General features: G+C 47.1%; 1 protein-coding gene, 1 long non-coding RNA gene and 1 pseudogene across 11 annotated transcripts; 1 reads left to right on the top strand and 2 right to left on the bottom strand.

Annotated features, from left to right (window-relative positions):
- Window positions 1-9,047: 9,047 nt before the first annotated feature.
- Window positions 9,048-9,578, bottom strand: LOC110553243 (ubiquitin-ribosomal protein eS31 fusion protein-like; annotated as a pseudogene).
- Window positions 9,579-18,096: 8,518 nt separating this feature from the next.
- Window positions 18,097-145,353, bottom strand: Ppp2r5c (protein phosphatase 2 regulatory subunit B'gamma). 9 transcript variants are annotated; one of them, XM_021645041.2, is made up of 17 exons: window positions 145,113-145,352; window positions 144,461-144,526; window positions 126,637-126,808; window positions 70,830-71,029; window positions 54,816-54,926; window positions 53,376-53,468; window positions 53,167-53,297; window positions 48,003-48,062; window positions 46,026-46,134; window positions 43,921-43,974; window positions 38,543-38,713; window positions 33,604-33,731; window positions 32,370-32,471; window positions 30,525-30,597; window positions 26,382-26,498; window positions 23,008-23,076; window positions 20,631-20,754 (listed from the first exon to the last, which is right to left on the bottom strand). In XM_021645041.2, the coding sequence occupies exons 1-16, from the start codon at window positions 145,137-145,139 to the stop codon at window positions 23,029-23,031; spliced, it is 1,662 nt and encodes a 553-aa protein (XP_021500716.1). In that variant the 5' UTR covers window positions 145,140-145,352; the 3' UTR covers window positions 20,631-20,754; window positions 23,008-23,028. The 9 variants fall into 9 exon arrangements, with proteins under 9 accessions (XP_021500715.1, XP_021500717.1, XP_021500719.1 ...); XM_021645040.2 differs by lacking the exon at window positions 23,008-23,076 and having other exon boundaries at window positions 18,097-20,754; window positions 145,113-145,353; XM_021645042.2 differs by lacking the exons at window positions 23,008-23,076; window positions 26,382-26,498 and having other exon boundaries at window positions 18,097-20,754; window positions 145,113-145,350.
- LOC132655303 (uncharacterized) lies at window positions 108,487-113,975 on the top strand. Of its 2 annotated transcripts, XR_009593142.1 has the most exons (3): window positions 108,487-108,593; window positions 109,163-109,254; window positions 111,822-113,975. It is a non-coding gene; the product is annotated as an uncharacterized LOC132655303 (long non-coding RNA). The 2 variants fall into 2 exon arrangements; XR_009593141.1 differs by lacking the exon at window positions 111,822-113,975 and having other exon boundaries at window positions 109,163-110,307.
- Window positions 145,354-260,195: the final 114,842 nt, after the last annotated feature.

Genomic DNA, 260,195 nt, shown 5'->3' with positions numbered 1-260,195 from the left:
GATTTGCCGAAGAGTATCGGCCTGGGCAGACAGTTCACCCAAGCCCTCGACGCGCCTGATAGTACCTCTCCTCTCCCCTCTGGTAGAACCATCTACATCTCTTCCCAGAACCGGTGTCCCCAGCTGAGATCACTGCTCCTGGGTGCCATCCCCATATCGCCGCACGCCTTCCTGATTGCACCTCCTTCACCCAGCCTACCTCTTTAAAAGGGTCAGGGACGGGCATCGATGTAATCGCAGCACCAGAGAGGCACAGACAGGAACATTGCAAATCCCCGGACAGGCTGGGCTACATAGTAAGACCCTGTCTCAACCAGGTCAAAGCAAAGCAAGGCAGGCAAGAGGAAGAAGCTCAGTCACACCTCTGCAAGCGCCATATCTCTGCTGCTCTTTCCAGCAAATACCTTGGAAACAAATGCAATGAGCTCAGCCCTGAACACTTCCAGCTCTCCTACCCAGTCCTTATGTTCCCAGCAAGTGTTGGGGTCCATGTCGCCGACTCTACACACCTGGACAAAGCCAGTCTCTGGGTCTCGGTCTCCTTCTTGCTCGACATCTTGGAGCCTCGGCACAGCAGTCCTTACCGCCAGGCTCTCCGGATTCTTTTCCTCCGTCTCTTTCCGAGGGTATGGCCCAAGGCTTCGTGTTCACCTCTTTTTGGTCTTGAACTAGCATCTCCTCAGCCTGACTTGCAATATAGATGTACCTTCTGGCCCTCAACATTTGAGGGGTATTAGGATGTGTCACAGCTGTTGAGTAAGTAGAAAATTCCAAGTTGGTTGGGAGTGTTTTTCTGTATCTATTTCTTCTTTTCTTCTTCCTCCTCCTCCTCTGCTTCTTTGTGCTTTGACCTGATCTCAGGTTCTTCTGCACTCTTAGCAAGTGCTCTAGCCAGAGCTGCATTGCTAATTGCAAGTACACTTGCTCTGTTAATTATTTTGAGAAGGGTGTTGAAATCTCTAATGGTAATCCTGGCTTTGTCTCTGCTTGCAGAGATCTGTTTGCTGTGATCTCTGGATTGATTTTCCTATCTGTGGTCACCAGCCAGGTCTCCTGGTTTTTAGAAGCCCCTTCATCAGTTGCTCATTCTCTTTCTCCTGGCTTACCCGAGCACAGCTCTGAGAGCACCTGGAGTGGAAACCTTCTGGGGGTAACGGCAGAGGCTGAGGGTCTGCGTCTTCTCAGACTAGACCTGGGCTGTTTGTGGGAGCCTGCCAGTGCGCCACTGCCACAGTCCTGCCCCTGAAAGATTTGGTTTGTTTTTAATTTCTTTCCCCCCTGAGGTAAGCAGTCTCCCTTCTCAATATATGAGAGCTTTGAGTCTGTTGATGAGGGGCTGTTCTGCCTGTTGTAGGCTCTGGCACCCATCAGCAAAAGGTTCCATACCTGATTTGGGGAGTGGATCATTTTTTAAGTCTGACTATGAGGAGAAAATCTATTTTATATTAAAAATTCTTCACAATAATGGAGGGACTTTTTGGGGGGTATGTGGCTGGATGACATAGTTGCCATCCTTTTTTTATTTTTCAAAGATGTATTTATTCATTATTTATACAGTATTCTGCCTGAATGTGTGCCTGCATGCCAGAAGAGGGCACCAGGTCTCACTACAGATGGTTGTGAGCCACCATGTGGTTACTGGGAATTGAACTCAGGACTATCTGGATGAGCAGCCAGCGCTCTTAACCACTAAGCCATCTCTCCAGCTACCAGTTGCCATTTTCCTGGATGACGGAATGGCCTGCCATTTCCCTCAGTGGTGGGGTAGATGTCTTTGGATGGTCAGGATCAGGTGGTCTTGTGACTGCCTTGGCACCACAGGGTACTGACAATTAGAGCTTCCTGTGGGGCAGCTGATGGGGGTGTTCCCTTGGTGTCTTTACCGAGCAGGCCCCCCATCAGGGCTGTGCAAACCCCATACCCAGACTTCCCTAAACAGAAATTTCTCTGTGCCTGACCCATGTGGTGAGTAGGGTGGCAAAGATCACCTTCCCCCTCAAGCAGGTGCCTGTCTTACCACCCACCTCAGCCCCCACCTTGCAGTGATTTAAGAGGCCTTACCTTAAGGCCACACAGATAAGCCCACGCTTGGTCCCTCCTACGATGAGACCCGAGTGCTCCTTCAGATGAAAGGACCTCAGTGGAAGCAGGGGGTTGAAGCCCAGTCAGATGCCACAGTAACAGGGCCGTGGGGTTGTTACAAGCACCCACACACTCCTTCACCACCAGAAGTTACACATTCCAACTTTAAATTGCTGGGGTAGAGGTGGTGGGAGCACTGGAGAGAGAAGGCTGCTCTTCCAGAGGACCCAGGTTCAGCTCCCAGCACCCACACGGCAGTTCACTGCTGTCTGTGGCTCCAGTTCCAGGGGGCCTGACACCTCCACACAGACATACATGTAGGCAAAATACCGATGCGCATAAAATAAAATAATTGAGTCATTTAAAAAATTCCTAGTCTGTCTACTTCTCTGGAGACCAACACAAGTGCCTCAGCATCCCTTTGAGGCGTTTGTCTGGAGACCAGTGACACCTCAGTATCCCATAGAGGCTCTGTGTGCATCTCCTGGAGGGTGGTCACGCCCACACCAGCACTTCCTGCCTAGCCCCAGGCTGCTTACCTGGTCTGGACATCCTACCTAGTCTCATCCTCCTGCAGTTGTAGACTCTGGTCCTGGGCTTCACAGTCCCCTTGGCCACCTGGAGGGGTCCCTGCGAGGAGACCCCGCTGGGGCCTCCAGAAAGGCTGCGGGCACTTTTCTGGAACAAGCATTGCAACACCAACAACGGCAGTGAAAGATGTCTTCGGTGACTGAAACCAGGGGAGCTTCTGACTCCGAAAGTCTTCATCCAGGGCCCAGCTTGTACTCTCAGTCTCTACTCAAGAACCACATGGTAGGGCAGGAAAGCAAGTGAAATGTTACAGAAGCTCACGTGTCCGTCAGCAGGTTACTTCGGGCAGGGACCCACTGTTCCAGCTGTTTCCCCACGCCTTTTCTGTACCAGGCAGCAAGTGAAGTCATTCTTGGCAGATAAGCAGTGCTTTAGGTAAATCATGAAATAAAACAATAAATCAACACCCAATAATTGGTCTTTTCTATCTTAGTTGACTTCAGTTAACTATGTAATTTAATTCCGTTTCCTGAAGGTCCATAAAAATAAATACGAAAGCGGTTGTTTCTATGAGAACTGAGCCGAGAACTCTGGTGTGCTGCAGCCGGTGGGGTACTCGCCCGGCGTGTGTGTGAAGCCCTCAGCTTCAGCCCCAGCTCCGCGGGTCGCTCTGTTTCTAACGCTAGCCCTGGGAAGGTGGGTACAGGAAAAGCAGCAGTTCTAGGTAATTCTTAGCTACGTTTGAGGCCAGCCTCGCCCGCATGAGATTACATCTGCCCTCCGCCAAAAAAGAACAACAAGAAAGACTTTAAAAACGAGAACAACCTGAACCTATTGCCGAACACGCCACATACTCCAGAAACAGGGCCCAAAGCCCTGAGCCGGAACTGACCTGAATGCCTCCTCTCAGAGGACTAGCGGTCATGGTACCAGAAGGCACCAGGCAAGCTTCCCACAGTCCTACTCAGCCATGATGCCTGTGAACCACAACAATGGACAGCGTGGCATGATACCCCTAAGGGCATAGCAGAGGCACGCAGAACCTCGGCAGCAACCAGCAGCTCCCTAACTGGGTTAAAGACCCACTCAACAAGATGGAAAACATGCCTGGGACTGGAAACTTGCCTAACTATCAGGCGCTATTGAACTCACAGGTCTTGGAGAACCTGCAACCAGCACTTCACCAAACCAACACCATCCATAACAACCTAAACATTTGTCTTTATACCCACACATAAATAGAGTCCTCAGCCCTGATCAAGGAAACTTCTTTTTGCAATAGATGGGGAACACTACCAAAAAAAAAAAAATCACATGACAGCCAGTCCAAAATCGGACCTGTGGAGCCCAGTTCCAGCAAATCCAGCTGCAAAACATCTGCACCGAAGGCCCAGGGAAGTGTGCAGGAGAAGGGGTAGAAAGACTCTAAGAGCCAGAGGAACAGGGAGTTTGCTGTGAGACCGTGTTCCTTAGGAATGTCAGAGGCTACACCCATAAAGTCTCACCAGCATCACTGCCTAAACATGAGCTGAACAAGGATGACATGCCAAAATGATGGCCTCAGCCCTGCACAAGGAACCACAGGCAACTAGGAACGGGAGGAACAGTCTTCCCTTGGCAAGAGAACACCTACCCTTTATCAAATACCAAACTGTTTACCTGAAGCCCTGAAAACACACACATGGCCAGCACACACACTGAGCAGGCTCTAGTCAGGAATGTCTATGTGTACACATACAGGCACATAATAACAGCTAATGAAATAAGAGTCAGTGAATTTGAAAGGTTGCAAAGAGGGGTCCTGGGAGGGCTTGGAGGGAGAAATGATACAATCTCATTATAATCTTAAAAAGAAAATAAAGTGAAGCCCAACAACGTGGGGTTGATCTCCAGGATCCGCATGCTGTCCTCCACACGCATGGTGTGCACACACTAACCGTGCACATGCATGTCACACACACAGATAAAAGAAAGTTAACAACCGGGCAGAGCCCTCACAGTGTGACTCCAAGTTACAAGCAGCAGTAACTCCATCTTGAGTGCAGCTGTGGAGGCAGGACGGCTGCGACCTTACCCGCCCCTAGATACCACTTCCTGTCCAGTGCCACATGTGAAGCACATGCCGATACTACCTTATTCCTAAAAGTAAAATGTCCGCACTCGCCAGGCTCATCAAAGCCGACCGAACAAACGAGCCTAACGGGCAGATTAAAACCAGCGGAAAAAGCAGGTTTCAAACTCACCAAACGCACCAGGCCGATGAAGGGCTCAGCACCCTAATACGGACCGTGTAACGGGGGTGCCTGATACCATGATGTCGACAGCAGGTCTAAGCTGACCGCTCGGTGAGGCAGAGACTGCCGCCGATCCACCCACACACTCAACCATCTAGCCCAGTGTACAGCTGAACACCTACACCCGAGGCCTGGGTCCCAGAGGTTCTGACTCCTCATCGCTAACAGCTCTCCAGCTGGATTCCTTAATCTCTAAAACTGCATTTGTGCCTCTAATCCTAGCACTGGGAGGCAGAGGCAGTCCTGTGTCTGTGAGTTCAAGGCCAGCCTGGTCTACAAAGTGAGTTCAGGACAGCCAAGGCTACACAGTGAAACCCTTTCTCAAAACAAACCAAAACAACAAACACTGCATTTGTAGCAGCTATCTGCCTCTTCCCCCGGAAGGCCTCTGTGAACTCAAGGAACTCTATTCCCGTGAAGCCATTGTGTAACACAGATTCATAGTGTGAGGTGTATGTGTGATTTGAGAGTTAAGAGGGTGAAATCAGGACCACTCAACAAATCAGTCAATAAAAGCAACGCAGACTGCCAGTTTATTATTCAAGAAACTCTACCAGCGGGCAGAGCACCGTGTCTAAGTTTCTTATAGCGCACTCCAGGTTACCAGTATCTTGGGCAGGAAGCAGTGGGCAAGAGGCATCCTTAGGGCTTTCCTAGCTGTGAGCCCGGAGGGCACCAGCACACATTTCCAGGTTCTTAGGCCCTAGAACAGTAAGACTCATGGATTAAAACACAGACAGGTGTAAGAAAGAAAGAACAGCTACACTGGGCGGGAGGGATCTGTGAGTTCAAGGTCTGCACAGTGGAAGGGAAACCTGTTAAAGTCCCCACCTGCTGCGGGGCGTGGCCGCCATCCCCAGGCCTCTAGGGGCGGGACTTCTCTCTCAGAAGCCCTTCTCTGTGCAATCCCGACCTCCTGGTTCCACTGCCCTTTTCCGCGCTTCCCTTCCCTCCCCAGCCAACAGCGGCCGCTCCCCTTCCCCTCCCTCGTTGCTCCCAATAAAACTGCACTTATATAATACACCTTCGCCTCGCTCTTAGCTCATTGCGTTTTACTTAACCAATCAAAATCCTGTCTTAAAAAACGGAGAAATAAGGTGCCCGGTGGGTGGGAGTGGAAAGACAGAGCTCAAAATCGCTGTTCTGTTCCTCCAGTTATTTACAGAGCAAGCGCCTCGGCCCATTGACGTTATCGTGTGTTTTACACGGGGCCCAGGTGGGGAGGGTCTCCCGTCGCCGCCCGTGTTCATCGGGATGCCTCCCGGATGCTTCAGGACGGCGGCGGGACGCTGGCAGGCTGTCCCACCACGCTGCGGCCACGCCCCGGGGCCCCTGGGCAATTCGGACCCGGGTCACCAACCCGCCGCAACCCGCACCCCGACGCCGACCGGTGCTGCCCAGAAGGCCCCTCCGCCGAGCGCCAGGCGGGTCATGTGTCGCCAAGGGCGCGGTCACGTGCGACCCCGCACTATCACGTGAGCCACCAAGCCAACCACCGCGGCCTGCAAGAAGGCGCGTTGTGATGGGCTCATTTGCCTCCCGGTGACCCTCGCGGGACCCAGAGTCAGGCGGTTCCCGATTGGTTGGCTTGCTGCTACGTCATTTCCGGCTCTAGTCCCTGGTAGCCTTTTGCGTCCTCCGTGTCCTGCGGGTTGCGGGTTGCGGGGCGCGTTTCTCCACCCTGGCCCGGGCTGCGCGCAGTCATCACGCTTCTGCCCGCTTAGGGTCGCGGCTCCCTGTGCCTGTTTCTTCCTGCGGCTTCGGGGCGCTGCGCCCCAAGAGTCAGGTGCGCCGTGGAGGCTGCACGGCCCCTCTGACTGCGGAGGTGGCCTGCTGTTCAGAGCGAATATCCCGCTTGCTTTTAATTCTCTCTGCTTTCTGCACACACTTCGCCTTACTCCTACAGGGGTACTTGCTGTTACCCGCTTGCTTTTTGGACGTGATACAGGGTATTACGTAGTCCTGCCGGGTCTCAGCTCTGCCTCTGCCTCCACCTTCCAAGTGCCGGAAGGCAGGCGTGTGTCAGCACGTCCGTCGTAAACACACACCCACTTTTTGATACTTCGCCTCCCCACTTGGATCTTGCTGTCTGACTCCACACTTATTTGGACATGCGTTCGCCAGAGACTGAGCCGGTGACGGCTAGGCTGCCCCACACAGTGCTGGAGGCTGAAGTTACAGCGATGAGCAGTAAATAGGAACATTGCTTGGACAGAGGTCATGGGCTAGCCCGGGGTGACTGGAGATAGGGAAACGGAGCACCTCAGGATCTTTCACAAAGATGGGTAAAGGTGGGCATGGTGGTCCAGGCAGAGGTAGGACGAATGAAAATTCAAAATTCTCTGCTACTTAAGTGAGACCCTCTCTCAAAAAAGAAAACTCTGGTTAGGTCAAGAAGCCAGCTAGTGTTAGAAGGCTAAGATTGCCGTTAGGAGGGTAAGATTCAGCCTGTCACGGGGTAAGTGTGCAAGCGTGTTACTCTTCGAGGGTTGCTCGGCACGACTGTGAACCGTTCAAATGGATAATTTTGGAAGGTCCCTCTTGGGGAGGTGGGAAGGGAAGACCTGCCCTGAGGATGAATCAGATCTCTGAATGTGTGCCAGAACTTTTCTGGTTTCAGTTTGCGTATCTTTAGTGAGGGGATTGGGCCAGAGACACTGGTCAGCAGTAAGGCGCATGTCGGCTCTTGCAGAAGACCTGAGTTTGGTTCCCAGCATCACGACAGGCTAGCCGTCTGTAACTCAAGCTCCAGGGGAATCCAGGATCCTCTTCTTGCCTGCTGTGGCACCTGCACCCATGTACAAACCCACACACAGAAACAAACACATTAAAAAAATAAAACAAGGGGCTGGAGATGGCTTAGCAGTTAAGAGTACCGGGTCCCGAGTTCAATTCCTAGCTCACAACCATCTATAATGTGATCTGATGCCCTCTTCTGCCATGCAGATGTACATACAGACAGAGCACTCATACGTAAAAACAAATCATAAAAAATAAAAATAAGAAGGGCTGGAGTGCTGGCTCAGAGGTTAAGAGCACTGACTGTTCTTCCAAAAGGTCCTGAGTTCAATTCCCAGCAACCACATGGTGGCTCACAACCATGTGAGACTGGATACCCTCTTCTGGCCTGTAGGTGTGCATGCAGGCAGAATACTGTATAAATAATAAAACAAATATTACTGGGAAATGTATTCTGGGATTTTCTCATCTCTTGATTCATATTTACCTGTTAGCAACACTTCAGGCAGGTGAGGATAATTCCTGGTTTCTTTGTCAATATGGAGACCAGTGCTGCAGTGAGTAGCTGGCCTTACAGTGTAGTCTATACATTTTCTTTCTTGTTTTTTTTTTTTTTTTTTTTTTTTTGAGACAGGGTTTCTCTGTAGACTTGGCTATCCTGGACTCTCATTGTAGTCTAGGCTGGCCTTGATCTCTGCCTCCTTGAGACCCACCTGCCTCTGCCTCCTGAGTGCTGGGATCAAGGGTGTGCTCCACCGGGTCTGCTGACACTCTTTTAAAACTCATTTAGTTGCATTTGCAAGGGCCCTCCAAATCTGCAAGCCACCAGCAATAACTGAAATGATCCACCCTTCCTCAGCCGCCGCTGGGATTTCCTTCTTGTCCTCCAGGACCGTTGTCTTCTGACCCTGAGCTGGGGATAGGGTGGTTACACCGAGACAGTGGGAACCCCTGCTCAGCTGCCTCTGCCGGCTTTGCACTGTCCTCTCTCGAATCTTCCCCCACACCTGCACGGCAGGCTGTGCCTCCTCCGGCATGTCCTCAGAGCTGGAATTAAGACTGTGGCAGTCTGCTTTCAAGCAGTTCCTTTCCCTTCAGCTACCTGTGGAGGAAAAGCTGGAAAGCAGTGGGGGTGCCATTGCCCAAGCCCTGGTACTTTCTGCAGCCTCAGTTCTGCAGAGCAGTGTGCTACTACTGGCCTACTTGATGCCTTTTCACAGCTGAGAGGCAGCCCACTCACAGGAACCGAGAGCAATGCCAGCTACCTCCCATGGATTCCGGGCCATCACCAGTGGCGTTCCATGGAAGACCAGGCAGAAAGAACAATGCAGTGCCCCAGGCTAACGCCTTTCATGGGCCACACACTCTGGCCCTATACCTGGCTGTGAAGGTTTGCCATCTTTATTTCCTTACCTTCTGCAGGTGTGTGGACAGGCTATCTTTTTTTTTTTTCAGTTCCTTCTTTTTATTGACTTGTACACAACTGCTATTTCCTGGTTTGTTGAAGCAGTAAGTCAGACGGCACTTGCCATGGTAATGTCTGTCAGAGTGGCTGGCCATGAAGACCCCAGCACCACACTCATCAGGACTCTCAACAAAGTTGACTGATGTTGGCATCTTCATCCACCTTATAGTACAGCCAACTCAGCCTTCTTCCACTTATGCTTATTCTTCTTGGGTGTGGGGTAAGACTTCTTCCTTAGGACCACCATGAAGTCTCAACACAAGATGAAGGGTGGACTCCCTTTGAATGTTGTAGTCAGACAAAGTACGACCATCTTCCAGCTGCTTACCAGGAAAGATCAGCCTCTGCTGATCAGGAGGAATTCCTTCCTTATCCTGAAGCCTGGACTTGACATTTTCTATAGTGTCCAACGGTTCAACCTCGGGCTCAATGGTCTTCCCCGTGAGGGTCTTCACAAAGATCTGCATCTTGGCAAAGGCTATACCACAGATGGCAGACCGGAAGGCCAGGTTCTTTTTTTTTTTATTTTTTATTTTTTTCCAATATAGTTTCACGCTTCCCACAAATCTGCTGATTCTACATCCTAATCCACATACCCCCTCCACCTGCACCTTTCAAGAACCTCCAATTAGGAACCAGCTGTGTTAACAGCAGTTGGGTCAGCTCCGCCTGCTGTACCAGTTTCCTTAGTGTTTGTGTCCAGTCTTCTGAGAACAGTGTTCATTCTTCATCTGGAACGGTTCCTCAACCCTCCCTTAGCCGGCCTGTCTCAGTCCACTTGCACTAACGTAATACCATGCACTGCGTGATTTGAACACCTTAATTCTGTGTGTACGGATGGCTTGCCCTCCTCCTGCCCCCATGCCCCTGTCTGTCTGTGTGCACCTGGTGCCTGTGGATATCAGAAGAGGGAGACACATCTGGAGTTACAGATGGCTGAGAGCCACCATGCTGGAGCTGGGAATCAAACCCAGGTCTCCTGGAAGGGCAGCCAATACTCTTACCCACTGAGCCACCACTCTAGCCCCAGAATGGATAATTTAAAATTCTTTAAAAATTTTTAATTAGTCTGTACTCGAGTGTGTGTGTATGTGTGTGTGTGTGTGTGTGTGTGTGCGGACCACGTTTGCACATGGGGGTCAGAGGGCAGTTTTAAGGAGCCCATTCTCTCCTGCCACATTGTGGGATATAGGGACTGAAGCTAGGTCACCAGGCCTGTGAACAGGCACCTCTCTACCCATCCAGCTGCCTTGATGGTGAAGGCTTAAAAAAAAAAAAAAAAAAAAAAAAGATTTCTTAAGCCCTAGACCAACATGCTGAGAGGTTTGTGGTCTGACTGGGGCACAGCTTATGCTTCTAAAAATGACCTCTGAATTCAGCATCTTTTCAAGGGGAGGAATTTCATGTCTTCATTTGGCAAGAGGAAGAAGGGAGGCAGAGGTGGAAAGCTCTCCCAATGGCAGCACACTGGGAATCCATTTCATGTTTGAGTGGGACACAACTGTCCCAGGCTTGGAGGACACATACTTTTCGTCTGTGTGTCTATTTTGTCATCTGGACCAGCCATGCCTTGGCTTGTTGGAGGCAGACATCAGAACAAAATGGGGGTTCCCTATTGGCACACCATTCTAGGAGGCTCATGGTGTCCTGTCCACTACTGGACATTGACCTTTAACCATCTGGTGAGGTGGTGTTTGCCAGGTGTCTGTGCTGTAAAGCCAGTTCTCCACTTTATGTCTGGCCAGCAGATTTAGACAGATACTCTTCTGTGGTGCTGATACTCCATTCTTTCAAAAACATTCACCTGCCAGTCTTAGCATCCATTTTTTTTTCCTTTGTCAGCCACCTCTAGTGGTTGTTATTCCGTGGTTACCTGTTTCCATCATTCTTCTGCAGGAAGATCTTTCCTTCCTGTATCAGCTAGTCATCAGCTAGTCATCTAAGGGAGGAAGGGCTTATTTTGGCTTACAGTTTGAGAGGACATGGCCATTGTGGCTGGGAGGGCATGGTGGCAGGCGCATGCGGTGGCCTCCAGTCAGGAAGTCTGCAGAGAGATGAATGCTGGTGCTCAGTTCATTTTCTCCTTTTGACTCAGCCAGGACCCCAGTCCATGTGCTGCCCACTTTATGGGGAGCCTTTCCAGCTCAAGCAGACCTTTCTGGAAACTCACAGACAGACTCAGAGGTGTTCCTAGTGTCTATGCCATCATGTTTCCTGTGTAGTTTTTTTTATTCATTTATTAATATTTTGTTAAGGAATTTCATTTTGGACAGTGGGTTGTAGTCTGATAGTCTTTTGTTATTATTATTATTATTATTATTGATGTCCAAATTATCATACATTTGAACAGTGAGAAGCTTTTCAAAATGTCTTTTTTTTTTTTTTTTTGAGACAGGGTGTATGTAGCTCTGGCTGTCCTGAAACTCAGCATGTAGACTAGGCTGGCCTCAAACTCACAGAGATCTGCCAGTCCCCCAGCACCCTGAGCTCTGGCATTAAAGATATGTGCTACCATGCCCAGTTCCTATGTCTTTTTAACAAGTTCCTATTACCCTCATTGATCACTTTTTCCTATTTTCTGTTACAAAAGAAAAAGATGTTCTGGATTCAACTATGGACTTGACCACTTCTCCAAGGAGCTATGTTCCTTTAAAGAAAGTACATATGCACTTCCAGAGGACAAGGACTTGTACTTAGCATGTGGTCACTGGGTATCACTGCTTCTAGGCCCACAGGCTCCATAATTATTTTGGTATATGGATCTGTATGTATGTATACATATCTACTGAATTCCTATGAAGCTACTTCATCAATCCAAGGGGGATCTTTCGAGTTTCCTGCTGCATTTGCAACATTCACCTTAAATAGTGAAAATCCATTTTCCATCTTCCTGGAGGTTTTTATTTGCTCAGTGAGCACATTAGTTAAGGCTTTTTAGAGAGACAGAACCAATAGGGTATATATGATTTGTTTGAGACAGGTCTTGCTTTGGAGGCCAGGCTGGCTTTGAGCTCACTATCTTCCTCCCTCAGAGTCTGATGCTGGGACTACAGGTGTGCACCAACATGCCCAGCCTATATATAATACTTAAGTAGAGACTTATTATGGGAACTAACTAGTGATCATGGAGGCTGGGACGCCTTATACAAGCTGGACAACTGGGAGAGCGTAAGGTGTAATTGTTGCCGACTACCAGATAGCGTAACTGTCAGCCAAAGGATGAGGACCTGAGAAACAGGGTCGGGGTATTGCTCTGACTTCTATGTGTGCATGCGTGCATGCGCACGCGTGCACACACGCACACACACACACACACGAATGAATGCTTCATTCATTCTTTCATTCATATTAAAAAAACAAAAAACAAACAAACAACCAGCAACTAACCAGCTATGCATAGCCTAAAGGGAATGCAAAGTAGTTGCCAACAAAAAGGATCCATCAACAGGAAACCTTGTTAGATTTTATCAGATAGGTACTATGAACTCATTTCCAGTGATCGCTAGTTATGACAATTTCCCTTTTCTGAGCTGTGTAGATACTTCTTTGAACCAGACGAGGCTCCTAGGAGCAAAGTGAATAGGCTCAGAAGCTCTGAAAAACCCCAGGACCCGCGAGGCCCCTCCCAGTCGCGTGAGCAGTGAACTGCCAGGGCAGAGGAGAGTCTTGGGTGCAGTGTTTACCGGGGGGCTTCAGCGACACTGCTCTCATGACTCCTCCTGCCACCCACGCCTCTGGCTCGCAGAGCCAGCCCTGGTGGAACCCTTTACGTTGGCAGTGCCCTTTCTGCAACAGTTTGCTCCTGGCTCCTCAGGAAAGGTCACACATGAGTGTATTTCATTTTCTGTAAAACAAGGGGTTCGTGTTAGGGTTAGATAATGGATCCACAGAGCACACAGTGATACTTATTCTCAAGTATAGAATTATAAGAGAAACATGGCTCATGCCTGTCACTCTTTGAAGGTAGAATTTAATGCCATGTGGAGGAAAAGCTCGTCAGAAATGGTAATTACTATATCAACAATCTGAAGGCGAGATGCCACTGTTCTTTTCTTCTTTTGATAATGAAGGATGGTACTCTCTTGTGCCCAGCACTGGCAAACTGGCAGTGGGGGCCTATATGTGGGCATTAGAGAGCTGACCATGGTCCCAGGTCAACTTAAAAAAATATTTTATTATGTATACAATATTCTATCTGCATGTACACCTGCACACCAGAAGAAGACACCAGATCCTTTTATAGATGGTTGTAAGCCACTGTGTGGGTGCTAGGAATTGAACTCAGGACCTCTGAAAGAACAGCCAGTGCTCTTAACCTCTGAGCCATCTCTCCAGCTCCATCCCAGCTCAACTTTAGGGGGAAATTTAGGATTTTTAGCTTAGCATGCTGTCACTGAAAATCACTGCTTCTAGACCCCCAGGCTCCAAAACTATTTCAGTGTCTGAATCTGTCATGCATGTATACATATCTCCTGAATTTGTACGGAAACTACCCAGTCAATCCAAGGGGGATCTTTATAATTTTTTGGATCTTTTCTGTACTTTACCATGTCCACAAAGTATGGGCCAAGAGCTTGGCAATTATGTCTTCCTGACACTGAGTGACACCCACTCATGGCTAGGTAATTGGGGCTCTATGGGTAATGTTTGCACCCCATGGCCCTTTTATTTTGAGCAACTTGCTATAAAACACAATCATGCTGTACTCTAGGCTGGAGGAAAAGGCCAGAGACACTGTCGTATTCCTAGCTCTTAGTTTGGGACAAAACCAGTAGGAATGGGTGAAGGAGTGGCATCAAAGATCTTCCTTGTCTGAGATTCTTACTCTCCAGACTTGGAGGGCATTTGGGAAGTCCAGCCTTCCTTCAGCCACACAGGAAGTTCAGTGTCAGCCTGGGATACGCAGGCTTTGCATAAAGCTTGATGTAGCTGTATTTTCTCTCTTAGCAGTTTAAAGGTACTGGATTGTTTCCTCTTGGGTTAGGGCAGCCCTGTGTCTGGCTGTGGCCTTCTCCTCTTCAGTGGGCTGTTTAGTCTCATGTGCAGAGGTGTCCACATTCTCAGATGGGCTGCAAAGCTGACCAGACTCTGGGCTGTGCGGTGAGAAGAGCAAGCCAGGGCAGTGTGCATGGACAAGGAGACCCTTACACTGCTCTACCCATCACCATCCTGGCCAAGTTCGCAAAGCTCCTTGCACTCCATTCTTCTTGTGAGGGGAGCTTCTGGGAGTGGGGTTAACTTTACCCCAAAGGGTACTGGCCTTTGTCTCCAGCTTTCAAAGGCAGCAGACTTGCCACGATTATTCTGCCTGATCAGAATGGCTTTCCATTCTCATGGGGACTGGGGCCATGTTGGCTATACCACACTGATAATATGGTTTTGGGGAGGAGACTTGGGATTTAGTGTCAACTCTATTCCTGGGGGGGGAGGGATACTAAGACCAGACTGTGTTAATCACATGACTAACTCTCAAGATACAGGTGAGCTGCCTCACATACTGCCAGGCAAAGCCAGTGCTTTGGCTGAAGGCCAAATGGGTGCAACTTGGCCACTAAGGGCCAATCCCATCTCCTGTCGATTGTTCTAAACTCCTCAGCCACTGTCCTAAACTCTAATGCAGAGCACATCCAATCGCTCATCTTGCTAAGACTTTCCAGGAATACCTTATGCCTGACAGCGCATGGGGATTCCAGACCCTGCAAAAGTCCTTTTAGGGAGACCCCCAAACCCTGGGTTGCAGATGAGGCTGCGGGTGAGCACAGGTTGCTGCAGCCAGCCAGTCTGCTCCTCTGGCAGTGGGGCCTTGCTGATGGGCCTACACGGTAGGCCTTTATCTATCTCCTCAAACCCACCATGAAAGAAGGAAACTTGCACTTTCCCAGCAAGTACAGTCACCAAGGAATCTCCTGAAACCTGGCGGCACTGCTAAAAGGCCTGCGCTCACTCAGCAGTAACACTCACTGTTGCCCGGTGTGGTGGTGTACACTCTTAATCCTGGCACTCGGGAGGCAGAAACGGGCAGCTCTCTGTGAGTCCGAGGCCAGCCGAGGGTACATAGCGAATCCCTGTCCCCACGCCCACACTTACAGTTCCCACTACCCCTTGCTGCAGCTCAGCCCCACTGGCCGCTTCGTGTGGCTCCAGAGTCAGGCCTGATTTTGAGCGCTGTGTGGTGTCAACATTTGGATTTTCAGGAGGCTTGGGTCTCAGTCTTATTTCTCACTTAGAAAATCGACCGCCTGCTCTCGCACTGGCCCTGTAGTCACCTTACAAGCTTTTAAATGTTCTTATTCCAACCACGCTGGGGACAGCTTTAATGGGAATCCAGTCGTCCTTGTTGGAGTGGACACTATGGTTAGGGTTAGGACTCCTGAAGGTTAAGGCGGAAGACAGAGGAAGGGAGCTCAACACTGGGCCCGCTGGCTTCAAGACGCCTCTGAAGTCGTCAGTAGTTTAAGGCAGACACCTCCCCACAGGATGCATTTTGAAGACAGAAATGAAGATGATTTAATAATGTTTAGGTTGGGAATGTGCCCACACAGCGTCTCTGACAATGGTTCTCAGCCTGTGGGGTGTGACCCCTTCGGGTATTAAATGACCCTCTCACAGGGGTTGTCTAAGACCATTGAAAAAACACAGATATTTACAATTCATAAGAGTAGCAAAATTAGTTATGAAACAGCAAAGAAAGTAATCTTATGGTTGGGGGGTCACCACAACACGAACTAAAGGGTCGCAACATTAGGAAGGTTGAGAACCACCAACATATGGGCATCTAGTCCCAATGGGTTATGCAAAGTCCAGGGCTCCCCAGCTCCCCTGGCCCTCCCCACCTGGCTCCTGGGGTTCCTTGTGCCCTTTCACACTGAAGGCTACCAGAAAACATCTGTCCCTGCCAGCTTTTATCACAGAAGCTGAGAAGATGGGTCCAGACTCTCTAGTCTGATAACTGGTTTGTTATATATAGAAGTTTTAGCTCTGCCCAGCTTGTATTTGGTGAGTTTCCCGCAAGCATAATGCACACTGATTTGGCCTTGAACTGGATATGACCAGGAAAACTTGGGGAGAGAAAGATATATTCTAAGTTTCTTTCATTTTGAGACAGAGTCTCACAGAGCCCAATCTTGCTGTGAACTTCTGACCCTCCCGGCTCAGCCTCCCAAGTGCTGGGATTCCAGATGTGGGCCACCATGCCTGACAAATTCTAGTTTTCAACCTACCACTGTTGAGAAGGTTCTTCAGAATTCATATGTTTTTTAAGACAGGGCATGATGAGCCAGGAGGCCAAGGCCGGAGGATCACTGCACGTTTGAAGCTATGTAGTGAGTTAGAGCAGCCTGAGCCACACATCGAGACTCTGCCTCAAAACACCAACCAACCAAAGAAACCCTAAAAACATAATACTTTTGTTTGTAAAAAGATATGAAGGAGATGGTGGGCCGAGTCAGGGAAGAATACCTAGTTTCCATTGGGGTGGGCCAACCTCTGCACTCAAACTGCAAACCCAAACTTAATAACACCCCCCCCAACCATGTAGAATAACATACCTTTAATTGTGAGTGGAATTTCTGATATTTGAAAGTTCCATGTTAGCATTAGTAACATAAAGTCAATGAGAACACAGGCTGATGTGCTGCCTTTTAAGGGCTGAGATTTGGTTTAGCATGTTTGAGACTTTGCTTAGGTTTACATAAAAACAGCATCCCCGAAGCACGTTGAGGCATAGACTGATGTCTGAGTTTCTTGGTTCTGAGGCACCTGCTGGATGGTCCATGCCCTCCTGTGCTCATGCCTCCCCCGCTCCTGGGACTTCCGTGAGTTCAGGGTCACCCTACTCTCTGTCCACATCAGTTCCCATTGTTTACCCAGGTGCTTCCACAGCTTATCAGCCCTGGGCGCCCTAAGGGACCTTCCTACCTGTAACGGGTCCCCGTGCGTGGCCTGCGCTGGCTCTGCTCAGTGCTGTGGCCCCTCTGCTGTGAATGGGAAGAGTGGCCAATGGTAGGAGAATCACGATTAGCCAAAGGATGGTGGCATCTACAAGGTCAATGCCTGGGCTTGAAGGTGGTGTTGAGAAGTACTCTTGGCCACCGCTGCTGACGTGGTGACAGCAGTTCTCAGGGAAGACCACGGAGCCCGTGGAAGCACTGCAGTGTCACCAGTGACTGGTGGCTGTCAATCACAGGGCGCCTCTGGCCGAGAATTCCTGTCATGTCCTTCTCCCGTTTCAAGAAGGGAGGGCGAGGGATCTCAGAGGGTCACCACCCAGTCCCAGGGAGCAGTAGTGCTACCCTGGACCCAATTCATGTCTTCTAACCAGTGAGCTGCTTCCGGGAGGGGTGCTTTCCTCAAATACCTGTGCCAGCAGGCCTCAGGCCCAAGCCCTCAGGCAGCTGCAAGGCCTCTACTGCTTAGCTCCTGCCAGAAGGTGGGGCCAGGGTCACGGACTCTGAGGATACCCTTTCTGCCAGAGTGAGAACTCTTCCAGCACATCTTCACAGCCATTATCAACAATGCCACTGAGGAGAGCAACGGGCCAGTGACAGTTAAACTCACCTTCGGCACCACTACCTACTCCATCCACTCAGTCGGGTATCCAGGGAGAACTCACTTCAGATTCTAAACACTGGGTTCTTATCCACACTGCCTCTTTAAAAGGCATGTCTGTGTGCCAAAAGCTGCTTTTGCCTTTTCTTCTCTTTTGAGACAGGGTCTCTCTCATGGCGATCTACCTGTTCTGCCTCCCGAGTTCTGAGATCAAGGGTGTGCACCAACATGCCCAGCCGGCACCTGCCTTTTCAATGTGGCTTCTAAGAGCCAAGATGAGGTGCTAATGGACAGCTGCACTCATTAGGGGGACACAGGACAGCTGCTTCCCACCTCCAGCCACTGTCCCTTGAGTGGTTGGTCTCTGACCTGACAGTTACAGTGTTTCAGAACCAGACTGCCCAACTCCATGGCTAAATTTAGTTTCATGATGAGCAATAAAATTCACATGTTCTTTATTTAGTCCATATAATACACCATTTTAAAGAAGTCTTTAAAATTAGATAAAAGAGCATATTAAATGGCAAGTGCATGAAGTCTTTCTTCATAAACAATGTCAAAACAAAAAAGTTTTGAATTACAAAATGTTAAAAAATATGTTGGTACTTAACATTTCACTAAAAGCATAAAGTTACAGATATTTTCTAAAGAAAAATAACTGCCACTTATCTATTTTTGCTGTTTCTATGAACTTTTTTTAAATTCTGTACATAGGACATTTTGTACAAAATACGAAGTCTACATTTTTATTACTTATTACCATAAAACAAAGATACAATGTATGTACAATGTTCAAAGGAAGCCATACAAAGCCACACTAGAAAGACACTTCAACTGTGACAGCTCTGGTGCACAGATACATTTTGGAAAGAGTGAAGGTGCCAGACTGGAGCCACAAGAAGAAAACCAGTCATTTTCTTTTCAGCATGGTACTTTTTAAACCAGTTTGGTACAGAATCAACGGCGTGTCTTAACAATATACGAGTCGAACAATTAGCACAGGGAACCCGAGCACTAACTGGGGAAACTTTAATAGGCCAAAATAGTTAAGTAATACTCTTGTCAAAAAAAAGTAGTTTCTCTCAAAACATTTTTTTTTTCCTTTTCCTTATTGGTAAATGTTTGTCTTCAATAAAGAGCAGAAATAAAACCTGGACCAGAAGATGTTCTGTCGTGCTGAGCTTCGCACAATCATCCGGACACTGATAGCTTGCTTTCCACGCAGGGCGAAGGAGTCTCACAGGACCTCTCACCACACACAGAGTGCCCCACAGCTGGGCTATCTGAGACTCTACCAGCTAAAGACGAGAGTTCAAACAATGGGGTATCAAAACACAGAGACGCTGCTTTATACAATAAAAGCACCCTTTTTCCCTCAAAAGGAGAAGGCATCTCAACTTTTTTTTTTTTTTTAATAGATTTCATAATGGTAAGTGGATAGATACTTGTCAAGTTTCTCAGGAAGTTTTTTCTCACCCAAGCGACCGACCTGTCCCTCAGCTGGGGCCACCTTTCTGTTTGGCTATGCTGGCTCTCCCTTTCCTCAGGTGTCTTTCTTCCCTGCTCTGTGGAGTGAGCATCAGCAGACACCTAAGGGGACCCAGAAGCAGGCTCTGAGGCCACATGAGAGCAATGTCTGATTTCACAACTTTTTCATGGATACACAAGACCACGATTAAAAAACAGATTTTAAAAGAAGCCACGTGTTACCATATCTTATGCATCAAGACATTTAACACTAAGTTATCTATGTGCTGGAGACAAGAGAAACTAGTCACTGTTCAGCACTGCGTACACATCTCAAGTAGCTTTCAAGCAGGATAAATAAGTCAAAGTACTGGCCACCCTGAGAGAAATAAAGAATAGACAAAGCACTAGTTTAAGATTTTTCTCTTGTGCTATTCCATCTAAAACAGAAGCTTAGTCCATGCAATAAGTCTGTGAAGCCTGTAGCAGCATGTGAAAACTGGCAGACATTGCACTTTTCCTTATGAGCTTCGTAATGTGTGCTTTTTCGACAGAAAGGCTCACTGAGGGCACCCCCACGGTGTGGCCTGCCGTACACCCACAGGCAGCTGCAGTCTGCAGTAGGCCAAGTGGCTTAATTTATTGTAGCTTTCTACAAGTGTGGAATTCTTAGATCCTATAATTTTATCAATTCAAGAGCCTTGTTGAAGGATAATGTGTAAATAGATGAAAAACTGATTCTGCAAATAAAAACATGAACACATAATTTCAACATTGCGATTCTGGTCAAGGTGGCCTGAGAAAGCACTTCCCAGAGCTTTCTCCTCTGAGCTTAGGTGAGACTCTGGCCTCTACAATGGGCTATGAAATATGGCTTTCGGTAGACACTGAGGGAGCAGGATATGGTGTGCGTGCCGTTAATCAAAGGAAAGAAACACCTTGGAAGGCCTCAGTGCTGAGGGCTGTTGGCCACTTTTCCAGGAGGCAGCTAGAATGTGAAAGCAAAGGATCATTTGTGAGATTTAACCAACAAACACAAGCTGCTGGCACAGCAGTCACGGAAGCAACACCACGGGCTGTAACGTCGTGAAGAGGAGGAGATACCTTTTAAAGTGTTCCTCTGATCTGAGAGCGCATCGGTGCCACCACGGAATACCTCTGTTAGAGGCCCAGGCTCCGCTGGGTGGAAAAGAAGATGACAACCAGGGTGCTTTCCTATAGCTCTGACTTTGGATCAGTCTTACTCGGGGCAATGCTGGGGTGGTGACAGCATGGTGAGGACACAGCACTGACCCCTGGCTTGGCCAGCAGGGCCAGAGAAGCCACCATTGTTTGAACTCCTAATCTCGGGCGGAGGCAGACTCGCGTTATTGCCTAGAGAACGGGCTGGAGGAAGTTTTGACTGTGAGTGTAACTGATTGGTATGGCACAAACATGTCTTTTCTACAGCATCCGGAAGAGAAGTGCCAGGCCCCGCTCAGCGCGCTGCTCCAGAGGCTAGCGCCCGTCCTGGGAGACCAGCCCACCGGCTCTGCAGTGAGCTTCCAAGGCTTTCTCGGTGTGGGGGTCCTGAGGCAGCTCGGACTTGCGGCGCACAAGGGGACGGTCCTTCTTCAGATCCTTCTGTGCCTGGAATCACAAATGCAACCCAGTTGGCTATGTGCTAGGCTAACTGAGGGGAGTTCACTTCTGAGTTAGCAGTCAGAGGAAAGTATGAGGCAAGCAAGATCGTGGACGTGCTACAGCCTCAGCTGGCTGCAGGAAAGGGCCCGTTTCTTACTCGTTCACCCCAGATATCTTACACACATGTAATGACTGTGGGCAGACTGGTGAGCAATGGTGGCTTTAGGATTCCACAATGTTAGTGTTTGCAGAATTCTCCAAATTTTAATGACTCCCCCAGGTATCCTCCTCTCACAAAACATCATCAATGTCACTTTATGACCGTGTCTGTTACATATTTCAGAAAGTAGACTTTTTTTTTTTTAAAAAGGGGAAAACAGAATGAATGAGAAATAAATTAGATTTAAAACAGTGAGAGCTAAAATGTCCACAAAAACTTCTAAAAAAATTTTTTTTTCAGGAAGAGGTGTAAGAGGTGTTAAATGGGTCATGTCATGTAGCTGAAAAACAAATTATACCCAGAAAAGCCATTTACATGGAAGTTTCTAATACTGAGTCTGAGAAATAAAAGTTCCTTTTCTTTTCCACTCTCTTTCTGAAGTTCAGGAACCCAACTTTAACAGTATTTAGATTGTTTGTGCACATATGTATGTATTTTGAGACAGGATCTCATTGCATAGCCCAGGTTTCCCTTAAATTTATTATCAAGTCCAGGCTGGCCTTGACCTCATGGGCAATCCTTCTGTCTTAGCCTCCCAAGTGCTCGAGTCATGAACGTGAGCCAGCACGCCTGGGGCTTTAACTAACCGTATCTGCAGAGAATGGGCCAGAAAGGATGCTCTGTGCTGAGCGTCCACCCGGCTTTAATGGAGGCCGCTGGGGTAGCACCAGTGCTCTGAAAGCCAACAAAACGCCAACTCAGCTGTCCAAAGGCAGGGTGCCCGTGAGGAGACTGCAGGCATCCAGCAGTACTCTTGGACCTGCGCTGCTTAACCCCAGCTGTTTTCCTTCCCACCCAGTGTCTCCAACCGAAAGAAAGTAAACCTCTGTGGTGCAATTTAGAAAAACCCCAACTGTTTAAAGCCAATTATGTGGCAACAGGAAGCGCATGCGTGAATGGCTGCTCCGTGTACAGAAGCCTGACTTCCACGGGATGATGAGACCCACTCTTATGCTCCGGTGGGAAGCCTGAGTGTCACAGTTTGGTGTTTCTTAGCAGGGCTGTCGGTGGAGGTACCTGCGAGAGCAGCAGCAGTGGGGCTCAGCATCTTCTGGCACTAGGACGGCTTCTAGCTGTCACCTGAACCGTGACAGTCAAGACGGCGAAGGAAAGCTTTATGATCTTCTGGCTTAGAAACCAGTGGGAGATGGCGAACCTCACCAGTCCCCAGGCAGGCTGTCACCAGTCCCCATGCTTGCAAGTGAGCATTTACCGATTCGAGAAGCCCAGGCTGATCAAATTCATGGTCCTCCTGCCTCAGCCTCCCAAGTGCTCAGATTTTGGGTGTGCACCACCACAGTAAGCACCGGAAGAGTGCTTTATTGTTAACCCACCAGAAACTCTGGAGGCAAGACTCTACCCCGAATTTTATGTCCACCTTGAGGCAAGCCGACATTTTAAAACACGTGAATTAGGTAATTCCCTGTGACATGGGTATGTTAACAGACTACAGCGAACCCTTGGAGCTGGGACCAGTGAGAGCGAACTGAAAAAACAGCTGGCTGGAGCTTCTGGCACACACGAGGGCCTCTCTGCTTAGCATTGCGAAGAGACGCATAAAGCAGAGAAGACTGACAGGCCACAAGACGAACAATGAGAGAAACCGGGGGCAGCAAAGAATGAGACATTGTGCAGATGGTGGTCTGGAGTAAGATGGGGGGGGGGGGGACGATGTGCAGGCAGCATGCAGGCAGGGTGGGTGGGTGAGGAAGCAGGGGAGTGTTGGTGTGAGACAGCTCCAGGTGAGACACAGGAGCCCGGGCACTGCGGCAGGTGCAAGCGGCCAGTGCTGGAGGGTATGTAGAGGACAGGGCTGGTACACAATGGCACATGCCTCCTTTACCTTGGAAAGGCATTGGGTTCAAACTTTAGAACTGAATATGGGCTGGAACTGATCAGTGTTCCCTTAGCTCTGTCTTGCCCATCACAAGCTGTGATTCACGGAAAGGGGAAAATACTTCATGTATGCCACGGTGACTCACACTTTCTTTGGCAGATACAAAGCCTTACGTATACTCTGTGCACTTTGCAAGGAGTACCTGCGCTGCCCACTTCCATCTTTACACCTTCCTGACTTGCGTGGTTGACATTGCTTTTCTCCCGACCAACTGTTAAAAACGAAAATTGTAAACATTTTAAGTGTCTCTGATATCAACGTTATTCAGATGAAAGTTATACTCTTTTTTTTGGGAGGGGGGAGAGTTCTGTATAGGTTACACATGTTCCACAAAAGAAATCCAAACAGTTCTAACAGGCAAAGCCTGTTCTCCACCCTCCACCAATCAAATGCTTTCTTAGTATTAGTCCCCTGTCCCCAGCCTTCAGCAGGATCATCTTATTTACCTCTCACCCTGACCTGACTCAATAGTCAAATCCACTTAAAGAAACATGGAATCTTTTTGGGAAAACAGTGAAAAAATAAAACTGAGGGCCATGGAAAAAGTTCACACCATCAAACCCCAGACCTTAGTTTTTAGCGATAGCTTTGTTTGGTTTCTGAGTCTTGCTATGTAGCTTGGGCTAGCTTTAAATGTGCACAAATCTACCTTGGCCTGTGGAGTACTGAGACCACAGGCTTGGGCCAACCACATCTGGTACTTGGTACATTCCTCTGCTATCATAACTGAGCATTTCAGGAGCCTTATTCTAAATGTCAAAGAGGAGTTTTTAATTTCAAATATTACCTATGTGAGACTCTACTCCGTGTACTGGCTCAGTTTAGCCCATAGACATCTTGATGTTGGCAGTATTGTCTCTAACTTGTGTAAGCTATTTTAGGTCCTCTGTGTTTCCACAGCAATTTATCTTATCTTTTTATTCTTTTTCAAAGACAGGCTCTTTGCTAAGTAGCTCAGCTGTTTCAAACTTGATATTTTCCTGCTCTGTCTGTATGCCATAGGAAATTCAGAATCGGCTGGTTTTTGAGCCTGGGCTGACTTCTGAACTTGCCAGATAGCCAGGGCTGACCTTGAACTTTTGGTTTTCCTGCTTCCACTTCCCAAGTGCTCAGATTGCAGGAGTGTGCCATCACGTAGGGTTCATGCTGGCTTGGGAATACACCCAGCCCTTCAAGCATACTAGGCAAGCACTCTATCAACGGAGCTATAAGCCAGGCTCATCACTTTCTCAGGGGGTGCGTGGGGGACTGCTGGGATCCTAACGGAGAAGTTACTTTGGGTGAACTGACTTCCCGTGCATGGCATCTTCTGCCTCAGGAGCATGAGCCACAGCACTTGCAAGGGAAGGTGGAGGACTGACTTTTGAGGATTGCCAATTACAGAAAATTCAACTAGCTGATGTAATCTCAAGAGTCACACAAAGAGAGAGCAAATGTGCCATGGAGCCTCTCAGGGCAACCATACCGTGACTGCTTAGAATCCCCAGCTGGTTTGACTAACAATGATGGGTAGAGGATGGACAGCAGCTAGGAGGCTCCGTGGCCCCCGTGCCCTACGATGTCAGAGCCCACTTTTCATGGCATTTTTGCTTAAGGTGTAAGGTGAACTGGTGTATGTTCTTGTTCCAACTGCTGAACGTGTAAAGAATAGGGAATAAGTTATAATGAATCATGACCAAAGCTGAAGGATGTGCTAAAGGAAAAATTCTTTTGAACTTTTAAACATTCAACATGCAGGAAATGGCTCACAAATCTTAAACTTCCTCTAAATTTTATATGGCCCAAGTGTATTAAAATTGAATAAAAGGTCACAAATTCTCAGGCGGGCTTCCCCATAGTCCAGGAAACTGGCTTTCTCAGATAAGCCACTCAGCTGGGCTACCACTGGCAAACTCAGGGCTGTACAATCAAAGTGGAAATAAAAAAGGTGACCTTACTTCCTTCCAGAGTCACAAAAAAAAAAAAAAAAAAAAAAAAAAAAAAAATCATGTAGGAAAACTGCCTACAGTTAGAACACAAAAAATACATGGGTTTTCTTTCTTTTCTATCCCTTCCTTTCTTCCTTTTTTTCTAGGAGGGTCTCATTATTTGGCCCAGACTGGCCTTGAACTCACAGTTCTCCTGCCTTGGCTTCTTGAGCTCTGGGATTACAGGCCTGAGTAACTATGCTCTGTTGAGTTCTTGATGAGATCTATTCTTTGCTAAGAATAACCCTTATGAGCAAAGTATGGAATTCAACAAATTCCCGACAGATAGTAGGTTGTCACTGAGTTTTTCCATCACATTTCTAGTATTTCCATATTTTGCTGAGTAGAAATAAGTATTCATTCATCCATTTAAACATAATTTAATTTAAATGAAGGGGCTAAGGATGAACACAGTGAGTTCAGGAGCTGGGCCCTCCTTGCTCAGCACTCTAACAGGGAGCCTGACTCCAAATCAGCCAGCCATGTTGCAATGGGGAGAAGAAACAGCCACACCCAGCTTTGCTTATATTATTTACACATAAGACACGGCCTCCCAGGGCACCGTTACTAGCAATCAGGAAGAGATGCTGCTGCATCCTCTCTCCATGCCATTCTTGGAGCATTTCTGTGTGTTATCCTGGGACCACAGCCCTGTTCAGAAGGCTCCATGCAGACGTGTGGCTGGGGCTGGAGCTGGCTTGGCTGGCTAGACTGCCTAATCTTGGTAATGCCACATCCTCGTTTTATCAGGTGAATCAAACAGATTAGAGGCTCCTGTCTAACTGAGCTGTCAGGGACATCATGAGCTGTAAGCAGTGATGAGGGGTTTCCCTTCCACACTCTAGAATTTGAGGGCCTAGGGATCCTGTCATTGGTCAAAGGGGGCTAAAGTTACAAGTCAGGGTGACCATTGCCTTTAGGTCCATTTAGGGTTTTGTTTGTGCATGCTGGGAACAGGGAGCATGCCAGAGGAAATGCAGGCTTTTAGGACCGACCCACAGAGGGGCTTGGTAGATCACCCTCTCTGAAACCTTTCTGTGTATGTTCTCAATTTGGCAGAAAGATGTTTCTGGCTCAGAACGGCTCTACAGCATTGCACAGAGAGCGCTGTTACTGGAAATGCTGCTGGCACAGCTCTGGCCTGCCACAGGGGCCCTGGGCCCTGAAGGAGGCCAAGCTCCCCACCTTGGTGTCCTGGGAGGTGAGAGGTGCGGCACCTGCTATGAAGAACTAAAGGGAAATGACTGTGGACCAGCAGTGAGAGGGCTGCAAAGGGGGAAGTGAATGGCAAGTTGCTATTGCAAAGCTTTGGTTTTGCTCAAGCGAACACAAAGCATACAGGAGTTGGGATTCTGTTGCTAAGATAAATACAGCAACAAACTGCAGGCAAATGCTTAATTGTTAAGAACGTTTCTAGCAATCTAATCAATCTATAGACATTTGCCTAACAAGTGGCTACATTTCACTTTATAGCATCAGCAGAATTTGGACGGACCCGTCAAGCACATCTGTAGTGGGCACAGCCCTGATGCGCTCAGTGCGCCTTTACCTGACGAGTCTCGTCGCTCACTGTCTTTTTCAGCATCTGCACATCTTCAAACTGAGGCCCATCTGTCTCCATTGCAACCGGAATGCTCATGACGCTGGCTTGACTATACACTGCATACTGCAATGCAAAGTACGGAGTCACTGTCTGTTAGGTGCTGGGTCTGCACTTAGGGCCCTCATCCTGCAGGGGGCCATTTGCCCACTGCCCTTCCCTGTGGCCCTCTTCCACAAGAAGCCTGCTTGCCCACAGAGGAAGCCTGTGGGCTGCTGCCTGGGAGGTGCTGGAAAGGGGCTCACCCTCCTGCAGTCTAGGCTATGGGAGTGACCCCTCTGCTGGCCCCAAGATCACTTTCATGTCTTCCTGAGTTTACCTCAAGCCAGTCAGTCTACAGCCCTTCTGTATCTCTGGAGCCAAAGCACTGAAGGGAGACTGTCCCCAGCAGACGCTGTCACTGCTCACCCTGCTCTCTGTACACAGCCTGTCAAGGTCCCCTTTCTTTCCCCCAGCTCTCTTTCCTTGCTTCTTCACATCCACCTTGGGCAGTTGGCCCCAATCCTCCCCTTCATTCCATGTCCCCAGTATTTTCTTAAGGTTTTAAAGCTTTCAATACATCTCTAAACTCTACTTGCCACCAAAGATAACATAGTTTGGACTATCGCTGGGATCCCTCTGACCTGGCCCTGTGGCCAGGCCTGCTCTGTCCTGGGGGCCTGTGCTCTCCGCTCCCTTCTGCTCCGGGGCATCAGGCAGCTGGAATAACAGGTGGCCCCCCACCTGCCTGTACCACTGACCCCAGGCTTTGTGAGCAGAGGGATGTAGCCACAGCCTGCTAGCTGCTGCCATGTGCTCTATGTGGTAAGGCCAGGGAGGGGCAGAGTCAGCGCATACTGCAGGTTGGAGGCCATGCTCCGTTCTTCCCTGGCAATATATGTGCTGCAGAGATTCCCCAAGCCTGAGCGGGGGAGGCTGGGCCTGTGTCCAGGCTTATGGCCAGCCACATTCCCGACCTCAGCCTCCACCCCTTCTGGCTAGCTCTGCTCAGCTCAGTCTGCTTCCTGTTCTTAGCTCTCTAACAGGCTGCCTCCTGGACATTAGCCATGTGTTCAATCTGCCCTCTAGGCTGTGTACCTGTAACCAGACCTGGCACTCGGTTTCTTCCTATGGTGGGCCCTCCTGCCCTTCGTGCTACACGCTCTGCGCAGTAGCCTCTTTTCCACACGTTCCTCTGAGAGTCAGTCCCCTATGGGCCTGGCCCTCCAAGCATACCACACTGCTGCTGACATCATACAAGAGCTTTCTAAACTGCAAGTCCACCTGGCCACTTTGCTCCTTACATATGTATGAAGGGATAAAGGCAGACGGCTTGTGCCCTCTCTCCAGTATTATCACAGCTCCCCCAGGGCCAGCCCTGAGTTTCTCTAGTATTTTCTGACTTGCCTGGGTCTTGGGCCCTTGCAGCAAATGATAGGCTGTGTCACAACTGTGAAGCCTGGGCTCCCCGCCCCAACACACAAATCCTCATCCCTTCCTAGGGCCATTTCTTTCTGAACCTCCATACAGACATGAGTTACACCTTCTCAAGTCTAGAGCAGTCCCCAGTTGTGTGCTCTGGCCTAGCTGCAGTGCCCCCCTTATGTACTCTGTGCTTCTAGATGGCAGTCTGCGTTTGGCTCTCATAGTTGTATCACTGGAAATTTCCAGTTTGCTTCAGGACACACAGCACCTTGTCCTTTAGACACTCAAAGTCAGGTGGGAGAACAGAGGAGGAATGGAGGCCTACTGTGAGACAGCACTGGGGACTGTTTAAAGCACATGCTTCCTCTTCTTCATACTCCAGGACAAACCCAATGTCTTCCACAGATGCTGTACAAGGACTGGAGAGGACCCCATGCCATTGGCCGTGCTGGCTCACAGAAGACCAAGCCCACTCCCACGTGGCACAGGCAGGCTTCCCACGAGGAGCACAGGCCTTCAAGAGGCTGCAGCTCACAGGGGGACAGAGTGCACAGGCCTTCACCCGAGGTGGAGGACGTGGGGCATCACCCCCTGCCACAGCCCAGCTGCAGCTGCACCTCACAGAATCACGTCTCCCTCACACAACACCCCACTGAGGGAGGGGCATGGGGGGTGGGCAGTAAGGTGCCCTAGAGTCGATTTGGTGGGATAGGAGAAACACATCCATGTTGGAAATGACCAGCAATTTAGAATGCCACACAAATCACGAGATTTGGCACGAGAACCTAGGGAAGTGGCCACAGCTGCCAGAACCTGTCTTCTACCAACTTCCTGATCCCTCCTTCAGCTGCCTGGCTGGGGCTCTTCACATTTCTGAGCAGACAAGACACTTGCTTGGACTGTAAAGCAGGGTGTGCTTTGAGAAGCTGTCTCCCCGGACACCAGTGAATAGTGAATTATGGGTAACCATCCTGTGGACAGTGAAGCTGCAGGTTCACTCTAAGGCTGACGTGATGTGGAAACTGCTTACAAACCCACACAAGCTGTAATGCCAAGCACTACATGGAAATTTAGGAAAGGCTTTTCTGTCAAGAGAACAAGTTCTACGGCATACTTCCAGCTCCGAGGTCTAACACATGAAGGATTTCCCACTTTAGAGGCATTGTGTCATGGGGCTGGGGCATGTGAACAAGATGATTCTTGATGACTGTCACAGATGGTTCCACACAGAGATGGGGGTGAGGACAGTGGGAAGAGAGGTCACCAAAGCTCCATGCTAAACACAGCACAGGTATGATATCACCATAGACAATTTAAAGAGAGATCAAAAGGAATAAACCAGGAACCTTTGCTGCAAGGCATCGGCAAACCCAGGCCATGAGTGTGGACACAACAGCCAGCTCTATCATTTGTGAGTACAAGTTTTGTGTAGTTTTTTCAACAGATTATTTCCATATTCTATGCAAAGCACATCTTCCAAGGTTCTCCACCCCTTAGATAAACAAAACAAAGCAAAAAAACAACCTTCCAAACAAGACCCCTAGTGCGGTGTCGGCAAAGCTGAAGCACCTAACCCGGCCCACATAGAGTGCTTCAGCCTCGCTTTCAACATGAGCCCTGGTACACATGCAGAGCTCTGTAATCACGCCACAGGCCTTAGAAGGCCTTCTCTAGAGCCTGCCGAGAGCTGCCAGGGAAATGTGGGCTACTTGTTTTAGGTGGAGCCTCAAACCTGCGACAGACCGTCATTAAGTCTCCTCTCATCAAAGGGATGCGGGTCAGAATGCTGTTTCATAGGAAAATACACACTGTTATCTTCATGTATCATTTTTATTAAATGACAAAGATTAAAAAACCCACATCCAACTCACATAATAATTTATACACACTTCTCACCAAAAAGAAATACACTGTTTAGTAAGACATTTTCTTCCCTGGAGAGCTGAGAGAAGCCTGAGAGATCTTAGTGTGGAAAAGGTCAGACATTTCATCAAGTGGCTGTTATAATCAGACGCACACAGAGCAAGGAGAAAAGAAACACCCCAATAACACTGATTGTTCAGACCAGCAGATGCAACACCCCAGTAACACTGATCATTCAGACCAGCAGACACGATACCAAAGGACCATGATTGCAAAGCTGTCCCAGGGTCATGCCAGCCTAAGAGCTAACACTGGATGCAGGCCGCTGAGTTGCCAGCAGCTCTGGCAGATAGGACCATCTGTGTCTCGCTTCGCCTTACGTGAGCACACTGCCATCAGCTAGGGTAGAGGAACGGTTAGTGTGAGCAGGGCAGAACTCAGTTAGTTTTTCAGCATACTTCATCTACTCCATACTTCATCTGTTTCATATATGAAAATAAAAAAGAAATATGGTTCAAGTGACAGCATCTATGACATTTGAGCAAGAAAGGACATTACAATCTTTGAGGTTATATCCTCGTTTTCTTTTTACCACATCATATCTTAATTTTAAAAAGAAAAAGTCAATTCTGTGGTAAAAATTATGTGTGGCAAATAAGTACTTATACAAGAGGAAGGTTACAAAGTTGGAAAGTGTTTTTATTGCAGACATTTGCACATACAGTGTTAGTGACGTTGGCCTCCCTTTCTGGGGCAAGCCAGAGCCTAGTCATCAAACATTCAAGCAATGCCTCAACACTCCCGTGTTACTCTCTTTTTCAGTACCTGGGGATTCGCTTTGGCTAGATTCTCTATTTTAACCCATGCTTCTTCTCGCTCTTTCATTTTTAGCTTCTCTCTGAAAAACAGTAAAACATCATTTGTGTTAGGACAGAATCACAGCCAGGCAAGTTAGGGGTAAAGCATGGAGACATGAGCAACACAGTCCTGGTTTCCAGGAACTTTCTGTCTTAGTCCACGTTGTGCAGTGTGGCTCTCAACAAGCGCAATGTGAAAAGAAACCTAAGAACCGGCCAAGAATTAGACTAAAGATTTAAAAAAAGTAAAATTTTAACACGACTTTAAAACATTACCCCTGCCCCTCCCAACCCCCCCCCCCACACTCCGGCACCTCCTGCAAGTAGGTCTACTGTTCTTAGCCTGGCTGACTGCTGGTTTTGAGACCCACTGGCAGGTGGGGCTGCAGAGGCCAGAGCCAGCACCCCAGGGATGACAATATTCCAAGGGAGACCATGGCTGCTTCTGATTCCATTATTATCAGCACTGAATTGGAGCCATTTCACCCCCTCCCCATCCTCAAAGCAAACCATTATAGGTAGCTTTTGGAACACCATGACTCTACAGGAGGGGAGGAGCACCACCGGAGAGGTAGATCCTTAGATACTTGTCACACTAACCTTTGTCCTGTGTTAAGGGCTGAGACCTGGTCTGGCACAGCTCTCTACGGCCCTGCTACCCTGTGCACCACTGACTATTTTACCCAGCGTGGTCTGCTTTACTCCACCTGCCCTATTTTGGCAAGGATTTTCATTACATTCACTTCTATATTGCCAGGAATCAAACAGAGCCTGACATGCAGCCAGAAGTTACCAAAACAAAGAAATGGCAGTTGGTTAAACAAACACTCTCTAGGTTGTCTACATTAGACACTTAAAAAAAAAATTTATTATGTATGCAATGTTCTACCTGCACTTGTGCCTACACTCCAGAAGAGGGCACCAGATCTCATTATAGATAGTTGTGGTTGCTGGGAATTGAACTCAGGACCTCTAGAAGAGCAGTGCTCTTCACCTCTGAGCCATCTCTCCAGCCCTACTTTAGCCACTTTTAAGTAGCAAGCAGAAAAAAAAAAAAAAAAAAAAAAAGAAAAAAGAAAAAAGAAAAAAAAATCTGCCAATGGTTCACAGTGGGTTAGCAATGATTTTTTTTTTCCCTTTTTCTTCAAAAAGACAAGGTTTCACTATATAGCCAAGACTGGCCTTGAACCTGAAATAATCCTCCTGCCTCAGCCTCTGGAGTTGGGGTTATGGACTTGTGTTGCTATGCCTGGTCTAAAAAATGATGTAAGTAACTAAATAAAATGCATTGTTATTATGCGGGTGTGTGTGGCTAATGCCAGGCCTGAGGGTGAAGGTGAGAAAACAACTCCGTGGAGTCTGCTCTTTCCTTCTGTTTTCACACAGGTTCTGAGCTCAGGCATCAGACTTGTGTAGCAAGTGCCTCTTCCCACCCAACTGTCTCGTCAGCCCTAGAGTGACTTCCTAACTAATCAATCCCAGGACTATGTGCCCAGCCTAGGGACAGAGCACCCCGATACCTAGGCAGTCTCTGGGAGACACAGCCTCTGAAATCCTCATGAGCATAGAAGCAGTGCTCTGAAAAAGCAAAGATAACTCAGCCAGTGAAGGGCGCCGGCTTTGGACACATGCTCTTTGGTGACAGGCCACCAACCTTTGCCTTGCTTCACCAGAGCAGAACAGGGTTTCTTTAAAATGAAACAGTGTTTCTTCATAATGAAGAAACACTTTGTACGATAAACAATGGTGGTGGAGCATTCAGGGATGTGGAGAATAAAAACCCACCCTGGAACCTGTGCGAGGTGCCACTTACTTCAGTTTCTCTGCTTTGAACTGCTGGGTACAGTCATCAAAGAGTTTTTGGTTCATCTCCATGAAGAGTTTCAGGGCATTGTATATCAAGCCATGTATAGTCCTGCAGAGTGAATGCCATAGTGAAAAATCAATGCTGGACCCTCGTCATCCTTCTCCGGCCTCCTGTCACAGCCCCTTCACTAACTCTCTGGGTCTCCCTTATATCTGATGTCCTACCCGAAACAAAAACTCGCTAGGTTCTAATACAAGCTGCTAGTTCTGACTCGGTCTGCTTTCTGAGACAGGGCTTGCAGGCACCTGCCAGGCAGGGGAAGTTCCTAGCTAACAGCAGCCAAAGACATTTGCCTGGAGACTGAACAGAAAATGCGGACTCCTGAAAAGAATCATGGGTAAATTATTAAGATGGCAGTAATAGAAAGACTGTACTTAGGATGCTTTGCAGAGGATAGGAAAGCTCTGGCATCCACATCTGGCTAAAGCCGAGTATTAAGCTCAGCATCCAGCACATCTGAGAGCCATGTGGAGTCCCATGCAAGGCATCAGAGAGCTTTCAATGGGTGAAATGAAGCGACAGGGAGGGACTGAACACTCCTCATTACTCAGGCCAGCTAAGTCGCTTGTTCTTCTCTCTCCCCTCTAGGCAGTGTCCACAGTGGGCTGGCCATGGAGTCTAACGGACAGGCTCCCCTGGTGTGCTGTGGGACTTGAAGGGCTACCTAAGGATTGGTGTGTCCACTGTGTTCCAGCAGGACTGAGTCCTTTGGACTTTGCAGTGCCCTTCAATCTCCTTTGGAGGCTCCAGGAGAGGCCTGGAAGGTGCTACTGCTGAAGCCAGCAGGAAGACGGGTACAGACAAATAGGCCTCTGTGCTGGCTTGGCAATGGGGGCAAGGAGACAATCCACACTGCTGCTGAACTTAAAAAGTCACAAATTGCTGGGTGGTGGTAGAGCACACCTTTAATCCCAGCACTCAGGAGGCAGAGGCAGGTGGATCTCTTGAGTTTGAGGCCAGCCTGGTCTACAGAATGAGTAAGTAGCAGGACAGCCAGGGCTACACAGAGAAACCCTGTCTCAAAAACAACAACAAAACCCCCAAACTAAACCAAAAGTCACAAAGAAACTGATGTTCATTTTAAAAGCTGATGGTAAGTTTAGGATTCAACTCTAACTGCAGTGACAACAGGCATGCCCTATTTCCAAGCGATAGGAAGCTGATAGCTGGCAGTTCCTACTTGTTCCAGTGGGTCTTTGAGTTGCGGTACAAGGATGGAAACATGATGGGCAGAATCTTTGCTGCGTTGTCACTGATTAAACTCATAATGTATTCATTGTTCCAGTAATACAGCGCCCGCTCTGCCACCTGAAAGACAGGGGTACAGAAATATCGGTGATCTGAACAACGCATCCAGGCAAACACTCTTCCTGTTACGCTTGTGAGTAAGTTACTGTGGATAAGACAATTACAGTGAAGAGGCAAGATAACTTATATGTGAAGAAGTCAACAGCGTCATTCACTTCTCCATTTACTCAATAAACAGTCATTATGAGACCCCAGGCTGGAAGCCAACACTAAGTCAAAGAAATATGTGTGCACACAGATGCATGATTCCACCGTGATGCATGTGTCTACACGTAGAGGATATAGGTTGGCACTGGGTGTCTTCCTAAATTACTCTCCATCTTAGTTTTTGAGACAGAGTCTCTCACTGAACTTGGAGCTCCCCAATTTATCCAGGCTGGCTGGCAGGGATCCTTCTGTCTCTAGCCCCAACCCCCAACCAGTGCCAGAATTGTAGGTGTGGCCAGGTGGTCCAAACTCAGGTCCGCAAGTTCGTGCAATGAACACATTGTTGATGAGCCTACCCTTAGCCACTCACTCCCACTCAGCCTGTATCAGCTAGGTTTGTAGTGTGTGCGCCACCGAGCACGGAAGCTGAAGCAAAGCTTACACTTGGCAGCAGAGTAGAAAATGGAGACAAACTACGCTGGCAGCAGGGTTGTGTCTGTAGGTGTAGAGGCTGTATCCCAGGCAGACCCTGGGTGAAGGATCCTGAGAACAAGGCCAGCAAGGGGGCAGCAAACCAGAGGGACAGGGATTTCGAAGGCTGCAGAGCCACATCTCGGGGCCTGTGAGCTGGCCCTTGCTTTGGGTGAACTGGGGAGCCATGGGAACCCCTCCGTACTGGTTTCAAGTTCCCAATACAGAAAGCTGAAGAGCTAGGCTAAGCATTCACACCCCCACATCTAGTGTGCAGTGTGCCTCAGCCCTGACTGCTGTCTTTCAGTTAATGGACACACACATGTACAATCTGAACGACCATCAGAGTTCACAAGTCACCAGGGAACATGGTCAGTCCTGTCCCAGGCGCACACTCCTCTATACACACAGCCAGAGTGCTGTGTCAGCCTCCAGAAGCTCAGAGCAAGGTGGGCCCATGGTTCTGCCACTAGAAGCCTTGAGTGGGTGAGGCAGGAGGCAGCTGGGGAGGGTTCTGGAGCCAGGATCAGTCCTTCAGAGAAAGTGGAGAGGCGAGCTTTGAAAATGGGTAAGAGAAGGGCATATACAAAAATATAGAACATGTGTTTTGCTTTTAAAAGCGGGGCTAGTGAGATGGCTTGCGGTAAAGGTACTTGTGACCAAGCCTAATGACCTTAGATTGATGGCTGGAATCCACATGGTAGAACACACACCCTGCAGTATGCACTTGTGTGGATCCGCACTCATAAAATAAATGTAAATCACTCAGTTTTAGGATGCCTCACTACTGCTTATGCCGAGTCTCTTGCCTGAGCCTTCTACCTGCTGGGAATAAAGGTGCGCAGCATCACGGATGACAGAATTCTTGTTTAGGAATTCAAGAACTTCTATGTTTTCGAAACTATGCAATTCAGGCCAACCTAGAATTTATTTATTTTTAAATTTTCTATACATCAGTGCTATGCCTTTATATTTGTCTAAATGAGGGTGTCAGATCCCCTGGAACTAAAGCTACAGACAGTTGTGAGCTACCATGTGGGTGCTTGGAACTGAACCCAGGTCCTCTGGAAGAGCAGCCAGTGCTCTTAACCACTGAGCCATCTCTCTAGCCCCTCAACCTAGAATTTACAATCTCACTTCAGCCCTTCAAGTGTGGGATTTACAGGGGTGTGGCATCATGCCTGGCCAATGTCTTACCTGTACTTTTTTTTTTTTAAACAAAATTACACTTATTATGTATTATACATACATGAATGTCTGTGAGGACAATATGGAGGAGCTGGTTCTTTCACTATGTGGGTCCTAGGGATCAAACTTACTGCTCACTGTCAGATTGGTGGCAAGCACCTCTACCTGCTGAGCCACTCTGCTGGCCTTGTATCTTAATTTATTGTGTGTGCACACGTGTGAGCATGAGCTATGACATGCATGGAGGTGAGAGGTCAACTCTGATTCTGTCTGCTCCTCCCACTCTCCTGTGGGTTCTGCATACTGAACTCAGGTCAGCAAGCTGGGCCATCTTGGTGTCCCAACAGTTTGTTTTGTTTTCTTACTCTTTTCTCTTTTGAGACAGGGTCTTACTATGTTGTCCTGGCTGGCTTGGAGCTTGTTATGTAGCTGAGGCTGGCCTTGAATATTTATCTGTCCATAAATAATTTGGATATATTTCAAGCCTCATTAGAAAACAGAACATAAGGTACTTGAAGGCTTAAGTTATAAATTTTGTTTTAGTTTTTAACACAAGTGTTTTTTTTTTTTTTTTTTTTATGTGTGTGTGTGTATGTGTATGTGTATGTGTGTTTCCTTGAGGAACAGTAGACAGATTGGCCTGGAACTTGTGATCCTCCTGCCTCAGTTCTGGGCTTAGCTACTGCTCTCAGTTGTTTTAAACAAGCTCTGGCAGTTCTGTTAAAGAAAGCTTTCAGTTTACTTCTCTCTGGCATGCTTCCAATACTGTCACTCCCCTGGCTTAGCGCCGGCCCATGCACTCAGTACTTGTGCATGATCTTCCCAGTTCGTCAGTCCTGCCAATGTGCTGCCAGGCACTGGCTCTGAGCAACGTGGCATAGCATTCCATTTCAGATGTGCTGGGCCCTTGATAAGGACATGTGGCTTCACTCTGTCCTATCTGCTCACAGCAACATACGTATCCATATATACTTTAGACTTTTTTTTTTTTAAACCATGTAAGTTTATTTAGTTTGTGTGTGCATGTGGCAGGGGTCGGGGCATGTGTACACAGTTTGTGTCTGTGTGAGCAGTTACTGTAGCCTGCCTAGCACCTTGCAGCACCATGGAAACTGACAATCAAAGAAGCTTCCAGTTCAGTACCAGCTTGGTTTCTCCAAGTCCTGTGACAAAGTGTTTGGCGTCTTCAGCAAAATGGTCTAAGTATAATGGCTATAGCCTGTATTGTTCTGGGGGGGTGGTGGTGGTCATAGATCCTTTTCTGTAACTCCTGCTGTAAAGAGACACCACGACACAGCAATTAATACAAGAAAGCACTAACTGGGGGGGCTCCCGGTTCCAGAAAGTTATCCATGAGTCCATGATCATTACGGCAGGGAGCATGGCAGCAGGCATGGTGTTGGGGCACTAGTTGAGAGCTTACATGCTGAGACAACCAGAAGGTGGAGAGGGAAGACTGGGCCTGGCATGGGCTCTGCAACCTTGAAGCCTACCTTCATGACACACCTCCTCAGACACAACCTTCTAAACCTTCTCAAAATAGTTCCACCCACTGGGGATCAAGCATCCAAACACAGGAACCACGAAAGCCATTCTCATTCAAACAACACAGGGGCCTCTGGGAGCCCTCCTCACTAATAACTTGAAGGGAGGTATCTCATGCTTGGGACTAGAGATTTTGTTTGACAGTCAATGGTTTCTGGGAGAAGTATTAAGTCCCTCTGGAGAAATGGGAAAGCCTGATCTAGAGGTTGCTTCTCAGCAGACTCAAACCTGGCCTTGTCCCCAGCAGAGCTGTCAGGAGTTTTGTCTCAGTCTTGCTGGCGCCAATGACTTCCTTCATTGGAAAGGCTCTTTGTGGAAGGGCCTCAATGTTGAGACAGAAGTCTTTCGGGACTCTTGGTCGCTTCCTGCAGCACTGGGTGCTCAGTTTCATGCTGGTTAAGTAGTCACAGCTTCCAGGGGCACCAGCTTCCTGGAGCCCAAGACTGCTTTTTTTTACATCTTTACCAAGCTTTTGACTGCACATCAGCTGGACACAGCAGAAGGTATCCCTGGAAGGGGAGCACAGCTAAAGCAGCTTGGAGAACTCCAGAGTAGAAAGTGAGTGAGACACTAGCCTCCCAGACGAGATGGTAGTAATAAGAAAAACCAGAAATACTATTTCTTTCTTTTTTTTTTTTTTTCTTTTTTTTTGTTTTTTGTTTTTCAAGACAGGGTTTCTCTATGTTGCCTTGGCTGTTTTGGACTCACTTTGTAGACCAGGCTGACCTCAAACTCACAGAGATCCGTGGAGTGCTAGGATTACAGGCATGCGCCACCACTCCGGGCTCTTTTCTTTTTTGAGATAGGGTTTCTCTGTGTAGCCCTGGCTGTCCTTGAACTCAGAGAGAAGTGTCTGCCTCTGCCTTCCGAGTGCTGGGATTAAAGGCGTGTGCCACCACTGCCTGGCAGAAATACTAAGCTGTAAGATTTGTAAAGAGGCATAAACATACATGTCGGAAAGGAAAGACTTTATTTAGGAAGAGACTTTCAAGGTTAAAGGTTTTTATTGTTGAGTTACCCACTGATGTGGATAAGTCAATTATGGTAAGTAGGGCCCTGTAAGCAGCACATCACTCCTGGATGCAGACTGTTACACAGACAGTGTTGTCAACTTGCCGAGAACCATGTTTTCAGTGATGAAAGCTAGGGGCAGGATATAAAACTACCCAGAACTACAATTATAATTTTTTTTTGGGTCCAAGGTGTCTTTATAGATCAGGCTGGTCTCAATTTGTAGCAATCCTCCTGCCTTAACTTCCTAAGAACTGGGATTACAGGAATGAGTCAACCTGCTTGGCTAAAATTTTAGCATCTAATTTTGAAGTACATGTTAAGTAAAAAAAAAAAAAAAAAAAAAAAAAAATTCACCCTTAGATCCCAGCAGGAGCAGCGCGCAAGCAGCTTCACCCCGAGAATGTCATTTTGACGGAGCACCTGACCCGTCACCCAAATCCGCATACCTGGAAGTGAGGGCTGGAAACACATTTGGCTAACTGTCGAAAAAGAGGCTCCATGATCTTCACAAATTCTGATGGTTCAATTACATCTAAAATTTCTTCTAATTCATTTAAGAACATTACTTCTTTTGGACTGTGAGTCTTTGGCCAGTATTTGAGAAGTGCCATGACCACCTACAAAACAGCAACAGCAGAGAGTGATGCCCTCAGGAGATGCCAACACACTTTACAACAGCTGCTCAACCTTGAGCCCTTGGGCTTGAGAATCAGGTACCCTGCATGTCAGATATTCACGCTCTGATTTACAGCAGTAGCAGAATTACAATTATGACGTAGTAACAGCATAATTCTGTGGCGGGGTCACTACAACATGAGGAACTGCGTTAAAGGGTCACGGCCTTAGGAAGGTTGAGGACCACTGTCTTAGAGGAAGACGCCTGTGCTGCCATTAGACTTCCCTACTGCAGGGTGACACGGGAGACGATGCTGAGAATGAGCACTGCCATGCCTTTTCTCTCACTGACAGTCTAGTTTTACATATGTAAAGTGATCCATCCCCTCAGAAGACTGCTGGAGACCATGCAGACTGTGTTCTAGTGTGGAAGTTCTGATACTATTAGCAACATTCCTGTTACACACGATCCACTTCTCAAGTTAACTGACTACTGTGTACACACACACACACACACACACACACACACACACACACACACAGCATTTCCAACTTTGTTAAACTGTCACAAGGGTGTTGTCCGTGAAGTAAATGTGAGCTCATACCCACTAGAGGTGATGGAGCTGAGCTGGGTTCATAATGCTCTGTGTGGTTACCCAGAGCTTGAGAATGAGTGCTGGAAGAGCTGCTCAGGTAGAAGTACATGGCAGCCACGACCTTGACTGGGAGCCATGCTACTTGGCCTGAGGCTCAGGGAGTCACATTATGAGACCACAGTACTTTCCTAGTCTGTGGCTACTGAATGCTACTATCTTTGCCTAAGTCAGACTGCATGAGTGCATACTGGGCAGCTTAAAAAAAATGCTCCTTCTATACTTTTAAATGTCTTACTAAACTATACCAGCAGAAAATGCTGGACTCGATTCTACAAAGACTAACTTTAGCTTTAGAGTTTAGCTATCAAGTTTTAAAAAGCAAAATGAGCAGCAGCAGGGAGGTCTGCAGAAGGGCACGTGTGCACACAATTCTGCACACACACCTGCACAGACACCTGCATATACATCTGAACAGGTACAGCTTGTCCCTTTGAAGCAGCTGTGAGGCCTTGTCTGCGAGGCAAGATAGAAAGATGAAAAATTAAAGAGACCTGGGAAAGGAAACCGTCATTTGGGGATCTAGTTTGAGTTTCCTGTTGACCGAGGACTTGAGAAACCTCAATACAATTTACAAAACTAAGGCTGTCTACAAAGAACACTCCTCCTTTGCCTACAGACTTCGACCATGGATGCTTACAACAGACTATGACTACTTGGAGTTGGGAGGTTGATGGCCTGGATTTGAAGGTGTCAGCGCTCCTCTTTAACTCCCCAGTCTAAACGATACACTTCATAAAATCTACCCTACGATTTCATTTGTAGAGGAAATTCTTCTTTATCACACTTATTATTTCCTGTGTTTGTGTGTGTGGCTGTTGGAAGATAGCCTATAGGGACTGGCTCTTTCTTTTCACCATGTGGGCCCCAGGAATTGAATCCATGTTATCAGTCTTAACATGGAAAACCTTTATCCGCTGGGCTACCCTGATGACCCACAGAAATTCTTTAAAACAAAGAAATAAGCAAACAGTTCATACTATTTAAACATGATAAATATATAATATACAAATTTAAATATATATGAATATTATGTATACATTTACTTAGTTTTTTTGAGACAGGGTTTCTCTGTGTAACTCTTGCTGTCTTGAAATTCACTACATAGACCAGGATGGCCTCAAAAATCAAGAGCGGTGCCTGCCTCTGTCTGTCTCTGAGTGCTGGGATTAAAACATGCACCACCACTGCTCAGCTAAAAATTTACCATCTTTAAGCCTTGTTATAAATTATATTCTTTGAAAAATGTAATTAGATGGACAGAATCATATATATATCTCCACTGTATAGACACGTAAGAGTAACTCTCCTGAAGTTGCTGAAGTTGGAACCCTTGCCTTGGTTGTTGTGTTTGTTAGGTTATTGCTGTGAAGAGGCACCATGACCATGGCGACTCCTATAAAGGAGAACATTTAATTGGGGTCAATTACAGATGTTTCGTCCATTATTGTCATGGTGGGGAGCATGGCAGCAGTGAAGGCAGATTATGGTGCTGGAGAGGAGCTTGGAGTTCTACAATTTAATCCACAGGCGGCAGCAGAACACTACCCCACCAGGCCTTGCTTGAGCATGAGACCTCCAAGCCACCTCCACAGTGAAACACCTCCTCCAACAAGCCCACACTTCCTAAGAGTGCCACTCTCCATGGACCGAGCATTCAAACACATGAGTCTATAGGGGCCATTGAAGCCACCACAGTTGTGTACTGCCTTTTTATTAGGCCTGCGCCCCTGTCTCTCAATACCCACATTTAAATCTAAAGCACAAAGGACTGTTTAAACTTAAACTTACTGTCTTTGTATCACTCTGATTCAACCTGGAATGCTTTTTCACAGTGTTACTAAGCACCTGGTCTAACTGAACAGACCGTGCGTGCGTGCGTGCGTGCGTGCGTGCGTGCGTGTACACTCCTCAGGCTACAAATAGCAGTGCTGGGCTTTGTCTCCCTTTCTCCACCACCAATGACAGTCTTGACAATACCCAGAGCGAGCATCCTGGCTTCCATGTGAGGACCCACACTGCTGAGCAGTCCCTGGTATGCTGGCCCTCAGAGCACCCTGGTTTCTGTCACTCACTTGTCACTCCCAGCTCAGAAACGGCCTGCTTAGCAAGTCACTCTTTCCGTTATAACAAGGATAAAAAGACAAGGTGGCATATGAGAAATATTCACATACAATTATGCCGCTTTGATGTTTTGGGTACTTCAGAACATTTTTTTCCTACTACTTACCTATTGGAAAACTTCAAAATTCATTTCACAAGTTCTTCTAATTTTAGGATCTGATAAAAATCTGCAACTATCTTGTGGTGGGCATGCGCTTTAAGTCTTTGATTCTAGTCCTCAGGAGGGAAGCAGGCAGGCAGACCTCTGAGTTTGAGGCCTGTCTGGTCTACTACTGCGTTCTAGGCCAGCCATGGCTAGTAGGACTCTCACAAAGTCTTTAAAAGAACCTTTTTTCTTTCTTTCTTTCTTATTTTAGAGACAGGGTTTCTCTGTGTAGACCTGGCTGTCCTGAAACCCTCCTTGTAGACCAGGCTATCCTCAAATTTATAGAGATCTGCGTGCCTCTGCCTCTTGAGTGCTGGGATTAAAGATGTGTATTGCCACGCCTGGCATAAAAGAACATATTTCCAAAGTGCATTACATGCTTTTCCTCCTATTAGCTTGGCATTACCTACTAGGCAGTTCTTATTTACTTTGAGTCAGAACCCCTGCTGAAATGGGAGGAGTCACTGTGAGCCCACACTGTGACCTCCCAGCTGTCAGCGGGTTTCAAAGCCATGAAGGAGCTGCACAGCACCTCAATCTGGACTCATATGCTGGAAAAGTCATGATTTCTGAATCAGGTTCACAATGGCCTTTCCCCGGATCTCTGGAATGACTGTGAGCAGGTCACAGCTTTCTGGGCTGTGTGAGAGAGGGGCAGGCCTCTGCTTAAGGGCATACTGATGTTAGACAACAGCAGCTCTAGGCTCCAGGTTCATTGCTACTGCTTCCTCCCTGCATGGGGACAGAGGGAGCACATCAGTGGCCCCGCCCGAGTCCTGGGGAGCCTGCCTTGGTGTATCTAGGAGCAAAGTAGTGGCTGCCAAGACATGTGGGACAGTGCATTGGCTGAAGGAGACAGGCAGGTGAAAGCAGACACAGTTGTGTAAAATCTCCCATGAGCCTCTATTCCGGCAACAAAGTAAACAGCAAGTATATCTAATGTGTCCAGGACACTTAGGAGTACATGAAAAATATCAACTAAAGGGTCAGCAAATGCCCTTTATAGACTTCGGACTTTCAAGTGGAACATTGTGATAGGCAATTTCCACTGTCAGCTTGACTGGACTAAGAAACGCCTAAGGCATTAGTGAGACACACCCAAGGGTTCATCCTTTTGGGCTTTTCCAGAGAGGATAAACTGGAGGAAAGGCCTGCCCTGTGTTGGTGGCACCATCCAGGGGCTAAAGTCCTAGACAAAGTAATAATTGAGAAAGGAGGGGGCTGGAGAGATGGCTCAACGGTTAAGGGCACTGACTGCTCTTTCAGAGGACCCGGGTTCAAATTCCAGCAACCACATGGCAGCTCACAACTGTCTCTAACTCTAAAGATCTGACACTCTCACACAGACACACATGTAGGCAAAACACCAATGCACATAGAATAAAGGTAAATAAATTTAAAACAATAAAAATAAATCCTGAGAGAAAGGAGGAAGGCAGCTGGGTCCTGGCCTTTCCCTTTTCTGCTTCCAGATCTGTCTAGAAGAGGGTGTCTGATCCCCTGGAGCTGGAGTTCTAGGCAGTTGTGAGTGCAGGGGACCTCTGAAAGAGCAACAAGAGCTCTTAACGACTAAGCTGCCTCTCCAGGCCCACTTTCTTTTTTTCTGAAATTGAGTCTTGCTACAGGGCCCAGGTTCACCCCAAACTCTCGGTAATCTGTCTGCCTTAGCCTTCTTAACCACTGTGCCTGCTTGAACATAAATGGATGGACTGCATGGGCTATGAACTGTAGTTCAGGTTATCTTTAAAAAGTGAATTCAAATGCTCAGACACGGCTGGTGTCTGGCAGGACTAGTTTGCTGACCATGGCTACATTTACTGACTGATTTTTAGTGGAGGTCCCAGGAATTAATAAAGATAAAATACACCCCCAACCAAAAGACAATCGTCTGTTGCTGTTCAGCGATTGTAAACCAACGACACTAACCTAGAAAAAACTTCCAGAATAAAGGAAAACCTCTTGGTACAACAAGTGAGCTCTGCCCTTGCTGCAGCACCTGTGGCCAGGTCAGGACACGTGCTGTCAAACATGAGGGCTGAATGGGCCCAGGCTGGTGGCCACAGCTGTGAAGCGCTGCGCTCCAAGGACTGGCGAGCAGTTAGGAGACAAGGTCGAAAGCTTGTTACATAAAACCATCACTGTGGTGAAGACACTTGCAGCCAAAGTGCCACCCTTAAACCTCTAACCCAGGAGTGAGCTGACGTGAGCTGACCCTCCATCACCACCACCCATAAGGCAGCGTGGTAAACCGCATGGTGTAACAGTTGCTCAGGGAGAGACCACTTACTGGTTCAGTGAGGGTGCTGTCCTTCTCTAAAAACTGCACAACACAGTACGCCAGCTGAAAGGGAGGGAGAGAGAGCATCAGCATGTTACTTCACCATGGCAACGCCCTTCTAGACCAACCACCAAACACTATCCTGGGGAAACGGCCTCATGTGGAGATGCTGCTCCACATGCCACCTGTAACTGCGCTGAGGGACATTTCAGGGAAGCACCTTTAGAATAATGCCCAGTACATCATTCTCTTCCTATTAATTTGTGACATATTTCATAGCTACGCCCCATCCCAAGAACCACAAAAACAAGGAGACAACTTTCAGATGAACACCACCACCAAATAAACCAAGCGAGATAAAGGGTGTGTGTGTGTGTCATTTTAAAGATTAGAATGGAGAATATAGTAACTGAAAAAAATTTAATTCAGGATTCTACCAGAAATTTCTGAACTTTTTTATTTTTTTATTTTTTAAAAGACAGGGCTTCTCTCTTTATCTCTGGCTGTCCTGGACCTGCTTCGTTGACCAGGTTGGCCTCTGCCTCCCAAGTGCTGGGATTACAGGTGTGTGTCACTGCGCCTGGCCTGACCCATTCTTTCTTTCTTTGAGATAGTCTTTATTTTTAAGCCCAAAGTTGCTGCAAGCCTCCTGCCGCAGTCTCAGAGAGCTGAGACTCGGTGTCCACCATCTAATCTTTATTAACTACTTCTTTATTAATTGCTACTGTCCAAACAAATATGAAACAAGCCAACCTGACCAGCTACCAGGTGATACCAAACAAAAAATGAGCAAATTATTTCCCAGGAGGGCAGTGCCATTGAATCAATGAAGAATACACTTTTTGTAATATATCGCACGCCACCCACTTCCAAGGACCTCTGGAGAATGGAATCTTATTTACTTTTTATTTACTTTTAATTTTTAGGCAAGAGCTTGCTATATACAGCCCAGGCTAGCCTCAAACTCATGATTTTCCTGCCTCACCTTCCGAGTGCTATGATTATACTTGTGAGCTTTAAGCTTCGATAAGAATCTTTTGGTTCTCTTTTCTTGCAGCGTGGAGACGGAACCTAACACTCCACACATGACAGGCAAGCCCTCTCCTACTACATACAGTCCTTCCACGCAAACTTTTTGCGGGGGAGGGTGTGTGTGCATGTGTGTACTGGGGAGAGGCAACTACAGTTCTTAGAAGTGTTTTGTTATTTTGTTTCTGTGTGAGTTAAGTCTGTGCACCATGGGCATGCAGTATTTACAGCAGCCAGAAAAGGATCCACTGGAACAGGACTTTTAGACACTTGAGAGCCACTTGTGGGTGGGAAATGAACCTGGTCCTCTGGAAGCACAGCCAGTGCTCTTAAGTGCTGAGCCAAGCCTCCAGCCTCCTGTCCATGGGTTCTCGTGCATAATGGCACTCTATTCTGTGTCCAGCTCTGTGGCAGTCAAGAGTAAGGGATTACAGCTGCAACTGAGGTGGTCACCAGTTTGAGACTCAGCATAGCTCAAGTTCTGTCTATGGGAGAGCAGAACCGAGTTTCCAGCACAGCGACAGTGAGCCCTGCAGTCAGCCTCCACAAGTTGCTGCAGCATGCCACTGGCTGTGGCCATATGGTTCTGTCCCTCAGACACTGGATTTAGATTACACTCTAAGAAGCCTCCTTTCCAAGCTGGGCTCTCCTGAGATTCCAATGAATGTCTTTTTTGTATGCATAAATGTGTGTGGTAGTTGTGTACATGTGTTTGGTGTTTACCTCCATGCTTTCCACTGTGTATCACCAAGGCAACATTTCTCTGGCTGAACCAGGAGCTAGCTGCATTGGCTAGTCTAGCTAGCCAGCCTGCTCCTGAGATCCTGCCACTACCTTCTGAGGTGGGGAGCAGAGGCGGGCTGCCACTTCTATCTGCCATTTGCATGAGTTCTGAGGATTTTAACTCTGGTCTTCACACCTGATGGAAGTGTTTACACAACAGAGCTATCTCCTCTTCCAAGTTTCTTAAAAAGACTGTCTACCTGGACTCGGTTTTCGCTGCAGTACAGTGACATGGGAAAGGAGGCACTCCCACACATGACTGGTCACTGCAGAGGTGGGTGGCTGTGCTCAGCTGGCCTTACCTGGGGATGGTAGACACTCAGGGATTTCACTTTATGCAAGGGCAGCAACACCTTCAGCAGGAAAATCTTGTGCTCTTCCTTCAGTGGTAAGGCAAATCCATTTATTATACTGTGAAGGCAGAATTGAGTTTGACCATTTACACCTCCAGATTATAATCAGTTATCCTGCTTTTCTTTCAGCTTTTGTTTTAGCATGAAAAGCCAATGGGCAAAGTATTTACTTCAGAATAAAGGGGATATTGATAGGAACAACAACAAAAAGGTGTTCCAGGGACATAGTCTTTTTTTTTTTTTTTTCCTTTTTTGGGCCACAGGCCACAAGTCAGAGCACAGGGGGAAGCAGCTGGACCGCAGGAGCTCCAGATCCTTCCACCCAGCAACTTCCTTTAAGACACCTACATTCCTGGGGCTAATTCCAGTTGATTATCTTCGTGTGACCCCCACCACCCCATATGCAGACTGGGTGCTGTTTACTCTATAGGTGTATCAGGGAAGGACCGCCAAACTGAACATTAACTGGCTAACCTATGTGGTTTCATGAATGGGAATGTGAATGAATATTTTCCAAGCTGTGGAGCGTCAGAACAACGGGAACTTGCTCCTCTAGGAGTCATGCTCCTGCTGTACCCATCAAAGTGTATACACTTGCAGGGGGAATCCTGGGGATCTGTGCTGCAGGAAGGGTTAAAGACAGTGTGGCGAGATTTACACCTAGCACAGCGCAGAGCACAGCACCAGAAGGGAAAACGAGCTTTCCTCCCACTTCATAGAAGGAACTTGCCCAAGATCATGTGGCCGGGAAGGGACACTCTTAGCCGTGCTAAATTAAGCCGTGTTGTGAGGGAAAGACCAATCCTAGGTGCTGCACTTTTTCAAATCACATCTAAAGCAGCAACTTGTAAGGGACAGACCCACCAGACTACAGGTTCAGAGGCCAGAGGGAACCACCAGATTATGCACACAGACTGCACGTCTTCACTTCAGGAACACGCAGCTGCTAATGTACACTGATTCCCCTACAGGTGTTGGACAGAAGCACTGTCCAGGCTTAGCTCCAGGGAAATTTTTTGGAAAACAGTGGTCAGGGAATCTTAAATTATTTCTACAGGCTTTTTTGTTTGTTTGTTTGTTTTTAAATGATAGCAAGTAAAAACATTACTCAGTTTAAAATAACAAAAATTGAATTATACAATACAAAAGAAAAGTCAACAAACTGAAGCAATTTAAAATATTGGCATTTAGGCATGGAGAGATGGCTCAGTGTGGTTAAGAGTACTGGCTGTTCTTCCAGAGGACCAAGGTTCAATTCCTAGCACCTGCACGGTGGCTCACAACTATCTGTAACTCCAGTTTCATTGGATATGACACCTCTGGCCTCCATAGGTACCAGCCACAAACTTACCCATAATTAAAATTAAGAAACATAAAATCTTAGCATTTATTCCACAGCTCAAATATGTAATCTATTCTCGAATAAGCTTGTAATATCAACCTTCTTTTGTAATTACTCCCCCCCCCTTTGCTTTTTTTGTGACAGGGTTTCTCTGTGAAACAGCCCTGGCTGTCCTGGAACTCACTTTGTACATCAGCTCAGCCTCAAACTCACAGAGAGCCATCTGCCTCTGCCTCCTGAGTCTTGGAATTAAAGGTGTGCACTATCACCACCACCAGGACCTGTAATTACTTTTAGCACTACTTGAGGGGGAAAAAATTGAAGTTCCACAGTTTCCATAGTAATGGACTGAGGTGTGTAAGAAGGGCTCTGCCTATGGAGCCACACAATGGAAGCAAGTTGTTATCTGGTGCACTCTGATCTGCAAGTTCACCAACCTTCCTTCTCCTTACAAGAAACTATTTCCATTCTTTCAGGACCTGGCTTAAAATCGCTGTGCTTTGGGAGAGGTGAGAATCAATGAGCTAGATTATTCTGGTGTAAACTCCAGCTTTAGCCACTCACTGCTAGTTACAAGAACTTACCTTCCCAGTATCTCCAGTAATTCTGCTATGCCATTGTGATGCTCTGTCTCATAAATAAACCTGGAACATACAATGTGTCATCAGTGTCTGACCCTGCGCAAAAGCTTTAAAGACTACAGCATTAACAAGGAAACAAGGCTGTAGGAGGAGAGCTGGAGGAGTCTGCAGCACTGACACCTTCCAGGGACAGCTGCTCAGGTGTTTTCAGAGGCCACCAAGTCCTCAAAGCTCTGCGACTAGACACCTTGAGGGCAGATAGCCTGTGGACGGCTCAGACTCCCAATATTGTTTTCTGAGAAGTTTCAAGTAGCCAGAAAGCCAACACCTACGTTTCAAGCAGCAGCTTCAGCAAAACCAGTCTGCACTGTTGCCTTGTCATGTTTGTGTCTACCCAGCCTTCTATCCTAGCCACCCGCTAAGCCACCTTGTTTCTTGGCAGCGTTTCAACATAAGGTGATGTCTTACTCAAGTTTTAGAGCCTCCAAGAGCAAGCACACTCCTCACCATGGCTAGAACACCATGTTGCAGGTTCCTATGAACAGAGCCTGCTTCTTCAACAGCAGCTTCCCGCGTGCAGTCTCTGCCTGTTACGCCCTACACAGGCGTCTAGAGCTCCAGAAGCGAGCACCCCGCTCTCTTTGTCAGCTTGTCTCCCTCCAGACAGGGACAAGGACTTCCTGTGAATATGTTCCTGGTGCTAAGACCAAGCCTGGCATCTGCGTGCTGCTTAAACACGTCTGGTGAATCAACTGGAGACAAGAATAGGGAACAGGAGAATGTCCACCCCAGAGAAGGCCCATGCAAACCCAGCTGCTTGGCTGTTGGTGGGCTACAGCAGCGGGGCAGGAGGGCGAGGCCCTGGCTGTCAGAGAGCACCTTCCCTAGAAGATGCTTACTGAACTTCTGGCTCAAATGCCAATGTCCTGAGTCAAACCGGCTAGTGACCTTAAGATGCAGAAGAGGGACGTATCCAGACATGAAGGAGCCTGAAGAACAGGTGGAGGCATCTCCATATTCTCAGATGGCCAGGCCTCCCTGATGGCTCCTACTTGTACTAAGCCCTAAGGAGGTCTCTGACAGACTCATCAAGTTGGGGCAGCAGAGGGGGAAGAACAGTCTGTAAATCCAGGTGAGACAGCGTGGAGAGCCAGAGAGCATGTGGGCAGGCTCCCAAGCCATGGTAGCCAGACACAGAAACAGGCAGATGTATTTGTCATATGAAAGCATGGCTGTGAGGGGATTGCCAGAGAAATGGCTGTGGTTATCAGAATGTGTGTCCCACCTACTTCCTGCTGACCTCTTCCTACCCCACCCTAAAGCTGGCACGTCAGTCTGCACGTGGCAGTGTAGGAAGTGGTTTACTGTGTAAAGCTCAACCTGACAATCTCCTCTTCTTCACATATCTTAGCTCAAGCATTTTAAGGATGCTATAGCTCTGTGGCTGGTGCAGCACCCTTGTACACAGCACTCTCACAGGGGACCCCAGGCCTTCTCAACCTTCCTGGTATTGTAGGAGTATGGTAGTCATTGTAAGCCATGTGGCTTTCCACATTAATACATTAGTACATTTTATGAGCACTTCTTACTTCTAAGCACTTTCAACTGACCAGGTAAGAAAGAAAAAAGGGGACTAGCTCTGCCTCCCCAGGAGACACAGTCTGAGAAGCCAAGGAGACCATTCTGAGCAAGCTCCTCACTCTTCGGCGAAGGCCAGACACTGATCTGAATCTGGGCTGGAACTGCTGCTCAGAGCAGTCCTGATGACGTGGCCTGCACTTGAGCAAAGAGGTGATGCACTTCCTTCCCCGAGGAGCTGAGCTGCCCTGTGGCTCGCCTTGACAATAAGTGGCGAGAGTGGAAGTAAGTGGCACTAATTTTGGGCTAATCCCCAAGGAGACCGGCAGCTTCTCCTGATTCCCTCCTGGAGTCAGTTAGTGCTCACAGAAGAGGCAACTCATGCCTATGACTCTGGGAAGGCGGAAGCAGGAGAATTAGTGTCAGTTCAAGGTTAGTTCAGGCTACAAACAAACAAGAAAACAAAACAAAACCAACAAACCAAACCACAAGGCCTCAAGCATGAGCAGAGAGGCCGCATGGACGGAGATGTACAGCAGGGAGAGGCTACCCAGGATACTTCTGCCCTAGACTACAGCAGTTCTGCTGAGCCTAGGTCAAGGTCAGAGCTGAGAGGAGTAACAGGTGCTGATTTAAGCCACAGCACTGGGTGGGGCAGGAAGAGAAGGCCTGACTGCTCTCTGGCCTGGCTACCCTCCAGTTCACCACTTGCCAAAGCCAGCGCTAGAGTCACTGTTTGCTCACACCAAGAAACTGACTCAGTGAGAAGTTACAAGCTGAAATCTTAGTTCAGTAAGTCGAACCAAGTTGTTCAGAAGTACATTTTCTTATAAGCTACAGGTGCAGGTTGAGAACCTGCTATGCAGAATGCTCTGGACCAGCAGTTTACAATGTCAGAGATCATTCAGATCACATCTGCATATGCATGAGATATCTCTTGGGATATGACCCAAGCTGAAACAAAAAATTCAATTATTCTATTCAATTACTCTTTACACAGAGCTGAAAGGTACTGCTATACATCCACACCCCCCCCCCAACAGGGTTTCTCTGTGTAGCCTTAGCTGTCTTGGAACTCACTCTACAGAGCAGGCTGCCCTTGAACTCAGAGACTTGCCTGGCTCTGCCTCCCAAGTACTGGGATTAAAGGTATGCGCCTCCACCACCAAGCTACTATGCAATATTTTAATTTGACTAAAAAAATTTTTGTAAAAAAAAAAAAATGGAGACAGGTTCTCTTTATACTGTCTAAGCTGGTATGTAACCACTAGGCTCAAATGATCCTTCTGCTGTAACCTCCTGAGTAGCTGGGGACTGCAGGCATGAGTCCCTGGCTATTCCTGCATTTTAACTACGACCTGTCACACAAGTCAAGTGTGCAATTTTCCACTGTGGTGTCATGTTAATGCTTTACGCATTGAGATGTTTGAGCATGGACCTCCGGGTTGGGGACAGTGAACACACAGCACTGCATTTCCATGATCTGGGAAGGCCGCTTGCTCAGGAGCTTTCTGACCCGCCACATGAAATGATGACGGCAAAAAGATCCTGGCCCATCAGGAATTCTAAGCTATGTTTGCTTTTGAGTGTCTCCATCAAGATAATTATAGAAAAGATGACCTAAGGGAGGAAACACAAAAATACCACACTGCAGCACTTGCCCTTTAGTGCGACCAGAACTGAATCACGGGTGCGTGTCCTGAACAAGCAGCTGAGCGCCTCTGAGGTCAAGGTGAGCTCTGAGGTAGGTAGGAGGCACTTCCACAGTGCAGGTGTGTACGGGACGTGTAAGGTGAGCTCTGAGGTAGGAGGCACTTCCACAGCGCAGGTGTGTACGGGACGTGTAAGGTGAGCTCTGAGGTAGAAGGCACTTCCACAGCGCAGGTGTGTACGGGACATGTGGCTCTACTGTCTGCGCAAGAGCACTAGTCCCGAGGAAATAAAATCTACAGGCAAAGCCTGGGGTTAAGCTGGACCCATTCCGTGCAGAGAATGACATCAGCTGAGTGGTGATCTCGTGAGGAAGCACAGCACCAAGAAATGAGAATCAGGAGCTGACTATGCAGGTGCTGACATCATTCTCTATGGTCAGGGCTGGCTTCCATTACAGAAACAGTACGTACTACAGGGAACCTGGAAAGTGCTCAAAGCCCCATGACCAAGGGCCCAACATCACAACATGACATCAGGCAAAGGATACACCAGGCCTAGAAAGGCCAGGGGGCCTCTTGGGCTGCTCAGTCTCACTGTCTCAGCTCCCCTTTCTTGGCCATTTTCAGTCACTGTGGGGAAGCAAGGATCAGGCAGGCCAGTGTGCTGCCATGAATGGCTGAATACTCAGGTCCCATCCCCACAGCTAGACTGGGTGAAACTTAATTTATTTGATATTTGATGGATATCACATTTCCATCACTACTAAGATTTGTTACTTTTAGATTCCTCTGCAATCAGATGTCTGAAAGCAGAAAGCCAACCCAAGAGGCCAACAATTATAGAATAGTCTGCTTACTTTCCAGGTATTAGTAAGAAAGAGCTACACAACCAGTGAGTTATAGGCTAGCCAGGGCCACATAGTGAGACCATCCCGTAAAAGAGCTACAGCATTCCACCAGCACCCACTCTGTATCACTGTGGGTTGCACACAAAGCCGGTGCTACCAAGGTTGCCCTCAGGGAGCAGGAGCCACATCAGCTCATGTGGAATTCTTGGGGTAGGAGGTTTGAGGGCTCAAGGCAAGGCCAGGCAGCAGGACAGCCTGGGATGACACACGGCTGCACGGCCTGGAAGTGGGCAGAACCTGGAAGAACAGATGCAGCCTGGGAAAGCTGCATGTGTTAGCCAGACAGTGGCAGTGGCATGAACCATGTGAATGCACCCCTTGCTTGCTTGGACCTCTATGTAGGTGAAGCTGGCCTGAGCTGTGGCAAATCTTTCTGCCTTGGCCTCCCAAGCCCTGGGATCATAGGCATGTGTCTACGTGCTCACCTGCGACATTAGATCTCAAGTGTCATGAGGCTTGGTCAGAGAGGAGACAGGGTGGGGTGTGGAAGAGGGAAAGGAGGTGAGACATCAGGAGTCACAGCCATCAATGTACTTGGAGGCTTCTGATGTGTACTTTCTGAGCTGGGGGCTGATGGGACAGATCGTGGTCACTTTCTGGTCCTGAAGGCCCAGGAAAGCTGTTCTGCTCTGCCTGCTGCCAGGCTCTCTCTGTGCTTGGCTGGCCCTCACGCTGCTCATCTAACTCACAGATCTTCCCACGCAAAGGCTGATCACTTCCTGCCCTTCTCTTCCTTCCTGTCATTCCTGAGACCAACCAGGAATAATAAGGTAGCAGGCCAGTGAATGAGGCAGCATCAACTCATCCACAATTAGAACAACTGGACAATTCTATAGGAACCCAAGCAAGGGTAGAGTATGTGGTGAGCCATTGGTGAGGGAAGCAAGAGTGGACCGAAAGGAAGGGAGCAAGGAGGCACACTGGCACAGTGTGATGATGTGGTCGGGTCACTAGCATGCTGCTCAGTTTCCTGCCCCTATCCTTGATGTGACAGCATTGAGGGTGGGTGGCAACCATGCGGGGACTTACCTATAAAATATATTATTTATTTGTTTCCTGATGTAAGCGCGCAGGCCTAAGAACTTCCCATAGATTCTGTGAAGGGTAGTTTTGAGAAAATCTCTCTCCCGAGGATCCTCGCTGTCAAAGAGCTCTAGAAGCTGTGAGAGAAAAACAGCACTCAGTGCAGTGGCCATTCTGTACTGAGCCTGCTGAGGAACCCCTTGCTGGAAACTTACCTGTAATACAAACTTCTGATCAATATATTTCTTTGCTATATTGGGCTGGAAATCAGGAGACTCTAAAAATCTTAGGAAAAATTCATAAACAAGCTAGGAGGGAAAAAAACAATGAGTCAAATTACATGGTACTTCACTAGGTGGATTAAGAACACCTCTGATTATTTGCTTGAAAACACTAGACTTAAAACAAAAACCACACATGCATTCAAAATTAATGCTGAACTCTGCGGTTTAGCATAATTATAGCTGCAGGTGGAATTCTTTTATTTAGCGAAAACCACAGACTATTTTGTAAATGGCACATAGTGCTTTCCATGGTGCTTGCTGCTACACCTGGGACCGTGACCAGGCTTGGGAGTTGAGTCTGCAGTTTGTCACCTGTATGTATCATAGGATTGCCCGGAAGAGGGACACAAAAACACAGACACTGAACTGCAACCACTGAGGTTTCCTTTGTAAGTGAACGTAGCATAGTTGGTTGGACAGCAAGGATGGTCTGTTGTGAGCTATGTGGAAGCCAGATGCTGTGATTGTGGAACATTTGGTTCCTTCCCAGATTTCTCACTTCTTTTGTTCTCTTCCTCACCAAGGACATATGTAAATGTTCTTTTGCTTGTGCTGGCCTCATGACCAGTGGACTGCGAATCTTGCAGATATGTTGGGGAAAGTCGTCTGTTAGAGAGGAGCCTGGTATATACAGGGGCATAGGTTTCAAACCCAGGCTCTGAAAATGGGACCAGCCTAAACCTGTATTAGCTCTAAACCTGTATTGGCTAGTTTTGTGTGAACTTGGCACAAGTTGCAGTCATCGATTGGGCTGTAGGCAAGCCTGTAGGGCGTTTTCTTATGTTATTGATGTGGAAGAGCCACTGTGGGTGGTGCCATCCCTGGGCTTGTAGTCCTGGGTTCCATAAGGAAGCAGGCTGAACAAGCCATGGGGAGCAAGCCAGTAAGCAGTAGCCCTCCAAGGCTTCTGCATTAGCTCCTGCCTCCAGGTTCCTGCCCTGCACCTTCCTTTGATAATGAATAGTGATGTGGAAACAAAAGCCAGATATACCCTTTCCTCCCCAACTTGCTTTGGCCATGGTGTCTCATCATAGCAATAGAAATCTGAACTAGGCCAAAATCTGAAGTCAATGTGATCAGTAAAGTGGGCATCATCATAGAGGACACACAGGTAAGTCTACATCTCTGCAGCTTGTGTAACGGGTCCATAAAATCACTCACTCACTCACTCACTCACTCACTCACTCACTCACTCACTCAACTCACTCACTCTTCTCCCTCTTGTCCTTTCATACCCCCTCTCTGTTCTGCTAAAACATTTTCAGACCAGAGCTTCCTTTAGATGAGAAGTCCACTGGTGCACAGCTAGAAGCTCGGCCACCACACACATAGCACACACCATCCTATCTGAGTTGGTGCCAGGTCCAGTACCTGCAGATGAGGCCAGGCTGCTTCTAACGTTGGTTCATCTTCTTCTGGATCGAATTCTGCTCCCGTAGGATTGGAGGAGGGTGGCAAGGTTCGAAACATGTTAACTGCAAACTAAAACCCACATATTCCATGGTCACAACCAGGACACTTCAAATATTACCAAGAACAAAGAAACACTAAATAATCCTAGTGATAGATGCTTCCCATCCTAAGATGTCCTCTTTCTTAAGATTTAAAAGCAGTGTGGGTCTCCAAAAGAAACAGGGTCAAACCTCTATCTTGAAATAGGCTTTGCGGGCAGTGGGCCACCAAGCTGATTGCTGTGGTCACTCTGACTCTCAGCTGTTAAATGAACAAAGGCAGCTGATCCTAGTAGATCCTAAGAGGTTGGCATTGACTTGTGAGACTGTTCAATCCAGTGAGTGGGGGGAGAAAAAGCTAGGAAAAGACAAGATGACAAAGGCCACAAAAAAGACTAAAGAAGCGAGAACAATGAGAGAACAGCAAAGGCTGCTGCCCAGGACCACAGAACACAGGCAGAGAGCAACTCCTCTGGCAGCTGGAGATCACTTGGGAGACTGCTTGCTAGCACAGGGAAGAGTTGACAGCAGAGTCTGGCTGAGCAGTGCCCAAGGGCTGGCTGAGCAGAGCCCTTACTCTATCTAAACCTGCACAGAACACTTTGATTGGCCAGTGACGGAAACAGCAAAGTCTAGTTTCTCTAAGTCATTAACTTACTTTTTTTTTGTGTATGTTTACAATTTTTGTGTGTAAGTTTAAATATGACCTATTATCTTATGACCACTATAATCCCACCAAATGCCAATTACAGCCCTGACAAAAAGTTCTTGTCCTACACTGTCAAATGCAAACGCCGAAATATCTGGCATAAACGCAAATGCCACCTCCAGGACATCCTCCTGGGAGTCTGGCGAGCCTGGCAGCTGAGAGACCTGCCCAGCAGGCAGACAGGTACTTCATAATTCCCTGTTTCCCCTTCTTCCTAAGGGTTTATTTTCATCTTCTGTGTCTGAATATCTCACCTGCATGTCTGACATGATACTGCGTGTGTGCGTGCCTGGGCTTGTGGAAGCCAGCAGAGAGTGCTGGATGCCCTGGAACGGAAGTTACAGATGGTTGCAAGCCACTGTGCGGGTGCTGAGAACCGAAGCCATGTCCTCTGCAAGAACAGCCAGTGCTTCAAACAGCTGAGCCCTCTCAAGCCCTCCTTGTTTTGTTTGAGATAGGCTCTCACTATATATTCTAGGCTGGACTGGAACTAAAAATGTAGCCCAGGTTAGCCTCAAGCTTGAAATCCTCCTTCCTGGCCTTCTGAGAGTCAGAAATATGTCATCACCAGCAACTATTTCTTCTTTTTTTACTGTCAGTAATACCTACTTTGTAACCTGGCATTTCTTATGATGTCACCAGCAATAAAAAGTTGGAGCGGCTGTGTAGTTTCTATGAAGAAAGACATGAAGGTACAGAAGACAGTAGAGGAATGCAGAAAAGAAAAAAAAAAGGCTGGAAATTCAGAAACAATGTAAAACCTGAGAGGAAGAGAAGTCCAGCTGCTAAGCCTCAGTAGTGCCCACAGAGCGCTAAGTGTCAGCTTCTGCCTTCTGGGGATTGGAGCCCTTTGTGATGCAAAAAACGTGCACCAGGTCCCCTGAGGCCTCCCAAACAAGGGAGGACAAGCAATGGAGACAAGCCGGTGTGTACAGGATGTTTCTTGGTAGACGGGGGATCAGGACCAGGAGGGCTTCCTGAGGTAACAAACTGTGAAGCTCAAGGATGAGACAAAGAAATAGGATGAGCCTAGCCACAGACAGCCTGGTTGGGCCATGAGGTCCTCTCAGAGCCTGCCCAACGGTGGCAGAACTGATTCTGTCACCATCAGCCAAGTCCCTGGGCTTCCTGTACCTTCCCAGGCTGTGAATGTACTGGGAGAAGGAAGTTAGAAAGAATCGAGTCTTGTCTGGAATGATTGTCCCCCTTCTCAGATGGAGAAGAGCTAAAGGGCCTTAAAAATAATAGGAGACTAGCTCTGCTCTCTGGTGGGTACAAGCTGCAGGCTCAGATAGGAGTCATCTCAGGAGCAGAGGAGGGCATCTGGATACCCAGGAGGGTCAGCATACGCAGAGGCTGGGGATCCAGGGGAAGATCTTTGTGATGCTGAAAGCTGCCCACAGGCATGGATATGCCACATAGGAAGGACTACCACACTGCTGGCACCTACAGGCAGTGATGGAGCAAAAAAGCAAGTGGTCCCCTGCTTAGAGACAGTGAGAGGGGCCCCATGTTAAGTCCTTCACAGGTGATGCCTCAGGAGGAGATACAGATAAAACTCAGAACACAGCTTCAAGCAAGTTCAGTTTCAAAGATGACACGGGTTATGTAACCCACTCCAGAAGTACTTAGGAGCAGAACTGTGGTGTCATGGACCCTGGAGAAAGGCAACGGCTGAGGAGGAAGATGGCAGCAGCGTCATCGGACATTGTTACCCAAGGAGTTCTCATGTAAGAAAACATGACATTTGAGCTCCCAGCCACTTTCTTTCTGCACCAAGATACACTGACAGTGCTCCTTCCCAGAAAAGTTCAGCGAAACTCTAAGGCTTAGTGGGGGAAAGTGACAGAGCTAAACACACAATGTGACACTCCAAATTATACTTGGGCTTCTAATCTGGTAGCATTTTTAATAGAAGACAATTTGTGGAAGGACACAGGTTGGGAAAAGTGATGGTGCTGATGTCACTTCCATGCTACTGGGACCTGTGGTGTTGGGAGTGATGGAACCAAGGCATTAGCAACATCGTCTATGACAGGGATGGAGGGCTGGAAGCCTGAGGCACTCTGTAGGGTGTGCCAGCTTGGCCATGATCTTGTAAATGAAATGCATACATTCAGAGGACATACGGAGATACAGATATATAACAGGACCAGGTCACATATGGGAGAGTAGCACAGCCCTGTCAACAGCACCTTTCTGTGACCTCTTCTTATTTAGAGTCCTGACAGTAAAAGGTATTCTGCCTGGGGCTCAATGTGCCATCTTTAAAAAGGGCAAACTTCTTCTTCACACCAGGCTGCTCTTCTTCACACAATGTCTGCAGAAGCATTCTGTCTGTTGTCACTGTTCAGCATGTTCTAAATAGATGTTAAGAGCAGGCTTGCAAGTGTGCATGTGTGTATGTGATCTGCAAAGCCCCACCTGTGCCCTGATGGGGACCAACAATATCAGAAAGCACCGGCACTCCCATTCTTACCAAGTCAGCCCTGCAGACTTTTCTCAAATTGTCTTCTTCTCCGATTTAAAGATGAGACAAACCGGCCCGAGAAACCATGTTAAAAGAAGACTCTTCTAGTTCAGCAGCCAGTGTCAGTTCAATTTCTGACACATATTTTATCTTATATGTCAGTGCAGGTCCCCATTCTATGATCCGACTTCATCATTCTGACTCTACATCTAACTTCTCGGTGTAGCCTTTCTGTACCTACAATAGCCATTACCAATGGGTAGCTGTGATGTGAAGGACAGTTCCAAACAGAACAATGATTCTCATTCCAGAGACGCTTCTGGTAAGACAGTTTTCATTTCTCAGCCCTGGCTTCTGTTTTTAATCACTGAGAGCTCCTGTTCCCCTCACTCCCATTCCCTCAGTCTTAGTGAACATGGTTTCTGTTGGGAGTCTGTAGACTGCAATGGAATATCAGACTTCAAGAGACACATTTCTGAGAAGTTTGTTAAGCTGTCTTTAGTTTGTATGTGACATACCTGTAAAACACAGACCCAGACTGATCAACACAGCTGGGCCGTAAGACACAAAAGCCAAAAAAAAAAACCAAAAAAAACCTGACACCTGAGAGTTACAGATCTGGCTCGACTGTGTTCAGAGAAAGCACAGAAACTCATAGAAGGCTCTACCCATACCTGTGGCGTGGTGGGACCTTCCTCACCTGAGGCAGTCATTTCCTACAGGAAATTTACAAACTGAATTTATAATCTTTGTTGCGTGACATCAGGTGTCCTTCTCTATTACCTGTGGCTCACCGCCATAGGTACCCTGGCTGGTCAGTGAACTCCAAGGATCTGCTGACCTCCCAGTACAGGAATCACGAATGTGTGCTGCTGTGTTGGGCTTTTTCATGGATTTGGAGGATCAGAACTTGGGTCCTCATAATTGCATGGCAGGCATTTTACCTACTGAGCTATTTCCCCAGTCCTGAACGCAACCTTAAACATGATGAAACAAATCTTTGATAAACCTGGTGAACTTGGCTGGCTCTGCAGTAGGCCTCATAAACTTGCACAGAGCAGGTCCTCTGGAAAGCACACACCAGTTCCTTACTAAGTGCAATAATTACCCCAAACTGCCAAAGACAGGGCACCATTAGCTCTCAGCTAACCATCCCTGTGCCCCTCACCTAAGCTCCTGCAGGGTGCTCTCTCTGGACTGCACATCTCAAATGCACCCGTATAGGGTGGGATGTGTGTGTGTGTGTGTGTGTGTGTGTGTGTGCGCCAGGTTCATGTCATTCATTCCCTTACCCCGGACTCCTACAACATTCACTCAGTAATGGTCCAGGGGAGCAAGGCAGACCCTTGTTTTCCATGATTTAACCTTCTGCACAACTGGAACCACTTTCAAACAGTGTAACTTCCCTCCAAATAGGTGCATATACATGGTATTTAAAACTCACACTTAAAAATCTTACATTTGTTGTAATAAATAAATAAAAATTTAAAAATCTTACATTTGAATGCTTTTCATTTTTACAATTTATTCAAATATGGTTGAATGTCTCTCATGCTTGCTACCAGAGCTGTGTGTGTATATTATATACAATATACATACATATATATATGAGCTATGAGCTATTCTGGGGTTAGGATACAGTTTTAAGCACAAAATTCATATGTTTAATATATACCTTAAACACATAATCTAGAGGCAAGTTAAAACAATTTCCCCATTTTAGGGGCCTAGGTCAAGCGTAAAAGTTTCCATTGTGGTATTATGTTGATGTATAGTTTTCAGCTAATGAATGTTTATTCTGCATGTGCTATTTTTTAAAAATAAAATTTATTTTTATTTTATGTACATGAAAGTGCCTGGATGTGTATACTGCACAACAGTGTGCCCTGTGCCAGAAGAGAGCACTGGTTCTCGCAGATTTGCAGTTACAGATAGTTGTGAGAATCCTGGTGTTGGGAACTGAACCTGGGTCCTCTGGAAGAGCAGCAAGGGCTCTTAACCATCACTTCAGACACCCAACTTGCATGTTCTAAAGTAACGGTTGAAAATATCAGGGAAATAAACATTTACAATCTTTATAGGGTATTAAATAAAGGAAATATAGTTACAATTCTTCTAATAATTCTTCTAACAATCCTGAGTATTTTATGGTGATTGCACGACTCCGTGTGCAACACTATCTTGCTTCTGATAGTGATACAACAGGCCACTCATTTTAGAGTATGAGTTTAACACTTTTTAGGTCAAGAGTAAAAAAATTCAGACATGACAACTATTAATTCTTAAGGCAGTACAACTGGTATGTATTTAAGAACAACAGTAGGAAGGCAGTGGCTGGGGCTCAGCCAGCAGAGTGCTTGCTTGGCATGCATGAAGGCATGGGCTCCGTCCCCAACACATCACAGAACAGAGTACGTGCTTGTAGTCCTAGCACGTGGAAGGTGGCGACAGGAGTGTCATGAATTCAGGGCCATTCTTGGCTAAGTCACCAACCTGAGCTACAAAAGACTCTGTTTCAAACAAAACAAATCAAAAAACCAAACCAGACCAAAACAACTACTTCTGAACATTCAGTGGCTTGGGAGAGGACTTCCCTTTCATGCACAGACCCTGGATTAACTCCCAGTACCACAAGAAAGGAAAGCAGAACAACGGTGGATCAAGAAAAGTACCTTATTTACCATGGGCCAACAGAGAGTTTTAGGTAGATTCTGCATGTTGTGTTCGCAATGTTTTGTTTTGTTTTCTGAGATGGGGCTTCTCTGTGCAGCCCTGGCTGTCCTGGACTCGCTTTGTAGACCAGGCTGGCTCTGCCCCTAGACGCTTGGATTAAAGGTGTGCCCTACCATGCCCTGCTTTCCCAAATGTTCTACGCTGACAAAATTTCAACATGAAAGGCTGAAAGTATGGTCTAGTGAGTAAAGGTTACTCCTAGATTCTACTCTCACCATCCTAACACATTTGTTTTGTCTAGCAGATTGATGGGGTAAAATGTGAGGGGGTTTAGGAGGCTTCAGAATATCCCATCAGTACACTCCACCTCCCACATAATGTAAGAAAGCTCAGAGCTACGGCACCTCCACTCCCCAGTCATTGCCATGCCCCATATACCAACTGATGCACAAAGGCACAGAACCATCACTTCTGCGGCTACCTTTACTCCTACATCCCAGTGCTTACTGCTGGGTCAGTTGGGGACAAGTGTCAGAGGAATGGGGTTTATTCTAGCAAGTAAAAACATATGAAATGACATTCTTCTGATCCTAGGAGCCCCTGTAATTGCTATCAGCTTTCTGGCAGGCTGAAGAGCCTGGAGAAAGTGCCCAACAGTAAGGGCAGTGTGAACTTGCAAGGCAGGGTCAGCCCCACAGAGGAGGGAGCTGCACAAAGTTCTGCAACTGGAAAAGGTCCTGTCATCGATTAGCACGGTATCACACAGCTCTCTGACGGGAGAAAACTATCAAGAGGCTGTGAAAACACGCAAGAGGATTAGGAAGGACCCAGTAGAGTTGGCCCTTTACCTGTGGGTCCCATGTCCCTGAGGGTTCAGTCAACCAAGGCTCAAAATGCTCCGTCTCTGTTGAACATGTGAAGCCATGATCTTCTGAACAATACAGTGCAACAACTCATTACACAGCATCTGCACTGCATTAGGTGTAAGCATCTGGAGATGACTAAAAAGCAGGAGGTAAATGAAAAGGATAGGAGGACATGGTTATGTGATATGAGGCCCGCATATAAAGGTCTTGAGCAACCCCAGATGTGTGAATCTCCTTGGATATTGAGCGGTGACTACACTAGGGGAGCCTGGAGAGAGTGGCTGCATTCATTATGCAGACGAGGAAATGTCCCAACCCATGGAGGCTTGGATCCAGTGTGAGAAGGGCCTTGTCTTGGCAGTGGAAAGTTGTTGGCCCTGGGCAAGTATGGCTCAGGTCCTGCCTAATACACCTTAAAAACAAAAACCAAAAGGATCAAACTATTTCCATATTTATTAATTGCATCTTTTGAGTGTGCCTCAAAAACACTTAAAGGAAAAACCTACACAGGACTCAGCAGGACAAAGTCTGCAGTTTTCCACACACAGATAAAGATGACCAGACAGGCAGAAACGCAGAGGAATGTACCATTCTTCTGAACTGACCCGACTGATGTGGGTCTCAGCAGACAACGGTGTTGAGGCTGTAGTGAGTGCAAAAAGTGAGGAATAGACACAGAAGCTAAATCCAGGTACCAGAGATGACAGCCACAGTGGCGAGATGAGAACTACAGGGTGGAACATGCAACACCAAGGGAGAGAGTGGGAGCCTGAAGACAGAAAGAGGAGAAACAGGTAGGAAACCCAGGGACAGCAGAAAGCAAAGAAGCAGTACCAGTAAGTACAGCTCTGAGAAGCCTAACGTGACAGTGAGATCTAATACATGGCAGTGTCAAAGAACACAGTGGAGTCCAGAAACAGACTCACTAACAGAGTCAACTGATGTACAACAACAGTAACAAAGCTGTTCCATGGAGACCGGCAGCTTCTTCAATGACAGAACAGCTCAACATCCACATGCTAAAAGAGCCTACAGACAAACAGAACCCCAGACCTAAATGCAGACTATAAACCTGAAACAAACACAGGAGGAAGACCTTTCTGAGTTCTTCAGACATGGCCTCACAGTATTAGCAATTAGAGAATGAGTCAGAACTGACTTCATCTAAATGAAGAACAGAATTCTTGGGTGTTAACACATGCTGGCCTCGGAACCTATTGCAATGTGCACCAATGTGTCCAAAGTCCATGTATAAACACAGCAGCTTACGGCCAATGCTGAAAGCAACCCAGCATCGTCTCCTGGAAAAGGGGTAAGCAGCTAGGTACTTGTATGGTAAAAAGCATAGCAAGCATTTATAGGGAACTACTGACTTGCTCAACAAGATGAATATCAAACACTTGCTTAGCAACAGAAACCAGATCCCATCGGTCACATCAGGGCAAACCCACTGCTCAGACATCCTGGCAGAGACCATGGCACAGGTATATAGAAAGATTAGTGGCTGTCAGATAGAGAAGGAGCTGGGTCAGAAGCTCCTTCAATTCCTGGCTCACCCCCACTCCTCACCCTGGTCCTTTTACTCTCTCCATTGCACTCCAAGAGCAACCTAGCAGTTGCGATGGCTTGATACTTGCTACGTTGACCAGCCAGCCCTAGCCTTGCCGCCGCCTTCCTGCTTGTGCCTCCCACGTACTGGGATTGCAGGGGTGAGCCACCATGCCCAGCTTTTACCTAACAACAGGAGAGCTAGCTCTCTGAGACGTAACGAACAAACAATTCACGATGCACACTTGACTCATTGGACACATTCCTCACAGCATACCTGTGAAGCCATGTATGACTAGATAAACTCACTCAGCACCCCCAAAGGGTTCTCAACAGTCTTCTCAAAGAACCAACCAAAACAAAACAAAACAAAACAAAAAAACCCAAACCGGGGGGCTGGAGAGATGGCTCAACGGTTAGGAGGACTGGCGGCTCTTCCAGAGGTCCTGAGTTCAATGCCCAGCACCCACATGGTGGCTCACAACCATCTATCATGTGATCTGCTGCCCTCTTCTGATGTGAAGGCACACGTGCAGGCCGAACACTTTATACATAATAAATAAATAAACAAATAAATGCATGTTTAAAAAAAAAAAAAAAACCCAAACCAAAATGAATCAGCTGGCTGGAAAGGGACATAGGTAGAGTAGGGAGAAGGGGAAAGTGAAGAAAAAGTTTTTTTTTTTAAATTTGTTTCATCTGTTACAAAAATAAACATGTATTTCTTTTACTATTTAAAACCATCAAATAAGGAAAAATTTCAAAATTGTAAGAGCAGATCTCAAAAAATAAAATAAAATAAAACAAAACAAAAGTTTCAAAGTGAACTTGTCACTCTCCTTTAAGCCACATTATTATGAAGCTGGTAAGACAAAAGCAATGAAGTACAAAGGGGCCACGCGACGTAACCCGTCCTGGGAGCAGGTGTCGGCGGCTGGCGGTGTGGAGACTTCAGAGACGAGCTCTCCTTCCTAATTTTACGCGCTTTTCTTTCCTGCTGCAAACTGCCATCACCCTCACAAGTACCCCTTTTCACACTGGAGCAACAGTGCAAAGCAGAGGTGGGTGTCCGCCGTCAACCATCACGTGGCACAGGAGATGACCGTCCTGGGGTGTGGGTGTGAAAACCTCGCAGGCCTGTTCCAGCATATCCTGAGAAAAGCCTGTAAGCTAATGTGTAATCGGGTATGCATCAGTGACTAAATTAATGGGGCAAGCTCTAAAATAATGGGGTGAACTGGAAGCCTGGAACTCGTCCTGGAAGCCAACACGAGTCCTACGTGGGCAGTGCTAGCATCACATCACACAGGTCCTTCATCTTAAGTGTTTTTTTTGTTTTTTTTTTGGTGGAGTTTTAAAGACAATAAATGTGGTACATAGTCATTGCTAAAATGATTTTAAAATCATCAAAACATACAGCAAAAAGGCATTTCCAAGGGCTCAGTACAGTTGGGACTGTACTCCTCTAGATTTATTTCATAACCACCTTAAATAAGTAAGCAATAACTCAGCCTCTGTTGCAGGAGTGACACTTCTGTGTATTTCGTGACTCACTTTCTATTTGCTCTTTTGATTTCATCCTTATCAATTTATTTTTATGTCACAGACATAAAATGACACCTCACACCATGTGCTTTTAATATCCTAGCCAGTGCTTAACCTAATCTAACTAACTGTCCATGAAATAGTTTTGCAGTTTAATGTCCTAAAAACAAGCAGGCAATAAAAAGTTGGGTGTGCATATATTATGGGATGCTTCCCTGGCATGAATAAGGCTTTAGGTCCAACCTCTAGTACTGCAAAAACAAAATACTCACACTAAACCAAACCCCTAAAGCCACAGAAATTACCTAATTTCAAGGTATCAAGGTCTGCAAATGAAAATTAAAAACAAGGGGCTGGAGAGTTGGTTCAGTGGTTAAGAACACTTATCATTCTTAGCAAGGACCCAGGTTTGATTCCCAGCACCCACATGGAGGCTTACCACTTCCTCAGGCACCAGGCATGGATGTGCTGCATGGATATATGTGTGGGCAAAGCACTCATGAGAAGAAATGAAATCTACAAAGACTTTCTTAAAAAGTAGAAAACAGAAACAAAATCTAGACTGCCCGACCGAGAAGGGAAGATGCATTTCAGGGCCACCTGGTAGATGTGCTTTCTGCAGAGCCCTGGAGGGATGTTACTTTCTGGCCTTCTCCTTAGGTCACTGAGCAGAGATGACAACTTCTTTCTAACACTTCCTGTGTCATCATGTAAGGCAAAAGACTGTGAGTGCCTCTTGTATATGGAAGCCAGGGGCCAACCCTGGTTGTCGTTCCTCTGAGGCTCCATGCTTTTGTCGTTTAAAGACAGAATCTGTCACTGGCCTGCTACTCACTACTGAGGAGTCCAGGCCTGCTGGCCACCAAGCTCTGAGGAGTCCTTGTCTTTGTCTCCCCAGCACAGGCACTGCAAGTGTGTTCTACCATGTTCAGCTTTTTAAAAAAATTATTTTATTTTATTAACATGGATTGTGGGAACTGAACTCAGGTCCTGCTTGCTAAGCAAGCACTTTACTGAGTCATCACCCCACACTGTGATAGCTTTTTTCTCTGCACTAATTTTCACTTAAGAGAACTGAGCTACTGGCCTCAAGTGACACAACTAGGAGGAGGAACACAGGAGAGACAAGAGTGTTCTGTCCTCATGTCTCTACAGCGCACTCTTCCCCAACACGGTCAGCGTACCTGCTCCTCGGGCAGGCAGGAGACACGTGGACCTCAGGCCTGGTGTCCTAGGGCTACTCTTTCCCTGGAGACTGCAAAAGCCACTACCACATAAGGACGTCTAAGAGAATACATAAAGCTGCACACTGAGCATGGGACACGGGCAGAGATGAAGTTGTCCCCGTGGTCCGTGGACCAAGTCTGAGTACACACAGCAGTGAGCTGGGTATCTGCACCTACAACTGAGTTGCCCTCCTACTTGAAGTCAGAATCCTGGGCAGTAGCCCCTCCCCCTACCACATCTGTCCATGCCCTACCACCACCCACACCTGCCCATTTCTCTTGGCCATCCCAGCCAAGTAGTTTACTCCACTGCTTCTCTGAAATGCCTCAGCGCCTGTCTGTCAGTCAGCCTGTCCCATAGCACCTCCATGTCAAAGCCCTTCCTACATGTTCTCTGCAGGCAGCCAGAGGGAAGAGGCAGGGAGCAAACCCAGGCACTGCTCTACTGTTGAGGTTCATGAGGATTCCAGGGGCCGGACTCTAGCGGCACTCAGCCCCAGCCTCTTTTGGTGCCTCAGGCCTTTGGAACTTTGTTCCTGCCAGGCACCACCCTGCTCCACACTCTGACTCTGTGTGGATCAGCTCCTCCTCCTGACATGACAGCTCAGGTTCCCAGGGCAGCCCTCAGTTCTGATCTGTGACTATTGCTGTCTGGTCTTGTCTGACAGCACGCCTGGGCAGGCTCTGTGAGGGCTGGGACCACACTGCCACTTTCAGTGGAAGCACCCCAAGGCAACAGGGTCATCTTGAAAATACTGATTTGCTGAGTTATACTGATCCTGATTGGCTTACCTCACACCCATACTACCAAGCCCAAATCCACTGAAGCTCACATGCTGACAATAAGTATCATCAGTTATTTCCTGGAAGTATAGTCTCATTTTCCTTTTTTTAAGAAAAATGCCTGTTAAATACAGAAGTCTAAATCATAGGTTTTTAACAGCAATTGTTCAGGTAGAAACAGTTTCCATGCAAAAGTGGCAAATTCTGTACCACTCCACTGCACATTTCTGAAGGCATTGGCTCAAGGCCCCTGTATACCGTGCAAACAACAGAGCCATCTTCCATAGCTCATCACACCATAGTAAAAGGCCACTGACGGAATGGCATGAATAGTCCACTATTTTAGCCACACCTACTTACTGTGGGTGTGTGGATGTGAACTCAGCAGTCAGTTTAGGGCCGCCGGCTGGCTTCTCGTTGTCAGATATTGTACCCACTACTGCCTTTGCCTCATCAGCACAATGCCAACATAGTAGCAGAGTAAAAGTCTTGGGTGTTGCTATGGAAATATGTGACTTTACAGATTTTCTGAAAGGTCTTGGGAACCAGAAACCTGGGATGAGCTGGACGAAGATTGGAAGCTTCGGAAATCGTATGTACAAACTGGGTCATGAATCCAGTCTTTTTCGGATTTTGAAAGGCTCCAGCTCTAGAAGGTACCTCCTTAAATAGCCCCCACAAGCAGTCTCCCCTTCACTACTTTTGAGCATCAGAAACACACTGCAACTTAGTTTGCCACCTGCATTTTCGCCATTAGAAAATGTCCATGCCTGAAATGAACAGATTAACTAGACAATTTACTTGGAAGTGCGTATGGCTGGGTATGTCTACAGTGAGCACGCAATGGCGCTTCGCAATGCAAGCCTGAGAACCGGAAGGCCAAGTGTGCTCTCTGCATCCTGCTGCTCGGCACATTCCCGGATGGAAATATAAAGTTCCTTAGTCTGGAAAGGGAAAGGGTCACACTAGCTGGTCTGTAGGGCTCTGCTTTGTAGTGGGCTAACACCTTAGTATATGAAAATACACAGCGCACACGAAAAGACGTCAGACAGAATGCCAGTCGGAACCACAGTGAGTTGCCAGGCACCACTCACGAGGGCACTGGAACCAAACAAACAAGTAGGCTCTGGAGGTGTGAAGAGATGCCCACACAAGACTAGAGACAGGAGTGTGAGCTAGTGCGGCCATTCTGAAAACAGTCTGGCAGTTTTTCACACTATGCAGCACACAGAACACTCCACTGCTAGGTACACAGCCAAGAGGGACAGTTTGCACCGGTGCTGCTTCAGGGAGGCTTTATGTGTAAAGGCCCAAGTCTAAGTTGGCATGATGGTGCCCGCGGGCGGATGGATCTCTGTGAGTTCCAGGCCAGCCAGGTCTACATAGAGGTCCAGGTCAGCCAGGGCTATCTAGTGAGACTGTCTCAAAACCACACCAAAACAAAGAGAAGAGCAGAAATAACCCTCATGCCCACCAGCTTATGAATGAGTGGACAGATGGCTCTTCAGGGACTCAGGTTTGATTCTCGGCACCCACATGGCCGCTAACAACAGTCTGTCATTCTAGTCCCAGAAAATGTGACATCCTCTTCTAGCCTTTGAGGAACATGGCACACTGACATACGTGCAGTCAAAACAAAACACCCACACACATGGAATAAAAATAAAATTCAGGAATCTCAAGAAAGTCTACCTATATAATGGGTTATTATGATAAAATTGTTCAAAAACTGAGAAATGAAATACAAGCATAGGCTATGATATGGGACTCTCTGGAAATGCTTGTCATGAAAGACATGTTGTATGAGACCATTTCATGAAATGTCCTGGACAGTCAATCTACAGACACAGAAAGCAGGTCAAAGGTTGCTCAGGGCAAGCAGTGCTGAGGGAGCAAGACAGGATTTCCTTTGGGGAGAAATGTTGTACCATTAGAAATGATGAGTGTATATACTCTATGTCAAAAACACAAATTCCTTAGGCAGGGGTGAACTGCAAGATAAAGAACATCTTAACAGCCATTAAGAAGGCACACAGCACGCTAGTCAGAGAAGCAATGTTTGTACAGCTACACTGCTGTGGATTCTTCAAAGTTAGTGGAAATTAATGTCTCTAAAAACAACAGGAACAAAACTACATATACTCCAAACAGAAGAAACAGCAGCAGGTTCCTGTCAAGTATGGAAGAAGTGCTGTGTAAGTGGCCACCAGCCGAGGCTGACGGCTGCAGAGCTTCTCGTTAGAATGGACCCAAAGCAGGACTCACAGGGATGGAGGCCTTCGCAGGTTGCCTAAATTCCACATATTCTTTTTGTGTCTCAGGATCACACACCATAGCCACAGCCCAGCCCAGCCTTTCTTCACTGTACTTTTCTTCACTGCTGTCTCTTAGTTTGGGTTTGAAATGTTCCCCTGGGGCATGTGTTTGAACACCTGTTTCCCAGCATGTGGCACTGTTTTGGGAAGGTGGAACCTCTGAAGTGGGAGGTGTGGCTGGTAAAAACGGGTCACTGGAAGTGGGGTTTTGAGGGGCACAGGCTGGCTAGAGTTCTCTTGGCTTCCTGATTCATAAAGATGAGCACAAGTCACATTATAGACAGAACTGCCAACCGCCATGACCTTCCCCACTCTCAGGGAGTTTGTCACAGTAATGAGAAAGTAACTAATATACTGTTAGTGCATGCAGACACAGCAACAAGCAAGACAAGATCCCAGTCTCTCCCTGCTCCTGGTCTGCTCACAAAGCACCAGACAGACAGAAGATTGGGGAAGCCACAAAGACAGACAGATGGAAAGACACACATACAGGCACACACACACACACACACACACACACACACACACACACACACACACACACACAGATATCTGACAGTCTGAGTTGTTCATGACTCTCTTCTCTCTGGATCTTTTCATCCACATGGGAAAGGAGCTGAAATCGCATCAGCCCTGTTGCTTTTCTCCAGTACTGCCATTGTCTAAAACACTGCAGTATTGGCTGGCTTATTCCACCCTGTCTCCCACATGGCACAGAAGCGCCAGGAGGGCAGAAATGTGCTCTTTCTCCCCCTAAGAGTGCCCGACCACAGTGGTGATTCCAGAAAGGCCTGTCAAAATCTCCTGGGAGCCACTTGCTCACCAAGAGGGGGCATGATGCTCAGGGGAGAAAACAGAGGACAGAAGCAGAGACTCTAGCTAAAGCACCTGTGCAACAGGAGTACGAGCCATGACTAACCCAAGAAGCAGTCTCCAGAGCAGCCCAAGCACTTGGGTGCTGCCCCCTGCACCAGTGAAGACAAGTGAAAAGCCGAGTCAAGCAGCTTAGCTCAAGGGTAGGCATTTTACCCAAACAAGGAAGATTCTTCCTTCTTGGTTAAAGAGTATAAATTAGGCAACACTGGCTGCTAAGACTGTTTAAAAACAGAAATATTCCATACTGTAACTGACTTAATTAACAAACTTAATAGGTACCAAGAAACAGATTTAATTTTAAAAGAAAGTTAAGTTCAATACAGTTATCTTAAATGAATGGAGAAAATGGATCTTAAATATCTGATTTAAGAACAAATTTAATAATCACAGAGGAAAATGAAGCTACACCCCTGATATGTGCCATCAGAAAAAGTTCTAAGAGGACTGACTACAAATGTAACATGAAGAATAAAACCACAAAAGCGGCTGTGAAGATACTCAATACTATTCCTTACAATTCCCGCCTTGAGGTCGACTTCCACAGTGTGAGAGAGTTGGAGTTAAGGGCAGAACAAGAGCTCTGACCCCTACCCTGGGCACACGCTTCCTGCTGAGTGCTGGGATCTCCCTGCACATGGATGGGCACGATATTTACTTCTAAACTACACGAGGGCACCAACACTCATGTTACATATGCTTAAGAAGTCAAGCCAAAGAACTCAGAGACAACATCACAGTAAACACAAACCAAGCTCTAACATTTTCAGGGTTAAATGAATGTGAATAGCTTCTCTCCCCATTAGGATCCATGACATTCATTCTTCCTGGGGCCTGTCCAAACCATGGGGGAAGAGGGAGGGAGGGAGGATTTTCCTTGGTGTGGCTAGGATGGGCCGCTCAGCTGAGTGTGCTGTGCCACTTACCATGTGGACGACCTCTGGGTAAATGGGCTCCGTGATCACGTTCCGGTTGTGCGTGATATACTCTACCATCTCACTTAATGCGGCTCGTTTTACTTCCTTCCACTTCAGGTCACTCAGTGGGTCAGAAACAAAGTCAAAGAGGACACAACATTGACGTAGCTTCTGGATAAAAAGCTTCTCTTGATCCGCAGGAGGAACATCTGAAAGGCAAGAGGGAGGGCTGTCAGTCACAAAGATGCTTAGCACACAGGGCCCAGCAGACACTGCTCAGCCTCTGAAGAGATGGGTGAGGGGAAGAGTGGCTAAATATTCCTTAAACAGTGAAGGGGTGTGTGTGGCCCACAGCTGGTCATTGCTGAGCTCACAGGCTGTCACAACCAACCCTGAAGGCACTCAATGGACAAATGCTTTCTGAGCAGCAACACTCACATTCCAGGCCCTCAGCTGAGAAGAAAATACAAAACAAAACACAACAAAAAACAAAATAAAAAGGTGAGAACAAGCAGCAGACAGAGGCAGGAGTGACCAGGTATGGGATGGGGTAGGGCTTCTGGCTCACCAACACACAGCAACTGCATCTGCCCAAAGGCCTGCAGTAAAGGTGGCCCCTTGGTGCCCCTCAAAGTCCCTTCCACTCCTCACTCTGGGTGACACACTCACAATGGCAGTAGTAACAGCCAGGCACTGCAATCGTAACTGGGACATCTTCAGTGAGCCCTTACTTAAAAGATACTGCCACCTTCCATTCCCTTTACAGTGAGACAGAGAAAATACAGAAGGAGGGTTGGAGGGTCACTGTCAGGCTGGCGAGAAATGAAGATAAACTGGATTCAAACACAGTTCCACACGACAGTCCAGGATTCTGAGAAGTTCAGAAAAATGTATCCACCAGTGTGAGGCTGATGGTTTCTCTGGGTGAAGAAGTGACCAGTGGTGCTGATGATGAGGGGATTCGTGCACACACATGGAGCAAGTCAAAGGCTGGCACCATATTGTAGAGCATTTGTGTGCCTCAACCAGTCAGTATTTCCCTAGTGATTAGCAAATGGAACTATGATACTACTCAAGAGCCAAACTATCACTTCAAGTGTTCAGGAGACCATTGGATTGTTATAGAATAAAATGTGCCTGCAGCTCATCTGTTTCAGTCACATGCAGATTAACCCCTCAACGAACCACTGACTATGTTCTGGCAAGATGTCCACAATTCTCTGCAAGGGTCTCTCTCAAGACCATACCTTCCTATATCCAATTGAAGAATCACACGGCCACAGGCTGGTATAGAACAGATGCATAGGGGAGAAACCAGTCACCCACCAGTAAACCAGACATTACAGGGAGTCCCAAGATAGAAAACCAGGCCATTCTTCTCTCTCAAGTTTTGTTTTGGAGACTATATCAATTTTCATAAAACTGTTAACTTGTCTCAATATATACACATATATAATAGATTTATTACTATTTTTAAAAGACAAGTTCTTGGAATATAGCTACGGTTAGCTTAGAACTTGATGGAGGCTCAGGCTAGCCTCAAAATTGCAGTGACCCTTCTGCCTCTTTCTCAGGTGTAAGGCACACAGGTATGAGTCTATAATTCATTACATCTTTAAATGACTTATAAAAACATGAAATGTTTTTCTTTTTGAGTCTCCCCCTCTGGTTTAATTTCAAATGTGGCCATAATGGTAGATGAACTTGCATAACTCCCTTTGGTGAGCGTGAGGCATCCTGAACCTTTCTGTACCAGCCTCCCCAGCAAACCTTTCCACACAGTGCTCTCCCTCGGCTCGAGCCCTTCTTGACGGTCCTCATGTACCACCTCTACTATCAGCTCCTGATCAGGTACTCTACAAGGCCCTTCCTTCCATCTAGCCATCCGTCCTTCCTTCCTTTCTTCCGTCTGTATGTAACTAGGCAGCTGTTTTGCTTAGGATTGCTCACTTCCTGCGTGGATGCCATGTGAGGGCAGGTGCCTTCTGACTGTGACTTCTATTTATCTGAATCTTTAATGGCTAAAACATCAGCGAGAACAGGCACACAGGCACTGCTACATGAATTCCATAACCCATTTCAAACCACACAGAGATAAAAAGCCCTGAAGCAGGGTAAGGAGGCTGGAATGTACACCTGATAAATGACACCTGAGAGAACATGAGAGCCACATCATGTCATCACAATATTAAAGCCTGCTGGCCATCTGAACACCCAATGCTTTTCATGGAAAGGGTTGGTTTTCTTACTAGCCTTTGACCCTCATCAATTCTACACCTTTGTTCACATTTCAATTTGCCAGAATGCTTTAAATAAACACCTAGTTGTCACAGCTTGTCTATGTAGATTTTGTGGTCCGTTCATCTCAGCATTACAAAGAACTAAAAAGCCCACAGGTTAAGCTGGACAATGGTGATGCTCGCCTTTAAACCCAGCACTCGCAGAGGCAGAGGCAGAGGCAGGTGGATCTGAGTTCTAGGTTAGTGTGGTCTACATAATGAGTTCTGTGCAGAGAGGGCTACACAATGAGGTATGTCTTAAAATATTAATTAATTAATTAATTAAAATAAGAGCTGGAGAGCTGCACAGTGGTGGTGCACACCTGAAATCCCAGCACTCGGGAGGCAGAGGCAGGCGGATCTCTGAGAGTTTGAGGCCAGCCTGGTCTACAGAGTGAGTCCAGAACAGCTAGGGCTACACTGAGAAACCCTGTCTCAAAAAAAACCCAAACCAAACCAAAACAAAAATAAGTAAGTAAATAAATAAAATAAGGGTTGGATGTTTGGCTCAGTGGTTAAGAGCATTTGCTGCTCTTGAATAAGACCAACATTTGATTCCCAGCACACAACACATGGCAGCTTGGAATCATCTGTGTCCAGTTCTGGAGGACCCAAAGCCCTCCTCTGGACTTTAGAAGACATAAGGCATGAATGTGCTGCAAAATACATATATGCAGGCAAACACTCATACACATAAAATAGTAAATAAATCTAAAAAACATTTTTTAATTAAAATACTTCAGTTGGCTATTATTTAAAAAGAACAACAGCAGTGAAAACAGGGCTACAAAGCTAAAATAACACACTTCCTGTCAAATATTTCCATGTTTTAAAAGTCCAGGTTAACTTAGTTCTTCCTGGTCACTTTTTTTTTTAATCCTCTTTTTCTGCTGTGCTGATAGGGTAACACAAGGGGGTAGAGATGGGGTAGAGGTGTTAGAGGATCATGCTTCACCCTGCATAGAGGAACGTTATCCTCACACGTGCACTAGTGCTCAGCCAGACTGGGAAGCACAGTGGGCACACACACGTGCAGCTTCGTATATAACCTCACGAAGGGGAGCAAGGAGAATGCCACAGGGAGACAGCCGTCATTCCAGGGATGGGGGCTGCGCACCAGCGGCTGCTCAAGATGCACTCTGGGGTTTAAGAAGCAAACAGAACGTCCTCTAGAAACTGAGATGCACTCATTGCAGTGCACAGACCAGGCCTGTGCTCCAGCTGTCTTGATGATTGGTCGTGGTGAGCTAGGGGCCTGGAGACCACTGCGGGCCAGTGTGTGCCTTAATTCACAACTCCAGGTACAGATTTTAACCCAACTCGGGAAATGTGTAATGGAACAGGCTCATTTGACTCACTATGCCAAGGGGCATTATGTGAACACTGACTTGAAAAAAAAAAAAAGCCAAGGGACGGACACACACACACACACACACACACACACACACACACACACACACGAGGACCTGCAGGCACACATACACACCATACATATACAACACACAAAGCAAACACCAACCCCAAGAGCCACTCCTTCCTCTACCTGCCATCAACACAGCTGGAGCACACACGTCCACCGAGTGCTGTGTGCTGGAATGAACACATCTCAGAAGACCGAGGCAGGAGGACGGCTTCACATTTAAGCCAGCAAGTTTTAGTGAAAAGGAATCTCTGGTCAGGTGTGATCTCACCATATAACGCTGGCTGTCCTGGGCTTGCTCTGCAGACCAGGCTGGCCTCGAACTCTGAGATCTGCTTGCCTCTGCCTCCCGAGTGCTGGGATTACAGGTGTGCCACCATGCCTGCTGCTCTGTAGGTTTTTTTTTAAAGATTTACTTATTTTTCTGTTGCATGTGTTTTCCTTGCATATTCATCATGTGTGTACAGTACCCCCAGAGGCCAGAAGGTGGCACAGGGTTCTCTGGAGTTGCAGACAGTTGGGGGTCACTGTGTGGGTAACTAGTTGAATCCGGGTCTTCTCCAAGAACAAGTAGTCTTAACAACTGAGCTGTCTCTCTATCCCTCTATTTTGTTCTTTTTTTTTTTAATATTTATTTTTTAATGTATATTAGAGTGCTCTGTTTTATGCACACCAGAAGAGAGAATCAGATCCCATTAGAGATGGTTGTGAGTCACCATGTGGTTGCTGGGAATTGAACTCAGGACCTGTGGAAGAGCAGCTGAACTGTGGGTGGCACTGCGGATAGAGGGCTGGACCCTGGATTCACAGCAGCACAGAGAACAGGCCGGCCCTTCCACTCTAGGTTGGCTAGGACCAAAGGTCCAGGAAAAACAGACAGACAGATAAGACAGGAAGAAGTTAAGTCACATTACACACAAAACTCAGGTAAACTGGAGTATCACTGACTTAGATTTAAAAGGCAAGAGCTAATGTCTTAAAAAAAATATGCTGGTTATTTTTTTGTCAACTTGACATAAACTTGGGTCATCTATGAGGGAACTTCAAGAGAGAAAAAATGCTTCCATTAGATTGGCCTGCAGGCAAGTCTGTGGGACCTTCTCTTGATTATGATTGATATGGGCAGGGCTCAGCCAACTGTGGGCAGTACCGATCCTGGGGCAGATAGTCCTGGGTTTTTGACCAAGCCATGGGGAGTAAGGCAGTAAGCAGCATTCCTCCGTGGTTTCAGCTTCAGCTCCTGCCCTGAATTCCCCTCACGATGGACTGTGCTGGGGACATGTAAACTAAATCGACCATTTCCTCCTCAATTTGGTAATGGCAATAGAAAGAAAACTAAGATACTACAGAAGAGTATCTTAGAAGGCTCTCTAGGCATACCCTTAATCCCAGCACTTGGCAAGCAGAGGCAGTGGATCTCTGGAAGTTCAAGGGCAGCCTGGTCTACATAGCAAGTTCCAGGTGAGCCAGGGCTATACAGTGAGGCTCTTGTCTCAAAATTATGCATAAATAAAACAGAAGGGAAAGAACTAGAGGACTTTAGACACAAAACCCAGAAATCTCCAAAACAAAACAAAACACCTCACCAAGAAAACTACAGTAACGCTAAAAACTGTCTTTACTATCACCAAGGAGCTGGGTCTGTGGTCACATGTTTGTAATCCCAGCACTGTGGAGCCTGAGACAGGAGAATCACAAATTCAAGGCCAGCTTGGTTTACACAGCAAGTCTGTGGGTCAGTGTAGGCAACTGTTTAAAAAACCAAAACAAACAAAAATACAACCAGACACTACCAGCTATTCAAGAGCTGGCACACACTCAGCAGTGGGGAGGAGCGAACAGCAAGCAGCAGTTCACGCCCAGCCCACTGCTCCGTGGGCTGAGCGCTGACTACTGCTCTGGCAGACACCTGTGCCCTAGCAGCTGGATACAAGCCTTGGGGCATCAGCATCTACGCACACAACGCACCCGAGAGAACGCCCAGCAGCGCTGCTCTAACAGTTCGTGTCCACCGCTGGGGGACGGAACAGGCACCCTGTGGCACCTGTACTATCATAGAACTATGGGAGTACATGAAACCAGCCAGACAGATGTGGATAAATCTTAACAAAACCCTGGCGTGAAAACAGAAACGAAAAGGAGTTATTTTCCTTTACTTGGCGCACCTGAATCTGTGAAGGACTTAGAAAGGCCTTTGAATGTCTGCCCAGGGTGGGTTTCTGTTTTATAACTACTTACTGTACTTTAGTGTAGCTGCTTCTTTATGTGAATTATATTTTAACATAAAGGTATATACATTAGGTATATATGTATTTGAAAAAAAAATTAAAAGTGCAGTAAGAACAAATAGTGGGGGCTGAAGAACTGGCTCAGTAACTAAGAGCATGTACTACTCTTGCAAAGGACTTGAGTTCGGTTTCCAGCACCCAAACCAGCTGCTCACAACTGTCTGTAACTTCAGCTCCGGAAAGCCAATGTCCTATTCTGGCCTCCATTGGCCTCTACATGGTTTCACAGGCTCATCTTTGTTTAAAAATTATACAATCAAGATGAAAACTTGAGCGACTTCTGATTTTTTTTCTCTATTTACATAATGATCTTGTCTCTCATTTTCTTATTTCTACTAAGGGTTGGGAATTAAGACACAAATGTACAAGATAAAAATTCTGATCTGGTCTTTTGAATCCAAGATGAAAGGAGAGAAACAACTCCTGAAGCAGCTCTCTGCCTTCCACACATGTATTGTGGCATGCCTGAAACCACATGTATACAGGTATAGATACAAACACTAAATAAGATGAAACATTTTAAATTTGTGATTTGGTCTGTTTACTGATCTAAGAAGCATGCTCATGAACCAACAGTGGTATGGGAAGCAGGCCCCGAGGCTCAGAACTGGTCCTGTGTTAAGGATGTCAGAACAACTCCAGGAGGAGGTAGGCCACCTCGGGGGTAAAGCACATGCCTAACATGTTGAGGATTGGGGTCCAGTCTCAGCACTGTAAGAAACGAGGACTAGTAAATCCAACACGTACATGCAGGCACTGTGCCAGCACTGATGCTAGATTACACCTCGCAATTTAAACCATATGGAGACCTGAGTGGCAGCATGGGTGAAGGTGATCCACTATGGATTGAGAGTGGTGTGACCCATTTGGCTCCAGGAGAAGGTAATCCATTACGAATGGAAGGTGGACGGTCATCTTTTATGGTCTGGATATGAAGTAGCTCTCCCCAAAACTCACAAGTTAGGAGTGTGGTCCTTCAGTTATTTTGGGACATTCTGGGAACTTTAGGGGGGTGGGAGCCAGCCAGAAGAAGCGTGCCTCTGGTCCTTGTGGCATTATCTTTCCCTGGCTCACTGCTGTACGCCTCCTTTCTGCTTCCTGTGTGCTGTAAGGCCACACAGAGCCTCCACACAGTCCCACCACCAGGATTGTCTTTCCAAATTCGTGGACAGCACTGAATCTGTACAAGTAAAGAAATACCCTCCTCCCAAGAGTACCGTCAGGTGTTTTGGCTTTGGTGAGAAGTAATTAAGACACGACCCACTCTGCTGTTCAGGAGAAGCAGGAGTCACAGCTAGGGAGGTGTCGTAACTGTGGGGTGCCTCAGCTACGCCAGTTAGAGAAGACTACCTAAGGTAACCAATGTTCCAAGTGCAGGACTTAAACCTAAGGGACAAACTGGTGAGTTCACTCGGAAAGCCAATGTTCTTCAGCAAGACACTGTCATGACTCAACATGACGCCTACTTCAGGGTCTGTTTCCTGTGTTACCCACACTGGTGGTGCTCAGTGGAATGTCTTCACAGAGCAGGGACTTTGCCTTGGCTACCACCTTATCGTTAGCATCTCCCCTGGTCTTGCACATATCTGCTGGAACAGATCAATCTGAGTGGAACACGCTAAGGCCACTCAACAGAGACACCATACTTTCATATGAATTCACAGCCACACTACATGCATTGGAGCAGAGCACAGTGCCCATGTGAGCCTTAAGAAGGGTGAGGGCCTCAGGGCACCACCTGTTCTCCACATGTGTACCCCTCCCCTGGGGTCACTGCAACCAGGGCTCTGTGCAGAAAGACCTCAGAGCTGTGGGAAGACAGACTTGAACCACAGAGGCTTTGCAAGCAGATGAGTGCTACTACTTGATCTCGGGACAAGCTCTCCTTGGAAGAGACACTGAGTTAGGAGTCAGAGCAGAGCAGGAAGACCTACTTTAGCAAAGAGAAGGCCAAGCCACAGCCTATGCCCCTGGCTTAGGCAGTCACCATGCCTTAGCTCTGCTCCTGGGTGCTGGCCTGGCAGGCTGTCATCTGGGTGACAGTGATCTCTTTTGCTAGTATTTTAGAGGTGCTAGGGATAGAACTAGAGGTCTCATGAATGCTAGGTGAGCACTCTACCCCAGCTATATGAACTTGAACTTCACCTTATGAAAGCATGATCCGATATCATAATTTATGTATAAGTGACATGACTAGTTAACCTCTGACATGACCTCTTAAAACAGGCACTGAGAAGCTATTTTTGCTAAAAAGCACTAACTCCTCACTTGGGCCCACACAAAAATCAAAGCCTGACATTTCTGCCTTCGTGTGGTGTCTGCCTGTCTCTCTCTCTCTGTCTCTCTCTTTTTTTTGTGGCTGAAGGCACAGATAAAAGTTATTGTCGTCAACCGTCTCTCTAGAGTGAGGTCTGGATTTCTGGAAGAATAAAACCTCAAATGGCAGGACTGCTACCCACCTCCATGATAGCTGAGGGCAAACCCACAAAGGAGAAGGTGCGTTGTGCTAGAGCAGAAGTGATCATCTTGCAGAAACCAGACTGATCCCTTCAGGTGACGACAGGGACCAGACTTCTCCAGACCCCCTTGAAGAACCTGAAACAGACCTCAGCTAGGACTGCTTGACTACACAGCCCTCTTACCACTTGCCCCAATTCTTCCTCAGTACCCCTAAAGACAGGCACGGGGTCACCGGATCCCTGTATTTGTTCCTCTTTCCAACATGGCCAACTGAATAAATCTCTCTCATCATTACTTCTGGTGGGACAGGTGCCAAGGGCATGCTTGCTGGGGCTCCCAGAACCCAGGCTTCTGCTTTACAAACACTGCTCACGACTTCAGCACTTACAGTACTCAAAACCATCAGACGAAGACGTGATATGTTCTAGCTTTGTTTCCCTTACCAAGATAAAATGGCATGATAAAAAGCAATTCAGAGGAAAAAGAGCTTATCTGGCTTACAATTCCAGGTTATAATCAGTGTGTGGAAGTCAGAGCAGTGAGCCCCATCCACGTCAAGAGCAGAGACAAAGAATGTGTGCATGCCTATTCCTTCTGCCCGTTGACACTTATACAGTCCAGATGCCCTGCATAAAGAATGGTGCTGCCCGCAGTGAGTGCCTCTTCCATCAATTAACACAGTAAACACGACACCCCAGCACCACAGACTCAGCACAGGCCAATCTGATTTAGGCAGTCCCTCACTGACGCTCACGGGTGATCCTGTCAAGCTGACAAAGGGAACCATCACAGCATTATTTCAGGTGGTGCTGGGAACAGACCCCAGGGCATCGCACCTGCCTGACTGCTGAGCTACACCCTCAGCCTCCAGGATCTAAGCCTGAATTCTCTCACACTGTTGTAAATGGGATGACTTCTCACGCTCACAATAAATTTTTCTTAATTTCAAAGCACATACCTCTGCTTTGCCCATTCTAAAGTGTGCTTCCCATGTTAACACTCCTAAAATCAAGCGGCATCTTTTTCTTTATCTGTAAGTAGTAGCTGGATTCTGCACCAGCCTAACAAAGTAGCTCGCTTCACTATACACTCCCCGTTGGTGTCTAAACGAGCACCTTTTACCTCACTTTCCCCTCAGTTTACATCTTACTTGACTCACATGAATTATTTCTGTAAGGACTGAGGTAACCGTGTAGTTCTAGGAAGAAGGCAGGAGCTGGAGGCTGCACTATCAATAGGGTGTGACCTGTCCTCCGAGGCTAGGGTTTGCTTGGTGGTATTCCAGGGGAAAGAACAGAGAGGCAGCAAGCAGCCTTTGCTCTTGGCTGGCACTATCCTTCCTCTGAGCTGTGGAGGTACAATTAGGACGAAGTGAGAGTGGGGCCTGCTTCACTGGTATGGGTTTGTAAACATTTGGTAGTGAAGACTGGGGCAGGTTTCCACACTGCCACTCTCGTCTCAAAAGCTCCACTATGCCACTCCTTCCAACTTTCAATCCTGCGGCTGCCATGTTGTACGCACTGCTTGCCCCTACCCTCCTTGCCATTGCTGGTCACTTGAGTTTGAGGCTGCCCATTCCTCCCACTCCCAAAGCCACTCCTGACTAAAGCCTCAGGATGCTCCCTGGGGTTTTAGTTTTCATTTGTAGATGAAAATGGGGCACACTCCTTCCTTATCCCTTGCCACTACTGGTTCTTCTGAAATTACAGTGCGATTTAATAAGGCAGCCATTTCACTTGAAGCCAAGTTCTAGTTCATTCATGCTCTTCCCTGCACAACAGGGAGGGGTGAGGAGGGTGGGGCAGGGTGGAGGAGGTCAGGTGGAGATAAGGTGCAAGTCAGGGGAGACTGGTCTCCTTGGAAATCGTAATTCAGCTAAGTGAATTTTCTACTAAAGACTTGAAGAACACAGAGGGGACAGGCTGATTTCTAGTCTATGACGTTCCTGTAAGCCCCAGCAGGCGGAAGCTCGAAACCTCCCATGGATGTGTACACACAGGGCAGGACCCCCACCTCCAGGTGCAGGTGACACACAGGAGGAACCCTGAGTCCAGAATGCTCACCAGTACGCAGGGGTAGAAGAGGGATTCAAGCAGCTAGTCCAAGGGAAGACTCGGCTTTTATTTTATTTTTTAAAATTTTTTATTACAATTTATTCACTTTTCATCCCAGCTGTAGCCCCCTCACTTATCGCCTCCTAATCCCTCCTTCTTCTCCTCCTATGCCCCTCCCCCAGTCCACTGAAAGGGGTGCTCCTCCTCCCCTTTCATCTGACCCTAGCCTATCAGGTTTCATCAGGACTGTCTGCATTGTCTTCCTCTGTGGCCCGGTAAGGCTGCTCCCAACTCAGGGGGAGGTAATCAAAGAGCCAGCCACTGAGTTCACGTCAGAGTAGTCAGAGACAGCCCCTGTTCCCCTTCATAGGAAACCCACTTGGACACTGAGCTGCCACAATGAGCTATCATGGGCTACGTCTGTGCTGGAGTTCTAGGTTATCTCCATGAATGGTCCTTGGTTGGAGAATCAGTCTCAGAAAGACACACATGGTATATACATGAGTATGTATGTATGTGTGTGTGTGTATATATATATATATATATATATATATATATGTTAGACATAAAATATAGGATAAACATACTAAAATAAAATCTGTATACCTAAAGAAACTAAGCAAGAAGGAGTACCCTGGGTAAGACGCTCAATCCACTCCGAAAGGCAAATGGGATAGATATCGAAAGAGGGTGAAAACAAGGAAGAAGACAGGAGCCTACCTACCGAGGGCCTCTGAAAGACTATACCCAGTAGGGTATTAAAGCAGATGCTAAGACTTATAGCCAAACTCTGGGTAGAGTGCAGGAAATTTTATGAAAGAAGGGGGAGACAGAAAGACTTGGGAGGGGACAGGAGCTCCACAAGGAGAGCAACAGAAGACTTGGTTCTTTAAACAGGAGGATATGAAGGCAGGGTAAACAAACTCTTGAGGTAAATGTATAAATCCAACAGATTGCTATCTGTTGATGCAGGCCATATTCCCTCCCTCAGAACCTAGTTCTAGAATGCCCATGGGGAACAGAGATGGACACTATAATTACTGCCAATTAGCAAATACTCATCGCCTGTGCTAGAGCCATGTCACTTCATCTTCCACTCATTAAATATTAAATAACACCGCCGCACCTGGTGGCCAAGCTCGGTAACAGGCAGCTCATCTATCTAGAACAAGGGCAGACAGCGACTACGACTGTCACAGAGGATTCCAGGACTTCCAACAGCCTGAACAGCATGGACTGTCAGAGGGTACTGGGAAAAGGGAAACAGGCAGTTCCGCTCAGTCTCTATTGTTTTCTGTTTCTTTTCTCAGCATCTCAAACAGACAGGCACTTCTTTTTGGACATAAACTCTGTTGCTAAGGATCCCAGGCTCTTTTCATACATGATGGCCACTGCAGGGCTGAGAACAGGATCACTGAAGGATATGGTCAAGAGGGCCCGTATGCTGGTACCTGTGGAGCCGCAGATTCCCAACTGGAATGCTAGTCTCAAAGGGACAGCCTGGGATAAAACACAAGCATCAGGAAATAAAAAAATGGTGTGGTGTGCTGTCACTTTAGAGGAGCTAGAGTGGACACAGAACAGCCACTAGGGTATATTCGGGATCTTCCTTGAGATACCTCTCTGAGCCCACAGCATGTCCACTGTTCTACCTTCTAAGATACAAGTGAAATCTTGCTATGGCTTCAACACTCCTCCAGGGGTTTCTGTGCCATAGCTCAATCTCCCCAGCAAGGTATGTAGACCTTAAACAGGGCCTCTGGGAGGTGACTAGAGTAGATAAGGTCATTAGGTGGGGCTCTTTTTCTTCATATCACCTCACGTGTCTTAATGTAAAAGAAACCTCACTGAGAATAATCAGATCAGTAATTAACCAATAGTTGGTTCCAGTGCTGAACTGCCTGTCCCATCAACTAACTCACTGCTGCTAAAATACTAGCTAGTGAAGACACACAGCTGCCTTTCCTATCTGGGCACACTTCCTCAGAGCCTGGGACAGGGTCAAGCAGTTGGTTGTGAGTAGGCTGTCTGAAAAGGAACAAAGACAAGATTGGCCATGCATGCTATACTCTGTTCCCACTGGCCTCTCTGTAGACACCTAGCTTTCAGCTCAACATCCACAGATAAAAGGCACTTGACAACTGTGTCGTGTAAACTAATGACACCAACATGTCCACTGTCAATGACCCATGACTTCTGTTCCTGCTAGTTGTGGCCCATCTCTGTTACAGCCTGGTTGCCATCTAATGGGCTTTGGGGAATGACTGGATCCTGGGGTTTTTTTTAGCTCATCAATGCACAATTCCCTTAATGGATTCACAGTATGATATTATTATTAGTGGAAAGTGGTGAAAAGGAAGAGGGCAGATGAGGCCTAGTTGGAAGAAGTGGATTTAGGGGTATGTCCCAGGATTCCACTCTCTGTGCCGGCCCCTTCCTTTATCCCTTTTCTTAGCTTCCTATCTGCCATGAGGTAAGTAGCCTCTGTCATATGCTCCCTGCAACATGATTTTCTATCTCACCATGGTCCTAGAATCAATATAGCCAAGGTCTATGAACTTACCATGGTCCTAGATTCAAAGAAGTCAAGGTCTGAAACCTCAAGAAATATGAACGCAAACAACAAATCCTCTCCTCCTACGCTGTGCCAAGTATTTGTCACAGCAATATGAAGTCGGACTAACACACTTTCACTAAGAGCTGACTGGGTCACAGGCACTCCTCTCTCACTAGGTGCTCTTGGACTACTGCTGGGCCAGGATGTCCAGTCTGGAGAGAGACGGAAAGGCATGAATCCTGAAGTATAAATGAAAAACCTTCACTCCTTTCTTTTCCTTCCTCCCTTCTCTTTTTTTTTTTTTTTTTTTTTTAATTTAAAGAGGATAACTTTATTAGAATTTAAGAAAAATACCAGGGCAGGAAAACTATAAATCATAGCAGTTTCCAGGAGAAGAATGGGAGAGAGGAAAACAGACATGCCATTTCAACTAAGCCAGCACGGAGCTGAGCCCCACAGTGGGGAGGGAGCCTTAGGGGAAAAGTAAGGAAGCCCAAAGCATTGACTCTGGCCAACATCTGAGAGAAGAGACAGAAAAGAATTAAGAAAAGGAAAGTAATAGCTACAACTTTCTGCCTCAAGACTCTGAAAGGCAGACCCTCATGGTGGTTTGCATGGAAGCTACTGCTGGAATCTATATTTCTTATGCCTGTTAGCTACTATGTCTAGCAAAGAACACATTTACAATTTTAACTAATTGCTTCAACACAATAAAACACCAAGGAAAAAAAGACCCTTTCCTTCAGCAGCTTTCCATCATTCCTGACCACTGGCTCCACAGGCTGAGGAATCCGGGTCATGGTAGATCCGCTTCTACTGCTGTCACATCATCCTGGGCCCTATAACTTTCCTGGTGGGTGAAACAGAAAGCCAGCACTTGCTACCCTTTGCCCAAGCTGAGTGCTTTTGGAGAGCCCTGCAATGCCAAGGCAATAGGACAATCAGTGGTAATGCCACTTCCGAGTGTCCCCTCCTATACTGCCAAGCAAGCCAGGGGGCGCTTCTGACAACAGTACCCTGGCTGTAGCCCAAACCTAGCCTAATGCTCACTCTGTTTTCTTCAGGAACCTCTGATGGCAGCTTACCAAGCCAAGAAAGTCAACCAACCAGCAGAAGTGGCTAACCTGGAGCCCCTCATCACCTGTGTCCTTTCCTTTGTGACTTGAGGGGAGGCAAGCGGGCACACAGGAACTCTGGCCTGATGTTAACTGCTCCCTGAATTACACAACTATAATACATTTGGTAAGACATATGTGCATGTATAAATATACATACTCCCAGGTTCAAGTACATATTTTAGGTTTTTTGAGACAGGGTCTGGCTATGTAGCCCAGGCTAGCTCTGAATTCACAACAATCCTGCCTTGGTCTCCAGAGTGCTGAGATTCAGGTTTCTTTTACCACCTTGCTACTTAGCAGGATAGTCAATGGGTTGACTAACAGACGTTTTTCCTTTTGGAAAAGTCTAGATTCATTATCTTTACTCTAGTCACTAGGTTATATGCTGAAAGGCGTTCACAACTCCCAACTTCCTCCCCCCCCCCCGCAGTGGTGGGGATGGAACCCAGGGCCTTGTGCATGGTAGGCAAGAGCTCCACTCCCAGCCCATAGCTGACCCCGTCTACACATCTGCACAAATGATGAGCCTGTTCCTGATCATGAACACACTCCTCATGCCTTCCACTTAATGTCTCTCTCTCTGTGCAGCTCGACAGCCCTAGAGTGGGGCTGCTTATCCAACCGTGGAGAGGAGAGAAGCCTGAGGGCTGTGGTTCCCTCAGTGTCTCTTAGAAAGGATGGAAAGCCTGCCAGGCAGAATGTGCTCTCCCCAGATACAGCCCCATGTGACACCAGCCTCCCGTGGCCCTGCCCCACGGCCCTTCTGCCCTTACAGGACCCAACAGCGGATGCTTCTTTCCCTCTAGTTTCCTGCTCTCTGTACATCTGAAACTGGGTGGCTTTACTGCAGAACACATACTTATTCCTTGTGGCTATCCATTCTCCTCTCGACTCTCTGTAACAGAAGATTTCTGTGCAGAAGCCTCCAGCTCTGTGAGCAGAATCCTCGGGGAGCCTTCTAACCACTGCTCTCAGCTCTGGCGCTTCTCAGTGGAGCTCCTATGATGTGTTCCTTCCGGTCCTGATCTTACAGCAGAAGCACTTCCAAGCCACGTCAATGCACTCCTGACTCCAAGTCCTTGGTTCAGCTCGTATTTGCTAGGTCTCTGACACTGACGGCTTACGACTGTGCAGGTAACTGGGTGCAGGTGTGCACACCCAGAACCCCAGCACATGGCAGCCAGAGTTTGAGATCAGCCTGAGCTGCATAGCAACTCTATCATAAAAGCAAAACAACACAGCAACCTGGGAAACAGTAGGACTACCTCAGCTGGAACCCCAGTTTCCTTCTGAAGACATTAGTGACCCAGGGCAGGAATCCTGTATTCTTTGGGCCTCAGTTTGTGAGTTAGAAGATGCAACGTGCTTAGAGCAGTCTCCCCAAAACAGTTTCAGAAAACCTCAGTCTTGGCTTCTCGATAATCATGCCAAGTGACTTACTGGTGCTTATTGCTGGGTCCTGTCACTCTCTAAGCCTCCAAGAGCATCTGCAAGGGAAGAGACATTTCCCATCCACTCCAGGCATTTCCAAGCATGCCACTGAGATGCCAGAGTCAGCAAGGAAAACTGTATCTATCTAGAGAAGTTTCTACAGAGTAGGGTCTGGTTCTATGTAACTCAATTACGCTCCTGCTCAGCAGAACCCAGAGACGGTGCCTGGACATGCTTGCTGTCAGAGCAGGGCAGTGAACAGGCTACTTAAATGTCAGCTGACGGGAGTTGGCTGAGCCTGAATGCAGTTATCACAATGCGCTACTAGGCCACAGGGAGCCATTTTCTCTGCTAAGTCTATGAACATCTTAATATCATCAACATGTGGCACAGTAAGATTTGAGTGGAAAACTACCCTGAAAGTTTGTTTATGAAGAGCGGGTTCTTTTTCTTTTCTGTACTGGTGTTTATGTATGTGTGTGTATAACTGCAGACAAGTAACTTATAAGTGGGTATTGCACATAAAAGCCTGAAGGTAAACTGGATGTTGATGGCTGACTCCTGCCTGTGGTTCCAGTACCTGTAATTCTATAGCAGGAGGATCATGAGTTCAAAGCCAGCTTAAGCTACATAGTGAGACTTTGTCTCAAAAAGCCCAAACAATAGCCCTATAAAGAAAACCCTCCTCTGTGGATTTCTGAGCCCTGGGTTCTAGGTGAAACTATATTTCAGTAGCTGACTGCTAACGCCACAAAACATATATTAAATATTCTTTTTAAAGAATTTTGTCTTTAGAAAAAATACATGCTCAAGGTAAAACAAAAGCCAAACTAAACAATATAGGAAGGGAGAGATTAGAGCTGTTGGCATTTGGATGCCACTCCACAGGTATCCCCCCAGACACGTAGATTGAATGAACACACCCTAGGGGTCCCTGCTGTGCTCACCTCCACCATTTAGCGTCCAGTAGTTTTATCAGGCCAACACCACCTTCAATTGTCTGAATGGAGCCGAACACTACAGTACAGGCTAGTAGTGACTGGAGCATCCCATCACAGGTGAGACAGATGCAGTGTCACACTCCCCAGGTTCTACCTGGGCCTTGCTGACAGAGAACTCTGTAAAGAGCCAGCACCTCCTACACCAGAAAGTCCTTACCGCCCACAATGAGCCTGTACCCACCATCTGACTGAGAAGTCCAGGCCTGCTACCTCCCACCCCTGCAGTGTGATCAAGTTGGTCTTTAGTGCCTGTGGTTCTCCCTCGGCAGCCTCAGCAAGCCCCAGGCCACATAGGCTCTCATGGCAGCACTACTGTGTGCATGATGAACTAACCCTGACTCAAATATTTCTCTGCCTTCGGTCAACTTTGCCCAATATTAATAACCTGTGTCAATATTTCTTCTGGTCTGCCTAACATGTTTTTACTCTATTTATTTTTTATATTATCCATCTTATTTTAGGGTTTAAAACAACAGTTAAGAGAAAGGTATTTGTTTAACTATAGAAAGGTAAATGCTAAAATTTTAAATTATGAGAATAATGTAAGTGTTAGCAGGCTAGAAAAATGCACACATTATAGCTAATGTTTAAAGTGGAGGTATTATACTTAAAAGTTTTATTTAAACAGCATTTAAAGAACTGTCCTCAAATCCTCTGGCACAAGACAAATTTCTAAAACAAGAGACAGATTCATTCATATCAGGCCCCCAACAGTGTCACAGACTCTAGCTGCTAGTGCACTTGATCCCAACAGCTAGGACTGTGGTCTAAAGGCTGGCAGGAGGCGCTCACAGAGGAAGGGTGGAGAGAGAAGGCTGCCATCATCCGGATATGGGAGGTGCCTAGAGGCTGGCTCACCCTCACCTTTAGTCACCACAGGATATCCAGACTTGGCAGTCAGCCCAAGTCCTGTCTCCTGTAATAACTTTGACTACACGAAGCATCTCAGCTTCTGGGAAATCCTCAGCTGTTCCTTACTCCACTTTAGTGCCTCTGTACCTGCCAGAGCCAGAGGACCTGGAGTCGGAAGTTCCAAGTCCCCGCAAACTCTGAACACACTCCCCGGATGTGGGGATGTGGATGTGGAGGACAGAGTCCCACTGGGACTTAACTCAGGCCCCTACCCTGTGGTTCCAGAATCACAAGTAAACAGACCTGCTCTGCACTGACAGAATGCTGTGAGGTGTGAGGTTGCCTCCAAGCTTCTAGCAAGTTACCTCTGGACAGAACAGTGGTCCCTAACAGGGTAATTCCAATTCCACCCAGGTCCCTATAGCACCAAATTTACATCTTACTTCTTACAGTATCAGTGTGAAGATCCAGCCCCTAGACAGTCCTATGGCAGAAGGCTCACACTTCATGCCTTTATAATTTTAAAAGCTGCAGAAGCCACAGATGACAATGGGCCCCTGAGGTTGTCCCCTCTTGTCAGATCTTGGGAATGGCTGATGGAATAGCCTCTGCAGTTACATTTAAATGCCAAACTGAGGAAGTGTCCTATTGTTTCTTTTCTTTTTCTCTTTGGTCTTAGGCAAGCCAGGCAAGTCCTCTACCACTGAGCTATATGTCCTGCCTGGCACTCTTTCAGTTTCTTCAACTTTGAGAAAGGTTTCTACGTAGCTTGGCAGGTGACTTGCTCTGGAAACACTGCTGTCCAATGTGGCTTCACATAAGGCCTCTGCTGCCATCAATGGGAGTCTAAGGTGCAGATACAACACAGCACCTGCTCACATTCTCAGGTGAATGCTATACTCAGGGTCCACCCGTCCTGACTGTACCATATCTGGTCAAACAGAGTGCAGGCCAATTGAAACTTTCAGTTCAACATGGACTTCAGACACAGTGAAGACAGGGCTGGAAACAAAACACTTCCACGCCAGTTTGACCTTTGAGGCCGAGCTGTATCAACATCGTGTTGTCAGACAGCCCTGACAATCTCCCGAGACAGAACGACTGGCAGGCAGGAGGCTGAGCAGGGAGGGGTGGAACTGGCTTGTGCATACTGTGGTTTCTCCACAAGAGCCCACAGGATCTCCAGTCACATGAGCAGGCCAGACATTTTCAGCAACTCAGTGACCCTCTAACACTTTTGCCAAACTTGCAGGCAGAAATCTCAACTCTGCCTTAATGCCTCTGATCCAAAGCTGGCCTCCTCATTCATTACCAGGCCGGCTGGGGAGCCCAGGCAGGGAAGTCCTAGGCAGGCTGAGACTGACGGAGAGCCTGCAGTGGGTTGCAAGGGCACACCAGGGCAGCTAGGCTTGTTACCTACCATCTGAGCCAGCACTTCAGCAGCCTTGAGAACAGAACAACTAAGGGTCAATGCTCAGGCCAAGTCTAAGGCATCGTGAAATGGCAGTCACCAGCAGTGGAAGCTGGTGTTAGGGGATCACTAACTCCTCTAGTTGGAGTTAGTGATCTTAGCATGTTCTAGACCCAGGCCAAGAGCTTGAAGCCCTGGTCTGTTTTAAGGCTATAGCTCTTTTGCGGGGACACACTGCTATTGTGGTTATTTTAGGGAGTACCCATCATGTTAGGTAACTTGCTCCAGTCATACTGGCTAAGGGTCCGTGCCTCTGAGCAAAGGCTGAAAGGCTGGAGGCAGTGGGGAGAAGGCGGAGGTCAGCCATGCTCTGTAGGCTGACCCTGCAGGCCAAGGTGTCTCCTGGGACGGGCACCCTGCATTGAGGAACCTGTGAGCCTGCTACTGTGGCAGAGGAAGAGCTGGGGAGAAGTCCTCGGAGCACTCTTCTCAGGTTCTACCTGGTTTCCTGTCCCTGGAGGGCCCTGCTCCAGCCACTTGCCAACTCCTCCTCCAACTCTCTTGCCACAGCTTCATGGCCATGCCATCGCTTGAGTTCTGCTTTGAATGGACACACTTTTGACTGAGCCCTGTCCTAAGCAACAGTAACCCAAGAAATCATGGATTTAATGCGCTAATTACATATTTGCACATTTGTTAGCATATAATTACTAAAATGAAATAATGTTCAACTCTGAATCACTTTAAAATCTTCTCTGGTGCTGCCAATAGTGGTGTGTGCTGACCACATCTGGAGGCACGGGGCCATCCCACAGTGCAAAGGAAGAGTTAAAACAAGCCATCCTCTCTTTGCCATAACTACTCAGCAAAGTATGCAGCTCAGGTTTCCAGCTGTCCACTGAATGAGGAAGAACATGACTTTAACTTCTCTGGCTATGTTTTTTTGTTTTTTTTCATTTGGAGGACAGACAGACCAACCAAGCAACCCACCGACTTTTTCCTCCTGGCCTTTGCTGATCCTGGCCAGCTGTGGTGGTTTGAATAAGCATGGCTAGCACAGACTCCTATGTGCAAGCTTACAGAAGAACTGTGCCACCTGGGAGCAGGCCGTGAGGTTTCAACAGCCCACAGGAGGCCCAGGCTCACTCTGCCTGTGGACCAGGAAGTAAAGCTCTAAGCTACTGTTCCAGCACCACGCCTTCCTGCCCGTCACCACTTCCTGCGTGATGATCATGGACTGACCCTCTGAAACTGAAAGCCAGCCCCCAATTAAATGCTTTCTTTTAGAAGAGTTGGGGTGGTCATGGTGAGTAAGACATCGGCTTACTCATGTGGTTGTAAGATGAGGAAGTGGAGGTTAGGATTAGACTCCTGGGGTCCCAGCACCCATTGGTTCTATAACGCTTTGCCTTTCTAGTATTATCATACGAGTGCTGCTCAACAAGTATGTTTCTGGACAGATGTCAATAGCAGGCAGATTCTTTCACTTACTTCAGGATGGTATAGCTACAGGATGGTATACCCCACCTGACAATGTGCTCACTGACCTAGAGCTATACCCTACCCCAACACCATAAAAAACAAAACAAAACAAATGCCAGCCCAAAGTCGAATCATACCCTACCCCAACACCATAAAAAACAAAACAAAAGCCAGCCCAAAGTCGAATCAGTTCTGTACAGTGGTTTCCGGTTTCCCCTTTAACATACTGCTGCAGAGCCCTGCACGGTGGGGCACGCCTGCAATCCAAGTACTTGGGAGTGAGTGGGAAGAGATCAAGGTCATTTTGGACATTTTTGAGACCAGCCCAGACCACTTGAGACTTTGTCACTCATCAACAGATTTGTGTAGATGTTCTGATTACTTAAATCATATCAAAATTTTTATGGAAGTAGCAAAAAAAGCTAAAAAAAATGTCCCACCATCCTATTAAATATAAGTTTTTTTATACAGATCAAGGCATTAATATCAGTGTAGCATAGACACTACCTAGCTTGTCCACAAAGTGAGGATTTCACTTGTAGTAAAACAAATAAAACTAACAGAATGAAGAAAACAAAAGCAATATACACCTTCCCCAAAGCTCAAGGAGCTGCGCCCCTGTCATGCCACGTGGCACCGTTGCTATCTGTTCACTTAAAACTTTTCAACATATACAAATACACTAAGAAATGTCTGACCAACGAATAGACTTACACTGAAGCCCCATTACGGCCATACGGCCAACCCCATTACCCACCCACCCACATTTCTCTGCCAGGCCTCCCACCATGTTCAGCTGCTGAAAGGCTAGCCATCCTCCAGAGGTCACCCTGTCCGTAATACTTTTCACCCTGTAACTGGGCAGGCACTATGGCAGCAGGAAGGCGAGACAAAGTGTAAATACGAAAGCTCTACTCAACTATCAGACAGTCTTACTTGAAAATAATACAAGATGTTTTGAAAGTTTACACCTTTACACCCCTCATCTCACTTTCAATGCTGGCAGCTGGAGCTAATGGCTGACCCTAGATGACAGTCACCAAGAACAGGTCACTTCAACTGAGTTGAAGTTCAATCAGAGTTAGCTGAATGGGTCTTCAAGATGTCCAACTGTGCAGTATGACAGGGCATAGAAAGCCTTTCTGAGGTGAGGTAAGCAACTGCTCTGGCTCTCAGCTGATTCATAGCTTTTCCCAGAGCAGAGCATGTGTCCAACTCAGCAGCTTCTAGTGGCAATGGCCCTCACCAACACACACAACGTCTACACGTGTGTGCAGCATGCTCCCAGGGCCTCACCAACACACACAATATATACCTGTGTGAGCAGAGTGCTCCCAGATCCTCATCAACACATAAAATGTCAACATGTGTTAGGAAAATGCTCCCTGGATCCCCTCTCCACACACACAATGTCTGTATGTATGAACAGTGCTCTCAAAGCCTCACCAACACACAAATGTCTCCACGTTGGAGCAGAGTACTCCCAGATCCTTATCAATACAAAGCCTACTTGCATGTGCAGAATGCTCCTCAGACCCACATCGTTATGACAAGTACTCGCCACACCTTCCGGCCTCTATGTAAATTATATGGATCAGAATTCCATCTCATAATGATTGCTGTTCCCTTGCATGCAAACCTCATCATTTAAGGAAGCAGATCATATCATCCTGGCTATACTAAAGAATACCATCCATCCATCCATCCATCCATCCATCCATCCATCCATCCATCTAACTAGGACAGGGTTTTACTGTGAGCCCTGGGTATCTTGGAACTTGCTCTGTACACAAGGCTGGCCTTGAACTTCAAGACCCACCTGCTTCTGCCTCTGGGATTAAAGGTTTGTGCTACCACGAGTGGGTACCAAGGATTAATTTTCAAAAGTATGTAAAATTCACACAGCACAGAAAACACCACTTCAACCCTCTCAGAGAGCAGTGGCATTGAGTACAGTCACCCTGCCTACTTTCAGAAGTAGGCAACTCTCCCTTCAAACAGTCACATCATCTTGATGGACAAGACTGAGGAGAACCAAATCTATGTCAAGATAACAGACAAGGATGGCAGCTTTGAAGAGGACACAGGACCTGTGAATCAGGTTATATCACTTGGCCCCAAGTAGATGGGACACTTCAGCTTTGTAGCTGGCCACTCATCTACAGAGGCTGGAGGCAAGCAGAGCAGGACACTTTTCAGAGCTGAGAACCAGACGGCAGTTCCTCCCCCATTAGCCTTTTACTCCCTTGCTTGTCAGGAGGGCGTGGAAAGCCGTGGAGTGACACTTCTTGCTTCCTAAATGATTAGTTTCCCACTCACCCAAACAGTCGAGGCTAAACTGTAACCACTAAGTCCAAAGAGGTTTTCAGGATAAATCCTTTAGATTTCAGAAGCATAAACACTTGGGAGGTGGGCTTTCCCCTCAGACTCAGAGGTGTTCCTGGGGAGTATGGGTGGCCCTGGCTTCATCACTGATTTCATCTGGTGAGGTCACAAAATAGGAGAAGAGATAGGGTGTGCTCACAAGCAGATCCTAAAAGTTACCTGGAGATACAAAAGACCCCAAGTATCAAACCACCTTGGAAAGAAGACCGAAGCTACAGGAGCCATACTTCCTGAGTTTAGAGTTGTAGGGCAAAGCCAACGCAGTCAAGACAAAGAGGTGTGGACATGAGGATGTGGACAACAATAGAACAGAGTTGGGAGCCCAGAAACAATCTTCCCATTCAGGGTCCACCAACTTCCAGCAAGCTTGTCACGTCTGTTCAATGGGGCAGGGAACAGTCATCTAAACAAATGATAATGGGAAAAGAGGGGAGTCACAAGCAAGAGTGAAGGCCACCCTTCATCTATACTGTAAATACAAACCAACTCAGCACCGATCAAAATGCCTAAACACAGTCTGTAAAATAATGACTCTTAGGAGGAACAGAAGTAAACCTTCCAGTTCTGCATAGGTCCTGAGTTGTGACTTGAAGAGCACAGTTGACACAAGGAAGCAGCTGCTGAGCAGAGTAGAACCACCCTACTGTCTAACAGTGAGGACTCCCACAGAACTGGAAAATACCTTGCAAAGCCTATGTCAGCATGGGCTGTGCAGAGTCACACTGCCACTGGCCACACCCTTCAGACCATGCGACACTCAAACCAGTCCTGGGCTCCTCCCCTCTTTGTTCTAGCTTCCCATTTATTGTCCTGCCCTGCTGAGGCCTCCTCTCTTCAGCACCACAAAGACCAAAGCCACAAGGGCCAACTTCCTCCCTTAAAGGCCCCCCTGCCCCAGAAACTGCAGGTGCCAGCTCCCTGAGAAGGCTGTGGGGTTGAACTTTTTCAGCAGAGCTGCTTGTAACCATCTTAACCATTTACCATGAAAAAAGCGAATAGGCCTACCAAGTGCAAGCAGCAAGTGTTCAATTAAATGAACACATAACCAAAAGGTCAGCTAAACCAGAGGGGCAGAGCATGAGCCACGCCTCACGAAGGGCTGATCTGAACGCTCCATTTGCGCTCTGTTGCCTTGGCAAAGGAGCACATGCCAGCCAGGCGGGGCAGAGGCTGAGAGGGCCTGCCTGGCCAGAAGGACTAGGAAAGCCAGCTTCTGGCCAGGTCTCAGATCCAAAGTCAGGACAGCGGAGCTTCACTACTACATTCTAGCCGCTGGCTGGGTAAGACCACCGCACCCACCTCAAAGCCAGGCCAGCAGTGCCCCGGTGACTCAATAATCAGCTCATGCCCTCACTCTTAGTGCCCTTGCTTTTCCTTTTTCTGAATATTTGAGTGCTCAGATATGCATGTACGACTCACAGTTCTACTGTCCTATTGCAGGTATCACTTTCAGTTTCTTCTGGGTGTGTATTTCATCCCAGTCATAGCAAATGTGCTGGTAGCCTGGCCTCCCTTGTGTGGGGACACGGCGGCATTGGACATTACTGCTCCTTGTCCTGCCTCCCACGGGTGCCCCTCTGATGCTCTTCCATCAGTCCTGGGAGGAATGCTGCTTTGCTACTTAACACAAACCCCTTCCTGGTGTGAACACCTGCACACCTCTTCCTGGTTATGAACACCCTCCCACGTCTCCCTATGCCCTGGTGCCACCACTTAGCATTGTTAAGTGTCAGCTGAGCAGGACCTCCTGCCCTCTCTCCTCAGCGCCTCGGGAAACACACACACACACACACACACACACACACACACACACACACACATACACACACTTGCAGCACCTGTAACATGACCAAGTCTAGCACCAAGCAGGTGGCCAAGTGCCATGTCAGTGATTTCTAAACTTGCCTAATGAAGGACATCAAGCTTTATGTGGCCAGGGGCAGGGAGTCAAGACTCAGTTCTGCTGTTCTTCCATGTCTAAAGTTTCCTTCTGTTTGAAGTGAGCTCAATTACCTACTTTCTGTGTGATGTTCTAACTCATCTGGTACAGTGAAGGCTGCATGGCTGCCGTGCTACCAACAGTGTCCACAGAGTAAGACAGCAGGGAAAGGGGGAGGGAGATGGCAGGAGTTTATGGTGCTTTTACTGCATGCTAACTTCTCTTCTGGTACATACGGAACATATGTATCTACAACCATTTCTCCTTTGACAAATGGGCAAGCTAAACCAGAGCCTGCGGACAGATGGAGGTGTCTGTTCTACAGGAGCCCCACACTCCTTAGCACCAACATAAAGAGGAGAGTTGCCACAGTGCCAGACTCTCGGCATCACACTAAAGCACCTTTACCAGGAACCGTGTCAAGTTCAGCATTGAAATGCTCCGTCAGCTGGCCTCTACCACCCAGCCAGACGCGCACCTCTCAGAGTAGCCAAGGTTCTTCACTCAGGTTGAAGGTAGGTCACCATGAGCACCAGGGCATGAAGAGAGGGTACAGGCAGGCACTGGATACAGCTGCACACAGCTGCACAGCTCGGGGCCCTGTCGAGCTAATTTCACCCATAATCACAGCCCCTTGGGAAAAGCCTTACCTTCGTGCCCCAGGATCTGCATCTTGTGTTTTTCTAGATGACACCATCAGATTGACTAGCTTGGTTCGGTAGCCTGCACTCTACAGCACTGTACACACAGAAGACAGCTCTGCAGAGATCTCTGTGATAAAGGAACCTGCAAGAGCAGCTTCTCATGCTTGCCCAGAGCGTGTGAGCCCAGAGCTGTGAGTCAGAGGCCCAAAACCTCCGTCGCCAACTGCTCCAGGACCTCAGGCAAGCTGGCCAACTCTCCACTCTGAATTCCACAACTGTAAAAATGGGGCTAATAACATCTGTTTACTGTGTCCCAGGAAAGAGGGCGGCTGCTAATGAACACCTGCAAGGAGCTTTGAAGATGAAAAGGTTCCTGGGTCGCTCTGCTCTCACTCGGAGTCACAGACAGCACACTGACTACTCCCAAGAAGCCGCTCTTCCAAATTTTTTGCTTAAAAAAATATGACAAACCCCAGAGAAGATGAAGGATGGTGATGCCTGGCTCACTAGGCAGGAAGAAGCCCAGTGCTGACAGCTCTGCTTACAGGGCTGATGGGTAAATATTTACCCAGGCGGCCCGTCTAGTTACTATGGATGCTACAGTTAACTTGGCCTAATAAGTCCCTGCTTCCGGCCAAAGAGCTCTTTCCTGAAAACACTTTTAAGAAAAAAACTTTTAAGAAAAAACTTTTAAGAAAAGTTCCCTTTATCTTTTTAAACATTTAAATGAGAAGTGCAGTGTCAGAAATTACCTAATGGCTCCAAGTTCAGCCCAAGAGTCATGTATAGGCTCTCTTCTCTTTGTGAAAAATAAAAGGGTGTATAGTCTCAAATAAGCCAAAGGCCGGTGCCCACAGGCTGCACTAAAAGAGGCAGAAAGAATTGAGGGGTTTCACGTGCACACGTGCACGCGCACGCGCGCACACACACACACACACACCACCAGTTATTTTTCCAACCTGGGAAGACAGGAGAGTACAAAAACCTCATGATTAATATTTTAAAGCTCACATTTAAATATGTATAAACTTAAAAGTGAAGAAATGCAGAATTCCTATATGCTATTTAAGCAAGTCACACACCACCCCAAAGTTTACCTGCCTCAGAAAACTTTAGTTTTAATGTGTTTTGACCTCAGCTACATCTAGGAAATAAGTCAGAAAGAAAGAGTTTGAGTTGAGCCCTCAGGTGGCTGAGGGCTAGCTAGTCTCAATCTCAAGGACAACCTCAAAGAATGGACTTTTAGAGTAAAAGGGGGAAAGGCAGCTTCAAAAAATTAGAATATGAATTTTACTTTAGCTTGTTTATCTTTTCTGCACCTCCAGGGACTGAACCAAAGCTCCTGGTAGGCAGGCGCTGCAACATTGAGGTCTAGATCCCTAGCCCTAATTTTGCCTATGTAGTTCATTATTGTTTCTGAATAATAAAAACACTGTGTGAGTGCATTCGCATGCACACATGAGTGTGTGTGGAGGGTGTACACATGGGTGTAGTGGGGAGGAAGGCGGGAGGACACTGGGTGTCCTGCTCTGCCACTCTCTAGCTTCCTTTTTTAGAAGGGTCTCTCACTGACCCTGAAACTAGGCTTGCAGCAAAACAGCCCCAGCGAGCCTCTTCTCTCCTGGCCTCCACCCCACAGCATGAGGGTGACAGTCACACGCACACAGGCACACCCCACTGTTTACGTGAGGGCTGGATCTGAACTCAAGTCCTTGTGCTGCTGAGTCACAAGCATCCTTACCTACTGAGCCATCTCTCTAGGCTCCCAAACACTTCTTTTAGCACACTGCCATTTGTGATTCTACTGCGCAGACAGACACCTGAGCTAGATGTAGCGCACCTGTGCTCCTGCTTCGAGAGGCGGCCACTAAAGCGTGGCCTGTTTCAGGCAGCAAGGCTCTGTCCCAAGAACACCCAACACAAACACAAACTTGGGTCTGAACGTATTGGACTCTGAGGAAAGCCTCCTCTTTGGGTGGCTGTTGGTGTTCCCTCCTGGCAGGCATCTCTAGCAGGACAGAAGGATTTCACCGAGTCTCACTGGGCTTTTCATCTTCAAGCGTATTATTCTGGAATTTCAAAGCTCCTTTCTTTTAGCTCCCATGAAAATAAGAATTTGATCAAATGCGTGTCTAACCAGAACATGCTTGCAGACACAGGAAGGTACAGAGACCTAAGCCAGCCCCTCCGCCTGGATCTGACAGCTGATTCCTGGACAGTGTCTTCTGACAACCCCAGAAGGGCTGAGTCTGGTGAGCAGTGTCACTCAGTGAGCATGGCCTAGCACTTTAAAGTAGAATGTCCTTCAAAAGAGCAGTGATGGTCTCAAGAATAGGATGTCTACTGAGACTAAGGTCTGAAGAACTAAGAAACAGGAGCCCACATCTCCAGGCTGTGATAATGGAGACAAGGACTCCACCCTAAAGCTAGACTAGGAAGGGGTTGCTCAGCCTTGCCATTACTGACCCCTGAAAAATGACTGCAGAGCATGAGTGCAGGTTGTTTCCAGGGCAACCCTGGCCAGGTGGCAGATGCTACACACTTGCCTCCTCCTTCCAAAGGCTTACCTAGTCCAAAAATTGTAAACCAAATTTACAAAAAGGCATGGGAGATGCATAAATGCAGTGTTTATGCCCCATACGCACAAACAGTGCAAAGTGGGATTATGAAATATAACAACAGCTCAGTGTACCACCTGAATATTAAAAACTTGCAAAAAGTTGTCTCAAATTCCTTTTATTTTATTTTTTTCTCTTAATAACTGAAGAAATAAAAATGTCTAGAAACTGTCTGTGAATAAACACACATTTACAATATCTGTGTGGCTAAATAAACATGTACACAGGAAAAGGTCTACAAGCACACACAGCAAATTCCAAACAAGCACTGTGCAATGTAGGTGGAGACAATGCAGAAGAAAAGGGCAAGGTTAGGGAGAATTCTGATTTTTAGTTCTGATTAAGAAAAATGCCAGAAGCTGGGCAGCAGTGGTACATACCTTTAATCCCAGCACTTGGGAGGAAGAGGCAGAAGCAGATGGATCTCTGTGAGTTCGAGGCCAGCCTGGTCTACACAGTGAGTTTCGACGATGGCTGTATTCATATGTGGATTAAATGAAAAGGATTTCAGGTTTTTAAAAAGATAAAAGGAAAGCAACCAACATGTGTGGGAGTCGGTGAGTCCTGGACATTCACCCTGCTTGGCCTGAGAGCCTTGTTCCACGATTATGGGATTAAGTACTTAGCTCCCTGGGCCTATTTGGTTTGCTGTATGGATCTGAGTGCGAAACCACAACACAGACGCTCAGGCTCACTTCCAGTCCAGGCTAGAGACTTTTCAGAGTTAGGTTTTTTTGATTTGTGTGTTGGGATCCACTTACCCACTTACAGTGTCTGGTTCTAGATGAAGACCAAAAAGAGCATTGATAAAGTGGGTTATATCCAGAGATACAGGCCACAGAGGAAACACTTAAAAACGTCACCCTCTCCTTAAAACAGTTATTAATAGGCCTATTTCATGTCAGACCATACCTTTACTAAGATAAACTAATTTTTTAAGGTAAGGGGAAATGACACCATCTTACACTTTTGTGTATGTCTTTGACAGCAGACTTAACAGAAGGCAGGCAGATTTGCATGGCTGCTTCTGTATTCAACTTCCTGTGGTAAATTGTTTTGGTCGAGGGGTATGGGTAACTCTCACATACATCCACAGAGACCAACAGAAATACACTTAGTTGGAAAGGGGGCTACTCTGACCCTATCATAAAATTCAAGTGACAGCTGCTGCTTTATTTTACTGCTGTTGTTTGATTGACTGATTTTTAAGACCTGTCTTACTCTGTAGCCCAAGCTGGCCTGAAGTTCACAGTGATCCTCCTGCCTCAGCCTCCCATGTGCATCTGTGCATGAGCCACTATACCTGGCCAACTCGTGCTACCTTCTTAAACCATGGCTGCAATGTGGAACCTGTGGCCACGCTGATTAAGTTTTCAGTTACACGACCCTCCACTGGTGTGCACTGCGCAGTCAGTGGCTCCGTGGCCAACATGTGTTTTGTGCTGTTGTTACATGTTGACCCCAGGAGCACACTGGAGCAGTGAGTTACTCCCTCTAGAAGTGGACAAGACCATGAATCCTGGGAGCTGTCATATTTACTGTGGCAGATACAAAGTTTACAAAATCCGTACTTGGGTTAAAAGCTGAAATTTTACCAGAGGCAAAAAAATAAGTTAAAAAAAAAAGTGTCCTAACTGATTCCTTTGAGCTGATAAGCTCACTTCTTGGATATCTGAGGAAATGTGCCAAATGTTCATGTCATCAACACAGTGTGGCTTTTGTTATCTCAAGCAGAAATGATGGTCATAGGAAAGTGGCTGGAGTGCCAAGTCTGCACCTCAATTTCACCAAGAGGAGGCGTTTCCTCGGCAGAGCCAACGCACTCCAGCACACTGAAATGCCTTTATGTGAGCTTGCATTTCATCACACAGGTGTGAGGAAGTATGTGTGAGAGTTGGGATTTTCTAAAACTACTAGTTTCTTGTCTCATCCAGTTAGTCAGGCATGCGCACAACAGAGTGTGCTGGGGCCGCTAGCGGACACCGATGCCTCGTTCTAGTAACGTAGCTGTTTACCCAACACTGGCCTTCCTATGAGGACAGCATTTAGGCTATCTGAGAGAGGCACTTACAGACCCCTTGAAGGTAGCTCTGCAAGTCTGGGGTCCCTGGTGTGTGTGGTCTTCATAGATGACAGCCGTCACAGTCACTGAGTTCTGAGTATGTGGCTCTCAAGTGGGTTTGGCCTACCCAGAGCTGAAAACTCGTATTTGCAGCTGTGCGGGAACAGAGAGCAGCTATAATACACATCTTCCCCCACCTCTTTGCTGATGCCTACCTAGACTGAAGGGCCTGCAACTTCACAAGGGTCATGACTGTTTCCTAGAATGGAACATTACTGTTCTTGGGGTTTTTTAAGTTAAAACACCACAACCAAGAAACCATGCTGATGAGTAACACAGCCAGTGGAAAAAAATTCAGCATGTGATAAAAGAGGTCATACACAAATGATAAAGAGATGGTGATGTCCCAACAAATGTTAACATTTCAAGCTCTTCTAAAACAATGTTAATTAAAACATTCAGACTTCAGGTTACAATTGAGATCTCACTTAGTTCAAACACTGTCTAATTTGACAGGCAAAAGATGAGAGTAATCTGAAGGGAAAACAGAATACAAGTACTTCCTAATTAAACAAAACAGTACTAGCTAGGCACAGCGGCACCTCCCAAATACAGGGGAGGCTGAAATAGGGCTTCTTGAGCCCAGGAGTTTCAGACTAGCCTGGGCAACATGGTAATCCCATCTCAAATAAAGGGAAAAAAATGAACAACAAAAAAGAAATCCATCCTGATGAGTACCGACAAGACTCCTGAAGTCACAGCTCCAACACCAGACAGCAACATTTACATTCCAATCCCAAATGGGAAACGACATAAAGGACACTAGGGGAGACTGTCACGAGCTACATCACTAACTTCTTACACTCAAAGTGTCTACGGCTGTTAACGCTAAAACAGTTAAAAGTGTAACTTCGAGCTCTCAGTTTGAACTTGACTGAACTAAAGAGGCTGATCAGGGGTTAATGCATGCTCCTCAAAGGCCATGGAGGGGGCACCTGAGACCACCCAGCAGATAACCTTTTACACTTTCACGGGGTATTGGAGGTGCTGCTTTAGGGTGGCAACATAGCTAGAGATGAAAAGGCTTCGGACTTGAGAGACATACAGACCTCCACTGAACTTCAAGAAGAGCAAACATACAGGTGCCCCAGCTGTAGCTGTGGTTAGCTGCAGGGCTCCAGAAAGCACTGGAGATACCCCGAAAAAGGGGTCACCACAGTCACCGCTAACACGTGGAGGTGGAGAGTCTTACAACGTTCCAGGCACCACTTTAAGCTGTTGGCACACATTTACTTGTTTACCCCTCACAAACACTCAAGAGGTAAATCAGATTATTAGTCCTATTTCTAGGTACATAGAAGGTCTCATGTGCTTGATATAACCCATGTTTTAGATTTAATCATGTGGTACCAGACCCCACCCTTCCCATTATTGTCACCCTGGTGCTCAGGGGAAACCCTGGTTTTATCTCCTCACGTACCTTAAAGCCAGTTAGTTACTGTGGAAGGCCAATAAGAATGATGTCAGTATCAGATGAAGCACAGACCCCCAACTACCACATGTGCATCAGGGCAGCCACTGTGAGTCAGCAGCCAGGCAAACAGCTGCCGACCACCTCCTGTGCTGCTATAGGTCTCTCCCACGCTCCCCACAGCACAGCTTTTCTAACCTACTTCTTCTAAACATTATACAGAAGAGAATGGACATTGGGGTGCCTCTGTCCCTAGATCCTACTCTGTGTTAGCATGCTACTTTAGACTTAATGGCCCCTTTGCTATTTGAGAATGTTGCAGAGATTTTGACACTTCCCTGATAATCTTCAGTCTGCATTCCCTGGCAGTAAGTTACAAAGTCCCACCTTTACTGTACCTAGAGAGCAGAGGACCCCACAATACCAGGGCCCTGCAGCACACAGTGGCCCCCCAAACTGACCCAATCCACAGTTACAGTTTCAGCTCCAGGCCTGTATCACAATGTGGGCTCATGTTGGCCTTGAACTTGCATCTCAGACTAGTCTTGAAATTTTTTTAAAAGATTTTATTTATTTATGTATGAGTGCTCTATCTGCATATACACCTGCATGCCAAAAGAGGGCATCAGATCCCAGTATAGATGGTTGTGAGACAACATGTGGTTGCTGGGAATTGAACTCAGGACCTCTGATAGAACAGACAGTGCTCTTACCCACTGAGCCATCTCTCCAGCCCTAGTCTTGAATTTTTTTTTCTTTTTACTTCAATCTTGCAGTGTTAGAATTACAGGTGAACATCACCCCAACAGCGTTAAAATAACTTTGTGGTTATTTTAAACATATCTCTGTACACATGCGTAAGTATGTCAGAGGGCAGAGGACAATCTCTAGGATTCAGCTCTCTCCTTCCACCATATAGGTCCCTGACACAGACCTCAGACATGAAGCTTGGAGTCCCTCCTTCTGAGCAACCTTGTTGGCCCCTTCGCTGTGCGTTTTCCTGAAGAAGCCAACTACATTTACTCACTGCACCTAACCATTACACTTCAGCCTGCGCTCTTAAACCAGAGGGATTTTTTGGCTTATGAATAATTCAAGGACCAAAAAGAAAACCAGTCCTCTATCTGCTCACAGAGTGTAATGTCCTTGCCTGCTCCAGGCAATGTCTTTTCAAAATTAAAAAGGAAGGCTTTACATTTTTTTCAAAATTGCATTAAATTATTTTTAGTGTGTGTGCATACGAGTGTACATGCCATGGCCTGTGTGTAAAGGTCAGAGGACAACTTGAAAGAACTGGTTCTCTTTTCACTATGTGAATCCGAGGAAATGAACCTGAGTTATCAGGCTTGGTGGCAAGCTCCTTTACCTGCTGAGCCATCCTCTGAGCTGTCTGGTTGTTGTTTGTTTGTTTGACAGTCTGGCTACATAGCTCAGACTGGCCTCGATATTACAACAATCCTCCCTATCTTAACCTCCGAGTGCTAGGAGTACAGGTGTGTGCCATCACACGTGGCTCAAGAAAAAGCCTCTGGAGGCTGGAGAGAGCTCTGCTGTTCAGAGCGCTTCTGCCCTTGCAGAGGCCCAGAGCTTGGTTCCCAGCACCAGTATCTAGTGGCTCACACCACCTATAAATCCAGCTCGAGGAGATCCAATGTCCTCTTGTGGCCTCCTGGGGCTCCTGCACTCATATTCACATACCCACACAGAGACACACACATACACATGTACTAAAAATTTTTTTAAATTTATGTATTAAAATTTTTTAATACCTTTGAAAAAAGTATATTAGTGAGACAAATTGCCCCACTACAATTTTCTTTTTTCTCTTTTTTTTGGGGGGAGGAGGGGGTTTCCCTGTGTAGCCCTGGCTGTCCTGGAACTGGCTCTATAGACCAGGCTGACCTCTAACTCAGAGATCCACCTGCCTCTGCCTCCCAAGTGCTTAGATTAAAGGTGTGCTCTACCACCACCCAGCTTCCATTACAACTTTCTAGTTAGTGTTAGACGCCATGAGAGCCAGAAGGCTCCAGTGACTGTCCACAGGACACGAGTGATTTTGTAGAGATAATAAAAACTTCTGGCAGCCTGGTTAGAGGTTTCACACACCAAGAGTGGGTGTTAGGCACACAGAAAGCCCTACTTCTCTCAGATTAGAAAGAACCGCTGCTCCTCAGACATCGTGGGACATGTCCTACAGCAGGGAACTGAGAATCTAGAGATGCAAGAGTGTTCCCCTCATCTAGCAACTCTGCAACAAGAATTGTGCTGACCTCTAACTATCTTAAGACTCATTGCATTTCTGTGGTCCTGAAGAGGGTGCTCCCTTTCTCTCCAAAAAAAAAAAAAAAAAAAAAAAAGATAATACTGTCTTTCAGCACTGGAAGGACTCAAAAGGGAAAGTGGGACAGGTGGATGTGGCCTTGGTCCTGAAACAAACATGTGCAGTTGATGCTACTTTTGCCTCTGGGACAGGCACCAGAGGCGGTAGCCATGTGCTAGGCCCTCAGGCTGGGTGATCCTGGAGTTGAGACACAGTAGGGCTCATGCTCACCAGCACGCACGGAGTGCTCCCTGGGCCTGTAAAGTGCTGTAGGGTGAATACAAAATGAACACATGTGGAGTGAGGAATCAGAAGTTAGTGCACTCCAGCTGTGCCTCTGGCTTGCCACTGACCCTCTTCCTAGGTCCAAACACCCCGCCCATCCCTCCCAGGACATTGTACCCAGCTTCTCACATATCCCTGGCCATCTCTGAGCTCACTACTTAGCCCTGAACTTCTGATGTGCCCGTCTCCAGCTCTACCCTCTGAGAACCACCACACGAGACGCTGGGGACTGAACTCTGGGCTTCACGGCCAAGCAACAGCTCTACCCTCTGAGTATTACCCTCTACCCATTTTTCTCTCATTCTTCTCCACGATTAACACATCCCAATGGAAAACAATCAGGAAGTAGGTTTTACTCTATGCAGAAACAGCGTGAGCAGGCCTTCTCCCCAGGTCCAAGGGCAGGGCTAATCACTGCAAAGGTGTGTGTGCAGCCTTCACGAACACCTTCCACAGGAGGCCGTCTGTTATTTGGGTTACCCTTCATAAACAACTTCCCATGAGGCATCAGGACAGGGAGGCTGCACAGGTCACTCCTACATCTGCCCAGAGCTGTGGCCACGCAGACAGGGCAAGAAGTTAACTCAAGGCAACCAGAAAAGGAATCCTTACTTTTACACTCTCTGAAGAATGTCACCTGGGCAGTTCCCTTCCTTGTTTTGAGAACGTGGCTAACAGTGGATCCCATTCTTGCTGGCGCTCACACAACTCAGGCATGTCCTGAGTGCCATCACCCACCCACTGTACACAGTCACTGTCAACACACCATCAGATTATTGTGTGGGGAAACCCAGGCCAGCAGTCAATTTCTTCACTTGCTTCCTATGCTTCTTTTAAAAGATCTTTTTGGCAAAATGAGCACCAAACAACCTATGACCCAGCAAGCACTTGAGAGACAGCATGGTTCCCTTCACTAGACCCCCACTTCTCAGGAGAAAGAGGCTACCATAAAGAACCAGCTGCTCCCAGCTTCCTTCCAGCCTTTCCCATCATCACCCAGGGAGTTTACTGGAGATCAATCAGGTAAAAGGTCTGACTTTCTGACGGCCCAGAACAGAGGTCAGGAGGAAGAGGTTCTAGGCTGCCTGTCCTGCTTCTTTCTCTGGTCACTGGCATCTTCCTGTCTGAACTGTCCCTCCCTGAAGCCCTGCTTCAAGGTGGGTCAGCTGAGCTCCAGGACTAGCCCAGGAGAGCAGGGAGGCATTGCAGGAGGCTTCAGGAATCTACTAGTCTTCACGGGCAGCTCAGACACACAGGAGTATCCTTGAACGGGGCCCATGAGCATACCTCACCTGCTACCTGCTTGTGGAGATAAGGCTTTGTTGAATGACAGACAGGCCTCTTCATTTACCTACATGGATGCTTTTGCTCAGGGCCAGAAATACAGTCTGGACTTGACCTGAAAAGGTAGCAATTCTGGACTACACCTTTGCTGCCCAATTTGACTACCTGGCTGACATTTATCTAAAATAAAGAATTTGGTTTGTCAGTTGCGCATTTTAAGTGCTTGATGGTTACATGTGGCCACAGGCTATTGTAGTGGGCGTTACAGAGTTCTTTCCCATCTCCGCAGACTGTTCTCTTGGACAGTGCCGCAAGTGCAGGATCTAAGCCATCAAATGAAATTTACAGCCATCCATCTACTCTCCCTTAAAGGCTGCGCCAGGTGACTATCTCCCTTTCACACCTGAACTTTTAGGAATGGTAAATTCCCCACGTTAATCACTATCAGTATTGCTAGCTATGAAACTAAATGGGACTGCAAATCAGGGAGCAGTGGTGTTTGCCTGTTTACTGAACTGACCTCACTCCAGTGCAGCTCACCCAGTCAAGGCCGTCACTGCATCTGCTTACGCTCCACGTTAGGATCAACCTGGTACTGATAAACACAAGGTCTGTAAAATGAGTAAGAAATGAACTCCGAGTGTACAACTGTCATGCACACAGGGGCCACTGACCTGAACAGATGACAAGGCACTGGGGAGGAAACTGTAATCCTCTGGCAATGTATTCTGCCAAAACCACAATTTCTCTTTAGGAGTAATCATTAAAGATTGCAAACGAAACAGCTTTCTGGATGTGGACCCCGGTGCTACCATTTAAGAGCTATGTGATCTTGGGCAAGTATATTCCCTTTTGGGTGAAAGACTCCAGTCAGTGAGCTAACAGTAGAGGGCCCAGCCCTTTCCTGTCTTTCCTTCCCAGCACCTCAAGTTCCAGTGCTCCACAGGGCTCCCCAGCCACAGGTATTTCTTCCTGTCCCTCTCTGGCAGGGCTCACTCAGGGAAGGGGCTGTGTGTTAGTCATTTTAAATGACTTTCAGCACTTGGGCCACAGAGCTGCTAGTGGGACCTTTAAGACAATAAATTTACACATCTGTCTTAGTCTTTATGAGGAAATCAAGTATTCTTTAAAATGAAAGATTTAAAATTAGAAGCTATTCCAGCTGTTTGCATTACAAGCTAGTTTTACTTAGGTTACCCTTTCTTAGAACCTCAAGTCCCTTTCAGGGTCAGGCACTTCACTACGGATTGTTGAGGAATCAGATACTGAACAACTAAAAGGGGACATGCCATGACAGGCACGGCACAGTTTAGAACAAAAACAGGGCCCCTATAAACCAATGATTCTATTTCAGAACAAAACCATAATTCAAAGAAGAACTAGAATATCAGGTATCTAAGAAGAGCCAGAAGGCTTACAAACCAAAAAGCTTAGTTGGGTTGGAGAGCTGGCTCAGTGGTTAAGAGCACTTGTTGCTATGGGAGAGCGCCTGGGCTAGTTTCTAGCACCTGCATGGTGGCTCAGAGCCACCCACAATTCCAGTTCTGGAGACTATGGCACCTTCTTCTGACCTCTGCACCAGGCACACATGTGCTGCCCATACACATAAAATAAGGTTGAAAAAAAATTAAAATGTTACTCCTAAGGGACCTTAAATGTATTAATATTGGCCTTCTATACATAGAAATCCAGTCATGTTACTGCTAATTCACCAAAGGTTCAGAATCAACAGACAAATAGCTGCCTGGGTCCTCCTGCTATGGCACCTGCAGTTCCCTGGAATCACCCTTTGCTTATTCCTGGCTGTCTTACATTTAGCCCCTGTGGAAGCCAATTTCTACAGCATCTCAAAGGGGGGGGGGGGGTTGGGGAAGTAGAGAAAAAGCTACACATTGCTTCCAACAGGCTGGGCATCCCTGCGACCTATATACACCCTGAAAACTTGTTGCCCTTTTAAATCTTTAACAAAGCCTTTGCAAATGCAAAGCATTTCCTACGCCTGCACTAAAGCTGAGTGCTAACCCTGAGCAATCAGAACGCCAGCAGATTCTCAGTGTTACAAGCCTATTCCCCTTCAGGCTGCACAGCTAAAGCACACGTCTTCCAAAGGGAAGTTCTCTTCCCATCAGTTCTGCACATTCTCCGCCAGCAATTCATCCTCAATTCAGAGCGGTGTCCGCGGCAAAACCCTTGCAGTATTAAACAACACCGACGCCAAGGTAACACAAACTCTGAGAGGACAACTTGGCCAGGCCCGCCTCTCCTTCCTTCCCCCACCCAAGACCTTCCCCGGGCAGTGACTTCACATCCTTTGACATCAGCACAGCCTCGAAAGGGGGATGGGAGAGCAGGCAGAAAGCAGAAAAACCAGCTTTGAACTGTGCGTGCAAGGCCTCCGGCGCCTCAGGCCCCGTAAGTAACGTGCAAAATGCCCACCGATCGTGGTGACACCCCTGCCTGCTCATGGGCAGTCCCGTCAACACGGAGGAGATTCTGCTGGTTAGACTTCCTGCTTTTCCTATCCAAAGCACAATAGCCATTTATTAACTACCCACGGAAGGTTCCGGTCAGTAGAACACACAATAACTCACCTCGAATGTGGAGAAGGGCCACGGGCTGGAAAGGCCCGTTGGAGCTGGCCGCATCCACCACCATCCCGCTGCCTGCCTTATTACATGTCAACATCTAGGCTCCAGCGGGAAGGGCGCTGTACTCCTTAAGGCAAGAAACCAGCCTCCATTTTAGTTTAAAAAAAAAAGACAAACTGAAGCTCTCTGCAGCTGGAGGGAACTGGCTGCTTCGTGATGTCAGTGGGCATGGAGCTCGCTGATTGGCCGGAAGCTGCAACTTAAAATGACACTGGAAAAAAAAAAAAAAGCCTGCAAACGGAAAGAGCCTTCTGTTTGGCTGTCAGTGTGTGTGCACTAAAAACCTGGGCATTTTCCGGCTTTCCACAGTCTTCATTTCTCACTAACTTTTAGGTAAGGATCCCAGCTTTCAGGGGACGGCACCTGGGGCCACAACCCTCCTCAGAGAGTGAACAAATGACTCAGAGCAACTGGAAAAAAGCAGGGTAAGTATGCTGGGTCTCCATGATTCTACCGGTTCCTAGACTGGTTCTCCCAATTCTGGGCACCTCATCCCCACCTGTACTGTAGCCTTACCTTCCAGTTCTTGTGTTATTCACTCAGTAGTTTTTAAAAAAACAAAACAAAACACAGTACTAGGGGTTGAACCTAGGGCCTGGTGCTACGCAAACCCTCTGCCGCTAAGTTCTACCTCCAGTCCAAGTACTTATTTTAGGACCATTCTGGTAGCATTCTGGCAACCCAGTTTTTGGAAAGTAAATGGCTATTTAAATACCATAGACTCCAACCCATCAGTGCTCAGCCTCCTTACTATCAATAGGGCAACTGAGGGATTTATAATCAGGACACAAGTTTCTTCTTGAGACCTAGTTTCTACCCCAACCCCAGAAAAATGAGGGTTAAAAACCTGTGGAAGAGCTGCTTACTGGTCAATACCCGGGAAGAGCTACAGATGAAGATACTCCAGGGTTATGAAAATTTTTAAAAGGCATAGAACAAGGGGGAGGCATTATTTTACATTTGTTTATTTGTTTTGTGTGCGTGTGTGTCCTCAGCTCATACACAGGTCGAAGGACAACTCGCAAGGGAAACTGTTCTTTCCTCCACTCTGTCACTGCCAGGGACCAAACTTGGGTCTTTCAGACTTGGTGGCAAGTACCTGTACCCACTGAACAATCTAGCCCACTCTATTTTTGTAGTTTAAAAGTATGTTAGATTCCTTAAGTTTGCCTTTTTAATTTAAAATTAAGATTTTTCCATTTATTTGTTATGCTACTATTTATATCTTTAAAAAATTAATGTAAAAAAACTATTCTCAGAAGAAAGGCCATTCTGAGTTGGAGCATGGTCAGGATGTTGGTGAGACGATTTTTTCATGAAAAGAAATACTATTCCTAGGTTCAAAAGAAAACAACGATGAGGAAAATCTCTGGCAGAATTGAAAATTTTTTTCAATTCATAGAAAAAAATTCTGAATTTTGCTGTGCCAGTCTATGTTTATTTTGCTACAAGATAAATAAAAGCCCTTTAACTCCCAAGGATGTACAATACACTGTCAATTACTTCTATGGGTCTAACCAAGTGTGCCGCAGTGACTGAACAAACCCCACAACTCTTCAGGGTGATTATCGGATCCTCCCTTTCCAGTTAGAACAGACTTTCCCTTCTCAGGAGCTGTTTAAGGTAATTCAACAAGAAAAAAACATCTATTCCTATTTCTATCTACTTTCCTTCTGCTGCGGAACTCTACAGCTTGGCAGAAAACAATGTGGGTGACGATCTTGCAGGGCTGGGATGGACCTGGGGCCTCAGGCATGCCAAGCAAGCAATCTGCCATGGAGCTACACTCAGCTCTAGCACTTCCACCTGATGCTGTTCCCTGCACTTGCACATATGGGCTACACAGAGCAGCCTGTGCTTTGATAGTAAGGTGACATAAATGAGATTCTGCCTGCCCACTTTCTCCAGGAGTTTCTCAACCAACTCCCATCCCTACAACCTCCCCACCCCCACTTTGTCTGTCAAGAGAGGATATCCTCCTGCCCCATCAAGGGGTGATGCCAGATGGACTCAGACAAAAACAGCAATGGGGCCCACAGGGGCCATGTAAGGGTCCACAAGCAAACACTTCTTGTCCTTTGCCTTCCAGTAATTCACCATTTCGTATGAGGTGGGATGAGGCGGGGGGTACCCTAGGGCTGTGCTGATGAATCGGAATAGAGAAGCATAGGGGAGAAGATGCCTAGCAGCTTTATATAACATAGACAGATTCAGAGGCAAAGAAAGTGAACACACTTTTTGATGTATTTTTCCTAATGATCTTGGATCAAAGGATTTCAAACTTTATTAGTGACTTTGCCCATACTCTTGGAAACCTTACAAATTTAAAGAAGTTATTTAAAGACTTCTAACGACTATAATCTGGAAATCACAGATAAAACACTGCAGTTAAGCATGAGGGGGCACACTGTACTCTCAGCAGTCAGCTGAGGCAGGGGGAGTTCACGACAGACTAGACTACATATGGAGACTCTGTAAAGAGAAAAAGAGAGCCCCCAAACTCCCAAATCTCTAAAAATATAAACAAACAGGAGAGGGGAACCACCCATCAGACAGAAAAGTCCCCTGAACTGGAAGCATGGGCAACCGCAGTTAGTGCCCAACTGGGTGACTTAAATGATTTTCTGCTCAGAGTCCAGGTGGGCCTCTTTAGCTTTCAGGATTAGTGCCAGAATGAGGACAGCTCTGAAGAGCGAACTAGTGCCACCAACCATAAAGTCGACAGAGTAATGAGTGTGTGGCCAGGCACGTATCAGAGGAAGAGCAGGGGACGGGAGCAGCAACCCAAAACCAACAAATGCACTCAGTCAATGAAGGATAAACAAGCGATGGAATGGACAGAATCATTTAAACAGCTGGCTCTTTAGAAGAGCACAGGCAACATCTAAATGACAAGAGGAAAGTCAACCGAAGTCTTTCCTCACACCAACACAAATCTGGCACGAGTTAGACGAGCAAACCCAAAACAGTCACAACTACTCCAACCCTACAGGGCTTAGAAGAGGAGGAAGTCTATCACTCCTACAGCTAGAAAAGGAGAGAAGCACCTGATGGACACTGCTCAGGTCAGAAACCAGCTACTTTGTATGTTTCATAAAAATCAAAATTTTGTTTTTTGTTTTTCTTTTTTGAAACAGAGTTTTTCTGTGTAGCCTTGGCTGTCCTAGAACTCACTCTGTAGCCAGGCTGGCTTTGAATTCAGAGATCCACCTGTCTCTGCCTCCTGCCACCCAGGCTCAAAAGAATCAATTAAAAAAAAAACTGAAATAATCCCAAACTTCTGCATATTCCCCCAACCAAAGAAAATTAATAAAAGATTAATAAAATGTATTAGAAAAACAGTAAGCCTTTAGGATTTATCTAGCTCATGTAAAAAGAACTATGAATGGTCAGCAAAGCATTTTTATCTATTGTCAACAATAACTTTATATATATTTATCTGTGCTTATGTAGTCCAGACATGGCAAGGCACAAATGGGGGGTCAGAGGAAAACTAAGAGTCAGTTCTCTCTTCCCACCAGGTGGGTCCCAGGAGACAGAACCCAGCCATGGCAGCAGCACCTGCCCAACTCTAATGATACAAAGGATAGTAACTACACATGATTTGGTGCTTTGACCAGAGCTACAGACTGCTCACCACCTTAGAAAATATTCTACCAACAGGCACCAAGAGGCTTTCCTTAGTCATTTTACTTTAAGAATCCATTCTAAGACGGCATGGTGGCACAGAGGCAGCTAGATGGCTATGAGTTTAAGGTCAGCCTGGTCTACAAAGAGGGTCCAAGACAACCAAGGCTACACAGAGAAACCCTGTCTTGAAAAACTAAAACTAATAAAATAACTATGAATGAAACGGTTCACTCAGAACATATTTTTAAATTGTGCTGAATGTGCCGAAATACGACGCTAACATCACATTTATTATTTATTACACTAACCTGGGTGTGTATGCCCTCACATGCCATGGCATGAGCCAGACCTTTCCTTCTACTAGGTAGGTCTCCCCAGGACAGATCTCGATTGCCAGTCTCGGCAGCAAGTTACCTTTACCTGTTGAGCTCCCGTGCCAGCCCTGTCTTAACCATTTTCAAGTGTATGGTTCAGTGTTCTGGACTGAATGTGCACCCTGATGTGGAACTGCAGTAATTCCATTCTACATTTGACTAAGTGTCTCCACACTGTTTTACAGGGCTTGTACCATTTGCTGTTCTCTGCACTGTCAGCAACACTTTCTGTGTGTGTGATCTCAGGGTAACTTTCACTTGCATCACTAATCATTAGTGATGCTGAGCTTGTACACATGGGCCTACGTACCTGTGTATTCTTTGAGAAATGTCAACTTGAGTCTATATATCTATATATTAAATGCAGCTGTTTTGTCGTTGCTCGTGTGTAGGAAGTCTTCCTATTGCCTAGATATTAATCTGTTATCGGACATGTGGTCTGCAAATATTTCCCGCTACTCTGTAGACTGTCCATTTACTGGGTACCCTTGCACATACTGAGGTTTTCAATTTTTATACAGTCCAGTTTACTTGGTTTTATTACCCATACTTTTAAACATTATGTCCAAAAAATCATTGCTAGGTCTAATATCATGAACATCCCATCCCCAATTCCTTCCAAGCATTTTTAACTTTTAGTTCATAGCACCTAGGACTTTGACCCATTCTGAGTGAATTTCTGAATGTGTGTGAGATAAGGATCCAATTTCACTCTTGCCTGTGGACTTCCAGTTTCCAGTACTTTCTCCTTTGAGCTGGATTTGCTCCTGGATTTCCTTTCTATCTAGTGGCCTTGGAGTCGCTATGGAAACCACACCATCTTAATTACTGTAACTCTGTGGTTTTTAAATCAAGATGTGTGAGCGCTACAGCCATTTTCTTCTTTTCCAAGATTTTGGATCTCTTGATCTTCCCAATGGATTTTAAGATGAAATGTTCTATTTCTAGATAAAACATTCATATTTTGCTAGGCATGGCCTGTGTCTGTTGGTCACTAGTCTGGCACTGATCCCTTAATCACCTTAGTCTTCCAATCCATGGCTGCCCCTCCCTCTGGTGCTACCTGCTATTGCTTTTATCAGTGTCTGAGTCTTCCGTAAGGAGTTTCTCAACTCCTTAAGTTTATTCTCAAGAAGTTTATTCTTTGAGAATATGAAACTTTATTTAAGATATTGTAAACTACCTTAATGTCAAAGGAACTGACATAGGTTGTGAAGGTTTACACAGTGGTTCAAAATATATATGTATAAAAATTAGAAATACAAGGGAAAAAAGCAATATATAATTTCTCAGGGTCCAGGAGGCCACTAAGGGTGACACAGTTACACTGGCTGCTCTTTAGAGACTTCACTGTTTTTGGCATTACTACAATACTGCATCTGCTCCAACGGGGCCAAAGGAAGAATGCAAGGCTCAAGGGAGAGCATACTGTTGAAGGGAGGGCACATGGGAAGCGGGAGCTGTCAGCAGCCCAGGAAGCTCTTTCTTTGGCTGGAAACAGCAACATGTGCTCCACCATGTCCTAAATGACTCTGCTACTCCTGCTGCTTCAAACACAGAGTGCTCGACACCCAATCCCAAGAGGGCCAGCAGCAGGCACCTGCAGCCACCGCTCCCCTCAGAACACACCTCTGTCCATCAACTGCACACTGGAAAGACCCCTTGGCCTTCATGTGGGGACACTGCAGTGCCACCTACAGGACCAACATGGAGACTAACCCCTGCGCTAGCCCTTAGTGTCTGGCACTGGAAGGTCCTCTGCCAGTGCACTGAAAGTACATGCTGAATAGGCAAGAGCCCCAGCTCTGGTTAGAGAGCCTTGACTACACTTCGTTTTATGTCTCTTCCTGGCAGTACAAAACTAAGAGGGGTATGCCCCTGAATCATACCAGGCAAGCACCGCCTAAGGCCATGAAGAACAACTCCCCACACCACTAGCGGACACAGGTGTGTGTCTTCACTTGTGTCCATTGCTAGAACCTTTTCCACTGCTTCTCAACACTGTTCCAGACTTCCTAGGCTGGAGCTGCACTGTGAAGGGCTGGAACTAATGCCAAAATGGTGGCCATCAGCTCAGTATAGCAGGCCTCCTACAGGAAAAGTGGCCAATGGAGCGGCAGCTTTCCATGCAGATTCTGGGTATAGAATCTTTGCAATGCATAACAGACTTGAATAAGCCTTAGCCTGTATTCTTTGGTTCTCTGTCACTGTTTTTTCCTCTATCAAAACAAACAAAACAAAACCTGCCAGTAAATACATCCTACTGATTTTATTTTTAGGTAGTATTTCTGAACAAAACTTTCAAATCTTGATTTCTAAATACAGCCAAAGTTTTTCTTTTTCTTTCTCAACCATCCAAACCTGGTGTTTTAACCTAGAAGTCTATGGCACTGTGGTGGCATCAGGCTGGCCAGAGCGCTTTTTAAAACTTCTGGGACCTGTGTGCATATGGCTGTTGTGGGTCTTATTGGGTAAGAAGTCTAACCTAAAAACTTTGGCTTCACTTGTAGTTCAAAATAGACTTTCCTTGGACAGATCAAAGTTCCCTAGTACACAGCTCTGCTCAAAGGCTGCCAGGGAAGTCTGTTGCCAGCATCAAGGACAAAGGGACAGGCTTTGGTGGCCCTGTTGATTTGAGCAAGTCTCTAGTGACTGAGCAGGGCCACCAGAGCTTGTCTCTCGGGAGGTACGTAGAGGAAAGATTGCCTGCTCCAGCTCTGGCACGCAGACCTGGGCTCACTTTAAATCCTTGCAGCTGGGCTGGGTTGGCCTTTCAGACCAGAGCAGGTGCTCACACCTTTCTTGCTCTGAGAATACAGGAAACCCATGAACTCTATAGAAAGTATTCAAACACTGCAGTTTCCACACGAGTTGTTTTCCACAGTCTGCCTCTATCCTTACCAGACCTACTGCAGGTCAGCCGAGCAACTGATCACATCTTCAAGAAGAACCCAAGGCAGAGCAAGGAAAAGGAAGCCAGAAAACTGCCTGGGCTTAAGCAACTTGAGCGTCATCACAGTGGTCCCTGTGAATGCTGAAGGGTGGGGAAGGACAGGCCAGAGCTGCAGAACTCTTCCTCCTCCAGCAAATGCAACATGACTTTCCTGGAGCTGTAAGACACACAGCAGGCCCCACCCTCACGGACACCGGGGACAATGGCCAGCATGTGGTGAGGGAGCGCATGCTTGAGCGCTTTCTACCTCAACTGTCCAGTAAGGGGAGTGCCGGCATATGCAAAGTGTCATCATTTAGCCTCAGGAAGGAGTAAAGATGGAGAATAAATACAAGTGGACTCCACATGTGTGAGACCCTGCAGTCACCAAACTCCAGAGACAGCAGAGTGGTGACTGCCCAGAGCTGCAGGAGGGTGAAGCTTCTGCAGGGGTGACGAGAGCCAGGGGAGAGTGAGGATGGGCCTGGAGAGTAGGGAATGCACATGTTGCTGAACCTGTGCTGCGTGGGCACGGGACGAGCGTGTTCTACACACCTACCACAGTTTTAAGAAGAGAGGAAGGCCTGAGCCAGGGAAGTTCAGGAGACACTGGGCAGTAGGAGCAGGGGGTCAATGAACACCTCTAGGAAAAGCAGGTTGCCTGGGACCAGGGCTTTAGCTGGAAGGAGGCGAGGGTAGATGGCCAAAGAATAGTGCACACACAGACGGGCACATAAATGCATGCACATGTGTGGTAAAGACCTGAATTCAAGGGGCTTGAAGAAACCTGAGTGAAAAAGGCTTTAGCTAAACACAGGAAGTCTGAGGTAGTGCGGGAGGTTAGAAAGCTGGGGCAACGCCTGGAAAAGCTGAGTAACTCCAAGGAGAGGTGTGGGGAAGAGGGCAGCCTGCAGGATGGGGAGGGGCTGGCTGCAGGTTCAGCTGTCCAGCAGGCTGCTGGCTATTCCTAATGGCATGGTGTTGGCCAGGGACACCTGCAGTCACCCACAGGTAATTAAGAACTCGCTGTGGTATGGCACCTGCTCACCAGGGCATATGAGCAATCAAGAGAAGACACAGCATCAAAGCAATCAGAAAATAAAAGGACTGAGGCATTGACTGACCCTAAGACCCAGAAGAGAAGGTCTTGCTTACAACATCAACAGCAGCTGACTGAGCTATAATCAATGAGAAATGTGCCCAACCTCAAGAGGAACCGGAAACCATCTCCAAAGGAGGTAAACATGGTCTCAGAAAGCTGGAAGGCACAGTATACTCCTAAATAAGAGAATGTAAATATCCTACAAAGCCATCCCTCTCTCTGACACTTCCTCCTGCCATGTGGTGCTGAGAATGGAACCCAGGTCTTGCACATGGTCAGCAAGTACCTCACCTCTGAGTTGCAGCATTCACTAGACATTTAAAAATTTTACTGGGACCCCAGTTCAAATGTCAACAGTTCTTTCTACAGTAAGATAAACTAATTCAAAGTTCTAGTCTATAATAATGTCAGTATTATTGATGTTGTAGGTTTTAGTGGAGCACAAAGCCACAATTATATTGAGGATGTGCGTAATCAAGATTTTCCCACTTAATAATTATTGAGATAAAACAAAAAATCCAAGAAAATAAAACTGTAAAATTTAAATAGAAAATATAAAATGAATGCATGATTTAAAACAGTACATACTAGGTCTCCCTTCCTTCAAAGTATTTAAAAGTACTAGGTCCCAATGACAACGAGCACCCCTTTCCCCCACCATACCCGCAAACTCTGGTCTTCAAAGCATCCTCCACTGAAAAGAACTGAGATTCTTTGAAAAATGGCTATGGCCAAGCCCGGAGAAGAAGGTATATATAATGAGCCTGGTAGGCATCTCAGAATGCTAAAAAACCAGAACATCAAAAATAAGTAGCAGGCTGGGGACCTGGCTCAGTAGGTGAAGTGCAAGTCTGAGGGACTGTGTTCGAGTCACTAGGATCAACGTAAAAATGTAATCCCAGTGATCCTACGGAGAGATGGGAGGCTGAGGCAGGAAGCCGTGGGTCACTTTCTGTCTGTGTCATCAAACAAAGAACCTGCTTCAAATAAGGTAGAAGCTGGAAGGCAGACAGACAGACAGACACAGACACGATAAAAGTAAGTAAAGACAAGTCCAAAACTACAAAAGAGGACTGGAAAGATAGCTTAGCAGTCAAGGGTTTGATTCCTAGCACCTAAACGATGGCTCACATCATCTGTAGCTCCAGTTTCAGGGGATCTGATGCCTTGATGCCTTTTTCTGACCTCCACTGTTGACCTAGATGTTTTTTTTTTTTTAGTTTTTTTGGTTACATTTATAATTTTCAATCAATGGCTAGATTTTTAAACAAACCTACTTTATTTAGGGTTCTTAAACACATCTACCTCCCTTCCAACCCCCCAACACCGGGTAGTAGGGAAGGAGGATTAGTGGGGGACAGGGGGTGGAGTTCTCTCTGCTACTTCCTGCTGGGTAGGGTTGGTAGGATTCTTTTGGGGGCAACACCAATGTCAGTCGTCAGGAAATCCAGAAGTCCAGATAACCAGCAAACAGCAAATGCAGCAGCAGGACGAACCAGCAGCAAACAGTCCTCACCCAAGCAGCCACGCCTTCTTCCTCTGGGCTGTCATATTTACACCCCTCAAAATCCTCAGAATTCAACTAATTCCAGCTGGCAAAGACCATGCTCTGCAGGAGAAGACACTTGACAGGTGTGGACAAACTAAAAATTCCCTCCTTGGAATTTGAATAAAGACATGTTTCAGCCCTCCACAGCCGTCACAGATATGGTGCACCTATATACATTTAGGCAAATCATTCATACGCATACAAATACACTCAACAAAAATCAACAAATAAAGGCAAACAAAGGGCTAAAAATCATGCATTTTAACATTAGAAAGAAAACTGAAATCAAAGATAATAAAACAGCCACTCATAAAAGGTTCAAGGAAAATTAGTAACCCGAAGACAGAATGCTTATCCCAGTTTTCATGTACCAGTTGGCAAGAAAAAGAGTGTCTGTAGCTTGCACCTCTACTGGCGCTGGGAACCAGCAAGGCCATGAAGCATTCCGGTTTGGCTGGCTCAAGTGAGATTCACGGGCACGACGCCACAGCGTACCTTACAAACTATTCCTAATGCCTTCTGCATCGCACGGCGGGATGTGACTGCACGACGGAGAGCAATCTGCAGCACCCTCCCTTCTGCTAGGCCACCACAGCTGTGCATCTTCCTGATACACAGCATCACCTTTGATGTGCTCCAGCCAAAAGGGGCTCCACTCAGGGCAGCTACAGGGGTGAGTGGGGCACCGAGAGGGGCAGCAGTTGGCTCAGCTATTTACTAGTCAGCTGTCACGGTTTAAGGAACTCCCACACTCCAAGTATTTGGCAAAAGGTTTCTGGTTAAAGAAAAATAAACCCATGCTGAAGGGCTTTCATCCTAGGCTTCAATTTATTTAAAATATTTGAGTATGGTGATTAGCACATCATAAAAAATAACGAGGCATACAGAAATAAGACATTCTGAGTAAGATGTCACAACCGCCAGTATTAGTCTCTCCTGACAAAGGCTGGAAAACACAGGTGTTGGCTCTGTTTAAAGAAATGACAAGTTTGACGGTACATGCAAGAGGATAGCAAAATATTTTAGAATTGTGAGACACTTCTTTTGGATGTGTGTGTCTGTGCAATATATGTGTTGGGTTTCAGACCTGCGGCAAGCCGCTGAGGTGCCTATTTAACATACCACATTGGACTGGCTCCTGGCTCTCCCAGCGCTCCCTCAGCCCCTACCTATTACAAGGCATGCTGGTATACCCTGCCCTCTGCCTTGAACTTCACAGCCCAGGTGTGGGGCTTCGTTATATAATCCAAGCACTTCGGTTCCCTCCCCCTCTCTGCATTTTCTCTCTTCCCTGTGTGAACATGCTCTTTCTCTCTTTCTCTTCCCTCTCCTGTCTCTCCCCCAGTGGTGACTCTCCTGGCCTTATTCCTTGGGATCAGTGAACCCGCCGGAAAGCTGCACCCAATAAACTTGCCGTTATGTTTTAATCTGACTTAAACTGGCTCAGCAGAGAAAACCTATACATATGCATTTGCGCACACACTGTGCCAGTGTATAAATATATGTACCCGGGGTAAAGTGTGTATGTGTGAACATGTGTGGAGTTAGCATGTGCGTGTGTGCTTGCGTGTGCGGACTATGCATATCTGTGCTGAGGCCAGATGTCAGGTGTGCCACTATACTGCTTTCTGATTTATTCCCTCAATACAAGGTCTCTCTTTAAACCTAGAACTTGGGTGTTTTTCACCTCGGCAGGTAGCCAGCAGCCCGGAGATTCTGTCACATCCCTAACCACTCCTAAGCCTGGCCCTGGAGGATGGTCTTACAGGCAGGCACAGCCACACCCGGCAGTGTGCACAGCGCTGGAGATCTGACCTTGAGTCCTCACACTTGTCATGCACTCTTACTTACCAAGCCTCTCCCCAGGCCACTAGACAAATTAAAAAAAAATAAAAATAAAAAATAAACAACTAGAACTTCCAGAAATGGGAAAAAAAATGAAATTATAAGGTCAACAGATGAGCTGCAGAAAGAGACAAGCCTGGAGAGTCTCAATGAGACAACACGGAACAAGTATTCAGAAACTTTTATCACAAACAAACAGGACAATTCTGTGCCTGCTAACGAGAACAAAGAGAATTAGAAGTGCATTGTGTGTTTAGTTTTTATAATAGTTATGGCTATTTTATGATAAAAGACTCATATCCAAACACAAAAAAATCTACATTTCAATAATAAAGTTGACAGACATCTAGAGTGTCTGGGCATGGCTGGGCTTGGTGGTGTACACCTTTAATCTGGGCAGTGGGGCGGCAGAAGCCGGAGGCTCTCTATAAATTTGAGGTCAGCCTGGTCCACATAAGTAAGACCATGCCAGCAGGGCTATGTAGAGAGACCTGTCTCAAAGGAAAATGATGGCTTTGCTGGGTCTCAGATGCAATGTCTCTGAGGTTCATCTGTACTGAGTGGTCTGTTTCTTGTTAACGATGGGTAGTACTCTTTTATATGTATTATACCGTATTTTCTTTTTCCATTTAGCAGCTAAAAGACAGCTTGAGTTGCTTTTTAGCTGTCATGAATAATGTTTCTGTGACCATCATTCATGTCTTTGCACGAACATATATTTTAACTTCTTTTGTGTAGATAGAGTGGAATTGCTATTTACATGTTCAGCTTCTGTTTAGCTTTAGAAGAAACTGCTAGAGACTTTCCAGAAAGGACACATCACTTTACATTCCCACAGGGGATTAGGATGCCGTGTTCTTACCACACCCTGCAGAGCGATTCTTCAGAATAAAGAACTGAAGTCTCCAAGAGAAGAAATTAAAAATGAGGGAAATTGTTACCATTGGACCACTCTCTTAAGACTTGTTTTAGGAACGACATTTAGAAACACAGAGACAGCCACTATTGAGACAAAAATGTCTAGTAAAATTCACTAGTAGAGCAGCTATTAAAGTAGAAGTACTAAAAAGAAAAATACCAAAACATAAAAAGTACAAGATTAAAAACAATGCTATACAACTAGCTGATTAACAGAATGATAAGACTATTCCTACCTAACAATCTTGAAGGAAAACAGACTAAATTCCACAATTATGGAGAGTAGTTTGAAAAACAAGAACCATCCACATAATACTAACAAGAAACTCACTTGCACAGTTGAAAGCAAATTGACTCAAAGCTCAAGGATCAAAAAAACATATCCACACAAAAAGAACCCCAAATCAGCAGAAGTTGCTATACTTATATCAGCTAGGATAGAAAGGAGGTAAGGAAAAGTCGAAAAAGACTCGTAAGACTTCATTATGTAATGGTGGACGATCACTTCAATAAGAGTGCCTAACAACTGTGTGTTCTACAGCACAGTACATAAAGCGTATGGCAGCTGGCAGGGTCTCTAGGGACAGGATATACTCATAATACAACACTGCAGGACTTAACAACCCAATTCCATCCATGAACAAAAGAACAAAATAATCCATAAACAATTTTCTTAAAACAAACAAACAAACAAACAAACAGGTGGCTGGTGAGAGGGACTGATGGTTAAGAACACTTGTTGCTCTTACAGAAGACCTGGTTTGGTTCCCAGCACCCACATGTAGCTCAAACCCACCTGTAACACCAGTTCCAGGGGATCCAACATCCTCCTCTGGCCTCCCCAGGCAATGCACGCATGTGATATACTTAAATGCATGCAGGTAAACATTCATACACATAAAATAACAATAAATACACTAAATAATGAAAATGGAGGAAGTTAGAGAGATGGCTCAGTGGTTAAGAGAACTGGCTTCTTTTCCAGGGTTCCTGAGTTCAATTCCCAGCAACATGGTAGTTCACAACCATTTATAATGGGATCTGATGCCCTCTTCTTGCATGCAGGTGTACATACAGATAGAGCATTCATAAAAAATAAATCTTAAAAATAAAAAAAAATGGAAACACAACATGCCAAAACAACAGAGAGACAAGAATGATTTGAATGGTATACAGACCTGTAAACATAGCATATTAGCAGAACAATGGATAGAAAAGATGCATGATCATCTCAGTATCAGATACAGAAAGAACACACGGCTTTCTGTGATGGTAATCCCAGCCCTCAGGAGTCAGAGGCAGGTGGGTCCCTGTGAGTCTGAGGCCAGCCTGGTCTACCTACCTTTAATTAGTAATTTAGTTAGTACATCAGAGAAATAGACACTCAGCACACAAGCACAGAAGAGACAGAGGTCACAACAAAGGCTACATACACTGAATGGGAAAAAGCTGAAAGCATTTCCCCTAATACATGGAGCAAGACAATGATGTCCACTTTTGCAGTCTGTTTGTTTGTTTTGTTCGTCAAGACAGAGTTTCTCTGTGTAGCAGAGCCTTGGCTGTCCTGGATTCAGGATTTGCAGACCAGGCTGCCTTTGAACTGAGAGATCCACCCGCTTCTGCCTCCCAAACGCTGAGGTTAAAGGCATGCATCACCACATGCAGCTATGCTTTTGCACTTTTATTTAATACAGTAATAGAGGTCCTAGACGGAAGTAGACAGAACGATTAAACAAGAGAAAGAAACAAAGGGCAACCAATCTGGAAGATGTGGGAGATAATGTGATCTTATTATACAGAAAGCTTTAACTTTCTTTTTTTCCCCTCCGAGACAGGGTTTCTCTGTGTAGCCCTGGCTGTCATGGAACTTGATCTGTAGGCCAGGCTGGCCTTAAACTCACAGAGATTCACCTCTGCCTCCTGAGTGCTGGGATTACAGGCGTGCACCACCACTGCCCTGCTTGACTCACTTTTTAAAATTAAATTTTAAAAATTTAGGTGTGTGTGTACTGTATGCTTTTCTACGAGCTGCCGTGGTCATGGCCTCTCCATAGCCACAGATCAAATGACCAAGACAGATCCCCTGAAACTGGTGAGTAGTGCCATGTGTGAGGTAGGGTCCTCTGAAGCTGGTCCTCTGGAAGAGCAAGCAGTCAAGTGCTCTCTCTCAACCACTGAGCCATCTTTCCAGTTCCTATAAAGGAAAGCTTAAAGGTTCCATTAATAAATAAATGCCTACCAAAACCAATCAAAGAAAAAAATTGATATGTAAGAATTTAGTAATGTTGCCAAGCACAAAATCAACATTTAAAAAATAAGTGTAAGTTAGGCATGGCACTATAAACCATAATCCCAGCTATGTAGGATGCTACAGTAGGTTGCTAACAAGTTCCAGGCCTGTCTGCAGTAAGAGTAAGCACAGCGAGGCCAAATTAGTGAGTTGCAAAATAATGAAGTAAAAAGAGGCTGGGTAATAGCCCAATGGCAGAGCACTTTCCTACGATGTGTAAAGTCCTTGGTTCAATCATGGTCCAGTCAAAAGAAAAAGGGAAGTCAGCATGAGCTGGGCATGATGGCATGTACCTGTAGACCCAGCTTCTTGGGAGGTATCAAGTTCAAACTTGGGAAACACATTGAACCTACCTCAAAAACAAAAGCAAGTAATCAAACAAAACTTCTAGGATCTTTTCTATGTATTGACAACAAATTTGCGGAAAAATAAAGAAAACAACCCCATCTGAAACATATAAACAATATGTACTTGGGGACACTGAGGTAGGGAAGTGACAGAACTCTGCAAGAAAAATTACAAAGCACTGATGAAACAAGCTGAAGGGGACACCCAGGATGGAAGACCATGATCCCAGGTCCACAGCCATTACACAAACACCCAAACTACCGAAGTACCCTGACTAATTCAATATAGTTCCTACCAAAATACTAAATGACAGACTAGAAATAGAAAAACAAGCCCAAAACCTGTCCAAAACCACAGGGCATCCTCGAGGTGCTGAGGACCAGTGGGAGCACCTTCTGTGTTCTAGACAAGACTCCACCCATGAAATGTGCTCCAAGACTCACCTTGGGCACTGTGAGCAAAAATAACAAATCCAGAAGAATCAGAGAACCTGACTTCAAATACAGACCACAGGCTGTAGCACAGTCCTGGTGTAAAACTGACCCACAGACTAATGAGACTGAATCAAAAACCTGCAAATCAATCCACAGACACCATACTCAATAAATATTGTAATTATTATGTGTCAATTAAAAACAAAACAAAGCAAGTGAACAAACCAAAATATTCTTGACCCTTGAGAGGAGCTGAGGCTGACTTACTGCTTTAGAAACTGGCAAATAAAAGGATCAATCACTTAAAAAAAAAATCCACATGGGGCTGGAGAGATGGCTTAGTGGTAAAGAGCACTTGGCTGATCTTGTAAAGGTCCTGAGTCAGACTCCTAGCCACCTCTAAGTGTAGTCCCAGGGAATCTAATGCCCTCTTCTGGCCTCATCCGGAACTACATACAGGTGGTACACAGCACATAAAATGAGAGGAGGTTACAAAAAGGAAAGATCATACACAGTGTCAAATATACAGGGAATGCAGATCAGCAGTTAGCAGTAGATAAAAGGGAGAATAGGATTTTATAGTAACTGGACACAAAGTAACTGGAAGACGGTGGAAACATTTTAAAACTTGAGCATGAGATGGTTGTTCACCTGTATACATTTATTAAAGAATTAAACTTCCACTAATGGTAGATGATCTCAGGGTATGTGGATTGTGTCTCAATACAATTTTAAAAAAGGAAAAATATCTAAACTGAAGTTAGAAACCTAAGGGTAGAGCTGAAGTTATTCTCAGAAGAGCACATGGCTTTATAGTGTTATTAAACTAAAACTGAGAATTCAGTATTTGACTTAATAAGAAAAAGGGTTAAAAATAGGATAATTAGCATAAAGTAGGGATTAAGGGATACTGAACACAAACAGTCAAAAGAGGGGGACCTGTCTACGGCAGAGATGGAAGAGAGGAAGAGAGCCACTCAAGCCCCACGCGACTACTACAGAGTGATTCTTCATGGAGCCGCTATGAGAGGAAGACACAGATTATGACAAGATGCTTGCTCCAGCTGAGCCTGCTTCACGGGCACAGCGGTCACCCATGTTTGAGGATTCTGAAATCTAGACATATCAAGCCTTGTCATAAGGTGACGGTAGGAGAGAGCTACACAGAAAGCCAGGACTCTTTGGGAAAGACCAAGTGCTTGTACACATCCTAGATCTGGTAAGAGAATGCCATAGAAAAAGAACTGGTGGAAGGAGAAAAGGTGGAGAACAGCAGGCAGAGGCAGCGCAGTGGCCAAGAGGAGCCTTGCACACAGATTCCTTGAAACAGGTAAGGCTTCCAAGATGGACATCACACTCTAGCCCACACTACGCCGTTCCTGGGTGGACTTTGACCAGTGCAAAGTGGGCAGGGCACAACCTAACATGCTTTTATGACATGCACCTGGCACCAGCTGGGACATGGGAAGGAAGGTTCCACTGGTATTCTGAGCCCTTCTCAGATCAAGCACCATATCTCTCTAATTTGGCCTCCTGGGGTAATCTAAGAAGGGGTCACATACATTTCCTCATTGTCTCAGCACCCAGATGGAGTCCTCAAGAGTGGGGATTCACCTTTGCTTGGTGCTATGACCCTTAGCTAGAATACTCCCTACTTCCAGAGGTGGTCCACCTACCTGCTAGCAAATGAAGGGAAAGAAAGCCTTCACTCTCCCCTCTCCCAGCCACACCTGCATGAGTTCTGCTGCTTCATGCTCTGGTTTTAGACCTCAGAATATGTAAAGTGCACCAGAGGTTCACATCTGACTATGGTCCTTGACCCAAAGATTTTCCTTGTCAAGTATCTCAACACTGAGCCCTCTGGAAGAAAAACTTAAGACATCAAGAAAAGCTTTTTCTGATGGAAAAAGGTGGCTGTGACATTGGAAGTTCCACGTGAAGAGTCCCATGCCCTGGCAGGTCACAGGTAAGGGTCCCCAGTGGCAGGGAAGGGTATGCAGGGCACTGAGCTGGTTCTCCATGGCTAGGAGGAGCAAGCTCTGCCTGGCCTTCCATGATTACCTGCAGAGACCCCTTCTAATGTTCTGAGACAAGCCAGGAACCATGTGGAAGAAAAACAGCTGCTCACCTACAGCTGGTAAGATTTTAAGTTTTTCTTATCATCTTAGTGCAGTGTACTGGTAACATGTTAGCTACTATACTTTCATCCCCCAAAGCTCTGGAATTAAAAATATTAGTGCAGTAAAGTACATGGCATTCAATCTAACCAAAGAGTGAACCAGGAAAAAGAATAAATAAACCTGATGAGCGCACAGCCAGCAAGGCTCTGAAACAGCAGTTCTGCAGTGACAAGCTTTCCACTCTGTAAAGACAAGTGAGCATTACCTTTCAAAGACGGGAGTTTTTGCAGTTCTCTGTTATTGCTGGCATTAAAGCGTGAAGAATTCTGCCGTTTATCCTTCTTCACAGGGACGACGACGGGCTGAGGGACTGGCACTTTGATTTTAGCGGAGGTCGAAGACTGGACAGCCACAAGGCTGTTTCTCCTGCTGGCTATCTGTTTGCAAAAAATAAAAAAAGAAAGAAAACGTAAAATGGCTTATTTAATGACCATCAATACAGCACAACTGAAATGAAGGCAACACAGATTGTGTTGCTTTGGGGCAGAGCTGTTCTCACCCCTTTTACTGGAGCTGCTGAGGGTCGAGGCCTCCGTCCCTTCCTCAGCAGTCCTGGACTTCCAGAGTCACAGGCACCTGACTACCTATGCCCCCTGAGGAACTTTGATTTCTTTGTTGTGGTTTGTTTAGGCACAGTCTTACTCCACAGCTCAGCCTGGACTTGAACACACTGCATAACAAAGGCTGATCTCCAACTAGTGGTGATCCTTCGGCCTCAGCCTCAAGTGCCGAGATTGCAACTGTAAGCCATCTGCTGGGCTGATTTCTAAAATGTTGCCAAAATGTGGTAGGCTAGGTAGTGGCTGCCACAAAAACGGTCACATCTTAGTACCTGGGACACGTGGCTGTGACACCTTGCTTGGCAAATGAATTCTGCAGATGTTACCAAGTCAGGGTCTCAGAGAGGAGCACCCTTGATGGCCAAGATAGCAATGTCAGCAGAAAGCTCCTTAAGAGGGAGGTGGGATGGTACAAGTGGGAAGCAAAGAGACAATGGAAGCTGAAGTCTAAAGCCAGACAGATATGAAGCTCAGTGTGGCTTGTACAGAGGAGGGGCTATGAGCAAAGACACTGCCATGCCTTCCCTTGGGCCCTGATCCTGATGTCTGCCCTCCAGACCTGTAAGATGTGGGAACATCTGCTCCTACAACCTCTGAACAGAGAGAGGCAACAGAGGAGAAGAGAGCTGTGCACCCCCTGTGGCAGAGCTCTCACAGGCTTACTACCCTGCAGCCACATACACACGCCTTCGCAGAGCCTAGGAACGATCATCCCGGCTTCCTCTACATCCATTTTGGGTTCCCACTAAAAGGAGTCATCAGGACCAACCGCCTTGTGGACAGCTACAGCATGGCCAGTGAGATATTCCTGGAGTAGAGAAGACCAAGGGAACACACAGCAGAGCCACCTGTCCCTCGTCATCCACGCAGGCTCAGTGGATCCTTACCTGCAGGCTTTCGTGGAGCTCATGTGGACTCTGGGCCCGCTCGAGAGCTCTCTGTGTAGAGCTGACACGACACACTGTGGTTTCCTGCTACTGCTGTCCAGAAACGACAGCCAGCGTCTACAACAGTGAAGGCAAGGCAGACAACAGCATGCTTGCCGCACCCTGTCTGTTCCAAACAGTGGACCTTGTGCCTGAACAGATTTACTTTCAAATGAACATCACTGGGGCTGAAGACATGGCTCACTGCAGTGGTTCTCAACCTTCCTAATGCCGTTACCCTTTAATACAGGTCCTCGTGTGGTGGTGACACCAACCATAAAATTACTTTCCTTGCTGCTTCCTAACAGTCTGCTACTGCTATGAATCGTAATGTAAATATCTGTTTTCCGATGGTCTTAGGGTCATTCAACCACCAAAGGGGTCGCCACCCACAGGCTGAGAACCACTGGCTCACTGGGTAAACTATCTTCTGCCCGAGCCTGAAGACATCAGTTCAGATTCCCCAGAACCCCATGTAAAAGCTGTGTGTGGAATCTGTACCTCCACTTCCGGTGGGGGGCAGGGGTGGAGATAGGCACACCTGGATCCCTGGGGCTCACTGGTCAGCTACCCTATCAGAAATAGTAAGCTATAGGTTCAGTGAGAGACCCTGCCACAAAAAACCAAGGTGGAAGGTAATAGAGGAAGACACACATTGTCAACCTCTGGCCTCCATATATCCACATGCACAGACAAGTATATTTGCACACATGTGCATATCCTCCCTCCACGTACACACTCTGAAGGGCAGCAAGATCCACCCTGAAGATAAGAAATGCCTAAGCCCTCCCCTCACCACACAGGGCCATGGAGGCTGGCCACACCAACACAAGCTCCAGACTTATCTGTTGTCGTCCTTGAAGGCATGTTTGCTAAGCAGCAGAGGCCTGTTTTAGCAGCCCAAGAACACTTGGATAGCTTGTTCCAGACTGAGACTGCCCAGAGCAGCAGCCTGAGGGTGGGGGTCCTGGTGCCCTTCCCACAGTCTATGGCTCTGAGCTCAGAATGTCTTTTCCTGACGTCTGTTATGGTTTGGTCTTGATCCCTAGGGTGCTGGTACAGAAGTGACATGAGCCTTTAAAGCTGGAGCCCAATAGGAAGTCCTGTGTCACGGGGGGGGGGGGGGGGGGTCTTTCTGTTCCTGCACTGATACATGGTTACGTTACGCACAGTCCTGCCACTGCCACCTGCTGTTCTGTCCTCACCAGAACTTTGTGAGCTAAGAAAACATTTCATTTTGCAAGTAGCTTGCCTGGCACTCGTTACTGTGATGAACAGCTAGCAAAGGATCTCTCATTCTTACAATCCGGCACAAACACATGCAAAGACCACGTATAGGTGGGAGAGATGGATCAGGGGTAGAAGCACTTGTTCCCGAGCTTGACAACTGGAGTTTAATCCTCCGCACCCAAATGGTAGAAGGAGAGGACTCCAAAGTTGTCCTCTGAACTCCACATATGTGCTGTAACATCCATGAACATGTGTGCACACACACACACACACAAATAAATGAATACAGTAGAAAGTTTAAACACAAAGCTCCATCTCTAACTCCTTTTCCGCGGAGCCCCTCCCCCAAGTCAAAGCGTATCTGTGTGGCTTTCCTTCCATGCTCCTTCAAAAGCTAGAGAGGCGGCTCCACAGCTAAGGGACATGGTTCAGTTCCTAGAACCCACATTAAGCAGCTCACACAGCCTGGAATTCCAGCTTCTGGTGATCCAATGCCTTTGGCCTCCAAGAGCACCTCCATTTACACACGCACAAGCGCACGTGCATGCACACGCACATCCACACATGTAACTTTAAAATAATGATAAAATTAAAAAACTCTAGGATTTAGTGCAAGTCCTCAAGGATGCTCCCAGAGAGTGCTCCTTGCTCTACACACCAAGTTCCCATGTGTGCACTGTTATGGCCTCCACTTTCCCGTCTATAGTGCCCAATCCAGGACCTCACACACAAAGACCTTGATGAACAACAGGTAGAAAGACGATCAGAAATGGGTCCGAGGCTGCTGCACGCCCAAGGAGACAAACTGTGCACATTACAAAACCAAGTGTAAGACTGGGAGGGGAGTGTGGCCTCACAGGGGTCTTCCAGGACATATGGACAGCTGCAGCACCAAGAGCTGCAGCACAGCATCATGGCGGGGTGAGGCTAGTCCCCCTGAGCAGCATGGGAGAAGCTGACTAGAGCTAAGATGAGGCAGGGGACTGGGAGCATCAGCAGCCTCCTGGAGATATCTGGAGAATAAGGAGAAAGTGCAGGAGGCAGGAGCAGCTGCTTCTTGCGTGGAAAGGCTGGCTGAGCCTGGTGCTGGCAGGACAGGGCCCACAGGAAGGAAGCCACAGCTGAGAGAACAGCTGAGCTGGGCCGAGACCTGGATCTGCAGAAGCGGGACAGGATGGGCTGAGGTCTGGATGCTAAGCAGACTATGAGTATGTGGGTAAACAGTATAAGGTCTGCCAAGAGCCACATGCAAAGGGAGAGGAAGCAAGAGTTAAGGGCTAAGGAGATGGGGAGGTCGAAAGGGTCTGCACAAGAAAGGCAAAAGCGAAGAGCCTTTCTTGAAGAGAAATGGAGCAGCTCTGGAAAAGCCATAATGGCCACGCCACCTTGCTCAGTCAGTCCTGGAACAAGAGCTGCCCAAAAAGGATCTTCCCTGTAGCCCACCCAGATACTCCATTCTTCTCCTGCACATTCTCTAACAGTCCCTCTGCGGGCACTGAGAATGACAAAGACATGTGTAGAGGAATTTTTTGTTTGTTTGCTTGTTTTGTTTTTGGAGACAGGGTTTCTGTTTTAGTCATGACTGTCCTGAAACTCACTCTGTAGTCCAGACTGACCTTGAACTCACAGAGATTCTCCTGCCTCCTGAGTGCTGGGATTAAAGGTATGTGACACCAAAGCCTGCCCTGAAGAGGAATTTTAATGTAGCTACATGACTACTCTGGCTGGGATACAGACAATCCTTTAATCCCAAGAGACGAAGATCTCTGAGTTCAAGGCCAACTTGGTACAGATCAAGTCTCAGGGAAAGAAAAGCTTAAGTCCGGGTGCTACACGCTTTTAATCCCAGCACTCAGGGGACAGGGGCATGCAGATTTCTGAGTCCTAGTCAGTTCTGTTCAGACAGCTTGGTTGAGTGAATGAGTTGAGAGGAGTGCAATAGAATAGAGTTCACAGCAGCTGAGTTCATGGAATTCAGAGGCAGTTTTTACTGGGAGAGTTTTATAGAGACAGGTTGAAGAGAGAATAAGCTAGACTCAGAACAAACCAGAGAATGAGAAGGAGCCAGAAGATTAGAAGAGTTAGTTTGAGGCCAAGGAGAGTAATTTAGTGAGAAGCTGACAGAAGCCAGATTGAATCAGTCGCCTTGGAGAGGAGGTTTAGCCAGAACAGCTGAGTTAAACCAGCCAGCCAGAGTTCAGAAAGAACAAGAAAGGGTGATCTTATTCAACAGTAAGTTACAGAGTCTGAAAGCATTCTAGGCCTAAATTAGATTGTGTGGAGGCTAGAAGCTTCCAGGACTAGGCTTAGGTTAGCACAGGGAAGCAGTAAGCCTCCAAGACAACATTTAAATCAGGCAATAAGTTACTTTACAGACATGGCCTTTCCTGGTGGGGCCCGTAAGTGACATGTTCAGAGTGTAGGTGAATTTGACATCCTGTAGCACTAGCACAGCCAGGCTTTAGCCACACTTTGCCACAGATTGCCCACTTCTGGGTGATGCCAACACTGCCTTGATCCTCCATCCTTGCAGGATGTACTGTGCAGACTACAGCAGTGAGGTGGGGACACAGAGGGTTGCCAGTGCAGCACAGGGCACAGGAAAGCACACTTCATGGCTGGGGCTGTGCTGTGCACTGTGGGAAGCTTACAGCATGTGGGTTCTGCCCACTTGAAGTGAGCAGCCCAGTCTTAGGTGGTGACAAGAATGTCACTAGCATTACTGAATGTCCCATGGTGGGGTGCCAGGTAAAATCACCTTTGGTTGAAAAATCAAATCTTTCAAAAATATGGGACTAATTTGATTTCATTAACAGCTAAATTGTAAGGGGAAAGAGAAAAGGAACCCACAAGCCTAGGTGACGGTAGGGTACAGCAACTACCAAGTACAGCCACAAGCTTATCTGCACCTTGACTGAAGCTGATACCTGGGTGAGTGTCCCCGGCTCATTTTCAGGGGTACTGACAGAAATCTGCTTCTGCTTAAGAGTCTTCAAGTGCAGGAAACACACAAAAACTGGCAAATAGGATTACATCAAATAAAGTCTCTACACAGGGAGGGAAACAATCAACAGAGTAAAGAAACAGCCCATAAAAAGAGAAGAAATATCTGCCAGCTAGTCATCTGACAGAAGGTTAATCCCAGAATGCATACGGAATAAAAAACCAAAAGCACGAAATACAACTAAGAACAGGCAAGCAGTCTGAACAGTCTCATCTCAGAAGACGTACGAATAGCCAACAACCATGTGCAGATACTTGGCATCATCAATAACTAAAGACATGTTGATCAAAACTACAGGCTGCTGCATTGTGAACTACAGGCCTCAGAATTGCGAACACATACACACATATATGCATACATACATGTATATACAAGTATATACATGTATATGCACACACACACGTACACATACATATACACATGTATACGCAAGAATATACATATTTATGTAATACAAGTATACAGATACATGTGCACACACACAGACACACGCACATACAGATACACATGCACACAGATATACACATGCATGTATGTGTGTATGTACATACATGAATATACACATGTATGTACACACACCTCAACTAGTGAGGCTGTGGAGGCTGCACACTCTACCGTATGACTTGGTGTCTCAGTTCTAGCCCTCTATCTGCACGACAGCAAACCAGCCAGCATGGGCGCCTGCACCCTCGGGCTTCCCGCAGCACTGTCAACAGCATGACATGGAGTCTGCCTAGGTGCTCTGCAACAGCTGAACAGATGCACAATGGAATATCATTAGCCATAAATGAGAATAAAATCCTGCCATTTATGGCAACAAGGAGGGACCTGGCGGACAGTACACTACGTGAAAGAAGCCAGACACGGATAAGCCCTGCATGCTTATGGGAGTTAAAAACGAAGTGGACCTGAAAACAGAAGAGTGATTAGCAGAAGTGAGAGGAAAGAAGCTGGAGGTGACCACTGCAGTCACTGTATGCACACACTGGGAGTAAAGGGTGAACCCTGTTCGTTAGTATGTTCTCATTATTGCATGTTAGTGCAAATACACATTTGGTTCCGACTCACTTCAGAACCATCTGAGAAGGGCGCTAGATGAGCAGTCTGGCAGCTGCTGATGACGTCCTCACTCTGGTGATGTTAAAACCAGGTGACAGGACTCAGGAAGTCATCAAACTTTCCCCTTCACTGCAGTGTATATGGAAATAATTCAAAACAGAAATTTTCAAAAGGTTTAATGCCAGCACTTCTAGACGATACCGGAGGATAACAACCTTCATGTCCCTCTCTGAACTTAGTCCTAACACACAACCCTTACCTCAGGCATGCTGGGCTCCTCCTGGATCCTCAAAGGTTCCTGAACAGGTGCTGTGTCTGCATGCCATGCTCTGCTCCCTGGAAAATGTCGTGTCTTCCAATCTCACTTACACCCTAACCGATGCCTTCCGAATACTGGACCTTAGGGACTGCCCGGGACTGCTTGTCCATCTCTCCCTCCTCACTCTGGACCTTGGGAACTGCCTGGAACTGCTTGTCCATCTCTCCCTCCTCACTCATGCAGCCAGGTCACCACACCCTTGGAATTCTTAGGTGTCTCCCTTCACAGACCACATCTTAAGTCACCTGTCTACAGAGAGGCTGAAGGCTGAGCGTCAGGACGGTGTTTCATCTTGCTGTCTCCTCTCATCACTCTACTTGCCGATTCTCCCCTACTTTCAGACCCACCCTCCATACAACTGTGTATGCACACACTGCACACTCACTGTGTTCCCGCAATGCCAAGCGATTTGTCTTCCCAGACCAGGCAAGCTCCTTTTGTGTGTCTGTTAACATCTCCTAAAATACAATTTTAATCAAAACAGCATGATCTCACTGACATACTGGTAGGTCAGACAGAACCAATGGCCAAGACTGCCCCGGAGACAAATGTAAGCAGGCAAAAAACAGAGCTGGGAAGACACACGGGAAAGAACGAAGGTGGGTCTTCAGCCCACAGCACATGTCAACACTAATTCAAAGTACAGCAAAGACCCAAAACACAAGAGCGATTTAGGTAAAACCGTAACTCTTAGAAGCACAGAAGGAGGTCTCATGGCCTTGGATTTGACAGCAAGCTGCTAACTACAATGAAAACAACAAAAGAGACAAATTGAATTTCATTTAAAAATATACATAAAAAAGCATTATCAAAAAAGTAAAAGGAACTGATAAAGACAAAGTATTTGTGAATAATATATCTGGTAACAGTCTGGTAGTCAGAATAAAAAAACTCCTCCCAATAATTCAACAAGAAGACAATCAGGTTAAAAAATAAGCAAAGGACTTAAATGAACATTTCTCAAAGGACTACACATGAATGGCAACAGGCCGGGGAGGTGCTCAGCACCACTAGCTTACCATGTCAGCACAGGCAGGGCGTTCGAACACATGGAAAGAAGCATCAGCTAGGCAGGATGGAGTGTGTGTGGAGAGAGAGAGAAAGGAGAGACAGACAGAAAGACAGAGACAGGGGTTGCTCAGTAAGTGAAACACACAATTACCAAACCATCCGACAATCCCACCCCTGGGAGATATCCACGAGGACTCAAACAGGTGCGAAGAGAAAAGAATGCTCACACAGGGTCGCACGGCCCCCAAGAGCCAGAGGTGGAAACAAGCCGGGCATCCTCAGCTGACACAATGACACAGTTAAAGCCTTCGGGTGGAGTGTGACCCAGGCAGAAGAGGAATGGCATGGATATGAAGTCAAGACAGATCCACTGAGGGCAGACAAGTGGCTGCCAGGCTTCGGGGAGGGAAACGGTGGCTGCCAGTTTCCTGGAGCTCAAGCTGAGGAATGTTCTGGAAGGAAGTGGTGGTAAGGCTGCTCTGCCCTGTGGCATCTCTGCCCCTTCCGGGTCTGATGCTACTAACAGCCATGGTCTGGAGAGTGCCAGCATGGCCTATTGACATGGGCTGGGCATTGAGTGAGAAGTGGCAGGGGCTTCTGCAGGTCAGGAGCTCACCATGAAATAAAAATGAGACAAGTCTTAAAACTGGCCCTTGAGCCGGGTGTGGTGGTGCACACCTGTAATCCCAGCACTTGGGGAGGCAGAGGCAGGCAGATCGCTCTGAGTTTGAGGCTAGCATGGTCTACAGAATGAGTCCAGAATGGTCAAGGCTACAGAGAAAAACTGTGTCTCAAAAACAAGCAAACAAAACCGACCCTTGACTAGGACTGTGCGGTGTTTGCTGCCAAGCTGGGGACGTTCTCATAGACTCGGTTCTTCCTTCTGGCCGCCGTCCTGGACTGGAGACCATGGCAGGTTTGCTTTGATCTGCTTGGTCAGCTGTGAGAGAGGGCCCAGGATTTGCCTTAGGCTCCTTGTGTTTGACACATTAGTCTCAAACACAGTGTTGCTTATCAAATTCAAATCATGATAGCTGATCTTCTCCTTGAGAGTTCCGTGTGCAAACTATGCCTCCCACCACCTACATCTCTGGGGAACCTTGGGTGGCTGCAGGATGATATAAGGTATCCTGAGGCACAGAGCAGTTGTCTTCCTGTTACCCTCAAGGGGAAGTTCTTGAGAGCAGGGAAAGTAGAACTTTTAGTCGCTACTTTTATTGGGGAGCTGGGGCAATGAGCCACCCAGGCAGGCAGGCTATTATGACAACAGTGGGGACAGGGACAAATGGCCACTCTTTGAGACTTACCAACAGATACTGGGCATGGTGGTACACGCTTCCACAGAGGAACAATACAGGTATCAAAAAAGGGTGACGGTTTCTAACAATAGATACACAAAGTCTAATTGTCACTTCTATTCCCCACAACCCACTACACAGCCAAGCAGCAGCACCCTCCTAATGTGGAGTGAAATAAATCTGCACAACAGATTCACGGTGCTTGCTAGTCTCTGTACTTTAAAATTATTCATTCACCCAGCAAAATAAGCAACTGGCTTGGTGACAAAGCCTCACTCCTAAACGTCTTACCATATAAGGGATTACTACACTGAACACACAGTGCTTTTCCTTCATTCAAACGCTGCACTTCTCAAAATTCACAACTACATGTAAGATGCTTACTGTGTCATAGAGCGGGGCCAAGCCACCGGGGTCAGGAGAGATTCAAGATGGTGAACCACGTCAAACACCAAGGACGCCTCTTGCCTGGGCTGGCCAGGGCTGGTTTCAGAGAAGAGTCCAAGGACGGCGACATAGCCAACCCTCACTACTTGCTCTAAGTGTTGCCAGTTGCTTGGATCCCCCTGGACCAGGGCCAGACAGCCATGTCCCTGGCACACAGTGCCCTGTCTGCACCTGCTCTGTGAGATTCCATTTTGTTGGAAGGTAGCGTCCATTTGCTCACCATTGTCTAACTGCTCTCTCTCTACAATTGCACAGTAAGTGGCTGAGACAAACCATACAAATATTTTAGGCCTGTTAAAGCCTAGGCAGTTATATCTGGCCTTTCACAGAAAGTTTAGTTTTTTTTCTTCTAGGCCAACATTTCCTGCTGAGAGATGGAAATAGACAGGAAGGAGGCTTCTGATCAGTGTTGACCACAGATTTGAGCAAACCTGCCAGCCCAGTTCCCAGTGGTAAGGATTCACAGAGTGGTGACCTCTGGTAGCAAGAATACTGAGGAGCATATGTCATACCCCTGTGCAGAGCTCTCCACAGCTGCATCTTCAACCAGGAAGTTCCGGAGCCCCAGAGGTGGGGGCCTGGAACCTGTTACAGCGGGACGCAGGTGAGAGGTTAGCTTTTCTCGCCATGCTGTACACAGCCACCTCTTCTACCACCTAAGCCACCTCCTCTACCATCTCTACAGAACATGGATGAACAGGGAAACACATGAAGGAAACACATGCCCCAAAGAAACCCAACAGTCTAAAAACTTAGGTTGCTGGTGGAGGTCCTGGTCCCTCCCAAGAAAGCCCCAAGCCAGCTCCTGAGGCCCCAAAAGCAAGTGGTCAGTGATGAGCCTACTGAGCCCAGAGACCCAGCTGCCTGCACTGGCATTTCATCCTGTGTGTGAATGGAGACCACACACACGCCATATCTTTCCTGCTGCACAGCGGCTCAGCAGCCAGGTCCAGATCTGCAAATGCCTGCATCTGCTCTCACTTTCCCACTCCACCCTTGGGATGAGGGTCCTACCTTGAATGTCAATTCCTTGGCAAGACTGTCCCTACCACTAAAGCAAGCTGAGTGTGTAGTGAGGATACACTTCTGTACTATCTTAATAAAAAAAAAGATCCTTTCTAGTGCTGAGAATTGAACCCAGGGTCTAGCGCATAGTAGGCATACAAGCACTCCACACTGAACAACATCCCCAGCCACGGATGTTTTGACCTAAAAAAACATAAACATACAAGAACCCATCTGCAAAAATGACTGTGACGCTGTGTGACTTCTCTTGGGTCTCCTCCCAGTTGCTTGCCTAAGAAAATGGAGTCTTCCTCCATGAGATCTGGGGCAGGCCTGTGGTGGATTAGGAGGTAAATGCGGCGCATTCCCATCTCAACAAAATATGCTCCTTTGCATTTCCTTCTTTCCTCTAAGTTTACCTGTTTTCTTCTCTTGCCCATTTCTCTCTCTCTCTTTGTCTTTTAAATTTTACATCGGAAACTTGGTAATCTGTATTATTAAAGAGAGCTAATGAAGCTAATTCCATTCACTCATGTTAGAAGTGGCTGTGTAAAATACCGTCTGCCCACAGGTCGGCTCTGCCCGCGTGACTCTCTCAGACCCTGTATGTATTGTACCTCTGTAGCTACTAGCCACATGTGGTTACTGCACACTGAAATGTGGCTAAAGCACCAAGGAACTTGATTTCAAGTTTAATTTTCATTACTGTAGGTTGAAATGACATCCCTTAATGTGGCCAACTTCTGAGCTCCTCCGCAGACAGAACTAGCATTGTCAGCACTATCGCCTATAGGCCAGAAAGTGTGGGGAACTAATTTATCTCTATGACATTTCTTAACAAAACCACAGAAAGACAAACTCAGTGCATCCTGAGTTAAAGCGTTTACTCTCTCCCCGGAGCTTAAATTCTAGGCTTGCTCTCTGACTCCCCCAAGTGGAGAAACACAGGCCACTGTGGACTGAGACGCAGCACTTCTCAGCTAGGTGCCAGCTAAGTACTGCTCCCAGATAGAGAGCAGGACGGGGGGGGGACAGAGGTGCCCAGCCTGGTCCCAGGAAGAGAGGGAGTGCCGTACGGAACACACTAGGTTCTTCCCATCACTGACACTGTCACAGGAGCTGTCTTGTACCTCAAGAAGACATCCTGTGACCCATGCCAGTGGCTGCGCTGTTAGTTGTGGCCAGCTAGCTCCTCAAGGCAGGGAAACATCTGCTCTGTCTGTGGCTAGCTGCAAGCCTGTGCTCCCCCTGCAGCTGCCTGTGCTCCCTGGTTAGGTTAGGTCAGGTCTCCCACCTCTACCCTGTCTGACGGACCTGGGCCTGTCTGCTTAGGTACTAAAAGCACCCGGTTTCTTAACTGAAAGCTGCAGCTGGCTTTTTCCAGGAGATGGGCCCCATCTAGGCCCCTCCATTCAACACCAACTAAGTGGAACTGTCTAGAAACTCCCAAGCACACAGAGTGTCTTCTTAACAGGTCAGGACTGCATTAGTCTTTTTATCCTCCCCAGTCCTCAGCACTGTGCTCACTCCCCAGGACCAAAGATGCCCAGGCTAGAAATCCATCCATCATCCATCTGTTTATCACCTAGCTATAAAGTGTACTATCTTGGAAAATACAGCAAAAATGTATTCTACCAAGAAGCAGTCCCCAAATAAATTTAACTGGGAACTAGAAACACATTTCAGTGGAAATGCCATTCTGAAATGCTTTAAATTAAAACAGACTTCATAGATATAAATAAATGATAGATAATAGATGATAGATACAATTACCACTGAATTTTTAAAGTAGGATCTTTATGACAATTATCCTCTTTTTCAACTAAAAATTGTTTATTATTTAAAACTTTCACAAAACAGAAGAAAAAGTCCTATGTCCCAGGTCACATATGCCTATAATCTCAACATTTGAGTGACTGAGGTAAGAGGCTAACCTGGGCTACATAGTAAGCCCCTGACTCAGATATACAGGTAAACAAAAAGAAAACTAGTAACTACTATAATCATCTGAGCTAGTATAATGTCACTTACTTTAAATAAAACTGAATAAAGATTCTGCACTGAAATTCCTTTGGGGATCAAAAATAATAAAACAATGACTAAAAGGTTACTTATAGTTTACAATAATGAAAGAGCAAGCAGCCTGAACTGAAGCTCTCCTTTTTCCAGCACTATCTATTACATGCTGAGGACGGACCACAGGGCCTGTGCACTCGCCAGGTACACGCTCCATGCCTGGGCTAAATTCCAAACCTTCTAAGCACTTTTTAAGTCCAACAATGAAATATTTCTCGACCATAGGTCCTAATTAACAGAGAGAGTACAAAGATGAATCATGCATCATGTTCAACAGCTGGCCTCAAGGGCCTCCTCTCTTAAGCTAGGCAAGTTGCAGGGAAGCAAGGTGGCTCAAGGCAGTATATAACAAATAAGTGACAGCAAAGTACTGCCAAAGTTTAAAAAACACAGGCAGCTCACAATCACCTGGAATTTCAGGGGGCCTCTCTCTTCTGCCCTCTCTGGGGACCAGACACATAGAGCACATACACACACAGACAAAACACTCACATAAATAAAAATAAACTTATAAAAAAATCACACCTCTTCTTAAATTTCAATAGATGAACTTGAGTTGGTGCTAAGGAAAATTGGAAGCTTCCATCCATTTTTTGAAAGCCTGGAAGGGTATTCTTTTAATTTCATTTTTTAAGTTGTTTTACATTTTTATCTTGTGTGCATGTGTGCCAGGAGCCAAAGGCCAACTTGCAGGAGCCGATTCTCTACCATGTGGGTTCTGGGGCAGAACCCAAGTTGTTAAGATTGGCAGTTGGTGCCTTAACTTACTGAGCCATCTTGCCAGTCCTCAGAAGAGTATTCTGAAACAGTTGTCCTTAAAATATCCTGGAGGCTGCTACCAAGAGTCCCTTTTAAAGATGCTCCAAGGGATCCAGGAAGCCAAACTGTCCTCATAGTTAGTAACTTGGGCATGACTTACTGAGTTCTTTTAAGTCTCATGCTGTAAAGATTTTTGTGAGCTATACATGAGCTATCAAAATGGGCTGAAAGAAGAACCAAGCAGCTAAAGCATTCTGAAAAAACTAGAGCAATGTCCCTCTTTTCAGTGAATTTTCTGAAAAGTTATTTTCACAGAAATGCCATTTTTACTAACATGTAATGAGTATTATTGCTATTATTAGCTGAATTGATGAATACTTAAAATTTGCAGTTTTAATTTCTAATATGAAAAATATGGGTAGATAGCTGTAACCCACCTACACAAAAGCTGTTTGGGTTCTCAGCGCCTTTGAGGAGTGTAAGGGCCTTCCCTTTCGTCTGAGCACTGCTGTTCAGCATGGAAGCATACCGGGGAGAAAGCGCCAGACACACTCTGCAGGCAAATGCACACACTGGAAAGCGCCTTTTCAGTGATGGCTCAGGAGTGGCTCTCCTCTGGGGACATACAGCAATGCCTGCCACTGGCATTTAGTGGGTGAGGCCAAGGATAGACACACAGCCCCCAGAACAGCCTCTAAGAAAGTACCTGGCTCTAAATGGTTGGTTTAGGGACTAGGTACCGGGAGTTTGTGGGTCCCAGGGCTCTCACCTATTAGCTGACATTTGGATGGAGTGGGAGCTGGAGGAAAGGACATTTAAGGAAGACCCAGGTGCTTCTGAGGCCCTGAAGCCAGCCAACCCAGAGCAGCTCTTCCATCTGAGGCTGCACCATCTTTCTATGCTCCTAAGCACTGGACAAGAGCCTGAGAAAAGCCAGCCAACCTATGGACGGAGGCTTTGGCCCTTCCACAGAGGGCATCAGATAAGTCCCTAGGTGGCTCTTTCCAAACCACTCCCACAATCCTCTTCCAAGTTATTCAAGAAAGATGCCTGCTCCACAGAAGATGAACAGCCCCAAGTTAATTTTGAAAAATACCTTCATAAAATTTTTACCTATGTTTACATGTAATGGTTGTTATTAGATTAGTGACTTCTATAAATTTTAGTTTAATTTATAGAAAAACATTATTGTACCACCCAGCCTAACATAATCCCTGCCAAGCCTTGTCTTACTCTCCTTGCTCCGGGATGCCAGTGGGTAATGGCTATGAAATGCAAAGGGACAGAATATTCATAAAGGTAAATGGTATCAGGGTGAGACATCAAGTCCGAGGGAGGATTGCTCAGGTTTCTTTCCAAGCATTGGATGTTACATAAGAGATGCTGGAGAGACTTTCAAGTAAAACTGAGCCCGGCATTCCAAATACACAGACAGAGAATGAGACTCAAACCACCTTTAATGTGCCAAAACCAAATCATTTTATAAAAATCATGAATACATTTTAAAATGTCAACTTTCAACAAAGTACACAAAAACTCAAAAAGAATGCCATCCAATGGCCTGCAAAATGAATGTCTGGATCTCAGTGTAATTTCTTTAAGATTTTAAATATTCATAAAAATGTGCCTAGTCATGTTCCTCTATATCCGAACGCTAATTTGTTTTTTCTATCCACATCCACATTTTCCAGCCTCAAGTGGCCCATTTTAACCTGCCCGTTAGAAATACACTACAAAATAAACCTGTATCTAGTACTAGACAGAAATGTCTACTTCTAGGACACTTGGGAATAAGCAACAAGTCAAACTTCAACATACAATTTTACAGAGAAGAAAGAAAAGTGTACTAACATGTCATTGAAGAAATTTCTAGAACAAGGCATAACTGCCTAGTAGGCAGAATTTCTTAGGAAAGTAGGGCCTAATCTGTCCCCCACAGGTAAAAACGACCCCCCATTCTTTAGCTCCCTAAGTTGTCTTAGAGATGAAGGAACAAGTTATGCAAGGCGAGCGAGCATACCGCTCACGGCAAGCAGGACTCAGTGCCTGTGCTCTAACCCCCAGCCTGGAATACCTTCCTGTGTCTCATGCTGTCTTCACTCCAGCACTTTTCCTTCCTTATTAAAAGGCCCACGCTCTGGCCAAAGTGTTCTGTGATGTAAACCACTTGAAGCCTTTTCTCTCACGAGACAAGGGGGCTGCCAGCCAAATGTCTACTGTAAGGGCTTTCCACCTACTTGGCGTGGTATGTTAAGCCAATCACAGGCTAACTTCTTGACCCCTCTGCTGGGATTCCTCCCCAAGCCTTCTGGCCGCTCATCTATGGCTGTGCACCTGCCCTGTTCGTCTCTCCAGGCTGTGAAGCTGGAGTGTGGCAACTGTCCAGGCTCTGAGACCCCTTCATGCGGCCGCTTGTGAAAGGAACAGGACGTTAGAAGGGCTCAAGGAGCAACATGGGAATAGCAAACCCATCCCAACTATTTGGGTTAAGATCCTCAGATTCAGAGTGATAGGAGAAAAGGGGTGTGTGCAACTGTGTTAACTCAGTTGCCCAGTCAGTCATGCTCAGTAAGTGGGTGGGACTGGAAGAGAAAAAGGGAGCTGAGGGCTGAGGGAGGGAAGACAGTGGTCGGAAAGGAAGCCTCAACCCCAAGTTCCCAGGAACTGAAGTGCCTTGCCTTGTGTTCCTGCAAAATAATTTACACAGTAATCTGCTAAGGGTCACGTTTACTAGGCCATGTTGCCTCGAGCACCCTTCTGAGGAGGGGGTGAAGCGCCCAATATTTCAGTGGTCATTTCAAGCTCTGGGACTCCAGTTCAGTAGCACTAGAAAAGATACAAGACGACAACTGGGGCATCACACTGGATACTGCAGGCCACACTCAAGAGCCCTACACAGCTGACAGTAGAACCCCCAATGGACTTCACAGACACTTTTTTACACTGCAGTGGTATGGGCATCTTTGAACTGGGATGGGTTTTTCAGGTCCAAACCTAACATTATCTATATATCTTACCCTTACAGCATAGTTCTTTCTGCTAAAACAGGGAGAGATGAAACACACAGACTGATAGCTCCTCCAACCCCCCAACACTAATGGGATACAACCATGTTTGAGCAAGGAAGCTTTGGAGAGCAGTAAGAAGTTTTAGCAGTTCTAACAAGGCAACAAAGCACAGCTTACAACCCTGCAAAGCAACTACATTTCTTGTCAAATTGCTGAAGAGATGGCTCTTGAAGGCAGTCAAACACAAGTGTGCCACAGGAAAACGTCATGATCTGCTGTACAGAAAGGGCAGGCAAAGACTGGCACAGACAATCCTAACTACTGGTATTTCAGGAACCTTTTGGATTTCTGCTTTCAGCTCTAGAGAGGGCAACAGATTTGCTGGGATGAACCACCTGCTGCAGAGGAGGGAGGCTTAGAACACACCAAATGAGAGGGGAAAGACAACCTGGAGCTAAAATAACCCCTGCAGATCATCGACAATTAACTGCAGTTTTTTTCCACCAGGAATTTAACTCATTCCAATGTGCCTTGCAGGAAGGTGAGGCCTAATGCCACAAATTAGAAATGTCTGTGGTAAGATCGCAATGACCCAGCTCTGGAGAAGGAAGACTAATGAGTGGCTTCTGGGTGCCTGTAAGTTAAAAACTGAATCCACAAACTCTGGCATCCTTGGCCTTGGGTGCTCTGATTCCAAGACAATGGAATACAAGAAAAGGCAAAAGAAAGTGGCAGCCCTGCAAATCCCCCCAGGGCCCAACTCTATTAAGGATCACAGATTCCGACAAATGACCCAAGGGGTCATTCCAGATATTCTTGAGATAAGCCAAAGCCAGGAAGCAAGAAAAGTAAAAAACTCACCATTGAGGATGGGGGAGCTGGAGGAAAAGGAAATACAAGACTGTAAAAGTAAAGTACCCAAATTAGAGCTATCAAAAACACACCCCCAACAACTTAGTTGAAAAGGACCAGACACCAGCTGAAGAAGCTAAGCAAAGGACCAGGGCAGAGTCTCTGAGAGCCGCCTGACCAACAGAAAATGGAGAAGGGCAGACCCTAAAGCTGAAGAAACATGAAATTGAGCTAGAGGCTCCATTTAAGACATAGGGCTTGAGATACATTAGAGGCCCCAAAATTATCTGTAAAATGTCAGTTTCACGGTGCGCACTTTAATAAAACGGGAAAAATTAAGTAACTCATATGAAAACACCTTATAAAATCTCGTAGGGGTACACACTTTAGGAAACTTTGTCTTTTATTGCCCTCTGCGTTAGACCCTAAATTGAAAGCTGCTCAAGAAAAACATTGAGTATATGACAGCAGTTACCTCTGGGTCTACTGTGTCTTGTCCTTCTTTTGAACCTTTTCCACTTTTCACCGGTTTCGGTGGATCCTGGGAATGATCACAAAAACAAACAAAAATAACCAATGAGTGTTCTCAATATTTGGACCGCTAAGCCTCGGCTCAAATGCACTTTCCAAAATGATTCATATCACTTGAGAGCTTCTAGTGGCTTTAATACGTCAGCAGCAAACTACATCATATCGAGTATATTCACAGAACCAAGAGCCTTCAAATTCCGTTTCTCTTCATGTTCTTCTCTTGACGGCTGTGTTGGGGGGCTGGGGTGTGAAAACTCCAGGCAGGGACAGAGAAACCCAATCTTAGGCAGTGCTTTCGGCCCATCCCTTTCTTCCTCCCACCCTTAAACCTCACCAGTGAGGGTTTCTGGGGCGAGCCTGGAACGCTCCAGCACCCCAGCCCCCGCCACGCAGAGCACTGCACGGAGCATCCGCCGCCACCCAGCGCGACCGTGGCACCTCAGCGCCACCTCAGACCCGGGGCGGCCTCCCCAGCTCCGTGCAATCCTGCCAGCGCCCTGGGCCCGCCCGCGAGGCTGGACGACCTGCCGCCCCGCCCCTACCCGCCGTCGCGGGGACCCCCCGACCCGGTGCCGGAGCCCACCGCCCCGACTCACTTTCTCCTTCTTGTTTTTATTCGGCATGGCTGGTGCGGGCCGCCGCCGCCGCCGCCCCTGCCGCCGCCCGCCGCCACCGCCGCTGCAGCAGCAGAAGCGCCCCCGGCCCGGCCGTCGCGCCGCCCCGGCCGCCGCCGCCGCCGCTGCAGCCGCCGCCCGGGGACTGAGTCGCTCGTCCGCTCTCGCTTCCCCTTTTCCAGGCTCCCAGAGGCTGCGGCAGCCGCGGCGGCGGCGGCGGCGGCGGCAGCGGCGGCGGCGTCTCTCCGCCCCTCTCCCGGCAGGCCCCGCCCCTGCGACAGGCCCCGCCCCGCGCCGGCCCCACGCCGGCCTCTCCCCGCCCCGCCGTCCTCAACGGCGCCACGCCATTGGCCGATACGGCCCCACGTGCCCTAACGCTCCGCGGCGTCGCCCCGCCCACTGCGCGGCCTGTCCCCACCCCCTCGGTGCCTATCGGCTCGAGTGCGGCCGCGTTGCCCGGGACTGAAGGTTTTGGTGGAGGCACCAGGAAGGGAGCTACTGGGGAGAAGGGGGCTGCTGGGGAGAAGGGGTGGGTACGACTGAGGAGGTAATGTCGCGGCCGCTGGGCCGGAGCGGGGACAGAGGACAGTGAGGAGCGGAAATGCACATGCGAAACGTATGGCAAGTATTCTGCAGCCGTGCAAGCGCGAAAAGCGGTGTCCAGTAAGCCTAGTCTTGGCGACGTTCATGCGGAGCTGAGGAGACCAGGGACCGCGCGAGCGGCGGTTTCCTCAGGCCATTAGGCCCCGCACGAGGGAAATGCCGCCAGCTCCGGAGTAGACTCCGCCCACCCCACGCTTTGGAGGCGGGGCTTATCGAGGCCCCGCCCCGTAGAGCACGCGAGCCAAGGAGCTCGCTCAGAACAGGCCCCACCCACTCCACAGAGCCGATGCTGCCAACGTCCGGGTAGAGTGTAGCCCCTACCGAGTTCCCCACGACTCTAGGTGCCGAGGTTCCTCTTAAGTAAAATGATCTCGAACGTAGGCACTGCCCACCTTACGTCTTGGGGATTGGATCCACTGAAGATCAGCGCGCCCCGTGAAACGTCTACCTGCCTGCCCCACCCATCGACGCGGCCTGTGAGGGATATAGGCAGACCAGTGCAGACTCTTTCCCGCTCTCACTAAATCTTGGCGGCCCAACGCCATCAGAGATTGTTATTCCTTAATTTGCAGTGTTCGTAGGCCTGTGGGAAAATTGCCTGGAGACCAGGGATCCCTGGTCTCACTTCTCTGGTAACTCTCTTAGCATTCTAATTCGCTACTTAAGCAATCCTTTTTTGGAGTTGCCGGTGTCTAACATCTTACACTGAGGGAGAGCATTACCAAGTAACTTGAGGCGCTCGCTCTGATGCCTTCGTCGATAAGCCTTGAGCATGCTACACAAACGCTGGAGCCTTCAGCTACATCTCCAGCCCAAGGCACTGAAAAATCGATGTATCTTAACCCTTGTTGGTTCTCCTCCTCCCCTTTTGCAAATGCCAAGCAAAGCATTTTCGGTTGTTCTTACCAGAGCTCTGTGTGAGAAAGCAAAAGAGATCAAAAGTGAGAGGTGCTGTTGGAGTTTCTGAGAGTAAGGTTTATCTGCAGGTGTCTGAGTGGGCACCTAAGTAAAACTAATCTGCAGGTAAGCATGACAGGCTGGAATGGATATTTTTGCAGGGGAAACCATGAGCTTCTCTTACGTGAATTGATATTTTCCCTAAGACAAGTAGTAGTTAAAAAAAAATGCCCCTAGTTAATTTGACATTTTAAAAATATATCAACTTAGTAAGCTTGGTACAAAACGCAAAGCTATTGGGCCGTGAAACAAAAAGAAATCAGGGCTTCACAGAAATAGCCAATGCTAGCTCAGTATATGGTCCAGGGCTGCACATCCTTGATCCATTTGATAGACATTTGCCGGACATCACAATGCAAAGCACAGAACAAAACGTTCCTTGTCCTCTGGCAATCACATTCCTGGATGGAAACAAGAAACCCTGTGTCATCCTGCAGGACGTATGACAAGTCTGCAAGGGAAGGGGGAAGGGGCAGGGACGGTCTAGCTTGGGGACATGGTAAAGAGAAGTGCAGGATGTTTTCTTGAGGCTGGAGAGGAGAGGGAAGCACCATCTCTGAATTAAGAGGCAGGCTTGGTGGGGAGCGGGACTTGTCTTCCAGTGCAGTGAGGGTCACCGAAGATGTGTAGTTAGATAGCAACCTGCTCTTGTACAACAGTTTCCTTGATATGGAGACAGTCCATCCTGCAGGAAGGTAAACAACTCAATAGCCTCCAGAAGCTCCCCAAACTGACCAGATTCACAGAGCTCCTCCCCATCAGAATAGGCCATGAAAGCTGAGGAGTTCCCAGCAGAGGGAAGGGAGCGGAGCTATAAACAGTTTCAGAGGAGGAAAGCTGGAAAAGAAGACTCAGACCAGACCAGTTGCCTAGAAAACCAACTGAGGTACCAGGAAAGGACACTCCAACGTGTTGAGCTGCCTGTGGGCTGTGCAGTGTGCTCCAGGTTCCCAGCTTTGTGAGCCATCACCCTGCTGGTGTGAGATTTGGTGGTGGAGCTGTGTTTGAGTCATTTCTGCTCCTGTGAGTAAACCCCTCAACCAAACAAACAACCCCAATAAAACTCAGTAGTTCACCAAGTGGACTTTGGTGCTAGCAGTACTTTGGTCTGTCATGAGTTTGGGGCTGGGGTCAGTAGATGTGTTGCATCTTCCCAGGAAAAGTTTTGTTATACAACGTGTTTGGTGTCTGAACAGGGACATGTCAGAATCAAAGATGAGCTGGGGAGGAGGAAGTGCATCGCCCTGACTAAGGGTGACAAGGGACGTAACAGGCTGAGAAGCCTGCTGGGGAGAACATCTGCAGAGCAAATCCCAAAACAGTGTCCTTTTCTGTATGGTGTGTGCTAATGTGCCTCTGCTGTGACAGTGGATGCATGATTCTTTTTACAGGTAGTGAGGTGTGCAACCGACACTGGGCCATCAGGATTAGGAGTGTCTGTGGGAGGAATGCCTGGAAGACAGCCTTCATCTGTGTGCTGAGCAGCATCCCTGCTTGATGAGGTTCAGGGGCACCCTGAGAATACAGAGATTCCCTGAAACAGTTAAAGGTTTAGAGGAAATTTTGCAGTCTTTGAGATTGGCATAGAAGAGTTGAGGCTGTCAGCAAGCAGGGGCAGAGGTTGCCTGGCCTATTGGATGTATTTGAAAATACATGGGAAACCAAGATGGCAGCCAAATAGGAACCTGTTTGCCTAAAGGAACAGTTGCAACCAGTAAGGGAGCTCTGGCAAGTAAACTAGCCAAACAGGAGGATGAGAGAGTGTGGTGAAAGCAGTAGACACCCATCCAGTCTGACCTTAAGCAGAAAAATAGGGGAGATATTTGATCCAGCATAGACGGGGTCCCCTGTATAGTGGTCCAGGACAAGAAACTGAGGTGATCAGGAAGTACTCAGCACTTGAAGTTCTGAAGTTAGGAAAGAGTTTAAACAAGCAATGAAAGCCTGTCGCAGTGTGGCTTGTGAGGCCATGAGACATGGGAGGGAATGCCTGGCTGCTGTTTAGGTAGGAAAACTGAGCAGCGTAACATCCTACCCCTAAAGGCAAAGGCTGCATGACCTGAGACAGCGTGAGAGGAACCAGTCCCTGGTGGACTGGTTAGCAAAGCCATTAGAATACTTGGTTATCTACTTCTGAGGTCCCCACCAATATCGGCTGGAGGACCAGAGAGGAGGGGCAAGGCACTATTGAGGGAACTAGGAATAGGAGCTGGAGGACCAGAGAGGAGGGACAAGGCACTATTGAGGGAACTAGGAATAGGACGGGCTGTGTTTGAACCCCAGTTTACCGGGTCAGGTAGAACTGCATTCACAAAAAAGTTAAAAGAAAAAGCTGATCCGGGCAGGGACCTCAAGGCTGGTGTTGGAGCTTTTGTAAAGCAGGAAAGGCTTTGGCAGACATCAGTGGCTTAGGCTAGCGTGTAAGGAGCGTTCGTAAAATGAGAGCGCAGCCTACAGGAGCTAAGACAAAACAGAGGAAGAATCCGGGTTGTCAAAGACAAAATGTGGTGGGATTTGTGTCAAGCTATATAGTTCCTAAGGAAAAATTAATGCCAAGCCAAATTGTGTGCTAAGGACCTGGATGGCCTTAAAGCCTGAGGAGCGGTCCACAGAAGTCACAGATGATAAAACACACAGGTAAAGACGACCAAGCCAGTCATGGGGGTGGGTGATTATCCCCCAAATAGAAAGGGTACATTTCTCCCACCCCTTCCTCCCTGGGGGTAGAGATGGTTTGTTTGCCCAGTCAGGGTATGGTGAACAGGAGACAACCACTACCGTGCCAATCCAGGCCTGTCTAACTCAGGAAGCCAGCAAGTACAGCAGGAGAGGAAGACCTTCCCCTTTGGGCCCTGGACAGTAGGTCTGAGCAGAACTCAAGCCCCTTGAGTTCATGATGAGTGGGGAAATGTAGGAAGGCTCTGCAGAGAACTCCAGGATATGGAAGCATGATGGCTCAGGGGATGGCCAAGGATTACACTGAGCTAATCAAGTTAGTTGCCTCCTTTCCATGCTTTGTACCCAACCCCGATCTATGGAGAAAGCAACTGATGCAAATGGCTGGCACCTTTACATGCAGTAATAGACCTTGCTGATGGGGCCTGTGAACAGTGCCACCAGGGAATCTGGTAGGGAACTAGAGCGCGGTGGATCGTGTCCAAACCCTGGAAATCTCAGCCTTGAGATGGACAGGAGCCTGCATACCTTGGTGCACATAGCCCGGAGCAGCCCCACCCCCGCCTCAGCAATTCTCAAGATGATCCTGTAGCTTGGCACCTGAAATTCCTCTCCATGCAAATAGAGCATCACCAGCATCCGTTCCCAACCAATGATATGTGCTCACCCTGGAATCCCTTCCCACTCCCCCAAAGTTCTTATAAACCCCTTATCCACTCCGAATAAACACAAGCTGTTTCACTGACTATTATCTGAGAGTTGCTTCATCTGAGTGAAAAGCCTGTAACACTTGGGGAGCTGCTTTGGAGAGGGCTTTCTCTCCTCGGGCAGTCACCCTGGACCTGGACCCTTGTTTCTTCCTTCGGTGCCTGGATGCTTTGAAGGGAGGAAGCAGATCCCAGGCTACCATTGCCCATAAGGTCTATAACATTGAAAACTTTGGGGGAAGGGCTTCTCTCCCCCTCCCAACTGGAGAGCTGTGACACTGAGAACCTTGGTGAAGGATTTCTCCCCTCAGTATTATCCTCCAGACTGGGATCCTGAGGACCCCAGCAGTTCCAGGCTGTTTCATCCTTTCTAAGGTGTAGTGGTGCCTGGACATTGCCCCCCCCCCCCCATCCCCTCCTGCCAAGGGAAGAAGCAGACTGAGGAACTACACTTGCTTACATTTGACTTTAGTGTCTTTTTAGTTGGGAACTTCTGGAGTGACCTGACACTGAGAACAGATGACAGCAGACTTTCAGAGAGCTTCACCAGGATTATCTCTGTGATGAGATGGTGGTTCAGGATGCTGCCTTGTCCTGTCCATCCTCTGGAAAAGGTTTTGGACATGGTGCTAACCTCTGAGTGCTTTCCAAATTTGGAAAGCCATTGGAGAGATAACCAGGTACAATGGTACTTCCACCTACCTTACGATCCTGCTCAGGCTGGGTTAATTGAAAGAAAAAAAAATGATTTAAAGCAATAGCTACAGAGTTTAAATCCAAAAGCTATACCTTTTATGGGTGGAAAATAAGATCCCAGAGGCCATCAGGTTACTGAATGAAAACCCCAGTGCCAGGGTGGGCTAGTTCTTTGTGAGTTGTCAGCCAGGGAAGCCCCCAAGGCCCAATAAACCATAGGGCTATTGTTACTGCTATTGGTCATATTCTAGAACTAGACAGTGAGCCGCTATTACTGAAGACACTGCAAATGTATGCTCTGACACTAGGACATGGAGAAATTAAGCTGGGATTGAAACGTAAAAACCTACCCTGCAGGCTGGCCTTCAAAATGCCAAAGAGAGGCCAGGAAGGCTGCTGTCACCAACATTTTCCGATTGCCTGGGAACCCTGAGTGCTGAAGTACTGACATGCTAGGCAGGATGTGTCTGCTGTGCAATGGTGGCTCTGCTGTTATGGGTAAGACCAATAGCCTTCCAGTTGGATTTAAGGCCCACTCCATAAAAGAGAGTTCATGTGTGTAAACCAGGGCAAAAACCTGTGGCTGGGAAGTCATAGCTCCCACTGGGGAAGCAACTTGTATGGTTTTTCTAGATGGATGTGATGTGTCTGTCTAACTGCCTTTTAAACATCTGTTTTTGCCCAAAGATCACTATTGTTACCAGCCTCAATTCATAACCACTGGTGACTCTTAACTGTGGCATGGTGGCCTGTTAGTTGTAGGTAAACATCTATAGTCACCCCTTCAAGGCTCAGAGACCCTCGCCGAAGAAGGCAGGGATAGAAAGGGTGTAAGAGTTAGAGGAAGGAATAGTGTTGTGTAACAGTTTCCTCCCAGATTGAAGCATTGTGTCTCTTAAACAGGAAGGTAAATGTGGTGGTTTGAAGAGGTTTGCCCCTTGGGGCTACAGCTGGGATTAAAAAAAATGAATAAACTGTAATTAATACAAAAAAATTAAATAAAAAAGAAAAGGTTTGATCCCCATAAACTCATGTGTTTGAATGCTTGGCCCGCAGGGAGTGGCACTACTTAGGAGGTGTGGCCCTGTGGAGGAGGTGTGTCATTGTGGAGGTGGCTTTTGAGGTTTCCTAGGTTCAAGCTCCCCCCAGGATGAAATGAGAGTCTCCTGCTGCCTCTGGATCAAGATGTAGAATTCCAGGCTTCTCCAGCACCTTGTCTGCCTGCATGCTGCCATGCTTCCCGCCATGACAATAATGGACTAAACCTCTGAAACCGTAAACCAGCCCCAGTTAAATGTTCTCCTTCATAAGAGTCGCTTTGGCCGTGGTGTCTCTTAACAGCAAAGGAACCCCTAAGACAGTAAACAACCCAAAATAACTTTAGAAATTCCCTGAAACTGATTAGATTCACGGGGCTCCTCCCTGCCAGTGTAAACAATAAAAGCTTACCCCCACCCCAACCCCAGAGGGAAGGAAGCTGAGCTGCAAAGAAGACTCTGGTACCAGACCTGGAAGAAGCAAAACCAGCCAGGCTGCCTGGAAGAGGTCTAGAGCAACTGAGGCAGCTGGAAAGGACACTCTCCAACCTGCTGAGCTGCCTGCAGGCTGGGCAGTGTGCTCCGGGCTCCCAGCTTGTGAGCTGTCACCATGCTGGGGCAGGCTGTGGTGACACAGCTGTCTTTGAGTCATTTCTGCTCCTGTAAGTGACCCCTCAACCACACTCCTGTAAGTAACCCCAATAAAACTCACTGATTATTAGGTTGGACTTTGGTGGTGTCTGTACATTGGTCTGTTGTAGAATCTCTAACTGGCGGAAGTAGATGTGTGAGCTACATTTCCCCAGGAAAAGTTTTGTCACACAACACTCATTTGCATTTTAGAAGACCCACCTGTGGCAAGGGTGTGTGGAAAGGGATGTAGTATAAGGTCACAGCAGGGTCAGAGAGGAAGGCTGGCAAGTAGTTAGTGTAAGGCACAGATGCCTTCCTGTGGTCTTGCTGAGGGAGCAGAGAATCAGAACCCCGGAGGAAAAGGCCAGTGATCATGTTTGTATTTCTGGGTACCGTGGTGAACAGTTGGACAAGGCACAGGATGATTTCAGATGAGGACATGAGTCGAGCCACATCTAAGTTGGCAGTTGGAAATATTGCATAGATATCTAGTGCCATGTCATGATAGGGTACTTTATCAGATCAAATATGGGTTTAAGGGGTGAGGTTGGGGCCCTGGAAAAATAGTTCAGTAAAATGCTTGCCAAGCTTGAAGAGCTGGGTTCAGATCCCCAGTACCCACATAAAAGTCAGGCATGGTGGCACACATCTGAAATCCTGGCACTGGGGAGGCAGAGATGGGTGGATCCTTGAAGCTCATTGGCTGGCCAGCCTTGCTCAATCAACAACCTCCAGGTTCAACTAGAGACTTTGTCTTAAAAAGTCAGGTGGCTCAGAGGTTAAGAGCACTGGCTGCTCTTCCAGAGGTCCTGAGTTCAATTCCCAGCAACCACATGGTGGCCACAACCATCTATAAAGAGATCTGGTGCCCTCTTCTGGCATGCAGGTCAAAACTGAGACACAAACATAGTTTAAAATAAAAAGATACCCAACACTGACATCTGGCCCCACACAGGACCCACACACATGTACGTGTGTGTGTGTGTGTGTGTGTGTGTGTGTGCGCGCGCATCTGCACACAGACACACATCACATTAACATACACATGTACCACACATGTAGAGGGTTTGGAATGGGCTACCAAGGGAGGATCCAGAGTGTCGGTGTGTGCATGTGAGAACACACACCGTGTGCGTGCGTGTGTGTGTGTGTGTGTGTGTGTGTGTGTGCACCTCTGAGGGACACCTCTTCTGGGGTGGCATAAAATTACCATCCACATCCTATGAGCATTTTTTTTTTCCCCCTCAGGCCCCTGGCCCTTTGGGAGACACTTTCTCTGTTTCCAGTTCTGAAGTGGCAAGGCAGTGGATTTCTTCATTTATGGTCCCGAGATCCCACTAAGAGGTTCAGAGAGGCCCAAAGAGTCCCAGCTACAGACTGCCACAGACCCTGCCTCATGCCGGCCATGTAAGAAGATGCCCTCGCCTAGATTCAGCCACTGGAGTCAGCCCTTCCCGTTGCCCCCTCTCAGATGCCCACAACACCATTTGCCCTTCCTAGCTTCTGGGGCAGCTGTGTACTCTGGCACATGCAGTGTGGGTTTCACTGGCCAAGCAAGTCTTCAGGCTCTGGGGCCACCAGCTGGAGGGCTCAGCTTCCTGTCATGCTTATTCTGCACAGCTAGGTCCTCTGGGTGCCGGGGTAACCCTCTGTGTGTGAGTTTGGGGCTGAGTATCCTGGGGACAGTGGTGAGGACTGAAGATGGATGCCACCCTCTGTGCTGAGGACTTTAGTTTCTTTGAAAACAATAATGTCATGGGAATAAGTTTTCGTTTTAACCCCAGGTGTGGGAGATGGTGCTGCTTCAGACTGTCCACAGCAGTTAATGATTTGTCTCGTCCTCTGGCAGTGGCGTGATTTTACCAGCTGAAAATAGTTTATGTTTGGAATTGTGGAGACTCTTCAGAGAGTTTATAGATGCCAGGGCCCCAGTCGAGGTAAAGCTGTCGCTGCTTCTGCTGCTGGTTGCGGGTTGGAGAGTTCCTGACTACGAAGATCAAACTTGCCCTAAGGTACTCAACACCCCTAACCAGCAGGAAGTAGTCTAATGATATTGATGCACCCTCTAACCGTCTTTCCCTCCTACCTAGTGTTGGGGGTTGGAAAGGATAGGGTGGATAGCAGGGTTGGAAGAAGAACCCAATACAGCAGCCAGAAGTCCAGCTACCATCTTCATTGTGGGTTTGCCCTGCTGCCCAGGTGTCTTCTCTAACTGAATGCCACTCTCATTGGGAATGGTCTTCTCCAGCCTGTGACGGAACTAACGGCCTCCTTCTGTCCATATCAGCTCCTCCCAGGAACCTAGCCTCACTGGCCAGGGGCTACCTGGACTGGTCAGCAACTTTCTTTAAGGACAGACTAGAGGATCAGCTCACTTTGTTTCCATGGAGACCACTTGCAATAACCTTTAATTGAATTTGGATCTATTTAAACAAGGGTCTAATTAGTAATAAATGAGTGAAGGGTCGGTTGATTTAGGCCTGCAAGGGTCAAACACGGGTGAGAGAGCAGAGCATGCAGCACTGAGAGCCGTAGGTGCCGATTTCTGGGCAACAAGGGCTGCCTAGCTTGGCAGGCAGGGCAGTCAGAACCCAGGTGTGGCAGGCCAACAGGACTAGTAGGCCTCCAGCTCCTCTGCTGTAAAATTGCCTGTGGGTTTGTGATCACATTAAATCAATTATCCACACAGGAAGAGCACTGACCCCAGCGCCTGGCACTGAACAAGCTAAGTGCTTACGTAGTTTGGTCTTCAACAAATGGACAGCAACTGGACGGGAGCTTTTGTTCAGCTTTGAGAAGTCCAAGGAAAACCCCAGTGTTAAACATTTAAGGGCTGAGGGTACCCAGAGAACTCGGTCAGGCTGAGCCAAGGATCCTTGCTCTGAGGAGACGAGGTTCTGAAAATGCCATGTCCCAGGATTCACATCATTCAGAGATGCAGTCTTGACAACTAGACTCTGAAAACCAAAAGGATAAGTCCCAGGGACTCCTAATGGGGGTTGAATAGATTTCTCTAAAAATCTACCTTTAAAAAAAAAAGGGAGTGTGTTCAGGTATTAAAGAAAAATGGGAAACAGAATATTTCTAGGTATGTTGAACGAGATAGAATTCCTTTCTTGTCTCCTCCCAAATCCCTAAGTCCATCAGAGAAGATCAAGTGGACAGAAATAACCCGTGGTGGAGAAAGAATACCTTAAGAGCATTAGCGCCCCAAGATTATGAGGCTGCAGAGGTGTGGGGTGCCGTTCCAATGGGGCCAGCGGAAGGCTCGCTGGAACAGAAAGCCATGAAAAAGAGCCATGGCATGTTCAAGGGCGGGTTTCACTGCTCACCCCAAGTTCTCTGTTATTGGTTTCACTCAACAGACAGGAAGCAGATGGCACTGTCACAGGGTTTCATTGGGAATAAGTTGATGAAGGGTCTGTGGATACAGGCCTGCCAGGGTCAAAGGAATAGTGAGGGTACAAGGTGTGCCATGCTGTTGGTCACAGGTGTCACCTGCTGGGCAGTGGGGCTGCCTGGGTTGGCAGGCAGGGCAGTCAGGACAGTGGGCCTACAGTAGCCCTCCCTTCCCCTGGCTTCTTCCTTCCCCCGGGCTTCCCTTCATCCTAAATGAGAGCCAAGGAAGGCCTTGCCTGTAGGTCCTTGTTTGAGGCCAAAAGCATAGCCAAAAGCCTGGAACTTAGTCTCGAGGGGCCTTTGGGTAGAGTAACCAGTGGCGGGGGGTGAGGTGGGGAGGTTGAGGGGTGGCAGAGGGGCTTTGGTTTCTGTGTGGATTCCGTCTGAAGCTCTATAAAGGAAGGGTTCTTACTGGTAACTTCCCCCCCTGGGGTTCACTGGATGATGTCTGGAGAGACATTTTGGGTTCTCTCAGCTGGGAAGGGTACCCTGCCATGGATAGAGACCAGGGTCACCTCACAGCTTCCCAAAATGTGCTGGATGGCCTCTCTCAGAAAGTGTCCTCCAAAGTTGGGAGTACCTTGGTATGGACACACTGGTCCAAACTCAGGCAAAGGGAGGCGATGCGACTTGTCCTCCCTCCCATGGAGCATGCGGCATTGTGACCTTTGTTTCTCTCTCACTTTTACTGTGGATGGGCATTTTTCAGGCTGAGTTTTTGGTGGTTTCCCCGAGCTGTGCTAATCTGAGTGAAATCCCGGGTAAGAAAAACTAGATGTCAGACCTTCTGCTAGCTCTGGTCTAGTGACCATGGAATCCTTGGAGTGTCCCTTGATGTGGTTGTAACTGGAGCCACTTTCATCCACTCATCCATCCCTTCTCCCACGTGTGTGTGCTCCTGCTCGTGGAGGTGCTGGGTTGATGTCAGAAATCATCTCCTGTTGCTCTTCCACCTTATTGAGTTAGGGCCTCTCAGTTGAACTCAGAACTTGCCAGTTTGGCTAGTCTTGCTAGTCATAGAGTGTTACGGGGACAGCTACAATCCTGGGACCCAAGTGGGTATGGGCGCGGGCGGCGTGGCATAGGGAACTTCTTCACGAAGGAACAAAGGTGGCTGATTAGCAGTGTCAGTCCCCCCTCAATCTCTAGCCCTCGTGGGGGCCTCCAGCTTTACCCCGCCTAGCACCATGTCTGCTGTGCTCACGCATTAGATGACGGTGGGGCTGGAGGGTCAGGCTGCATTGAAGGCACCTTACATGGCAGGTCCTGCACTCCCACAGGGTCTGGGCCGCTCAGTGTGTTCTGTGTTGCCTGGGAACCTAGAAGCATGCCCCTCCTCATCCCTCAGAGGTCAGGACGCTTCAACCAGGTGCTAATTCATCCCAGTTCCTTTGGCCCCCGGAGATGCAAAGGGAAATGGCATGAAGGCAAAAGGGCGTGTATATATGCCAGGGCATTTTCACTGAGATTCAGAAGTCAGTCATTGTGGGCGGGGCTAAGCAGCATTGCGATTTGTGATTTCTGGGGAGCTTCACACAGTCCACACACTGGGGAGACTAATTTTACATCAACATGGTTCCTTGCTTCTCTACATCCCCCTCTCCCTCCCCCTTTCCCACCTCTTCTCCCTTCCCTCCTCTTTCCTTCCTTTCTCCCTTTCTTTTCCTTCCCTTTCCCTCCTTCACCTATCTCTACCTCATGACAGAGTGCTTCCGAAAGGTCAGTTTGGAATAATGCAATACACTCCCAGGCCTGTATTAGCACCACTAATCTGCACGATAAATCGTCAGAACTGCCTTTATGCAGTTGGCAACACCCAAGAAATTTCACCTCGCCTTGAACGGAATTTCATAGCCATGATCTGCCACATGGGAGGTGGGCCAAGGCTGTGACAGCAGATGACAGCCATCACCAGGGCTCAGAATCTTGTGCCCTCCGGAACAGGGCAGTTCTTCACAGTGGAAAATGTAAGGAGCTATTTTGGACCCAAACTGTGATTAGTTTTTTTCTGGGTATTGCTGAAAACGAAAATATTCGTCGCCCACACCTGGGCACAGGCTTGCACATGGGAAAACTTGCAGCTACCACAAACCTATATGGAATTGGTTCATTGGGCGTTTGTTAGACACCTACTATGTGCTTACTGATTTCCCACTGTCTGAAAGGGAAACCACTGACAGGGATGCGAGAGTTTGCCTCCTGTGAAGGGGAGAAACAGGGGGTTTCTGGGAGTCAGTGCCCTAGTACCTAGCCTAGCACGTAGGCATGGGACAGACCCAGGCAGCGCTCAGTGACTGCTGATGGAAGAAATGAGTCAAGAGCACCAGCCTCTACCCACTGCCCCAAGTGGCTATCCTATTAGAGAAGTTAGCAGGGTGGGTGGATTTGGTGCCTGGGCTGGCACAGCCGAGTCTCAAAACCAGGCTGTGATTGTCTTGGGCTCTGGAGGGGGTCCAAGAGCCAGGTGTGGACACACTCTTAACTCCTCTCTTGGGCTCCAAATGATCATCAGCCCAGGTGACTCCTCTTTATACAAGAATATTAACTATACGGCTCCCCCAACCACATTTTGCCTCAGTTACCACGAAGATTCATTATCCAAATAAAATCATTTTGGGGGGGCACTGGGACTTCGGACAGAAATGGTTCAGTTCTGTTATGTGACATTTTTCTCTGGATTGAAACAATCCCTTGGGGAGGGAGAGGGGAGGCTGAAAAAGGTCCTGACCAAGAAATGTAGAGACCCCCAAAACTCCTCCCCGAGGTTCCATTAAAAAAAATAAATAAGGGCTGGGGGAGAATAGGTTCTTCAGTGGTCGTGTGGCCTGCAAATTATGCTGTGAGGACACATCTTTCCTGAGCCATCACTCATGCTAGTAAGGTACAGCTGCCTGAGAGTCACCCATGTTCCTGGACGTAACCCCAATAGACTCAACGGATGCTCAGAGTTCTCTGGTCTGCTGTTACCTTCTTCATCTGAGGTAAAAGTTATTCATTTGTCTTCCCAGGAAAAGCCAAACAGTAGGTAGCACAGCAGGGGACGCTACCTGTGCCTCGGGCCCTGAAGTGAGGGTCTGAGGGCAAGGATTTGGCAGGGTCTTTCCTGCTGGAGGCTGTGAGGTAAGAGCAGGCTCAAAGACACATGACCAGGACAAGCCCACCTTGATTGTCCCATCCAGGTTTGTCTACATCCATGAGAGGCAGCAAGTGCCACTGGACTGTAGGGTAGTGAAGGGTGGGTAGGGAGAGGCAGGGCAGGGTGAAGGTCCTGCCTTGTGAGGGTCGGGGACGGAGTTACCGGAGAGAGGTTCAAAGATGCTCCAGTGCGTAGAAATGGAGATTTCTGGTAGAGTCTCTTTTCCCGACAAAATTCTTTGCAATCGGGTTCTCTGTGTAAATCTACTTATTTTTCCTGTGTCTCCTGTGTGTGTGCCTATGTGTTTGTGCATGGGCACTCCTATCCTGAAGTGCACAAATGTGTGTGGGTAAGGAGCCCAGCGGCGGACATCAGGTACCTTTCTTGTTTGCTTTCCATCTTGTTTCTTCTGACAGGTTCTATCACTGAGGGCAGAGCTCACCAGCTGCTTAGACCATCTTCTCCCCCATTCTGGTCTGTGCTGGCTTTGCAGGCGTGTGCCATTGCATGCAGTTTTCACCTGGGTGCTGGGGGGGGCGGGGGTACAGATTTAGGTGCAAGCGCTTCACAGCAGGTGCTTTACTGACAGAGCCGGTCAGATGCTACACTGTGTTTGCCTCTGGGATCGAGAGGGAAGATGTGGGTGGGTGGGTAGGGAGGAAAGCTGGAGGGATGGCTTCGAGTCCAGAGTGCAGCTGGGAGCAGCTCTCGAAGAAAATAGGTCGCTCCCCGAAGCACTGGAGCTGGAGTCTCAGAAAAGTTCAAAGTCGTGAATCTGGGCTGCTGAGAGGTTTCCCAGAAGTGAGAAAATCAGAGGCAGAAAGGTCTTTCCAAGTGGGATGACAGCCGGGGAGGCAGTGAATCATAGGCTGTCCATCTAGGAAGGCAAGGCGAGCCAAAGGGCAGCCAGGAGTGTGTGTCCCTGTCGTCCAGCTTGGCAGCCAGCCCAGAATACTCCTGCGAGGGTGGCTCAGGAGCCTGCCTGGCCCCTGTTGCCTGACAGCAGGGGTGAAAGAGCAGAAGGGGATGACGGGTCAGGATTCTCCTGTATGCCTTGTGCCCGATAAGCAAGGCAGAGCGTTTGGATGCAGGAGTGTTCTGGACAGCATTTGGCAAAGCCCCCATGGTACTGGTTCAGCCTGTAGCTCCCACCCCTCATCAGGAAAGTGGCTTCCCTGCTGGCCCTATCCAAGCCACCAGATCCACCAGGCAAGGATGAGTGTCTCAGGGGGCTTTTGCAGAAGAAGGCAGTTAGTTGATCTGGTGTCAGGTCTGTGGCATTAGCTGTTTAAGGCAGCAAGGTGAGACAGCCTTTTCCTTTTAGAACAGTCTTCCTACTCTTCACCCTTTGACCTGAGTGCCAGGGGCTTTGCCAGGGTTCCATTCTGCTCCACCACCTTCGGCAAGCTGCTTATGGGGAGCAAAAGTATAGCACCCAGAGCTCATCTGTGGCCCTCCTCAGGTCTAGGACCCTGGAATTCCTCCATCCGAAGCCCCAAGTCTCTCCTTTGGTGCTGGGCTGACCTCTTTCCCCAGCTACCCAGGGACAAAGCCCAGGAGTCCCGCTGGGCTGTGGAAGGGAGCTTGTGGGCGGAGGTTGGCTTCAGGCTTAGGACCCTTACCGGTGTGGCACAGGGGTCCAGCCATGTTCTTGCTTAGCAGCATGAGGAGGAGTGAGCCCTCTGGTGTGCACAGCAATCATCAACAAATTGCAGCGGAGGGTCCATGAAAGGTTTTGCAGCCGGAGAATTGCAGCAACAAAATAAAACCCTTTAGGATACATCTTGACCTTGTAGCACAAAAGCATTGCTTTCAAGTGTGGGTGTTGGATCTGGTGCCCGGGGGGCAGGATTTCTTGGACTTAGCGTCTACAGCTTCCCAGATGCCCATCCTGCTTTCCTCAATGCTCAGGTCCTCTGAGCTAGGGTACAGTGAGTGGAACAGTGCTTGTCTAGCATGCGCCAGGCCTGGGTTCACCTCCAGCATGGGGGGTGTGTGGATATCCAACCCATTTCCCTCCAATGGCACCTTCCTCAGCAGCCAGGGCCACCCACTGACTTCCTATTGGGAAGTCCCTTTCATAGCGGCCACCGTGTTCAGGGGGGACCGCCTGTGTCACCTGCAGATTGGTGCTCTTCCTTGAGCTATATGGCCTGTATCCGACTCAGCTCCCTGGGCAGGCTCGGCTCAGAGTCTGCCCAAAGCTGCCCTTCAGCGCCGAGCACACGAATGAGGCCAGCGACCCCAAACCAGGCCCAGCTGCTAAAGGAAAAGCCTTAACAATTGAGCCCACCCAGGCTCCTTTGGGAGCCTTTCCATATAGCCCAGTGCTGTTCGTGGGACCCTCAGCATTGCCCTGGACACGACCTGTCCCCAGATGAAGCCTTTGCTTTGTATCTGGTGAGGCTCGTGTGGAGTAGAAGACAAGTCCATGCTCCTTCCTCCTAGACCATATCTCCACAGATCCGCCTCCCCTGCGGCCCAAGGCTGCTGCCTGTGGATTTCAGCCTCAGTGAGTGTCTGGGGTTGCCTCCCTAGGCAGAGGTGTGGGCTCCTGCCTGCTCAGTCTTGGGAGCCAGAATAGCTACACGGGGCTTGGGATGGAGCTTCCAGCTCTTAGCACCATGTCAGGAGGTGAGGTGTCTGCTCCCCTCTCCTCACCTGGGTGAGCCTGTGGAACAGCAACGTCACCATCGTCTATCCAGCTATGTCAGATGAGCCGAGGCACAAACCGGGGAAGAGCTCCCGCCATTCGCAACCTGGGTTCACAGCCTAGGCCCCATCGAGGAAGAAGTGCAGCCAATGTGTGGGTACTGGGCCAGCACCCCAGCCACAGCCCCGTTAGCGGCAGCACCAGGATAGCTGTGTGGGTGACCAGCCTAAGCCACCGACTGCAACTGCGCTAGAGATGGTGACGACTGCCGTGAATGTTTCTTGCAATTTTAAGCCACTTTGTTTGGGGGTGGGGGTGGGGAGGGAAGGGTGACTTACAGAGCAGCCAAAAAGTAGCCCGCCCGGAGTATAAGAGGCACTGGTGAGACATAAGCTGGCTGAGGAGACAGTGTGCACGTGGCACGCTCCTGTGTGCCCATGGGACAACTGCATGCAAAGATGCCCAGTTCCAGCTGCCTCTCGTGGTGGTTGGCAGGGCTCTCTGAGTGGGTGGGCGGGGGCTGTGCTTGGAAATCCTTAGGTGAGGCCTCACAGGCAAGTTGGTGCTCGTTAATTAAGCAGATCTTATTAGTTCCGTTTCCTGGAAGGAACACTGAGGTAGCAAACCTGTCGGTTTTTCTTCTTGCACCCCTGGCAGCTTGGTACTTCTTTATTTTGATCCTGGCACCAGTCAGAAAAGGGTAGTGTGTCTAAATGTTGGAGTGGCTTGCTCGTAAGCCACACATTGCTGTGCTGGCAAAGGTGGCATGGCACACACAGTGATTTTATTTCATCAGAGCTTTAGTGGGGAATTCAGCGACACGGTCCCCCGTGTTTCAGCCCTGCTCTAGAAAGCAGACGGGGTGCAGAAACCCGGGTGCTTGTGTGGGTGACTTGTCGTTCCCCAAGACAACCCAGCCAGGCAGTAACTAGTGTCCTCCTGTTGTAGGGGGTCCTGTCCGGTTTAGGAGTGGAATGATTGTCTGCAGGGCTTCATGCTGTTACGTTTGGGGTGCTCCGGGAAGGAAGCTAACACAGAGCGATGCTAGAGCCCGAGAGCGGAGCCTCTTGGGGGCCTGGTGAAGCTGGACCTTGGCCCCTGTCTTCTGGAGGCGATGTCCGAGTTCTGTCTGCTGTGCAGACACTGAGGCCAATCCTCTGTGCTGCTGAGGCCTGTGATACGCCTAGCATCCGCCTCGTGCTGGGTGTTTTTTTTTCAACTTGACACAAGCTAGAGTTATCTGCAGGGAGGGAGGGAGCCCCTTGAGAAAGATGCCCCATAAAATCTGGATGGAGAGCTTCGTGGTTGTTTGTGTGTGTTTCGAGACAGGGTTTCTCTGTGTAGCCTGGGCTGTCCTGGACTTTGATTTGTAGACCAGGCTGGCCTTGAACTGACCACCTGTCTCTGCCTCCCTAAGTGTAGGGATCACAGTGCTGTCACTGAGCCCAGTTCTTAGGGCATTTTCTTAATTAGGAATTCATGGAGGAGGGCCCAGCCCATTGTGGGTGGGGCCAGCCTGGGCTGGTGGTCCTTCTATGAGAACAGGCTGTGGAAGCCAGCCTTCCACTTGGCATCAGCTCCTCCTCCAGGATCCTGCCCTGTTTGAGTTCCTGTCCTGACTTTGATGATGAGTATGGAAGTGTCAGCCAAACAAACCCTTTCCTCCCCAACCTGTTTTTTTGGCCGTGATATTTCATTGCAGCAATAGAACCCCTGACTGAAGCCGTGTGGAGGACAGCTGTCGGGGGTTCTTCCTCTCAGCCAGCTTGCTGCAGGGCCTTGGCTGCTGCTGCTCCCAGCTCCACCTTAGGGGCTCTGCTCCAAAGGTCACCGGCTTCCTTCAAGGCAGCTAGCTAGCGGTTTGCTTTTGGAGGAGGCAGAGTCTTCATTCCAGCCCCCTCCTCTCGCCCTTAGAAGCTAAGCAGGGAAGTGACCAGACCCTATGCTTCTGCTAGGCAGGTGGCCGGGCTGGGGCTGAGCATCCCTGCTGTGCCTCACCCTCCGCACACTCACACAGACACAGCCAGCGCTGAGGTGCTGCTCCTCTGCACGCCACCCCGCCACCTGCTGTCCCTGCCTCCTGCCCACAAGTTAAAGCATTTCCTGAGCATTGGTCTCCTGTGGCTCCTCTCAGAGGGATAGGTCCCAAAACATACACACACACACTTAAAACATTTAGAATCTCTTCAGAATACTGAGCTTACAAAAGAACTTTAAAAAATTGGATAAAGATGGGCACCAATGTTTGTGAACCCCTAGTCTGAGGTATGGATAAAAACATCAAAAAACTGGACAAGAACTGGGTGTGGTGACACATGCCTTTAACCCCAGCATTCAGGAGGCAGAGGCAGGTAAATTTTTTCGAGTTCAAAGCCAGCCTGGCCTCCATATTGAGTTCAAGGGCAGCCAGGTCATATAGAGAGATTCTATGTCTCAACAAAACAAAGCAAAATGAAACAACTGGACCCAGCTCCCTGGGCAGTGTTGCTCAGTCATTCCTTGTGGCGTGAAAGCAGGGCTTTTCTTGGGTCTGCAGTGACATTCTCCCTCCCCCTCTGTCTTCTGCCCCTCCTTCCGCAGCTACTGGTGGTGAGGAAGGTGTAAGCATCCTGTAAGCATCCCTGGTTTTTGAACCTCACCTCCCAGAAGCAGGACAAGGCCAGCTTGCAAGCACGCACACTGGAGACCAGATCCCTTGAATGTCAGCCAGGGAAGCAAGGAGCTGCTCTCACTCTGGTAGCTGGAGGGGTGGGGCTGTGTTTTGGAGGTGTGGCCAAGTGATCTATGGCTGTCTCCAGGGGATGACTTCCTTTGCTTCTCTGTGGAGGTGCCCATAGCCTTCTTATTGGAGACAGAGTGTATACCCCACGGCCATAAGATGCCCACCCAGCTTTGCTCTCCTGGTCTGTGCGAGCCTGCCACCTTTGTGACTAGGAACACAGATGGCTCACTGTCTGGTCACCACCTCACTCCACAGCCGCAGACTCGTTCTCCTGCCAGACCTTCCTTTGACATCTCTAATTGGGGGCAGCGCTGGTACTTGCAGGCTCCTTATGGAGATTAAATGAGTTAATCAGATGTGCTGTGTAGGGAGGCTGGTTTTTGATAACAGCTGTGCTGTTTTTCCTGTGGGCCGCATGGGAGTACTGCATCCTGTGTGGCCAAGTCTCCTGCAGTTTCCATGTTGGAGTGATGTTTGTTTCTTTCAGGATTGTGTAAATATTCAACACCATTGTGCTCTTACCTCCTTTTAAGAAGAAGAAGGGAAAAAATGTAAACGAGAATGTAAATAACCAGGTAAAGCTAGCCATGAACACTGTGTCAGAGGGGGAGGTCTGAGGACAGCTGTTCAAAGTACTGGTCCAGGGAAGGAAACTGGCTGTGCACTGTGGCCCTGGGCTGGCTCCTCAGAACCGCCATCTCCAGAGGAGAATGATAATTGGCCTATGTTGCAGGATATTTGATGCCATTGTGAACCCCGAAATTGTGAACTGTAAACCCTGTTTCTTTGGTGTGGTTGAGCCCTATCACACACCTTTAATTTAAGAACTTCCTGTTTATTGTAAACTGGTGATCATGGTGTGGTTCACATAGCACACATCTTTAATCCAAGAGCTTTCTCTACACGGGATCTAATAAAGTTAACCCTAGGTCAAGAGGCGGAGCAAGAAACTGACAGGGATGAAAGAGTAGGAGGGACTTTGAGTTGAGGATATTTAAGCTGGAGAAGAAAAAAAAGGGATTAGCTCAAACTCTGGCTTTAGCTTCGGCTTCATCTCCTCAGCTCACTGGCTTTTGGGCTATGGGCTAGCAAGCCTTTGGCCTTAGTGTTTTTTTGTTTTGTTTTGGCCTTTTTCTCCTGGGCTGAGCTAGTGAACCTTTTGGTTTTTTTTCCATGCAGACCTGAGCTGAGAAGGAAGGTCAGCTGGGTGCTTTCTCTGCCTCTCTGACTTAGCAGGTTTTTACCCCAGCATCTGGCTCCTGATCCTTTATTGGTAAAATGGAAGTTTCCTTCATTTAAACAGCAGGCCTCCCAGCTCTCTAAGGGCTGAGTTCCCGGCATTCTCTGAAGCCGTGTGCTGTCGTGTTCCTGGTGTAGCTATAGCCAACAGGTGGCTCTATTCCACGCTTCAGCTTAGGTACCTCTATCTGCCTCTTTGGTGTTTGGAATCTCCTGAGTTGATTTGTTGGGGGAGGATTTCCTGGTTTCTGCATCTTCTTCGCCTCTACTCTCTCCACAGCGTTGCTGAATGGGGAGCTCTGAGCTCTTGGCCACGCAGACCTCCACAGCTACAGGACAAACCCCAGTTCTGTTACAGGGCTCACATGGTGGCCTCTTGCCACAAACTTGTCCCGTGCAGCGAGCCCTCCCCTGTCATGCCATCTTCTTGGAATCTAGTCACAGGCCCCCAAACAGCCCTGGATCTTCCCTGATGTCCTCTCCTCCTTTCTTTCCCCCTTTCCTCCATTTGTCCCTCTGTCCCTAAGTATCTACCAGGAGTGCCATTGATTGCTGGGCTTGGCAAGGCTGAGGTATGGGTGTGGCAATGAATTCTGGACAGGGTCTCCCAGGGATAGATGCAGGGCCTTGTAGGTCTGACTCAGAACTTCAGGTGCCTGGACAAGCTGCATTTGCTGGAGTCCCCTCCCCCTGCTTTTTGTATTGTTTTTGTTTTGTTTGTTTGTTTGTTTGATTTTTGGAGACAAAATTTCTCTCTGTAACCTTGGCTGTCCTGAAACTTGCTCTGTAGAATGGGCTGGCCTTGAACTCGGAGATCTTCCTGCATCCTGAGTGCTGGGTTTAAAGGTGTGTGCCACCACTGTCCACCCCTTCCTGGGCTCAGCCCAGACCCTGCACTTTCAGGAGCTCACAAGTGGACGGGCATCTCAGGAAGCTCTCCTCGGAAATGTCCGATGCAGTGGCTTGGGTGGCTCAGGGTGACTTCCCCTAGGGAGGAGCAAGCAGACACTGGGGGTGATGGCAGTAGAGAGAAAAGTCGGAGCATCTTAGCGTGGTCCCCATGATGTTCAGACTTTATTCTGTGCTGCAGCGCGCTCTTCTCCGGCACTTCAAGTTAAAATCTGGCATCTTAGGCAGGGATAGAATTTGCTGGAATGTGAATGTAAGCACAGAATACTCACAGGTCAAACACCAAGCAGCACGGCTGGACACATGGCCTGTGGCTGAGCCAGGTGTCAGTGCGTGATTTCAAACTTCAGTCTTCATCTGTGAAATACGACCATCAAATACCTCATGAGTGGCTGTGAGGGTGGAGCTAACACTGCCAACCAGTTTATAAGTAAGCAGCTTGCATGAGCTCAGCCAGAGATATTTTTTTCTTCAGCCTAAGATGCTAAAACCAATTCTTATCCTTGAGCGCCATCTGGTGTTCAAAATCCATCATTGCACCTCAGAGTGCCCAGCTCAGTGATTTTTCACAGGTGATTTTTCTCCTCAGTTACAAGCCTATTCCCCTCCTCCCCTGCCCCACGTCAACCCCCTGGTCTTTCTTTAGGCAGCCTATGCAGGGATGGTGGACAGGATGTGTCAGCATAGGCCATTCTGCTCCCACCCTGCCAGGGATGCTTGGGAACAGTCTCCTGTCCCTGGTGTCTGTTGGAGGTAGTTGAGATTGCAGTTCTTGCCTGGAGCGGATAGCCATTCTGAGCTGGGCATTAAAGGCAGTGCTCCCTTCCCTCAGCAGGGTGCCCTGCTCTCTGCCTCACTTCACCTGGAGAGTGTCTGTAGGCACAGACTCCCCTAACCACATTTGATATACGGCCTCTGACACAGCTCCCGGCTAGCTCTCCCCTCCCTGTGCCTGTATGTTTACTAGCTACTGAGTTTCTTTTCCCATGATAGGATTGTACTGTGTAAAGCGAACCAAGCATCCCTGAAGTGCCTAGCTCCAACCAATTATGTCCACCTATCCTGGGAGGCCACGCCCACTCCCCCAGGGGTATACAGCCTTTGTTCTCTGGCATTAAAGTTGAACTAGCCAGCAACTGTTCCCGTGGTGTGTGACCCCTAAGCCATTCTTGCTGGCTGGTCCAGGCTTCTCATCTCCTGCTCCTCCTGACTTGGTGGGCTGCTGGGAGGCAGTCCTGGGCAGGAAGAGAAGCAGCAGGTGCCCTTTAGATGGATGAACAAGGCTTTGAGGATGACCCAGGCCTCCTGACTCTGGGTGGGCATTGTGGCTTCGTGTTAAGGGTGTGTGTGTGTGTGTGTGTGTGTGCGCGCGCGTGCGTGCGTGCGTGCGTGTGCGCGTTTACTGGTGCATGAGCACGTGGACTCCAGAGATCAATGTTGGATGTCTTCCTCTATTTTTCTCCACCTTGCTTTTTGAAGCGGTCTCTCACTGAACTTTCAACTGGCCCTTTTGGCTAGAGGGCCTGGCCAGCAACTTCTCAGCCACTGCTGCCTGCCCTGCCCACAACACTGGGGCGCCGGGGCTCCGAACTTTCTTCCTTCTGCCTGCACAGCTTTACCCACTGAGCCACCTCTCCAGACCCTCATGCTGGCTTTACAAACCCAGCTGTTGCTATCCTGCAGTTCTAGATCTCCTTCCCCCCTTTGCCCCACCACCCTGGTCAGCAGGTGTGTGTGTGTGTGTGTGTGTGTGTGTGTGTGTGGTGTCAGGCCCTGGGCTGGGCACACAGCACTTGCCAGAAATAAGTGTCTAAGCAAACACCACCTCAAGACAGTCAGCTGTTCTTTGCAAAAGATCTCCCCAGTGGGCTTGCTGACAGTTTACCCCCTCCCCGCAGTGGGATGAAGCTCAGGATCCAGCTCTGGGGACCCAGCTGTTCTCTGCCCATGGCAACCCTGCAGGAGGCCGTGGGGAGGGACTAGAGTGTATAGAGAGGAAGAGTGGAGCAGGAGAGCACTCTTCCTGGCTGGGTAAGGCTTTTTAGCCTGCTTTGTAACCCCTCACCCTACCCTCTGCGGAGAAGCCCAGTAAGGGCACTGGTTTCCCAGCATGAGCTTTGGCAGGGCTTGGTTTGTCCCTGGGACCTTAGGAGGAAGGGTTGACTTTGTCTGTGCCTCCTCTGGGAAGGAATTTTAGTAACAAGAAGGGAGGAGGGGAGAGAGGGGAAGGGGAAGAGAGGGGAGGGCGGAAGGGGAGAGAGCGGTGAGAGAGGATGGAAAATGGACCAGGATCTTTTTTCCTGATTTGTGGAGCTGCATCTTCGTGGTGGCTTGGGGCGTGAGGTGTGCAGGATGTGAGGGTCACCACTGGGGTTAGGAGCTGGGAAAGACTCTAGTCAGTTCCTGCTTGCTCCTAACTCGTCTTGAAAGGGTTAGGATAACTTTGTAACCTATATGTCTTCTAAAGCCTATAGTTTTGAGTTTTAGGTCCAGGTTAAGCTAAAGCCTCTTAGTACCTTTCCAGAGAGTGAAGAAATGTGACCCTATCCGTGAGGGCAGATATAAAAAAAGGGCAAGCAAGCAATGACCTTCACTCAGCAAAAAAAGGACCAGACCCTTGTCCTTGAGATAGCGTTTCTTAGCAACGAACCTAGACTTCTTCTGATTAGCTTTTGACCTCCAGCCAAGAGCCTGCAGCCCTAATTTTCAAGGATGAGCTAACCACCCCCACCTTCAATTGCAGCTGCATCCACACTTGGCAGGACTGGCCAAGCTTGAACACCTAAGACTAACCAATTATCTTACTTTATATCTTCCTCATCTAATCCTAAATTGCCAAAACTAGAACTTCAAATCTCCCGCAATTTTTCTTTTAAAAACCTAAAGGCCTTTGTCTCCCGGTGCCACTCTTTGCTGACCAGCGGGGGTGACCCCATTGTACAATGGTAAATAAACCTCTTGCTTTTGCAACGAGTCTTGGTCTGGGGGAGTTTCTGGGAAGGGCGCGATTGAACTCCTGAGCTGTGAGACCCCAGGTCTTACAGTCTTTTGTGTCCATTGTCGTCACTGGCTGAGCCACCTCCCCAGTTGGAGTCAATTATTTTGTTCCATTCAATCTTCAGCTCCTTACCGAAGCCTGTCTGCACTGCGGAGGGCAGGGGGTTTTGCTGGGGCCACGGCTTCCATTGTCATCTTCTGCAGAAGTAACCTCAGAGATGGACGCAGGTGCGTGTTTGATCCAGTGATGGCACTCTGTGGCTCCATAACGGTGGGACATGAAATGAATGACCATGGGTGCTAAATGGGGCCTGGGAAGGTGGCCACAGGTCAAGCGCTTGCTGCACAAACACGACGGCTGCAGTTCAGATCCTCAGCACCACAAAAAGGCTGCACGTGACAGCGCATGCCCTGGGGCTCGCTAGCTGGCCAGTCCTGTCAGTTTAGTGAGTCCATGTGCAGTGAGAGACTTTGTCTCAAAAAAATAAGTTGGGGGCTAGAGAGATGGCTCAGAGGTTAAGAGCACTGGCTGCTCTTCCAGAGGTCCTGAGTTCAGTTCCCAGCAACCACCTGGTGGCTCACAACCATCTGTAATGAGATCTGGTGCCCTCTTCTGATCTGCAGGCACACGTGCAGGCAGAATGCTGTATAAATAATAAATAATAAATAAATCTTAAAAAAAATAAGTTGGGGTATGATTGAGGAAGGCACTCAGTGTTGGCTGCTGGCCTCCGTGAGCGTGCATGTATGTGCATGTATGTGCATGTATGTGCATGTATGTGCATGTATGTGTGTGTACTTACAAGTACACGGGGCCACACAAATGTGCATATAAGTGTGTGCACATGCATACACAGAGAAAGAAAAATTAAAACGCCCCGAGTGTTCAATTACAGTGTTTCATACAACACTGAATGCTTTCTGCATTCCTAAAAAAAAAAAAAATCTGACTGGCTGGCGTGGATTCTCCCAGGCAGGCTGCTTACGCTGTTGGACCTTGACATTTATTGCCGCATGTTTCATTAAAACTTTGTTTTACAAAGCAAAAAAATCCTTGCTTAATGTTTTTGTTTCTAGAAGTGGATGGGATCATATTTAACGTATGACTGCTCCATATATTAAGACATTGATGTGGTATCGTTCTCCAGAGTATGCTGGCATCGTAGGAAGAGTTGAAAAGCATTTCTTCTCCTTCTACTTTCTGCAATAAGCTGGGAAGAATTAGCAGATGAAGGCACTCAGTTCTGCAGTTTCCTTCATTAGAAACTTAGAAGGTCTGGAGACATGGCGCAGTGGTCAAGGCCCTGGCTGCTCCTGCAGGGAACCCAGGTCATCTCTCTAGCATGCACACTAGGCTCACAGACAGCAGCTCTAGAGGCCGGACACCCTCTTCTAGCCTCTGTGGCCATTCCACACGTGTGGTAGACACACGGAGGCAAAAAAGTAAAAGTAAATATTCAAAAAGAAGAGAAGAGAAGCCCGGTGGTGGCACACGCCTTTAATCCCAGCACTCAGGAGGCAGAGGCAGGTGGATCTTTGTGAGTTCAAGGCCAGCCTGGTCTACAGATCAGGAACAGAGTTCCAGAACAGCCAGGGCTACACAGAGAAACCCTGTCTTGAAAAAACAAACAAAGAGAAAATTAGGCAAATTCAGTTTCATTACTGGACCCATCATAATTTAACTTTTACCTGTCAGTTTAGTAAGTTACACTATCTAAAGAATGTGTACCTTTAATGAGATAGTAAATTTTTTTTTTTTTTTTTTGTACACCGTGCTTTAGGCATCCATTTGTTGTTGACATTGTGAGTTTGTAGCGCTGTTCTCTTTCAAATTATTGATGTCAACAGTTTGGCTTTTGTCTCTGTTTTATCTCTTATCACTCCTGCTAGGGTTTAACATTTTATTTACTTAAAAAACATTCATTTTATTTTAAACTGTGTGTGTGTGTGTGTGTGTGTGTGTGTGTGTATGAGAGAGCGTGAGCATGTGAGTATAGGCATCCACAGAAGCCAGAAGGGGTCATCAGACAGCCTGAGCTGGAGGTACAGTTGGGCACACCCACCATGAGTGCTGGGACCTGAACTGGGGTCCCCTGAAAGCTCAGGAAGCATTCTTAATTGCTGAGCTAATTCTCCAGCCCCTCCCCCCTTTAAAAATTTTATTTTCAACATGTATGTGTGTGTGTGGATATGTGCACCTGAGTGCCAAGATTCAATATTAACTTCAAATTTATTGACTTCCTCAGTTACGTTTTCTGCTTAATTACGGCCATGTTTCGTACTTTCAGTTTTTTTCTCTTTCTAGGCTCTACCCTGCCCCCACCCCTTTTTGAGACAGAATCTCACTATACCCACCCACAACTTGACATGTGGACCAGGCTGGCCTCAAACTCACAGAGCTCCTCCTGCCTCTGCTTCCTGAGTATTGAGGTTAGAGATGCGTGCCACCAGGCCAAATTCCAAACCCATGGATCCATGCTGTTTCTGTATCTACGGACAAAATCATGATTTTCTTCTTTCCTTTGTCAATGTGGAGGATTGCTTTGATTTTAAAATACTGAACCAGCCTTCATTTCTGAACTTGGTCTAAATACAATCTTTGGGGCTGGTGAGATGATGGCTCCGCAGATGAAGGATTTTCCTGCCAGGCTTTGATCCGAGTTACATTTCGGGCCCACAGTGCATCAAGGAGAGTATTGACTCTCCTTAGCACACTGCCTTCCACGTCTGAGCCATGGCCCATTCGTGCCTCAGTCATTCAATCAATCAGTGCAGTACAAACTGAAAAAAAAAAAAAATTTCAATCCAGCTCTAGGTCCCCTGGCCCTTTCTCTAACTCTTCCGGGTTGAGGTTCAGCCATATGGCTGTATATAGCTGCCTTGTTCATCGCTTTATAATCCATGTCATGGAAGGAGCAGGCCCCTCCCGCAAGCGCTCTGTACCGGTTAGCAGAGCGGCACGCTCTACTCTGATTGTCACTCAAGTCGGGGTTACTGGCTTTCTGTCTTTAACTTGTACGTCTCTTACTGATTTTCTGTCCGCTTGTTTTGTTAGCTGTAGAGGTTTGATGATAACACCGTCTAGCAATGCTGCTTTTTCTAAAGTGAATTCTGCCGGTTTGGGTTAGCGAATCTCCAAGCCGTGTTACCAAGTCCATTTGGGTGCTGGCAGGCTCCTGGTGGTTGAGGCCCCTTTTTGAGGGCAGGAAAGCTCCTTTCCTCTGGCCCTACCCTTTGGTTCTCATTTGACCTTAGCAAGTTCCATTTTCTTTCTTTAGCCTACATTTACCTAGTATTCCTCTGATTCTGCCCTCTTACTTTTTATTTTATTTTTTACATTTTCGTGTGTGGTGCACGTGCGGAGGTCAGGGGTCAATCCTTACCTTCCGGTCTGTTTGAGGCAGGGGTCCCTTCTGTTGCTTCCTGACCTGAGAGCGTCCAGGCATTCTCCTGTCTCTGCCTCCTGCCTTGCCATGGCAGTGCTGGGGTTATAGACGTGGGCTATGGTACCCAGAGCTACAAGGTGAGCAGGTTGTATCAACCGGACACATCCTAGGGTCACCTGGGAAGAGGGTCTGCAGGGATTGGCTGCGTCAGGTTGGCCTGCGGGGAAATGACGTGGAAGATTCACCTGTGCAGGTGGCACCAGTCGCTGGTTTTGGGTCCTAGGCTGTATGTGAGCGGGGCCGGTGAGCCGAGCACCGAGCACGCGTGCGCTTAGTTCTTCCTGCTGTGCCCGGGCGATGTGATACGACCAGGAGCTGCTTTAGACTCCTGCCATGGTGGCGTCGATGGGCTGCCACCGGAATTAGGAACGAACATCCGTGCTTTCTCCCGCAGTGGCTTTTTGTCAGGCTGTTTTAGCTCGGCCACAGGAGTGAGAGAGGACCACCTGGGTTCCGGGGAGTTCAGCTCAGATGCTCACACTGAGAACTGAGCCTTCCCCAGCCCCACCCGCGTCTTTTTCAGTGATCCTAGATTCAACGCGCAGCAGTGCCTTTTCTAAGTGAGGCTCCTTTGGGGGGTTTCAGCCCGGCGGCCTTTATGCCATCCTTGTAGTCACTGATGCTTTTAGGCTTGTATCTATGTAGCATCGCCCAGTTGAATTATCATCTCTTGTTCGTCCTTTTAGCTTCGAGACTCTCCCAGGTTTCTCTGCTTCCTTGTAAGTTACATGCTCCCTTGCTGTCTTTAAAGGTTGCAGGCAAGATCCCCTTGCATTTATTACTCATTAGGGTGTAGTACAGCTTTTTGCCTCTTTCATTTCGCCAGTTACTCTGAACCGTGGGACTATTTTAAAAAACTCCTTTACTGCCGAAGTCCCTTCTTCCTATAGATATTTTTTTATTATTGCCTTTGTTTATTTGCTTATTGATTTCTCTGTCTCTGTCTTCACACTTGTGGAGGTCAGAGGATGGCTAGTGGGAAGCTATTCTACCATGTGTGTCCTGGGACTGGAGCTCAGGGTGTCAGGCTCGGTGACAGGAGCTATTGCTGCTGAGCCATCTTGCCTGCCCCATGCCCTTTCGACTCGGGGTACATCTAGTTTTGTCTGGCACAGTCAATATCTGTTAGGACTTAGCGATGCGTTCCCCCTGTGGGGGTGATTCATTGTTTCCTCGGTCTCCCCTTCTGGCTTGAACTGTGCCTGCCTGGCAGAAGGAGTTCTCAGTGGGCTTTGTGTTATCAGAGCCCCCTGCTCCAGACCCTGCCGTGACCACCACTGGGAGATTTTTCAGTCTCTCTGCTTCCTGCTTTGCGTAGTTTTCAGTTCCTTCCTGGTTTAGCCTCAGTCTGCCGTCTGTATGTGTCCAGGAATTGAGCCGTTGCTCCGTGGGCTTGTTCACAGTCATCTCTTTTTAGTCTCTATTTCTGTGCGTTAGTTGTTCTGTCGCCTCGTTCACATCTCGCTTGTGTCTTTTTTCTATATCCTGTCTAGCTAGAGGTTTGGCAGCTACTCGGGACGCGGAGGAAGGTGGGAGCTCTGAGCTGAGGCTGCTTTGGTCTACCCCATCTCAACCAAACCCTAACTCTTAGCTTCACCATTTTTTTTTCTCTATTATTTTCAGGTCTCCACCAATTTCTGTCCCTTTTCTTATTTCCTTCTCCTTAAGGGAGCAGTCAGTTCTTTTTTTATCCTGGAAGGAGTAATATTTGGTGGGTTTTGTGCTATTGAGTTTTGTTACATTGTGTTTTTATTTTGTATATATATATATATTTTAAATCCCATTTTAATTTCTTATTTGATCTGTCAGTTGTGAAATTCCCATCGGTTATTTAATTTCCACATATTTGGGAGTTGTTTGGCTCTCCTGGTGTTTTTGGGCTTCGGGGGTCAGGAAAGCTGCGGGATAACACATAGGCCTCAGGGCCTCGGTGGGGCAGCCCAGCCTCCACACTGCTGCTCTCCGCAACAGGCTCCGCTGACACTTCTTGTGTTGATTTCTTTGGACCGGATCTTGCTGGAGACCTCTGACTTTCCTGTTGCTGGGTGTCTGCAGTTCCCTTGGGGTTGGAAAGGTTGGTTATCTTCCCTCCATCCCTTCCTCTGTCCTCCCTCCTTTCTTGCATCCCTCCCTCCCTCTTTGTGTCTATTCCTTCTTCCCTCTCCTTCATTTGCTCTAGTTAAACACTATTCTCAAGACATTTGAGTGAAACTGGGTCTCTTCTGCTGAGCAAAAGAACCCGAAAATAACATTTAAAACGAGCAGGCAGCCTTCAGCCTCCCCACGGGGTAGACGTGTACCCCCTTCCGCTCGCTTCCAGGCACCCAGTGTCCTCACGTAGTCTAGAAGGCAGAAGAACAGGAGCACATTGATGCCAGGATGTGCTGCCCCTGAGAACCAGTTACAGCTGCGCTGTCCCTTGCCATAGCTTTAAAAAAATCAGCTTGGCTATGACAGACAACCCGTAAGTCCTCGGTTGTGTTTGCAGCTGGGTCCTGGTGTTTGAGGGGCGCCTTCCTCACAACATTCTTCGTGTGGTCCCCTCACCATGTTCCCGAGGGAGCTCTGTTGGGTTCTTCAGCTCTTTCTCTGGGCTGTTTTGGGCTGTGAATAGCAATGTAGGCATGCATGTGTGCTGGAGGTTGGTCTGACGCGTGTTACTGGCCCTCAAGGTCTGTTACACCTACCCTTGTTTGTAAACCTGCCGCAAACATACCTGATTGAATAAAACGGCCTATGCCTGGGCGGGGCAGAATGGGGCAGGCGTGGCTAAGGTTCCTGGGCTTTTGGGTTCTAGAGAGGGTCACAGGAGACAGACAGGTGGGAAGAGAGGAAGGAGGACGTCACGATGGGTTGATGGGTTAGCGTGGAGATGGAACCACATGGGAATGGAGAAAGGCCCAGATGAAGAACGAGAGCAAGGATGGTGGGATTACTGATGAAAGATAGTCCAGTTGAGGAGGATTAAAATGGATGGCGTTGAACGGGGGCGGGGGGTGGGGGGCTGAGAGGTAAATGGTGAGGTAGAAAATCTGCCTGGCTCAAGGAAAATAGGCAATCATAAACCTAGCAGGTGTCTGTGTCTCATCTGTGCTAGCGGGTTCAGTAATGCCGCCATGATAATCCTAGGGCTAATGTTAAATAACACTACAGCCCAACACGTTGATCAATTTACAACAATCCATGTGTATGTGTATATGAATGCATATGTTGCAATGTATATGAATACATATGTTTCTTGTGTGTGGGGTTTAGGGCCGGCAGCTCCTTCTCTGCTCTCTTGGTGAAAAATGGTTTTCTGCAGGCTGGTAGAGCGGCGCCAGCCTGCACGGGGTGGCGCGTGTCACTTGTTTTTTTAAAAATATATTTATTCTTTTATGTATATAAGCACTTTGTCTTCATGCATATCAGAAGAGGGCATCAGACCCCATTACAGATGGTCATGAGCCACCATGTGGTTGCTGGGAATTGAACTCAGGACCTCTGGAAGAGCAGCCAGTGCTCTTAGCTACTGAGCCATCTCTCCAGCCCCATGTGTTACTTGTTTTCTGCAACTCTTACCCATGGTTCTTTGCTCCGTCATGTGCTTGGTGATTTTCGATGATTAGTTTGCCAATCTTCCTGAGGGCTGTTCTCTGTCTGAACTGAGGACAGGTCCCTCCAGGGATGCTGGGGTTCACCCTTTGCCAGTGGCTGACAGAAGCACACTGGGGTCTTTCAGACCCTCACAGGCTGGTTTGCCATCGCTGCAGGACTGAATTCTCGCCCCGTGCCCTTTCCTCACCATGAGGGCAGGCGCATAGCTCTGGCGCACAGCCACCATCTGTCCTCGGCCAGCTGTGCCACGCTGCCTGTTGCTCGGCCTTCAGCCTTTTTCGTGCTCATTTGTACTGTGGGCACCCTGTGCAGGGTATAATCCTGCAGGGTGTCTGAGGCACCGTTTTGCTTTTTATTATTCATGTGTATAGTTCGGTCTCACCTTGGAATCAGTGTGGTCAGTAGCCGTGCTGAGCTGTCCCCTTCCTTGATAATCATGGGACAGTCTTGGGGCTTGGCAAAACTTCCACTAAGTTTAGGAAGTTTCCTTCTGTTCTCATTTCCTTTCAAAATTCTCTAACATATGATTTTAACTGATCTTTGCCATCATTGCCTTCATGCTGACCCATCCTTGTTTTCTTGGAATAAAAACTATCTGATGATAGTGTGGAATTAAAAAAAAAATCAAATGTGTATCAGTGTTTTGCCTGTGTGTATGTCTGTGCACAGTATGGGTGCAATGCCCACAGAGGCCAGAAGAGGGCATAAAATTCCCTGCAACTGGAGTTGCAAGTGTCTGTGAGTCACCACATGGAGGCTGGGAATCAAACCTAGGCCCTATGCAAGCGAGGTCAGTGATCTCAACACCTGAGTCGCCTCTCCAGTCCCAATGGTAGGGACTAAAATTTATTTATTTATTCACTTTACATCCTGATCACAGCACCTTCTGTCTCCTTCTTTTCCCCCTTGCCCTGTGCCCCTCCCCCTACTCCGACCTCTCCTTCTCAGAGAAGGGGAGGCCCCTAAGGGGTAATAACCCACCCTGGCACCTTAAGTCACAGCTGGACTATGTACGTCTGCTCCCACTGAGGCCAGACAAGGCAGCCCAGTTAGGGGAACGTGATCCAAAGGGAGGCCTCAGGGTCAGCAAGGCCTCACTCCAGTTGTTGGGGAACTCACATGAAGACCAAGCTGTATATCTGCTGCATATGCCCCGGACCAGTCCATGTGTGCTCTTTAGTTGCTGGTTCAGGCTCTGTGAGCCCCAGTGTGGCTCAGATTAGTTGACTCTTGTCATCTGAAGAAATGGAAACATTTCATCCTGTTCAGCAATGACCTAAGGAAGTTTGGGGTTAGGGATGTGTTGATGTCCACCTTAAGACCCAGCTATGCTACTCCTGGGCGTAGGAGCTTAGGGCATACCCCCAAAATGCTCCACCATACAACAAGGACACTTGTTCAACTATGTTCATAGCAGCTTTAGTCATAATACTCAAAGTGGAAACAATCCAGATGTCCCTCAACTGAAGAATGGGTAAAGAAAATGTGGTACATTTACACAATGGAATACTACTCAGCTATTAAAAACAAGGACAACATGAAATTTGCAGGCAAATGGATGGAACTAGAAAATATCCTGAGTGAGGTAACCCAGACCCAGAAAGACACACATGGTATGTACTCACTTGTAAGTGGATTTTAACCATATAGTACAGGATAAACATACTTCAATTCAGACCCAAAGAAGCTAAGTAACAAGGAGGACCCAAGGGAGGATACTTAAATCTCACTCAGAAGGGGAACTAGAATAGACAGCGGAAGCAGTAGAAGGAAGGGAACAGAGTAGGAGAGGGAGCGTGGAGAGAAATGGGGGTGTAGATCAGACCTGAGGAGAGGAGGGGAGAGGACAGAGGGATTGAAACGAGAAGAGAAACTGTGGGTGGGCCATCTCTGCGACAATCTGGTGACCTAAGGCAGGGTGGATTCCTGGGAAGATATGAGGGTGACTCTAGCTGAGAATCCTCGTAGCAGGGTCGTGGAGACCGAAGAGGCCACCCTCTAACCAGACACCCTCTAACCTAGTGGAAGGAGGGGAACGCCAGCCTACTCACAAAAACTTCCACCCCAAACTTACCCTGCCTTCAAGATGTGCAGAGGTAGAGAGAGCAGAGACTGGGGGAATGACCAACCAATGCCTTGCTACTCCTTGGTAATGGGAAGCCTGGGATGAGAAGGCAAGGGGGTCCAGCGCCGGCCTGAGCTGAGCAAGTCACACTGGAGTGTCAGGCGACACTCACGTGAAACTAGGACAGCAAAACAGGTGGCTGCTTAGGACCAAATGCTCGTGTTTCTCCAAAGTCTGTACCTTGAAGCCTTAACCTATGATGGAAGGTAATTAGGTTTGGATGGAGTGGCCAGAGCCCCATCCTATGATTGAAGAGGCAGAGACTCAAGACCCCTCTCTGCATGTCATGGAGAGGTGCAACAAGAAGCTCACCACTTGTAGGAAATGCTCAGCCTCGAACCTGGGTCTGGGACTTCTCAGCTAACCTCAGTCACCCAGCAGCCACGCCGTGGAAGACCCCGAAAAGGCCGGAAGGCAGGGAGACCAAGTCCGTGATGCTGTTTTACAGGTGTGAGGGTCGGAACCATCTCTTTCTTCCTGTTGTTTTTAGATCTCTGCCCAGATCCACATAGAATGCATGTTTATTCGAGGTTTAAAGATGGCAATTTCACGTCCGACAAAGCTTGTGTTTAGTGTAGAAGCCCATCAGGATGCAGGAGGCACCTTCCCTAGCTGTGAGCCGCACTTACCCTGCTGGCCACCAGGGATCGCTAGAACTCCATCACCGCCGGAGTTCTGCTGCAGGAAGTGGGTGAATTTTCTTTCCCTTTCTAACTAATCCTGTAGACAAGCTTCTGCAGCACAGCTAGCTGCACCCTCCTGCCCTTACCCACAGAGCTAGTTCTAAGCACAAATGAAGCCAGAGGCATAGAAAACATGGTTCAAAATTGCGAAAAGATATTTCAGACACACAAAGATAGACTTTGGCACAAGAAGAACCCCACTATGAAAAATATAAAACGTCATTCTTAGGCGAAATGGTGAGCTTGGAGAAAGGTAAGAGGTGGAGGAAGGCTAGAGAGTGACGACGGTGCTGACACTAGCTGTGCACTCATTGTGAATGTTCACAACAACAATGTTTTGGGTTAGGAATATGGAGAGAGCTGGGTGAAGTCTCAGCTGATAAAATGCTTGCTGTGTGAACATGAGGGTCTGAGCTTGGGATCCAAGCACTTGTTCAAAATGCTGAGTGTCTGCCTCAGGCTGGGGAAAGAACCTCCCTCGGGCAGTAGCACTCGGTGCTCGGCCTGGGCTGGGACTAGAGCCTTTTCCCTAGCCACCCTGGACCCTCTCAGAGTTCAGCCAGGCCTTGGTCAGAGCAGGCTTGATCAACTTAGTGTGTGTGTGTGTGGGGGGTGATTTTCTAGATTGAGCATGCCTGCTGCGGTCTTGTGGAAGACTCAAAGGAAGGCCATGGGATCCATTTTCATTTTAAGTCATGTGGATCTGTGTCTGTGCAAGTGAATGCATGCCCACAGAGGCTGGAAGAGGGCGTTGGATCCTCTGGAGCTGGATTTACAGGCAGCTGTGAGCTGCTTGACATGCATACTGGGAACTAAGCTTAGGTCCTACAGAAAAAGTAACAAGTGCTCTGAGCCACTGAGCCCTCTCTCTAGCCCCAGGCCAAATACTCATGAAGACCTTCACAGAACCTTAAAAAACCAGTTTCAGATGATAAGGAATTCCAGAGTATCCAGGGCCCATTGTGGTAGACTCCAGATAGCTTGTCTATGCAAAAGTCATCGTGCATGTAAACTGAGAGATAAACACAGCCTATTACCAAGAGGAAGATGAATTCATTGAAACCAATTCAGAACTGGCTAGATGTTAGGATTTGTAGATAGGAGCCTGAAGCTGTCATCAGAGCTGTGCTTGGTATGTTCAGAAGGTCAGGGGGAAAGCCTGGAGGACTGAAGTGAGGCCGGTCGCCTGCTGATGACAGGAGTCCCGTGAATGGGCATTAGCAGGAGTTTAGATGGAAGATCAGATTAAGGGACTCGAAGACACACAGCAGATGCCGTCTAGAGTGGATCACAGAGAAAAGAGAGTAGGACGAGGAAGAGAAAGCTGTGGCCTGGACGGGAAGGGCTGAGCATCTGTCTCCCTCCCCGCACAAGCGCTGCAGGGCAGGGTCTGTTGGGTGCACCTGTTCTGAGCTCTGGAGTCCATTGGCAGCTTGTGGCTCCTACAGTGTGCAGCCGCTCACATGCTCCTATGTTCATCAGGAGTAGCTTGAATGAAGCTTGCAGTAGTGAGGGCAGACCCAAACAACCTTCCCTCCAAATATCAAAAGACGTGCTGGGAATCTGAGTGCTGCTCCTGGTTTCCAGGGTGCTAAGAGGTGGCGGCCATTGTTCTGCACATGCCTGACAGGAGGAAGTCTTTTTACCTCCGGGTGACTGGCATGTTCCTTTCTCCTTTTATGTTTTTTTATTTTAATTTAATTTTATTTATATTTGGCTCCTGTGGGAGACAGACACTAAAGATTATGGGCTTCAAAAATAACTGCATGGATGGAGAAAGTGATGAAGTGGGTACATTTGCTGAGTGGAAGGCACAGGCTCGGAAGGACCTGAAAAGATTCTGGGTTTACATCCCAGACCTAGGGACCACCCACAGTGACTACAAACATAAAAAACTGAAAAAGTCCTCCATAAAAAAAACCAAAAAATGAAGGAAAAGAAATGGCAATAACAAAGCCCAGCTGTGCCAGGGCTGGAGGAGACTCTGGCTTCTAGAACTACCATAGTATTGGGCTCAAATAAATGAGAAAACATGACCCTTTTCAGAGACTCTCTGGAAACAGCAGATGTTCCCTGGAAAGGATCTGGGGGAAGACCTACTTCACAAGGACTTGGAAACAGTCGAAAATTCCCTCAGGCTACTGAAGAAGGGAGCTACGGAGAAGGCAAGAAAGTGGCAGGTTAACAAAATTGAAAAGAATATATAAAAACTAAAAAGAAACTAAACAGAAATCCTTGACCTGAAAAACCCAGTGTTTAAGTAAAAATTCACAATTGGCAAAGTGTGATTTTATGGTACAGAGACGGGATGGAACTATAAAGGCGTGGAGGTTCTGGGGCTGCAGTGATGGCTAAGGGGTTACGAGCACTGGATACTCTTGCACAGGATCTAGCGCCCCCACGGCTGACAACCTGTCTGTAACTCTAGTTTCTGGTGCGTGTGTGTGTGTGTGTGTGTGTGTGTGTGTGTGTGTATCTGTGTGCCTCTCTCTGCCTCTCTCCCTCTTCTGGCCCCTGAAGGCACTGCGGTCAGGTGGTACACAGTCATACTTACAGGCATACATTAATACCCATGAGATAAAATACATAAATCTTAACAAAAGGACTGGAGTGTTATAAAGTTCTTGACATCAGATGATACAACTGTGGGGTGTTAATAATAGTCCCCATAGTAACCACTAAGAAAACAGCCAAAGAATACACACGAAATGTGAGTTTAAATGTTTCACCAAGAGCAATTATACACAACAGAGGTCAGCAGTAGAGTAAGGGACAGAGAAGCTGCATGGCATGTACAGAAAAGGAAAAGCAAAGCAACAAAAGGAAAGCTGTCTCCCTTCCCTAGTTACTCTAAATATAAATTAACCAAACTCCCCAGTGAAAAGACAGAGATCCTTAATAAGTAAAACCCAAAACTAAGCCACCACAGACTCATAGGGAATCCAAGTTTACAGCTCCCCTCCTTTCAGCCTTTGAAGACCGAGTGACATCCTTATAACCTCCCTACCTACTGTGCCCCTCCCTACTTTGCCCCTCCTGCAGGCTCAAGTCATTGCTCAAGTTTTCCAGGTCTCTTTTTTGCCCTTAGTTTTCTGAAGTTTGACTTGAGAAAGCACATACAATTTTTTTAAACACCTTTTCAGCACCATTGTCCTCCTCTGTTTCTTCTGGAACATTGAAGATCAGACCCTTAGGCCCTTCTGATATCATCTAACAACAGGCTTACAAAATTCCATCAATCTTCTTCTGTTTTTATCTGTTCAGATTCATTGCTTCCCATGGTTTTTAATCTTCAAGTTCACCGGCTCTTTTCTTTGTCCCTTTATTCTGTGGCTGATCCCATTTTTAGTGAGTTCTTAAAATCTTTTTATTATTCCTTTTAGCCCTAATTTCTCCATTTGCTTCTTTTCATGTTTTTAATAAAGACTTTTTGTGTTCTCATTGATTTCAAGTGGGTCTGTAACTGTTCTCTGGGTAGAACTGCTTCAAATCCTTTTTATAGAATTCCAACGTGTGAGACATTTCAATATGAGCCTTTTCATTCCAATACCCGAGATGTAAGAGCCTAGATGCAAAATCCTCAATGAAATACAAGCAAACTGAATTAAGTGACACATCAAAGATATGATAATACTATGCCCAAGTGGGGTTTGCTTCTGATATTCAAGATTGCTTTCATGTATGCAAAATAAGTGTGAGGCAAACATTAATTGAATAAAAGATTGAAACTACATGAATTACCTCAGCACATAAATAAAAAGTATCTGGGAAAGTTTAATATCCTTTCTTGACCAAAAATAAAAACTGTTTTGTTGACATACAAACTGCAGCTCTGACATCAGAGGGGATAAGAGGAAACATGTTCTGGAGCCAAACATGGGCGGTCATGGCTTCTGTGGTTTTAATGAGATGGCTTCCATGGGCTCATGTGTTTGCCTGGTCTCCAGGTGGTGGGATGGTTTGGGAAAGATTAGGAGGCATGGCCTTGTAGAAGGAGGTGTGCCATAGGCTTGGAAGTTTCAAAAACTCCTGCCATTCCAAGTTAGCTCTCCCTGACTCCACCTTCGTTTTAAGATGCAGGTCCTCAGCTGCTACTTCAGCGGCATGTCTGCTGGCCACTACGGCCACTACGCACCTCACCTTCATGATCAGGGACTCTAACCATCTGGAACTGTGCACTCACCAATCAAATGGCTTCTTTTTTAAGTGGCCTTGGTCATGGTATCTCTGCCATCTGACAGTGTGCTTTGTCTTTTGGTTGGTGTAAATTAGATTTTGTTAAGTGGATGCATTCCAAAGGTTTTGACTTGTTAGTTACAGAATGTTAAGTCAGACACAGATCTGCTCAAGAATAGCCAGTAGTAATTGGGTGACGGAAAGCTCAAGGTAAATTGTAATTAAGTTCTAGACCTGCAACATTCCAACCCCTTCACAGCCATTGAGGTCCTAATCAGCTATCAGCATTGTAGAAGGTTCAGTTGAAGGTTGAAGGTGCAGTTTCTTTTCTCTTCTTCCTTCTCCGTACTATTATTATTTTTTTGAGACAGGGTTTCTCAGTATAGTCCTGGTTGGCTCAGAACTCACAGGCTGGTCTTGAACTCACAGAGATATTCCTGCCTCTGCCTGCTCCATGCCAAGCTTAAAGGTGTGCACCAGCATGCAGGACTCAGAAGGTGTAATTTCTTGCTGGGAACTTCCTTCATGCTCTCTATAGAATGTTGAGGTTACGGCAGGCACTGAAAGGTCGTTTACCAAAAGCCCAGGGCCAACAGGTAATCGGGCGCTTTCTGTTCCCCTAGGGTATGGCACACAGCAAGCCTGTCATTATTGCCTCATCTCTTTCTGCACTTCTGGAGGTCCTAGCGAGAGCAATCAGACAAGAAAAAAAGAAAAGCACTCCACATCCAAAAAAAAAAAAAAAAAAAAAAGAAGAAGAAAGAAGATTAGCCTTGGGCTGGTAATCTGATCCCAATGTAGACACAAAAACTTGTCGGAACTCTTCCATGAACTCAGTGACGTTCTCAGCTAGGAGAACCAGTAACACCCCTCTAGGCTGATGATAAACTCAAATCAACTCGGGTACAGGGTTTGGTAGAGACGCCCTGTCGACTGCTGAGCACTCACAGTGGTTTATTCTTGGCAGTTTGAGCAGTTATGAGGGAGGTGGTGGAGCGAGGGGGATGGGAGCTGGGCCACGGTTAACTAAAGCATGCATGAAGCAGCTACATGGGAACCTGTAGTTTTGTCACTCAAGTGAAAGAATGGGGAGCTACAATACGTCTGATGTGAACCAACGGTGAAAGGGCCAGGACACTGAGATGAAGGGCTGAAGGAGGCGTGAGGGTGGGTGTGGCACAGGAAGTGGGTTAAGACGCAGGAGGGAGCTTGATGAAGCTCCCCTGGTCTGTGAGCTAATTAAAGCATCTTTGAACAGCGGTTCCCTGCATGGGTGAAGAGCGCGGTTCCCAGAACACACGGGTAAGCGAAGGTCTCAGTGCCAGGCACAGGAGAGCTCCTTCTAAGCTAATCTGCGAGGCCCCAGAGGTCCCCAGCGCATTGCTCACCAGAACTGGATGGTCAGATCCCGTTGCGGGAGACATCAACGCCTGAGGTGTGGGACACAGAGAACTGTCTTAACTGACCAGGAAACGCTTCGCGCTGGCTGGTTTTCATACTGCCGGAAGGTGCTGTGGAGGCTGCCGAGGGAAAGACACGTCCATGGCCTTACCTAGTGCTGCCGCCTCCGAGCTACAGCACCAACCAGCCAGCCGAGATGAACCCCCCCTCCCCGTGCAATCGTGGCACGACTGCGTGGGGCTGGCCAGCTGCTTGCTCCGCGCCTGGCGCTGCAGGCGCTGTCAGAGCTCACGGCGAGGTAAGCCCTTGGCCCTCGGAGAGAACACGTTGACTTGCTCTTCCAAACAGTCACGCTGGCAAACTGATTCCCAAGTATTTATGTTTGTGTCCATAGATTTGTGCTGCTCTCAACTTTGGTCAGAGAGACTTCTGATTAAAGAAGGTAGTGGCGAGTGCTGGGTATTAATTTTTAATTGTAAAAGTGTCAACCTTGGCCCAATAGTTTCCCCACACCGGCTAAGATGGCTCTCTGTCCAGCACTGTGACATGGGGTGTGTTGTGCTGATTCACTTCCATTTGTTGAGCCACCCTTGCATTCCGGCAGTAAAGCCAAGGGTTGATGCTCCCTTTCATATGCGCCTGGAATGGTTTGCTACTGTTTCTTTTTGAGGCAGAGGCTCTCAGTTCAGGCCTGGCTGTCCTCGGCCTGCAGACCAGGCCAGGCTTGCCTGAACTGGCAGATCTGCCTGCCCCTGCCTGCCGGTGCTGGCACTGAAGGTGTGCGCCACCTCCCCAGCTTGGTTGGATAGCGTTTGGTTGGATTTTGTATCCGTGTGCGTAAGGACATCGGTTTGTAATTTTTTTTCTTTTTGGTAGTGTGTTTGGCTGGTTTTGGTATGCAGCATGGTGACTGCACAGAATGAACTGGGGCTGTTCACCCTCTTTTAGTTGTTTTTGGAAAAATATGAGTAGGACTGGTGTTAACGCTTTGCTCGGCGTTTGGTAGAGGACATCAGATTGGCTGTCGCTGGAGTTAGATGGGCAGTTGTGAGAAGCCTGACACAGGTTCTGGGAACTGAGCTGGAGTCCTCTGCAGGAGCAGGACACACTCTTAACCACTGAGCCATCCGTTCAGCCCGTCGGGAGGTTTTTGGCTGCTGTTTCAACCCCTTACACGCAAGGGCTCTTTAGATGTCCTCTTGCTGTGCGGTTGAGTCTCAGCCAATGTACTAGGTGCTTTCTGCACTGCTCTGATGAAAACTGGCAGCTTAAGAACAATATAGTCCCTCCTGGTTGGGGGGCTGGCCGCGTTTACATCGGCCGCCAGGCAGCAGGCAGATGAACGCTGGCACTTGGCGCAATTTCTCCTCCGTGGTCAGTTCAGACCCCAGCTCACATGATGACATGTCGCCTCAGCCAACCTGCCTGGAGACCCCCTCCCTGCTCCCACACGCCCAGGAGTCCCCGCTCCCATGTATGTATAGGTTTGCAGTTTCTGGAGACGAATCCATCCTCTACTTGACGGACAGTGGCAGCACACACTCTGGCCCTTATTTTTGCAGACTCTGTAGCAAAGCCCCTTCCGTCCTTTCTGGATTTGGTAATTTGTTTCTTTTTGGCAGCCCAGTAGCTAAGGTCTATCAATTTTCCTGGTCTTTTTGAAGAGTGAACTTTTGGTTTCATTGATTTTGTTTTTCTTTTCTGCAGTCCTGGGGCTTGAACCCTGAACCCGGTACATGCTAGGCAAGCGCTCTGCCACTGAGCTAACATCCCTTGGCCTTATTGATTTACTCTCATAGTGTTCTCTCTCTATTTTGTTTTAATCTCTGCTTTAGTCTTTATTGTTCCCCTTCCTTCAGACAGTTTTGGGTTTATTCTTTTTCTAGTTCCTTATATCCTAAAGTTAGAGTTTTGAAATATTCCTTGTTTTCTAGTGTGTGTATCACGAGGTATAAAAGTCTTTAACCCAGGATGGTGACGTGCACCTGTAATCCCAGTAGTTGGGAGGTCAGGCCAGGAAGATCAGGTGTTCAAGGCCAGCCTAAGCCACTTGAGACCCTGTCTCAAACGCGACAGACTTCCTTCTTGCACTGCTTTGCTGTCCATAGGTCCTGATAGGCAATGGCTTTTTTTTTTTTCCATTTCTTTCTAGGCATTTGCCAATCTCTCTTCTGATTATTGGCAAACTTTTGAACAATATTCAGAATGTATTTTTTCCTACGCAGGCAAAACTAGTACGTTGAAACTGTCCTGTGGTCATGCCTTTTTATGTTTCTGTTCAACTTTAAGGGTTCTTCCCAAATCTTGCTGATTTAATAAAAAAAAATTAAATTCTTTTTTGAGACAGGGTTTCTGGCTGTCCTGGAATTCACTCTTTAGACCAAGCTGGCCTCCAACTCAGAGATCCTCCTGCCTCTGCCTCCAGCGTGCTGGGATTAAAGGCGTGAGCCACCACTTCCCAGCTTGATTTATTTTATCAACATGTAGCACACTAGACGTGAAGATGCCACAGAGGGGAATTCAGAGCAGTCTCATTTCTCTGAATGAGAGGCAGAGGCAGGCAGTTCTGCCAGCCAGGGCTACATTGTGAGTTCTAGGACAGCCAGGTCTACACATAGAGACCCTCTCTTGAACTGTCCCCCCCTTTAATGGTTTGACTTTCATAATTATTTTAACTTATTTCTGTTGCTGTTCTGGTTTCTTGAGCTATCTATCCTACTTTCCTTCTTTTGTGTGTTTGTGTATGTGTTTAAACTTATCTTCTCTGGTATCAGTTTTGGTAACTTATATTTCCCAAGAAAGAGTCCGTTTCATCTCGATTTCCGCACTTGCTGTGTAGAGTTGTGCAGCGAGGATTCCAGAAACATCTTCCAATGTATCGCCTTGCCATCCTTTAAGATAAGTGTGTGCTCTCTCTACTACTTTGTTCTAACTGAAGACACCAGACTCACGCGGTATAAGTTAGTGATTTTTCATTTTTCCACCTCATTAATTTTTTTCCAAGTTGAGGAGCAATGGTCCAAATATAAAATGCTCCCCTCACCCTCCTCCATCCCTCCTCATCCCCTCTTCCTCCCCCAGCCTCCATATACTGAGTGCCTGGCCCTGGGCTGGTGGTGCTGGGACCTTTAGACTGGGCTTGGCTGCAGGAAGGCAGAGGCAAGGCTTGGATGTGAGCCTGGCTCCCAGCTTCCGTCTCCCAGCTCCTCTCTCCCAGAAAGATGTCTAGAAATCTCTTTCCCACAGCTGGTGCCGCCCTGCCGCCCTGCCGCCCTGCTGAGGTCAGGAGGGCGGAAACTGAGTCAGAACGCGTCTTCCTCCTGTAGGTTGTCCTGTTGGGTGTCTTGTCACAGTGACAAGAAAACAGCTATTACAAGGTGCACTTCACAGAGAGTTTAATTAACCTTTTCACGGGGGAAGTCAGTGGTATTTAGTGCACTCACAATGTTGTGAAACCATCACTCTCTCTAGTTTAAATTTTTATAACCCCGTAAAAATACCTCACATGCATTAAAACATTATTTTTCGTCGCTCATTAGTCCCTTTCTCGGTATCCTCCAGGCTGCTTTCTGGCTCTACGGCGTCTAACACAGAAGAGAATTGTGGGCTATGTGACCTTTGGCGTGTGCCCATTTTCACGGTTTGGAGGGCCACCCCGGCTGTAGGCTGCCGTCGGCACCTCGCTCTTTCTTATGCTTCCCCATGGGGATAACCCACATTTTGTTCGGCCGTTCTCCGTTGAGGGGCAGCAGTTTGCCTCTGCCACCAGCCGTTAGGAATCAGCCGTTCACGGGGCCTTTCTGTGCGGAGGCAGGTGTTGCGCCATTCACTACGTCCAACTTTTGAGGAAATGCCCGCCTGTCGTCCTAAAACAACAGCCGAGTGATTTTGTATTTGCACCCTTCATTAATCTCTGCTTAACATTTTATTAGTTCCTCATTGTGTTTTTTTTTTCTCTTCATTTTTGTTTAGATTCTTGTTCATCTCGGGTTTTGTTTGCTGTGTTAGGGGTTGAATCCAGGGACTTGCATATGCCGGGCAAGACACCCACGCCCCCACCCCTTTTTTTTTTTTTTTTCTTTTCTTTTTGAGTCTAGAGTTGTGATGTTTGATTTTTTTTTCCTTTTTTTTTGATTTTTGTTTTCTATGTAGCCTTGGTTGTCCTGGACTCACTTTGCAGACCAGGTTAGCCTTCAGATCTCAGAAATCCACCTGCCTCTGCCTCCCCAAGTGGCAGGATTACAGGAGTTCGCCACAGCGCCTGGCTGATGTTTGATATTTTAAAAGATTTATTTATTGTTATTTTCTGTGTATCTTGGCCTGCAGGTTTGTCAGGGTGCCATGAGCATGCAGTACCTGCAGAGGCCAGAAGAGGGTGTCAGATCCACCTGGTGCAGGAGTACAGGACTGTGTGGGCCCCTTGGGGGTCCTCTGGAAGAGCAGCCAGTGCTCTTAGTTGCTGAGCCAGCTCTCCAGCCTGTGCCGCTTGCTTGTCAGCTTCCTTGTTCTCAGAAGCAGATGGGGGAGCAGCAGAGCCCACGCCTGTGGGTGTGTAATGGCACTTCCCAGGACAAATAGACCTTAAGGGCTATGGCACGGTCCATGCAGTAGTAACATGATGGCGATATCGAGAGACTGTGAAAGTAGGTGGTGGGGCCTAACACTGGGGAGAGGCTCTCTTCGCTGCTTCATAGGGATTGCTGTTTGTCCTGGAGTCTCCTGCCTCTAGCCTTTTCCTTGCCCCGCCCCCATGGTGTTCTTGCCAGCTGCGTGGTTCCAAGCGTCCAGGGACCGAGTTCTCGGACACTGGGAGCAAAATACATTGTTTGTGACCTTGAGCTGCGTCTGCCAGGGATTTGGTGACAGTGCTGTCAAAGCAACTAGCTTGTTCCATGCGTTTTCATTAATTTGCTGTCACCGAGACCAATATTTGAGAGCGATTATTTTCTCTGATAACTAGCCGTTTCCGTCCCGAAGACACTTACGCACAGTCTTATTATTTTTAAGAGAAGTCTGCCATTTTGTGCTTCAATTTGTATTTTGCTTTCCCCTTGAGAGAGTTTGAAATTCGGGACAAAATAAATAAGTGTGTTGTATGGAGCTCTTACTGACATGTAATCAATGAGAGGTCGCTCTCACTTCTGCTTTCCGGAAAGTCCTGGGTTAGGGCTGTCACTGTGCTACAGTGCTTGCCTGGCATGTGCAAGGCCCTGGGGTCAGGCCTCAGCACCGCAGACGATTATGGCTTAATGTGTGCTGTATGCATGCTGGAGAATAACACACACTCTTTTTTATCATGACGGGCTTTTCTATGGAGGCGGGGCAGGGGCCCAAGCCAGGGCCTTCGGCGTGCTAGGCGCGTTCTCTCTGCTCAGCTGCCTCCTGGGCTCCATGTGCAATTTCCAACCGTAAGATCTCCTTAATTGATCAGAACGCTTATCCTCTGGCCCGCCTGTCTTGTTCACTTGACCAAGCTCACTGGGTGAGTGGGTAAGTGTATTTGGCAGGGTGTTTGTGTCCCTTAGAGGTTGCTTTATGAGACGCTTCCTACTTTGGCATTCAGGCCCGTTAAATCTCCATTGCCTTAATAACATCACACCTTTGCCACTCTGGATGCCTTTGGCCCAGGTTCCACCTTGTCTGATAGTGGAATCAAATCCATTTGCCTGCCTTTTCTATCCTTCTAAATTACCCGGCTTAGAGAGGAGGCTTGCTCTGTGAGCCAATTTGCAGATCTTTTCCTTCCAATGTGCGTTAAGCCTATTCACAAGCCTTGCTCTGGCTGAGTGCATCCCTCCCTGCGAAGCTGTTCCTCACAGCACTCTCTAGATGCACACTCTGCAGACTGATTTTTCTGTCCCTTGCTCCATCTGGTCTGTTTTCTCTGTCTTTAAAAAGCTTTTTTTTTAAAAAATATTTGTTTTTTCACTTAAAACAAGCAAACAAACCAACTTCATTGTGATGTACCTCCAACCCTCACACTTTAGATGATACAGCTCAGTGGTTTGTGATTGCTGCCTTATCGATTTTTAAAACCTGGTGAAACTTACACGATATAAAATGTATCATTTTAGCCCATTTTCGACTTCCATTCAGGAACACTAGGGGCACGCACAGGGCTATGCAGCCATTACTGCTATTTCCAAAAACTTGTACTGCCAGGAACAAAAAAATGCTTCTCACTAGCTCTGTCCCATTCCCTCCCCCAGGTTAGCTTTCTCCCTGTTTCCCAACTCCCTGCGATGGCATGTTTTTGTTTTTCCATTTCATTTGCAATTTCATGAAGTTTGTGTTTTCATCTGAGTGACTGTCTTCATTCTAATGCTTAATTAAAGCTTGAGTAACAGAGAACTAGCATTTTCATAGGTAAAAGATAGTCAGATATGGGCAATTTCAGATGGTGCCAACTGGTGTTTGGTTCGTCAGCTCTAAGTGGCATTTTTTTTTTTTTGTCTCCCACCTGTTATTTACGTGACAATCAGGGGGTTTATTGTTTCCAGGCTCTTTCTCACTGCTCCTCCCACTTTGTGGTGCGTTATTCCTGTTTTGTCTGAGCACATAGCGCTGTTCATTCTTCCATTCAGTTAGCCATGGGTCCATAATTAAGCGCATTTAATGCTCAACACCAGCCTTCCTTCTCCTAGATTCCTGGGGAAGAAGGGCTTCTGAATATATTTCCTGGATTCCTGCACATTTGAAAGTACTTTTCACAGCTTGTGTAGTTGAAGGACAGCCTGGCCTGACGGTCCTTGCAATTTCCAATTAAGTTCATTCAGGTGTCAAAGGTGTCAAGCTAAGTACACCGCTTTTTTTTTTTTTTTTTGAAACCGAGCGCAGCGTACTAAGTGAGAATCATTTTCACATTTCTGCCCCCATTTCATCGCTCAGCTCTTAACCTCAACACATCTCTCTGGATGGCCACGTTGGCAGGGTGCAGCCAGGTACGAAGGGTGTCATTTTTCCATGCCGCGTTGAAGCAGACTGTGCTGTCACAGTCTGGATTTTATGAGATGCACCCATGAGCTCCTGTTATTTGATGGGGATGTCAGACCGGCATGCAAAGGTTCTACACCGGTAGCTGTGAATAATGCTCCCCATTACATGCATCTCGGGGTTTTCTAGAACAGTCCTAATGGAGGCGAGCTGTTACACCGTCCATTATGCAGCGGCACCTGCATGGAACACCATGGGGCCTCTGTCATGAGCTATGCATCACCAAGTATTAAGTTACCAGTCTGAACGCTTCATGGCTGTGATTTGTTTTGGGATTGCCTTAAAGAGCAAGCAGCGTCCTTCTTGCTCTCTTTCCTTTAGGGGCTCTGATCTCCGCTATTAATGGAGCCCAATTAGAAATGTATTAACGTGCAGATGCATCGATCTGCAAATGAGAACTTCTGGGCGGGGGTGTCAATAAACCTTTGGAGCGGCATCTTCTTTGTCATCTGACGTGTAGTCAATCCGTTTACTAATAATATTATCGGAAAATGTCACCTTTTCCATTTCCCTTGCTTCGTTAGTCTTAGACACACAATGTTGACAGATTCCAATCAGGCTGCTAAAATGAGCGATTCTGCAATTACGCGAGTCATTTCTGCTTTAGCTCGTAATTGCTGGACCTTGTAAACAGCTCCTTGGGCTCCATCGGGTACCTGGCTGATCGATCTCAGGAAAGAACCTCGCCTCTTAATTCTTGCTCGGGGGTTGGGGGGTGCTTCGCAAAGGTCACAGAGCACACGTGGCCCAGCGCTGTGCTGGCACCCGGCAGCTGGCGCCCTTGCCTGTTAGGCAACTCCGAATAAGGCTTGCAGGCTGCCTGGGGGATGGCCTCATGGATCTCAACGTTGGACAGTTCTTGTTCTGTCGCCTAATTAATGACTTAGACTTTAGGGGGGCAGGGAGGATTACTGCTCGTCCTGCAACTCTGGTAACTTTCCAGCTTTAATTAAAATGTTCAGTTATAGAGGGAATAAAAATATCTGTAAAATTACATCTGCTTAGACAAGAAATCCTCAAGGAGACCTGAGGTTTCCATAGCCTCTGAAAAACATCAGTTTTTAGGAGTTTTAAAGAAGTCTGCATTACTGAATGTCTAAAATGTAAATAATTTTAAAAGCCTTAAAAAGAGTGATTGAATGAAGCTGTTGATTGGCATTTTGTTCAGGACTTAAATATTTGGAAATTTCCCAAGATGTGACCATTGCCTCTACCTACATGTGGGTAATAAACAATGTGTTCTGAGGGGGGAAATAGATTTATTAGATTTTTTTGGTAATACAATAAGTATTTGTTGTTTTTTTTTTAGCTTACAGAGCAAATTGTTTTTAATTTCTAAGATTCATTGTAAAATTTTGTTGAGAATCAGACTTGAGCTGGCTGTGGTGGCACATGCCTTTAGTCCCAGCCCTGGGGGGAGGCAGAGCTGGTGGATTGCTGTGAGTTTGAGGCCAGCTAGGTCTACAGAGTGAGTCCCAGCACAGCTAGGATTACACAGAGAAACTCTGTCTTGAAAAAAAGTTAGACTTTTACTACTTGTAACATAAATGTAAAAATCTGTGTAAATCTTGAGATGTAGCCAGGCACGGTAGAGAATGCCTTTAGTCCCAGCACTTGGGAGGCAGAGGCAGGTGGCCTCTCTGTGAGTTCAAAGCTAGCCTGGTCTACAAATTGAGTTCCAGGACAGCCATGGCTTCACACATAAAAACCCTGTCTCAGAAAAACAAAACAAACAGACAAACTTAAACCCCTAACTAAACCAAACCACCGCCACCACCAACAAAAAACCCTGGACTGTGCTCAGCTGGCAGAGTGCTTATCAGCACGCATGAAGTCCCACGCTCACTCCTTGGCACTGTATGAACCTTATATGGCAGCGCTGGGGAGCCGGAAGTAGGAGAATCAAGAGTTCAGAGTCTTTCTTGGCTGCGTAGTGAGTTTGGGCATAGCCTGGGCTACACAGGACTTCTCCCCCTCCCTCCCCAGGAGTCAAGAAGTGACAGTGAGGACAGCTAACAAGATCAATTATTCTTTACTTGGGAAACCAATCCAGAGTCACTTTACATAGGACAAAACAAAATGCAGCTCTCTGAAGACAGAATGGAAAGTTGTAGAAGCCATAGATTGACCAGAAAGAGAAGGAAATGTTTTTACTTCTTGTAAAACAAAGAACGCAGCTGGGCCAGGCTTATCTGACTCAGTGGTCGGAGGCTAGCACTAGCCACTGGCTATAGCTTTCAGAGGTGCCCAGTGGACAAGCTCTCTCTATAGTCTCAGAGATGAGAATAATAATGTCTGTGTTGAGGACAGGTGCCCGTCAAAAGGAGAAAGTCCCTGAGAGAGCTGCTGAGTCTACAGCCTGGAGGCCGCCATCTTGGTTTCAGGGTGCAGGCAGAACCAATGGTGAAGTAGAGAGGTTGTGGCTGTTTCTAGTTCCTATAACAAAATACCTGAGGTGATGTTAAAAAGGACAGAGGTTCTGGAGGTTACAAGCTCAAGAGCATGGTGCTAGGATATGGTGAAGGCCACAATTGAATCAAAACATAATGGAGGTCAGTGCATAGCAAGCCGAGACAGCATGCCAGCTCACATCTCTAAAAACGTTTGGTTTCTTTTGCTTTTATTTTGCTTTGTTTTTGAAGACAGGGTCCTACTATATAGCCCTAGCTAGCCTGAAATTTGCTATGTAGACCTGGCTGGCCTCAAACTCAGAGATCTGAATGCTAGGGTTAAGGGTCCTGTGAGATGCCTTCCTTCTGTGTTAGCGTGTCTGTTGGCGGTGTACTTGCCCAGGTCTTGTTTGGGAAGCCATATTGTTGAGGTATTATGGGTAAACTTTCTTGTTATTTCTAGCAGACACAATCTCTCAGCAGATTTCCTGTCTTCTGGTAGTTGTAGTCTTTCTGTTCCCTCTTTTGTAACAATCAGGCCAGGGACCCTGATTGTTCTCTGCATTTTGGCTGGATGTAGGTTTTTTTGTAATGATCTCTGTTGTAAAGAAGGGGGAGGTGCCTTTTTGGGGTCATGAATTCATGTCCTGTGCATTGCTGGCTTATGGGGTAGTTCTGTGTACCATGTTTTGAATGTCTATACCTAGGTCTCCACGATGGCTGCTAATTTACGTCTCCATCAGCAGACATGCCGATGCACTTTTGGGACCAAGCTGTGGTGATGGAGCAGCACACTGAAACCATTGCAGACAGGAATACAGGGCAAAGAGGCCATGCTTTCCTGTCAACACCGAGCAGGTCAGCCTGCCTTGAAACCTACTCTGCCCTCCGGGCTTCCTGCCTTAGGGAATAATCCCGTAGGCACCGTGCTGGCTTCTGTTCTGTACAGCCAGTCTTGCTGGAGCCTCCCGGGAGGTGGTCTTCTCTGCTGCTGCTGAGGAGATGGGTGGGAAGCTGGGCAAGGAGCTTAAGAAGGGATCAAAGTGGTATGCAGAAAGAGGGCCAGAGCCTGGTGGGAGTGTGGGGGCCTCGGGCTGGCAACAACCGGCAGGGCAGGAAGGGCTCTGCCTTCCCAGCCAGAGCCGGAGGGAACCGGTCTTGCAAAGCTGCCTGATGAGTCAGAAGGGAGGACAGTGCAGTGTGGGGGCGGAGGCAGAATGAGCGATCACTTTCCCTGCAGACAGGCTTCGTCTTCAGAACATTCGATCAGAAGTGAGTGATCGTGGGCGTTAAATGCTCACCTTTAAAGGTCAGCACGGCAGACAGCCGGCCTCGTGGCCCAGACGTGTGCCTTGGGTAACCGCGGTGGAATTCATTAACTTGTCACTGCAGTCCTGCTGTTGTCAGATGGCCTTCCTGAGGAGGTGCTTTGTCCCCCCCAACCACTCCCACGCTGGCCAGCGGAAGTGAGGCATTAGTCACACAGCCCAGGGAGCAGGGGGCTGAGGGCCAGGCCCCCACCTGATGCTTTTATCTCCAGTCTACTTCTCTATGCTGTAGCCTGCCAGGAAGGACTTAGCACTGAGTCCCCTTCAAAGAAAGGGAGTCTTGAAAAACTGGGTGTGTCTTGGACCCCACCCCCAGATGCCGTGGCTTTTAACAGTCCACTAAACAGTATTAGCCCACCAGGGACATCATGCCGTCTCCTGGGACACTGACACAGGTGATGTAGCAGAGCTGCCCATTTGGCCAGTGGGAGCCAGCTTCCATGTGTGGGTCAGCTTCTGGGGCTTTTTGAAGCAAGAGCTAGGACTTCCTTAGTGGGCAGAGTTAGGCCTGTCCACTCCTAAGACAGAGTAGAGACTGCCCCAGAGGGGCTGAGGGTGTGGCTCAGCTCGTAGAGCACTTGTCTAGCATGCACTAGGCCCTGAGTTCAATCCCCAGCACCGCATAGACCAGGCATGGTGGTGCACTGAGAGCCTGTTTCCCACCTGCCCTTAAAGAGTGCTCCAGAGAGGGGAGGTGCCCCCTCCCACCTGTTAACATCAGAGCCGCCCGCCCAGGGCCCACCTCCGAGCCCCTGGTGTGTAGCTGTCATCTGACACACACTGAGAAGGAACAACTAACTGATAATCACGGTTTCTGATCCCTGCAGAGCTGCCAGTTCACGGTGTGAAGTGTGGACAGCATGAAGCAGTGAAGTCATAATACAGCCAGTCAGGGGGTCAGAGAGAAGACCTCTTCCTCTTCTCCGGCCCGTTTCCTGCACAGTCCCCTTCCCCAAATATTTAGTGAGGGCCAGGCACTGCCCCCTCCCAGCTCCAGTCAGCCTCTCTCTGTCTTCCAGGGCACACGGTTCAGAGCAAGATGGGTAGGATGTCATGCAGGGACACAGGGATGCCTGAACGGCAGAAGAGGGTGAAGCATCCTGGCAGAGCCCTGCATCTCTGTTGAGGCCTGTTGGAATTCCAGAGATGCCTAAGGGCTTGGGCCTGTATAGGGTACCCATGAGTGGGGGGTCTCTGCCATCAGGAACCACACAAGGAGGCAATCCTAGAAGTCAGGGTGTCTGTCTGTCTGTTTGTGGGATGTCTCTGCGTGGAGTGTGGCCTCTGGGACTTGTGGGGTGTCCCCTGTCACTTCAGATTTAGCTTGTCCATACCCTGGACCAGTTCTTCCTAAGAATGGGGCCTCCATTTCCTGAAGGTGCTGGGTTGCTGGAGTCTGAGCAGGGAGGGGGGTGCCTTAGGCACCTCTAACCCACTGTGGTCTTACAGGAAGACCCTACACGCTCTCAGCACACAGCTTAGACACAGTTTCAACTCAGTGTCTCTGTTCACTCCGAGGCCTGAATCTGGTCAGTGCCACGCTTCCCACGCTCTTAAAAAAGGCTCCCCCTAAAGTGCTCACACAGTATCACCCCAACTATGAGGAATTAATCACTGCTCCCAACCACAGCGGGTTAATTGGGTGTGAGTGTTGGCTTAATCTCCTCTCCACTGGAGTCTAGCTGGCACTGTGATATCCCCCGAGCAGTGCAGTGACATGTTTATACGTAGGAAATTAGGCAAATAATAAAACAGCTGGCACCAGGGCGTTATTATCATTCGCCGAACATTTTGCCCCCACACACTGCTGCCGGCATTGTATAGGTGAGAAATCGGAGGCATGGAGTGATCAGGCGACTTGTCCTTCCTTCCTCTGTTTGTCCCTGGGCATGCGTTGGATCCAAGCTTAGACATCCCCTATTTCTGGAGCCCCATGCCGTTCAGCCCACAGTGCTTTGCTGCCTGCCCTGCCCCCTTTAATTGACAGCTTTGGAAGACTCTCAGTGTCAGATTAATTTATCTGTATTTTATGTGTATTAGTGCTTTGCATTCATGTTTGTCTGTGTAGCAGGTCTAAACCTGTGGAGGCTGGAAAAGGGCTGGATCTCTTGGACCTGGGATTACAGATGGTAGCAAGCTGCCATGTGGGTGCTGGGAATTGAACCTGGGTCCTCTGGAAGAGCAGTCAGTGTGTTTAACCACAGAGCTGTTTCTGTATTTATTCCTATTCTAAGGTATGGCTGAAGCAGAGATGGCTTAGCTTAACCCCTCTTGCTAGTGTGAGGCCCTTTTTGCTTTGCCCATTTACAGTCTCTGAGCAATTATCAGGCTAGGAGCAGTATTCCCAACATGGATTCCTAGAAGTAGTTCCTGGGTCAAAGGTCATGCCAGGTTTTAAGACATCTAGTGGATAGGAGAGGTGGCCCCCAGAAAGGGGAGAGGGAGATGTATGCTCCAGAATTGGGGGTTCAGCAGACCTACATCTGACAGGCCTCATCTACCTAGGTGAGGGCTTTGGGAATGTTGGTATTTGGGGCATGAGTTGAAGATTAGAAACTCATCCTTCCCCCAGGACTGTAGGCTGGTGTCTTCCGCCTTCCCCAGGCCTGCGCTCAGCTCACACCAGCTGAGAGAAGAGACCGCCCCAGGGCCTGGCGGGTCCCGGGTCTCTGCCTGATCTGCTCTGAAGCGGCCCACAAGGAGGATATGTACACTCCCCAAGACAGACGTGGCCATTTCTTTCTTTTCTTCAAGCCTGGAAAAATTCTGCAGCCAGTGATGGGATTCTAAAAGCCCCAAAGTCCTCTTCAGGAGACGTCAGGCACAAAGATAAAGTTTGTAAGGCTCTGGTTACTAGGAACAGCTGAACAGTGTGCTAGGAAAGTAGGCTCCGGCATGGCCCCTGCCGGCTGGGGTGGGCCGGACAAGGCTCAGGGTGTCAGAGGGCTGAATGGAGGATGATGAGGTGTCTCAGCCTCCATCCATAGGGCTAAGCTGAGCTGCAGACCACAGAACCAGAGGGTGGCTGGTCCTGGCCTTTAAATCCTGTGTGCCACTGGTCCTGCCTCAGCCGAGGCAACCCCTCTCTGCCCCCCACTGTTGCCCCTCTAGAACTGTAGGAGAACACAGGGGTTGCCTCGGGGACTGGCTGGTGACATCCACCAGGAAGGACAAAGCCTTGAGTGCCTGGGTGCCAAGCTTGCCTAGGTGGAAGGCTTACGTGGCCATGCCGAATGCCCACCTAATCCCAGTAGGAGGTCTGCCAAGCTTGCTTCAGCATCTGCATTGTGCCAGAGAGGACGTGGATGTCAGAGAGCTGAAGCGGCACACTCATGATCGCCGGAGTAGGATGGGGGCAGAAAGGGAATCTGCCTGGACCCATCTCCTCACCACACCCTGAGATCAGACAGGCTGGGGAAAGCCAGCGGCTCTGCAGAGGGGTGGGGCCCAGGCTTTGAGAAGAGATCTTCCTTAGCCAGTGCGGGCCTGTGGGCCTCGCCCTCTAATCTCCTGGACCGGAGACTGGGCCCATCCCTTGGGAGACGGGGAGGCTTAGCTGGGAGGAGGGTTCTGTGAGTGCAGCTGCCATTTACTGAGCACCTACTGTGTGCCAGGCACTTCTCAAAAGTTGCCTCTTTCGCCTCCCAGTGTTTGGCCCTGCTCCTCTGGCTTTATCAGAGCAGCAGGGTAACGTGCCTGATGCCTCGGCAGCAGCCAGGTCCTGCTAAGGTCAGCCTGCCCTGGGCTGTAAATGTTGCCCAGGACCCCAGTGCTTCTCAATGTGGGCTTTCTGGGATAGCTGGCAGTGAAGAAGGGTGTGGAGGTGGGAAGTAGCGGAATGAAAGTGGCCTGCCCCTTGTCCTACCCAGCAAAAAGAGCTCGCAGAAGTGACAAGGCTGGTCTGGTTTCTCTCCTTCAGATTCTCATCTGGGGAAAAAGAAAACCAAGGGCTGAGGGGTTGTGTTGTAGTTGCTCGGGGGGAACTGCAGGTGGCGCTCACAGTGCTGCAGACTCCCGGAGCCGACCCCTTCTGGCCTGGCAGAACTGGGGGATACTGAGTTTTGCAGCCGGACCTGGGAAGATCTAAGCCCCAACCCCGGGACGCCGGAGGCTCGCCACCTGCACCCCTGGCCTCTTCCCGCCGCTGTCCGACCACCTGGTCGGAGCAACCCGTTGCTTTCAGAGCACGAAGTCAGTTCAGGCAGGGCTCGCCACAGCAGGGTGCCAGAGCAGGGTGCCATGCCGCACTGGCCAGTGTTTCGCAGGACAATGGTTCTCCTGTAGTAACAGAAGTACTGCGAGAGTGCGCAGCCTAACTCGCGCCCCGCGGCGGACGCTGCTCAGGCTCTGTCCCTCAGAGCCCTCATCTGAGCATGACAGGCTCCATCATGCCATCCCAGCGGCCAGGGCGGCTCTCCACAGAGGTCCTGGTCTGTGGTGACCCACCATGCAGGAAACAGTCCCACCGAGCGGCCCCTGCTTCCCAGCAGCCTCGGGCCGGCGAACCAGCATCGGGTCGGGGAGCTGATGACTGGCAGGGGTGTTACGCCCCTAATTCTTTCACTCTCAGAATTTGGGATCTTTTGTTGCCAACCTCGAGGTTGAAACAGGTCCCCTAGCTTAAAACACACACACACTTTTTTTTTTTTTTGAAAAGTAACAATGCACATTAATGTTTTTGAAATGCTAGAGGTAGACATGACTTGAACCCCACGGCCCAGGACAGCCGGGCACACCGTGTGGGCTCAAGAGGCTTCTTCCTCCCCACAGCTGGGGCTTGTTTCGTGTTCATTAGGCTCCTCACAGACAGGCTTAGACATTGTGCTTCTCACCATCGACATAAATGTCTCTCTCCTAAGTAACATTCTAAACATCTCCATAATATGCTCACAGGTATGTGAACTGGAGTTTATTTGAATCTTCCATTACTGTACTTTTAGTCTGTTTTCAATTTTTCTCCTTATAAATGAGGTGGCTGATGTCTTTATGCAGGGACGTGCTTCCATATTTCAGCTTATTTCCTAAGGAGAGACAAAGTAGTCAGGAGAAAGATTAACTTGGTCAAAGGTTTTAAAATCTGATTTCATATTTCTTAAGAGGAAGGCACCTTATGAAACAACTTTATAATCTGTTGAAAAACCTGGTTATGTTCTTTTTTAATATTGTTTTTCAAAATGATTCGTTCTGAGCAATATCCTGTGCCTTTCAGCAGACAGCCGCGATATGAAAAGAGATTTGTTCCCTCGTGCTCTTAGGGGGCGATCTGGCTCAGGAAACAGACTCATCGGTCCCCAGGAGTATCTGATGGTTGCTATGGCAACAAGTCATTTAACGCAACACCCTACGAAAGCACTGATCAATAAGGGAGGGGGCGAGACGGAAACAAATTAGCTGGTGTCTGAGTGGCCCTGAGCGAGAACAGCAATAATAGCCTGTCAGTCCCCCCTGGGGCAGGACCCAGACAGGAGGCAGACGCCTATGCCTCATTCTGGCGCCCGTTGCATGGCGACGCTGCTGACCCAATCTGACCTGGAGCTGGGACCTGGGCACAGCCCCTCCCGTCTGTGCACACTCCTACTGGGACACCTTGTAGACCCCACTGCAAAGGTGGGACATCTGGGTCCCGAGGAAAGCTGGCTCCAACTCACAGCTCGACCTCCAGGGGCCCCCCGGCTTCGCTGGGCCGTCCTCCCCCCAGGGGTGGGTGTCAGAAGGCAGGGGAGACTGTGAAAACGATGTAGGGTCCTTGACTAGGCTTGCTGGGTGCTGCTAACGGCTCTGGCTGATCTGAGGTGTTAAAAGTAAGAGTCTGAAGGAGAGAGGCTTGTTGGGTAGCAGGTACCCAATTAAACCCACCAAGGCGAACAGATGCGGGGAGTGAGGGGCAGCCCCCCACTCCCCGGCCGAGGCCCCGGGGACCCCAGCTGTGCTGCTGACCTCTGACCTCGAAGCCGACGAGGGCTTGGCTAGAAAGACAAGGGAGGGGCGTCGGGAGCCGGACTCCCCCGTCCCACTAGCTGGCTGACTGCTCAGGGCTACCCTCCTCAGTCTGGGGTGGGCAGAGCACCCCCCAGCCCCGCTTCCGGTGCGGGTCAGGCGTTTTTCTGAGAGGCGTTTATGCCTGGGACCTCAGCGGCTCAGTTCCTGAGATCCACCTTGAAGGACGAACTGGAGGCCCCAGAGATGGGCTATAGCACTGTCGCTGACAGTAACCCACCGGGGGCCCCACACTGCCCTGGATGGGTGGGCAAGGACACCTCAGTGCTCCCCTAAGGCACAGGGGAGTGTGCGTGTGTAACACGCAGGGAGTGGGCACATGAAGAGCTGGCAGGGGGAACTGCCCTCTGCTTCCTGAGGAACGGTGGGGTCTGGCTCTGGAGTGACCAGGAGCCGAGTCTGGGTTGGCAGGTTCCTACCTCATGGCTGTTGCAGCCTCTTTGTGCCTCAGTTTGCTCATCTTGGGAATGGGCGTGGGCTGTATGCACCGGATATCGGGTGCTTAGTTCTCGGGTGGGGGGGGGGACCTCAGCTAGTCACGCAGTATCTCTGTGCTTTTTTTCCCCCCTATAATGAATATTGGTGGCCACAGTGTACAAGAGCCATGGTCTAGGCTGCAGCGGACAGGGGAGGCGATTTTCTCCCCAGGGAGCACGCATTTTCAAGCCGGACACCCCTTCCCTAGCAGGTCTGCGCAGCAGAATTCACGCGGGACATAGGCGCAGGCGCTGGCAGCCAGTGGCGTAATAGCTGCTTCTAGAAGGATCCGGAGGAATCGGGTCGCGCGCCGGGCGCCGGGGCGCTCGGAACCGCTGCGCTTCCGCAGCTGGCCGGCAGGGGGCAGGCTGTGCCCACGAGCCGCGTTGTCCTCGGCTCACCCCGGCCCTGCGGCTGTGTCCCGGGCCATGCGGCGTGCCTCTGTGCAGCCAGCGAGCTGCCCCCTCCCCCGGGAGCCTCCCCATCATCCGCGGGCCTAATAATTTACATTTAATTTGTTAGCGGTTTAATGTTTAATTTAAAAAACTGAATGATTCATTGCCATATTAATAAATAATAACATTTATTATTCTCCTAATGAGTGTCCAAAATACAAAAGCAATTTCATGTCTTACGTATTCTCTCATAAACTGAGACAGCAGAGCGTTCATTACGGAATTCTGTTGGGGTCTTGATCCTGCCTTCGTGCCTGGGGCTGTCGGGGGAGTTGTCTGCCCTTAAAGCAGATCTTGGCTTGGCTCTGCTCTGGCTCCTCAGGACCCGGGGAGCCCCAGGAGGCCCGGCTCCTTCCCTCCTGCCCTTCCCACCAGTCAGTGTTTCTTTCTTTCTAGATCACGCTGGTCCCAGGGGCGGGCTGCGATTGTGCTCTCTTCCCAGGTGGGGAAACTGAGGGGAGGCGCTGAGAGGCAGACCGGCCATGTTCAGCTGGTTGACTCTGAGCATTGGTGCTGGCTGGGGAGCAGCAGGCTGCTACAAGTCCTGAGCAGGAGGGAAGGGGGAAGAGGGGCGGGGGGGGGGGGGGATGGTGAAGGGGCGTGGCGGGGGGGGGGGCATAGGGTCCCGACACAAATCCCCAGTCAGCCAACGCCCTAGCTTCGCTTCTCTGCTTCTTTCAGATGATGTGGAAGGTTAAAAAGAAATGGGGTAGTCAGCAAAGTGAGTTCACTGTAAGATTCTGTCATCAGCTTCCCAGGGGCGGTAGGTGAGGCCAGGATCGGGAAGGGCAGGGAGAGGTCGCGATTCTGGCTTTAGGTACCAACTTTGCGGGGGGGGGGGGGGGGAGGGAGGGGAAGGTTGCTGCTGGTGGTGTAACTATCTGCTCAGGCTGCAAGGAAGGAGGGTCAAAGACAGGTTTGCTTAGGTGTGCAACCCAGAACGCAATGCTGGAGATACTGAATATTACTGGGAAGAATGAAAAAAGCAGGATCCCCAGGGATTGGCAGGGAGGTCAGTGTGCTTCCGCCTGGGACATGCCCAGACGATGCCGGAAAGCTCCCTCAGCAAGGGCATCCACATGGCGTTGATCCTTTCACCGTTCCTACCGCCAAGCTCTCCCAGGCCATCCAGCCTGCTCTGAAAGCCCTGGCTTCCCAGGGCTGCATAGTACTCCGCAGAGGAGCCCCCCCCCCCCCCCCCCGCGCCGACACTGACTTTGGGCTATTGCCTCGCCAGCCTGGCCATCGGCTTGGCTCTGCAGGAATCCTTGATTACGGCCTTTGGGTGGTTCCTAGAAGTGAGCAACTGGGTCAGAGGGCAGGAGTGCCTGGGAGGCTCTGGCTGCCTGCTCCTGTCCTCCTGCCAGCCTGGGTGTACCCACACACTCTCAGAGCATGCCCCGCGGGGCCTGCCTCCTGCTGTGCCCTTGGCAGCCTTGGCAGGGCTGGCATGATCTTACAACATGCAGAGCTTTCTGTTTGCAAGGTGCTGTTGTATTCATCTCTGCCCGGGGTTGCCCCTGGGTCCCGAGACGCAGATAGGCCTGCCTGTTTCCGTTGTTTGATGTGGAGGGCACTGAGGCTCACGGGTCGGCATGCATTCAGCTCAGGTTCTGGAGTCAGTCCCACTGTCCTGCAGGCCGAGGGTTGAACTCTGGGCCTGTGCATGCCAGGCAAGTTCTCCAGGCTGAGCTACCATCACCAGGTCCTTTGCAGTCTCAGGGATCTCAGGGATTCTGCTGGTTCAAAGGAAAACATGTCTGCCATGGTGTTTGAGCACTTGGTCACCAGGTGGTGGCGCTGTTTGTGGAGGTCATGGAACCTTCAAGACAGGAGGCCTTCCTGGAGGAAGTGCCTCATTGCCTGGGGAGTTTCTAGCCTCGCCCTACGTCTGGGTCCTTCTGTCTCTTCCCATGTGCTGTTGAGGTGTGAGCTCAGCCTCCTGCTCTTGCACCTGCTGCCATGCCTCTCTCTGCGGTTATTAACTTTGTCTCTCGAACTATGAATCTCAACAGACTCTTCCTTTTGTAAGTTGACTTGGTCATGGTGTTTTAGCTCAGCAAAAGTAAGTAACACGGGGACTATGGCCATGTCCCCATGTTTCAGCTGGTGGAAAGGCTTAGTGGCCTGACTCATGGTGAGTTCTGCCTTGTAAGGCCACCCAGCCAGGAGCATCTCCATGTACCTGTTCACTCAGGGCCACATGCCACCCGAGCATCTGCCAGTCGCTCAGCTGCCCAGCCTCATCCCCACTTACCCACGTGTCCATTCGGGACTCCACACGTCCACGCATCTCCTCACCCCCATTCAACAAACGCTTCTATTCATCTAGAGTCACCCAAACCCCAGAAAGGCCAGAGCAAGCTTGAGCAAGATGAGGGTGCCCGGAAGAGCTGCTGCACACGTAGCTGGGCCTGGGCGTGTGTGCCTGCATGCAGGTGACAGAGGAAGGGAAACAGGCAAGTGAGACCCCGCAGAAACAGCAGCGGTCACTGCCGCCAGTGAGCGTGTAGAGCAACAGCAGAGAGCAGAGGAAGGAACCCACACACTCACTGTTATCCCGGACTCTGCATAGATGCCCTCTTTGATAGACTACCCTGGGGACACTGCATATGCTTGTGCAAAAGGCTGGAACTTGGCATCTGCCGCACACTCTAAAAATATGAACTCAAAATGCATCAAAGACTTACACCTCACACTGAACCTATGGACAGTTTAGAAGACAACTCAGGGAGAAGACACTGGTATAGGCAATGATGCTTTAGGATGAGACCCAAAAGAGGCTGGAGAGATGACTCAGCAGTTAGGAGTACGTACTGTCAATGCAAAAGACCCAAGTTTGATTCCCAGCACACATAACAGGCAACTTACAACTGCCTCTATTCCAGCTCCAGGGGATCTGATGCCCTCTTCTGTCTCCTTATGTAACTGCAGTCACATATGTACATACCCATACACAGATGCACACATATACAGGTAACTTTAAAAAAAATCTTAAAGTGAGACAAATAGGGTTAGATCAAATTGAGAAGCTTTTGCCAAGCAAGGAAGATAATAATGCTGTGAAAAGTTAGCCCCCAGAAGGGGAGAAATCATTCTTTGTCGACTATTCACCTGGAAAAAAGGTTAATAGCTGGAATACACGAACAGCTCAAGAGAAACTGAACAACAAAATGCAAATAATTCAGACAGCCAGAAGACCAACACACTTATAAAAGCACGGTAAACATCACAGATGCCGGGGAAGTGCAAACAGAAACCATGTGAAGAACCATCTCACAGGAGTTTGTGCGGCTGAAATAGAGAAGACAAAAAAAAAAAAAAAACAAAAAACAAACAAACAAACAAACAAACAAAAAAACAGTTTAGTTGTAGTGTCTCATGCCTGTAATCCTAGCACTTAGAAGTGTGAAGCAGGAGGATTTCTGGTTTGAGACTTGCTTGGGCTACATAGGGAGTCCCTGCTTCAAAAGCAAAACAAGAGGCAAAGAGATGGCTCAGTGGTTAAGAGTGTGTACTGGTCTTCCAGGGACCAAGTTTGATTCCCAGCACCCATTTCAGGTAGCTCCCAACCACCCATAATTCCAGTTCCAGGGGATTCTTTCTGGCTTCTGCAGGCACACACACACACACACACACACACACACACACACACACACACACAGCTAAAAATAAAGGAAATCTTAAAGGCACAAGTGAGAGGGCTCAGTGGATAAGGGTGCTTGCCCTCAAGTCTGCCATCTTGAATTTGATCCCTGGATCCTACATGGTGGAAGGAGAGACATGACCTCTACACTTATACCTTGAAATGTGTATCCACTTAAACACTTAAACAACAACACACAGATAAGGGAATGAAAAAAATAGTTAAGATGAAGCAAAAACAAAACAGACCTGCTGGCGAGGATGTGAAGGAAAGGGGACTCTTCTTTAAGGAGATTTTATTTCTATGTGTGCGCATGTGGGTGTGCCTGAGCATGTGTGTGCTGGTGCCCAAGGAGAAGGCATTCAATCCCCAGGAGCCTGAGTCACAGGTCATTGTAAGCTGCCGGATGTGGGTGCTGGGAACCGAACTTCAGTCCTCTGCAAGATCAGCAAGAGCTTTAGCAATCCTCTCTCCTCCTACATCTTTTAATGGGAAGTGGAAGCTACAGCCCTTATGGGAAACGGCAAGGAGCTTTCTTGAAAATCTATGTGCGGATCTGTCAGATACTCCACAAAGCCCATTTCTGAGACTAACAGAAATGAAGGAGGATGGCAGCATGGGCCAGGCTTATGGTGGCACTATATGTGAGGGCCAAGATGGGGATCAACCCGATGCTCACTGACGGGTGAGTAAGTCAAGAAGATAGGCTCAGGACCGGGGAATGCTTTTCAGTCACACAAGGAATGGCATCCTGTCACTTGCAGCAACACAGATGGAGTCGAACACCGTTAGTTTCAGTGAAATAAGCCAGACACAGCGAGGCAAACGCTCTGTGTCCTTTCTTGTATGCGAGGCTGAAAGAAAGCCCATGTGAATGTGGAGTGGTGGTCACCAGAGGTTTGGGAGAGTAGGGGAGAGAAGGTTGGCTAACAGATATCCAGGCTTGGTCAGGTGGAAAGTGTAAGGTCTAGTATTGAATAGTATCGCGAGCTACTACAGTCCGAAGTGCAGAAGGGAAGAGCTCAAAGCCTTGGGACAGAGTAAAGGAGACGAAAGGACAGAGAGGCTGATTACCATGACTTGATCACTGATGCACTGTGTGTCTGTAGCAAATCTCCACACAGGAGGCTGATCATATATATGTATGTATAATTAATGGTAATCTCCTCCAAACAAAAAGTCAAGAAAGACCTAAAAGCCATGAAAATACTAGAAGAAAAGATAGTGGAAATGCTTCATGACATTGGACCAGGAAAAGACCGTGAGAGCAAATAAGAGATGGACACACGTGGTTGCAGCAAACTGAAAAGCTCTGTACAGCAAAGGAGATGGCCATAAGGAATATATAAGTAATATATTCAGCGAAGGAAATACAAAGCATACGTCTGACAAGGGACTAGTATCTAGGATTTATAAGGAGCTCAAACAAGTCAGTAAAACCCACATAATCCAATTTAAAAACAAGCAGTAGAACTCAACAGATATTGTCAGGAAATGTTCACGTGGTCGGCACAGTCCATAGAAACATGCTCACTGCCGTTAACTGCTGGGGAAATACAAATCAGACTACAGTGACATAGCTCACTCCAGTTAGACTGGCTGTTACCAAAAAGGAGCTGTGATGGGTACTGGGGGAGCGGGCCTGGAGCCAGAGTCAGGTAGATGCATGTCCAAACCCTGAAAATCTGGTCCCGAGACCGGCAGGAGTAGGACCATTCCTCCCTGTCCTGGTCCTGCATGTCCCAGCATGTGGCCTTATGGCCGCTGTCTCTGCCACTATTGAGGATACGGTTGCTTAGCCTGACCACTAGGTTCCAGGTTAAACTTCCTCTTCCCTTATAAGGTCATGTCCATCGAGCACCCAGAATTCCTTTTCATGCAAATAAGGCATTCCCAGCACCTTAACCCTGGCCAGTGATACACACTTCTTCCAAAAGCCTCCACCCACTCCCCAAAGGTTTAAATAGGCATTGTTTTTTGTTTGTTTTTTCCAATTAAACTAGCTGCTCAAGGAAGCCTCCAGAGCATCTCTCATAGTGCTCCCTGCCACCTGGGCATATCCCTTCTTTCCCACTGGGACTTCATACAACAAATGAAGCATGAATGAGAACAGCCTAAGGTATATAACTGTGGAAGGGGTGGGCGCCATATGAAAGCCCTGTAAAGGGTCGTGCACCTCATGGCTTAGCACTTTCTGGACTTTTTCCTCAGTTCACTAGCTGACTCCCACTCTCACGAGTGCATTCCTTTACTCAGTGAACTTTCCTTCACTTAATAAGTTGTTTCTACTTCAGTTTCTAACCAATTGTCTCCAGTCCAATTTATTGCCCTTGGACACAAGAAACGGGGTAGTTCAACAGAAGTCCCGGGGACACTTGGCCGGATACTCTGGGACTCTGATCCGTGCCTGTTACATAAGGAAATGAGAAGCAGTGGCGGGGAAGAGGAGGGCTGAACATGCTGAAATAATTCAGAGAGCAGGAGACTGGGCCTGGGCAGTGAATGGAACAGTGGTCAGTAGCTTGGCCCTCCGAGGCTAGGAGATGAGCTTATCAAGTCAGTAGGTGACCTTTGGACCACACCGTTTACAGCTGGGACTCAGAGCGCTGAAGCTTCCTCAAGCCCTGAACTTCTACAGCCTCATCCTTCCCCCAGGGCATTTGCTGTTCTGCGGCTTTAAAGCATGGTGAGTAGGTCTGAGCAGATCTCAGGGTTCCTCTTGCTTCCTCTATCCCTCAGCACACCCAGGAGGTGCTCACTGGCTAGCACCACTCCAGTGTGAGTGAACTGCGGGGTCTCAGGAGTGTGAGAGTCTGTCTTGCCCCAGGCTGCGGAGCTAAGGATGGTCGACAGAGGCTCCTCGTGTCAGCAGGCCCCGGAGGTCCTCCTAACACCTGGTGCTTCTGTGGGCTGAGTCTTGGGGAGAGGCAAATAAAACAAGAGACAGAGACTGGGGAGAAGACGGTGTTTCAGCCCAGGTTTGGGAAAATGGGGTGGAAACCGTCTCATAGAACAGCAGTCCCCATTTTCAAAGCAGGAAAGAACATCTCAGGGGTGATGGACAGAAAGTTCCCAGGCTGGGAGAAGTTCTTTGGAGGGTTTTTATGATAGAGACTTGGTATAGCTTTTTCTTTGAAATTCACCTTCCGGCCAAGTCCTTGCCAGCACACTCACTTTGCAAGTGAATAAATAAAAGGTGTCAAGCAATGGAAAAAGTAATAATAACAAATAACAGGGATGAAGAAGAAGATGGGTGACAGGATCCTTTATGCTATACACCAGAACCCAGCAAAGGAGAAGCCAATCCTTTCTGGTGTCATGTGGTTTCTGTTTTATAAACTCACTTCTATTCTCCCTCTTTAACTTTCAGTCTGTTCTGCTACACTGCTATACAAAGAAAGAATGTTCCCAAAGCACAGCCGGCTCTGGAGGACGTCTGACACCTGACTAGACTGGGTTCACGATCAGCCTAATTGCAGTTTGTTTTCCGCTGTGTGAGCGGTATTGGGAATTGAGTCCTTCAAGAGTGACTTCTCCCTAAGATTTCCCAAATAAAACTGGGAGAGCTGTCCAAACCAACAGACCCTCGCCTTGCAAACCAAGAAACACTAAAAAGCAAGGCAACACAACACTTCCAAAAGATCATAACTCCTTGTTTACTGAACACAAAGTTATGGAAATGGTTGGAAATGCGAGACAAAGAATTCAAAAGTCTGTTTGTAAAAATGATCAATGACTTCAGAGAGGAAACAAAAAGGCCAATGAACAACACGGGCTAAGTTCAGGATATGGTCAAGATAGTCATGGATGAGATGGTAACGTGGATGAGAAATTCAGCAGAGAAATTGAGATTTTGAAAAATAGACTGAAAAGAAATGTTGGAAACAAAACATTATTTAAAAAAAGTCACCAGTAAATGATGTGATCAGGGAGAAGGAAGGATATCAGGACTGAAAGTCAAGTGTGAGAAAATACTGCGTAGCTACCTGTCTGTCTGTCTTATTTAGAGAATAAATTAAAAATTAAGCATGACCACAATTCACACCTATGGGATATGATTGGAGACCAAACTGAAGTATTTGTGGGGTAGAAAATGAGCTAAAATAAGTGAAAATGATCTGATAGGAGAAATGGGAAAAAAGGGCTCCTTAGTGATAGAGGGAGATAAAAGGGAATAAGAGGTTACAATTGATCTGATAGGGGAAAGGGAAATGTGGACTCCTTTGGGAAGGAGGAGGGGGATAAATATAGAAGGAGGAGGAGGGAGGTAAAATAACAATATGGATGGCTGACAAGGCCATAGAGAATCATACTGTTGACTATTTGCCCACCAAACCCCTATACTGCATGAAATTCGGTGAATAAATATACATCTATAGGTTAAATAAAATTTCTCATCTGGGCTTATGGCACTTCCTCCTAACAAGACAGGAGGCGGCATCTTTTGAATGTTGGCCAAGGTGGTCTAAGAGAGTTCCAAAACACAGAGTCTTTTTTTGCTGCCTTTGATTAAACCCCCAGAGGTGGAAGGGAAGTCCCTATTTCTAAAGATGCTATGCACTTCAGAAACAGGGCCCAAAAGCCCCTGAGTGGAACCGATCTGAATGCCTCTTCCCTGTGGACTAGATTTCATGGTACCGGAAGGCACTGTGCAAGCTTCCAAAGGAGGAAGGCAGCCAACAGTTCTACTCAGCCATGATGGCTGTGAGACTACAACAATGGCCAGCATGGAACCATTACTCTACAGGATACAGTAGTGGCATGCATACCATGGCAGTAACCAACAGCTTTCTGATTGGACTTAAGGCCAGCTCCACAGGAAGGGAACGAGAGATAACTACTGGGAACCCAGAAACTACTCAGTGCTAGTGAAATCATGGTTGTTGGAGGAGAATCTATAGTCACTACCGAACAAGCATAATCCCGAACAACAATCAGTAGACATTTATCCTTCTATCCTATATATATCCTGTATGGCCTAGACAGTAAATGGAGTCTCCACTCCTCATTAAGGAAACTTCTCTTTGCAACAGAGACCACTAAAGAAAATCAGAACCCAACTAATATGCAGACCTGTGGATCCCAGTCCTGGTGGATACATCTACAAAACACTGCCACACATAAGGCTCAGGGAACACTGTGGAAGAAGGGAAGATTGTAGAAGCCAGAGGATCAGGGAGTTCGCTGTGAAATTGTGTCTCCTGGTAACATCAGAAGCTACACCCATAAAGCCTCGCCAGTATGATGCCCAAACATGAACCGAGCAAGGTTGACACCAACAAACATGCCAAACTTCACAGGGGAAAAAGCCCACGAGGACTCCACCCTACACAAAGATCTACAGGCAACACAGTAAAGCTGGGCGTGGGAGAGGCAGCCCTCTCCAGGGAAAAGCAGACCAATTGGTTGTCAAATGGTCAGCCAAATGGTCATCCCTAAACACACACACACAAGTAACACCATATGGACCCAGCAGGTTATGTTTAGATATATGTAGTATATATAAATACATACACAAGTGGCATAATAATTGATTAAAAAAGAGAGGCCGTAAATTTGAAGAAGAGTGAGGAGGGGGATATGGGGGGGAAGGGAAGGAAGAAACGTAATTACAACTTCAAAAATAAACAGCAAAACCAGGGACGGTGTTGCACGCCTGTAATCCCAGCACTCCAGGAGGCAGAGGCAGGTGAATCTCTGTGAGTTCAAGGCCAGCCTGGTCTACAAAGCAAGTCCAGGGCAGCCAAGGCTTCACAGAGAAACCTTGTCTCAAAAAAACAAAAACCAAACCAAACCAAACTGAAAAAAAACCCCACAAAAATAGCCCCCCAAAAGTTTACCTCCCCCAACCATTACCATGACTCACAATAAACATGGAACATGAGTAGGGAGTAAACTGATGAAGGCAAGGGTTAGAAAGGGGCTGAGACTGAAAACCAGAGATGTACCTGGGGGTATCTCAGTCAGAAAACCCACCACACAAGCACGAAGACCCCACGTGTGGATCCCCGGAACCCTGGAAAAAGCCAGGTGAATCTGCATGCAAACCCCAGTGCTGGGAGCTGGGGTGTGTACAGACAGGCAGACCCCCCGAAGCACACTGGTAAGCCAACCTAGCTGATCTCCCCGTGTGTGCCCACAGCCACCCACCAACGACATCGAAAAATCTCCTCAATGAAATTACAGCAGAAGATCTTTGAAATCTAAAGAGCTGGGTGGCCAAACACAAGGGGCATTTAGAACTCCAGATACAGACCGAGAAGACCCTCTCCATGACACACTGCAGTCAAAACGTTGAGTGTAAAATGCGGGAAAAGAACTCAATAAAATCTACAAAGGAAAAACACCAGATTTCTTACAAAGCCAAAAACTATCAGAATAACATCAAGCTTTTCAGCAGAAACTTTTCAGCCAGAGAAGTGTGGAATTATTTATTTCAAGGCCCAAAAGCAATACCGACTAGTGGGGACTGGTATATCTAGCCAAGTTGTCTTCCAAAGTGGACGAGGAAAGAAAGACATTTCAGAAGCACAGATTACAGCATTGATCTCCAAGCTAGGAGTCCAGGAGACACCCGAAAGAACCTTACACAGAGAAAAGGAACAAGACGCTTTCATCCACGCACAGGAAAGAATTCCCCGAGGAGAATAAATGAACACAGGCGAACTAGAACAGAATCAAGAGTGCCCAGTCTTTTGAATCTTGATATCAAAACCAAGTAAGGACAAAAGCGGTGATGGTGCATGCCTCTATACCAGCACTCAGGAAGCATAGGCAGGCAGATCTCTGTGTGTTCGAGGCCAGAAAACCCTGCTCTGAGCGGGAGACACATGATAGAAACAAGAAAGGCTACAGCCTCTTCGTGTGTGTGTGTGTGTGTGTGTGTGTGTGTGTGTGTGTGTGTGTGCGTGCGCGCGTGTACCTTCTGCTGCTGTTCTGCTAAATGGTGGTGATGTCAACTGCCTTCCGATACTCACGTTCCTACACGCAGGTCAGTGTTGTGTCCAGTCTTCATCAAAGAACCTTCTTACTACGTCACAGGCCAGTTAATGCAGAAACCCACAACTGGCCAAAGGGCCAAGAATAAGTGAAAGTGGAGTGCTCAACCCTAAATGGGACGGTTCTGTCGCCCCCTCAAGGCTCCGGGAACACTGCAGAAGATGGCGTGGAAAAAATGCAAGAGCTGGGGCCGGGGGTGTGTGTAATGAAAAGGTGCCCTTGGATTGTGTCATGACACAGCCTTTGAACTCATAAACTCATGAACTCATGCGGCTATGGTCACACAGTTCACAGATCCCGAATAAGATCTGCCTAAGCCTGGGCCCAGCAGCATTTCCTCGTGGATAGGAGCTCATGAGACTCCCCCCCCCCCGCGCCCCTCCCCCCGGCCTTCTCGGAGGGACATTTGAAAGTGAATGTTGGCTGATTGCAGGGGTGGGAAGGAATCATTTTCTTCACCACAGATAAGTTGTCTTTGCTTCACTAAATAACTCCCCACCCATACTCGGGCAAATAGTCCTTATTAAGCTTCGTGGGTCACACACAGAGAAAGACACGGAAGTAGGAGGTGGGGAGAGGGAGGAGGACACAGGGCAAATGATTAAATTCACTATATAAATGTATGAAACTGCCACACTATAACAAACTAAAAAAGATACACCCTCCAAAAAAAAAAAAAAAATGAGGAAGAGAATTAACAAAAATGACAGGAATCAACAGACCTGAATCAACAATAGCCCTAAATGTAAGTAGCGGTAAGTACTCAAAAGACACAGACTGGAAGATTGTTCTTTAGAAAATTAGATCCCAATACTTGTCTTCCCAAGTCATGTGCTTCTCTGGCAATGGCATTAAAAGGCTGAGAGTGAAAAGATGGGCTTCAGCAAATCAAGCAAATAAAAAGCAGTTGAAAAACAACAGAAATATGTTTCTATATGATAAAGTAGACTTCAAGTTAAAATTAGTCAAAGTGATTAAAAAGGTCATTAGATATTAACAAGAGGAATACTTTATGAAGAAGCATAATAATGATGAAAATATATGCATCAGTGTTGAAACATTTATTTTATAAAACAAGCACTGCTGGAGATAGGTATGACAGGTCCAAAAACAATTATAGTAGATGACTTCAGTACTCTGCTTATCAATAGACAGACCATTCAGACGAAAAAAGTAAAGATGCTACAGAATTAAACATGTAAAACAGACTTACCAGATATCTGTAAAAATCTTGCATAATGGCTACAGAATACGCATTATTCTCAGAAGCCCATGAGACGTTCTCCAAAACAGATCACATTTTGTGCCTTAAAACAAGTCTAATAAATGAAAAAAATATTTTTTATATTTTATCAGATCATAGTGGAATAAAACTAGATATCAATAGCAGGAGAAACCACAGAAGTTGTGTAATTATATAGCACCTGTACAGTGTACTCTTGAAGAATTGGTGGATCATTGAAGAAATCAGGGAAGAGGTTAAAAAAAAAATCCCAAAATCAAGTGGGATGAAAGTAGAACCTACCGGAACCCTTGGGATGCAACAAAAGTACGTCTAAGGTCTAAAGGGAATGCTTATAGCTCTGAGTGTCTACCTTGGAGTAATAGAGATATTAATTGCTGTAGGGGCTTACGTTAGGATCTTAGAGATGCAAGATCAAGCCAAAGCAGCAAGTCAGTAGATGGAACAAAATAAGGGCAGAAATCTAAGGAAGGAGATGAAAACAATGCAAAGAATCAATGGAAGAAAAGTTGATTCCTTGAAAAAAGAATATGATTGGCAAGTCCTAGCTGAACTAACCCAAAGAGAATACTTAAAATATATTAGCAATGAAAAAGAGGACATCGAAATAGATAGCAATGAAATCCAGAAGATCTCAGAGAATGTTGTGAAAATTTACATTCCAAGAAATTGGGAATCTCTAAAAGAAGTGAATAAATTCCTACATGCATAGGACCTACCAACATTAAAACAAGAGTGATAAACAGTTTAAACAGATCTGTGATGAAAACAAGATTGGAACAGTAATAATGAGTCTCCCAAAGAGAAGGCCAAGGGCAGACAGAGCCACTGCTAGTTTTTTGTTTTTTTTTTTAACTTAGTGTTTTTATTTGGAAATTTCACATAATGTACCCCAGTCCCATTTATTTACCAGCCCCCCCCCATGACCTTTTCTAAAACAAAAGAAGAAAAAAAAAGTTCAATTTGTTTTGGCAATATACTTGACAGGGGCATGGTTAAACTCCCAGTGGTCAGCTCCTTAAAGACAGCTGAGTCCTGCCACTCTGTCAGAAGCCACCAACCTTGAAAGGTGACACTTTGTATCCAGTGTTTAAAGCAGAGCTGACATCAGTGCTTCTCAAGCTACGTCCTCAAGTGAAAAGGGACGGAGTTCCGCCAACATTATCTTATAAAGCCATTATTATCTTGATATCAAAACCAAGTAAGGACAAAAGCGGTGATGGTGCATGCCTCTTATCCCAGCGCTCAGGAAGCATAGGGCAGGCAGATCTCTGTGAGTTCGAGGCCAGCCAGGTCATCACAGTGAGTTCCAAGACAACCAATGCTACACAGAGTAACGCTGTCTCAAAAAACCAAAAAGGGCTGGAGAGATGGCTCAGAGGGTAAGAGCACTGGCTGCTCTCCCAGAGGTCCTGAGTTCAATTCCCAGCAACCACTTGGCCCTCTTCTGATGTACAGGTGTACGTGCAGACAGAACATTGTATACAGAATAAAAAAAAAAAACTTAAAAAAAGAAAATAACAGACCAATTTACCTAATGAATGCATATGAATGCATATAAAACCATCCTCACTAAATACTTGAAAATTGAATTTGACAGCTCACTGCAAAGGCTGTATATATTGTGACCAAGTTGGCTTTTATTTCAGGTATGCAAGGATGGCTCAACGTATGGGAATCAACAAATGTAACAAAACACAAAGATAGAGATAGTGACAGAAATGTACTAGTTATCTCAATGCACATAGAAGTTTCAACAACCCTTCATGATGAAAGACCTGAAGAAGTCAGAACAGTAACAGAACAGTCAGTAACAGAAGAGCCATCTATCAACACAATCTTGCTGTCTAGGACAAAGCTCTACCCCGGTTGAATACAGAAGCCTGAAAGCAATCACTCTGAAACCAGGATCTCTGCTCCCTCCACTCTCACTGTACCGACGGGCTCAGCTAGAGCTACTGACTGTATTAGTTGTTGTTCTGTCACTGTGACAAAATATCATGCCCAAGACAGCTTGTAGAAGAAGGGCTTTATTTGTGGCGCCGGAGTGGCACCAGTCATCCACGCGGGAGGCTCTGTTCAGGCAGGCCGGGCAGCTGGAGCTGGAATCAGCGCTCACATCCTCAGCAGCGGGCACGAAGCGGAGAGCAGGTGGGCAGGACAGGGCTGCGTCCGCTCAGGGCCTGTTCTCAGTGGGCTCTTACTCCAGCAAAGCTGCACTTCCCAGACAGGGCCACCAGCTGAGGACCAAGTTTCCAAATATCCGAGCCTATGATTTCTTCCTATGGGGCCATTCCTCATTCAAACCAGTACAGGGATAAAAAGAGGAAAGGAAGAAGCTGAAGTGCTCCTATTTGTAGACAGTATGATCCCATATTTAAAACATCCCACGGACTTCACAAGAAAGCAACTGGATCTGCTAACACTTAAAAAACCAATCAACGTGGAATGCCTGTAGATTTTCTACATACCAGGAGCAAACACGGTGATGAAGAAATCAAGGAGGAGGTCTCATTCACCAAAAGCTTCAACAAGCAAACCAACCAACACACCCTCCTTGGAATAAACCTAGCCAAGATGGTGAAAACATCTACAATAAAAGCTTTGAGACACTCAGTAGAGAAATCGAAGGAGGTGCTGGAAGATGGAAAGGTCTTTCATGTTCACGGGTTGGCAGAATTAGTATTGTCAAAATGGCTTATTATTATTATCTTTAAATTCTTCTGACCAAATCATCCTAGGTCAGTGGTCCTTAACCTTCCTAATGCTGTAACCCTTTAATACAGTTCCTCATGTTTGGTGACCCCCGACCATAAAATTATTTTCATTGATACCTCGTAACTGTAATAGTGCTACTGTTGTGAATTTTCACGTAAACATTTTTGGCAACAGAGGTTTGCCTGTAGGTTGAGAATTGCTGCTCTCTGAGAGGCAAGTTCAGAACGGAAGGGTTTATTCTGCTTCGTGGTTTGAGGGTCTAGTCCTTGGCAGGGGAGGCATGGGATAGGAGCATGAGACAGCAGAGCCACATTGCAGGGGCAGAAAAGGAGGAGGCAAGGCTGCAGGAAGAAGTGAAAGCCCGGGCCCACGCTTTCTCCCCGATGCAGAACACAACTCTTACATCAAAGGGGACAAGAAAGAGCTTATTCTGGAGCCAAATCTGAATGACCATGGTCCAGGGACACAGACTGCGCTCACCCCAAATTCCATGCTCCAGTGCAGTAATAGATTAATGAAGTTTGTATAGTAAGAGAACAAGATGATGAATCAAGGTGTGTTTCAAATACACTGGTGAAAATGTAAGGCAGACAGGTTACGACTGTTACTGTTCTCAGATGCTCCCTGGGGTGTTTCATTGACTGGGAGCTAGGGGTCTGTTTTTCACAGTCTAAAGAATTTACTGAATGGTAACAAAGCACGTTAGGTCATATAAATATCTGCTAAAAATGCTAAAGATATCCCAAGGTAACTCCCAACATTCCAACCTTTCTAATGGACTGAATTGTTAATCGGTCCTGCAGAGGTCTCTTCACGGCTGCCCAGTGACCAGGCATTTGTGCACAGAGCCCAGGTGCTAACTTCCCCTCACTGCTAGGAGAGCTCAGTTCTAGAATCCGATACACGTGAGGCTGAGCGCCAGGCAGGAAAGCAGATCCGTGAGAGACGGATTGCTGGCAGAGCCAGCAAGAAAGGGGCTTCTGGACCACATCATTAAAATCCACTAGCCACTGTTTTAGCTTTTCATATCTGACATGTAATTTGACATGTTGTGGGAGTTATATACCTAAAATTAGAGCAGCCAAGCACACTCTCTGGCCGAGCAAGGGAAAGGGGTTCAGATGAGAGAAACATGTGAGTTTAATATTATTTTAAATTAGAAAAAATTGAGGACATCATTTTGATAATGTTTATTTTTGCTTATGTGTATATGTGTGTGTCCTGTTAAACATATGCTACATGTGCCATATATGTGCCCAAGGAAGACAGAAGAGGGCAACAGATCTGTCAAAGCTGGAGTTTCAGGTGGTTGTGAGTGCCGTGTGGGTCCGAGGGTTTGAACCCGGGTCCTCTGGAAGAGCAGCTGCTGCTTAACACAGAATCATATTCTTTAGCCCCCGAATTTTATTTCTTATTTTTAGTGGTTAGAAATGGAAATTGTGCTCTAATAGGAGTTACTGTAGTGTTGCCCATTTCCTTTTTAGTAGCATAATGCAAATATTGTTTCATTAATTTTAAAATCCCAGCAAGTTATACTATAAGATATCTTAAATATTCATTTAATTAAGAAACATCGTTTTTTAAGGTACAAAATATGATTTTGTTATTTTTAGAGATCGATGTCTTTTGTATAATTTGGATAGAAACAACCCAAATCTAGCTAGAAAAAAGGCTCTTTGGCTGTGATACTTTGGATTTAAAATACAGGGACCCCCAAATGGAGTTTCTTCTGGAAGATTAAAAGTAGTTTTTGTCAATTTAAAAAATTAGATTAAAAATTCAAATTCTCCTGAAAAATGAGAATTTTATTTTTACAAAGATAGTGAAAACAGTTGAATGTGTTAAATATGAAAACGAAGCTTGGGCAAGGTAGAGAGGAGTTCTAGGTCATGATTAATGAAGGGACAAAATGTAGCTTCATTGAAATCATGATTAGCAATAATTTATCAATTAGTATTTATGAACAGAAATGCCAAATATTCAAACAATTAAAAGCATCTAATGACGAATGGATTCAAGGGCTGGAGAGATGGCTCAGTGGCTAAGAGCAGAGCACTGGCTGCTTTTGCAGAGGATGCGGGTTGGCTTCCCAGCACCCACGTGGCGGCTCATGACCCTCTGTTATTTTGGGGGACTCTCCTGACCTCGACAGTCACCGGGACTGCATGTGGTGCAGGCAAGACACATACACATAAAACAAATTAAATAAATATAAAATGTAGTCTTACAAAAAGCACTTAAGAAACCTAAGTAAGAGTCAGGAGAAGCGGTTAGTTACTCGGGTCCGCAGACTCCCAAGGGATCTGAATAAGCGTCCGACTGCAGCGTGTTCGAAATCCTCCTGGCTTGTTCTCCACGAAGGGGGCGCGTGCCTGGGGTGAGAGCGTGCGTCTGGGAGCTCATCTCTCGGGGTTTGCAGCCCCGTCGAAGGTTAGGAGTACCTGGTAGTCTTCCTCCTCTGGACAGGACGGAGTCTTTGATGTCAGGTCCGTTTTTCTTTGGGTGGATGGAATCCTCTGCTTTCTTTTCAATCTTCTGAGGAAGACTACAGCTGATTATGAATTTTTGGTTATTATAGTTGAAGTCCCTTGTACCAGAATGCTTTTTCTTTAATAGAGATGGCTCATGTTTTATTTATTTATTTATTTTTATTTTTTATTTTTAGTAGATACTCCTTTTCTTTTCCCCCCATTAATTTATTTAATAAATTCACAGCCTGATCATAGCCCTCTCCCTCCTCTCCTTCCGGTCCCACCCTCACTCCCCTCCCCTATTCCTGTCTCTCCTCCTCAGAGGAGGGCAGGTTCTCCCCCACCCCATGGCTTCCAACCCATCCTGGCACATCAAGTTACAGCTGGCCTCTTCCCCTCCCCCCCAGGCCAGCCCCGCTATGGGAAAGGACCCAAAGGCTTGCAATGGAGTCAGGGACAGGCCCTGCTCCAGTTGTTAGGAGACCCACGTGAAGAACAAGCTGCATATCCGCTACATATGTGTAGAGGTCCGAGGTCCAGTCCATGCCTGCTCTTTGGTTAGTGGTTCAGTCTCCGTGAGCCCCCACTCTGTAGGTCTTCTTGTGGTGACCTTGACCCTCCTGGTTCCACCAATCCTTCCCCAACCCACACTCTTCCACAAGACTCCCTGAGCTCTACCTATTATTTGGCTGTGTGTCTCCGCGTATGCCTCCATCAGCTTCTGGCTGAAGCCTTTCAGAAGACAGTTATGCTAGGCTCCTGTCTGCAAGCATAGTATATCATTAATAGTGTCAGGGGCTGGCTTTCTCCCATCAGGTGGGTCTCAAGTTGATCCAGTCATTGGCTTGCCATTCCCTCAATCTCTGCTCCATCTCTTATCCCTACACTTCTTGTAGACAGGACCAATTTTAGATGGAAGGTTTTATGGGTGGGCTGATGTCCTCCCCTCTCCACTGGGCATCCCACCTGGCTACTTCAGGCTCCATACTTTCTGCTGCTAGGTATCTCAGCTGGGGTCTCCCCCAGAGACTCCCAGGAGCTTCCCCAGTCTCAGAGATGCCCCCATTTTTCATTCTCTCTCTGAGTCCCCCCAACATGATACCCCACCCCAACAACAGTTTCCCTCCTTATCCCCATCCTGCCCAGTTCCCTCCCTCCATCTATTTCTGATGTCTATTTTATTTCCCTTTCTGAGTGAGTTTCAAACATCCTTCGTTGGGCCTTCCTTGTTACTTAGCTTCTTTGGGTCTGTGGATTGTAGCATGGTTATCCTGTACTATATGACTAATATCCACTTATAAGTGAATATATACCATGCATGTCTTTCTGGGTCTGGATTACTGCACTCAGGATGATCTTTTTTAGTTCTATCCATTTTTCTGTAAATTTCATGATTTTTTTTAATTGCTGGGTAGTATTCCATTATGTAAATGTACCACATTTTCTTTATCTGTTCCTTAGCTGAGGGACATCTAGGTTATTTGCAGTTTTTGGCTATTACGAATAAAGCTGCTATGAACATAGTTGAGCAAATGTCCTTGTGGTTTGGTGGAGCATGTTTTGGGTATATACCCAGGAGTGGTATAGCTGGGTCTTGAGGTAGCACTATTCCTAATTTTCTGAGGAACCGCCATACTGATTTCCAAAGTGGTTGTACAAGTTTGCTCTCTGACCAGTAATGCAGGAGTGTTTTCCTTTCTCCACATCCTCATCAGTTTGTGCCAACACTTGAATTTTTCATCATAGCCCATTCTGAATGGTGTAAGATGGAATCTGAGAGTCATTTTGATTTGTATTTCCCTGATGACTAAGGACATTGAACATTTCTTTAAGTGCTTCTTGGCAATTTGAGATTCCTCTGTTGAGAATTCTGTTTAGTTCTGTGCCCCCTTTTAAAAATTGGGTTATTTGGTTTGTTGGTGTATAATTTCTTGAGTTCTTTATATATTTTGGATATTAGCCCTCTGATCTGTACACTGCTGTTTTGTACTATTGATGGTGACCTTTGCCTTACAGAAGCTTTTCAGTTTCACGAGGTCCCATTTATTAACTGTTGATCTTAGTGCCTAAGCTGTTGGTGTTCTGTTCAGGAAGTTCTCTCCTGTATCAACGCATTCAAGACTAGCACTATTTGTTGAAGATGCTTTCTTTTTCCCATTGTATGATTTTGACTTCTTTGTCAAAAATCAAGTGTCTGTTGGTGTTTGGGTTTATTTCTGGGTTTCTGATTCAATTCCATTGATCAACCTGTTTGTTTTCATGGCAATAATACCAAGTAGTTTTAATTACTATTGCTCTGTAGTACAGCTTGAAATCAGGATGGTGATACCTCCAGAAGTTCTTTTATTGTACAGGATTGTTTTAGCTATTCTGTTTTTTTTTTTCCATATAAAGCTGAGTATTGTTCTTTCAAGCTCTGCAAAGCATTGTGTTGGTATTCTGATGGGAACTGCAATGAATCTGTAGATTGCTTTTGGTAAGATGACAATTTTTACTTTTTTAATCCTACTGTTCCATGAGCATGGAAGATTTTTCCATCTTCTAATACCTTCTTCAGTTTCTTTCTTCAGAGATTTGACATTCTTGTCATACGTGTTTTTCACTTGCTTCGTTAGAGTTACACCAAGATATTTTGCATTTGTGGCTACTGTGAAGGGTATTGTTTCCCTAATTTTTTTTCTCAGCCCATTTATAACTTCTATAAAGGAGGGCTACTGATCTTTTTGAGTTAATTTTGTATTCAGCCACTTTGCTAAAGATGTTTATCAGCTGTAGGAGTCTCTAGGAGAATTATGGGGGTCACTTATGTATGCTATCATGTCATCTGCAAATAGCAATACTTTGACCTCTTCCTTTCCATTTTGTATCCTCTTTATCTTTTCTAGTTGTTTTATTGCTCTAGCTATAACTTCAAGTACTATATTGAATAGATACAGAGAGAGTTGGAAACCTTATCTTGTTCCTGATTTTAGTGGAATTGCTTTAAGTTTCTCTCCATTTAATTTGATGTTGTCTACAGGCTTGTATCCCTGATCTCTCTAAGACTTTTAACATGAAGGGGTGTTGAATTTTGTTAAAGGCTTCTTCAGCATCTAATGCGATAATCATGTTTTCTTTTCTTTCTTTCAGCTTGTTTATATGGTGGATTATGTTGATGGACTTTCATACATTGAACCATCCCTGTATCCCTGGGATGAATCCTACTTACTCATGATGGATAATATTTTTGATGTGTTCTTGGGTTCAGTTTCTGAGTATTTTATTGAGTATTTTTATAGAAGAAAACTCTTGTGTATTATACAGATACAACATCTGTCAATTAAGAAACCTATAGCCTATGGCTGAGGCAGGAAATAGGTTGGACATACCTCAGGCAGAAGGGATTCTGGGATAGAGCCAGGTGCTCAAGATTCAGCCAGTAAGATGCAAAGAAGATGAATACATGGTGCCTGAGCCCAGGTAACCAGACATTTGGCAGAATGTAGATTAGTAAAATGGGTTATCTAAAGTTATGAGCTAGTCAGAGAAGAGTCTAGCTTTTTTTTAATATCTGTAAAATTATCTTGAGTCTCATGTGTCATTATTCCAGGAACATGGGGATGGGAGGAAAACCCACCAGCAGCATAATGGCATCCTACTATGTATTTTTACATCAATGTTCATAAGGAAAATAGCTCTGAAATTCTCTTTCTTTGTCGAGTTTTTGTGTGGTTTAGGTGTCAAGAGGACTGTGGCCTCATAGAATGAGTTTGGCATTTTTTTTTCTGTTTCTAATTTGTGAGTAGTTTGAGGACTATTGGTATTAGCTCTTCTTTGGTTGGGAGACTTTTAAAGACTACTTCTATTTCCTTAGGAGTTATAAGTCTATTTAAATTGTTTACATGATCTTGATTTAACATAGGTAAGTGGTATCTATAAAAAAATCCATTTCATTTAGATTTTTTAATTTTGTGGAGTACAGGCTTTTGAAGTAAGACCTAATGATTCTTTGGATGTCCTTAATGTCTGTTGTTATGTCCCACTTTTCATTTCTGATTTTGTTAATTTGAATACTGTCTCTGTGCCTTTTGGTTAGTTTGGCTAAGGGTTTGTCTATCTTGTTGATTTTCTCAAAGAACCAGCTCTTGGTTTTATTGATTCTTTATATTGTTCTCTTTGTTTCTAATTTATTGATTTCAGGGCTGAGCTTGATTTTTTTTCCTGCCATTTACTCCCCTTGAGTGTGTTTGCTTCTTTTGGTTCTAGAGTTTTCAGGTGTGCTTTTAAATTTCTAGTATGCAATCTCTCCAGTTTCTTTATGAAGGCACTTAGTGCTATGAACTTTTCTCTTAGCACTGCTTTCATTGTGTCCCATAAGTCTGGGTATGTTTTGCCTTCATTTTCATTGAATTCGAGAAAGTCTTCCTTTTCTGTTCCCTGACGAGTCATTGAGAGTTGCTCAGTTTCCATGAGTTTGTAGTCTTTCTATTGTTTCTGTTGTTGAGGTCCAGCTTTAATGTATGGTAGCCTGATAAGATACAAGGTATTATTTCAATTTTCTTGTATCTGTTGAGTCTTGCTTTGTGCCTGACTATATGGTCAATTTTGGAGAAGGTCCCATGAGGCACTGAGAAGAAGGTATATTCTTTTGTGTTTGAATGTAATGTTCTATAGATATTTGTTAGGTCTATTTGATTCATAACATCAGTTAGTTTCATTATTTCTCTGTTTAGTTTCTGTCTCAATGACCTGCCCATTGGTGATAGAGAGGTGTTGAAGTCTCCCACTATTAATGTGTGAGTTTAACATGTGATTTAAGCTTTAGTAATGTTTCTTTTACAAATGTGTGTGCCCTTGCATTTGGGGCATAGATGTTCAGAATTGAGATATCATCTTGGATTTTTCCTTTGATGAGTGTAACGTATCTCCCCATCTGTTTTGATTAATTTTGAAAGTCTATTTTATTAAATAATAGAATGGCTACTCCAGCTTGCTTAAGTCTGGAAAACCTATTTCCAGCCCTTTACTCTGAGGTGATTTCTATCTTTGTTGCTGAGGTGTGTTTCTTGTAAACAGCAGAATGCTGGATTCTGTTTTCACAGCTATTCTGTTAGCCTGTGTCATTTTATTGGGGGAGTTAAGTCCATTGATGTTGAGAGATATTAATGACCAATGATTGTTAATTCCTATTATTTTGATGTTGGTGGTGGTAGAGTGTGTGTGTGTGTGTGTGTGTGTGTGTGTGTGTGTGTATGTGTGAATGTAGGTGTCTGGTGAGGTTAGAGAGAAAGACGCCTGATCCCCTGGACCTGGAGTTGTGAGTCACCTGACTTGGGTGCTGGGAAATAAACTCTTGATATCTGTAAGGAAAGTGGACAATCTTAACTACTGAGCTATCTCTCCAACCCTAAGAATTATTGTTTAAGAGAAACTTTCCTACTGCTGAGGCAATGGTTTCCATCAAGCAAACAATTTGTCCATGGAAAAAGATTAAACATATACAAATAGAATCTTGAGTTTTTTTTTTTTTTTTGAGTTTAAGTTAGGATAGGAACTTTGAAAACTTAGAGTCTAGGGTCAAGTTTGGTAACACACACCTTTAATCCCAGCACTTGGGAGGTGGAAGCAGAGGCAGGAGGATATCTGTGAGTTCCAGGCCAGCCAGAGATACATAGTGAGGCTCTGTGTCAAAAGTAAAACAAAACACAAAAACAAAACCAAAAAACAAAATTAGATTTTGAAAGTTACTTTAGTTGTGATTAGATCTCTCATAATCCCCACATGGAAAGCAAACAACACAAAGATCTTTGGCAAATATATAAATATCTCATATTTAACAACTTTGCATTAAGGACATTTCCAGAAAAGAAATTATATGATTTTTATGTTACCCATGACTGTTACACAAATAAAATAAAAATTTAATTTATATTATAGATATATTTATTTTTATATATTTTATTTATATTTATTTATAATTTAGAGCCTGAATACAACATTGAATTTTATAGCTTAATAAAACTTTTATTTTGTGACTCCAATGAACATTGTTTTACATAAACAAATGGAATTTTAAGGTTTCTATGAAATACTTAATACACCCAAAGATATCATTTGAATAGATTTAAGAAGTTTAGAGTTCTTTATTACATAAACAAATGGCATTTTAAGGTTCTGTGAAACACTTAATAGACTCTAACTTATCATTTAAATAGGTTTTAAAATGTTCAGAGTTCCCAAGTTTACAAGACAGTGTGTATTTATCAGGCCTTTTAATATATCACTCCAACACTCATATTTATAAATATGCTCATGTGCATTTTAATTGGACAAGTAAAAAGCAAAATAAAAAATAATAAAAATGAAAGAAAAAATAAAAAGACTGTGAAATGGCCACAGATTTGTTACATAATTTTTAAATTTTATTTGTACAAGTGTTTGGTTTGCATGTATGTAAGTGTGCCATGTAGGTGCAATCCTTGAGAGAGTTAGGAATGATATTGGATCCCCTGAACTGGAGCTACATATGGTTGTGAACCACCATGTGGCTGCTGGGAGTTGAACCTAAGTCCTCTGGAAGAGCAGCCAGTGCGCTAAACCTCTGAGCCATCTCGTTAGCTCTGAAACTAATATTCTTATTTCCTTAAGATGTAAGCAGGCTCAGTAGCATAAGAGATAATGGTGGAGTTTGTCATGGGGACTCAAGGACCATATTTTCCTCTTGTTAAGAGATAAAGAGCATCTGGGCATTGGTGGGGCATGCCTTTATTCCTAGCACATGGGAGGCAGAGACAGGTAGATCTCTGTGAGTTTGAGGCCAGCCTGGTCTACATAGTAACAGAGCTAGAGCTGTTACACAGAGAAACCCTGTCTCTAAAAACCAAAATAAATAAATAGGTAAAATGAGAGAGAGAGAGTGTGTGTGTAGAAAAAGGGGCCTTAATGAAAATGTCTTTAAGGTTGCTTTAGACCCAAACTTTTATTTCTTTAGTTCATGGTGCCAATTTATTCTTTCACATGCTTGCTTGTGTGTCTAAAGGAAAAAGAAAGAAAAAGAATCAAAGGAGGCTCGGATTCTTGGGTCAGGCATCATCTATTAGCTTCTGTCTCTTTGGGATGCAGCCTTCCTCCTCTGGAATGTCAGCCCTGCTCTTATTTTGCTCTAGACAACACAAGCATGTCCTTCAGAGCCATTTGCCCCCCTGAGCCATTTGGTCATCCTCAAGGCTCAGGTAGATACACTTTTTTCCCCCTATAGCTTTTATCTTAAAGGAGCCCACAATCTTCTCTTTTGGAAGAGAAGTTTGTTATGTTGGGAGAATAAGGAAGAGGCAAGGTCAGGGAAAGAGATGAGGGACATTATTCTCAGGATCCATCTTTAGTTTTTAGAGTGCCTCTAATTGCTTTCTTATTTATTTGCAATATTCCTTTTAACTCCCATGTACTCTTTAGAGCGCTTACTGTTTTTCGTAAAGGACCTATTTTATCATTTCTTTTTTTAGATGATTTTAAATCCCAATTAAAGCAGGCTGCTTGTTTGTGATTTAAGAATCTTTATTGCCTAGGACTTTTAGTTAAGCATGCAAAATAAACCAATTTGGAGATAATAAATGTTGCCTGTTGAGGGAAACTAAAGCCAACCTATCTTTAGTTGGAGATTCCCATTTTTTAAATACTTGCAAATTGAATTAACACACTAAACATAAAACCAGTGGCAGTACTAAACATCCATTTGTTTTTCTCCAGACATTGTTCCTACCTTAAATCAGGCACGGGAGGCTTGTCCGGAGGAATAAAGGAGACCCTAGATACTGCAGCAGACCAAAGCCAGCAGATGTCTGAATGAAAACCGAACAACAGAGCAAGCCAAGGGTCAGAGACCAAAATGATTTCAATGCAAACAAGAAAGACGCCTCAGACCAAATGAGGCATCTACCAACCAGGGTTCTAACAAGCAGCTAAAAATATGTGATAAGTGGCCCCAGTGAGGACAGAAAAGGACTCACCAAAATCCACATGGGTAGATAACCCCATAGGGTTTTGACACAAGAAGTCCATGCTCCTGTGTTTCCTGCCCACCCGTGTGCCTTATTCTATGAAAAGTGGGTGATTCTTGGAATACCACATTCGGGCACCAGAACCATCCACAGAAAAACCTACTTTCCCTTGCTGGAGCTAAATACGAATGACTGTGGCCTGGGGGGACACAGATTTGATATTCCCCAGATTCCCTCTTCCTACATGGAAACAGTTTTATAAAGCTTTTGTAGTAAGAGAACATGGAAAGCCATAAAGCAAGGCATTTAAAAAATATACAAGAGGAAACATCAGATAGTCAGGTTATCACAAAGCAGGAGCAGTTCTGCCGGGTCTCGGGTGGTAGCTTTCTTGCTCCTTCTGATGGTTGGAGACCAGGGGTTTGTGCCTATATCCCAACAGATTTACCTGATGGTCACAAAGATGTTAGGTCATGCACAAAAGAGGACAATAAATGACTGTTAAGGGAGCTAAAGATGTCCCAAGGTAATTTGGCTCTATATCAGTGAGGTCAGAATCAGCCCATCAACCTTGAACAAGGGTCAATTCTTTTCAGGAACTTTCCTGCATATATTTGTATGAAGACTTGCTGAGGATGAAATCCAGGGCCTTGCTAGGCAAGTGCCCTACCCCTGGGGTAAACCTCCACACTTTAAGATGCTGTGAGCCACAGGTTTGGTGCAATGTCTACCAAAAACCTTGATGATATTAGTCACAGATCTAGGAGAAAAAAAATAAGTAAAATCCACGCGGGGGCACAAAAGGTCCTGGGTACTGAAAGCAATCGTAAGCAGGAAGAGCCATGTCTGGGACATCACAGTGTCTGTGACAAAAGCTCCGCGTATTGGCCTAGAAACAGACACAGGATAAAGGGGTGCAGTAGACCCAGAAACAGCCCCACACAGGTGTCGCAACCTGCCTTTGACGTCGGTGCTGAACACACAGACTGAAGAAAAGAGCCTCTTCAACAGACAGTGGAGATGAAGCCAGGTACCCACACAGAGAAGAACGAGACGAGATCTCTTTCGCCTTGTGCAGAAATCAATTCAGAATGGATCAAAAGGGAAAGCAGAGAGGAGCCACTTGAAGACGGGTACAGTGGAAGAGTTTCTAGTCAGAACTCTGACAGCTCAGCGGACAATAGTGAGAGCTCACAAAAGCTATTGTGTCTGATGACAATGGTCCTGCACAGCGAAGGAATGGATTGCCAGAGCAAAGAGATGCCGGTGGAATGGGAGAGAATCCTGGCCAGCTCTATGTGTGGTAAGTTATAATACATAAAGATCTCGCAAAACAAAACAAGACAAAACAAAACACAACCCAAAGGCAAACCCCACAAACAATCGAGTCAATACATGGGCAAATGCATTAAACAGTCAGTCCTCTACAGACACGTACACGTGGCCAATGATTGCATGGGGAGGAACTGACAGTGTTCACCCATAGACACCCACTGTCTGTCCTGGAAGCCTTCTGGGACAACTCTGTTAGTCCACGAGGGATGGTACCCTGGTTGATGAGGCTCTGGCGGCTTGCTGGGTGGAGTGTGAGGAGGCCTGTGCCAAGCCTGGGTCCCATCTGTGGTCAGAGGGCCCCAGCCCTGGCCTCACCTTTTCAAGTCTCCTATGCCCACTGTGCAAAGGACCCGGAGTCCCTGCTTGGGGTCCCACCCTTTGAGGGGATCCATAGTGCTGGGACCTGCACAGAAGTACAAACCACACAGACAGAAGCCCCCCTCCCCCAGTGCATGGCAGCTCACTCGGGGACTTGTCTTTGAGCTCCCTGCCAGTGTTCTCGAGGGGTGTGAATTCAGAGTGGGGCTGGCCTTGACTTTGTTTGCAGGTCAAAGTGGCTTGAGGCCTTGATAGTGTGTCCTAGGCCATGTCCTCCCTGGGGCCAACCCTATCCTGGCTCTTGGCTCCCTCAGAAGCAGTCTCTTTGCCCCTAAGCTCCTGGTAGTGGCTCACCCCCCACCCCCAGGACACTCTAAACTCTGCCTCAGGCTTGTAGCTTGTCATCCTTGGTTTTAGCTTCTTTGGAAAGATGTCCCTGTCTCCCCATCTGACCTCAGTATCAACATCTCCTGTGACTTTGATAACCTGAGTTCATAGGATGTCTACGTGGGACGTGGGGCAGCCTTGTGGCCATTTGGTTCAAGTTAAGAGTGCCTTGTTACCGGGTGTGGTGGCATATGCCTGCGATCCCAGCACTTGGGGAGGCAGAGGCAGGTAGATCTCTATGAGTTCGAGGCTAGCCTCATCTCCAAAGTGAGTCCAGGACAGCCAAGGCTACACAGGGAAACCCTGTCTCGAAAAACCAAAACAAACAAATAAGAAGTGTCCTGTACCTGGCCCATGCATTCCTCCTGGCCCAGGCTCTGCAGCCTCTCACAGTTCAGTCTACTTGAGTATGGACGAAGGATGCAGCCAGCCGGTCCAGGAGCCCTGTCTCCTCTGCAAGCCTGGAGGGGAGAAATGCTTTCTGTGGGGAGTGGATGAGGTCTGAGTAAAATGCGTGTTGTTGACATGAACACGGCCATGTGGTCATGTCAAGGATCCCAGCACCTCAGATGCAAGGGAACAGCCAGGCCCTCCCCGGCGCTGTGTGCAGATGTCAACAGCATGCACAGGATGCTCCCAACTCAGCTTCCTCTGCTGGGACAGTCACAGCCTGCGACTGCTCCCTTCGGGGGCACCCTACTGAGACCATCTAGACCCACCTTCCCCTTCAGCTGTAGACCCACCTCCTCGATTCAGATGCATGTAACAAACACTCAAGTTTCCAGACTACTCAGGTGTCTCCATAGAGCTGCACCCCCCATCCCAGCTTTTCTGTACCCACGTCTGTGCATCTGTCTTTTCTCCATCCCCTTGTCTTCCCAGGCAGGCGAGCTCCAGAGCTGTTCAGGTTGTGGCCATTTTCTCTCCACCCCACAGCCTTCGGGCATCTCCACTGACCAGTGAGAGTGACACCCGTCGGTCCCTTGGTGGCTGCATGCACTAGGCTTAGGAAGCAGAGTCTTTGTCAGGCCGTCCTCCTCTCTCCACAGGTCTTAGATGTGTTTCCAGAGATGGGGCCTCAGCTCCTGCCCCACAGCTCCTCTCCCCACTGTGCTCCTGGAGCCAAGGAATCCAGTCCCTGCTGGCTTATTCTGCCCCAGAATTTCCTGCTGGCACCAAGCTGCAGCCTCCATCAGGCCTCGGCCTCTGCACCTCCCTCCTCTGTTTGAGGCTGTGAAGTTCCTGCCAAGTTGACCAAACATAGACATAGACATATGCCACCAAGACATAGGTTTATGATTCACTCTCTGATCTCCCGTCTTCTAAATCAGTTTTTTCTTAAATCGAAACACTGGAGCAGCCAGTCTAATGTAGAAGGGACATCTCTGCCATGTTTCCAATCTTAAGACAAGGTAGGTCCTGATGTCAGAACAGTTTTCAGAAACGTCTCTTGCTGAGTTGAGGAAAACTACATTGATTCTTAATCAGTTCTTTTAAAGGCCTATTTTATTTTTACATGTGTGTTTGCATATGTGTGTGGCTGTGTGTACTGGTATAGGGCTGGCCATGGAAGCCAGAGAAGGGTGTCAGCTTTCTTGGAGTTGGGGTTATAGGCAGTTGTGAGTTGTCTGCTGTGAGAGCTGGAAATCAAAGGGCTTTCGGGAGAGCAGCGGCTGCTCTGTCTTGGCTAGTTTTTGTTTGTCAACTTGATGCAGCCTCAAGTAAGCAAACTCAGATCTTGTCACTTTGTCAAGTCTCGCTAGCCGGTTGTTCCGGGCTCTCCTGTCACTACATTCCGAGGCTGGAGTTGCAGGTGGGACACCACGCCCACCTATCATTTATGTGGGTGCTGGGGACCTGAACGCTGGTCTTCACACCTGGGGCAAGTCCCCAGCAAGTGGTCCTCAAGCTTCCTAACACTGTGACCCTGTAGCACAGTTCCTCCTCTTGTGGTGCTACTTCGTAACTGTAATTCTACTATTGTTATGAGGTATAATGTGGATATCTGTGTTTTATGATGGTCTTAGGCGACCCCTGTGATAGGGTAGTTTGGCCCTAAGGGGTTCACAACCCACAGGTTGAGAAACACTGTGCTGAATCAATGCATCATGTCTCCAGCCCTACGGTTTGACTGTTAAAACAAAACAAAACAAAGCAAAAATCACCTATACCCCAAGGCCATGTACTGAAGCCTTGGTCACAGCCTGTGACCTGTTGGGGAGATAGTGGAACCTTTAAGAGGTGGACCCTGGTGAAAGGAAGTGAGGTCATTGGAGTGTGCCCTTAAAGGAGATATTGGGATTCAGGCTCCGCCCCTCTCTGCTTCATGGCCACCAAGAGGTAGAGGGTTTGTTTTTATCTCATGTGTTACCACCATGATGTCCTGCTTCATGACAGGCATAAAAGCAACACGGCCACACACTCCATGGATTGGGACCTCTGAAACAGTAAACCAAAATAGCCTGTCTGTCCTTTGAGCTGAGGCGTTTTGTCATCGTGATGGAAAGCAGACTCACACAGCGATACGGTGTTCTTCAAATGTTGGAACTACTTGTAGCCCTCGGGGGGAAAAATCCTTGTCCTCACTTAGATAAGATTGCATGTTACTTGATAATGTTTTGTTTGGAATTTTTATGTGCATATTTCAGGCAATATCATAAAGAGAGTCTTATTTTTGCTTTTAAGGCTTGATATATTTCATTGCTGGAAACATCCAGGCTTGGAGTTTTGATACTAAATTTCAATTTTCCTTTAGCACTATGGCAATTTTTCTATTTTATTTTGCATTAATATTATTATTAATTTTACTAAGTTTTGCTTTCAGTCAATTTTCCTGCCTTATGTAAGTCACTGAATTTGTGGGTAGGAAGTCGTCTGTAGGACCTGTTGTGACACTGAATTTAGTTTCTGGTTTTGAACATCTGAGCTCTCTTCCCGATCAGCTAGTTACAGGCTTATCAAACTTTCTTACTTTCAAAGAGCCAATTTTGACTTTGTCCATTTTCCCTGTTTTGTTCTAAATAAACATTAAAGTTAAAAAACCTCCTTCTAAATGCAGTATTTCATAGACTAGGTGATTTTTTTTTTCTTCCAAACAGTAGGAATTGAACCCAGGCTCTTGCACACCCCAGGGAAGAGCCCTACACTGAGCTATGCGCCCCGCTTCTGCAGACTCTGATGTGCTCGGGTATTCTGACTTCACTGATACATTGATTATTTAGAGGTAACTTGTTTAGTTTCAAAAATTTTTTACACACAATATTGTTAGTGGGTTTGACTGGTCATTAGGTACAGTGTTCGGCTTCAGTCCCTTTAAACTTATTGAATCGTTCAGCTCAAGTGTGCGCTCTGTAGGTGCCGGGAATCACCATCTATCTACTAGCTAGGCCACACTGGCTGTGCATGTCAGTTACCCCGTTTCATCGGCTATGAGAGGTGGAGCGTATTCAAGATGCATCTCTTTCCCTTTAATTTATCGGCGTTTGCTCCTCGTATAGTCAAATTCCGTGATGATATGAACACACATTTGTGCTTGCGATGTCTTCCTGATGAATTGACCCCTTTATCTTTATGAACACGGCTGAATAGTCACTAATAAAACCCTGAGCCTTGGCGATTCTTTATCTGATATTAAAATTACAGTCCTGGCTTTGAAAATAAATTATTTCTTTCGGCTTACCCGCACTTAAAAAAGAGGATTTGTTTTCATTTAATGTGTGGGTGCTTTGCCTGTATATACGTCTGTGCACGCCTGTTGCCCAGGGAGGCCAGACGAGGGCATTGGATCTCCTGAAACCGGAGCTACAGATGGTGATGAGCCACCATGTGGGTTCCGGGAGTGGAGCCCAGGTCTTCGGCTAGAGCAGCCAGTGCTTTTCGCTGCTGAGCCGTCTCCCACTTCCTGTCCTCGTGTTTAGGGATGTCAGCTATGGAGGCTTTCGTTGCTGTTGGTTTGGCTTTGGCGGTAGCGCTGAACATCTGCCTTTTAATTGTCCATCTGTGTGTTCACTGTGACGTGTTTTCTTCTCCGGCCCTCCGGCTTGGGTTCTCTCGGTTCCCTGCTCTGCTCTCTCTTAGATGACAGGAGCGTGTTTTAGGGGTTGTTTTATTCTATTCTTTTAGCCCCTCTCTCTTTCACGTGTGCACGTGGACATGTTTACTTGTATATGTGCTCCCTGTGGTGTATGCGTGGAGCTTAGAGGACAACATGGTGGAGTCCGCGCTCTTTCTCCACCATGTGGGGTTGAACCCAGCCAAGCTTGATGGCAAGTGCTCCTACCCATTGCGTCAACTTGACGGCCCCATTGACAGCTCTTACTGGTTGTGTCTGGTTGTGTTAGGGTAAATTGCATCGTTAACAGTAACCGTTTACTTAGAATGAGTGCTTGATCACTTCATGTAAATGTAGCGATCTTACATCCGTATGCCCGTCAAGCTCTCATTACACTCCCCTCATGCTCCCTTCACGCTCCCATCACACCCATCAAATACCGATCATGTTCCCATCACACTCATCACACCATCACACTCCCATCACACTCATCACACCATCACACTCCCATCACATACCCATCACACTCCCATCATGCACCCATTACACTCCTTCACAGATCCATCAAACACCCATGTTCCCATCACACATCTATCACACTCCCATCACACACCTATCACACTCCCATCACACACCTATCACAGATCCATCACACACCTATCACACACCCATCACCCTCACATTATGCTTCCAACACTTCCATCTTGCCCTTTGCCACTGTGGCCTGTGGTGTACCACTGGGCATCTCGTATATTTGTCTTTTTTAAATGTGAGAGGAGATGGGCTTTATATTTACCAAGTTTTATCATTATTTCTCTCTGAAGATCTGGGTGTGATACAAGTGTGATGGGTGTGACGGATGGTACCGTGTCCATTCAGCCTGAGGCACTCCTTTAAATATTCATTTTTATAGGACTACAACATACATAATTTCCTCCCTTGCCTTCCCTCCCTTCAGACCCTCCTATGTCCCCCTCCTTGCTCTATTTCCAATTCATGGCCTCTTTTTCATTAATTTCTGTATATGTGTATACGTGTGTGTGTGTGTGTGTGTGTGTGTTCCTGACTATATAAGTTCAGCCTACTTGGTCCATACAGTGTTGCTTGCTTATGTTTTCAGGCTGGTCATTTGGTGTTAGATAACCAGTAGGTGTGTCTTTCCTCCAGGGAGGAGTATTTCTTATGCTCTCGGCGTTCTTCAGCTCCTCGAGGTTTTCTGTGCAGAGCCGAGGCTTCCTAAGCTCTCCCCTTTCCGCGTTAGCAGGGCTGATGGTGTGCCCTTGTTCAGCTCATGTTCAGGCGGCCACTTTGGTGAGACTTTCTGGTGTAGCTCCTGACAGGCTTAGGGGACACGGTCCCACAGTGAAGCCCAGGATCGTCCAGCTTGGACACCCTTTCCACCCCCTTTCTCTCTCAGGTCTGGGAGTTGTGTTGCACACGTATCATTTGGAACTGGCTCCACAACTCTGCATTTTGATTGGTTGTGGCTTTCTCTAATGGCCCCTGCCTATTGCAGTGAGAGTCCGCCTTGATGAGGGTTGAAAATTACACTTATCTGTAGATATAAATACAAATACTTAGAAAGTAGTTAGGCACTGTGCTGGTTTAGTAAAGTGGTGGTTACAGGTTCTTGTGGGGCCAGGGAATGAGAAATCTCACCCGAGATTGGCAGGAGTGGCATCGCTTCCCCCTTGCCCTGGGCATTCATGTTCTTGCACCCCCACTTTTGCCCTTCCTCTCCCAGGAGGGGTGTAGCCTGGCAGCCAGGTTAAACTTCCTCTCTCTTTATAAGGTCATGTATAACAGCACCTAGAATTCCTCCTCATGCAAATGAGGCCTCCCCAGCACCCTGGCCCCGCCATTGATGGACACTCACCTCCAAAGCCCCTACCCAGCCCCCAAAGGTTTTAATAGCCTTGTTTCTCCAAATTAAATGAGCTGTCCCTCTGAAGCTGCCTCCTGAGAAGTCTGTGTCTCCTTGTGCTCACACCCCCGACACCCCCTCTCCCCTCCCCCATCGGTAGTGGTTGTGGCTGGCCTTGATGTAACAGGCAGGGAAACAGAGCCTGAATGGCGAGTTCTTTCCCCAGATCCATGACTTCACTAGCCCTGGATACTTGGCTAGGTTGGTTCCAGTACCAGGCATGATTCCTCTGCTGTCCAGTAAGTCTGAAGTCCATCTAGAGAACTTCTGGTTACCAGCAAGGTATGAGTGCCGCCACTGTACAGAGTTATTGTGCCATGCTGGTGGCTATTGTGGTTCACAGGCGGCGTAGCTCAGTAGGATGGCTGGTTATCTCCACCCACTGGGAGCTTCCATGACGTCTTCGTGTCCCATGAACGCTAGTCCTCAGAGAAGAGGCTTTCAGGTCAGTTCCAGGAGGCTCAGGAGCCTCCGGAATCTGGGTCTGAAGGGCTTGATGTCAGCACAGGACTAACCTTCCTCCTCTGGGGGTGGCCAAGGGCTATAGCAATAGTTTGTAATGTTTTGGGAGTCTGTTGGATAAGCTGACCAACAACTTAAAAGAGCGCTCTCATGCCTGGTGCTGTTTTTGTTGTTAGGTTTCCTTTGGCTCTTGGAGGGATCATTGTCAGTCCAGATGGGAAAATTTCATTTAAACGATATATGTGTACTTAGAAGTAGACTTTTGTGCTTCCTAGGTAATTTTAGGTCCATTGTTGACAGATGTTTTCTTATAGCTTTTTCAGCTACACAGTTATTTTACTCACCTCCAACCCTGTTCTGTATTTCCCTCTCCCTCTCTCTAACTAGAGCCCCCCTTTCACCCACTTTCTTTTTCAGATCACTTGCCCTCTGCTGTTCCACTCTGTTCCCCCAGCCCCACCTTGGCACTGGTCCCTTTTGAGGCTTTTTTTTTGTAATAGAGCAGGTACGATGGGTGTGAAATCTCCGCTTCCTTTGGTCTTCCAAAGGCCCCTCTTTCACTTGTTTGCACGGTGAGAGGGACGGAAGCTGCGTCTTGCACGGTCCAGAAGGGCGCTCTCACTGAGCTCTGTCATCAGTCCTCCTTTCACTTTTTCCTTTTAGGCATGGTCTCGCTAAGTCAGCCAGTCTGTATGACCCCTTTGTGGCCCAAGCAGCCTTGGGAATTGTGATCTTTTGGCCTCAGCGACTGAGTAGCTGGGGACAACAGACTACTCCTCCCCCAAGGCTGAATGCCACATGTATTATTTTATTATTTACTATTTTCTTTGGGCACAGAGTTCTGAGCTGAAAGGCTTTCCTTTCGGCATCACGGAGGACAACTGTCTTCCTTGTTGTGTTGGAGTCTGAACCTGGGCCTGTGCTTGCTCTGCCACCGAGCGCCTGGCTTCTCTCAGGGAGCCGCTGGTTCCGATCGCCCTTTCTGGGAGTCTAACTGTCCTTTCTATTGGCTGTTCTAGGTGTCCCTCCTCATTTTAGCGATCTGGCTGCTGTGTGTATAGGAGTGTGTCTGTAGGGTTTCTATTTCTGTGATAAAACACTGTGAACGTAAGCAGCTTGGGGAGGAAAGGGTTTATTTCAGCTTAGGGTTCCGTATTACACCTTCCGGGAAGAGAGCCAGGGCAGGAACTCCATCAGGGCAGGACGCTAGAGGCAGGAACTGGCGCAGAGGCCATGGAGGAGCACTGCTTGCTGACTTGCTCCTCCGGGTTTGCTCAGTTTCACACTCCAGGACCATCTGCCCACAGGTGGCCCCACTCACAGTGGTCCAGACCTTCAGCATCAATCAAGGAAATGCTCTACAGACCGGCTTCCAGGGCCACCGTGTGGAGGTATTTTCTCTATTAAGATACCTTCTTCCCAGATAAACCCAGCTCACGTCCAGTGACAGAAACACTCACCAAAACAGTGTGCTTTCACTTTCACTCTCCGTTCTGTGTAGGGTCTGCTCCTTTAATCATTATTATTATTATTATTATTTTTGTCTTTTGCTGCATCTAGGAAATGAGCTTGCTGTTATTTTACCCCTCACCCTGTCACCCCATTTTTCTTTCCTGTTTTTCATCAGTGTCTGGCCTCTTCACCTCTCCGCAGGCCTGAGTGACGCTTACCTCTTCCTCCTGTTCTCTGCGCTTCAGGTTTGATTGTTGTTATTGATTGGTTTATCAGCTCACTGACTCTTCTCTAACTTTGTTGCAGTTAATGAGCCAATGTTGGTGCAGGGTCATTAGCCAAGCCTTACAGTTCATCCAGACTTTCCTTCCCTGGCGTCATCTTCCTGTGCAGCATTCTGTTCTTCCCAGCCTTTGAGTCTTTCAGCCTTTGCTTGTTTGTGATAACTATGACACTTCTGAGGCTGTGGTCAAGTATTCTGGATGATGTGGATGGGCTGGGAAGGAGGCCTGCAGAGCTGAATTGTGCCCTGTTCATCCTGACTGACTCTCCATATGAATGGCTGCTGCTGGTGTTTATGGGGTGCCACTGTCATAAAGTAGTTCTGTTATCCCCCTTCCCACTGAACCTCGGGAAGGATCCCACAGTGTACATCTCAAACAGACACAGTGGGAGTCTGCTCCTTCTCTACGAGTGTATGGTTCTCAAATACATGGTTTGACATTCTCTTGCAAGGGAGAGTTATCACCTGTCTTGTATCTATGTATGTATGTATGTATGTATGTATAATCTATCTATCTGTCTACCTATCTTTATATCACTATGGATTCATAGATACTTGCTTTATAGTCTGGACTACAATTCAAGAATAGTCATTTTATTGCTAGAAAGATCTCTTATTTATTATTTTAACATCATTGTTGTGGATTTTATAGTTTGATTGTGGGTCATTGGTGGCCCCTGTAGTTGGCCTGTGACCTTCTGATATATCCTTACCATTTCTCTCTCTCCTGAGGGCTTCCTCAATTTCTGCCAGGCTCAGCTGGAGTATCGCCCTGATTCTAGAAGCATTTTCACAGGGTGCCTCGGCTGTTTTCTGCGGAGGATGACCGTAGGAACCAGCATCCGGATCTCCTGAGCCCTTTCCTGTCAGGGAGGGGCATGAGGACATGTGCACAAGTGTGCACATGCCCACAATTGTCCCTGTCGGCAGCCATCCGCACCACCACTGAGCATGAATAAAAACACAGGTGCTCATCAACTTCATTGCTTAGCCACGAATACTCAACCCATTGTGAGAGCCTGGATTCTGCCGACCGCCACCCACTTCTAACCTCGCTGCACGTGGTAGGAATATCCAAGTTGTTAGCCACCAGCTGACTGATGGTGTGTGGTTCCTGCGGGCAGCGTGCTTCCCGCTCCTCTCTCTACTGCGCTTGTGTGTTAAAGTATCTCACTGCTGTATCCATCCCTGCTTCGGCCTCTCTGACCTCCCAAATGGCTTTTAAAATTTGTCTATGTTAAGCTTCTTTAGAAAAAAAACAAACAGGTTTTATCTTTATTTAGGTGTCTGTCGGTGTGTGTCTGTTTGTGAGGGTTACATGCGTGTGTAAGTGCAGTACTTGAAGAGGCCAGAGAAGGCAAGGGAATTTTTGGAGCTAGTTATTCCTGTATGTATGTAAAGTGATGTAATGTAATGTGTGTATGATTAATCAATCAATCAATCAATCTAGCCATCCATCCATCTATCTATCTATCTATCTATCTATCTATCTATCTATCTATCTGTCACACTCGCATCACACCTCTCACACTTGTATCACGTTCCCGCACACATTCATCACACTCTTATCACACACTCATCACACACTCATCACAGGTGCACCAAGCACCCGTCAGGTTTCTGTCACATCCATCGCACTTGGGTCTCACCCCTCCTTACTCACTCACTCAGGGCTTCCTTGGCTTCCTCAGCTCCCCTCGGCACCTCTGGGTGGAACAGCACTCAGATTCTAGTGAACTGCCTTTGCTCCTCCTGGGAGGTCCTGCCTTTGTGTGGGGCTCACTCTTTGCTCCCCTGTGCTCTGCTGATCCGTTTGCCTCCTCTGTCCCTGCTGCCAGCTAGCCTTGATTACCGGGGCTTCCTGGCAAGTCTTAATGTCATATCGTGTCATTCCTTTGACTGCTTTCCCTCCAGGAATGCTTTGGCTCTTGCGGCCTTCTGTCTTTCCAATCAACTTTAGAATCAGTTCCCCATCTCCACAGAGCAGCTTGCTGAGATGGTTTTTATTTGCCCTTGTATGGAATCTGTGGGTAAAGCTGAGAAGAATATTGAGTGTCCCTGAGCACAGCACAGACCTCCATTTACTTGGACATTCTTCAGTTTGATATTTTTGTATTAGAGATTTGTAGTTTTCTGGACATAGATCCCGAGTATATTTTGTCAGATTTATATCTAAGCATTTCATTCTTGGTGATATCAGACATGATATTGTACTTAGAATTTTAAAGTCTAGTACTTCACTGTCGGCTCACAGGAAAGCCGCTGGCTTTGTGCACGAACGCTGCAGCCTCGACCCTTCCGTGATTGCGTGTAGGCCTGCGAGCTTTTGTCTGTTCACCTGCGTGCACTCGTTGGAATTTTCTTTATAGATCATCATGTCAGCTGTGAGTGGAGACGATTTTATTTCCTCCCTCAGAATCTGTGTGTTTTGTGCTTTTTTCTTGGGATACTACCTGAGGCCGCCAGTGTGCTGCAGCTTAGGAGCAGAACAGGGAGTGTCCTTGCCTTCATCTTGGCCCCGGGGAACCATCCAGTGTCAAATGATGTCAAGGGTGACATCCACTGTAGGGTTTTCGGGTGCTTTAAAAGGAACTTGAGGAAGTTCCCTTTCTTTCTGGTTTGCTGAGAATTTAAAAAAAAAAAAAAAAAGAAAAGGAATAAATGTAGGTCTTCCTAAAATGTCTTTTCTGTAGTGGATACAATTGCACACTTTTTTTTTTCTTTCTGCTATTGTGGTAAATGACATCAGTTGATTTTCAAATTGAGTCTTGTGTTCTATAAAGAATTGTTACATTTGTCGAGTTTGTATGTGTACACATGTGTACGTTTGTGTGTGTGTGTGTGTGTGTGTGTGTGTGTGTGTATGCACATCACGGCACGTTTGGAAGTTGGAAGACAATTTACGGAAGTCTGTTCTCTCCTTCCTCCATGTGGGTTCGAGGGACTGAACTCCAGCTGAGGACAGCACCCCTACCCACTTAGCCGCCTTGCCAGCCCTGGTCTTGCATTCTTGAAACAAGTCAGTTGTAGACATGCTATATAATATACTCTCTATATGACTAGGTTTAATCTTGTCATGCTTGGCTGACAACAGTGCACAGAGGACACAGGTGTGCAACCTTGCCTTGCTATAATGTGGCATCTGGTTTTGGTGCTGAGTGAGGCAGGGCACGTGTCTCTGCTGTTTTCTGGGAGACGTGCTGGGGAGTTGATTGCTACTGTTTCTTTTTTAACTCTTTGCCAGTGCAACTACGTGGGATTGGGACTTTCTTTTTTGAAAGGCTACTAAGTATTAATTCATTTTCCTTCTTTCTTTCCTCCTTCCCTCCCTCCCGTCCTCCTATTTTTTTTTCTCCATCTCTCTCTTCCTTCCTGTGTGTGCACGCAGCCATGCATGTGCCTCAGTGTGAGTGTGTAATATAAAAACCTCCCAGGAGCTGGTTTTCTTCTGTCACTCTGTGGGATCCAGGAATCGAACTCAGGACATCAGGATTGTATGCAAGCACTTCTCTCTACAAAGCCATCTCTCTGACCCTCTGTTCGGTTTCCTCAAGGGCTGGGCTTATGGTGCACGTCTGTTGAGATTGTTTAATTTTCCTGGGGTTAATTACAGTAGATAGTGTTTCTCACAGAATTGGCACATTACATATACACCCTTAAAGTGAGAGGCATGGAATTGTGGGTAGATTCCTTTATTGGTCTCTTACCAGAAATGGCCTCAGTGGTACTTAACTCTCATTTCTGATGTCAATAATTTATATCTTCTCTCATCTTTTCCTTGGCTAGCTTTGTGAGAATTTTTATCCATTTTATCGATTTTTTTCAAAGGACTGGCTTTTGCGGATTCTTTTCCTACTGCAATGCTATTTTGATTCCATTAATTTTTGCTCAATTTACGATTATTTCTCTGAGCTTACAATAAACCTGAGTTGCTCTTAGTTTTTAAGATTACCTAAGATTCATGTGCAGATCATGGATTTTTAGCTTTCTCTTTTATTTTGAAAGAATTTAATTTATTTTAATTGATTAAAATTGCACTTATGATGTGAAATATGTAGTTTGGAAGTATGTGTACATTGTGGAATAGCTAAATAGAGCTGATTAACACATGTCTTATTTCACATACATATCATTTATTTGTGAAGAGAACAATTAAAGCCTGTGACGATCAGTTTTCAAGAATACAGAATAGTGCTATTAACTAAAGTCATTATGTTGGTAGGTAATCACAGCTACTGTGAGTTCAAGAGTGCAGCAGCCGTGCCGTGTCTAGAAATCAACACTCTAAAACAACGCCCCACTTCCTCCATCTCTTTTCATTTCCCCCTTTCTCCTGCCATGTTCCCTGAGCCTTGGAGGGTGAGAGGTACAGATACCCCATTCATGGCGGCTCAGCACTTTGACCAGCTGAGCATTTCTGCAATTGTAAAGATAGGAAATGCTTCCTGAATTTGCATGTCATCCTTTCTTGGGGACCAGGCTGGTTTATGTGCTGCTGGGGTGAACAGCCACCACAGTTTTGATTTGTGCGGCCTGTGGCCGGGCATGCTGACTATCACTCTTCATGTACTTATTAGCCGCTGACACTTGCTCTTGAGAAATGTGTTCACTTGCCCACTTACTTACTGTATTATTTGCACTTCTGGTTTAGTTACTTTTAGTTCTTTGAGCATTCTGGATATTAACCCCACCACATGAATCTCTGGCAAAGGTTTTTCTCCCACTCCTTAAGCTGTCTCTTCACTCTGATAATTGCTTCCTGTGTTTTAAATTTGATTCAATTCCATTTGTCAATTCTTGCTGTTATTTCCTGAGCTATTGGAGTTCATTTCAGAAAGTCCTCATCTTAAATCCCTTTTCTCCTGAAGTTTCAAAGTTTGAAGTCCTACATTAAAGCCGTTGATCTATTTTGAATTGATTTTTATGCAGGGTGAGAGCTAGGGATCTGGTTTTATTCTTCTATGTGTGGGTACCCAGTTTCCTCAGGACCAGGAGAAACTGCCTTTTCTCCACTATACATTTTGATTTCTTTGTTGAGAACCGGGTGTTGTAACAGCAGGTTTATTTCTGGGTCCTCTGTTGCATTCTATTTGTTTATGTGTCTGGTTTTTATTGCTTGAGGATTTCATACATGGATATAATGTGGTTTAATCCCCTTCTCTGTTTCTTCACCGCTCAATTCTTTCCCATCACTTTTCCCAGCCAACTTCACGTCATCTCTTTTTTAAAAGGTCTCCTGAGCCCACTCAGCACTGCCCATGTGTGCATAGATGTACAGTCACCCACTGAAACACGGCAGCTTCCTGGGGACCACATCCTGAAGAAAACGGACTCTCCTCCTTGAGCAGCTGCCAGTTGCCAATGGCTCCTCAGCTAAGAGGGGACTTTATGCCCACCCTACCCCGTCCATGCTCGGATGCAAATGTGACAAGAAGGCAAAGCCGCACACCTGTGTCCTTTAGTCTTCAGTCTGATACAATTAAGTTAAATTTAATCACATATAAAACATACAGTGAGTCTTCGTGGGGGGGGGATGATGTAGGTGTACATGTCCTTTAGGCCCCATGACTCCACAGTCTTTAACTCTTTACATGGATCAACTATGGGCTTCTGCGTTAGTCCCCATCGACTGCAGAAAGAAGCTTCTTTGATGAGAGCTGAGAAATGTCCTAATCGGTTGGTATAAAGACAAGAACTGGGCAGTTTAATACTATGTCCATTTGAAGAATAATAGTAGGTTTTCTTCGTGGGCCTCTGACCTAGGCAGCCGTGGCTCCTTGGCCCACTTGACAGTATCAGGCATGTTCCATGTTCTGTCTGGTGGGACAGCCTTTAAATGTAACCATAAGTGGTCGATGACTCCCATGGTTCTGTGTCACTGTTGTGCCAGTGGGCGTCCTCTGCTAGGCCTGTCATTGTTGTGCCACCCAGGGTTATGCTGGGTAAGATTGTCAAATCCTTTTCTCTACTGGTACCACAAATAGTACCTTTCAGCACTATGAAAACTGACCAAATGGCGTGAAGCCTCTAGGTCAGTTTCCACTTGCTTTCTTCATGTCATATGTCCCAAGCGTTGTCTTCAGCAACAGGGTCTTACTATCAAGTTCTGAAGGGTAAGCGAAAATGATGGTGATAGCCCGTGTCTCAGTTGCTTTTCTATTGCTACCGCCAAGGCAAATTATAAGAGAGAGTGTTTAGTTTGGCTTAGGGTTCCCGTGGGTTAGAGTCCATGATTTAGGAGTGAAGGCGTGGTGTCAGGAGCACCCAAGAGCTCACATCTCAACGAGCAAGCAGGAGGCAGAAAGCACAATGAGGAGGGCGGGAGGCTTTTGGAATCTCGAGCCCAGCCAGATGACATACCTCCTCTGATGGGCCATACCTCGTAATCCTTTCCAGTCACCAACTATTGCAGAAGTTTCCTAAAATATATACACGAGGAAAAATAGCTTAAGTGGAGTTACCAATGACTGGGACAGCACCCCAACAAGACACTACATACTAGCAAATGACAATGATGAACACCAAGACTCGTAATTGGTCAATGCACAAAGAATAAGAGACGCCAGAGTGTTTAGCCTTAAATGGAACAGACATATCACAACCTTCTCCACAGTGCAGGGGTGATCTTTCGGAAGAGAGGGCAGAAAGATTGGAAGGTCCAGAGGACTCAGGATTGGTTGGGTGGATTTGGTAAGGGCCGAATATGATCACAACACACTGGAGAATTCTCTAAAAGAGATATTAAAAATGAGGGGCGAAAGGAACTGTGGAGTAGATGGTAGTTGCAGGGCTTGGGTAAGTAACACAGCTGTGTTCGGCTCCACTGCTGGATTCAGACCTCAGGGATGGGAGCAGGGCCACTGTCCCTGGCTCACTGGCTGATAACCCAGGGACATACACGGCAAGAGGCTCGTTTGACCTGGGTGTAAAAGTTAGGGCTCAGGTCAGGGGCTCCACATGCACACCACCCGCCACTGCCCACAGCCCTTCACACAGCTTCCAAGCTCTTGGTCTTCCAGGCCTGGGTGAAGACAGAGCCCTCCGCAGCTTCCAGCCGGAAGCTGTGCTCCAGGTTGTGGGGACCCACTGTGTCCCCACGTGGCAGCTTGGGAAACTGAGGCTGGGAGTGAAGAGATCCTTACAGCTGTATGTTTGGGGTGTGCGCCCTCCTCTGAGCTCCTCCCCAGGCAGGGGCCAGCCTGGCTCCCAGAGGCCTTCTCTATTTGGCTTCTCAGCCATTTTCTGTTTACTTCTGGCTCCTTGGGTCTCTCCCCATGGAGAGAGTTCCTGGCCAGGAGGGGCCAAGGACACAGCAGCCATTGCTTCTTCGTACCCTTAATACCCTTGGGGGAGCTGCAGATGTGTCAATAGGAGTGCAAGACCCCCGAATAGTGTCTCAGTCACAAACTGTGATGTCGCTGCGGAAGAAAAGAAGGGTAGAGAGACATCAAGATTGGCAGGCTTGGTGGTGCACGCCTGTAATCTCAGCACCGGCCTCTCTCTCTCTCTCTCCATCTTTGTTCAGGGACCTACAAACCTGGAAATCCCTTCTGGACTCCAAGAGCCAACTGTAACAATGGATGACCCTCTCCAAGCATTCTTTCAAGTGTGAGCTGGGGGTCATGATGCCACTCTTAGAGGTTGTACTGAGGTGACTGTGAGTTACTTAGGAGGGGTTAATGTGGCCCATGAGGAATAAAGTCCAGGTGCAGCTTCTCTGTCTCTCTCTCTCTTTCTTGTTCTCTCTTTCTCTTGCTCTCTCTCTTGTATATATATATTTATATATATAAAATTTTTATTTTTTTAATAATTTATTCACTTTATATCCCAATTGTAGCCCCCTCATCTCCTCCCAGTCCTACTCTCCTTTCCTCTTCTCCCCCCCCATCCTCCTCCCCTAGTCCACTGAAAGGGAGTGTCCTCCTCTACTATTTGAACCTAGCCTATCAGGTCCTATCAGGATTGCCTGGATCCTCTTCCTCTGTGGGCTGGCAAGGTCGCCCCACCAGGTGGACATGATCAAAGAGCAGGCATCTGAGTTCATGTCAGAGACATCCCCTGCTCCCCTTACTAGGGAGGAGACTGAGCTGCCCATGGACCACATCTGACAGGGGGTCTGGGTGGAGCTTATCTCTTGAGTCTTCCTGGATTCTGCTCCGGGAGGTGATGAGGAAGAGACCAGCCGAGATGTTTCTTGTTTGGGATAGCATCTGGGCTCTGACACGTGGCAGACTCAGAATGACCATGGATTAGTCACAGCATGCAAGTGCCAGGCTGTAGGGGCTGCGGTGCTGCAAGTATACCAGGGACCCAAGCCTGGTACCTCTGCATCTTTCCTCGCTTCCCTGGTGAGGGTGGCTTCCCCTGGTGGTTCCCATTCCAGAGGAGGAGCAGGGCAAAGAGGTGAAGGAGCAGGTTCCACTGCCTTTAAGAATGTGACCTGGAAGAGAAGCACGGTACATCTGTTCACAAGCTATTGGCCAGAATATAGTCACATGGTCATCTCCAACCACAAGGAAACCTGGGCAGTAGAGTCTGCGTGTGGGCGTGTGTGTGTGTGTGTGTGTGTGTGTGTGCACTCACATGTTTAGGCAGGCATATGCATGTGTGTACATGTGCAAGTGTATTTGTGTGTGGTGGGGCAATAGGCTATGTCATCTTCAATCACTTCTGTACCTTACTTATAAAAAAATTAAAATTATTACATTTGTGTGGGTGTGTAGATATGTGCATGTATGAACATGTAAAGATCAGAGAGAGACGTCCTAGGTCATCAGGCTTGGCAGTACACACCTAGATGTTCTGAGCCATCTTGCTGCCCCTACCATAGATTTTGAGATAGGGTCTCTTCTTGAACTTACAGCTCATCAGTTAGTAGATTGCTGGCTGGCCAGTGATCTCCAGCACTCCCCTGTCCCTGCCTCGCCAATGCCAGGCTTATGGGCCTGGGCCACCATACCTGGCTTTTCCAGGTGGCTGCTGGGACCAAACTTAGTCCTCATGCTCGTCTTGCAAGCAATGAGTCAACTATCTGCACAGCCCTGGAAGTGTTTTCATTCTGGCTGGCCACACTCCCAGACAACCCAGGGTTGCCATAGGAGAAAAAGAAAAGCAACCTGTGCTGGAGATGGGACCGCCGGAAGGGGAGTAAATGGGCCGGAGAGGGAAGGGGTAAGGTGGCTGGGTCTTCAGCCACCTTGGGAGAAGTTACTTTATTCCCAAGGTCTCAAGGCTAGCATGCTTGACCTTTTCCGCACACAACCTCCTGCCCACTGGTTACTTGAGAGCTGCATCCAAAGCCTGGTTTGAATCCGTGGCCACATTGCTGTCACGATGCTAACGTCCCAGTGTGGAAACACCCTGTAAAACCCAGTCCCAGGTGGCAAGATACGTGAAGTGGAAGATGCAGCCTCCCGAGTGCCCTAGTTCAGTCAGTGCCCCGGGCAGAGCCTTTCCTCTTGGGACTTTGGGACAGATGGGCTGTGGCTTGTGGTTTGTTGCTGTCCCCAGCATCTGGAGAGACCACCACACCCACGTCCCTAGTTCAGGGGAACCCTCAAGTTCAGTATTCACCGTGCATTTCACACCACCGCACAGCCAGAAATCAGAGGCTGAGGAAGCACCTTGTCGGCCGTGGCGAGCAATGCTGTTGTCCTCATCTGTGACCACCTGCAGGCTGTTTCCCAGGGCCGGGGCCTCAAAATAGGAAAGTCAATGGCAGGTTAGAGTTCCTGCTCTCTCTTTCTTGCTACCCACAATCCTCAGAGTCAATCCAGTGCCAAGGAGCTTGAGTCTCTGGTTTAGAGTCTTCCTGCCTCCAGGGACACTGACTGAAATCCTAGCACAGCTTTTCTTTTTTCCCTAACCCAGAAATGCAGTTGACTGACAGAGTCTTGCCCGGGGAAGAACAGGAGAAAGGTTTATACCTGATGTGCCTTACTGGCATCAAGCCTGGCAGTGCAGGAGCTTAACAAATGCCTGTGGCTCTGGAGACCTAGCTGTATGTCCTTCCTTCTTCACTCCCTGGCTTGGGGCTCACACACAAGTTATAACCTCTTTTTCTGATGAAATGCTGACATGGCTCCATCTTTTGGACAGGCTGAATCTTATAACAGACCATGGCTCTGTTTTTGCTTTGGCTGCTAGGGAACTCTGCATTTAAACCAAAGCCCGATTTTAAGAATTGTACTTACAGGGCTGGGGAGATGGCTCAGCAATTAAGAGCACTGATTGCTCTTCCAAAGGTCCTGAGTTCAATTCCCAGCAACCACATGTTGGCTCACAACCATCTCTAATGAGATCTGGTGCCCTCTTCCGGCCTGCTGGCATGTGTATATGCAGAATACTGTTTAAATGATCACTAGGAATGGAACCAGGGATTCTACCTGGAAGTACTGGGGACAGCAGATGCATGTGCCTGGCCTCCCTTCCCTGTGAGGGCCAGCCTAGACTATAGCACATAGCAGGAGGCATGGGAGTCAGCCTTCCTCTGTGGGGCCAGAGAGCTGTGCAACCCGGGGAGCCAGTCAGGAGCAAGAGTGAGGTCCAGACATGCCCAAACCGCAAAAACCTCGTCCTGACACTGGCAGGAGCAGGACTGCTTCCTCCCTGCTCTGGGCCTGCATGTCCTGGCACAGAGAGCCTTATGACCCCCACCTCTGCCACCTGGAGGTAGTTATGTAGCCTGGTGGCCAGGTTTCAGGTTAAACTTTCTTTCTGTAAAGACATGTCCAGCAAGCTCCCGGGGTTCCTCTTTATGCAAATGAAGCATTCCTAGCACCTCGGTTCCCGCCAATGATGTACATTCACCCCCCAAATCCCCTACCCACTTCCCCAAGGTTTATATAGCCCTTGGTCCCCCTTTCACAATAAAGAACTGTTTCACTGAGAACTGTCTCTGGAGAAGGCTGTTTCTCCCGCCCTCACCGACCGAGACCCTGCCCGCATCCTCCTGCCCAGGCTAAGCTTCTTGGCCCCAGTGGCTCATCTTTATTGTCAACTTGATGGAATCTAGAATCAAGTAACAGCCAGCCACATCCCTGGGGAATCTGTGAGGGTGTTTCCAGGAGTCGGGATGAACTGGAGGGTTGAGGAAGGACCCTCAGTCAGAGTGCGAGGCACCGTCACCCGCCTGGTGAGTATTTGTGCCGATTACCTTTAGTTGCCAACTTGATCTAACTCACAGGCACCTGGGAAGGGGAGCTCAGGGACGAAGAGTCTCCATCGGGTTGGCCCAAGGGAGGTTATCTTAATTAAGATAATGGATGCTGGAAGAACCAGTCCACTGTGAGCTGTGCTGTTCTCTAGGTAGAGGTCCTGACCTGTGGATGAGTGGGGAAATACAGCTGAGTGCAAGCAAGAGAACGTGTGCACATTTCTCTAAATTAAAAAAAAACAATATAAGTTTTTCTATTTTATGTAAGCAAGAGAATGTGTGTGCTTTTCTCTAAATTAAAAAAAGTTTATCTTTTTTATGTATATGAGTATTTTGCTTGCACGTATGTATGTGTGTATGTATGTATGTGTGTGTGTGTGTGTGTGTGTGTATGTATGTGTACCATATGTGTGCCTGGTCCACAGTGAGGCCCGGAGAGGGCATCAGATGCCCTGGAACTACAGTTACGGATAGTTGCAAACCACCATTTGGGCACTGGGAACTGAACCTTGGTCCTCTGCAAGAGCAGCAAGTGCTCTACACTGCTGAGCCATGTCTCCAGCCACTTTTATTTTATGTGTTTGAGTGTTTTGCCTGCATGTGTGTCTGTGTACCATGTGTTTGCAGTTGCCTATGGAAGTCAGAACAGGGTGTTCCGGAACACCGGAACACTGGAACACCGGAACACTGGAACTGGAGTTACAAATGGTTGTGAGCCACCATGTGGGTCCTGGGAATTGAACTCAGGACCTCTGGAAGATCAGCCAGTGCTCTTAACCACTGAGCCATCTTTCTGGCCTCACGTGCATTCACTTCTCTCTTGATGGCGGGCATGATGTGACTAGCTGTTTGACTTCCTGCCTTGAACGTCCCACAGGGATGGACTGTGACCTGGAATGGTAGCCTGACCTCACCCCCCTTCACCTCTGTTGTTTCCTGTCCGAGTGTTCTAGCACAGCAACGGGCATAAAGCCAGGGGAGTGTTTATCTCATTCTTTTTGCTGCTGCTTTGAGAACTTGGCTTCTGCCAGGGTGGACTAAAGACCCAAGTCTCCCAAGAATCCTCCAGGTCTTCACACTGGATTTGACTGCTGAGGCGCCCACCCGTTCAGCCTGTCCGCTGCGAAGATGGCCACTGTTAGACTACCGAGCCAAATTATATGCGCCATGCTAACAAACCCTCCATTTAACAATACTTGTTTTTACATTGCGTGCACATATGTGTGTCTGCACGTGTGTGAGTGCAGATGGCTACAGAATCCAGAAAGGGTATCAGATCTCAAGCTGGAGCTAGGGGAGGTCGTGAACTGCCTGGTGGGGGTGTAGGGAAGGAAATGATGGACCTCTGCCAGACCAGTGTGTGCTCTTAACTGCCGACTCATCTCTTGGCTTTGTATATGTGCATATGTACATGTAACATATGTGTATGATGTCCATGTATCTGCATATATATGTCTGTATATAATGTATATATACATGTACATATACATAAAAACCTGAAACTTTCATATATATGAAGATTCCATATATCCATATATACACACATATGTGTGTGTATGTATATATACACATGTATACATGTATATATGTATATGTCTATATCTAAACATTTGTTTAGTTCCTCTAAGGAGCCCTGACTAATACACGACCATAGGGAACTTCTCACTGGAGTGTGCCTGAGCCCCTCCCATCAAGGTCCCTCATGACCTCTTTTCCTGACCTCCCTTCAGAAGCGCTGAGGTGAGTGTCTACCCTTGGGAAACCTTGCCTTCTCCTGAACAGCTATGCTAGGAGCGCTCCAAAGAAGTGCCTGGGTTTCACAATGGCTTTAAGTGCTGGTTCATCATAACCCTCATTCGCTGTACCCACTGGGGTGCCAGGAAATAGACACCGGTCCCCCCTCATCATCCTTATTTCTGCCCCATCCCTGCGCATCTCAGGAGCACTACCCACGACACATGTGACTGCCCTATAGTTCCTCACGGGGGCGGCGGGGGAACCACACCAAGACCGTCACAATGTACCACACCCAGCTCCCACACGGGCTTCAGTGCCACCTCCTGGCCTGCTCTTTGACCCAGCCTCAGCCTGGGTAGTCTGGAAGCAGCTGCAGGGATGGGTTTGAAACACCAGATTCTGATGAGGTCATCTCTGTGGAAAGAAAAGGGGGGAGTGGGCTGGGATAGTGAAAGACGGTGATTTGCTACAGGGGCATGGCAGAGCCTCAGGTACCTTCCACACACTTGCCCTGGATGAGGACCACGGTCCTTGTGAAGAGGTTGACTTTCATCTGTCTGTTTGGTTGGAACAAACCCCATTAGCTAGGGGTGATGGTGACCCCCATGGACCACAACTATAATTCCCTGAGTGCTTAGGTGGCTAACTCCCCACAGGACACTTCCTGGTGCATGGGTTAGTTTCATTTCTATTGGTGTAAAAAAAAAATATTGTGTCAGGAAGCAACTTAGGGGTTAGGGGAGAGTTTATTCTATCTCACAATTCCAAGTTACAGTCTAACACAATAAAAAAGCAAAGGCAGCACCTTAGAGCAGACAGCCACATCACACCCCCGTCAAGAGCCGAGGGAGAATGAGGTAACGTGTGTACTACTTAGCTCGCTTTCCCTGCTCTTTTAAATTTTTTTTTTTATTTTTAAATTATGAGTACATTGTTCTATGTTGTGATAAACACCATGATGAAGAGCAACTTTAGAAGGAAAGGGTTTATTTAGCTTGTATTTTTGTGTCACAGTCCATCATCAGGGGAAGCCAGGGCACGAGCTAAAGTACGAACATGGAGGCAGGAACTGAAGTAGAGGCCACGGAGGAACATTCCTTACAGGTTTGTTCCTCACTGGCTTGTTCAGTGTCCTAGTCAGTGTTCCACTGTTGTGAAGAGACACCGTGACCAAGGTAAAACTCTTAGAAAGGAAAACATTGGTGCTGGCTTTCAGAGTGTCAGAGGTTTAGTCCACTACCATTATGGCGGGAAGCATGGCAGTGTGCAGGAAGACGTGGTGCTGGAGGAGCTGAGAGTTCTACATCTTAATCTACAGGCAGCAGAAGGAGACTGTGTGCCACACTGGCCCTAGCTTGAGCATAGGGGACATCAAAGTCCACCTCCACAGCGGCACACTTCCTCCAACTAGGCCACACCTTTTAATAGTGCCGTTTCCTATGGCCCAACACTCAAACACATGAACCTATGGGGACCATACTGATTTGAGCCACCACAGTGGGTTTGTGCGTGTGTGAGTACAGGTGCCTGTGGGATCCAGAAAAGGGTATTGGACCCTTTGGATCTGGAGTTAAAGGCAATTGTGAGCCACTCAGTGCAGGTACTGGGAAGCAAACTTGGGTCCTCTGGAAGGGTAGCATGTGATTTTTCTTGCCAAGCCATCCCTCCAGGTATCCTTTCTCCACTCCTACATAGGCCAGAACCAAACTCATAGGTGGCTGAGTCTTTCTGTATCAGTCAACCTTGTAGGTCAGTCCTTCATCCAGACTCTCTTCCCAGGTGACTGTACATCATGTCAAGTTGACAGTCAAAGCTAAGCATCACAGTGATCCTCTCTAGAAGAGTCTCTCTTTAAACGAAAATCTTGCAAATGAGTTTTCAGTGTTTTTTAAAATTCTCATTTTTATTTTATGTTTCTGTATGAGTGTCTGTATATACACACACACACACACACACACACACACACACACACACACACACATATATATATATATATATATATATATATATATATATATACATACACTATGTGCTGGTGCTTGAAGAGGGCAGAGGGGTTATTGGGTCCTTGGCGCTTGAGTTTCAGGCAGATATGAGCTGACGGATGTAGGTTCTGACATCTGAACACAGATCCTCTACAAGTGCCCTTAACCACTGGGCCATCTATGCAGCCTGAGTTTTCAGTTTATTCCTTGGAGCTTTCAATGTCTGGACTCTCCTCAACACACCTTTCCAATTGTCCCAACACAAAACATGGCTGCACTTTAGTTACACTAGCTTCTTTAACACCTGAGATACTTTGTCCATATTTTTCTTGTTTGTAACTTTAAATATATTTATGTCCCTTCCTAATCAAACTGTATATTTTTCAAAATTTTCTGATCTGCTTTTTGCTGCCAATTCTTATTTTAAATGTGGCTAAGAGCAGTGAGCAATACTGATGCCATGGCTTGAATGCCATATTGTTTAGAGATTTCCTCTGCCAAATTAATCAGCTCATTATTTTAAAACTCAGCATCATCAAAATTTCAGGACATGGACATAATGTGGGCTTTTTTTTTTCCACACTGAAAATGTGATACAAATCGCCTGCATCCCACTTCTAAGTAAAGTCCTTGTTTCCACCTGGAATTTCAGGGACATAGTTTTACCTTTATTCTGGTCTTCCAAAATTATCCCCCAGTCTCTGCTTACAACATTGTAGGACTTTCTCAATTTTGTACCTCCAAAAATTTGCAGATTCCTCCTCCAAGCCAGTTCCAAAGGCCTGAGCACTGCGTGGCCACATTTAACTGTAGCAACAATCCCACTTCTCTGGTGTCAGTTCTCTGTGTTAGTTATTTGTGGGCACTGCAACAAAATGCCCAGCACAACCAGGTCAAGGGAGAAAAGGTGTAGTTTTTTAAAAAAATTATTACTCATTATTATCTCATGTGAAGTTTCAAAGTCATCATGAAGAAAAATATGACCTTGAACTTTGATCCTCCTGTCTCCACCTCCTGAGTCCTAGGGTCACAAGCATGTGCCACCATGCCCCATTTACGGGAAGACTCATTCTGTCTCCACGCTGTCACATCTGGGAAGTCCCCAGGGAGCTGCTCAGTCCATCACCATGTGAGTGTGGCAAAAGCTCAAATGCAGTGGGCTGAGAAGCAGATAGCATCCCAGGATCTAGGGACCAGGCATAACCTTCAAACCCCGGTCTCTAGTGACCCACACCCACCAGCCAGGCCCACCTCCTAAAAACTCTATAGCTCCCCCAGATGGTGTTTGCATCTTTAGAATAAGCAGGTGTTTAGAACATGAGCTGTGGAGACAGGGTGCATGTCAGATTATAGGTATAAACCTTTGAGAGAAGAAAGAAGGTGAGCCTGTACCCAGCCCGGTGGTTTGTGCAGGAGGATAATGGCTGCCTTGCTCTGAGAGTAGCAAGGGCAGTTAGGAGCCTACTCCAAAGCCTGCTCCACTTTGGGGCCTTGCTTTTGCAAGCTAAGAGGGTAACTTTCTAGGTTGCAAAATGCTCCTGTAACAGGCCTGATGAGGTGATAGCAGAAGCAGAGTTGTGGCTGAGGCAAGAATTTACTGATGCTGGGGGCTTGGCTGTGGGGAGGCTCCCACATGCATGGCTTTGGCTAAATCTCTCCTTGCCCTGGGGTCTTGTGTTCTTTGACTTGAAGCCTGAGAATTTGAGAAGAGTCTGTTGAGTGGTCCTGGACAAAGCCCTTACCGTTGTGGACATTAATTTTATTGATTTAAGATGGGATTCCTTTAAGCACCGTCTCCGGTTTTGTCTGACACTTCCCCTCACAGGGTCAGCACCCTGTGACAGTAGCCATCATAATGGCCACTTTTGTTAAAATTGTGCCTGCTGCTTTTGCAAGGCCAGCATTGTAAGGACCTGAGACATAGGAACTCTTGGGCCCATTGGTTGTGCAAAGTGCACAACCCAGAATGCACCTACGCATACATCAGGTAATTGTTGAATACCTATTGACTCAGTGGATAAGCTGTATTGCAAATGGAAGAAACCCAACCCATACTGAAAGGAAAAAAAATCACTTCTCTGGTTTTGCTGTTTCCTTAGAGACAAGCCTCTGGGTGTATCTGTGAGGGATTACTTAGATTACATTAGCCTCTGGCCACAACTGTGAGGGTTTATGGTGATTATATTGAGATAGACTAGACCCACCCTAAAGATGGGTGGCATCATTCCCTGTGCTTGAATTCTGGACTGCATAAAAAGGAGAAAGCTAGCTGAGCACCCAAATTTGGTACTCTATGCTTCTTGACTGTGGATGTGCTGTGACTTCTTCACCATGACAGACTAAACCCTCAACCTGTGAGCTAAAACAAATCTTCCTCCCTTAAGTTGTGTTTGCCAGGGTGCTGTGATCTTTAACTCTAGCAGAACATGCATTTATCACCTATTGTTTTATTTTGAGCAGCAAGTACTGAACTATTGAATCTTGGTCTCAGGGCCCTGGAGACTTGGAGGCAAACTGGCTTCTGATAGGCTAAAGGCAACAGCAGGTGTTGACAGAGGAGCATACAGTTATGCTAAGAACTAAAGTAGGTCTCAACAGAGGGGCTGTAGAGTTTAATCAGATTAAAAGTTTAATCAGGTAAAGGTCAATATGTTGAGTTACAAAGGCAGCTTGAGTTTGATAATCACACTTTGGTGCTATGCTATTTAGCAGCTTTAAATGCTTGGGACAAGGTTGAAGAATCAGGAAAGTGGTCTGAGCCATTTACTAAAATTATACAAAGCCCAGAAGAAGCTTTCACTGATTTTTTGCAAAGATTGACTTCAGGTGTAAATAGAATAGTATCGGAATCAGAAATCAGACAACTTTTACTAGATTCTTTGGCTTTTGAGAATGCAAATTAAGAATGCAAAAGGGTGATCAAGACTTTAAAGGCAAGAGCAGCACCAATCGATTCACGGATTAGAAATAAAGCTGATATTGGATTTCATGTTTATGATGCTAGATAAAACAAAAATTCAGGAGATACCAGAAAACAAGAATTTTGTGAAACTGCTATAAATGATCAGAGACCAAAGCTAGTAATACAAATAAATGGCATTGAAGTTGAAGGTTTAGTTGACACAGGAGCAGATGTAACAATAATGTCACCAAAATCTTGGCATCCAGATTGGCCTCATCAGGAGGTAAATACTCAGTTTCTAGGAACGGGAACTTTATCTCAGATCAAAGTACAAGATAGGTAGAGTGTATAGGGCCAGAAGGAAAAAAAAAAACATTAAAGCCATATGTGGCTAATATAGCCATAGACTTATGGCTATATTAAATCTATGGGGGGGGCGTGATTTGTTGCAGCAATGGAAAACACAGATTAACATTCTTCCAGTCTCAGAAACAAGCCATAAAATAAACAAGAGTGCCTTTGAGAAAAATTAGAAGTTATTAGTAGGAACAGTCACAAACTGTTCAGGTTGTACATAGCAGGAGACAATGGCTGTTGGTCTGTTAAAGTACCAGCCACCCTTCTTTTAAAATGGTAAACTGACAAACCTGTGTGGGTGGATGGAACAATGACTTATGACAAAAGAAAAATTACAGGTACTATAGCAGCTGGTACAGGGGCAGCTAAATGCTTAAAACATTGAAGAATCTAGCAGCCTATGGAATTTTTCTGTTTGTTATAAAAAAGAAATCAGGAAAATGGAGGATGTTAACAGATTTAAGAGCCATAAATAAGATGATTCAGCTAATGGGCTCTTTACAGCCTGGAATTCCATTGCCTTCTTTATTACTTAAGTCATGGCCTATGATAGTAATTGATTTTAAAGATTGCTTTTTCACATTCCCTTTTCATGAGCATGATAGTGAACGATTGGTTTTATCAGTACCCACTTACAATAATAGTTGCCCATTAAAGAGATATCATTGGAAAGTATACCACAAATCTTGTGCCAATATTTTGTACAACATCTGTTGGAAATAAATTGTAAACAGTTCCCTCAATATAAAATTTAACATTATATGAATGATATCTTACTGGATAACTCAGATGCAGATACCTTAGGAAAAAATGTTTGATGAAGTAAAGAGAATTTTGCCCTGCTGTGAATTACAAATTGCTCCTGAAAAAATACAAGGAGGAGATTCTATCAATTATCTAGGATATAAGATAGCTTTACAGAAAATTTGACCACAGAAAGTACAAATCAGGAGAGATCAATTACAAACTCTTAATGATTTTCAAAAGTTGCTGGGAGATATTAATTGGCTGCAGCCCACAATCAGATTAATTAATCAAGAACTAAGTAATTTGTTTCAAACCTTACAAGGCAATAAGGACTTAAATAGTTCAAGAATATTATCGGCTGAGGTTGAGAGAAAATTAGGTCTGGTAGAAAAGAAATTATAGTATGCTCATGTGAATTGCCTGGATCCAAAGCATGACTGTATTTTACTTATTTTGACTTCTACTCATTTCCCCACAGGAATTCTTATGCAGAAAGAAGACAATATCTCCAAATGGATATTTTTAGCACACAAACAGAGTAAAAAATTAAAGACCTATGTAGAAATTTTTTTCTGAATTGCTTCTGAAGGAAAAATGAGACTTTATCAATTAGCAGGAATAGATCCAGTAGAAATTGTGCTACCCTTTACTAATGCTGAAATTGCTTCATTATGGGCAGAAAATGAACACTGGCAAAGAGCTTGAAGTAATTTTTTTTTTTTGGGAAGGATTAACAACAAATATTCCCAAAGCAAGAGACTCCAGTTTATAAAAATAAACTGGGTTTTTATAAAAATAAAATTGGATTTTCTCTTGTATAGTAAGAGGGATACCAAATTTTGGAGCCCCTACATTCTATACTGATGCAAATAAACCAGGAAAGACAGGTTATAAGTCAGGAAAAATAAGTAAGGTTGCTCAAAGCCCTTATGAGTCAGTTAAAAAATCTGAGTTGTATGCCATCCTTATGGTATTATTAGATTTTCCCGAACCTCTTAATATAGTTGCTGACTCTCAATATTCAGAAAGAGCTGTTTTACACACTGAAACCACTGAACTTATTCCAGATGATTCAGAATTAATTTTGTTATTTATTCAACTACAAATAGTAATTAGAAATAGAAATTATTGATTGTATATAACATATCAAATCTCATACAGGTCTATCAGGTCCTCTAGCATAAGCTAATAAGAGATTGATCAGCTATTAATAGGAAATGTGTTAGAAGACTCAAAATTTCATAAGAAACAAGATGTTAACAGAAAAGATTTGAAGAAATATTTTTTTCTGTCACTGGGCAAGAAGGCAAGAAAATTATAAGGAAATGTCCCACTTGTTTTTTGCGTAGCCAAACTCCATTACCTGCTGGAAGTAAGAGATATCCAAAGAAATAAAATTTGGCAAGTGGCCATGTTTCATTTTGCAGCGTTTGGAAAATTAAAGTATGTGTACCATATCATAAATACATATTCAGGATTACAGTGGGCGAGTGCCTCAAGTTCTCAAAACGCAGATTCTTTAATTACACATTTATTAGAAGTTATGGCTATTATGGAAATGTCTGTACAAATTAAGACTGACAATGCTCTAGGAAACTGTCTCTAGTAAAATGGAACAGGTTTTTTTTTTTTTTTTTGTAAATTACAACATAAAGCATATTACAGATATACCACACAATCCCATAGGACAAGCAGTTATAGAAAGATCAAGTTGCATTTTTTAAAGATATGCTTAATTAACAGAAAGGAGCAACAAAGACCTCCAGAGATAAATTACATAGTGCTTTATTAACTTTAAAAAATTTAAATGCTAGCAAGAAAGGAATAACATCTGTGGAGAGACATGGATAGTAGAAAAAAACCCCTGCTGAATCAACCTGTATATTTTAAAGATGTGTTGACCTCAGAATGGAACCCAGGATGTGTGTTATGTTGGAGAAGAGGTTTTGCCTTTGTCTCCACAGAAGAAGGAAAGTTGTGAATACCATCAAAATTGATATTGATAAAGGTTAGATGTGAGCAGGAGAGATCTTCTGAATAAGGAGAGGTGATAGCTTGGTCATTCTGTCCAAACTAACTTACAATGCTAGCAAATGCCTTTCATTTGATCAAGCATGAAAAAATAAAAATAAAAAATAATATTTCCCAAAGGCACACTTGCCTTACTGGCATGAAATGAAAACGTGTTATCTTAGATCACGTGTCTTAGTTCCATGTTAGAATAGTAGACTGTAGATTGCCATGTAATCCATGACATTTTGAACATCAGCTTTTGAGCTTTCTTCTTAAGTAAAAGGAATATTTTTGTTGCTTGGTATTACAAAGCACAGTTAAGATATTTAAATTACTTTAAGTAAATTTAAAGGGTCACTACAGCTCATACTTATTTTTTAAACCTCTTGGAGTGATTTGGAGCTAAGATAAAATATGTAAACAGGGAGGTGGCAGCTTAGCAGAGACAGGCGGAGCTCTATAAGTTAGCTGTTTCCTGAATTCTAGAGTTACAGTGAACAAAGCGGTAGTGGCACACGCCTGTCATTCTACCACTGAGAGACAAAACTCAAATACAGCTCCTAATTTGTATGTTTGCACACTAGAGATACCACGTACCATATTTACAAATTACTACAAAACCCCTCTACAGGGTTACTAGAAAGGCAGCTAATTTCCAGTGTGGATGGGAAGAAAGAGCAGCTTTTGTGACTGCTAGTAAGCGTGTGTCCATGCAAGCAACCCTGACCAGTATTGAATCACATGATACCTTAATGGATATCAAATTTTTTGGTGAATTGGCACCTGGGATTTTTTTTTTTATTAAGCAAAAAGGAGTCCACCAACATTTGCCTGTTGGCTTCTATTGCAAATGTTTTTCATATATGGAGAATAAATATTTTCTCTTTGAGAAACAAATCTGGACATTTTATGAGGCATGGAGAAGCACCCTATGGTCATAAGGGCCATCCCTTACAATGATAGATTGGATCCGTTCGAAGGCAGTGTCCTTCACAGGCTTAGCAATGGAAGAAAAGGTAATGCAGTGGATCTGGTACCTATCTGAATTAATTCATCACCATGATGTGGTAGCAAAGGGGTCTGTGCCTTCCCTCACTGAGGAAAAAGCTCAGTTGCCTATAATCCCCATCCCTAAACTGCTCCCCCTAACCCCAAGAGGCACTTAGTGAACTGTGGGGACCAATGGAATGGTCACAACATTTGACTAACACACGGTTTACTGATAGTTCATCAAGCATCGGTGAAGACAAAACAAATGGAATGGCCAATGCTAAGGAAGGAACCCACAAAACCAGGGCAGCACTGTTGGATATAAGACAAACAACTAGGAAGGTGAAAGGAAAATCTCTGTCTTCTTCAATCATGATGTGTGTGCAATGGTATGACTATATGGTCATCAAAATGGAAAACCTTTAACTAAATGGCTAAGATATTTGGTCATGGGAGGCATGAATGGAAATGGTGAAACCTAG

Source organism: Meriones unguiculatus, chromosome 7 (genome assembly GCF_030254825.1).
Source record: "Meriones unguiculatus strain TT.TT164.6M chromosome 7, Bangor_MerUng_6.1, whole genome shotgun sequence".
NCBI lineage: Eukaryota > Metazoa > Chordata > Mammalia > Rodentia > Muridae > Meriones > Meriones unguiculatus.
The sequence above is the reverse complement of the archived record's forward strand: the minus strand, read 5'-3'. Positions and strand labels throughout refer to the sequence as shown.

Bases quoted from the DNA above. Each gene is read 5' to 3' on its own strand.
- Ppp2r5c (XM_021645040.2), bottom strand. From the start codon at position 145,139: ATGCCGAATAAAAACAAGAAGGAGAAA. The intron at 33,732-38,542 runs GTATGCGGATTT...CCTGTCTTTCAG, and splicing joins TTTCCAGCCCTCACTTCCAG to GTGGCAGAGCGGGCGCTGTA. The intron at 26,499-30,524 runs GTACTGAAAAAG...TTTGCATTGCAG, and splicing joins TAGCCAAAGCGAATCCCCAG to TATGCAGTGTATAGTCAAGC.